At 45.0% G+C, this 250,481-nt stretch overlaps 1 protein-coding gene and 1 long non-coding RNA gene across 2 annotated transcripts; both read left to right on the top strand.

The window, feature by feature from the left end:
• The first annotated feature begins 56,821 nt into the window (after window positions 1-56,821).
• RRAS2 (RAS related 2) lies at window positions 56,822-173,331 on the top strand. The gene is made up of 6 exons (XM_074999036.1): window positions 56,822-57,177; window positions 143,481-143,568; window positions 144,396-144,498; window positions 146,368-146,476; window positions 167,453-167,571; window positions 172,818-173,331. Exons 1-6 carry the CDS (start codon window positions 57,073-57,075, stop codon window positions 172,903-172,905), a joined length of 612 nt encoding a protein of 203 aa, XP_074855137.1. The 5' UTR covers window positions 56,822-57,072; the 3' UTR covers window positions 172,906-173,331.
• Window positions 173,332-214,206: 40,875 nt separating this feature from the next.
• Window positions 214,207-217,843, top strand: LOC142014002 (uncharacterized). Its single transcript, XR_012645853.1, has 4 exons — window positions 214,207-214,398; window positions 215,446-215,542; window positions 217,456-217,509; window positions 217,711-217,843. It is a non-coding gene; the product is annotated as an uncharacterized LOC142014002 (long non-coding RNA).
• The last annotated feature ends 32,638 nt before the right edge of the window (window positions 217,844-250,481 follow it).

Genomic DNA, 250,481 nt, shown 5'->3' with positions numbered 1-250,481 from the left:
TATATATCCATTTTTCAATGGGGAGAAAGAGCAACTGTTAACTGTGCACAGCCTTGCAACTTCACAAGACAGTAAGGTGGAAAGGGACCTGCTCCTTCTTCCCCTGCACTGGTGTGCGATGTGGAAACCTACACTTAGATGGATTCTCAGATTGCCCCACATGAGTGAAAGTTATGTTCTGTAAAACTATTGAGACGTTAGAAGGAACCTTAAGGGGTGCATAGGCTTTGTGCTGGTCTGCTGCACCTGGTGAATTTTACTCTGTAGGGAATGGAGAACAGGGTCAGAGTTTGAGGACATCTGAAATGGAGGCATAATTAAATGTCGGGTTAAAATGAAGTGGGTCTGTCCCACAAAAGCTCATCACTGAATAAATCATTTTGTTAGTCTTTAAAGTGGTTGTGGCAGGGTGGGGCCAAGAGAGGAGAGGGAGGAGTGAAAACACAGCAGAGACGGAGCTGACAATCAAAGTGGGAGCCGCTGAGGAGTAGGCTGCCCTAAATCAATTAGGACCAGCTGATCCCACTCAGGGCTACCTTTATAAGCACTGCTCCATGCAAGGCAAGGGGGGGGGGAGGGTTAGGGGTTAAGGTTAAGGTTAAGGTTAAGGTTAAGGAGAGTTTGAAAGGTGAGTGAGGAGTTGAGACTCACCTCACCAGACTCAGGGGCTGGAATACCCCAGTCCAGGGGATCTGAAGCTTGCCCAGAGACTGTGGGAAACTGGTTAGCTGGTGGAGCCAACCAAAGGAGGGGACTTTTTGCCACAGCTACAACTAGCGGAAGGAAGTACTGGGGGAATCATCTGGTGAAGTGGCCTAGGGAGAGGAGCTGCAGGGGCAAGGGTGAAGGGAGTCACCACTCCCTGGTAGTGGCCATCCAGGGTCCCCAGCCTGAAATGAGTAGGTAGGGACTGGGTTTGCCCCAGACTGTCCCCTGCTCTAAGCAGGGGGGTGATGGGGTTCATGTAGTGGGGCTAGTGGACTGAACAGAGAACCTGAGGCCCAGGAATGAGACAGGCCCTGTCATAGTGCTACATTTCTACTGCTTTGTTTTTTAGAGTACAGACTAACATAGCTAGATCTCTGGGCTAAAATGACACATTGATTAGGGAATATTATTTCTGGTAGAGGTACAGGCTCACTATAGTCAAAGACCAGACCCTCCTTAAGGTGGCATTTATGTACCACAGGAAATCTTGCTTTGACATGGATAGTTTTGCTGAAATGTGGCTGTAGTTCCTATTGGACATTTCTGTGGCACACTTAGTGGGCATAGAGCTCTGGATAGAGTTCTCTTATTATGGCTTTCTTTCTCTTCCTGCAGCTCCCTTTATCTCTGCAACCATCAGGTTTCAGTAGGGCTATCCCTAGGCATATGTGAAATAGGTGGTTCTGTTGGACATCTGTGTGTACTTGTTTGCCTAAGGAGCCCTCTGTCACCTGGTTCCTTGCTGTGCTCTCTCTTGCTGGTGGTAGGGCTGCTGCTTCTCAGCTGCTAACTGGGGGCTCTCTCCTGCCAGACTGGGAGCAGATAGGTGCCTTCATCCTCTGTGGCTCCAGCCTGGTGCCAGGAGGGCTCCCAAGCCTGGTAGAAACTGTGATGGCGGGTGGGGTGAGAAGGGAAGCCCCCGAACCTTGGTAGACGCTGCACTGAGAGAGGAAGGGAAGCCCTCAGCCCCAGGCTTCCAGCAGAAGGTGCATGAGGGGAAAGGGCATGGCCTCACTTTCCTAGGGTCCTATAAATTGTAAGGCTGGCCCTGGGTTCCAGGCACCCCAAAGGAGAACTGGAGGCTTGAATGCTGAAACATAAGCAGGTGAATCAACTGACTGTATGCAGTGTACGCAATAAAATACATTGAGTATGGTGATTCGTAACAACTTCTGATTCTCTAAACGTAATCCTTATGAGGTTTGTACGGGCTGTGGTCATATGCACTTGTGTGCAGAGAGAACAGAGCTCATAAAACTAGGCTCCAGCTCACAGCAGGGCAGTGAACATCAGACTGGAAAGGACATCTTCCAAGCCGGGTGTGTACATGTAACTTCAATAGCAGCTCATTGTCCAACCAGGATATTAGAGTTAATAGGAAGATATTGAGACATGTGGGCCCTCCACTAAGAGGATGGTTTTCACACTCTGAATAAATGTGAGTGGGTTTGATCTGTGAGAACAGAAACAAAAAGGGGGCAAAACCATTAAAAGCAAACTTGTGTCTGAGGTTTTTCATCCAGAAACTGAGGGACAGATTGCAGCTAGGAAGCTGTGAAGTGCAAGATTCCTGACCTCCACCCCTTCGTAGTTACTGATAAAGGCACTACTAGGTAACATCTGAGAAAAGGGGGTTTAGCTCATATGGAAATACGAAGCCTGTGAAACTGTATGTTTGTTTACTGTGTCTGTGATGCCTCACTAGTGCTTTTCTTGACCTGGTTTTTCTATTAAACACTATTTATTTATCTATTTATTTTTCACCCCAAGTTGGTCTCTCTTGTGTGCACTACACAAACGTATGTGCCAAAGTAAGCTGAAGGGAGCGGTTTCATGCCTGTGGCGGCCATGAGGGGAAAGTCTGAGTGTCTGCTAGTTAAGAACTGGGGAAGGGGAGATTTGGGGAGCTGGGGTACTGGAATGCCCATTGATATCACCTGACCCAGCAAGGTGTAACTAGGCTGCTGGAAGCTTGGACAAGACCTTGTGCTTTGGGCTGTTCTGGCATCAGGCTCTGAGCTATCACAGCACAGTGTTAGGGAACCCTGAGGTTATGGGGCAGGTGGTGCTTAGCCCCCTTCCTGGTCTGGGTGATCCCCCAAAACTGCACAGCTACCTACCCTGGATTTTCCTTTTGCTTTCATGCTGCTGCCTATGTTCAGAGCAGCCCTTCATTACTATACCCTGAGCGACTTTCCTGGCCTTCAGCTCACTTCTGAATACTTCCCAGCAACAGCATTGTTATCCAGACACCATGCTTTTACCTGTTCTGTCTCTTTAAATTGTCAGCTGTTCTGGGCATGGAGCCTCATGAGTATGGGTGCTTGGAATGATAAGAGAAAGATATAGAGACATGTGGGCTGTACATTAAGAGGAGGGTTTCCACACTCTGAATAAACATGTAATGTTTTGACATGCTTTACCTGTTGCAAGCCTCTGCATAAATTCATAGTGTCATTTGTGTAAGTGTGTGTGATCATGTTTTCTGTTTTTTTTTTGTTTTTTTTGACTTATCTCTTATGGCTTAGAAAAGAGATCCCTGTCCATTAAACGAGGACATAATATTATTGTGAACTCAGATGGTTCTGAAGAAAATGACAGCTGTGGAGCTTCCTATGGAGATGAATCAAGCAGCTGGAAGATGCAATGAGACTTTGGATACCAGAAGTAGTTATTCACCAGAAGTGATTATATATTTAATCCTTAAAAGTAGCAGGGCTATTCAAGGCCGTGACTGTGATGACCTGAACAACAAAATGTTGATTCAGAGGTGCTAAATCCCCATCCTACCCAAGATGTAAGTGTTGCCAGGGTAAAAGGCAAGTGTGAACAGAGTTGTTTGGGGGCAGACCAGATGTGCTTTTCAGGTGACAATGCAAATGCTGCTTGTTGGGGGTGGAAGTATTTTCACTGCCGAAGAACCAACAAACAGCTACACTTTTAGTGGCCTGGCTGAGCCAACCCATGCCGTGTAGACAAGCCCTTGGTATAACAGAGTGGGCCTATATGGAGTATTATGTTCAGGGAGGAGTGTATTTTTCAGAAGGACTGAGGCCTGTTCTCTTGTCTTTATGTTCACCTTTTCACTCTTGCCAACTGAACTGGGGAGACTAATTTGGCTTCTCTGGGTGTGCAGTTCGGGCAGGCACAGATGCCACTACCCAGAAACGCTGACCCAACTCAACTAGTGCAAGCTGTATCTGCAAAGACAGGACCTGCCTCTTTCACAATGTGCGTGCCTCAGGCTTGACCAATATGTTAGCAGGAACAACTCTTCTCTGCAAGCTGCTTTGTTTTGAAGCTTGTTGATATCACAAGCTTTATGAAGACAGGGACTGAGTCATCCTACTTGTCCACAGCACAAAGTCTAGCATAATCAGGACCAAGTTATAACTGAGATGCCAATGATATAAGCATCAAATAGTGAGTTTGTTTTCCTTTCATGCAGGCTAATATTTATTCAAATCCCAAAGCTAAATCATAATTGCAGGGAAGCAATCCACTCATGGGTGGCCTGTGCTTTCCCAAGTATAATCAGTTGACAAAGGAAAATAATGGATGTGAAAGAAAAAGAGCCTAGATCAGTGAAAGAGAAAGCAGTTTTCTTATTTTAATCAGTAGGGTAGCTTGTTTAAAAATGCAATGGAAAAACAAAGGTAGGTCCTATAAAATTAGGGTTTTTAGCCGAAATGATTCATGTCTGAAAGCTAAAAACACTTATTCAAAGGGCACAAGTATTTAAATAAAAAAAGAAACTTGTCTAAAATTCTGCATAGGAGGAATTTGTAGACTTTCTAGAAGCTGATAGTGTGTGCAATGTAGTAGTTTATGATTCAGACCTTTATCAGAATAAAAACCCCTAGGTTCCTCCTGCCAGAAGCTTCTGGGCCTAAATCATATATGTGCTCATTAAGAGAACTCTAGCTTCCTCCCTTCCTACTAATCTTACTCCATAATGAATACTGGGGCTTCCTTTATTGTGTTTTCTTAATCCTGGATCATTATTGGATCACTAAATTTTAATTCCTTCGGGTTAGTATACAGTAGCTGTTCTCACTCATTTCAGAATATGGTAATTATGGAGGAACCAGAAGTAGCATATTGTTAAAACAGTTTAATTTGCGTTCATCTTTATTTATGGGGTGACCTATTTATGCACCTCGACTTCTGAGAGAAGGCAATATCTTCTACTGAACCAATTTCTGTGGGTGAGAGGGAATAGATTTTGAGCTGCAGAGCTCCTCTTCATGTCTGAAAAGGCATCTATGATATGCTGGTACACAGATTTGGGAAGTAGGGGTCTGGGGGTGCAGCAGCACTCCCCTGCTTTTGTACCCCTTCCCAGGATCCCAGCGCTTGCCTGGGGTTCCACTGCTAGCTGGGTCCTGGCTGCCAGGTCCAAACAGTCCTGGCTGCTTCTGGGAGTCCTGACCCTGGCATGGCAGGCTCTGCTATTAGCCAAGGTCCTGGCCACTGGGTGCTCAGCTGTAGTTCCCAGGACCCCAGCCATCAACCCCACACATGGCTCTGCAGCTACCTCTAGCTGTGGTCCCTGCCCTTGAGTCTATTTACTCCTGTAACCCTATTTGGATTTTCCCAATATCCTGCATGTGGCTGGGGCTAGTGCCATACATAGGTTAGGAGTGGCTTTTGGCAAAATAACTTGTATTCCTTTGTCAGTACTAGCTGCTGGCTGAAACCAGCAACTCAGTGTAGACAAGTAGATCTTTGAGAGATAACAGCTTCTTGGCTAATTGAGCCCCTGTGTAAGCTACAGCCTATGCAACACCAATTGCAGCCTTCAGAAGCCTGTCCTGGTTTTCTGTTTCAGACTTGCCAGCATTAGGGAGGACATATCTATCTATTTACACCTTCTCTCATGCGCCATTGCTGTGTAGATCTCTCATGCTGTTTATTTGCCTGGAAATATGCAGAGATCAGCAGCATGTCTGTACATAGATGCAATGTCTGTGGTGAAAATGCTGAAGTCCATGGTAACACTTCATACAGTGCCTGAATGGTATAACTTCCCAATGTTTGTCACCACATACAGTAATTTTATCAAGTGTCTGTCACACAAGATGGGGGTGTGGACACCTGAAAATATCCTTCTCCTGAAAGAGAGGGCTAATAGCTATGGTTAAAGCTGGGGTGCTGTGTGCTACTGAGAGAGAGGAGGAATAAAAATACACCATTCTAAGTGGTAGTGATCAGACCTGGACATGTCAAATGTGTGGCCTACTTTGGACAAACTAGATACAAGGCTCAGTACTGTACTTGATGGCCACTCCAGAGCTTTGCTAGAGAGCCAGGGCAAAGACTGAGCCTGGTTTTTCACACAGCACTACTCTTGCATTTCTACTATTCCTGCTCTATAGCACATCCATTTTTCAAGTCCTGAGCCTGAGTTCATTAGGGAACAATTACTCTGGAGCACTGCTGTGATGACAAATCCCATAAGTGGCTGAGTCATAAACCCACTTCATTCTGCCTATGTGTCAGATCTGAACTCACATCTCCTGTGAATTAATCTTCTGAACCTTCATGCTCTCACCCTTTGCCAACACACCAGTTTCAACAGTTTATGGATGAATATAGGAGGCCTTGAATTCAGGGCTTAGATTAATAAAGGTTGAGGCCAGAGAAAAGGACCATTGTGGTGATTTAGTCTGACCACCTATATAACACAGACCACGCAAATTCTTCCAAATAGTTCTAGAGTGTCTTTTAGGGAAAAACAGACAATCTTGATTTAAAGATCATCAGTAATGCAGAATCCATCACAACAATGGGGAAACTGTTCCAGTGGCTAATTTCTATGGCAGGCAATAATTTGTCTAGTTTCAACATCTAGCCCCTGAATTATGTTCTACCCTTCTCTGCTAGATGGATGAGCTCATGATTAAATATTTATTCACCATGTATACATGTACAGACTGTAATGAAGTGACCCATTTTTTTACCTCCTCTGGGTTAAGCAAAATAGACACAGGGTGCTCAACCAATAGCTCACAGGCAGGTTTTTCAATCATTTACTCATTCTCATGGCTCTTCTCTGAACCCTCTCCTATTTGTCAACCTCTTTCTTGAAATGTGGGCCCTAGAACTGACCACAGGTTCCATAACTGGAGATGGGCTACTAAGAATATAATTGTAACATTACCAGGGTCAAGGAAAAACCTGAGGGAAAAGTTCCAAAAAAAAAAAGAAAAAAGAACAAAGTGATTCAGTCATTTCCGAAATCTTCTATCTGCAGTCCTTTAATTTCTCCTTTCTAGAAAGAAGCCCTAAGAGAGAGTGGCCCAAGTTCAATTAAACTGGTGTAGCCTACTCATCCCTGTGCCTGCAAGGCCCTCTGCTCTGCAGGATGGACTCAACCCACAGGAGTGCATGTGTCTTTCACTGCTTCATTTCCCCAGAGACCTCACTCTGGGGTTCAGCTTTCATTCCCACAAGTGCCAGAATAGTCTCCCCGGCTGGATCTGCACTTGGAGGGTGCAACATGATCACGTTCCCTGGCTGTATTGCCCACACAGCTTTCACAAACCAGTGCTATCCACTTTCTCACACTGCACCAATTCCTTAACCTCCTGCCTTGTAAGGAAGAGGGCAACACTGCAAGTATTCTCTCTCTCACCCTCCTCAGCAGCTTTTTCCATTTCTGGGGCCCTCTCATGGCAGGAAGTGCCCTTTGCCCAGCTGCTGGAAAGGAAATGCCTCTTTTGCATTGGAGAAGCATGTTCTAGGGAGCTGAGCACAGGACTGAGTGACAGGCATTCCTGAGTTCTGTGCCCAGCTTGTCAGCTTCCTGGCAATCAATTTCCTCAAACCCTAAAATAAGGGAATTGCAACTTATTCATCCCCGGGTGGCTGTCATGGTCAGTTAAGTATTGGAGGGGTAGCCGTGTTAGTCTGGATCTGTAACAGCAATGAAGGGTCCTGTGGCACCTTATAGACTAACAGAAAAGTTTTGAGCATGAGCTTTCATGAGCACAGACTCCATCAGATGCTGGTCTTAGAAATCACAAGGTCAGTTAAGTAGCACTGTGTTTATATCTCCCATTATTCCAGGATATGACAGGTTGAGAAAAGAGTGGGGTGTTACTTGAGAAATCTTCTCCTAGGAGACCAATGAGAGGTTCCAAATGTGATGGTGGCATCTCGGCATGACACAGGCAGGGGAGAAGAGTCTCTTACACAAAGGAGAAATCTCCTGCTTTTCCCCTAAATGTGCCGCTTTATCTGCCAGGGCCATCCTGATGGTGGGGCAGGGCCTGGGGCACCCCCAAGTGCCCCAGGTGTGGGGTCCTGGTCAAACCCCCATGCTGCAAGCACCACCCCTTGCCCACTCTGCTTCCACCGTGATCCCCTCCCCTATTAGCCTGGATGGGGATGACCTTGACAGGGCAGTGGCCAGCAGCAGCAGCAGGGGGTCGCCTTTCCTCAGTTCCCACCCACACTCACCATAGGATATGAGCAGCAGCCTGCCCTGCCCTGCCGTGCCCTCCCAGTCCAAGCACAGCTTCTACGTGGGCAACTGGGAGCAGAGGCCATATCCTGCTGCCATGGAGAAGCAGGGCTCAGTGGGCCTGGAGGCTGTGGCAGCGTGGCGCAGGCTGCCACTGGCACTGCATGGTGAGTGTGGGTGGGAGGCAACTCCCTGCTGTTGCTGCTACTTGCCCCCACTGCCCGCTACCTGCCCCCACTGCCCATTCCCTGCCCAGATAATCTGATAGGATGGATGGCGTCCAAAAGCAAGGGCCTGGGAGAGCCACCCCATGTCAAGCGACAGGCTGGCTCTGATAATAGCAACAGTGGGGAAATGCAGCCAAATGTTTAATGGGGATTTAATAACCTCTTCCTTTACTCAAAGTTTGTTGCTTCATGGCTGTGTTTTCCGTTGTTTTAGGTTGTCACATATGGATCATTTGATTTACTGTCACTCTTGGCTTAGCTCAAAATTGCATGTCCTCATCAGTGACATTTGTCCTTCAGCACAATAGACTTCAAACCTATTTGTGAGTATTTCTAATTTCTTATCTTTCTTTCTTTTGAATTGATTATATGCATCTGAAGCTCTCATCCCAGAAAGGAGCAATGCTGCTTACAGGCTTTCCCTCTGCTTATCTACTTCTGTAGCCCTGAGGTAGAAGAGAACTCTCAGCTTCTGTTTTCTTTAATTTTCCATTAAATTTCCTTTGAAGGGTATCTTTTCTGAAGGGTTTCAATGATCCATTTTCATTTCTCCTCTTCTCCCCCTGACACCATGGCTACATCTACACTACAGCGGTACTTCAAAAGAAGTTCTTTCAGAAGATCTCTTCCAAAAAACACTTCTGTTGAAAGATTGTGACCACACATACCATGGCTGCTCTTCTGCAAGATCTGGCCAGGAAACACTGTGGATTGAAAAATCCGGTGCTCTGGAGGACTGCTCTTTTGGAATCAAGGGCCCCTAACGTGGCAACACATGGTTGTGTGTGTGTGTGGGGTTTTTTTTTTTCCCCTGAAAGAATCTTTTGGAAAAAGGTGCTCTTCCTCTTCCAGGAGTGGAAGAGGGCTGCTGGAAAAAGTGCTGAGTTCTTCCGATTTTAATATAAAAAGAACACATTTTGTGTGTAGATACTCCACGGGATTTTTTTAAAAGAGCTCCGGCTTTTGTGAAAGAATTTGCTAGTGTAAATGTAGCCCATGTGTTTGCATGAGGAGAAAGAAAGGAAAGAAGAGGGAAAACTAAATAATATTTCAGTAAATGTAGAAGCTCTTTGAGTAATGCTCTGTTCTTGGGTTTGTAATTACAAATACTGACTTCAACTGCAAATCTCCTCTGCTTTAAAGTGAGATTCTAATGTGAAATGTAGCCGTGTAAAAATAGCACCTTCTTCCATTGTTTTCAATGGGCTTTGGATCAGACCCTTAATCAGCAGATCTGCTGTCCATGTGTGTATTCCATCCTGCTCATTCAATATTAACTATCCTTATAGTTAGTCTTAACTAACATCTGACCTAAATTTTATTTGCTTCAGATTCAGCTGATCATTTTTTATCCTACCTTCAGTGAGCTTTGCCATTAATTAAAAATTTGCAGATTAAGTCTTTAATAAATTCCCGCACAGGGACAATGGGGTGGGAGGAGTGTAAGGGGCTGTGAGGTTTGAGCATTGGCTTGCTAAACCCAGGGTTGTGAGCTCAATCCCTTGAGGAGGTCATTTAGGGATCAGGGCAAGTAGATGTCACAGGTGGTGCTTGGTCTTATGAGATGTGTTATAAAAATGCTGTGGGCTTCATTTCCCTAGAGAACTAGCAGGAGGGCCCAGTGCTAGCAGCAGGGGTCAGGCTTCCCACACTCACCAACACCAGTGGGGGGAACCAGAGCAATATGGCCCTAGCTCATTCTGCTCCCCCAACTCCCAGCTGTCTCTCAAGGGAAGGGTGGGACTAGCTTCCCCCAACACTCACTGGAAGGAAGCAGAGCAATGGTATGGAAGAGGTGAGATGGGGAAGAGGTGCAGGGGTGTGGGGAGCTGGGTAGGGTGTGGGGTGGAGGGGGTGTTGTCCTCCCTTGGATGGGGTATCACAGGGAGGTGGTCACATGGGCAGTGTCCCTGATGTGTCCTTCCTCAACAGTCGTCCACTTGCACAGATCATAGAATCATAGAAGAGTAGGACTGGAAGGGACCTCGAGAGGCCATCGAGTCCAGCCCCCTGCCCTCATGGCAGGACCAAGAACTTTCTAGACCATCCCTGAAAGCCATCTATCTAACCTCTTCATAAATATCTCCAGCGATGGAGATTCTACCACCTCCCTTGGAGGTATTTGATTGAATTTAGCAATTTTGATTTTGTGGTTTAAAATTAGTTGTTGTTCACTTGCTAGTCTTGCTGAAACAGAATTGTACTCTTGCACATCAACTGACTTGTTGGCTTATTTAGTCAGTTTTAATGTTGTCAGCATCCTAGATTCTTAAAAATGGTCCAATAAAAAAAAGTAGAATGAATTATGCAGACCCTGATTCTTCACTGTGTCAGAGCTGCATTTGGATACAGTGGAGGGGGTGACTGTGGGCAGTTGGCTGCATCTCCTTGATTCAGTCCTTGCGCAAGTTAGAGCACAACTGTGTTGTGACCCTCTATACCTTGTGACAGTGCCTGTAACCCCCAAATTCTTCAATTGTATACAGCTGTGATATTGACATTAGCCAAATCATGTAAGAAGATATTCACAGAACTGGACTCAAGAGATCCCTGTGGGACCTCTCTTAATAGGCCCTTTCAACTTGGCTAGAGGCATAATTGACTTGTATTACTTTAATCTGCTCTAACCCTTGGGCTTTTATCCTTACCCAGAGACTTTCAAAAGGTCTGCCTCCTATTTCCATCACAACATCAATGTAAAAAGCAGTCAAGTAGCACTTTAAAGACTAGCAAAATAGTTTATTAGGTGAGCTTTCGTGGGACAGACCCACTTCTTCAGACCATAGCCAGACCAGAACAGACTCAATATTTAAGACAGAGAACCAAAAACAGTAAGCAAGGAGGACAAATCAGAAAAAGATAATCAAGGTGAGCAAATCAGAGAGTGGAGGGGTGGGGGGGAAGGTCAAGAATTAGACTGAGCCAAGTATGCAGTCGAGCCCCTATAGTGACTCAGAAAGTTCCCATCACGATTTAAACCATGTGTTAATGTGCCAAATTTGAATATAAAAGCCAGCTCGGCTGCTTCCCTTTCCAGAACGGTGCGATAATTCCTCTTCAGTAACACACATACCTTTAGGTCATTGACAGAATGCCCCATTCCATTAAAATGTTGACTAACTGGTTTGTGGATCTGGAGTGTTTTGATGTCTGTTTTGTGCCCATTGACCCTTTGTCTAAGGGAGTTAGAAGTCTGTCCAATATTAGTCAACATTTTAATGGAATGGGGCATTCTGTCAATGACCTAAAGGTATCTTTTTCTGATTTGTCCTCCTTGCTTACTGTTTTTCATTCTCTGTGCCTTAAATATTGAGTCTGTTCTGGTCTGGCTATGGTCTGAAGAAGTGGGTCTGTCCCACGAAAGCTCACCTAATAAACTATTTTGCTAGTCTTTAAAGTGCTACTTGACTGCTTTTTTTTTTTAAAGGTATGTGTGTTACTGAACAGGAATTATCGCACCGTTCTGGAAAGAGAAGCAGCTGAACTGGCTTTTATATTCAAATTCAGCACATTAACACATGGTTTTAATCGTGATGGGAACTTTCTGAGTCACTATAGGGGCTCGACTGCATACTTGGCTCAGTCTAATTCTTGACCTCCCCCCCACAACCCTCCACTCTCTGATTTGCTCACCTTGATTATCTTTTTCTGATTTGTCCTCCTTGCTTACTGTTTTTGGTTCTCTGTGTCTTAAATATTGAGTCTGTTCTGGTCTGGCTATGGTCTGAAGAAGTGGGTCTGTCCCACGAAAGCTAACCTAATAAACTATTTTGCTAGTCTTTAAAGTGCTACTTGACTGCTTTTTGTTTTGATGGTGTATAGACTAGCACGGCTTCCTCTCTGTTACTATTCAACATCAATGTAAGTGTATGCACAACCTTTCCTTCTTGCCTGTCCTTTCTCATCCAGATGTATGTTTCTATATCCATCTGCCAGTCTTGTGAATTATTCCACCAAGTCTATGTGACGCTAATTATGTTGTAATTATGTTTATTCACTAATTTCTAGGGCTTCCTTTTTATTCCCTATGTTACTTGCTTTAGAATGAAGACCTTTAGTAAGGCTATGGCTACAGCGGAGCAGCACGCAGGCTCTGACTAGGGCAGCCATTCTAAGGTGACAGAAGAGGGAGCTCCCATCAACTTAATCACCCCCAAAACTCAGCGGTAGCTGTATTAGAGTAAGAAGCTTCCCCACTTGCATAGTCTGTATCTTCAAAAACAACAGGAAGTCCTGTGGCACCTTATAAACTAACAGATATTTTAGAGCATAAGCAGGTCTTTTGATGAAGCTGGTCTTCGCCCATGAAAGCTTATGCTCCAAAATATCTGTTAGTCTATAAGGTGCCACAGGAATTCTTGTTGTACTTACATAGTGTTGCTCAAACCAGGACTGAAGTTGGTGTAACTTGTCACTTGGCTTGTGGAAAAAGTCACACCCCTGCACGATATAAGATGTTCATCAGATTTCCCCTTTCTGTGATAATGTCTCTGCTGTTGCTGCATATTTAGTCAGTGTTCTAATGGAGTATTTTGCATGTCAAAAGCTATTTGACTTGATACTTGTTTTACTAACAATCTGTGACAGTCAAACTGGACCATCTGGAAGGCAGATATCTTTCCAAGAATGGTAAAGACCCTTGTCCCCAAGAGTAGCAAAGATGTTGCCTCCAGATAACTAGGGACACAAGTCCTATTAAGGGCTTTAAAGGCTCCTTTTCTGGTGAGAGACAGAGAGAAGGTACAGCAAGGAGAACAGCTTCTCCTGGGTGGAAAGGTGCTCTTCTTGCTACAGGAGGAGCAGCCTGGTGACAGACTGTTTGGGGAAGGACTGGCATCCAGAGACCAGCATGACGCAGCACTTGAGAGAGGAGGCAGGGACAGAAGTATTTGTGTCCAATGTTAGGAGGCTTGGGACCTACCCCGACACCTCCTTTGCAAATACTGTGCATTAAAAACTAAAGCAAGGAACAAAAACTCTCCAGAATAAGATTGAGTTACTTCAGGCCCCTATTGCCAAAGGGAGAAACGCTGAACCTGGTGAGGCAAAAAGTGTTCCTTACCAGGAAGGTGATGACTATATTTTGCTTGCATCTTATTTTCTCCCTCTGGCATCCCAAGGATGGCAGAACTGGTTAAATGCAGGTATGTAGAAATGGGTATTTAACTGAGTAATGAGAAACAGTTATTAAAATGTTTTTTATCTGATGCCCCCAAATCAGTAAATTCTTATTCCTTAAACACATGCTTAAGACCCATTGAAATCAATCAGTGGGCACAGATCTAACTTAAGTCTATTACATTAGAAGACTTTGCATTGTGATTCTTTTGGCACCATGGCATCTTGGGAGGATGATACTAGAGAATAATGCAGGTGAAAGCATCAATACTATATCTAGTTCTAGCTGAGGGGAGAATTTAGAATGTATTCCTTCAAGCTGGAATTTGGCCAGGGTACCAAGAAATTCTCTTAATCTGAAAAGTGCTTTGGAATATTTAGTTAGTACAAATCACTGTGCCCTTTGGTTATTGTCTCATATAAAACATAGAAACTTCATCAAAGGGACCCTTTCCAAGCCTCATTCTTAAGTATTCTCTCAATCCTGACTCAGAGGTGAGAGTCATTGCCATCAGATGCATCATCAACACTACTGCTTACAGCATGTAAGTATTACTCGGTGTGGTCTTCACTTCCAAAGATTGACCCAGTGGAATCAAAAGAGATGTCAAAATTACTGCAAGCTGCTACAAATTATTGAAACCAAAACCCTCCCCCCACTTACCTGCAAACAGCGGAGTTTAGGGTTCTATTTCCACCTCAGCCCAACGGCTGATGCTGTGATTAATTATACCTTAAGGAGTATAACTCCTCTGACACGTGTCAGCTGTTGGAGAGAAACACCCAGATGGTGTTTATAGTTTGGATTCCCCTGGTTTGTGTTACCCTTCTTTCTAACACAATAGAAGAACTTGCATCATATAGATTTACCATATGGGGCAGGGCACACTAAAATTCCTAGACATCTGGAACAGAACCTTAATGTCTTAGCTAGTGAAGCTGCTGCTTGCTCAGCTCAGTGGGTGGAGGCCTGTGTTGAGTCACAAGCCATGAGTCTCTGGATGCACTGAATCAGACATTAAGGATGCAAAGGGTCTATTAAGTCATCTAGACCATCTCTTTGTTAACTGTTCTGGATGCATGTTTCAGTTTTTCTTGGCACCATAAAAAATTAAGATAAAGGGGAGTGGAGTCTCATTCTTTGCGTGAGCAGAACCATAGAGTTATGTAGCACACAAATTCACGTGGACTTTTTAACTTTCCTAGCCTCTATAGATCCATGTATACTCATCCCTCATTAAACAAATACTTCATCTGAGTGCTCATTTAAACAAGGGTCACATTTACCTACCCTAGTTCACTCTACGAATGAGCTTTCCCTGCTCATACGAGCCTTACCCCATTCCTGAGCCCCTCGTCAGCCCCACAGCCCCAAACTGCAGCAGCCTGACACCCCCCTGCAGCCCTAAACCGTGGCAGCCAGACCCCCTTACCTGCCCACAGCCAGCCAGCCCCACCCACCGCTTGACACACACAGCCCAACCCCCCGGTCTCAAACCGCAGCAGCCTGGACCCCCCGCCCAATCCACCACGAGCTTTTAACCCTCCTTCCCACTCACAGCCCCAAACTACCCCCAGCCTTTAACCCTCTGCAACCCAAGGTTCACTCACCTTTCAAAAGCAGCGCCACCTGCTGCCACTCCTTCCCTGAGTTGGGAGCCCTAGGAACTAATCAGACTTTTACACGTAATTTAATAGGAATTTAGTGTCCCTCTAAGAGTTTCTCCCCACGAGCAGGAAGCTGGGAACCAATTGTGCTCATAAAGCAAGGGAGGAGTGTATTTTCTTTTAGATGAGCATGTGTACTGAAAGTTCTAAGTCAAGATAAAGACATGACAGAAGATCAAAATGGAATCTTAAAATTGTGACTTTAAGATTTATTTGTCTTTTGCTCATCAGTACACTGGAACTTTCCCTTTTATTGTAGTTATCTTTCCATTTGTCCTACTTAAGCAAGTGCAGTTATTACTTGTATTACAGTAGCACTGGCACTGGGAATCCATCATTCTGGGCAGTATACATACACATGGAGAAACTATTCCCTTCCTGAAGAATGTTCAGCCTAAGTAAACAAGGGAAACGGAGGATAAACAGAAACACAGAACTGAAGCGACTTACATAAAGACAAAGTAAGCCAGTGGGAAATCCGGAACTAGAACCCACATCTTCTAAGTCCTATTCTGATACATTAGTCCCTGCACCCTAACATCTTCCCCATACCAGTCCCACAGATGCAAATCTAAAGTCTGTTGAGAGCAGGGGTTAGAGTGCCATTAGCTTCAATGGGGTTTGGAATAAGCCCACTAATGTAGGGACCTGTTTTAATTGCAGTGGAAGTTCATGCCCACTCTGTGGGGCTGTTGTCCACAACTCCCAAAGACCTATGTCCTGGAGTCAACTTCAGCTTTAAGCACTTTAAAATTGATGGGCTGAGTGCAAACCATATTACACTGAGGTCTTACAAGACAGAATGTAATGTATGTTGCTGCATCATCTCCATTTTCTCTTCATTCCTGCTTCCTGCCCCTGGAGTAACTGTTCTACAAAGGAAGCTCTGTATGACCCATCCAAGCTGTGGATGGGTTCCTCTTGGGACTTCAAGTCAACAGACTGACTGGTGCTGCTAATATCCCAGATATATGGACTTGGAAGTCTGTGAATGCTTTATCATTTAACAACTCTATTCTAGTTCTTTTTGCTTTCTAATAAACCTTTAGTTTTAAATGCTAAAGAATTGGCTGGCAGTGTGGTGTTTAGGGTAAGAGCCTAATCTGGCAATGTTAATGATTCTTTGGTGTTCAGAAGAACATTTGGTAAATGGGAGCAGGGGTTTTCAAATAGCTCTCCAACTTACTGTAATGAGGTGCTGATTGGGTACCAGAAAACTGGAACGCAACAAAGGGGCTGAGTGACTTAATCAGGAGTGCAGTTTGGGCATGTCTCCACTATAGAGGTATTCTGGAATAGCTTACTCCAGAGTTATTACAAGATAAACTATTCTAGAATAACACATCCACACTCCAGGGCATCCCCAGCATAAGCAAAATTTGTTCCAAAATAGCACATCCACACACATAGAGCCTATTTGGAATTAGAGCCCCCAGAAGCACTTTGGGGAGGGAACCAGTGTGGGTACTTCCTGTGGCTGCTTGGTTGGGGAAACTGCTCTAAACAGCCATCCCACAAGTCACTCCACCACTGACATAAAGGGGACCCACTGGACATGTGCAGCCTTGTGCCTGGGTTGGTTGCCCTTGTGGACTCTGCTGCACTCACAATATGGAGCTGGAGTGGGTGCAAACCACTGCCAGGCTCACGGGGTTTGTGCTGCATCTCCTGTCATGCTTCCTCCAAGCCACCCATGTGTTGCAACAGCAGGGTGACAACAGGGACCAGCTGGACCCCCTCTCCCAGCTCCTGGCACTCTTGCTGCTGCACAGCTCCTTCAATCCCCTGCACACCATGGAGTGCTGCTTCTGGTAATGCAACATCAGCTTTGACTGGTGGGCCTGCGCCATCCTGCAGGGATGAGATGATCAGCAGTGGCTACAGAACTTCCATATGATGATGGCCAACTTTCAGAAGCTCTGTGAGTGGCTCACCCCACCCCTCTGGTGAGAGGACACCCACCTCAGATCTGCCATCCCTATTCAGAGATGTGCGGCCATTGCACTTGTGGAAGCTCACCACACTGGACAGCTACCGCTCTGTTGGGAACCAGTGTGGCATGGGGAACTTCACCATCAGGGTCGTGCTCCTGCAGGTCATCCAAGCCATCAACCACACAGTCGGGACTCTGGGAAGTGTGGATGACATTGTGGGTGGCTTTACTGCCATGGGCTCCCCTAACTGTAGCGGGAAGGCCCCTCGACAGCATGTATATACCCATTCTGGTCTCGGCTAACTGGGCTGCAAACTATGTAAACCACAAGGCCACTTCTCTATGCAGCCTATGCTGTTGCTCCCCTGGGCACATGAAGCCCTACACAGGCAGCCTGGGTCTCTGCAAAGAGGACTTCAATGCCAGGCTGAGCAGGTGCTGCATGGTGGTGGAACATGCATGCAGTCATGTCAAGGGGAGGTTCCAGTATCTCCTTGTCCACCTGGACCTCAGTGAGCACAACAGTCCCTTTGTGGTGGTGGCCTTCTGGGGAGGCTTTCCTGCCATTGTGGGAGGCTGAGGCAGAATGCTGGCCAGGCTCTATGAACAGCTGAAAACTTGTATCATAAGCAGGGAGGACTTGAAAGACAATTTTCTGAAGGGCCACTTCTGAAACTGTCTCTTGTGCCTTTCCACAAGGGGCCTCTGCTTTCTTATTTGTACCTTTCATTCTCCACCCCTCCTGCCCCTGCCACCCTCCCAACTTCCCCAGGGAGGGGAAGGCAGTGGGGAGTGGGAACAGGGCTGGTGGCCCATTCTACACAAGACAACAAGCATTCCCTTGCTGTGGCCATGGTGTCCTGCTGGCAGATCAGGTATTCCAGGCAGCTCAGTGGTGCTCCTGCTCCACTCAGTGCTCCACTGTTCCTCCTCCAGGCCCTCCATGATGGTCCGCAGGCAGGCCAGCACCTCCTGCAGCAGGTCATCCCAGGAGTGCTTCCTCCGCTGGATCACATAGGCAGGTGAATGGTATGGAAGGTAGGGGATGTGCCATGCTTGCAGCTGGCTCAGCTGTGTAGAGAAGTTGTGAGATCTGTAACCATGGGAGACCCTCTGTATGATGCCGAGCCCCAATCCTGGAGCCGGCACAGAAGGTCTTGCTTCACATGCTGGTGATGTGCTTGAAGCACAGCCATATGTTGCTCAAACAGCAGGCCCTGTCTGGTGGGGCACACATATCTCTGGGCAGCATTGCAACACCCATGGCCCAGGGACAAGCAGGCATGGGAATGTGCTAGCTAGGCAATGGGTGGCTCACCTTCATCTCGAGTGCTGCACACCCCGGTTCCAATACTCATGGCGTCCCCTACCATGAGGACCCCATCTGTGCCCACTGGGGTGGGTTGGGGGGGTGAGTGGCACATGTTGCTTTCCAGGGAGAGGGTCACCGGGTTCCTCATCTCTGTCTCCCCCCAGAAGAGTCCCCTGCCCGACATCAGTCTCCCTCACAACATCGTGCTACAATGGGAGCAACTGTTGCCTGAGTGAGAGCCCAGCCCTGGACTATGAGTAGCACAGCTGTGCAGAGCATTGACCCCAGACACCTTACTGGTCACTTGTCACAGGAAGGTCTCCTGCCACAGAGGCCAGAATAAGGCAGGTCTCTGCAGGAACCTCATGAGAGTGGTCACTGGGTCCCCATGGGGGAGCATCCTGGAGCTGATTTCTCCAGACTGGTTGGTCAGGTGGTGGTTCAGTGACCCCCACTCCCCACCCCAGGCCGTGTGGGCTGTGAGAGGACCCCCTGCCACTAGCTGCACCATGCCCCCTAGGCAATAGGGAAAGGTTTCTAACTCACCTGAAGTGCCCTTGCTGAGATCCTGGGGGACATCCTACAGGTGGGGGAACTGGCTCTGGGGTCAGCAAGACTTCCTGACTGGCAGGCAGGGTGGAGTTGCTGGGCTCCTCCTGCTCCTCCTTTTCCCTGTCATCCTCTGGCACCTCAAGGGTGATGTTGGGTGTGTTCCAGCTGGACTTCATGACTGCAGAGGGGGCAGTGATGTGCCCCCCCAGATGGTGTCCAGCTGCTCATAATAGATTCATCTGTGGGGTGCCACCCCAGAACACGTGGACTCCTCTCAGGCTTGTGGTAGCCCTAGGCACAGCTCCTTAACTTTGAGCCGGCACTGCTCCAGGTCTGGCTATGCCCCTTCTCTGCCAGGCCAGCAGAGATTCGGCCATAGGCCTTGGCATTTTGCCACCTGGTATGGAGATCCTGGAGAGTGCTGTCCTCCCCACAGAGCCCTATGAGGTCCAGGACATCCACACTGGTCTAGTATGGTGCTCGCCTGTGTCCTGGGGCAATAGGTGCCATGGGAGCAGCTCCAGCCTGGCTCATTGCTTCTTCTGGCTACCCTGCATTGAAGCTCAGAGCTTTAGGGCAGGCCATGTGCAGGCAGGCCATCTGCTCTGCAGGCAGGGGAGGTAGGCGGGCAGTAGAGTTGGCTGCAGGTGTGCCTAGAGTGTCCAAGCCTGCAGCTGTGCCAGGCCCTTGGAGGCCAATTACTTCAGAATAACAGTTCCTGCCTGTGCACACTCGCATAATTTCCAAATAGGTTCTTGCTCCTCTCAAAATGTAGTCTCAGGACTACATTATTTTGAAATACTTCCCAGTTCTTTCAAAATAATTCCTCTAGTGTTGACTAGGGCTTGTAACTGGTTGAAGAGTTTAACTCTAGCGTTAATCATCAGCTGTGGGAGTGTCTGCTGTCCCTGCAGCCTGCCTTTCCTGTGAGGGCTGATCCAGGCACCCAGAGTCACCCAGAGTATAGAAGTCTCTTCGATATCTGAATGGCAGCTTAGTGCAGATAAACAGAATCATGACGGAGAATGCCTCCATGGAAACCACACCAAAGACACAAAACTAGTTTAGAGGCAGCTACTCAGGTGGTTCAGGTCAGAATTGCTCTCCTGCCAGGTAAGGGAGCCTCAGAGAAGGGCATCTTGAAGACTTCTGAAGTCTTGATGGTTGGTTATTCATCTCCCTCAAAAGTCGCTGTAAATACTCTCATTTAGGGTATCTGATCTTTCTGGTCTTGCTAGCTAGGGAGACGGTCCAGAGTGTCATTTGGTGCATGCCTCTCACTCCTGGCTGGGGATGGGAGGGTGCTGAAGGGTGATTCATGCAAACCATGTACTTTCCCCTCACTCCCTGAGAGATAGGGGCATGGGAAGAAGAGCAAGAGGTGGCCCAGAACGCACGGACGTTGCCCCCATCCTCCTGAAAAGGCACCTTGGAGATAGCACTTAGAGGGCAGCTACTTTATTCTTTGGTGCAGGGCCATCAATGTCACAGGTTTCCTCCTTGAAAATCCAAAAAAAGCATTTGGGGTAGCAAAGGTTAGAAGAGTGCGAGCAATGCCCCTGCCATGTGACTTCAGTTCTTTCAAAATTTGCAGGGTGTGGGAAAAGCAGCCCAATTCGGCCCCTTTGGGACCTATTCAGGTCTGATTTTTCAGCCACAAAGTTTAAAAAGCACCAGCATGTCCATTGATCCACAGGTGGCTGTGAAGGATGTGGCATCGTCTATATTGATTATATTAAGTATCTTTTGGTTTGGTGGTTATCGTGCAGACAAATGGATAGAAAAGGGTTAAATCTCAAGTCAGTAGCTGCAAACTGTTCCCATGGCAGTCACTCAGCAAATGGACCAATTATTCTTTTGAGATTTACCTTTTCTGAGGGGAAACTAGGGTCTGGGTGCTCCCGTAGGGCCCAGGGATGGGGGTGGTGAGTAGGAAAAAGAATCCCATCTTGAAACCCTGGTGCTTTGGGGTACAAACTGTCAGATTATGAAAAGACAGGAGAATTCTTCAGAGAAGCAGGCTGTCATTTGGCCCCAAGAGCATGGGGGGAAATGAAGGAAGGAAAAGCTTTCATGAGGAAAACGTTAAACTTAGGTGTGACAAGACGTATTTAGGCTTTGGTTACTTTAACCTTTTTTTCTCTGCTTATTTTCCTTATAGCTAGATAAATAAATAGTTAATGCTTTGTCCTAACCTGGCTGTTTGGTGGCATTGTGTTTATAAACTGAGGACAGTTCCCAGAAGAAAGCGTGTAACGGGGACCAAACCACGTTGGATCTGCTGACAAAACCACGGCTGGTAGATAGGGATTGCTGTTTTTGGGTGATCCTGTGTAACAGAGGGCTGGATCACTGGCCTGCCTCTTGTGGCGGGTGGCCACAGAGATGCTGAATAAGGGGTCAAAAGTACAGCTCACCTCAGAACTGTAGCAGGAACAGTCCTGAATCCCAGTGTTGCTGCAGCAGAATCCACAACTGAGATAGCCATGAGCTACACGGGCAGCTGTGCTGGTGGAGGAATGCAGAGTTCAGGAAGTCTCGAAACAAAGCCGTCTGGGAAGAAGTCGGTCTGGAGATGGGACCAGTGAGCCAGAGTCAATGGGTTTGGAAAACGTATGCTGTTTTCTCTGCGTAGAGCACCTGGCATTAAGATGTGTTTTTTTTTTTTCTATAATCATTGGCCACAAGACTGTGTGGCTGATAATAGAACCATGACTTTCTCTCCCAGTTTGTTCCTCAACTAACATCATATATGCCATCATGTGCCAACAATGCCCACGTATCATGTACATAGGACAGACTGTAAACACTCTTGAACAAAGAATGAATGGACCCAAAACAGACATAAAAAAACTCCTGACTCTCAAACCTGTCAGCCAGCACTTTAATAGAGTGGGTCAGTCTGTTAATAACCTGAAAGTCTGTGTTTTACTGAAAAGGAGCTTTAACGATCGTTTACAGAGAGAGTGCTCAGAACTCTCCTTTATATTCAAATTTGACACATTAACACATGGTTTGAATCCGGGCAGCAGTTACCTGGCCCATTATAAGGACTCTTTTACATACTTTTTTTTATCTAACTCTTGACTTCCCTACCCCATACCCCCCTCCTGCCGCCCCTCTGCTCTTCTGATTTGCCAACCTTGGTAACAATTTTTGGACCTCTGTGCTTTATATATTGAGTCTGTTCTGGTATGGCTATAATCTGAAGAAGTGGGTCTGCCCCACAAAAGCTCCTCACCTAATGATTTTGTTAGTCTTTAAAGTGCTACCTGACTGCTTTTTCGTTTTGGCAGAATACAGACTAACACGAGCTATAATTTAGTAGCTGATCTTTCAGTCACTTCTCCCAGTTTGGTTTGGGAGCTCCTGAATCTCACTCTACTCCTGTGAGTAGGTGGCATAGGGAGAATTGCGTTGTTGTTCGATTAACTAAATGGCATCGTTGAGCTTCTAGAAAGTGATGATTCACATGTGATTACTCAATGTAGCAAATTTGCTTCAATCATTCCAGTGATGTCTTAAGCTATGGGAATTACTGAAACTCATTTTAAATCCAAAGAGTTTTAGTATGAATAAATGGAACTTTAAAAATAAATGTCTTAGGAAGATTTGCTTCTGTTTTGAAAAAGACAAAACATTTTTTTTAGTTTTTAAACCCAGTGGTGTGTGCTGGCTCCAACACTGTTCGGCATCATCTTTGCAGTTTTGCTCAAATATGCCTTCGGAACTGCTAAAGAGGGCATCTCTCTCCACACGAGAACAGATGGCAACCTCTTCAAACTGTTGAGGCTTAGAGCAAAGACCAGGGTGCTTACGAAGCATCTAAGGGAGTTCCTTTTGGCTGACGATGCAGCTATTGCTGCTCACACTCAGCAGGAACTGCAGTCACTCAGAACTTACTTTGTGGATGCATGTATGGAATTTGGCCTCACAATCAACTTAAAGAAGACCCAGGTGATGGGCCAAAACCTGGGCAACGAGCCGTCTATCAACGTGCTAGACTACGAACTGGAAGTCGTCCATGAGTTCGTGTACCTAGGCTCGACAATCTTGGACAACTTGTCACTTGATAGCGAGATCAACAAGCTCATTGGAAAAGCTGCCACAACGTTCTCCAGGCTGACGAAGAGAGTATGGGCTAACAATAAGCTCACTGTACACACCAAGCTGCAGGTCTACACAGCCTGTGTTTTGAGCACACTGCTGTACGCCAGTGAAACATGGACTTTGTGCTCAAAACAAGAGCAGCAGCTTAACACATTCCACATACACTGCCTTAGGCGCATACTCGGTATCTCATGGCAGGACAAGGTCCCCAATAGCGCAGTGCTTGAGAGGGCAGGCACCGCCTCCATGTTCACCCTTCTCAAACAGAGGCATATGCGCTGTCTGGGCCATATCTCACGCATGATGGATGGCCGAATACCAAAGGACCTCCTCTTCGGCGAACTGGCGTCTGGAAAGAGGCCGAAAGGGCGACCTAAATTGCGCTACAAGGACACGTGCAAGCGTGACCTCAGCATTCTCTCTATCAGTGTGAACACGTGGCATTCGCTCACCTCAAACAGGCATGCCTGGAAACAGGGAGTGAAGGAAGCTCTTGTTATGTATGAAACTACCTTGGTGAAGGAAGCAGAAGACAGGAGAGCCCTCAGGAAAATACCAGAGCGACATCTGCCTACTGCTGCTCACAGTGCGGAAAGGACTGCCACTCCCGGATTGGATTGCACAGCCACAGAAGACACTGCTCGAATCAGTCCAACTGGGGCGCAAACCCATGATCCCTCAGGATCGAAGGATGCCTACTACTATAAACCGAAACCTTTTGTAGTGAGATGAGCTAATAACCACAGAATCTAATAGTCATCTGAAGCAGAGATGCCGTGTGTGGGAGCTTTCCACACCTGTCTCTGGTGATTATATATATTAATTGCAGCTGTTAAGTCTTTATCTTTTCTTTACTACTGTTAGCAAAGCTGTTCCACAAGGCCAGGAGATGTTCCTCAAACTCTCCTCAAGAAAATAATGGATTTGGCCAAGATGAGAATATCACCAAAGGAGCTGATCCTGCATTCACTACTCAGGCAAAGATCACATTGGTTTCAGTGGGAGCTGAGGGTTCCTCAGCAGTTCTGAAAAATCAGACCTGTGGTGACAATTGAGCTTATACGCATTAGCCTTTTTGTGAATTAATCACTGAAAGCAGGTCAGGTTGTTTAAAATAAAATGTTATAAACAGATGCAAGAAAACCAGAAAGAAAAACTGAATTAGTCAAAACAAAAAAGGCCGATTGATGTAGCTCAAGGACTGTACTGAGATTATGCTTGGTAAAAAAGAAAATGTTGGTCTGGAAATTAATGAGCCACAATTGCTAAGTTGGAAACTAGGTGTAGTTGTTGGAGAAAATAATGAGAAGATGGGTATTCTATCCACCACTCACTTTTTGGATTCTTAAAGAAGAAGACTTGGGTGTGGAGGGAAATAAGAACAGATGGAGGCTACTGAAGCAAGTGTCACCGTCATGGTTGCCACTCCTTCCTTCTCCCGGGACCTTGGGCTTGAGGAATGTCCTGGCCAGGCCAGGCCAAAGAGAGAGAGACCTAAATGACATGGGCACCTCCATCAGCTCCAGCTGAATCCCAAACACCACCTGGGATTAAATGGGATCAGACTTTAGCGATAACAACAACTACAGCTCCAGCCTGTCTCAGTTGATACTATTGAGGATGTGAGTGACGTAAGAATAAATTTGAATATTGATTAGGCTAAGTCAGTCACAGCAGAGCAATGGACTGGACTAAAACTAAGCCCTTACCAATGCTCCCAGGATTTTACCCCGCGACCCTGCTCGCCGTCTACGGTGGGTCTAATCACAACGGGGTTTCAGGGTGTGTGAACTGCGCTGCTGCGGTGTGTTTACCCAAGGAAGAAATACGGACAAGGTGTTAGGTTCAAACAGGGAGAAAGGGTTTATTTAACAAAGTAAAAGTGTGGATTATGGCAAACTAGGTGACACAAAATATATGGACCCTTGTTTTTCTGAAGTAAGCACAGGATTTGAATACTAATTGGCTTATAGCCTTAGACAATAGGTAACCGCTATAACAGCACTGCTATCTAACCCCTTAGCTACTTACTGCGCTTCCGGGACGGGCCGTGCAGCCTTCAATGCGTGCTGTAAAATGGAAAGGATAACTTCAGAGCTGAATATTGTATTTATTTATTCCTGGATCTTCCTGAGGTTCACCAGGTCGCTCGACCCTTGGCCGACTACCGCGGGGAGCAGATCTTACTTAGAATAAGAATTTGCCTGCGCTAAGCTAGGTCAATTCTCTAGTTAAGTGGGTTGCCCTGCTGGCCAAGCAGGGGAGAGCCCAGTATATGCGGGGTTTCCTTCTGAGAGGTTATCCCCTTAGTTAAATGGTGGGGTTTTCCTAGTTAAAGGTTATCCCCTCAAAAAGGTACTGCCTATTTCGACCACCTTGTTATGGTAGCCCTTTATTGCAGACCTTCATTACCCTTAAAGGGTTACTAAGAACACCAGGGTTCTCCCTTTATAGGGTTATCCCTGACCGCTCTACCCTCCTAAATGGGGGGAGCTTATAGCTCTGGATTATAATTACAAAGCAGTTTGCCTAACTGTTCTTCTGTGTGCATGTAATAGTTTTAGGCTAGACCAATAGCATTGGCCTCCTGTGCCTTTACAAAGAGACAAGGGATACAAAATTTAAGACGCAGATCATGGACTTGGGGAAGTCCCAATCCACTTTCTGTTACAAAACTATATAAAAACATTAACTGCTCACCTAATTACTTATATTAGCCTTAAACCCAGACCACAAATACCTCCTTATTCCTGCTCTGTAATCCAGGCGCTGGGCCTGTAGTTCTCTTCGAGCTAGGAAGTTATGACCCTCACGGCACGCTTGTACGGCAGCCGCGTCAGGTCAGATAGTAAAGGAGGAAGGAAGAAAAAGAGAGCCAGGAGGAAAAACCGGCTTGGTTAACAAAAACCTCCTGTGTTTTTTAGGAACGACCATGATATTTCAGACACCGGCCCGAGCTAAGGTCAGTGACTGGAAGGGCAGGGTCGCTGCTGCGGTTTCCCCGTGCAGGGCACTGTTGTTTAGGCGGTGCAGTCTGCCAGGCAAACCTTCTGGATAAAAGAACCGGAGCCTTACTAGTGATTTTTTGCTCTTTGTAGACTGGAGCTTTTCTGGTCTTCTGGCTGGAACTCTTCTGTTCTTCGTCGGCCCACGGCGGCTAGCGAGCGATGACTGACACGCAGGTCAGCTTCGGCTCTTCCGCCAGCAATGTTCGGCTACAGGCTCAGTCCAGCTCTTAGCTCAGTCGTTCTCTGTAGTCTTCTTTCTTCTTTGTCTGCTCTCCTCCAAGGTCTGGTCCGGAATGCCCCAAGCAGAGCTGCTCTCCTGAATATATGCTGCCTGGGTGGACCTGTTTGACAACTTCTGCCTGCTAGGTCCTCCTCAGTGCCACAATGTATCAAAGGGGCATTTGACTATTACATATGGATAAGGATTCTAAATTAACCAATCAGTTTGAAACCTTTCAAACCATAACTTCGTACATATTCATAGCCCGCTGAATATTAATTGCAACTGTCATTCTCTAACTGTCATTTTCCAGCGGCCATTTTGTGTATTTAAACACCATTTTAACAGTAAATATACTTTACAATTTATCTAATTTTGATGTGGTTTGTGAGGGAAATATGTCACCACTGCTGGTAAAGCAGATTATAAATTTTTAAATGCTTAGCTTAAGGGCTGTTTGGTCAGGATGCAGGGCAACCACACAGACACCACAGCTCATGGACAGGGACATATAAATCACCTCAGAAGAGGATTTTTCTACAGATACCTTCTCTTTTTCCCCAAAAGGACAGTTATTACTTCTCTGATACTGTAGTGAGGGGGCATGGGCTCTTCCTGAGACTGACAGGGAGGAACTAAATCACTCTCTCTGGTGGTGGCATTGCCAACTGACCAGCACCTGGAGGAGCTACTGGGACTATCCCTTGCCACATACCCCAAGGAGATACACTCAGAAGGGGTAGTAGGAAATAGCCCAGGGATATCAGGCATTAGTCAGGTTGTTTTGCTGGAGTCTGTGTCAGTGTGTTTCAGTGGGATCCCGCCACTTCCAGTGGTGGAATCTTCTGCTACTCTCAGGTTTCTAGCCTTGGAGCCAGTGGAGAAGGGTCAGATGGGTCTTCCAAATTTCTGCTAAAAGCTACAGCCCTGGCTGGCGTGGTAGCCTGCTCACCTTAAGCTGCATTGGTTGCATTTGCCAGCTAGCTACCCCAGCCAGAGAGCTGGACCATGGACTGCCAGAGATCTTAGACTGTCAATTCCTGTGTACAACATAGTGAAGGTGCATGGTGGACTCCTGCGGGGACTGACAGGGAAGGATGACAATAGCTTGCTGCTTTATGCAGCCTGCAAAGCAATTGGTCTTGATGGCTATGTCTACACAGCAGCGTTACTCCTGAATAAGCTGTTTCAGAAGAGAGATTTCAGAACAGCTTGTTCCAAAATGGCACAGCTACACACAAAATGCATTTTGAAATAGCACTCAGATGTTTCAAAATAGACACTCTACACACAATAGAGTCTATTTCAAAATAGAACCATTGGACACACTATGGCTTATTTTGAAATAGGCTCTATTCTCTGTCTACACAGCTTCTATTTCAAAGTACCTATTTTGAAATAGACGCCATTCCTCACTGAATGAGGTTTACCTATTTGAAATAAGGCTTATTTCGGTTTCTACACAGTTGCGTTGTCTAGACAGTCACATGGTTATTTTGAAATAGTGGCTGCTATTTCAGAACAACTTTTCTTTGTAGACATACTCCCTATGCAAAAACCAAAGAGATCAGTAGCTAGGAAAGAAGTAACTGCGGGGTGTGTGACATGGAATTGTTGTATCACCCTAAATCTAGGCTGCTTCCATCTGGGCATGTTGAGCTTGGGAAACGAGCTAGCTCAAGGCTAATACAGTAAATCTGAGTGACTATATGGAATCAAACTAAGTGTTTTTGGATCTCAGAGAACTGGATGCAATTTCCTCTCAGGCCTGGACAAGATGTTCTGGATAAGCAGCATGGAAAAGTTCTCAGAAGGAATCTCAACACCACTCTGCACTAAAATGCAGCGATCTTTGAAAGACAATGCTGCTACAGCCTTTACAACGGTGCTCAGCTACCCTAAACAACTATGAAATAGGAATATTGTATACATTCTGTGTTGCATGTGAGATTTCAGCCGGTAGTATGGAACTGCTTGAGTTGGAATTTATGGGGCCTTCTGGATTTGTGACCCTTTCTCTTACAACAATTGTCACAGATTCTTAAATGATCACCATATGCTTACATCTCATGCAAAAGGGCTATTTCTTCTGAATCTCTCAGCAATCCCATCTCTCACCTGACCATGACTCAGAGATCAGACTATAAAATGGAGGTTGCTTTATGAGATGAGCTTTTCACTATCAACTTTAATATTATTAGGTATTGACTTGACATTTATATAGATTCTGACTCATGGGGTAAGCTAACTGATTAAAAAAGATGACAATCAACCTGGTAGACACTGAGAAAAAATGATTGTGAAACAGTAATGACTGATACTAATAGAAGGGAGATTATGGATTCATAGGCAAATAAATTTGGTATCTCATAGGGCGATTTTGAAATACTTCCAAAAACCAGAACCTCTTACAATAGTAGCACTGAATACTGTGTTTTATGATGATTCACATATTAGTCTAGTTTATTACTAAAAAGTCAGATGCACTTTTAGCCAGATGTGTAAAATTAAGACTTTCTTCTTCTCTGCTCTCTCTCCAAACAAAGACAAGAGGGAAGGGTTCTCCAGTTCTCCAGGTTAGCTACAGATTTGCATGTATATTATAAATCATACAATCACAACATACTAGTACTGGAAGGGGCCACAAGAGATCATTGATCACTATCCCCTGCTCTCATGGCAGGACCAAATACCATCTAGATCATCCCTGACACATGTTTAATCGAACCTGCTCTTAAATATCTCCAATAATGGATGTTCCACAACCTCCCTAGGTAATTTATTCCAGTGCTTAACAACCCCGACAGGAAGTTTTCCCTAATGTCCAACCTAAACCTCCCTTGCTGCAATTTAAGCCTATCACTTTTTATCCTATCCTCAAAAGTTAATGAGAATATTTTTTTCTCCCTCTTTGTAAATGAGGTTCAGAAATCAGAAATCCTGTTTCACACTAAGTATCATTGACAAAATCTTGTTGCTGGATGGTTCCCTTTTGTGAGAGCAGACAATCATAACCAAAGTGTCCTGTTGCATATTGTATAACAGGGCCATTATCTTAGTCTGTCAGACCCCATGTTCAGAGCATTGCTTAGGCAAATGATGATAATTTCCTTGTAAATTCTGTTTATTTTCTCATTGCCTTGTCTTCTCTCTCCCATCCTCCCTGATTATCCTCGTTGTTTGTTTTGCCCTCCTGTTCCATCCTGCCCAACATCTAGACCGTGAGCTCTCTGGGGCAGGCAATGCCTTATTTTTTTGCATCTACAGCATCTATCTTGCCTTGATTAGGATTCCTAGGTACGGCTGTTGTTCACATAATAATAATAATAATAACAATAACAATAAGATGGAAATACATCAGCTGGTGAGAAATTCCAAGTGCATAACTGACACTCTTAGTTCTGGATGCTTGTATAGTGTGAATTTGCCACACACATTATTTTCAAGGGACTCTGTTGTTTTTAGTTTATTGTTATTGTTATCTGTAGCAATGTGTTTTTGCAGGCAGTGCCTTAGGTAAGGTTATTTGAACCCTTGTCTACTGTTACCTCTCAGGATGTAAACTGGTTATTCTTCCCTTTTTGCTCATTTGGAATTAGAACGTGTTTAAGTCCTGTGCCAGTGGGGAGGAGAAACAAGGATTCTATCCCTGCTGTGCAGTAGTGGAGCAGAATGAGTAGCCCTGTGCTCAGGGAACACATGCGACTCTGCTGGGCTAGTGCTGTTGTCATAACACTGGGAGAGGTGTGGGGAGGGGAGATGTCCCATCAGGGATAGTTACTATCCAATTACATCTTTACCACAGATAAGCCACAATATTTTCCCTCCCTTTGCTTCTCGTAAGGAAGTTGCTTGGGAATCTGTTACTGAAGTTTTATATACTTTTCACAAAGTGATCATTCTGTGTCTGACCTATTGAAGGAAACCTGCCCAACAATTTCAAAAGACAAGCCTGGGAGCTTAAGTTCATAACTCCGCTACACTTAAAAAAACAAGACACAGGATTTATGGCTTATTTCAACAACCTGAAACTCTGTCTTTTGGTCCTATGATTTCAGATGTGTTAATGAGCCACACTACCTTGAATGGTCCTTTAGAACATGTGCTCAGGCTTGCCAATTGGCGAAGGGGGACTTGGGACATCATCCTGTGTGATACCCCAAGATCTTAATCCTCCCTCAGGAAAGAGATTAGACACAAGAACTGTAATTTAGTAGCTGACCTTTCAGTCTAAGGCATGCATGTACACAGACCCTTCTTACGGCAGAGGATCAGATCAACTGCTTTTAAATGGTGATTTAGTCACAAAACAGCAAAGTAAATCATGGGTTGTATGCAGAGAAAACTATTTCCCTGGGATTCAGCTTAAAAGTTACAGGGGAAAAAAAATCTCAAGTCAAACAACACAAAAGAGAAAAATGGAGCAGACAGTCCAACCACTTCAAAATGACCATGACCTGATTGCATCTAACTATACATTTCCCTTGTACTTACATGTCGATGGCTGGTTTTGCGATGATCAGGTTATTTCTGATTTTCATTCCAGATTGCCTGGGAGATATCTTCTCTCCCCGCCACCCGGACTTTCTCTCTGCTGTTACACAAAAGCTGCAATTGTTCTCAGTTTAAACGGAGTTACTTCACTCTCATTGGCTCACCTGGACTCAACTTACATCAGGAGAAATTAATCCCTTCCCTGCACTTATTCAAGACACAGTGGGTGTAGCTACCTTTGCCAGACCTGAAGAAGAGCGGTGTGTTTCAAAATATTATCTCTTGTACCAGTAGAGGTTGGTCCAATAAGAGAGATTATCTTACCCACCTTTCTCTCTAATTGTCTAGAGACTGTTACAGTTCCTGTGCTCACTTTTAGTGCTATAATGGAGTCCCATTTATAGATGGAGGCCCAAGCTTGTCTTAAGAGCCAGTATTACATTTAATTTGCATTACTTCCTACTTTTGTATCTATTTTCTCTTATCATAGTTCCTTTTGCTACAAGTTGCTTTATGAAAAGAAAGGTCAAATCCGTCTGGCATTCTTTGAGGTCTACAGAGTGACTGCCAGTAAACTCAGATCTGAATTTGCCCCATACACTGCACCTTCCTTGTTACAGCTCTTTCTGTAAAAACTGTTTTAATGCTTTAATGAAAATGTTATATGACACTGGTTTCCGGTCCAGAGAAGCAATAGATATGTTGGTGAAAGAAGCTCTCCCGTGACACAGTGCAGGCTACATAAGGCAAGGGGTTAAGTCAATATAACTACGTCAATCAAGGTTGTGGATTTTTCTCACCAATGAGTGATCAGTATTGGTTGGTAGTGTAGATCAGATATATGAAGAACTGTGTCTGTAAAATAGAGCTGGAATTGCAATAGAAATTTGTAATGAAAAAACTTCCAATTTCATGAGAGAAGTTCAGGTTTTCTTTAACCCGCACCCAGAAAATTCTTTTTTAATTTTAAAAATTAATTGCTGCCTGGAGTTTTGAGTTTTGCTTTGTTTTGTTTTCTGGAAAAATGTAAAAACATCTTTAAAAAATAACTTTTGACAACAATAAAAACTTCTGATGGTTTCTTTTTAGAAAAATGAAATACATTTCCCAGACTGCTCTAGTGTAAATTGTTATTGTCTAGAGCTATATTTGACCTTTGGATATGGAGTTACAGGGGGCTATGCATGTCTGACGTCAGAATTGGGTCAAATATTTTCAAGTTTATGTTAATTGCTTATGTTGTTAATGGCTTTCTTCTCACATATCCATGTTTATCACTGAGTATTTTACTGTCAGAGAGAGAAACTCTATGAGTTTGTTGCAAACAACTTCAAAGGATGAATATCATTTCCAAAGAGTCACGCAGCTGCCATCAAGGTCAGCCAATATGGCTAAAGAAAGGCTTATGGAGAACTCTGAGTGGATTGGCTTGGTCTCAAGGGAGCCTCATTCTTTTGTGTGTGATGTGTCCCTATCAAAGCAAAATGGAAGGTTACCTTGACCTAAAGGGCAAATTGGAATTGCATTTATATGTGTTTTACCCATTATTAGACTGTTCCTAATGCTACATATAGTAAGTATATAGCCTCCTTCCACAGTGGCACTGGGATTTCAAAAGGGGAAAACACATCACATTTCTTCTTATCACCAGAATTATCTTCTTTAAAAGCTCCCCTGTTATGTCTAGTAATGGTTTCTTTTTATTTATGGCCTGCACCTGTTCCAATTGAACTGACCAGTTTTAACACACACACACACACACGTGTGCATGCCCCCATGGGAGTTCAATGAGTTGATTATACCCAAATGGATGCACAGCAGCACTTTGAGGATGATTTGTTGAGTACTTTTGTTTTCCCCTTCTCTCATTCTCTTCTCCCTTCATTACCATGCTCGCTGTTGATGCCCTGAGAGCATATTGCCTGGTAAAACAGTGATTGAGAATCAAATTCTAGTCACTTTGTCAGCAGAGCAGTCCACTGAATAGTATAAATAAATCTACCACTCGATGGGTTTGATATAATGCAACAGACAAGTAGGCTTTGGACCTTACTCTGATTTCTGTTTTCAGTATAGAGTGCCTTTCCATGTAGTCTGGTACATTGCAATTTAAATGAGAGAAAACTCACTGGATGGCTTTCTAGAAGTCACAAGCTAGAAAAATATGCCTGGTACTCATGCACAGGTATTCCTTCATGAGTAACTCAAGCTCAGATGTATTTTAAATATGTTTAAATGAGATACTTGTTAAATTATGAATTCATTTTCTTCATTGTTGCTCATACGAAAGCCAGACTGCGAAACATGAAAGCTTTTCTGCAGGGTGAATGCATTAAAATATAGGAACAGATTTTAGAAACATAGTTAAAGATTCATAGTTCTCCATTTTAGGGCAACTGCTAATTTTAGTTTGGCGGCATTAAAATGAGAAATATCCAGTGGCATGTCTGGAGAGAAGACAATGCTGCGTGCAAAGAGTAAATATGAGGAAATAAGACCGAGGATTCAGAGGTCAAACACAGAGCAAATTGTTTTATAAAAATGTTCACCTACAGGCGATAGGCAGTGTTGCCTGTAAGTGGAGCACTTGAGCGGCTGCCCAGGAGAGATTCAGGTGCCGCCTCCTGATTAGCAGAGACCCACAGCCTGCAGCATATGTTTCTCCTGGTATGGCACATCCGAACATGCCTTGGTGCACATAAAAAAATGTGTGCTGCCCCAAGATGGAAAAAATTACAGGGACACTTGTGATAGGGTTTTTCTGTCTTTTATTATTTTCCAATGTGAGCGTATTCAAGAGTGTAGTGATTTGCCTGGTTTCACTCACGTAGTTGTCATTGAGGACACTGGATGAGATACACCACATGTTGTGGTAGGTATGTCCAAAATACTGTTATGAGGATTGTTGGTCATCATAGCAGTGGAGTTAAGTCTGCAGATTTTGCATTTGTTGCTCTGGCAGAATCTGGGGCCACTTTGAGTTGGTGTGACCTGGTCTGTGGGGAGCTTGCATATAATGATGAGCTTGGAACAGTTGGAGTGAGAGTAGTCCAAAGGATAGAAATGGGGTTTGGGAAATATTTCTTTCAGGATGGGCATCCCCAGCAAGTCTGCATTTGATGCCCTGTGTGCATTCCATGTGGGGTGATAGGTGTCAACTAGAGGTGTGTGGTCAGAGTGGGTGTTTATTTCTGTGTTGAAGCAGGTTCTCTGGGGCATTTGGATGGTCCATTCCATGATGTGATCTACTTCTCTGGTGGAGTGTCTTTGCTTGGTGAAGATGGTTTTAAATGTGTTAAGATGAGAAGGCTGGACTGTCTCCTGGGAGCCTAGCTGATAGTTGCTGGGTAGATTGGTGCATCCATACAGCCCTGTTTGGTTTCAATATGGCCATGTACAGGTGCTGCAGTCTGCCTGGTCATTACCAACTGCAAGAGAAGAGACGTAGTTTTAATATTAAGAATATTACAAAGAATAATAAGGGGCTTCTTCACGTAACCATTCTGACTATTTACGCACTTCCTCCTCAACAGCTTGAGAAAAGAACAGCGTCCCGGGATGGCTGGCCCCTTCAGGGGAGGTAAACAGTGTTCCCTCTAACTTTTTGCATCCATGGATGGAATACATTTCATTATGTGCACCACCTATAGAAACACATGCTGTTGGCTGTGGGCACTCTGCTAATCAGCTGAGTGGCATCCGGATCTCTCCTGGGTGGGTGCCCAAGCGCTCATCTTACAGAGAACAGTGGATATAAGCCTTAATCCACCTGAAGGTCATGTAATTAATAAATCAGGTGACCTAATGAAGCTTCTTGTTAGGAAAAAGGACAAAACAGAGCAGAGAATAAAGGAAATGGAACCCTGCTGTGAGAAGGCGAGGCTAGGAACACCCTGCTTAAGCAGGAGGGCAGGAGTGAGTGAACTGGACTTGGATCTTGGAGGGCCAAACTCATGACTGGAGAATGAAAGATCAAACACTGATCCAGGTTCAGAAAGGAGGGCTGGAAAGAGGTACACTGAACTGGGGTGGAGGCCTGGAGGGCCAGTGAGTATAAGGGCTAAGCAAATTGGAGGGTTTTAATTACCTTTTGGATGGTGAGCTGGAGTTCTTGAGGATTCCCAAAAGAGAAACTGAGGCAGGGTGCTGTAGCATAATCTCTGGTCTTGAGGGAGCAGTAGGGTGGGGGTGTCTCTCAGCCAATGGGTTCTGTGATGTGCCTGGAAGATTAACAAATCCAGACTCTGACAAATCAATGGGTGGTCTGGGGTGTGGTGCAGTGTGTGGGAACATTTTAGCAGTAGGGGTGCTGACACTGCACCTTACCCCTGTCTTGCCCCTGCCCCTGCTGAAGCTGGGAGCAAAGCCCTGGCATGTAGGGCCAGCAGTTGTGACCCAGGGCTGGCAGCAGAGCCCCCCTCAGACAGCAGCAGGGACTCGAGACCCTGAGACAGCAGTAGCCAGGACCCAAAGTGCAGATCTGGCGGTAGGGGTCTGCTCCCACCCCCCGTACTCATGTCAAGTGCTGGATTCTGTGGGAGACCTGCCTCCTCCAGCGAAGATGTGGTAGCTTTAAGTGAGATCTCTTACAGTCTTGATGCAATTTAATTTTGCATTTAATATTGTGTCTGTTTGTTTTCTCTTCCACCACTTTACTGTTGTACCTCTGTTTTTTTTTATGGCAGGCTTTGTAGCTTTAGGCCTCCATCCTGAAAACATTTTTACATGTGCACAGAAGTAGGTCCACTGAAGGCAAGGGAGCTATGACCCTGGCCAGCGTTTGCAAGGTCTGGGCTTTATCGACCAGGGCACCAGTTCAGCGAGGTGTTTAGGCACAGGTACAATTTTAAGCACTTGGTCAGTTCTGCTGACGTCAATGAAATATCTCAGGTGCTACAAGCTGTGCAAGTGTTTGAGTACCGTGCTTACTCAGAGTTCAGTGTTACTTGCTGATGCACGGACTGTGCTTGTTCTACCTAACTAATATAAACAAGCATGGTTAATGGTAGGTTGTCTTATGGGTTTGATGCTTATGTGGCTGCTTATCAGGAGTCACAGAATTTGAGGCCAGAATGGAGCATCAGATCATCCAACCTGACCTCCCGTACCTCCACCACCTCTCAGCAGGTGCTCATTAAAATAGGCACTGACTCTATGGCATTCCAGGGCTGGAGCAGCTATGGAGGAAAGTTCCTCGCTGATTAGCCCCTGCCAGCAAACACCTTCCCCCAAGCACCTCCTATCCACTGGCAGACCCACTAATCAACTCCTCCCCCTCTTTCCAGTGGTGCCTGCCTACCAGGCTCAGCTGTTTTGTTGCATGAAGGAGGCTCTGGAAGGGAGGGGGATGAGTAGGGATGGGTTGTGCTCAGGGAAGGGGAGGAACTGTGGGGAAAGAGGCAGGATGGGGGTAGAGAAGGAGCAAGAAGAGGCAGGGTTGGGGCGGGGGTTTGAGAGAAGAGGTGAGGGAAGGACCTGGGGAAGAGTGGGGGGAGGGGCTTGAGGGAAGCACACAAGGACAGGGGCACAGTGGCAGTAGTGTGTGTGTGTGCGTGTGTGGGGGAGTTGTGCCTGTGTCATTAAACCCAATAACAAAAACCAGACCAAAGCATTACATCCCACAGGAGACTAAATCATTTTGTGCCACAGGTATCTCTGCTGGCCCCCAGCCATGCGGCTCTGCTTCCTGCCACCAGGGAGTGTGGGGATGGTTCCACCCCATCCCACAAGCCCCTTCCCCAGAGCAATGTGACTGGGAGCGAGGGTGAGGAACAGGCTGGGCATGGGTGCTGGAATGAGGGGCATGGGGGGGTGCTGCAGCACCCCTTGACTTGAAGTAGTTTCCATTATATACAGGGTTTACAGTTTGGTTCAGTGGCTCTCAGCACCCCCACTTTAAAAACTGTTCCAGCACCCCTCTGTCTGGGGCCAGGTTGGTCCACTTCTGGCCACCCGTGAGAGTAGGGTATGCCCAACCCCTAATGCAGGCACCAGGCTGTCCACTAGTTATCAGGGGCTGGCTGGCTGCCTCTCCCGACTCTGGCATTTGGGGGGTCATGTGACTCTTAGTGCCCCCTCCATGCATCACCCTTGTCAATATTGTCCTAATACATTCTAAGATGTCATTTGCCTTTTTTTGCAGCTGCATCTCATTGGTGACTCAGAGTCATCCTGGGATTGACTAACACATCCAGGTGAGCTCTAGTTTATATCAGAAATTCTTATTATTAGACACTGTGTGTGTGACTTTATACTTTGTTCTATTGAATGTCATGTCATTTCTGTGATTCCAGTTTTCAAGGACATCCAGGTCTTACTGTACAATATTCTGATGTCTCTATATTGAGCATGCTTCCCAATTGGTATCATCAGCAAATCTCATTAGTACCTTGCTAATTTTTGCATCAAGGTAACTAATAAAAAAAAATGAATAAGATTGGTTCCAAGATTGCTGCTTCAGGAACTCCGTAGGTAACACCCTTCCAGTATACTAGTTTATATTTCAGCAAAATGCTTTTTTCTCTTCCCTCTAGCTATCTCCATAACCACTTGATAATTATTGTACTAAATCCCTCTTCTCTATTTTAACTAATAATTTCCCATGTTCTACCATTTCAAGTGCTTTACTGAAATCCAAGTATATTAGATATACTGCATTTCCTTCATCTAAAAATTCAGGCATTTTCTCAAAGAAGGAAATCATTTTAAACCGGCACAATGTAATTCTGGAAACCCTTTGCTGTGTTAATCTCTTTTTCCATTAACCTCCATGAATTTAAATCACATTCCTTCACAACTTGTTCCAAAATCTTGCATGATACTGAGGTTAGACTAACAGGTCCGTAATTGCCCAGTCAGTTTTTGACTCTTTCTTAAATATAGGTATCATATTAGCTAATCTACAGTCATATGGAACTAACCCCAGATATATTGACTAAGATCTTTGCTACTGGACTAGCATTATCATTGCCAGTTCTTTCAGCATTCCATACTAAGTGATGGAAATATCTGATTCTTCCCTTCTGCCAATGTGAGCATATTAAATTCTTACATGTTTTTTCTTCCACCTCTGATGTGGTAATTTCCATTTCCTTGCAGTCATTTCCATCAGCTGTTCTGCCTTCATGTTATGTTCTCTATTAGCATCCTTATTGAAAACAAAGGCAATGTATTCATTTAATTTTGGGGCCATCCCTAGATTATATTTAATCTTCTCCCTGACCACACTACATAGTGACACAACCCCGTCCTTCCTTACTCTTTCTATTTCTGTATGTCTCTTTTTATTTTTGATAGATTGCTGTCCTTTTTCCTCCTACTCTTCCTACCTACAAATAAAGATACGAGACTGAGGCACAATTATCTTTTAAAATGCAAATTTGTACTTTTGCAAACTTTTTTAAATGGGAGACTACGTTGAAAACTACAGAAAATGTTATGTACATGTTTGTTCACTTTCTGTGTAGGATGTTACTTAACAAGTTTAACATTTATCTTACGCTGTACTCATCAGATAAGACATAATTAAAAAAAGTATGTTAAAAACAGTGTTGGATTACATGCAAGATGTTCTGCCAGATATTAAGAAGACATCACCAGAAGGTATTGCATTTAAAGTGGCAATGAGACGTCACAGAAAAATTAAAAAAGCATATTTTTTAAAGTATTATCTCTGGTAGTTTATTAGCACTTGCTACCAAAGTTATTTTTTCTGGTTTCCTCACTTTTCCGTCACGGGGTACAGGTTCACTCTTAAAAAAGAATCTTTGTTGGGGAAAGGACAAGGGCAATATGAGAATAATATTTTTGCCAGTTAATTACTACTACAATTATATTGATTCTGGTGGACTTAAACCAGGAATGACTTTGATTTCCTGTTTCAATGTAGATGTCCTTGCTTATTTAAAAAAAAAAGATCAAGGGAATCAAGCTTCTACTGTTGTCTCCATTGTGAAGTTGCACTGGAGATGAATTAAGGGTTTGATTGGAACAGTGTAAACAAGGCCATAAAAGGATATGGGAGAAGAAGGTTGATTTTTTTTTATTAGATCACTAGAGTGGGACTCAAGACTTAGGATATGTGTACTCTACCAGGAAGTCATAAACATCTTGGGTCTTATCCAATGTTTTGTTAGATTCAAAATGCAATATTTTCTTTTGATCCTGAGCATTTTTGAACATTTAATAGCTTAAAAAAATAAATTTCAAAACCAAAGTTTGTTTTGAATAAAAAAAATCAAAACTTTTCATTTTAAAATGACAAAACAAAACTTTTAGGCTATAGTTACACTGACTTGAACTGCCGTCAGCAGTATACAAATAGCTGCTTATTTGCATATTTGCTCACCGGCAGACACTGTGCTGGCACAAAAAAAGCTGTGTAAACATGGGTCTGCCAGCAAAACCCGCCGCTTTATCAGCAGCCTCTTATGCCTGGAAAACATCAGGCATAAGAGGCTGCTGACAAAGGTGTGTTTTGCTGGCAGACTCACGTTTCCATGGAGCCAGCAGGAAAATTGGGGGGTATATGCACCCTTGCACTGAAGGGTGTTAAGTTAAAGAGCTTGATTAAAGCAACTGGTGTCACCTGGAAGCTGAGTCAGGCCCAGCTGAAGATAAAGCCCTGCTGGAAAAATGGGTTGTTGGTGAGCATTAAAGGAGGAAGCTCAAATGAGAAAAAGGCTGTAGAAAGAGGTACTCTGCAGTGCCTCCCTGGTTTCTAGAGGGTGGAGGAAAGGCCTACAGAGAGTTGATAGATGCACAGCCTGGAAGGGGTTCTCAAAAAGGACCTGAATGGAAACCAAGTTTGAAAGAAGTCTGGGGAGGTAGTGAGCGTGAGGAGGTAGACCTTAGCTGGAAGGAGAAGGGTCTGGATTCCCCTTCCAGACTCTGGAAGAAGGTGGTGTGGAAACATCCTGCCATAAGGGAGAGAAGAATGATAGAATCTGGGCCTTCAGGTAAAAGTATTGGGAGGTGTTGCGCCACAGAAGAAGAGGACAAACCTTCAGCACCTAGGAGGGAGAGAAGAGTCTGTGGAGGATTTAGTCTGTGTAGAAATGCAATGCAATATTTGAGTTTGTTGTCTCCCCCTTACTTTATGAGGGGCAGGACTAAATGTGACCTGGCTGGATGACCATGCCATGAGATGAGGCAAGCCTCTGTGGGGACCAGAGTGATGATGGGGAGCAGAGACTAGATGAAGAGTGTCTGCTGTGCCCAGCTGTGAAGGGGTGGTGATGTTTTCTGCAGGGGAGATGGCTTGGAACACCCCTTCTCCCTTCCCTGCTGCATCACTTGCTGCTACTGCTCCACCTACCAACAGAAAACATTGGGAGACCCAGACACTCCTCAGACAGGCACTAATTTCTTTAGTTGCTCCCACTTCATATTCCCCTGTCTGATGAGTCACTGGGGAGCGGGTGGGGGCTCTAAAACTTCAATACATGAATAATAGTTAAGTGCACAGGAACAAACACAATCTGGAACAGAAGAATCCTTGTTAAAAGATGTCGATAGTCATTTGTTTGGGTCAAAATTATTCATATATTTTAGAGCTTGCATGTGATTTTTCATGGCATATTTGTGGATTTGTTTGTAGTACGCCCTATTTTAGCACTGAATCTTTTAACGGGCATGTTTCTAGATTATGTGAATTCTATTCTGAACCAGAGTTATGTTAATTTTTACTTCTTCAAATCTTCTCTGATTATTCCAGCCATTTTCTTGCAAGACCAAATTGCATTAGAGTATCAAGCCCAAATTCCTCCTAGGCCAGTCAAGAGTGACAGAACTATTGCTACCAGAAACCTATTTTAGAATATTCAGGCTGACATCCTGGGTGCATTGCAGTCATTTGGAATTTCAAAGTCAAATATTACAGCAAAGCATTCCTAGTGTGCTATGTTTCTTCAGTCGTTTGGTGTGTTCATGTTACCCAGCCTACTTTCTGTACACAGTCCCACATAGCACTTCTGCGTACTGTTTCTGTACCCGTGAAATGGTCAAATGGTACCAAGCACAGATCCTGGGAACAGTGTATAAACTGCCATATTTGGTATGTAATATTTGTATGTAATATGCCTAAATATTCAAAATGGTCTATGCATTTTGGATACTTGGGGGTTTTCAACTTGAAACACCTCTGGCCTGATTATCAGAAATATCCAGCATCCACAATTAAAGGCAAGGAGAGAGGGTCAGGTGAGTGGCATGTTTGGAAATTAGATTGTAGATGAGTGATGGCGGGCACCCAAAATTAGAGAAAACTTATCAAATAATTGGCCTTGAGTATGTGATATGTAGCATATTTTTGTCTACATGAATTATGTCTGTTGCATGCAACAATTACTTTCAGAAGCTATATTAAGATTGCAAATTTAAGAATACAAATCTTCACTCAGCTATGAACTTTCCAGTGGACAGTTAAGTCAAGATAGCAAAATTTCTATTTTAATAAATCACTGACTGTTTTATAAAGCCTTAGAAACAGATCACCTATTTGCTGCTGATTTTGTTTCAAAAATAGGTGAGTTGTGAAGGCCTCTAGCTTAATCAAGAATATATAAATACTAGAGGATTTATGTGGCAGGGTCTGAGGCTGGCCATGGTCAGGGGCTGGGACTGCTTCTTTGGGCTGGCTGAGGTGGCAGGGCCCTTGCTGCCTGGCTGCCAGCTCCCGGGAGCTGCCTGGGATGGTGGGGACTTCTTCCCTGGGCAAGTGGGGCCATGCTGCCCAGCCAGCAGCTGTACCTCAGTTCTCTGGGGATGTCAGGTTGATGTGTTTGCTGCCCCCTTGTGGTCATTCAGGAGTATAACTGTCCCCTGTGGTGCTGCTCCCTGACGGCATTCTGGAGTATAAGTAACACTGCTATCAGAGCCCTCACTTTCCCTTTGAAGAGAAACAAGTGCATTCCACACATACCCCATTGTCATGGCATATCTAAACCATTACCTTGTTCTAAGTTATGCCAGAGAATACTGACAAAAGAGGAAACTGCATTCCAAATTTGGTGGTCGTACCTCTTCCAGTTTAGGAGGAATTCTTGAATAAATGGACTTATGGAAGGACAGATGCACAAACTCTCTCAAATATATAGTAGACTGTACACATGAAAAGGTAAAGGCACATGAAGGCTGTAAAGTCAAACACTCATGAATTAGGAAATCCAAAATCAAGGTTGCCTGTCCAACCTTATTTTAGCCTTCCTGTATATATGTATTATGATAACGTTTTTAGTTACAGCCGTATACTATTTTGTTCTCCCACAAAGTTCCACCTCATCATATGCATGGAAAGGACTAGGGACATGTAATGAGCAGCTATTCAGTATTGCATTTAGTGTGGGGCCCTATGCCATATTTCCTGTATGGTATTCGACCCGTACTCTCACGACAGAATTATTTCCTCATGAGAGGGTGGATAGGGTAATATCTTTTATGGGATCAACTTCTGTTTCTGTGATGCTTTCATTATAAATGTTAATTAACTTATTTTCACAACACACTGTCAGATAAGAGGGTACTATCCTCATTTATCAGATGGGGAATGAATCACAGAGTATTTTGTGGGCCCAATCTGAGATGTCAAGCTCCTGATTTTTCAGAGTATGTAGCAATAGATTGTATTTTATATTTTCAAAGTATAGCTTCCAAGCTGGCAGAGGTTGCAGGTGTTGTAGAGGCTAGGATTAAAATTTGAAGTGATTTGGACAAACTGGAGAAATGATCTGAAATAAACAGGATGACATTCAATAAGAACAAATATAAAATAGTCCATTCCCTGCCCTGATTCATTGTTGCCAACTCTCTGGGACCAGATAGACAGGATGCCATTACACCAAGGAGCAATCAATTCCACATGTACACTGTAGGAAATGACTGTCGAAAAAGGAGTACCGCAGAAAGGGGTTTGAGGTTATAGTTGATCACAAGCTAAGGCTTGGTCTACGCTAGGCAGGTAAGTTGATTGCAGATATGCAATTCTAACTAGGGCAATTGTGTAGTTAGAATCGACTTATCTGCAATCTAGTTACCAGGCCACCTTCACAGAGAAAGGTTGATGGGAGAAACTCTCCCGTCAACATCCCTTAGTCCTCATGATATCGAGGAGTACAGAGGTCGACTGCCGACCCCAGATAGTCAGATTTGGCGTATCTCTACCAGGTGCACAATATTGAACTCTGGAAGATCAGCCCTGATTGGGTTGATCTGCCTAGTAGTCTAGATGTACCCTACATATAAATGAACTCTGTAACCCTGTTGAGGGTGAAAACAATATTAGAATGAGGGTCACATTAGCAGGAGTGTTGTAAGACGGACATGTGACTAATTTTTCTATTCTTCTGTGTGTTAAAGCGTCAGCTTGAGCATTGTCTCCAGTTCTGGGTGCCACATTTCAAGAAAGATGTGGAAAATTAGAGACAGACCAGAGAATACCAACAAAAATGTCTAGGAAAAAAGTCTAGAGAACATGATCTATGAGGAAGGATAGAAAAAATGTGTTTGCTTAGTCTAGAGAAGAGAAGTTTGAAGGGGGACATGATAGTTTTCAAGTACATAGAAAGTTGTTACAAGAAGGAGGGAGAAAAAAGCAATGGACTTAAATTGCCACAGGGAAGGTTTAGCTTGGACATTAGAGCCGTGTCTACACGTGCATGCTACTTCGAAGTAGTGGCACTAATTTCGAAATAGCGCCCATCACGGCTACACGCGTCGGGCGCTATTTCGAAGTTAACTTCAACGTTAGGCGGCGAGACGTCGAAGTCGCTAACCCCATGAGGGGATAGGAATAGCGCCCTACTTCGACGTTCAACGTCGAAGTAGGGACCGTGTAGTCGTTGCGCGTCCTGCAACGTCGAAATTGCGGGGTCCTCCATGGCGGCCGTCAGCTGAGGGGTTGAGAGATGCTCTCTCCAGCCCCTCAGCTCAATGGTGGCCGCATGGAGCGGCCCCTTAAAGGTCCCCTCCCCCTCCCTTCCTGTGCAGGAAGCTGAAGGAACGTGCAGGCGGCAGCCCAGACACGTGACCAGCCTGCACGTCCCTCAGCCATCCAAACCAGCCACCCCACCTGCGATGGCTGCCCGGCAGCCCCACCAGCGCCCCCAGGGGACCCCCCCACAAGGGGAGCCAGGGCAGCCAGCCCAGCCAGGCGGGCAGCCAGGCTGGCAAGCGGCAGCGGGGCCCCTCCTGGACGGAGGCCGAGCTGCGGGACCTGCTGGGGCTCTGGAGTGAGGAGGAGGTGCTCCAGGTAATGGGGAGCAAGAGGCGGAACACGGATGCGTTCGCTCGGCTGGCTGACGGCCTGGCTGCCCGGGGTCACCCTGCCCGCACTCCTGATCACGTCAGGAATAAGGTGAAGGAGCTGCGGCAGGGTTACTCCCGGGCCCGGGATGCGGCCAGCCGATCTGGGGCCAGCCCCGTCACTTGCCCCTTTTACAGGGAGCTCAGGGACATCCTGGGCCCCCGGCACACCTCCTCCCCTCTGGCCACCCTTGATACTTCGGCCAACGAGCCCCAGCAGACCCTGCAGCCGGAGTCCACCCCGGAGGTAAGCCCCGCACCCCGGGGGCCCCCCCCGGAGCCCACCCCCGGGACATCGCGGCAGGAGGAGGAGGAGGGGGGGGGGGGGCTCCTCCTCCGCAGAATCCGGGCTGCAGATCCTCCTCCTGCCATCCCGGAGCAGCAGCCGGGCCTCCGCCCCCTGGGGATCTCCAGACCGTGGGAGTGGACCGACAGGTATGTACCCCCCTCTGGTGTACACCCCTGGGCTTGAGGGGCGAGGGGTAATAGATATGTGTCCAGGGCCCCCCACATGCTCACATGGCCATGGCCCCAAGGACAGCAGGGCCATGGCCCTCACAGCACTGCATCAGCCCCTGCCCCCCCCACCCCGCACGACAGTGCCATGCCCCATCCCCGGGGCAGGGGGGAGCGGAACCTCGAGGGGCCCCCAGGAGGAGGGGGTGGGACACCCCGCAGCAGCAGCAGCAGCAGCAACAGCAGCAGCAGCAGCATGTGATGGAGTGGGGGGAGTGCAAAAGGGAGACTCAGGCTAGATATGAGCAACAAGAGCCGAATAGCTCCCAGGGGCAAAGGATGATCCTGGGGCTACAGCTGGCAGGTGACACCTGTGCCCTGAACAAAGAGGTGGGAGGAGCTGAGCTGGCTTGGAATTGCGGGGGGGAGGGCGGGGGCCACAGGTAGAGGCTAGGGGAAGGGAGAGCTGGAAGGCAGCCAGCCTGAGGAGGGGGAAGCTGCATCCCAGAGGGGCACCCCTTGGGGTCTTCTCCCCAGGATGGGCTGGAAGGACTGTCTCTTCCGACAGCTGGTGCTGTCACTCCTGGGAGAAATTGGGCATCTGTGGCCTAAGAAACCTCTCCTGTCAGACCCTGTGGAGTGAAGTGAGAGTCGCTCCCACCAGGGGACGGGGTGCAGTGCAGGGGGACCCCTGAACCCCATCCATCACAGCAGCATCTCCCGGGGACGGGGATGGGGAACCTGCAGCACAGGGCTGGGGGGACAAAGGCCATGGCTCGGGGCCCACACTAACGCCTGTCTCCATTCTTCTTCCCCCCCCACCTCTCCTGTGTCCCGCACCTGCACCATCAGAAGGACCGGAAAAGAGCGCCAGCGAGGCATCAGTGGTCCCAGAGAGCCCTCCGGGGCCATCGCTCCAGGCAAGCCCCTCGGCCGAGGACCGACCAGCCCCACGGCGGGCTAGACGGCGGACCCCGCGCCACCACCAGCTGACGGCGACAGACCCCCAGCTGCTGGCCATCCACCGTCGGCAGCTGGAGGTCGCGGAGCAGCACCTGCAGCTGCAGGAGCGGGCGCTGGCCTGGCGCCAAGAGGCATGGGGGGCCTACATGGAGACTTTCAACCGCCTGGTGGACTACCTGGCCCCCCATGCCGCGCTGGCCGCCGCAGCGCCCGACGTGCTTGCTCCACCCGCCTCACCACCAGCTGCTCCGCCCGTCGCCGTCCCGTCCGCCGTCGCCCCGCCACCCACCGCCGAGGGCTGGAGCACCGAGGGACCCCTGGAGCCAGCTGAGACTCGCCAGGCATATCTTCCGGTCCGCCCCGCCCCCAGCCAGCCCCGGACAGGGCTGCAGCCGCGGCGGGGCTCCCGGCTGCCCACGCCCAGTGCCGGACTTTAGGGTGAGGGGCCCGGGATGTGGCCCCCCCCTTGTATATAGTTGGAACTTATTATTTTGTGCCCCCCATTTGCCCCATCCCCCCCATGTAAATAGTTCTCCCCTTTACCCTCCCTGGTTTTCTTTTTATTACTGAGCACACTTTTTTCTTACTATTGTTTTATTTGTACATATTACTTTGGTTCCACACGTTGTATATAGTTTGTTCTTGTTTTATATATTTATAGTTAAAAAAAAAAGTTCTCAAAGAAAAAGCAGTTTAAGTTCAGCCACAAGTGCGTGCTGTCATTTGTCCAGGAAAAGTGGGAGGGGGGTGCGGTTGGGTGCTCCATGGTGTGGGCGTTGGGGCAGGAGTGTGGTGGAGGAATGGGCGGGCAGTGGAGGGCCTGGCAGAGTTCACCCCGCGGCCTCATCATCGAAGTGGGCCCGCAGGGCCTTCCGGACCCGGGTCCCTTCGGGGTCCACCTGCTGACTGGGGGCAGCGGGTGGCTGCACGTCGGCCCTGCCGGCCTCCACAGCCCAGCCCTGGAAAAAGGCCTCCCCCTTGCTCTCCACCAAATTGTGCAGGGCGCAGCAGGCACCCACAATCAGGGGGATGTTGCTGGGGCCCGCATCCAGGCGGGTCAGGAGACATCTCCAGCGTCCTTTCAGGCGGCCAAATGAGCGCTCCACCACCTGGCGCGCGTGGTTCAGGCACTGGTTGAAGCGCTCCTGGCTAGCGGAGAGATGGCCCGTGTACGGGTGCATGAGCCAGGGCCGGAGGGGGTATGCCGCATCTGCGATGACGCAGAGGGGCATGGTGGTGTCCCCCAGAGGGATCTCCCGTTGGGGGATGTAGGTCCCTGCCTCCAGCCGGCGGCACAGGCCCGAGTTCCGGAAAACCCGGGCGTCCTGGGTGCTGCCAGGCCAGCCCACATAAATGTCCTGGAAACATCCCCGGCTGTCCACCAAGGCCTGGAGGACCACAGAATGGTAGCCCTTGGGATTCATGTATCGTCCTCCACTGTGATGCGGGGCGCGGATGGGGATGTGAGTCCCATCCAGAGCCCCGAAGCAGTTGGGGAAGCCCAGGGTGGCAGAGGCTGCGATGGTGGCATCTGGGTCCCCCAGCCTCACGAGCCTGTGCAGGAGCATGGCGTTGATGGCACGCACAACCTGCAGGGGAAGCACATGGGACAGCACCAATGAGGGGTGAGCAGGGTGTGCGTGGCCCTGCCCTGCCCTGCCCTCCTCTGCCCTGCCCTGCCCTCCTCTGCCCGGGCCCCCCTCCCCTGCCCTGCCCTCCCCCCGTGGGTTCTCTTACCTCCATGAGGACAGCCCCGACGGTGGCCTTGCCGACACCAAACTGCTGTCCCACAGATCGGTAGCTGTCGGGAGTGGCCAGCTTCCAGACAGCGATGCCGACCCGTTTCTCCACTGTGAGGGCACACCGCATGGCCGTGTCCTGGTGCCTGAGTGCGGGGGTGAGCCACTGGCAGAGCTCCATAAATGTCTGCTGGCTCATCCTGAAGTTCCTGAGCCAGCAGTCGTCGTCCCACTCCCCAAGCACCAGCCGCTCCCATCAGTCGGTGCTGGTGGGGTAGCTCCACAGCCGCCGGTGTGTGAGGCGGGGATGGGGGCGGGGTGCTGCAGGGTTGGGGGTTGAGCCCTGCTGCCCTGGGGGCAGCTCCTCCTCCGGTGTAGCAAGGAGGTGCTCAGCTGCCTCCCGCATGGCATGGAGCAGGGCAAGCCCTGCTCCTGCCGGGAGGGCTGGGTGGACCTCTGGCTGCTGCTGCTGCTGCTGCTGCTGCTGCTGCTGCTGGGGGTCCACGACTGCGTCGCCCGGGGTCTGTGTGCCTATGGCTCCTCAGACCGCGTGCTGTGCAGGCTGAGTGTGTCTGGGAGGGGCCCTTTAAGGGAGCGGCTAGCTGTTGCCCCGGAAGCGCTAGTCCGCCCTGTGACCCTGTCTGCAGCTGTGCCTGGCATCCCTATTTCAATGTCTGCTACTTTGGCGTGTAGACCTTCCCTCGCTGCGCCTATTTCGATGCTGGGCTGCGCAACGTCGAAGTTGAACATCGACGTTGCCAGCCCTGGAGGACGTGTAGACGTTATTCATCGAAATAGCCTATTTCGATGTAGGCTTCACGTGTAGACGTAGCCTAGGAAAGCTTTCTGTCAGGGTGATTAAGCACTGGAAGAAATTGCTTGGGAACAGGGCGGTCCCTATCCATATGCGAAATATGTAGCTCCATGGAGCACCGTGAAATTAAATGTCATGGTGTCCTGTGCAGCTAGGTGCTCTGTATGGGTTCTATGGGCCCTAATCCCCAATGCCTCCCGCTGGAGAGAAGTGGCACTTGTCCCTTCAGAGTGCTGCTTCTCTCTAGCTGGCTATGCAGCTGCCACCTGCTCCTTCTGAGTCCTCTGGCTTGCATTCATGCTGCTCACTGCCACCCATACCTCCCATCTGCTCCTCTGAGGCTGCAGGTGAACTTCTCTCTCCCTGCCTTGCTTCATGGGCACCGACTCTCTTGTACTGGACAGATGGAATGCCATCTCTGCATAGCATCTGGTCTGGGAGAGTTAGCAACCCTAGCTTCTGTCTCTCCACCTCCTCAGTGGAGAGGCTGGTCCACAAGGGGAGGTGAGGTGCCAGTGCTGGGCTGCATAGGGCACCAGCATTGGTAGGGACTGCCCTGCTGAGGGTGGTTGTCCAATCTCCAGCATTAGTTTTTCAGAGCAGATTAGACAAACGCCTGTCAGGAATGGTAGGTTTACTTAGTCCTGCCCTGGGTCCAAGGGACTGGACTACATTGCATCTTGAGATCCCTTCCAGCCCTACACTTCTATGATGCTATTGATTTCAGCTGAAGATGTGAGTGCTCAGCACACCTGCATCTTATACCCCACAGTCTCCAGTCAGGCACCCAGATAATCAGAAATGCACGATTAGCTACCACAGCAAAAAGCTGCGTTCAAGTGACTTGACTAGCATTACTCAAGAAGTCTGTAAAAGAGTTTAGGGTAGATTTAGGGTTGCGTTCTACCACTGTCATCACAAGACAGTCCTGCAGCCCCCTGTCTCATTCATAACACACCTTCCAACTTTGCAACAAATAGAGCAGGGGCCAGACAGATAAATCTACTTCAGTACACAGAACACCTGATTAGCTCTGTCTAGGCAATGGAATGATCTGAGGTCCTTGCTGGCCTTTTGTTTAATTTAATGTGTGTTCTTGTTTGTTTGTTTTTTGTTTTTTTTAATATGGCCTTTTAGGACTCTGAGTGATCTGGAGATAAACATGGGCAAAATGGCATTGATCCTTTGGGTCTGCTTTCCCAACCCAACATGATCCTACCAATCTAGTCAGACCAAACCCAGGACTGCTTTCACTGACCCCAATGGAGCAGTGTTTTAACCTTAGAAATATTAAGAATTCAAGTGTGGCTTTGTTGCTGGAGGATTGCTTGGATGCCTTGGAGCACATGCAAGATTTCACAAATAAGTTGAATGGGTCAAATGCTGAATTCTGTACAAGGCTTTTCCTCCAAACTTTCATTACTTATTGATACTACATAGGTGTTAAAACAAAACAAAACAAAACAAAAACCCACAAAGAATTTAAAACAGTTTTGTCTAAAAACTCTTCTCTTGATTAATTGCTCGACTAAATGCTCATTCTTTTCTCTTGTGATATCTCACTGGTTCTCTAGTTTCCTTCGTATTCAGATATTTAAAACAAAACATAAATAGAACTTGCAGATTATATATTCTGAAGAAAGCAGAAAGTGGTACAAGCTCATATTTTCCCATGCATGCCCTCTTTATTTTTAAGCAAAAAGATGTATTTTATGTGATTTAGAGCAATATTCATTTTTTTCTAGTAAAATGTGTGTGAGTAGAATCATAGCATCATAGTATATATTATGGTCTACTTTACTTGAACAGGTAGACGGACACTTATTAGAGTTGTAGCAAATAATTCAGAGTTCTGATGCATAGCAGAGGCAACTGTCCATTTTATTTTGCTTTAGAATGTCCTTTCTGGTTTCTAAGGAAACTCAAATTCTTATAAAAATCTTTCTCTGTATTATACAACTTTTAAAGGGCTTATTTTATAGCTCTGACTTTAGCCTGACTGCATTTTGGCATTTTATGATCAGCAGCAGAATCCCAGATAGAAAACTCAACATTTAGAACTCTTTATATAGTCACAGCATTCACTTCTGGGGGCGTTCCATAAGGCCATGATTCATCAATATAAAGAAGCATGAGCTTATCCATGAGCATGTAAATAGTCAAAAGTCAGGGGGACATCTCACATACTCAATCCGTGATCTATGAAGGAACTTAAGTGATGACATGCTGAGCATCACTGCACCTAAATTTAGGTGCCTAGAAAATCACAGGAACAACATGGCAATCCAGAAATCTGGGGTTGGTGCCTAGGCTTCCCATACAATGCCTGGGGAGAGACAGGTGCCTAAGAATGTACTTAACAAAAGCCAGCATACTAGCAGGGAGCTGTCTGAGCTAGTTCATAGGATATGTTGATAACAGGGATATGTACTAAGCCAGAGGTGACTGATGTGGGGATTGCAGGTGAGGCACTGGCCACATGCCCTTGCCCCACCCCTTACCTGCCCAAGCCCCACCCCCTCCCATCCCTAGTCTGCCCATGTCCTGTCCTCCCTCACCCCTACTCCACCCCCACCTGCTGCTTCTGGTGCATGCAGGGCATTTCCTGCCCTGCTTCCCTGGAGCAACATGGTCTAGGAGTAGCTCGTGCTGCTCTGACACTGTGCTGCTCTGGGGAGGCCACCCACATGCATCAGCGGTGGAACAGTGCTGAAGGTAAGTGTGGGGGAGGGGGCCCCAATGCTGTGTGTGTGTGTGTGGCCCCCTGTGCACCAGCACACATTGCCAATGTGCTACGCCCTACCCCACTTTCAGAGACAGGCATCAAAGTCTGGGCTTCCAGGAAGTGCCTATCTCTGTTTAGTGCTCCATGAACCAGCACAACTTGCATGGAGTCAGGGGGCTTACGTGAGTGAAACCCTCTCTTTTTCATGCCTGCCTAACTGCGCAAAATGGCTGGAGGTGGGGGAACTCATCCTGTAACTTTTACCTGGTGTTTAGAGCACTTGCCTGGGTGTAGGAGACATAAGTTCAATTTTTCCCAGGGCACCCCACTCTTGGAGTGCTGTAACCCCCGAGCTTCAGGATATTCTGATGTGGGGCTCCCTCAGTCTCTCTTGTTTAGGCTGTTTCTCTGTGGATAAATGATGACTGACTCACTGGTGGAAGATGGCTACACTTGGGATCTCCCACCTTGACCAAGGGTGTCCTAGCCCTTGGTCTATAATGTTATCCTCTCTCATTTTCTCTAGTCAAATGATTGACCTACTGCTACAACTCCTCCTTCCCTTCTTGCCCTCACTTCCTTCTTCCAGTTCTCTTACTCTAAAAAATTCTGCTATTCCACCATCATTCTACCTGCCTCTTCCTGCAATGTAAAGAAAGAAGGCAATTAAATAATTAATTAACATAGCTTCCGGTCATCACCATGTGCATTTGCTTGCGTGTTTATATCCGTATCTTCAACTCTTCATCCATGTGCCTTGGGCACTGATCTTACAAACACTAATGCCTAAGAGCAATTTTATGCATGGGAGTAGTGTTGAGTTCATTCGGTTACTTCTGTGTGTAAAGTTAGTCCTGGTTGTGTTTGTAATGTCAGAATCTTAAACTGTAAACCGTCTGGCGCTTGTACAGCACAAGCACAACAGAACCCCATTTGTTACTTGGGAGGCCTTAATTTCTGATTGTAAAAATTATTTATAACAAACTATCTGTCATTTTCCATTGTTGTTGTTGTTATATTTGTCAGTACCTTGTGTTTGGCAAAATTCTGCTTTGTTTATGAAGTTTGGTAAGATTACCAGAACAGACTGCACCTAATTATTGCACTGTAAGTCTTTGCCCTAAGTGGTGGGTTTTTTTGTTTGTTGTTTTTTGTTTGGGTAATAGGGAATGCAGCTTACTTTAAATGTCATCACAGGCCTGTATGCATGAATTTCTTGGGGAATGGGGAGAGCTTTTTTTGTAAATGTGGACTGCAATATTTTTAAATATAAAGGAGCTCAAAATAGTCATGCAATGAGGTTAATGAAAAATTTGAGTGGAAACAGTGATTGGTAAAATGATTTTGTTATAACATACTAGAAATTTGTACAGTAATAAAGGTTTTATAGAAATCACCTTCTGGGATCTTGCTGTAATATCATAAGTGAAAAACAATATTCCCTGGTTCCACTTTCTTTCCTGTTGCTAGCAGCCAAGGGGATTCTGGTAAAAGTAATCCCTTCCCACCCCCAGGGCAGTTCTTTAGACAAGGAGCTGGTCAAGGAACTACAGCTCCCAGGATAACTTGTGTTCCCCCATTGTGGCCTGCAGGGTCCTTCCGTGCAGTGCAGCAGGGAGGAAGGGAAAGAAACTGGACATGGGTGTGTGCGTGTGTGTGTGCCTGTGTCTTTGCACCCTTCGCCCTCCTCCCCCGTGTGCAGCCTGCATCCTCTTTTAACCCTAAATACCGGTCTTGGAGTGCTACTGTTGGCATAGCTAATGTTATCCAGGCAAATGGGTTCCATGAGAAAAAATTTCTGTTGTTGTATGGTGTGCTTCCATGGGAAGGTTATATGGGGCATATGAGACTCACATAGGAGAATTTAATACTACTAACTTCCCCCAAGTCTGTAGTAAAACATGTTCAAGATTTTGTGTGCTGTCTTTTAAATAAACACTAGCTTTAATAGGACACATCCAGCCATTTCAACCTTCATTAACAATTATTTCAGATTAGATATGTTGGGTGAAATCCTGGCCCTACCAAGGTCAATGGTGAAACTTCCCTAACTTTGAGGAAACTAGGATTTCACCCATTTCCCATGATGAAAATAATTGTTTTATTATGATTATCACAGATCTCCTAAAGTTCCAACACAGTTTAAAAACCTCGGCATACCCAAATATTACTTCAGCTGAACAGGAATTTAGTCACTGCTATGTGTTCTCTTTTCAGTGATCCACGCTCCAGTTATTTGATATATATTGTTTCACTGTGTTCACCAGGGTCCTGGGACAATGGCTATAAGGACATATCATATATAACATTACTAGCAACCTTCCATCAGCTGGATAAAGGCACACGTAAATGTAGCACCCTGATCTCACTGTTTTCCCAGGAGTATCTTCCATATGGTAGACATATTCTGATTGGTCACAATACACAACTCTGCAAGTCTTAATGTTGGGATGTGTCTATATTTAAAAGTTCTTTATTGTGGGATTTATGCTTCTGGAGAATGGACTTATCTATGTAGTTCCATACATTTTAGCCAGTGCTTGGTCTGCCACTTGGTATAATGATATTTGAGTATGAAAAAGCAAATGTAAACAGTGTTTTCTTTTTTCAATTAAAAGGGCTCATACTAGTGTTCAAATGAAGTAATTTGAAAAAAAAAAATAAAAAGGATAATAGAGTCATTGTAGGGTGATCTAGTGAGCTCCTGCCCCATTGTAGAGAGAGCTAGTACAAACCCCTTTACATAGTGTTTCCATTGTAAGATCCTGGTTTCAGCAGCTGCTAACTTTGTCAAACTTGGATATTGTGGTGTTGGTGTTGTATCTTTGGCATTCCTTCAGTTTTAAGTATCTGAATAAACTCAGAATGCTGAAAATTATCTTTGTACTGAGTATGATCTCATGTAAAACTCCAGGGCCTAAACAGAACTTTTTCTGTAATTGCTTCTTCTAGCCTCCAAACAATCTGGTGCTGTACAGTGCTGGGTACAAATACTGAGAGCAGTGAAATTCTCTCCTGTGTTCCTACCGCTCCAACTACCCTGTTCTCAGAGAATGAGAAAGATAAATGACTGGAATGCAGAGGAGGGTTAGAAGTGGCCAGAGGCAAGCTGTGGTTGTAGGGAGAAGACAAGGTGCAGAGACAGGCAGTGGAGACATACAAAGGCAAAGGGAGTATAATCAGACTGGTGGGGTATGTGATTAGGGTGGTGGCAGAAGGGCCCATGCAAGGGGAGGGATAGCTCAGTGGTTTGTGCATTGGCCTTGTAAACCCAGGATTGTGAGCTCAGTCCTTGAGGAGGCCATTTAAGGGTCTGGAGTAAATAGCTTGAAAAAAAAAAAAAAAAAGTTGTCAGGGATAATATTTGGTCATGCTGTGAGGGCAGAGGACTGGATTTGATATCCTCTTGAGGTCCCTTCCAGCTCTATATGTATGCATATCTGACTTGATATAGTTATATTAATCACAAAAATAAATAAAAACTTAACCAGGTGTGTAAGCCAGCCATAAGGTTAAAGTTGTTAAAGAGGGATACAGTCATACCCCAAGACACACTCATTCAGGTTCCAAGAATTCAACTTTATAAGGAGTTTCATTTAATATCCCTACTTCGACTTATGAGGCATTTCTTTGCATTTATGAGGACTGATTTGGATTTCGTGCACCTCAACAGGACGCGGCCACCCTGCAGCAGGAGAAAGGCCATGGCTCCAGGCAACGGCTGCCTGCAGCTGCTGCCCGCCTGGTGCATCTCTCTGCAGCGCCCGGTGGCAGTTTCCCAGAGCCCCTGGCCGGCCACAGCGAGCGCCCACCTCCGGAGCCGGGAGAGGAGGGAACAGCACCCATCCACGGAGCTGCTGCCCTGGGCACCTCGGCCCACCTCCACCTTTACCTTGACACTGCTGTGGCTGATCTGGGTCTGCATCTCAGTGCTGCAGCAGCAGCGCACCCTGGCCCGGATGGTGGCCGTGGGCTCCCTGCGCTCCTGGTGGCACAGGCCAGGGCCAGGCAGAGGCTGGCGGCTCTGGTAGGTGAGCACTGAGGGGATGGAGTTGGCTGCATTGGTCTTGATGAAGAGGCTGTGTGGGGTGGGGGGTTGGCACGGTGCGGGGAGGTAGACTTGTCTGAGTCATGGCAGTAGATTACGCCGCTCTGCAAGATGTGGATGCTGGGTGCGCAGCCCATCCCAGTCTCGCCGCTGCTGCTTGCCCCCCCAGGCGGCTAGGGGGCCGCCGCCACCCCCCCGCACAGCTGCGCCTGGGTTGCTGCTCGCTGCCTGCAGCGTTCCATCCCGTTTAGTGCCTGGCTCACCTGCCGCTGCCATCTCTGCCGCTGCCGGCAGGGCCTCTCTGCCGCGGAGCCCCGTACGAGAGAGGCATCGCCCCTTGCCAGCTGGGGGTCCCCTGTGCCTGCCTACCTCCCCGTGTGACCAGCCCCCTGGCACTGCCCCTTCCCTGCTTAACCTAAGCTGCACTCAGGCCGGGCTGCCTTCCTGTGCCCTGCCCACCCACTTGCACCGGCCCCGCTTGTGCAGCCATGGGCAGCTACCCGGCTTTGCACCCCCACCCCCAGGCACTCTTCGATTTCCGTTCCCCTTGCAGCCCTGTCTCTGCACCTGGGACGGCCCCCTGAAAGCAGGTAAACAGCCATATAATAGAGTAATCAATGAAGGGAAAATGCCTTGTTATGTTGTGTTATAACTAATGTTAACTATTGAAGTAATTGTGTTCATTTTAATGGGATTTGGTGTTGCTTTAGCATAAATGGGTGTAAATTTTGGGGCTCAGGAACACACAAAATTTTTTCACGTTGAAATTAATGGTAATTATGTTTTCGACTTACGAGAATTTGCCGTAAGAGGGTTTTTTTCAGGAACAAATTACCCTTGTAAGGTGGGGGAAAACTAGTGAGAGAAGAGTCTGAAACTTACCAAATGCCAGAATAGAACCCAGGAATCCTGCCTCTACATTCCTCTCCTCACAAAGAGTGGGGAAATCCAGTAACAAAGTGTTTCTCTCTCCTGTGGCTAGATTGCCCAGTGGATAATAGACTGATACCGCTAGCAGTTTCTTCATTAGCCCCAGCGCTAGCCATTTGTGTTACTAATGATGTTATTAATAAACATTTTGAACATACAGTCTGGTAAAATGCTAAGCACTCTCGGAATTGAACTTTAGGTGCTTCAAATTGGATTCCTGAAATTAGTGGACTGCAAAATCCATAATTTTGGCTCTAATCTCGTCATTCCTCAAATCTCCATAAAGACACCTCACTGCACAAGAGGGTATTGGGAAGATAATTTCTTTCAAGTTGGCTCGTCCGTGATGGGAGCTATGGAAAAACCCAGGTGGGAATGAATTCTGAATTCCGCCCTTGCTAAAGGCCATGCAGTCAATCTGGCACTGGGGGCGATACTGTGAATCAGGTTTATAAAATTAAACACTAAACAGGCAGTGCGTGCCCACCTGCCTGGCGCGTGCAAGCTGGCAGGAGCGGTGGCTTCTGGAAGCAGGGGTGCTGCTACCCCCAGGCTGGAAGTGGCTTCAAGTACACAAGGTTCCATTGAGGGACTCTCAAATCACCGCTATAAAAATGGCTCCAAGAGCCTTGGCAGCCACCCCCCTCGCGGGGACAAGCCCATGGGATCGGGTGATTAACGACTGAGCCCCCAGGGGCAGGAGGAGGCCAGCCCCAGTCTGTGGCAGGGTAACTGTGGAGAGCCTGACGCCGGCCTGGAGTGCGGCTGGTGGGGAGTACCCGGGCGCCCGCAGCTCTATGGAGGCGGCTAGGCCTCTCGCTTCCCCGCAAGAGGGAGATGGCGGGGGAGGGGGAACTGCTGTGGCCTAGCAGCCTCCACCCCCGGGCGGATACAGCCTCCGGCTCCGCTTGTACCTGGAGCTGGCACGGCTGCCTGCCCAGCCCCAGCCCTAGCTCGCCGCTGTCCTGCTCCGCTCCGCCCGCCCGCCCCTCATGCATAATGAGGAGGACGGTCCCGCCCCCCGACGGCCATTTGTACGGCACGGGGGGCGCTGCTCTCACTTGGCCCGTAGGCGCCGCGGTGAGGAGCCGCCTGGGACCGGGCAGCCTGCGCGGTTCTGCACCTCCACCCTAAGGAGCTCCGGGCGAGCCGCAGCGGGAGCGGGCCCTGCGGCGCCTGGCCTAGCCCAGCCCAGCCCAGGCCAGAGGCGGCGGTGCAGGGAGGGACCCGGACCCAGACCCGGAGCCGGAGCTGCCGGCTGCGCTCGGCTCGGCTCCCCGATGGCCGCGGGCTGCAGGGACGGGCCGGGCCAGGAGAAGTACCGGCTGGTGGTGGTGGGCGGCGGCGGCGTGGGCAAGTCTGCGCTCACCATCCAGTTCATCCAGGTGAGGGCGCTGGACTGGGCAGCGCCCGGCCGGAGCCGGGCTGTGGGGAGGCCGCACTGCCTTGCCCGGGCCCCCGCCCCGGCGCCTGGGGCACCGTCCTGCCTGCAGGCCCCGGCCCGGCCCTGCCCTGCTGTAGACGGGGGGGCGGTCTTGCTCCCTGGGCGCTGGTGGGCCGTGCCTTTGCCCCGGCGGTACCAGGCCCTGCCCTGCTCCGCTCCCTGGGCGCCGGTGGGAGCTGGCTGGATTTGCCCTAGAGAGGCTCGATCCTGCTCTGCGGCTGCCGATGGGGGTGGCACGTTAATTGCGTGTGGGAGGCCTAGACTGGCTCGGCTCGGCTCAGCTCGGCGCCACAGGCTCTGGTGGGGGTGATGCCTTTTCCTGGACTTAGGGCAGTCCTGGTCCTTGGCCTAGTCCCTGGGCACTGGTGAGTGGTACTGGCTTTGCCCCAGGGGAGGGGAGCCAGCTACCCTAGTCTCTGAGCACTGGTGGGGGGGACGGGGTGTTTGCCCAGGAGCGAGGGGGTTGCCCTGTTCCCCAGGCGCTGGTGGAAAGTGTTGGCTTTTTCTGGGAGTCTGCCTGTTATATTCCCATGCTGGGAGAGGAGTGGGGCTGGGCACTGGCCTGTTAGCAGTGCTCGGATTGGGGATGTTGATGTGTAGAACCACCCGAGGAGGCTGGAGGTTATGCTTTGAAGTTGATGGTGACTGAAGAACCAGGTGTTAGACCAATGACTTTCAGCGTGACCTTTAGCAAGTACTTCAGCCTCTTGTTGCTTCAGTTGTCCTGTCTGTGGAAGAGTGTGAACGCTGCTTTTCCAAAGTGTTTTGTAGATGTATTGTCAAGTTTAGATGCAGAGGAGACACAAACACCGTGGAAACTTCTGGAGGGAGAGGGCTGCCCTATGTCACATACCCTAATTGATGTTTTCCTGGAGCAGCTCTGTTTGAAGATAGTTTCTTTTCCAAGCCCCCTGGTTGGACATGTGTAGTATTCTATTGTATCCAGTGTCCATATTCTTCAGCAGGGGTGAGCAAAGTGGGGGCGGGCCATCTTGGGCTGTGTGTGTGAAATTTCCTAAGGGGTGTGCACTGTGATTTGTTGCTGGGTCAGACTCATCCATCTCATTAAAAACGTTGAGCTATGTTACTCTTTTTATGTGTGCAAGAACTAGGAGTCACCAAATGAACTTAATAGGCAGCAGGCTTAAAACAAGCAATAGGAAGTATTTGTCCACACAACGCACAGTTAACCTGTGGAACTCCTTGCTGGAAGATGTAAAGGCTAAGACTATAGTAGAATTTAACATAGAAGTAGGTAAGCTCATGGAGGATAACTTCGTCAATGGCTATTAGCCAGGATGGGCATGGAGGATGTTCCTAGCCTCTGTTTGCCACAGGCTGGAAATGGGCGACAGGGAGTTGATCACTTGATGATTACCTGTTCTGTTCATTCCCTCTGGGTCACCTGGCATTGGCCACTGTCGGAAGACAGGATACTGGGCTTGATGGACCTAAGGACTCACCCAGTATGGCTATTCTTAGGTGTATTCACATTTATGTACCAATTAATAAAATTTTAATATACTACATATGTTAATACACATGCCAAAAAAGGTTTTTTTGCTTATGAACATAACTGAAATTTCTGTTAGTTTGGACTACATTATATTTGTATGTGTGTGGGGTGTATAGGTTGCTAATTGCAGGGAAGAAAAGTGAGGGCCAATGGGAAAAGTTTGCTTACCCCAGTTTTAGAGTGCAGAAGTGTTCCCATTCATGTTTGGGTAATATCTGAGAATACTCTTACCAATTGCAGTTCATTCTAATAGGACAGGATTGGCTAACATTTCTCTGGCCATCTAATGCAGAGGTGGGGAGACTTTTTTTGGGTGGGGGGTTATTAACTCTCACAAAGTTGAAGCAACCCCCCAAGAAGCAAAAAACCGTCACTGTTGTGGCACTCTAACTGAGACATCTCAATCCCCTCATGCTTTAGCCCCAAGATAGTGGGGGGATAAGAGGGAGGACTGAGGTTCAGCACTTTCCCCAGACCAGATGAACTCTTCTGGGGGCCTGGGGTAGTAGATTTTTGTGGGGGCCCAGGCTCTTGGGTGAGGCCAAAAATGAGGTGTTCAGTATTTGGGAGGAGGCTGTTGGGGAGCCAGATGGTACTGGAGCTGTGGATGGGTAGGCCTGGGGCAGGAGGGAGGTTGCAGAAGTGGGCTCTGAGGGAGAGGGTGCAGGAGCAGGCTGCAAGTTGGGAGGGGGGAAGGGCCCAGGTGGGTGGGAGGAAGCATGAGGGAGATGGGATGCTTACCTGTGCAGCCCCATGGGCATGTGGCTCTGCATCCCCTGATGGTCTCAGGCACTGAGCCTTTGCCACAGGTGGCTGTGGGTTGGGGTGTGGGGTAGAATATTAAAGTGTCGCTTGTACGTCAGAAGCTCCCATCTGCTGGGCTATAATCACTAAAGATAACTGGTTGTGGAAAATGAAGAGATCCATTAAAACTTACTGGCAACAAACGTATTCCTTTGAAATAAGCAACAATAAAATAAGATGTCTAGATTTATGAGGACACTGGAAGCTTAGAGATGGGGGGGGTGCGGGGCAAGGGAAGCATAGTTGGGGGTCATGCATAGCAAAGTGAAAGAGAATGCTGGTATTCCAGCCTCTGTCCAGATGGCTGTTTTTATTAAAGTAATGAGTGATTTAGCTAATGGTGTTGACGTGACAAATTAACAGCTCAGAGTTGTCACATTCAGAATCAGTGTGTTTTATACCCATCAGTTGCCGCTTCTGTCTCTAGATGTACGAAACGTAATGTCAGGATCAAATTTGGAAGGCTTCGTCATAGCCATATGGTTACAAGCTTTTTAAAAGAGGATTCTGTAAGAACTGACGAACTTCTAGAAGAGAGATACAGCTGTGTAGTAGTGTTCTGGGCCAAGTCAACACCAGTTGAGTTTTTGTCTTCAGTGGAAATGCTGCAGCCCATAGCCCTTTGCTGTAGACCATGGGTGTCCAACCTTCTGGCTTGCCTGGGCCGCATTGAGTGAAGAGGAATTGTCTTGGGCCGCATATAAAATATATAATATAGTTAATGTATATAAATCACATAATAATGTTAAAAGTTTACGATCTTGTGGGGCTGCATTACTAGCTGTCCAGGGCCGCATGCGGCCCACGGGTTGGACACGCCTGCTGTAGACTTTCAGTATGGTGATTGGCATCAGAGGGAGTTCTCCTGTGCCTAAAATGAATCCACCTCTCTGAGGCTATGTCTATAACACAAATAGAATCAACTGCTGATACTTTGATTTTAGCTACACAATCGACATAGCTAAAATTGCATATCTGCACTTTGCTAACTTGTGTCTTTATAGGGGAAGGTTGGTGGGGAAAATTTTTCCCTTTGACCTTCCTTACTTGTTACATCTCCTGAGGACTACAGGGGTTGACTGCAACCCCCGAGAGTTCGATTTCATGCACGCGGGAAACGAAATCCCGGAAGATTGAGCCTGAGCATGACAATCTTCCACGGTAGTATAGATAAGCCCTGAAAGGTGGTAACTAGATGGACAGAAAATAGCTCTAGTTAGCCCAGTGCTGTCTACAGCAGGACATACAGAGGTCACTCTTTTTCAAAAGCAGCTACCAGGGGGTTTCTCTGCTGCCACAGCATCTTCCTGGGCAGCTGTTAGCAGGTGGAACAGGTGGAAAGTATCGGCCCCTCTTCTTCTCTGTTGCTCCTGAGTGCACTGTCTCTGGAGACACAGGTGGAATACGCAATGCTGAAGCAGCCAGAGGAGGATCTGGTGGGGTGGCGGGAGTGAAGAGGCAAGTGGCAAGCCCACAGAAAAGTGAGAAGATGAGTGCAGAGGGGTTCTGGTTACAACAGGGGGAAAGAGGAGTGAGTGCGTGCGTGCGTGTGGAGGGGTTCTGGCTACAAGTGGGGGAGGGGGGGAGAGAGACTGTGTGCGCCTGAGTGTTGTCAGGGAAGTGAGGAGTTGAGTGGTGGGTTTGAGAAGAGGAGAGTGGTGATATGCAATTGAAGAGGGGGTAGGGCTAGCTCAGTGGTTTGAGTATTGGCCTGCTAAACCTAGGGTTGTGAGTTCAGCCCTTGAGGGGGCCATTTAGGGATCTAGGACCAATATATTTTTAAAAAAAAAAAAAAAAAGATGGTGGTTGGTCCTGGCAAGAGGGCAGGAGACTGGACTCAGTGTCATAATGAGATCCCTTCCAGTTTTATGTGTATCTCCATATTTTATTAGATGTGGCTGCAGCAAGGTGGATGTGAGTGACAAGCACCTAGGGGAATGGGTGAGTGGAAGCCCCCTTTTTGAGGAGGCTAGTCCCTGACTCCACTGTCTGTGCCCCTGGCAGCTGGAGCCCTGAGAACTCATCTGTAGAAACACCACATGCCCCACCCCCCTAAAATCAGTTGGCTGGAAGAGACATATTGGCGAGAATGTTGAAGTTGCCCCCCAATCCCATGCACCTCACTGGAGGAGCCTCTGGCTGGCTGAAGTCTGGAGTAACCTTCCCCGCTTCTCTCACAGCCACAGGAGCTCTGGGACCCAGCCCCCTCACCCATGTGCCCAGAGGAGCCCTGTGTTAGCTGCAGCTGTGCTTCCCTCTCTCTTCTTCTTTCCAGACCCAAGCCACCCCCCAGTGAAAAGCAACTCTTGGAGGATGCTTTTGCTGTGCCCTAGGTGGGTTCTGAGGCTGCTAAGAGGTGATATTTGCTACGCAGCTTCTTGAGCTCCTCTGTCTCTCAGGGGTCCAGTCAAAGACTTCTTCTTAAATTTACAGACAACTTTTTTTTAAATAAAAGGCCATCGCACTTCTATTCTGTTAGGTCCAGTAAAGAACAGAGATAATGGTGCATTACTTTTATTATTGTCTAAGGCCCCTCCACCCCACCCCAAGTTACATAATTATAATGATTTGGATGTATATATGGGCATATTACTTTAAAAAGGGTAAAATATTTTGTGAGAGAGTCAGTGTAATCACCCCAGTTTTTGCTGTGAGAATCCTTGAAATAGGTTGTCTTAACTACCGTGATCATGGGTGGGAATATTTTAGTGTAGACTTAGCCTGAAGCACATTTAAATTGTTTGGTTTTGCTTTGCTGTTGCAGGGTGCTTAAATGCCCGATCATTAAAGCTATTTTCTGTGCCTTTCTTGCTTCAGGAAAGGCAGCAGAACAGATGATAGGGTTATGTATCTCAGTCCTACTCAGAATGTTTCTTTTCTTATTTTGCCGTTTTTCTTCACCCATATCTCATTGAATTTTTCTCCCATTCCTCTTCTCTGTTTCGTGGCTTTTGGCGTTTGTAATACTGACTTGAAGGCATTTTTAAAAAACTCCTGAAGTTCATCTCATGCCTGGATCCTTTTAATTTTATTAATTGTACTAGTATGGTTGATAGTGGAGAAACGTGGGAGGGGAAGGAGTATGGGGTGGATTTTCAGTACTGGTTTCCTACTCTAAGTACAAGTCAGACAACAGAGTAGAAAGTGCTATCCTGGAATCCTAATGTGCATGCATATCACCTTTGCATGTGCTTATTTAGCCATATTAAATAATGTTCTGGTGGGGTAATAGAATCTGCAGTGCAGGCCAGTGGAGTTTTCTGTACAGCTGTTTTTCAAAGCTGGGAAGAGGTTTTTGGGCATGATTGCCTAGAAAAGACAGTCTTCTACAAGGCATTAAAATCAGTCTTTTAAAAGCTGCTTAGTCTTAATAACAATTGATATCTTTGTTGGACCGTTGAGTTGTGCTGTTTGGGCTATTTGGATGAGGAATTTTAAGCCAGGATGGAGAAAATGGGTAGGCAAAACTAAAAAGGAGTAATTAAATGAGCCATAAGCATCTGTTATATGATATATCTACTTTATTTTATGGGCATGTTGTTTTTTAGCTAGCTGCCAAATTTTTTTTTTTGGCTATTAATTTAGAATGCTGCAAAAACTTTTGTGCAAATATTGCAGGAGAACAAGCCTCTCAGAAGATACCAATAGTTGTAAACCTTTTGCTAAATTCTTCTTTGTCTGTAGATGCAGATAATTAACTTACCCTGGATGAGTGAAGATAAAATTTAGGATTACTGTTCAGATTGAAATTTGGTATGGTTGCCTTAGATTAGTGATTCCCAAACTTTTCAGCATCACGCCCCCTTTTTGATTTTTAAAAAGCCCTCATGCCCCCCACCTCTTTGTTACCATCTTCCAACCCGCCTTTTAACAAAAAAAAATCAGTTTGTAATTTAAAACGTATAAATTTTTAAAATTAAAAATAAACACAAATAGTTTTTCATGGCCCAAAAATTTAATAAAAATGTAATTTAAATCAGAAATAAAAGAAACAAAATTAAATTAATGTGAAGGATGATCCTGCATTTTCTTTGAGTTGAGAAGTCTGAGGTTTGAAAGATGAAAGTGCACAACGCAAATCATTTTCTACATCCAGTCGATTTCTTTTTTAATGCGCCTAAACTTGCAAAGTTTTTTTTCACAGAGGTATGATGACGAAAACCAAAGAATAATATGTAGTGCTTCTCCAACTTTCGAGTACATTAGGAAATATATTCTATCCAAAATTCCTCCAAGCTTCAGTTTTTGAAACTTTCTTTCACACTTCAATCATATTTTATTTCAAGTTCTTGTTAGACTTCTGGCAATGAATCAACATCAATGTTGAATGGACTGTGTACTAATTTATGAATGGGATTGCCAGAAAACTTGTCTGGGAAACAGCGGATGAATTCGTCAGCAAGGCAGTCCAGAGCAAACACAATTTTGTTCTTCACACCCTCTTCACAATGTCTTTGGAAGCCTTCATTTTCAGTAAGTGATGAAAATGTCAGAAAAAACAAAAAGTTAGGCATCTGAGCTTGTGTTTGATATTTCTAAAGCTGGATCTTTTTTGTAAATGCTTTGATGGCATTGTGGTGTGCTATAATATTTGCAGCATTGTTTCCTTGCAGCTTAAAACTGAGGTTGTTAAAAGATTCAAAAAAGTCCATGAGGTACTCCAATGAAAGCTGAAATGTTTGGTCCATAAATGCATGATAGAACTCTCCTTTCTTCTGTTGCCTGATGAAAATTTCTACCTTGTCTTTCAGTTCAAATAACCTCAAAAGCACTTTACCTTTGGAAAGCCATCGCTCCTCCATGTGAAACAAGAGTTTTATGACCCACTCCCAAATCTGTGCAAAGAGCAACAAAACCTTGTATTTAAAGTACTGTTCTTCACAAAATTGACAACTTTGATGGCCAAATTCAATGAGAGATGTAGGTCACCTGGAAGGGTTTTAGCAGCCAGCACTTGTCTATGTATGATTGTGAGTTGTGGTTATGTCTGGATTTTTTTCTTTCACCAGTGTCACAAATCCAGGGCGAGAGCCAAGCATCGCTGGAGCACCGTCTGTGCAAACGCCAACCAGTTGTCCCCATGGAAGTCTGTTTTCTCAAAAAAAGTCATAAATGGTTTTCATAACGTCAGAAGCCTTTGATGTTGTTGTCAATGCCTTCAAAAAAAAAAAGCAGTTCTTCTTTCACAGTTCCATTGTTAATGAATCAAACATAGACGGGCAACTGACAGCATTTTGCTACGTCAGTGATATGAAAAAAGGAGAAGCCAACACTACCTCTGCAACTTGAAGTTTTAAGATCTTTCACCAGGTCATCAATGCCATGTTTATGGAATCATCAGAAAGTGAAATTTCTGATATTTTTTTCTTGCTTTTGACACCAAGCACCATATCAGCTGCTTTCAACAAGCAAGATTTCACAAGAGTTTCTCTGTTGATGTGCTCTTTCTTGGCTTTAGCATTGAGCAGTGACAGTTCACAAGATGCTTCTACTGCTTTGACCAGTGCTTGACGAAAAGCTCCAGTAGTATCCAGATTCATGAGTTTCAAATTTTGAAGTTCAGTAGCAAAAAACACTTCTGGTTTGTCTGTCAAAACTCTGTGGTTCGTCTTCGTAAAGTGCTGCTCAAGATGACTAGGTCTCAGGGTGTCATTGCTGAGAATGGTGTGGCATAGTATGCATTGAAGATGATCGATCGATCCCTTTTTTTCCCCATGACAGTGAAGCCATACTTAATGTAGTCTTGATCGTACTTCCTTTTTTAAATGTCATAATATATTAATTAAAAAACTAAAAATAATTTTCCTGATTTGAATAAATTTAGTGGATGCAAGTTACTTTGATAAGTTATTGTGAATGTTTATTTACTACTACTATTTTGTATGGACATGTGCTGCCTTATACATATCCCCCCCACCAGTAACTGCGCAAGACCGGCTACCTCCTCCAATGATACGACAGTCCCAAACACTCCTGTGAGTGTGCTAGAAAGTTTGAAAAGTTTTATTGCCTTCTGTGTCATTCTTCAGCTTCCCCACTGACTGAACCAGTACCCCTACCTGTCAGAAGGGTTAAAAAAATATGCATTTTGTGGTATGAAATTTGAAAATTAAATTTTTTTTTACAGCAGTGGTCTTCAATCCTTTTACACCCAAGATCACTTTTTCAGTGTCAGGGCAAGCCCTCAGGCCCCACCCTCTTTGGTCCCCTCCTCTCCATCATTTGCTGTCCTCAGCCCTTACTCACTCTCATTGGGTTGAGACACGAGGTATGGGCTTTGAAGTGGGAATGAGGGATTTGGGTGTGGGAAGGGGTGAAAAGTGCAAGTTTTGGGATGGAATTTGGGTGCTGGGAGATGTGAAGGGGCTGCTGGCTCAGGGAGGGGGCTGGAGAGTTTCAGGGTGCTGAGCAAAGCACAGACTTGTGGATGTGAGGGTGTAGTAGTTCAGATTGGGGTGTATGAGTGGCTCAGGGTAGGGGGGTTGGGAGTATGATGGGTTCAGGACACAGATTTGCAGTGTGTGGATTGTGCAGTAGTGTTGTGGCAGAAGACTTGGAATGTGAGAGGTTCAGGACAGGGGATTCTGGCATATGATAGGCTCAGGATTGATGTGTGTGAGGATGTGGGGGTGTTACGTTGCTGTGGCCAGATGGGACTTGTTGCCCAGGCTTCATTTTTAATAAAATATGTCCAACACAAATGTTTCAGCATGGTCTTTATTTATGGCAGGGGTAGGGAACTTGTTTTGGGTCAGGGTTCACTGACCCTCAGAAAAATAAGTCAGGGACCACACGAGTCCCTGTAGCTGTAGATGGGATTCCTTCGAAAGGAAGCCCCACTTTCGAAAGCACCCTTCTTCCTAGAACCTAGGAAGAAGAGTTCTTTTGAAAATAGGGTTTATTTTCAAAAGAATCCCATCTACACACCTGTTTTTCTTTTGAAAAATTCTCTTCCAAAACCATGATTGCATGTGATATTATGCAACTGAAGCATGAGATTTGTAAATCAGCACTTCATTTGCATTTTTGATCTGACTCATTTGTATTCCCCTTTCAAAAGGGGAATACAATGTAGACATAGCTTCTGTGGGCATAAACTGCTGTAAAGAAGGGGGGCTTTATTTATTAGATACAAAATATTGGTTGCACTTTGTAGCATCAACAGAGCATTAGTGTTATCACTTAATTATACCATAGACAAAAGGTGAGCAAACTTTTTACACCAGGCCTGACTTTTTGTGTCTACAATTAGCAGTGTCCTCACCCCAACCCGTCTAATGTAATCCAAACTCACAGAAATTTCATTTATGTTCATGTGGCAGGGGTGGGGAAAAACCCTTATGGCTCATATAAGAAGATAAGTCTGAAGAACATAAAAGCTATATTAGTCGGTATATAAATGTGGATACACACATGGAAAAACCATAAGATATTTTTAATGAAATGGATGAGCCTGAGACATAGCAGCAACCTGTCCCCAACAGCATTTGGGGCTGCATTGTTCTAGTTACCACCACAGAACAAAGATTGTCCCTAGCAAAATACTGTATCTGCCCCCAGAGACCTTACAATCACATCTATAGGAAAGACAAATGACAGGCTGGGGTGGCCGTTTTTTTCATTGGGGGCCACATGGCAATTTTTCACATGTTCTGGGGGCCAAACGTAAAATAGCCTCAAACTGCCTCAATGCTTAATCCCTCGCAGCCCCAACTTGCCTCCAGGCTTAAACCTCTTGCAGCCCCAAACCCAGGATTAATTTACTGTACAAAGGAGCTCTATGTGCTGCTGTCCCCCCTACCTCCTCTCACCCCCGGCTCCTTTGTCAGGCTGCCATCTTCCCCTCACTGCAGCTGCGCAGCTCTCCCCAGCTCTCCTGCTCCCTGCCCTGCCATGCTGAAATAAGGAGACTCAGTTTAATTGGTTGAACAGCTGGCAGGGCGACAGGAGGAATCTGGCTATTAAACCAATTAAATTGAGTTCTCTTTCCACGTGGCAGGGCAGGGAGCCATAAACAGCGTCAGTGGCGGGAGTATGAATGGCTCCTTAAAGAGCCACATGCAGCTTGGAGCTGCCCAGACGGCTTTCAGAATGGCACTGCTGCCTGCTCTGTGGGCAGGATGAAAAGGGTTTGGGCCTGCAATTGTTTGGGCCCCAGTTATAGTTCAGAGGTATATTTGCCTTGTCTCCTGCCCTTCATCCTTGTTACCCTGTCTGAACCCTACACAGTGTTCCCTTTAAGCTGAGTGCTTGGGTGGCCACCCAGAAGAGATTCACATGCCTCTCAGCTGATTAGCAGAATGCCCACAGTGGGAAGCATGCATTTGTAATGGTGGTGCACATCTGCACATGCCTTGGTGCATATAACAAAATGTATTCTTCATGAGGTGAGCCATCCCATCCATAGGATGGATCAGGGCAGCTGCCCCAGGCCCTGTGCTTTTGGGGGCCCCAGGGAAGCTGCCCCAACCTACTCATGAATGGGAGGAACTTGGGGATTAAGGGGCCTGGCTTGGCAGCAGGGTTGTCCCCTCCTCCCCCTTCCATTCCCCTCACTAATCATGCAGATGGTGGTAGCTGTAGCAGCTGAGCAGCCTGCTCCGGTCCATCGTACCCACCTCTCAGCCCTATAGTGCCAGGCACCTCAGTTGTGGCAGGAAGCTGTTTAGACTGTTACAGGTCTAATTGGTCCTATGAGTGCTCACAAAATTCCTATGTACCCTCTCTAGAAATTCTTCAGGTGAAATCCTTGTTCCATGGAAGTCATTGGGAGCTTTGCTATTGATGCCATTGGGGCCAATATTTCATTTATTACTACTCTAGTGGGCTTTAGGAGTTCTAATCAATTTCATCCTGGAAGTAAAGGCACTTTGTCTATTTCTAGGATTCAGTATTTTTTAACATTATTCAGAAACACAAAAGTTTAGAGCAGGAAGTGAGGAAGAATAGTGTATACAAATGAAATTATAGAAGAATGTAGTCATGTTGGAATTTGTTTACAACATTAGATTTAATGCAGTCTGAAATATAGTAGTAAATGGTGTTTCATAATGAAATTGAAGAACTTAGTTTTTGTTGTTAGTAATTTACAGTTTACATTAAAACCCTTTTACCTCAATCTCAGACTTTTCGTAAAATTATACATTTCCTAAGTAAAATGACTCTACATCTTTTTTAATTCTCTAGGTCCACAGTTCTCAACCTTTTTCTTTGAGTTGATAAAATCTCTAAGCCAGTGGTGTGGAAGGGGGGGCAGTTGGGGCTGAGGATTTCAGCTGCCAGGTGGACTGAGGGTTCAGGGATATGAACCCTGTGTGTCATTGAGGCTTTGGATGGGTAGGGGCCCTTGAGCATAGGTGTAGTATACGACTTTGTTATGTAGATGAGGCAGGCCCTGGAAGGGCTCATACCAGCTTTGCACAGTGGGGCCGGGGCGGGAGCACCATCTGGACTCACTTCAGCAGCAGGTCACCCAGCCTGCCTGGATTTGGAAGGGGGGCTTGCAATCAAAAATTATAATTCCGGTTAGAAGAGGTCAGCTCAAAAAGTGTGAAAGCCCCTCAGTGTGTGGGCACAGGGTAGTGAGGGACTATATAGCGAGGGGTAGTTCAGGGTGCAGGTAAGAAGTTTCAGGAGACTCGGTAAGCAGGGATGTAGCTCAGGATCCAGGCAGAAGGGTAGCTAAGGTGCTTGGCAGGCCCTCTCAGAGAGGGTTCTGCTGGCCCAAGCCCCAGAGCTGGGTCCACTCACCCATACAACTCTTGCTGGCTGCATGAAGTAGTCCAGTGGGACAGGGAACTGAGGAGCAGCTGCAGACCTGAGCACCTTCACCACCAGCTGGAGGAGACAGGAGAGCGCTGTGGCTGTCCACTCCATAACACCATAATGGCCACCCCACACTGCCCAGCTCTGGCCGCCCGGCTCTTATCTGACCAGAAGGTGGAACCACAGTGCAGGAGAGGGAGAAGAGGAGGTGCAGAGGGTGTGGAGCTGTCCCAGGGACTGACCTGCTCCTTGTGTAAGGTATTGATTGCCCCACCCCAAAACTGCCATGTTCTCCTAGTTCCCTTCCTCCATTTCTGTTATGGGGCTTCAGGTTTCTGTTCTGGGGCTCGTGGAACCTCTAAAACGCAGGCCTTCAGGGGCCTGCAGACCCTGTCTGAGTACCATTATCCTGACTTTTAAGTAATGCTAGTGCACTGCAATGAAGTTGTGTGGTAATCCTAACTTTTTCTTCTCAGAAGTAAAGTAAATGGCAGATGACACTCGGATCCAAAATTCAGAAGGCAGTTTGTTTTAGAAAAAGAGAGCTGCTTAACAGATTGCAGTTTAGTGGACTAAAATAGTTGGAAATTAGTGACTTTATTTTGTGGGGGTAGGAGGTTCTGTGCAGCACACACAGCTGTTGCCACAATAGCTTTTCTCCAGCTGTCATGCAGTGGCCTGTCACAGAATACCCCACATTCCCTTCTTACTCAGCCTGTTTTCTTGCTCAAAGAAATGGATCCTAGTAGAAACCACTCTTTCTGTTTTTTTAAATTTTACAGTCTTGTACTTTTTAATGCCTAAACTGAGCAGTTTGTAGTCATTAATTATATACTGATGTTCTGTTGGTGCCACTAAAGCTTTACTTAAGAACACAGAAAGCTGCTCTACAAAACAGTGGAAGTATTTAGTCTGAAATATTGCAAGTTTAGACAGCACCTCTACAATATTAGCAATTGTAACAGAATCCATAAAGTTAGTCACACAATGATTTCTGTCACAAAAGGAACATAATCTGGCATATTGAGTATACTCTGGTGATTTATAAGAATTTATTCATTTGTAAATATCACTCGTAGCCAATTAATGCCATCTCTTATTTTAACTCATTACACAGATTAGTTGAATTTTTAGTTCAACACTGCTGAAATTTTAAAATTTGTTACTACACCAATGTGGTGAAGGACACTGAATGTGTAAGAATACTTCAATATAAATTTGATTTAATTTGGTAAAATTATGTGGAAAAGTGATTGCAAAAATGATTTTGGGTCCTACGTAATTTCCTTGTCTTCATCAGTGTCTCTCTGTTTACAGGTGGGATACTTCTAACCCCACAATAGCTAAAAATCAAACTGGTTTTGTATTTCTTCCATAATTGCCAGTAAGATTCTGAAATTGGAAATGAGTTGACCATTTTGTTGGTGCATTGTGTTAGTAGAATGAATTGGATGTAGTCATTCACAGCTTTATTGGCTCTGCAGGACTAAAAGTAGTCAAACATTTGTCATTGAAGTAGTAAAATGATTTGTGTACATGTTGTGAACAGGTCTTAAGATGTCAGTACTTATGCTTCCACTCTTCTGAGAATAACTGTACTTGAAGAATTTTTATTGATTTAAACTAAGTTTTTTATTAAAGTTAAGTTATCCAAGAGCTGATTAGATCTCAGAGATGACTGTTGAACACCGGCACAAATACAGAAGCTATAGTGAGGTACTATGTTGAAATTGAGAAGGGGGGGAGGCTGTTTATTTTTTCAATCTAAAAATCCAAGTTGACTAGAATACCTTACTAAATCTTTTGACAGTCCAGATGGCTAATGCTTTGTGCAACTTTAGCATGGTCTAATAAGTGGTATTATAGAGTCTTTCATGCAGTTTCTAACCTCTGAGTAAGTTTCACTAACCGCCAGGAACATGTCCTTCAAATAAGTCATCAAAATCCAGATGGATGAGATGCCATAGATTCTCAGGCTATGACTGTGTGTGCAGCATGTCAGTTCTGGCGTATTCCTTCCACTTTACTACACTGTACGTTTTTCTTCTGTATAATAGCATAGTCCAACTCAAGCAGCCAGAAATTACAACTGTTAAGGACCAGGCATTTTAAGCCTTTTTAATCACGTTGTGCCTTTATAACGAAGACCCCATAAAAGTCATTAATACTGTATGTTACTAGTGAACTCCAACTTTTGTATTGCCTTAAGGTATTTGGGGCACCGCCACCTGAAAGTAGTGATGCTTTGTTCAAACTAATGTAGGTCCAGAGCTTGTCTTACATGTGTTGGAGGCAGAAGCTCTTGATCATTTTTATATGCATGCAATTGAGGACGTAGTCCTTTCCCCTCCTGGAATCATAGGAGTATGTGCTTGGAGAAAAGATGTTGGGACTTCACAACAGGCATTAGCATCCAGGCTCACCTGCCCCCAACCATGCCTCTGCTCCTGCCAGAGTGTGGGGGCTTGTCCCTCTCCACTGGGTACTGTACTCTGTGCCTGGGAACACTTGGAGGGGTGTGTGTATGCAGAACAGAGTTAGTCCCATTGCTGGGAATGCTATGGGTGGGGTGGGGGAGAAGGGCAGGCAAGTTCCCTGTAAGTTGACTACTTGGGCAGCCACCCAAGAGAGATTCAGGTGTTGTCCAGCTGATAAGCAGATGGCCCACAGCTAATATTATGTTTCTACTGGTGGTGCACATCTGCACTTGCTTTGTGTGTAAACAAAATTTATTTTGCCCTGGATGTGGAAAAAAAATAGAGGGATCCCTACTGTTCCCCAACAGGAGTACCCAGCAGGTAGAGCAGGGCAAGCTCTGAGCACATGGTGTGGGGAGTGAAATGAGGGGGGCATGGACACATTTTTAAGGGGCTCCCATTTTTACAGAGGGCTCCTGGCCAGAGCAGCTATCCTTCACCATCTTCCAAGGCCGGCTGTGTGATGAGTGGGAAAGGCAGCACTGTTGTTGCCGTGCACCCAAAGTTTGGGCCCACCCACCTGTCCCATTCTGGCTATGCCACTCGTGTTCCAGTATGCTTGGTGTACAACAGTTAAAAGTATGCTGATAGCTGCCACGTATGCATTGTAGTGTACTGCAGAGAATGCACAGAAATATATAAGACAATGCCACAGAACAGCTTCAGGGACTTGGGCCTGGTACAATGGAATAGGTGCCACCGAGAAGGCATACAGATGTGGGGTATTCTGCTCTGTTCAGTTGTTACATTAGCCTGTGTAATTCAGGCTGATTAGTGCATGTGTGGATTTTATCAAATCACTTTAGAGATTGAACATCAGTTGTAGCAAACACATCTATATTAAGGAGCACGTATGGTGGGAATTGGGTAGCCCTTTACACAGGGCCACAAGCCTGTGCCTCAGCAAACCATAGCCTGAGAACTAATAAGCTAGCTGTGCTAGAGAGAGCTGTTCTGACAGTGTCCTTGAGTCTTCAGTTATAAACACATATCTTGAACTACATTGTTTAACTAACAGGAGCAGAGGCTACCTGGGTCCAGCCTGGCTTTTGTGTAGAAAGATGTGCATTGAAGGCAGTTCAAGTCTGAATGGCTCTAAGATCTCATTTTCCCCTGAGCTTTCTTAGTGATACTTGTTCAAAAAGACAATAACTTTATTTACTGATTCCCTTAAAGCTTGAATAAACACTAACTGTGTCATTAATTGAATGTTAATGGTGAAGCCTGTTTGTTAAGCAGCTTTGTATTCAGATGAGACAATTTTCCTCATTTGTGAACTAAGCTTGGTTGAAGTCAGATGGTAACACAAAGAGGGAGCATTCCTTTCTTTGCCAGTTTTATACTTACTAAAAATGATTTCTTAACAATTCAGCTTCATTTTCTCAACTAGAATAGCTATGCTGCCTGCTTTAAGAGAGCTTTATGTTCACGAGCAGTTTAGGTACAGAAGGGCAGCTTTTTGGCTGGGTTTGCACATTTTGTTTTGGCTAGCAGAGCAAGTAAAGTAAAAGTGACTTTACCTTTAAAGTTACATTCCAAAGTCTCCTGCATCCAGTATTGCTTAACTTGAGATAAAGTACCCCTGCCGCTTTACAGATGCAACAGTTTATGCCCCAAAGGGCTTTCACGTGGAACACAAGGTAAGACAAGTTTTGAAAAGGTTATGATACGTGAGGAGATGACAAAAATTATGCAGTAAGAACATGTGGTTGCTTTGTCTAGCTTGGAATGATTCCTAAAGGTTCTTATGTTTTTTTGTTTACAATACTGAAAGTAGTATATAGAGCTCCTTGTTATCTGTTTACAGGTGAGAAATCTGAGGATGTGAAACTGATGTTGAAAGCTGAAGTCCTACCTGTTCTGCTTATGGGCGACTTTTTTTTTCTGTTAAAATGTAGGGATGTGCTCTGGCATCCTTCAACAAAATCTCCTTGGCCCAGCCATTCTTTTGAACGCTCAGTAAGGTACCCCTATGCTTTCTGCCACCTCTGTCGTTGCAGTTTAGTGCTAGGGCAGGAATAGTTGTAAAATGGGAGGTGGCATAACTGTGAGAACATTTCTTTCCTTTTTGTATAATTTTAGAAATTCTTAGTAGAAAGCAAATACAGAGATATTTACTCAAGCTAGACTGGTTCTCTTGACTTTCTCTGTTCTCTGCACTTAAAGGATGCATCATGTTTGTGTATTTAGACTAGTCATGTAATCACATGCAGAAATAAAATGTCTCAACTTAAGTGCAAATATGGTTTCTACATTACTGTCTTTATATCTTACTGAAAGCTCCTTCTGAAAAAGTATACTGCTTTAGTGTTTCCTTTACTAGTTCACTTGTTAAGTGACTAATATAGTTCATGTTTATTGCTACAGGCTCCACAGACTCCCTGGAAAACTCTATTCAGACCAAACATGTTTAAACACTTCTAATGTAAATATTAGACATCTTCAGAGGAGGAGCCATATGGGTGATATACCAGCACCACATTGTACTATCCTACCTCTTCTGAAGTGTCTGTGATGAACGTTTTGTCTGTGGCATGCTCAGCCTGGGATCATATCCTTCTCTTGCGCCAGTGCAATAACCACAATGGAAGGGCCCTTGTACCTCTCTCAGGAAAGCTCGATGAGGTTTCCAAGGCTCAAATCCTGTGGGGGCAGGGTGGAAATGAGGAAGTAGATTTAACGCCCTTAGTTGTCCCTAATGTGCAAGGAGAGCAAGCTGTACACCTCAGCATTGATAGAAAGGAATAACATAGTCACAAGACATTGTATATGTATTATTACTTGTATTACTGTGGTGCCCAGGAATGCTAATTTCAGGCCTGGACCCCACTGTTTGTATTTGTACAGACAGAAATATGATCCTTCCTCCAAAGAGCTTACAATCTAAGTGTAAGATGAGACACAACAGTTTTGTGCAGACTGGAGTACAAGGAAACAATGAGACAAAGTTGGCTAGCATATGGCCACTAGTGTGCCAAGATGGTTGTATAACCATAGTTCTCAAGGTTTTTTTACAAGCTTCACAGCAGAGGAGAGTTACTTACGAAAGGTGTTAAAGAAGAATAATGATGTAGCTTTGCAGATGTTTCTAGAGTTCCTCAGGTATGAAGCGCACATGCTGGGAAAGCATGGGAGTGCTTGTTTGAGAATTTCACAGGTGATGAAGGCTAGTGTTATGGGCCAATCAGAGGCAAGAGTTGATATCACAGTACTGGATGGGAGATGATGGGTTTGGGTAGGGCATGAAAGGCCTTGAAAATGAAGACACATTGCTTGTTTCCTGTGATAGAGAAGGAGACAGCTGATGGTTGTAAAGAGCAGTGATGTAGTTAAAGCCATGGGCTGTCACAGCATTCTGAACAAAGATCCAAACACAATGTTACAGTAATCAAGACATGAGTCTGGACGAGAATTTCAGCTCTTTAGGTGGAAAAGAGAAGCTGTGCCTTAATATTGTTACTCTAGGAAGACTTTATGATCTCTTTCAATTCTCACTAATTGGGTAACAAGGAGTAAAGCTAATGGGATGTTAGAAGTAGACCAGTGGTCGCAATCTCTTTGGACATAGCAAATGGGAAGGATTCTACTATGAGCCGAATATATGAGCACTGTAGTTTTTGTGAAAAGACATACATGGGAGACAGCTGTGAGAGAGTTTCAATTGTTGATGATCAAAGCTAAGCTATTAATGACTGTAATTGTGCCATGAAGCTCTCTGGGGTTCACATTTGTTACTGAAAATGGTACAATCACAGCTGGTAAAAAGAGAGTTAATTCAGGGGCTTCCTTTAGATGTGTAAGGAAATCCTTTCATTATTGCATGGTTAAATGCAGAAAATGTCTGTTTTGTAATTGCAGATTCCCAAACTACTGAGATCTAGGGTTAAAGTCAGGTCTTTCTTATAAGCTTAACTTTCTCCGTGATATCAGCTGACCATTACGTGTTTTGTGAATAATCAAACATATTTACTATACTAAAAGCTGTAACACTGTTGTTAAACTTGGCTGCATATTTGCTCAATTTCCTATATCAAAATAGAAGGTTAAAAAGTTGACCAGTGATAATATATGAAATTCTACATATGCAGATTGAGGCAGTAATTGTAAATAAATATTTTCTGCTAAAATCATTATCTTCACAGTATAAGGAAATAAATAGATCCTGTTGCAATGTATTAAGCTTCATTCCTGTTATACTTTTGAGGAGACCCCCTTTACCTGTCTTTTGAACATGACATGCCTTTTATGGTAGACTTCTGTATGTGCTGCAGGTGATAGGACTAATCCTCACAAAGATTCTGTGTAGAAAAAGGCTTTCACTCAGTAGTTCACACTTGCAGCTATTTGCTTGTGTGCCATACAGAGATAGCAAGAGTTGAGCTATACTTTCATACATAAAGCCACATGATTTAGAGCGAACTAGTGCACGGAGAACGTACAGTACAGTCATTCACTAGAACATGGTAAATGGGATGTACGTTTTCTCTTAAACTCTTTTTAGTACAGAGACCTAGACTGGTTTTCAACCCGGGATCTGTGGGGGCTCAGCAACTTCCCTGCCCACAGGTGCAAAACTTGGGCTGAAAACTTAAGCCCATGGACAGAGATGAGTGGGGGAATGAGGGTATTTCCCTTCCAAACTGCAGTTAACTTACGCGGAGTCTAGATGGCAGCTCCATGCCCTACTTCTTCCTTTCTGCCAGCCCTCTGGTCAGGCCCTAAGTGGGGATGCAAGAGTCAGGCCGTACAGGGCAGCTGCTCCTCTAGTTGGTGCTGCTAGGGAGTGGACACTACCCAGGGCATTCTCCATCTGCTGTTGGTTTCTGTGTTTGCAGCTGCTCCTCAGCTGCCAGTTCCCTTTGACTGCTCATGCAGCTGGTCAGATCTGCAGTCCTGGCAGCTCTGGGGCTGGTAGACTCTGGGGGGGAGCAGCGACTGGCACACAGCTCCAGAAAGAGGGGTGGGCCTGCAGAGGTGACTTGGGTGTGGAGGTGGCACTCTCTCTGAGCCTTGCTGTACAGAACTGGCTTGAGCCTTGCCCCTACCGTCCCCAATAGAAGTCAAACTACACCTGTGTGCAAGAGGCCCACAAACCCCCTTCCCCTTGTCAGTCCTGGCCCTTATACATACACACACAGAGATACACATCTCAGAACTGGAAGGGATCACAGGAGGTCATCGAGTCCAGTCCCATGTCCTCTTGGCAGGACCAAACATCATCCCTGATAGATTTTTTTTTTTTTTTAAATCTATTTGTCCCAGACCCCTAAATGGCCTCCTCAAGGACTGAGCTCACAACCCTGGGTTTAGCAGGCCAATGCGCAAACCATCGAGCTCTCTCTCCACAAACGTCTTCTCATAGCATGTTGTGGGTGAGATTCAGAAAGGTGTTGGGGGCATGGTAAGGGGGTTGAGAAAACCCTGGTCTAGACTAGTGTCTTACATAAAGACAGGCTTTCTGAGTGGCAAAGTCTTCTCTTGGCTCCACCATCCATGGAATTCTACAGTGGTTTTTAATACTGTATTGATGATGCACATTCTAGGTAGTATTAGAAATTACAGATAGCGAACCTTATGTAGTATATGCCCCATTCAAATCACGCTGTTATAGGTCTGTTTAATAAATGGATTAATGCCAGGTGCTGTGTACCACGATGCAATCATCCTATGGAAACTAGGATGTAAATAGGATCCTTGAAAGGTCAATTTTGTGCCATGTGTCAGGGACACACAATGTCCAATCAATCAAGTGTTGAGTGATTTCAGTTTTGTTTCCTAAGACACTGACTACTGAGGCTTATGTTTGAGCAAAAGATCTATTCCGGTATTCGTTGCTGCCACACATTCCTAACTATTATTTAGTAGGATTATCACTTGAGAACAATGTTCAGCCTCATACAGTCATTTGTCAGTGATGATAGCAGCTGTCGATTAGTCTCAAAACATTAGGTTTTTGCAAAGTATGTATTACAGTTGTAGTTCATTGCATATTTTAATTTTTGTATTTATAGAATAGGGTTTTATACATCTGAAGAAGTAAACTAAAATACATAATACACAATTAAAAAACTAATTGTACATGATACCTTTTTGGCTTGTCCTGAAGGTTAGCTGTCTGAACTGTAGATTACTCAGCTTCACACGTAGAAAGCAGTATCTAGATTGTCCGGGTAGAAAACAAAAGCAGAGACTTGAACAATGAAATGAGATCCTCTTCTAGTCTTGGAATGCTGGGTTGTGTCAGTCAAGGCTATATAAAATGTGTGCGCACGTGCGCACGCACACACACGCGCACACGCACACACAGAGTCACCCCTTGTTTAACAAGTCCCTGACTTATGAGTACTTGTTAAAACAAGGGGGAGACATACCTACCAACACTCACTAGATGAGTGAGCGTCCCCCACTAATATGAGGCAGCTGCTGGCAGGGGCTGTGAGACCAGCAGCTCCTGGGCTGGCTCTGCTCCAGCTGCTGGGTCCTTATCGGCGGGGGTAGAGAGACTGGCAGCCCCATAGGGTCCCTGGCAGGGGGGTGGCGAGTCGGGCAGCCCTGCAGCTGGCTCCACTCCAGCCACGGGTCCCTGGCCAGGGTGCGGGAAGATCCGCAACCCCATGGCTGGAGTCGAGTTGGCTGTGGGGTCCCTGGCTGGGGCGCCCAGTACCAACATTCCCACAGTTCCCCATGTAGCCCCTCCAGCCTGCTCCCAACACCCACCTCATCCCATTCCAACCCTCCCACACCTCCCCTAGGTATCTCTGTTGCAGCCAGGAGGAATAAGCCTCTGCCACCTCCTCCACCTTAGCCGCCAACAGATATTAACCCTCCTTCTCGCTCATGGCTCCATACTGCCCCCAGCTTTTAATCCCTTCCCAACCCCAGGTTCACTTACCTTTCAAAAGCAGCACCACCTGCTGGTACTCTGAGCACTTGGAACCAATCACAGACTTTTACACACATTTTAATAGGAATTTAGTGTCCCTCTTACAAGTTTTTGCCTACGAGCAAGAAGTTAGGAACCAATTGTGCTCGTACAAGGAGGGGTGTGTGTGTTTATTTCCACGACAAACAAACCAAATTTGTTGGCTGGAGGCAAGGCAGTGAGAACAGAATCAAATGATTTCCTGATTTTTCCCTTCTCCTTTTGGGGTAGGACTCTTGCTCTGCTTGTATGTTGATTATTGAGAAGGTGGAACTTCATCACCCAGGAAGTGAGAATGAATATACAAGTTTAGATCTTCTGGCTTGCTTTTTCTTTTGCTGGATTAGTCTGAAGTTACCTGGGGCCAAGTAATAGTAATATTTAGTGTTTTTCTTGTTTTTTAAAAAAGAGGAGCCATTACTCAGCTGGCTCTCCTCTCCCTCCCCCTGTGGCTAGGGCTGCTGAGGTGCCAGTACTCAATACTGGCACAAAAAAAGCTCTGCTAATATTATATCCCACAGTGCCGGCGGTTCCCTTAAGGTTCTTTATGTTATCTATTTTCCCCCCATTCATCTTTTTAAAATCTCAAACTTATTATTGCACTGCCAGTACTTAGTACAGACTAACAGTGGCAAATACTTTAAGGTTTGTTTTCTTAGAGTTCTTACCTTTATATACCTCTGAACCATCCACATCATTATTTCAGGATGTCTGAGATGCACTATTAAAACTGCCAAAGACTTCTGTCATAGTGAAGTTAATAATGAGTCTGCCTGTGTCTGTATCAATGGTGATCTTTCAATAATGTGTTTCTGTGGTGCAGCCGACAATTGCATGCTTCCTTAAATCAAACATAACTGAAAAGGACTTCAGAATTTCACACAATGCTATGAAGTTTTGTCTTGATGTTTGATTTATTTCACAGTTGATCTTTCTGTATCATTGTTTCTTAAACTATGTTCACAGAACACTAGTGTTCCAGGAACAACTTGCGGGTGTGCCTCCAGCATTTGGAAAAATACACTGATAGTGTGTATTTTTTGTTATTAAACCAGCTATAATGTTACTACTTCATTGCTATAATACCTTATTAAATTATTTAATTTTGCTTCTGTTTTTTATGTTGCTGGGTTTTTTTGTTTTTTTGTTTTGGGGCGGGGGGTGGGGAAGAAAATTTTCGTTGGTGTTCCTCCTTAAAAATATTGTTTGGTGTTCTGTCATTTCAAAGTTTAAGAAACACTGCTCAAAATTGGTACAGTACCATTTCTCTTCCCAATATTGCATCTGATAAGGTGGGTCTTTGCCCATGAAAGTTTATGTTCTAAAATATCTGTTAATTTATAAGATGCCACAAGACTTCTCGTTTTTGCAGTTACAGACTAATGCAGCTATGCCTCCAATACATTACAATATTCTTGCTCAACCTTTAAACTATATTACATTTTAATATTACATATTACATTACAAATTTTCTGCAAGAGAGTAATGTGTGTGTGGTATGGCAGAAAATGACACAGTGGAGAGAGTTGTTTGGAAGCAGCCTCACCATTATCTGGATTCTTTAAGGCCCATGGAAGCCTTAGGACAACTGCTGCTAAGTTTCATAAACAATTGAGCTCTGATGCTCAGAGAATTACTGTTACAAAACACCCTTCAGTTCTCATTAGCATAAATGCTTGTTTTTCTGTTTGTTCATCTAGTTGCTGTCTTTGTTTCTGACAGGATAATCTAAGCCTTGCCTGTTAGGTATGAATAACAGGACAGTCTTAGACAGAACCTGTATGATCTTAATCAGGGTCTGTACAACTTCCTCAACGACTTCTAGCCTGTGGCCTAATCCTGGGAGTCATAGTACAAGACTTGTGCTGTCATGCCCAAAAGACTCCTTATAATTTTAAATAGATAAAACAGCTGTTATTTACTGTGTGTTCTAAATTGGCTGATACATTGTCCCGCCTCCCCGAACTCCCAAAATGTTCCTTACCATGTCTCTTGTTGTTGTTATATTCTGCTACTGGCTTTATTTTCTGCAGTTGATCACTTTTATGTCTTTTTTTTCCCACTGTTGCTGAGCTTCTTCCTTATACCTTTTTGTCTGTTTTTATCTCTCTTCTGCACACTCCTCTGAATTGTTTCAGGGGTAAGCGGTTGGCAACAGAGGGTTTTTTTTGCCGACAGAACCAGGTTTACACTGCTGTTTTTCTGCTGTGAATGTGCAAATAATCCATGTCAATATGCAAGTTAGCAGCCATTTGCAGTTTTGTGAGCCCTCATTTGCATCATGCTGCTAACAGCTGGGCTGAATTTAGACTCAGCCTGTGTGACAATAACAGGTCTTGAACATCGTCTGTGTCTACTGCATTGAATGCTGCTTGAGTTGCCAGTTATACAATAGAATTTGAATGTCTTTCACTTCACTCTCAAAACCATGGAACTCATGAACATATTTTGGCAATAATTTTTTCCAAACATCACACAGGAGACTTTGAGTAATTTTATTCCATGCAGCTGTGATATTGTCTACAGCCACCTTGATGTAATTCTTCCAAACCTTCTTAATTCTTGGCTTGTCTTCTCAGACTGATGCAGATACGAGATACTATCTGCAACGGGTGAGGAGGTAAGCTTGAAATGTAGCACTGAGTCATTGATCCATAGGCTGGAGGATGGAAGTGGTATCTGGGGGCAAAAAAACCACTCTGGTGTTACCGCCGAAGTCTTCAACATTGATAGGATGACTAGGAACATTATCAAGGATCAGCAGACATTTATCATCCAAATTATTTTTAGCACAATATTTAGAGATGAATGATGAAAGGTAGCTTTTTACATAATCAGCAAAAACCTGCTTTGTTGCCCATGCCTTTGATTAGAATGTCAGACCACAGGTAATGATGCCTTGTTTAAGCCTTTAAGTGCCCTTGGCTTTTTCAAATGGTAAACAAGGAGAGGCTTCAATTATATGTCTCCTTCCAAATTCCCACCCAGAAGTAATGTCAGTCAATCATTCGAGGCCTTGAAACCTGTTGCTTTTTATTTCAAGGGACAAAACAAGGCTTGAGAAGGCTTTCTTTTCCCGAAAAGCCCTGTTTTTGTCAACATTAAAGATTTCTTTTGGAGACTGTCCACCTTCATCAATTATTTACTGCAATGCATCTGGGAAAATGTTAGCTGCCTGAATATCAGCAGATGCTGCTTCACCTGTAACACACCGACTATGATAACGTGAATGCACTTTAACGCACTCAAACCAACTGTGGCTTGCTTTGAATGGTACTTCAGCAGCCCCAGCTTGCCTCTCTTACTCTGCTTTCTTCTTCAGGTCCTCAAACACAGATAGGGCTTTCTCTCTTATGAAGAGGAAGCTCAAAGGCATGTTGCATTTATTAAGGCTGTCGATCCAATGTGTTAAGTCTTTTTAAGTTTGCATCTCTGGCCTTTGTTATTTGATGAAACTTTTAGCTCCACTGACCTACGTTTCTGCCATTTCTTTTATCTTTCTGCACAAAGATCATTTGCAGTATCCATGCCACAAAGTTCACTGCCAAACATATGTCTTTCGATTGCTGTCGCTCTTCAGTTCTTTTACTAAGTTCAAGTTTTGTAGCCATGGATATTGCTTTCCTTTGTTTCTAGGCCTTAAGGACAACTCCTGAAGAAACTTTTTCACATCTAGGACGCATAATGACCACAAATAAAGAAATCTGAAGATTAATATCACTTGGTCAAGATGGCATGAGTACAACTAAGTGTGTGAATCAACTGGGAAGAGCTGGGTGGCTGAAGGAAGTGAATCAGCCTTGCGCTGCATACTGTTGTATTCCTCCCCATTCAGTATGTACAAAACTGACGTTTGGACAAAGTTTGGCTCTTCTTTGTAGCAAAAATATGTTCCTAAATTGAAAACTAGGTATAAATTTACATTGTTTGTTGTAGAGAAGATTCATAAATTGAAAGTTCGTAAATTGAGGGATAGGTGTTCAAGAAACAGTGTAAGGTAATAAAGCATCCTTCAAAAAGTGGAAGTTAAATCATAGGCAAATTGAAAGGGGCATCAGTTCTGGCAAATGAAGTGTAAAAAATACAGCTAGAAAGGCCAAAAAAGAATTTGGAAAACAGCTAGCGAAAGACTCAAAGTAATAGCAAAAAATTTACTACATCAGAAGCAGGAAGCCTGCTAAACAACCAGTAGGGCTAATAGACAACTGAAGGAGCACTCAAGGATGATAAAGCCATTGCAGAAGAATTAATTCTTTGTGTCCATCTAGATAACTGAGTATGTGAGGGAGACTCCAAACCTGAGCCCTCTTTTTCTTTTTTCTAGTGATGTGTGTGGAACTGTCCCAGATTGAGGTGTCATTAAAGAAGATTGTGGAGCAGACTAATAAATTAAACAGTAATAAGTCGCCAGCACCAGATGGTATTCATCCCAGATTTTTGAAAGAAATCAAATGTGAAACTGACTACTGTACAGACTAACTGTAGTCTGTAACTTACAGTTTAAATCTGCTTCTCTACCAGATGACTAGAAAATGACTCATGTGACTAATATATTTTAAAGGCTCCAGAGGTGATTTCAGCAATTACAGGTTGGTAAACCTGACTTTAGAGTCTGGCAAACTGGTTGAAGCTGTAGTAAAGAATACTATTGTTAGACATATAGAGAAACATCATTTCTTGGAAGAGTCATCCTGATTTTTGTAAAAAGAAATAATGCCTCCCCGATCTACTAAAATTCTTTGAAGGGGGTCAACAAGCATGTGGATTAAGGGGATCCAGTGGTACAGAGTACTTAAATTTTTTGAAAGCCTTTGACAAGATCGCTTACCAAAGGGTCTTAAGTAAAGTAAGCTGTCATGGGATAGGAGGGATGGTCCTCTCATGGTCTGGAAACTGGTTAAAAGGTAAGAGGGGAAAAAAGGGTAAGTAAAAATGACCCGTTTTCAGACTAGAGAAAGAGAAATAGTGGTGTTCCATGAAGCCTGTTTTGGGACCAGTCCTATTCAACGACCTGGGAAAAGGGATAAACAACAGTGTTCCCTTTTTTTCCCATTTCTGTGCAGAATAAATTTATGTGCACCGAGGCACGTGCAGATATGCAGCACTAATAGAAACGTGTAGGTAGCTGTGGGCACTCTACTAATTTGCTTGGCGGCATTTGAATGTCTCCTTGGTGGCTGCCTAAGAGCTCATCTTACAGGTAATTCTGTTAAACAGAGAGGTTGCAAAACCACTCAAGATATTTAAGTCCCAAGCAGACTGGGAAGAGCTCCTAAAGTCTCTCTCAGAACTGGGTACCTGGACAGAAAAATGGCAGATTGCATTTATCAACATTAAATTTCAAGCAATGCACATTGGAAAACATAGTTCCAACTCTCCCTATAAAATGATTGTGTCTAAATTAGCTGTTATCACTTGAGAGATTTTGGAGGCATGGCTAGTTCTCTGAAAACATAAACTCTTTGTGCAGTGGCAGTCAAAAAGTGAATAGAGTATTGGGGATGTTTAAGGACGAGACAGATAAGACAGAAAATAGCATATTGCCTGTATAGAAGTCCCCCACATCTTGAATACTTTACACAGGTGGTGTTGACTCATCACAAAAAAAGATAAATTAGAATTGGAAAACTTTCGGAACAGACCAATGCAAGTGAATCAGCATGGAGCATCTTCTGTAGGTGAAGAAATGAGTAAGGGCAGGCCTTTGGTATAGGAGTAGGTCAAATTAAGAGATGCGATTTCAGCTGATTACTAAAATGTGAATTTACAGTTCGGTACAGCATTTTACAACATCTAGCAGGGGTTACTGTATGGTTTTTGATAAATTTATTTTTATTAATTTAGGAAGCAGTACATAATCATTACCTGTGTCAAGTATTGGATGCAACATTATATGAGGAATGGTAAAAACTAAGCAACAAACAAGAAAAATAGCACTTACTTTCTTAAGTGTTACATAAATATTTCACACTTGAAATTGCCGCAGTCTCCTGACTGACAGCTGTCTTTACACTTTTTAACAACAACCAAAAAAAAAGCCCTCCCCTCATTTTATTGTAATTACAATACTAAGCATACGGGATCTTAAAACTTCTACAATTAACTATCAGCTTCTCCACTCCCACTGTGATTTTATTCATGTGATTTATTCAGAAACAGAAATGTGAGTGGTGTTCTTCGAGTGTCCCCGTGGGTGCTCCACAATAGGTGTCGGGCTCGCCCGGCGCCGCAGATCGGATCTTCCAAGCAGTTTCTGCCGGACCGCACATGCGCCGGCACGCGCTGCTCCCTTGCGCGCTCCTGGCCATGCGCGCGATCCGGTCCCCGCCTGTTCCTCTTAACCGCCGTCGGCTGCAGACGGAATCCGAACTAGGCTAAGGCCAAGTTAGCGTATTCAATGGTTTTAACTGTTTTTTCTTTAAAGTTTTCAAGTTCTTAGGCTACTGCAAGTTAGCTGGTTGTTATTTTTCAAAAAAAAAAAAAAAAACCAAACAGCAAGTGGGACGGTTTTCAGTCCAGTCCCAGTAACAAGCGCCAGAGGCCAGGAGCATAGGGCCATTAGCCCTCCTGCTGCGGCAGGCCATCAGAGAAGGGGAAAACAGCACAGAGAAGGTGCTAAGTACCCGTTAACAACTGAAAGACTCACCAACAATGTCCTCTTCAGGATTTAAGAAATGTGAGTCCTGCCGAGAGGCAATGCCAGCGTCGGATGGGCACAGTCTATGCACAAGGTGCCTTGGGGAGTCCCATGTTACACAGAAATGCTCCTTCTGTGCAAAACTAACAGCCAGAGCAAGGAGGGACAGGGAGATGCGGCTTAAAATGCTGCTCTTCGACAAGGCCCTCCAGCCAGACGTGCCGGAGTGGCCGCAGCAGGAGGGACCCTCCGGGGCCCATAAAAGGAAAGCTGCCTCCCTCACCCCATCAGCGCAAAAACGGAGGAAAGCCTCCCCAGCCCGATCCCTGCCGGCAGCAACAGCGAGCGGGACGGGAGGAGCGAGCAGCCCCCAGCCGCAGCAACAGCTGATCGGCGGCGGCACGGAGAGCCACGTGGAAGCGGCTCAGCCTCCGATAATCAAGCAGCCGCCCCGCACCGCAGGCAGGGCGGCGGCTAAACAAGCGCCGGTACCGGCGGCACCGCAAGCAGCGGCACTGACCCCCGGGGAACCGGTGGTGCAGAGCACGCAGGCACGCAGCCTGCAGGCACCGGAGGACACCGCACGTGCGGCACCGCCCTCAAGCGTGCCGAGCACGGCGCGGACGGGGCAGAGATCCCCTACACGCCCAGGGGCGGAGTTACCTTCTCAAGGGAGGGGGAAGGCTGCACACAAGACGAGGCATCGCAGCCCCTCTCCAGACAGGGCTGTGGAGTTGCTTTCTCACAGGCCTCCGCTTATGTTGCAGACTCCAACCAGAAGGCAGGGGTCCCCCCTAGCCTACCCGGAGCCCCCTTCTCCATTTTTGCAACCAGCCTCACCCTGGCTGGGACCACCTTCACCCTTCCTGGGGTTTGAACCGCTGGAATACTATTCAAAATCGCTCTCTCCAGTGTCCCAGATCTCTCGACGATCTTGCTCCCCCAGACGCAGAGGGTATGCACCAAGGGAGTGGTCTAGGTCACTTTCCCAAGAACAGTGCCTATACTGCCATGGTCGCCCCTATCACGCGGGGCATAGACACCATCGGCAATCTACTAGGGAAAGATCCCCACAGTCGATCTCGTATCCCCGAGGGCAATTGCGACCGGGGACAGAGACTCAAGCATCTCAGGGGGGACTGGTTATGGAACCCCGAGATTTTCCCTCGCAAACCTCTAGTGAGAGGGTGTACCATCACCAACAGGAACCGGAAGGGTCCAGAGAGGCGTACCCCAGCGGTTCCTCGCTCTCCTCCCCGGACGAGGCTACGGCCCCGGGGGACGTCCATCCCCCGGACGATCTCAAACAGTTTCAAGAGCTTTTTAAGAGGGTGGCCTTCACGCAAGGCATCCAGACAGCAGAGGTGCAAGAGAAACACCATAAGCTCCTCAAAAATCTGAGACCTCCGGCCTCCTCCAAAGTAGCAATACCGCTTGATGAAGCAATCTTGGAGTCCGCCACTATGATATGGCAGACCCCTGCGACTATTCCGCCTGTCCACAAGAGAGCGGATAAGAAATACTTCGTGCCGGTGAAGGGCATGGAGTTCCTGTTCAGCCACCCACAGCCAAATTCCTTGGTGGTGGAGTCGTCGCAACAAAGATCAAAGACATCTCAATTCAGGACAGGGGGAACAGACAAAGATGCCAAGAAGCTAGAGCTGTTCGGCAGAAAGGTCTACTCCTCCTCCACTCTAATGTTGCGAATGGCAAATTACGCAGCGCATTTAGCGAACCATAATTTCGACAACTATACTAGGTTAACCTCCCTCATGGACTCGCTTCCAGAGGACAAGAAGCCGGTGCTCAAGGCCATAGTGCAAGAAGGCTACGCGGCCTCGAGGACGGGAGTTCAGATCGCCCTGGACGTTGCGGACACAGCAGCACGTTCCACAGCTACGGCAGTGGTGATGCGAAGGGAGTCCTGGCTCCAGACTTGGGGTATACTGAGGGATCTGCAGGCAAAGATAGTTGACCTTCCCTTCGACTCGAGAAGCTGTTTGCTGAATCAGCTGACTCGGTCCTTCATTCCAGTAAAGATTCAAGAGCCACACTTAGGACCCTGGGGATTTACACCCCTCCATACAGAAAGAAAAAGTACTACCCTCAATAAAGACGGTACCAGTACCAGCAACAGCGTCCCCAGTACCACAGGGGTTACGAGCAAGGGCGACATCAACAGCACCAGCAGTACAGAACTCCCAGGCGACGTTCCCAACAGAGCCGTGCGTCCTCGGGGCAGGGCCAAAGGCCACAAGTTTGACATACAGATCCAGGACTGCGCCATCACTACCATCGCACAAGGTCATCCGAAGCGGCTGTTCCACCATCGCCTCCGACCATTCTACGACCAGTGGCAAAGGATCACCACAGACAAATGAGTGCTGGAGATCATAGCCACGGGGTACGCCATCCCCTTCCAGTCGCTCCCACCGCCACGACCTCCACCCAGACCCCACCTCCAGGAGGCCTCCCATGTAGCGAGGCTCAAGCAGGAGGTAGACCATCTCATGCTCATAGCGGCAGTGGAAAGAGTGCCGGAGCAACTGCAAGGAAAAGGGTTCTACTCGAGGTACTTCCTCACGGAGAAAAAGACAGGAGGCTGGAGGCCCATCTTAGATCTTCACGGCCTCAACCAGTACCTGCGCAAGCAACGCTTTCAGATGATCACAATCGCCTCCATCCTTACAGCACTGGACGATGGAGACTGGTTCGCAGCCCTCGATTTACAAGACGCGTACTTCCACATAACTATCCATCCGGCTCACCGGCGATTCCTCCGGTTCGTGGTAGGCAACGAACACTTCCAATACAAGGTCCTACCGTTTGGCCTCTCCTCGGCCCCCAGAGTCTTCACCAAGACCGTCGCAGTGGTGTCAGCCTACCTGCACAGACAGGGGGTATTTATATTCCCGTATCTGGACGACTGCCTGCTCAAAGGGGCTTCGAAGGGGGAGGTACTACGCATGATACGCGTCACAGTAAACACGTTCTCTTCACTCGGCCTGGTTATCAATCTGGCAAAATCAAAAATAGACCCCACACAGGACATAGAGTTCATAGGGGCTCGCATAAACTCGGTTACAGCGAGAGTATATCTACCAGAGGCTCGCTTTCGGGCCATCGGCTCCCTCGTGCAGGTCATCACCTTCAGCCCTACGGTGCCGGTCTTGATGTGCTTATAGCTGCTGGGCCACATGGCAGCGGCGACGTTCGTAGTACAGAACGCCAGGTTACACATGTGCAGCATGCAGCACTGGCTGGCGAGCGTATACAAACCGGCAGTACACACCGTTCACAGGGTGGTGTCGCCCACAGCGGAGGTGCGCAAATCCCTGCAATGGTGGGTAAACCCCAGGAACTTGCTAACAGGGGTACCCTTCCACCAACCACAAATATCGGTTTTTCTCACTACAGATGCCTCCCTCATAGGGTGGGGAGCGCACATGGGTGAAGAGGTGACTCAAGGACTGTGGTCATCCACGGAGCAGTCACTACACATAAATATACTGGAGCTCAGAGCAGTGTTCAACGCCTGCAGACACTTTCGAGACCATATACAAGGCAAAGTCGTCGGGATCAGTACAGACAATACCTCCACCATGTTTTATATAAACAGGCAAGGAGGAGCTCGATCCCGTGCCTTATGCGCGGAAGCAGTCCGATTATGGAACTGGTGCATCGCCAACAATATAATCTTGAAAGCCTCATACTTACCAGGCGCGCACAATGTGAAGGCAGACCAGCTGAGCAGGCGTTTTGCACTCACACACGAGTGGCAGATCCGTCCTGATCTGCTACGGCCAATTTTCCACGCATGGGGTTTTCCCCAGATAGACCTGTTTGCCACTCAGCACAACAAGAAGTGCCCACGATTCTGCTCCAGGGCAGGACTGGGATGGGGGTCCCTGGGGGACACGTTCGCGATCCCGTGGAGGGGCCCCCTGCTTTTTGGTTTTCCTCCCACAGTGCTGATCCACAAAGTCTTGCAGAAAGCCAGGAGGGAAGGGGCCCGGATGATCCTGATAGTCCCAACGTGGGATCGACAACAATGGTTCCCCCTACTCCTGCACATGTCGGACCGTCCACCGATGCCTCTTCCGGTGGCGCCGGATCTGCTCACGCAAGCCCAGGGGTCCATAGTGCACCTGCACCCCCAAAGCCTGCGACTGCAAGCGTGGTTAATCCATGGCTCAGCTCCCTAGAGAGCACATGCACAGAGGAAGTACAGCAAGTCCTAGAAAGTAGCAGGAGGACTTCCACCAGGAAGACCTACAAGCAGAAATGGACTCGCTTCACGGCTTGGTGTTCTACCAAACAGCTGGCCCCCCTTTCGGTGCCTATACCTACAATACTAGAGTATTTACTGGACCTCAAGAGAGGAGGACTCTCACTATCCTCGTTAAAGGTCCACCTTGCCGCCATTTCGGCGTTCAGACACGAGGAGGAAGGGCACACGGTGTTCGCCCATCCTATCGTTACCAGGTTCCTCAAAGGGTTGGTAAACCTATACCCCCCTCGGAAACCGATTCCATCTTCGTGGAACTTGGACCTGGTGCTTACCGTGCTACTGGGACCACCGTTCGAGCCCTTGGCCACGGTCCCACTCCACCTCCTTACAATAAAGACGACCTTTCTTCTTGCAATTACGTCAGTTCGCAGGGTGAGCGAGCTTGCGGCAGTCATGGCAACGCCACCCTGCACTGTTTTTTCCAAGGAGGCGGTAACTATACGGCTGCATCCAGCTTTTGTTCCCAAAGTTTCTTCTGAGTTTCACATTAACGAACCTATTGTTCTACCCTCGTTTTATCCAAAGCCTCATAACTCCAACGAAGAGGCGCGCCTACACCTTCTGGACGTGAGGAGGGCGCTAGCCTTCTACGTAGACAGGACCAAGTCCTTCTGGAAAACGGATAGACTCCTAGTCTCCCTCGCTCCCAAATCGAAAGGAGAAGGTCTCTCCTCGCAGAGAATCTCAAAGCACATCGTATCCTGCATAAAAATGTGCTACGAGCTCAAAAAGACTCCTTTATTGGCCACTCCCAGGGCTCATTCCACTAGGGCGGTGGCGGCATCAACAGCCTTTTTCAAGGGTATTGCGCTAAAAGACATTTGCAGAGTGGCGACCTGGTCATCCTATGACACCTTCGCCAAGCACTACGCCCTTCACAGGGTATTCCAAGAGGATACCCGTCTCTCGACAGCGGTCCTCTCGGGGACAAGCTGCACATAATCCGATTACCCATCTCCTATCTTGGGTTACTGCTGGGTAGTCACCTATTGTGGAGCACCCACGGGGACACTCGAAGAAGAAAGACAGGTTACTCACTGTAGTAACGGTGGTTCTTCGAGATGTGTCCCCGTGGGTGCTCCACTACCTGCCCATCCTCCCCGCTTCGGATCTCTGTTTAGTGTTTTGCAGGGGTATCCGAGGCGGTTGGTCAAGGAACTGGTGGGGACCGGATCGCGCACATGGCCAGGAGCGCACAAGGGAGCGGCGCGCGCCGGCGCATGCGCGGTCCGGCAGAAACTGCTTGGAAGATCTGATCTGCGGCGCCGGGCGAGCCCGACACCTATTGTGGAGCACCCACGGGGACACATCTCGAAGAACCACCGTTACTACGGTGAGTATCCTGTCTTTCCTGCTTTTTCAACTCCCAGTTGATTTTTCTTAGTTTTGACTGAATAATACTAAGCAGTAAAATTATTCTCCGTGCCTGCAGAGGATGCTACTGCTGTGTGAAGTTGGTTTAGCAACTAAAGGAGCTCTGTTTCAAGGTGCTAGGAAATGATTTTCACCAATTCAGGGAGTGACTTTGTTCAGATTGTCATCAGTAGGCATGTACTGATGAAATGGTTTTGCTCCAGCTCTGAAATTTATGTCAGGAGTAACTGAGGAATGATTCCGAGATGCTGATGTCATGGCAGCAGCAGCATCTTCAGAAGTTAGGCACCTATTTTTATATCTGGGGTTGAGAACGTTCATAAGAAAATGTGGTGGAGTTAGTGCTTGATTCGTGTGTTTCTTTATGGTCTGCAATTTAATTTTCTGGTGAGGTATTTCTTTCATCACTCTCTCTTGATGTGCTTTCCTAACTTACAGCACCAGGAGTACAGCAGCAGTTTCTCTGAAGTTTAAGGTGTGGATGTAGCTTTCAGTGTTTTATTGAGCATATCCTCCATATTCCTCTTTAATTCACTGTTAGATACTGTGGACAAAAGACTTCAATCTATTTTAATCACAAAATTTTATGAGAATGAGACAGTTCTTAAATTCTTCGGAACAATCAAGTGCAGAATTCCATCGAGCATCTTGAGGGAGAATTAGTTTAGATCCTCCTCCTCTCTTCATTGAAGTTGAAGCAAAATGTTTTTTACAGAAGTATTTTGTAACTTCAACTACATTTTCTTTTATTCCTAGCGAAGATGTACTTAAATCTTTGGCTAAAAGGTGCATTAAATGTTTACTGTAGCCATATGTAATTAAGGAGCATCCTTCCATTTCTTCTAAATAGTGTCTCATCTTTGCCATGTTTGAAGCATTGTCTGTGACAAAATTGCACAGGTGACAGTTAAATTTTTGCATCCACCCCACGCAGCCCGCACATCACCCCGAACACCTGCATGCCACCCCCCCAACAAGCACACCGCCTCCGGCTTCTTGGAAAATAAAACCTTTTTTTCCCTGAAACCTGATAACTTGTTTTGTTCACAACGGAAACTGCAACGAATATACAAAAAAGGGGACAACTATATACACGGGGGCCTGGCGGATGGCTAGGCCGTTGAATCATCAGTCCGGGGTGGGGGTAGAGGGGCCTGACCCCCGGTGGGTACGGGTTACAACCCTGTGTCCGTGGTCCGCAGTGTGGCCGGCTCGGTCCTGGGAGGTCTGGCAAGTATGGCCGGGATGCCTCCACTGGCTAGTCTTCACGCCGGTGGGCTCTGTGGAGCATGCAGGTGGCGAGGCGGGTGGGGTGGCAGGCGGGGCAGCAGGCGGTGAGGTGGGTGGGGCGGCAGGCAGTGTGGCGGGGTGGCTTTGGGTGGAGCAGCAGGGAGGGCGGCCCGGGAGGCAGCAGGGGGCGGGAGCTGGGCGACGGCCTCCCGGATCAACCCGGCTATGTCCCGAAAGACCCCCATAAAGTTCTCCCATGCCACTCACCGCCGGGTGGACACCTCCCGGTCAAAGCGAAGTCTCTCCTCCGCCACCTCCGTCTGCCGCTGGAGAGCTGCCAGGAACTGGGGGTCTACAGGGGCCATCACCAGAGTCCGGCAGTGGCAGGACCATCCCACTGCCCTTGGGGGTGTCTCCAGGCACTGGCAGTGGCTGACCTCTGGCGGGCTGTTTGGGACGACGGAGGGTGCCTGGCTGCCTGCGGCGTCGGATGCTGCAGCGGGAGAGAGGGAGGGGAAGGCTGTTAGTACAGTGCCCTGGCCCATGGCCCGTTCCCCCCCCCCCCCCCCCCCTTGGGTGCTGGGTGTCTGTCCCCATTGGTGGGTTTGATGTCTCTGTTGGCTGTTGCCATGGCATTGTCCCTCCGCCCTGGGGGTTAAGGCTGAGTGTTGTCCATGGGTGCAGGTGCTAACGGGTGCTGATGGCCATGCCGCTGTCCTGGGACCGTACTGTGGCTGGGCATTTGCGGGTTGGGGTCTGCTGGGGGTGTGTGAGGCTCCCGGTCGTGTCTGGTGCCCCCGCCCTGTGGCTCATGGGTGTGTGCTCTGTAGGGTACATACCTGACCGTCCATTGCCACGGTCGGGAGAAGCCCGGTGGGCGGATGCCTGGCTGGTGCTCTGGGAGGGGAGGTCGATGAGGAGCCCTCCCCTCCTCATTGCCGGACCCCTCCTCTGCTGTCCTGAGGGGGGGCTCCTCGGGTGGGCCCCGGGGTGCAGGGCTGGCCTCCAGGCCGGACTCTGGCTCTGAGGCCTGCTGGGGCTAGTAGGCCATGATGTCAAGGGTGGCTGTGGGGGAGGAGGTGTCCCGGGGGCCCAGGATGGCCCTGAGCTCCCTGTAATAGGGGCAAGCGGCGGGGGCAGCCCCAGACCGGCTGGCCGAGTCCTGGGCCCGGGCATACCCCTGCCGCAACTCCTGCACCTTACTCCGGACGTGATCTGTAGTGCAGGCAGGGTGACCCCGGGCGGCCAGGCCCTCGGTCAGTCAGGCGAACGCTTCTGTGTTCCGCCGCTTGCTCCCCATCACGTGGAGCACCTCCTTTTCATCCCAGAGCCCCAGCAGGTCTTGGAGCTCGGCCTCTGACCAGGAGGGGCCCCCCACTTGGCTGCTGGGGGTGCCTGGGTCCCCTCAGGAGGGGAGCCCTGGGGGCACTCGGGGGCTGGCTTGATGCCATGGCGCTGGGTTCTTGGCTTGGGTTCCATAGAGGGCGTGCAGGGCTAGCACGTGCGTGTGCTGCTGCCTCCACGCTCTCAGCTTTCTGCCACAGGAAATCCGGGTCCGTGGTGCTTTAAAGGCTGCTGCGCGCGGGGACCATAGAGCCCCACAGGGGCTGGACAGAGCATCTCAACCCCTCAGCTGATGGCCACCATGGAGGACCCAGCTATTTGAAGTAGCGGGATGCGGATCGTCTACACGAACCCTACTTCGACGTTCAACGTCGAAGTAGGGCATAGCAATTTCAGCGTTTCACTGCCTAACATCGATATCAATGTCGAAATAGCACACGGCTACTTCAAAGTAGCCGGCTAGTGTAGACGCACCCTTAATGCACTTAATTTTTGGAGGAAGCCTCGTGGAACTCACTGGCGCTTCTGTTTTTTGAGATGAGTGGTATAGGACAGGATTCCTTGAGTTAATTCTTGCCTCGCTAGGCCCGGTTGCACCTAAACACAGAAGAACAACAGTCTTGTCTGACCTGTGTCTGTGTTTGTGCTTTGTGCTTGTGACTAGTCTGTTGAGAAACAGAAACTGAAAGCTCAGAACTTTCAAGAAGCAAGAGCCGGTAGTTAGTCTCATAAAAATAAATGAATGGCTCTTGTCTGTCCATCCTAAGTGTAAGTTTAGTATGTTTGTGGTGAGATTTAATTGTAACTTAATTTTTTAAATGGGAGTGAAGTTTAGTATTGATTTTAAAATTAGCTTTTAAAACAAAAAAGCAAACAGAAGAACAATGATTTATATACCCTGTTGGTATATTAATGTACTTGACTGAGCTAGAATTTTTTGTGTTGAGTGAAACCTCCATTTTTATAAAAGGTGGAAAAAAAATCATACTTTTTCTCATAAATATTCAATGTTGAGACTGGATAAAAAGAAATTCTCATGGTCACTTCAGGTTTTCTGAGACTGTGGGGAGCTTTGATATCATTGTGACAGCTGATATAATACAGAATAGGAAATGTTCTGTCTTATCTGCCACCTTCCTAACAAGATGCATTCCATACATTTTCTAGCAGCTGCCCCTTCTGTGTTGCTTGACTTGTGTTGGGGGAGTGCTCAAAGACTGATAAGTGTGATAGCAAATGCGTGTTCATTTGTCTTTGTATGACTGTATAAAAACCCTTCTTCTGTACAAGTTACTGGGTGTAATTGAGGAGGTAAATATGATTGAAAGGTGAACTTGATGAGCAGTCTAAACCTGCAAAAGTAGGTCTAGCTCTTAGTCTAAGTTTGGTCTGGAAAGAAAATACCAACCAATGAATCTCAGTAGTATTTTCGGCCTTTTAAAAAAACATATTTTTATGGTTTAGCTCAAGGGCATTTGTATCTCAAGAACTAGTTTTGCAGTTACCCTCTCCAAGTTGAGAAAATGTTAAGGGTTAATATGGGGTCTGTCCATTTAAGTTGGAGCCCCTCTGTTGGATCCTAAGATGATAAGTGTTATGATGGATGGGGGGCGGGGGGTGTCTGACTCTCAACAGAATTGTTAAGCTTTCATTAAGATTTCTTCTTCCAGTAGACTAAAGATAGCTAAAATTTTATCCCACTCAATTCTAAATTTCTCTGCCACGTAGAATGTTGACATGGACAAGCCTCCTTTTTGTTCAGAAGAAACTATAGTCTCGTGCCAACAGAGATCTAAGTCCCCATACCTGCTGGGAGAGGTAAGGACTGCAGAAAAATAATCTAGTAATCTGCTACCTGTTCTCCTGTGCCATTTGGTGTTTGAGAATGGGCAGGAAGCAGCCCGTGAGCCTGTTTTCCTTCATAAAAGAGAATAGAAATGCAATGGCTTGCCTTCCCACACTTTTCTCCAGATTGACTGCCATCTGGATTTGTCTCCTTGTCTCCCCCTCCTCCTCGGAGGGGCTGTAGCTGCTCCAAGCACTGAATGGTGATGGTAGATGGAGTGAGCCTACTTTCTTGTTTCTATTATCTGTTCTGGTAGCGTTAGAAGCTGTCACACATGGCAGGAAGAGCGGTGGTTTCTAAAGCTAAGGAGAACAAATCTTGTTCTCTTCTCCCTATCCCCCATTGTTTGTGTCAGATATATAGAATGGTCCAGATCTCGGACTGGCACATAACAGAAAATCTAAGACTATCCCAAGTGAATGGGCCTGTTGCTCAGAGTGGTAGGACCATCTCATTAAGCCTGTGTTAGAAAATTGTGTTTCTGCAGTTTTGAAACTGAAGAGCTTCTGGAAAATGTATTTCATGTAATTGGTTACAGGCATTTTGTTTACATTCTTTGATGTGGCAGTCAAATAACAAATGGGGCTTGCCTTAATTGTAGGTATAGATGAATGTTAGCCTTCTTAGCAGTTGCTATACAGAAGTTATAAGTGGAAAGAAGGGAGGATATTGAAATTTTGAGGGTCACTCATCGCAGTCATTTATTTCCTGAAGCCAGAATAGCTGGAGAAACGGTAGTCCAATAAAAAATATCGTTGCAGGATGTACAAATAAGGTATAAAAGACTAACAAAAGAGTTTACGTTTATTGACTTGAGTGTGCTTTTCATGTGTGATCTTTTATCTCAAATACCTACCACCTGTTGCCAGCCTGTGTAATGAGTAGATTCAGCTGATGGAAGATACAAGTGTATTCCTTGTTCTCGTTGCAGTCGGGCTTGAGTCAGTGGAAGCACATGGTAAAGTACATCTGCTGCAAAGCTGAGAAAACAGAACTGTAGGAAAAATATCTTGTTGACATACCCATTATTTCTTTGTGATAAAATGCTACTATATGTTTACAGTAGCCTTAGTTGTTTTGCATTTACAATTGTCAATTCAATAAGTTATGACTACCTTGGGCATATGAATCCCTATTGGTAATTTATTATTAAATGCTTGTATTCTAATTTTAATTCCATTTTTTTCAATAATGCAATATTACTGTGTAGCATAGGTACAGTTTATACTTTTTAATAATTGCTGTGTTTACTAATATCAGAGAGGTAGCCGAGTTATTGTGTATCCTCAAGAACAACAAGAGTCCTTTGGCGCCTTATGAATGAACAGATATTTTGGAACATAAGCTTTCGTAGGCAAAGATCTGCTTTGTCAGATGCATGAGTGGAAGCTCCAGGGGAGGGTCTAAATTATAGGCTAATGAAAAGGGGGGAGTCCCAGTCAAGAGGAGGGCCAGAGTTGACAAGGTAAATTCAGTCACATGCCTATAAATTTAGACCGTTTTCTGGAACTCCCACTCATTCATCTGACGAAGCGGGTCTTTGCCCACAAAAGCTTATACTCCAAAATATCTGTTAGTCTATAAGTGCTACAGGGCTCTTGTTCTTGTGTTTACTAATAATTGTTCTCAGTTTGGATTTCTGAGGCAGTACGTACTGACAGCCTGAATACCTTGATGTCTAATAGACTAGCATGTTTAATATATAGAACAAGAGTGTTGTTCCAGAGAAGGAAATGTGGTGTCCATATAAAGCAGAAGCAGTATAATCCTTAGGAAATTGCCTATCATCTAGCAAGACTGTTAAAGCTTTTGTTTTACTTGAGTGATAAAGATAATGTTAATGGACTATTCTACTTGCTAGGTACATGCAACATCTAATTGCAAAGTTAAAAAACTTTACCTGATACTTAACTTTGTACTAGGATGAAGCCCACTGGTCAGGGTTAAAATAGCTCGGATGCAGTTTAAAGGAATAATGCCATGTAATTTTAAAAATATCTTTCTAATAAGACTGATCAAATAGCAAAAATAAATCTGTTGAACATAATTGTGTGATTGCACCAGCATTAAACTGCACAGACTTAGCTGAAATAGTATTTGACCAGTTAAATGGTTAGCTGAGCACCTCTTGCTTTCGTTATATATTTCCTTTCCTGTCTTTGCATTACTGTTTTTCTGCCTATAGTTAACCATGTGGTACATCCTTTTCAGCCATATATTACCTTTTGACATTTTACATTGTGTTCTCTATTTGTGTCCCTTAGCTTTTCACTCTTGAATTCTTTCTGCCACAAGTCTCTTCAGTTTATCCTGTCACTGAAGTCCAAACACCTCTGGGCAGGTGGACTAAGCCCTCTAACCCTGATGGGATAGCAGAGTTGGCAGGAGTGTGACACTGTAAAAAGAATGTCAGACTTCTCCCTAGCAGCTAGGTAAGGCATTGATTCTGAGATCGGTACCAAGGTATTGGCCCTCTGTCTTGTTTTCACATGTCTTCTGAGTCAGTCTCAAGCTAGTAAGCATTTGATTAAACCCCAGACAAAAATCTGAGTGGACTGATTCTTCTCACCATAGAAGATGTTGCACCCAAATGAAAGTCTCATGGTGGAAGTCTGTACAATGCAACCTCTCTCTCTCTCTCTCTCTCTCTCTCTCTCTGTTTTTTTTAAAGATTATAATTCCTATGTGTGTGTGTGCTTCTGCTCTTGTGTTTCTAAACAGCTCCAGAACAAAATTCCCCTCAATTTGTCAGTTTCACTGTTCCCCACAGAATATCAGTAGTGAAAATTGACCGGACCTGACTCAGTTTTTGTGCTGCTACAGTTTGACAAAGCTGTGAGCAAGATTAGGAGGTAGAGAAGGGGTGGTCAAAGTTTTTCACCTAAGGGCCACAGTTGGGGTCAGAAATTTATGGAGGGCTGGGCTTGCCACCTATCCAACTCTCCCTGGACTCCTGCCTCCTGAGTTTTTATTCTACCCACACACCCGGCCTTTTTTCCCTTGAGGAGCCTCCCTGCTCTGACTGTTCTGCCCCAAGGAAAAGCTCGTGGGATGGACAGAAGGGTTCTTTGGTCCAGAAGTGGCTTGTGGGCCATGGTTTGGGGTCCCCGGAGTTACAGGCACCTGTCTGAAAAGGTAGGAAATTACTACATACTTGCATTTTTGTAGGACATTTTATTCAACCCTCAGGGCTAGAAATTCATTTTTACATTCTGCAAAAGTTACCACTGAAGAATGTTACTTCTCTTAGAGAATCTTTTTTTCGAGCCCCATGCAGCTTCATTTAATGTGAAGAAATCCAGACTTTAAGAAGTGCTCAGCATGGTTTCTGCAGAGGGAAGTCGTGTCTAACTAATCTATTAGAATTCTTTGAAGGGGTTAATAAACATGCGGACAAGGGGCACCCAGTGGACATAGTATACCTAGATTTCCAGAAAGCCTTTGACACGGTCCCACACCAAAGGCTTTTATGTAAATTAGGTGGTCATGGGATAGGAGGAAAGATCCTTTCATGGATCGGGAATTGGTTAAAAGACAGAAAACAAAGAGTGGGAATAAATAGTAAATTTTCACAATGGAGGAGGGTAACTAGTGGTGTTCCCCAGGGGTCAGTCCTGGGACCGATCCTGTTCAACTTGTTCATCAATGATCTAGAAAATGAGGTAAGCAGTGAGGTGGCAAAGTTTGCAGATGACACCAAGTTGTTCAGGACGGTCAAAACCAAAAGGGATTGTGAAGAACTACAAAAAGATCTCGGCAAACTGAGTGATTGGGCAGCAAAATGGCAAATGAAATTTAATGTGGGTAAGTGTAAGGTAATGCATGTTGGAAAAAATAACCCAAATTACACGTACTACATGATGGGGTCAAATTTAGCTATGACAGATCAGGAAAGGGATCTTGGAGTTATAGTGGATAGTTCTCTGAAGACATCCACGCAGTGTGCAGCGGCAGTTAGTAGGGCAAATAGGATGTTAGGAATTATTAAAAAAGGGATCGATAATAAAACAAAAGATATCATAATTCCCCTCTATAAAACTGTGGTACGCCCACATCTTGAGTACTGCGTGCAGATGTGGTCTCCTCACCTCAAAAAAGATATATTGGCATTAGAAAAGGTTCAGAAAAGGGCGACTAAGATGATTAGGGGCTTGGAACGGGTCCCATATGGGGAGAGGCTAGAGAGACTGGGACTTTTCAGTTTGGAAAAGAGGCGATTGAGGGGCGATATGATAGAGGTATATAAAATCATGAATGGTGTGGAGAAAGTGAATATAGAAAAATTATTTACCTTTTCCCATAATACAAGAACTAGGGGACACCAAATGAAATTGATGGGTAGTAGGTTCAAAACTAATAAAAGGAAATTTTTCTTCACACAGCGCACAGTCAACCTGTGGAACTCCTTGCCCGAGGAGGCTGTGAAGGCCAGGACTCTATTAGGGTTTAAAAAAGAGCTTGATAAATTTTTGCAGGTTAGGTCCATAAATGGCTATTAGCCAGGGATAAAGTATGGTGCCCTAGCCTTCAGAACAAGGGCAGGAGATGGATGTCAGGAGATAAATCACTTGATCATTGTCTTCTGTTCTCCTTCTCTGGGGCACCTGGCATTGGCCACCGTCGGCAGATGGGATGCTGGGCTGGATGGACCTTTGGTCTGACCCAGTATGGCCGTTCTTATGTTCTTATCCCACAGCTCCTCTCTTTCAGTTACAACAAGACGTCTTGTGGCACCTTATAGACTAACAGGTCTATTTTGGACCAAGGAAAATAAGAGAACACCACTGACCACCACATGCAGTCCCCACCTAAGGTCTCTTGAGTGCATCATCAGTGATCTCCAACCCATCCTGAACAATGATCTTTCACTCTCATAGACCTTGGGTGGCAGGCCAGTCCTTGCCTATACACAGCCTGCCAACCTTGAACAAATCCTCACCAGCCACTACAAATCACAAACCATGACTCTAGACCTGGAACCAGCCCCTGCAACAGTCCTCGCTGCCAACCCTGCTCACATACCTACACCAGTGACATCACCACAGGACCTAACACCAACTATACCATCAGGGGCTCCTTAACCTGCATATCTGCTAATATAATATATGCCATCATGTGCCAGAAATGTCCCACTGCAATTTACATTGGCCAAACTGGACAGTCTCTCCGTAAAAGAATAAATGGACATAAATCAGACATCAGGAACGGTAATGTACAGAAGCTTGTGGGGGAACACTTCAATCTCCCTGGACACTCAGTGGCAGATTTAAGGGTGACAGTTCTGAAACAGAAACATTTCAGAAATCAAATGGAGAGAAAAATCTCTGAGCTGCAATTTATTTGCAAAATTGACTCCATTAACCATGGATTAAACAGAGACTGGGAGTGGCTCACAGCTCACGAAGGCAGTTTCTCTGCTCTGGGTGCTGATGTCTCTCCATTAGACTCTGACAAAGGCTCACACTCCCTTGTCTGATCTGACTTGTTTTTTCCTCTTTTGATAAGTATTGTTCATACTGGCTATTTCCACTTTGCTGAATAGACCTTTTCAGCTTTGATCCTCCCTCTTACTGGGACCCCACTCTTAAATACCTCTCTGAACTGCCTCCCCACTCATGCATCTGATGAAGTGGGTCTTTGCCCATGAAAGCTTATGCTCCAAAATATCTGTTGGTCTATAAGGTGCCACAAGACTCCTTATTCTCAAAGCTACAGACTAACACGGCTATCTCTCTGATATCTTTTTCAATTAGTTGCTTGGTACAATGCACTTTTGGGACTCTGCACATATAATTTCTGAACGAATAAACATTTTATTTGGAGTCCATGGAATAGTTTTCTTTTCCAAGTGCAAGTGGCACCTAAGACATTGCTATGTGAGTAAATTATCATACATAAATGAGCTTCTATCTGTAAAACTCATCTGAGTCATTAGTCACTTTTGGTTGTCTTTTTGGTTTGTCATTGTGCAAAATTTCTCAAAAACATTTCAAATAGTCTGTGGGGTAGCCTTATTAATCTGTAGCTTCACAAAAGAAGAATAAGCAGTCTTATAGAGTCTTACCCACAAAAGCTCATTACCTAATAGTCTTCAAGGTGCTAAAGGACTGCTCGTTTTGCAGAAACGTTGCAGGTCTGCAGTAGAAGCTATGAGAGGAAGGTTTACAGGGGTCAGACCTTATACCGCTTGGAGAATCACTCTGATAGTACTGGACCTGTGCTTGCTGCTAGTCAACGTAATACTGAATAGGCGATTATTCTAGGCATGAAGTAGCTGGAGAATTATTGCTAATGTCTAAAAATATAAATTTAACTTGTTCTGCTGTGGTTTTAAACACCTAAACCTGGTTACTCGTATATTCCACGCTCTGTCTTCTGTTCGCTGAACGCCTTCACCACAGATCACTACTTCACAGGCATATGTGAGCGGAAATAGCAAAAAGCAAAAAGCCCTCAAATGTATATTTACACAGCTCATTCTACAGAAGGTAAACAAACTGAAGAGAAGTTTCATACTTTGCACACTTCTAAATGTCACACATTTAGAAGGCTAGGTCATGTACTGAATGTTTGCTTTTTGATTATGCCTTCAAATAGAATGTGTATGAGTTTATCTTCTGGAGGAACAGATCAACTAGTACTCTGTTTAAAGAAAGTAGTGAACCTCTCTAGTCAGCCACTCTCTTGTCTAGCAACATCTGTAGTCCAGCATGATTTTTAGTTAGCCAGATGACCACTTCCAGTTGTGGACAAGTTTCCTGTGGTCCCCTCAAGTTGGTTTATAGTCACCAGTCCTGGCTCTCAGTTTTCTGTACTGTTGTTTATTTGTAATTTACCACTAAATGTCTAAGAGATGAGTGAGGAGTGGATGTATTGGTAATGCTGCTAGATTATATTGACCTCCCATGGTCTAGCAAATTCTCTCATTTGGCACCAGTCAGATCCCAAGAGTGATGGACTAGAGAGTCCAACATGTAGTTGTTTGTTGCTTACTGGGTTGGTTACACTTGTTGCGGGAGATGATGCATAATGTACTCTGATCAGAATTGTCCTGTCTTTTAGAAAGGGTGTTCAGGTAGCTCCTTTCTGTTATTAGTTTTGTTTACATTAATGAGAAAAAACTTGAGATGCAGTCTCTTTCCCTGTCCCCATTTAGTTCTTGCTTTCTATTTCACTTTATCCGTCCTTCTCCCATACCTTGTTTCTATGCGTCTCTTCTTTTCCCTTGTTTCTGCATTTCTCCATTCAGTCTTGAAGTATTTTCCTTTCCATGTATTTTTCCCTTAGTTTTCTCTTCAGTCCCTCCTTAATGATTTCACATTAATGGAAATCCATCCTTGGGATGTGCGGCACCCCATCCTGAACATTGGTGGTGATAAAGATAGCTGTATTATCAGTTCCTTCTCTTCCCTGGGGAGGTGGTGGCGGTAGGGGGACTGTGTACTTGATTGTTCTGTTCTCATTTTTTTGCCCAAGACTGATCACCCTATGAAATAGCATCTGGCCATGTTTATAATCTTCCCTGTGATTAATATGCAATGACACCATTAGTTGAGAGCACTACTTTCTAGACTTTTCCATTGTTCTGTCACTCTGCTTCAGTCTGGTAATGTTCTGGTGATAGTCCAGTAAACTTTCATATCCAGCATTCTCTCATCTGGAACTCTCAGATAACCAGTGTTTTCACCATAAGTAAATTTTAGTGAAAATGAGGTACAGGAGAAGCTTAGTGTACAATACTACTGGTGTTTGGTAGAGTACTCTCCGTACGTTTTGGTTTGTTGCTTAATATCAAATCTTGTTTCTCTTTAGTGTTATGCAGTGCTAGGTATATCTCTCTATTATGCAGAATATTTGAATATCTGGCAACCTCCTAGTCCCAGGGCTGCTGGATAGGAAAGAGTTTACTTGTATTCTAGGGTAAAAATAGGGCTTTTTATTTCAACATGGGATAGCAGCAGTCTTTTTGAATGTCAAAGACTTAACTGGGTATTTCACGTAGAAAGAAATCTCAGTGAACTACAGAAAGTTTGGTGCTATATATGGGACACATGCTAATATCCTTCTCCTTGTCCTGACTGTTATCTGGTTTGGGTTAGAAGAGACTAATCTGTACCAGATACAAGTAACTGATACATCTAGAAATATAACTTTTTCATTAATATCTTCTGAGCAAAAAAAAAAAACCTAAATTCCTCCACACAGAGTAGCTGTCCACTAAAATCCGCTTTTATAAATGAGAGTTCTAATTACTGGCTGGTTGACAAAGCTAATGTGAAGGTTCAGATAACTGAGGAAGTAGTCAATTATGCTGTCCTTGACCTGTGGCTGGCTCCTGATGGTTGTGTGGTGGTGTCTTAGCCATCTGACTAAAAAGCTTGTGAGTCCTACCCTTCCAGGGTGTTGGAGTCCAAAACAAAAAGAAATAGTGAACTAAAAATAAGGGTCATTTTGAGGATTTGTTGGCAGGACCCTATCTTTCTGTGTTTGTTTCCAGGGGTTAGGTCCTGTCATGTCTGTCTTTGTGGGCTTAGTTATCTCATCCATCAAATAGCAAGTTGCCTTAGGCTTGTGGCTGGAACCAGGCTGCTCTTGTTAAGGCAGTAGTTGTTTTGCTTTCTTTTTTGGATGGCATTCAGTTTGGGCTAGGTCTGCTCCATTGAACTCCCCTCTCTACACCTGCCATTGGCCACAGGTCCAGCAGAGCAAAGTCAGCAGTGTCCATAGGCTTTGTCCATGCTGACAATGTGACTAGGTTATTTGTCCCATCACAGCCTCAGTAGAAGACTTACAACTCCAGAGCTGATGGCTGCAAAGTTTTTTTGGTCATGTTAGCCATATGCTTTTCACTTTTTGAAAAAAAAAAAAAGAAAAAAAAAGACCCAAAGAATGCTGCATGTTTATTTGAATCAAAAACGTACTCTTGTTTATCCTTCACTTTATTGTGGATACATGGAACGCTTTTATGGGCACAGATAATTTGTATAGTGAGTATAGTTGTAAGTGGGTAGTTTAAGCAAGATTATGGTACTCTTGGCCCAGTCTTCTTCGCAAATATTTATGCTTTTCTTCAATTGTCTTTTTGCTGAAAGTAATTTTACATGAAGAGGTCATAATCATGTAGCCTTGAAAACACACGTTCAGTAAGAGTTCCTGTTGAAAACCAGTTCTATGCCGGCTGATCACTACTTGCAAGTTTAGAAAACAGGTTTATTTTAGAATTTACTCTATGTAAATCATGTTGAGAAATGAAAACAGATTAGGGACAGAAGTGAACAAGGGGGAAAACACCTTACTGGAAACCCCCTGCTTTAGTTGTCTGAAGATATTGATAGTACTGCTGTACTGATGATTATATTTAGAGATTTTAGACTGCAAAGTCTTTCAGCTCACTCATAGTGCGGGATGGGTTTTTGAACAAATAGTAGGAAGGAGAAGGAGCTGTTCATTGGATTTCTACTCTAGTAGTAGTTTCCTGGATTTTAATTGGTTGGTGTATTCTTTGTTTAACTTCTAGCTCTGTTTTTATCTTCAGGGTTTTGAATGTGCTTGGTTTGCCATGCGGACAATGCACACCTGGAATTTTTTTTTACTGAAGTGTGAGAATATTTTAACTGCAGTTAGTGCAGATAGCCTTATCTTCTATTTCTGGTGAAGTTGTTTGTGGTAAGCTTATCTTGAGGATCTGTCAGTGCCTCAAAGCACCAGGTCCAGAAACGAGTTGCTATACTGGGGTTAGACATGCCTCCAAAGTTCCTTTTGTTTTGCTAGTGTTTATCCCCATTGAAGATTGTAACCAATATATAAATCCTATGTCCACGTTCCTAAATTTGGGGTGAGAGGTTTGCTGAGAGCAGAAATACAGAGGGGTCTAGGAAGGTTAGTTGCTATGAACAGGACTTCAAATAATATTCAGCTGATTAGTGTGTCTTTGCTCAGAGGGTGGAGAGGGAGGAAGGGAGGGAGGGAAATTGTGAAAGCAAATCAAAAAGGGCAGGGTGGAGGAGAAGAGAAACGGGGAAAGCACTAAGAGTGAAAGATTGAGATTGTTCTGATATGTCTGTGCCATACCTTGAGGATTTAATTTCACTCGTAGGGAGAGGGAGGATCCCCAACTTAAAGGTGTCCAATTAGGGGGTTAGGTTAAGCAAGTGTAGCTGGGTATGAAGGAACAAAAGGGGAGAATAAATCTTGCTGATTTCTTAGAAAAAAAATTGCTGCCAAGATGTACTGGATGATAGAATATTCTTTAATGGAACTAGTGGGGACATCTTCACTGAGATTTAAATTTACACTGAATGAGCTCTAGAAACTACACTGAAGAGAATAATTTTCCATTGCCAGGGAGATGGGTCAGACAAAAACAAGCTTAAATGGAGAAACCTCTTTGAAATGGCTGCAAAGGTCCATGGTGTACACTGACAGCTGCCTAGGAATGCTTTATTAAAAGGCCCTTTATCAATAAAGTAGCAGTTTAAAAACAGTTCTCTTCAGGCTCATGTAATAAGTAGCATAGAATGGAAAAGTTAAGGCGAAAATTGTGTATGGTCTTACTTGTGCATCACAAAGAGCTGTTAACAGTGTATTCTATAGCACTGCAACAATGTAGGATGATTATTAATGGCAAAACCCGTCTCCTTAACATTTCCTTCATCTTTAATTAGAATGTGAGAATACTATTCTACTTGGGTGCTGTCATAGTTTTGAGGCTAGTTGGAGACTTTTTTTTTTGCTGAATTCCTTTGTGTCTCAGGTGATGTTTGGAGGAAGGGCATTGTTGCAGTGGAATCTGATTTATGATATTAGTTCTCACGTTTATCTTGTCTTGGGGCTGTATTGAAAGCCATTTAAGCTTAGTTGTTGAGACTGATTATGAGGAATGGTGAGAGGTGCATTTACAGTAATATACCAATTTACCTCACAATTACGTACTAAGTTGTACTATTGTGTCATTTTTGGGTGCACTTTGCAACTTCTGGAACTCAGCTCAAACCATGAATGAGAACATCCTGCATTAGCCAACTTTTCTTTATGTGTACAAAACCGATTTCACTTGAGCTTCTCATTTTTTAATTTAACAAAATATTAAATTGAGTATTTCACTCATTCTCAATTGAATATATAGCTTTTGAACAATACAATCCATAAAATATTTTATCTTATCTTTTAATCTTGCAGTAACTTGGGGATACAATAACTGATGCTTCCAGAAACTTATGTTTTGAAAACTGAATTTCACATATAAACATAGATAAGCTGTGAGAACATACACTTGATTCACTTCACATTCATGGAAAATCATGTAACTTTCACGATTGTGATGAAGTTGAGCTAGGTCTTAGAAAATGTTACAATTCTAGCTCAGAATGAGGGGAAAATAGCCCATGTGTGTGGTACTTCAATGCAAATTATTTGTGTTTTTCCAATTACTATTTGAAATTGGCTGGCTGTTTTTGGTTAGAAGAAATATTGTTCAAGCTAAGACTGCTGTAATCCTACTTCTGACATCTGTACTTCTACCATAAATGGCAATACTGTAAAAACACTGGTTAAGCGCCTCTGGTGTCACTATATAGAACCATAGCTGGATGTTTACTTGCAGTTTCTTCATGTGGTTCACTACAGATGTGGCTTTTTGTAGTAGAAAAGTGTGCATAAAGCAACAGTGTAAGTTTGGCATAATACAGTGGGAAGATGATAGTAAACACCAAGATTACAGATTGTTTCTAAGTCTGGGTGTGCCTGTGAAGGATTTGTGAATAAAATTCAAGGATAGGGTCTTTGATCGCTTATGGACTGTCACAAATTCATACCCTCCAGTTATTTTTGGTTTAGTTGTAGCAGCATCTGAATTTCAGGATAATTACAGGAAACTAATGCAGAAGATCAGAAGTAGGATTGTTGATTAGGTGAATGGAATTGAACAGCTGAAAGTGACAAGACAACATTGCTAGGTAACTACCTAGATCCACTAATTAGAGACAATTAGACTGGGGTGAGCAAACTTCTTATGTCAGGCCCCACTTTCTGTCTCTGGTAGGAAAACCCTCCCCCAGCTAATGTAATTCAAACTGACAGGAATTTTGGTTGTGTTCAGATCTCAGAGTGGGGAGAAACCCTTCTGGCATGTGTAAGAAAATAAGTATGTAGACTGTAAAAACTTGACTAATCTGTATATAAATAGTAACATTTTTAATGAGATGGATGAACCTGAGACCCAGCAGCTGATCATGCTGTGCACCCTTATGAAATTGGTCTGCTCCTCTGACTTTGTGCACCCCTGAACTAGACAACACTGATTTAAAGAGGCTGACTTTAGTTGAAACTGTTGATGCATTAGCTTACTTAATGGTGTTAATGTTGATACCGAAGGCACCCCCGCGATAATCACAGACAAAACCCCTCAAAACTATCTCAACCTTAGCTTTGATAACTAATCAGAAAACCATAGCTTTTTCTTTTGCTTCTCATACCCATGCATGTTCTGTGTTCCCTCTGGTCAGTCCGTCCTTGTAGTCTGAAGTGACAGTGACTAAGAACAGTACCAAGCTACCTGCAGGTGCAGAAGTGAAGGGGAAGAAGTCTTGTCAGTTGATTTAGTATAAACAAATGTTTTGTTGGTAACTTGTGGTGGGTGGGAGGGTGTTTAAGATGGAAAGTGGAGCTCATTTAAGTGTATAGATCAGTTGAAATCCAAGATGGGAGGGGAGGAGGGGGGAGGAATGGCACCAAAGAGAAAATGACTAAAAGTTTTCAGATTCATTGAACTGCACTCCTAAACAAAGTTTCTGTGGCTAATGGTTAGGGGTGGTAGTTGCAAGGGGGTTAAGAGGTAACAGTCGCCAGGCAAGGTAGCAATTTCTTTTTCCTTCCTGTTACTTGTAGAACAGTTTTTTGAGTTGCCTGAGCAGGGCCAAAGATTAAGCATGCTTCTCTGTGGGGAAATACTATTTGTACATTTGAGATTGGGATATGTCAACAGATTTAATCCCAGGTGAGTTTGAGTTGGGTTGCCAGATATCTGTCTTGTGACTGGAATGCCTGGTTGAAAAGGGACTCTGGTGGCTCTGCACTGTGCAGGGTTGGGTTGTTCAGACAGTGGGCCTAAAACAGGCACCCTGATGGTCATGGCTCCCAGAAGTGGCCAGCAACTGCCTGTGGCTCCTGCGGGGGGTAGGGGGGCAAATCAAGAAAGCTCTGTTCATTGCCCCACCCTCAGCACAGCCCCTGCAGCTTCCATTGGCCAGGAACCAGAGCATGGCAGCATGCACCACATAACTGCCTGGCTGCCTCTGCGCCTAGGGGTCAGACATGCTGACTGCTTCCAGGAACTGTGCAGAGCCAGGGCAGGCAAGGAGCCTGCGTTAGTTCCATTGAATCACTGACTGCAATGCACCTATGATAATCATCACCTACGTGGAGCCCAATTCCAAACTTCTGCTTTTTGGAGAACTTTTTCAACATAAAAAGCATCAAGTTTTATGCAATACTAGCTTATCCAGAATGTCTCAAAAATACAAAGTGGTTAAAATTCATTCCAAGCAGATGGTCCTACAGAAAACTTTGCTACTTAAACACTAGTTTATAAGTGTGGCATAAGAACTTGTACAGGCCGTGTTGTGTCGTTTTTTAAAAAAAAACTAGTGTTTTCCTAAAATCGACTACCAGCGTTGCCACTGATGGCAGTGTCTTCAGAGAGCCCTACTGCAAGATTGGTTGTGACTTTGATAGCTGGAGTTTCCAGTACTAGTGAAGGTCCCTCATCTTTGCAGTGTGTTCTTCTGATTGGCTGCCTGAGCTTAAGATGAGCAAGTGTTACAACAAAGTTCAAACTACAATTTGAATATCATATGTAATGGGATTTTTTTAAACATCTATATTGGCTTTTACAAATGTTTTTTGGTTATGTTTTACATGTCTGCCATGCTAGAGGGGCCAGCTGAGGGGTTTTAATCTTTTTTTAAATGTATCCTGAGATTGAGTTTCCATTGGTTCTTTTTGCCTCGCTTTCACTATAAAGTTATGGGTTACTTGCCTGACAGACTGCAAAGATATAAAAAGGATTCATTATTGTAATTAGTACCTTTCTGGTTTTTAGCAGAGAATCCTAGATTTCACAAGCGGGCTTAATTCATTCCCTAAACACACTGACTAGAGTATATCTTGTGTTGCATACTACAGTCGAAACCCAAATTAAAGGTCCAGAGGCATATACCTGTTGGGCAGAGGGGTGCTATCCCCCAAACCTCCGCGAACATCACTTGTACTTCACTGGAAACTGAAAGCTGCTTTTTAAACTAGAGGCATAATGAGAAATAGTAGGTTTAGTGAATGAGGTGGGGAGGGCAGAGAACTCCATTGCCTAATAACTGAATTACTGTGCATGTTAACACTTAGTGCTACTACACTGGATACTTTCTTACAGCTGGCTTGTAGGACTAGTAATTTTGCCTTTTCTTCAAAACAAGTGAAACCAAGTATTTGTCTGTGTTGTTCCACGTGAGATGTTACTGTTTAACAGGTGGGTTGGGCTTTTCCCTGGCTAGTACCAAAACCATGTATTTAACAATATTGCTCTTAAAAAAGAAAAAAATTGAGTGCTCAAGGAAGTAAGGACCATAATTTTATACCTCATACAAGGAAACTGACTTAAATTTGATAGTTGGCAGTGCTTCTCATAACTAATTTTTTCCAAGTTGGATGTTGTGTAATAGTCTTTTTTTAGAAAAATTTGAAAAGTGCTGAAGTCCCCATACTTTTCTCCAGAGCAGATAATTATATCTGCGTTTTGTCTTCCAAAGTGTCTGTCTACTTCTGCAACGTCTTTAGTAGTAAGTATTCCTTCAACCCCATGTATTCCTTGGCATCTCTGCCGAGGCAGCCAGTGAGTGGTGAATGAAGTGGTTTTATAAGTGGACGCTTGCACAGTAGGAACATCCATGCTACTTCTAGCTCAATGAATAGAGTTTGTCAGGCTCCCTGGACTCCACCTGGCAAGAGCTTACCTCCATGAGTCTTGTTTTCAGTAATCGGACCTCATTCAGAGTCTCCAAAGGTTTCCTACGACCACAGAAAGAAACTGCATGAGGCTCCTGGGGCACGTGGCAGCCTGTACATTTGTTGTACAGCTCTCTGGGTTTGTACTCTGTCCCCTTCAGACCTGGTTTGCCAAGGTGTACTGGTCCAACAGGCACCCAGTGGACAATGTGGTCACTCTCCCTACCTTGGTTCTGAGGCCATAAGAGATCTGTGCCTAAATATCCTTCACTAACCCCCAACACTCCCTATCTCTGTTCACAGTTGAATTGGGGTTGGGCTGGAAGCTCACCAAGGCAAGTTCAGCATTTGGGATTTATGGTTATCAGTCAGAACTCTCCCTGCACATCGATACTGGGAATCTCCAGGGGGTTTGCCTTGCCTTCTACATCTGCACCAGCTGCAGGGCCAGTGTACCGCAGTATAGTAGTCCCTCAAATTATGTGAGGATTGCGCTTAAATATTGAGCAAGTTGCGGGCGCTTGCGGGGAGGGTTGTTGGAAGCTGGGAGCCAGGCTGCTGTCTGGTTCCCATATCCTTGCCACTCTGGGAGCCAGGAGCAACTTCTCCCCAGCTTCTCCCAGACAGGGGAAGCCGGGGGAGAAGCTGTGCCACTGTGGCTGTCTGTCCCTGGCTTCCCTGAGCTGGGGGCCGGAGCGGGGAGCTGTGAGAACAGCTGCACTCCCCGGGCCTTCCGAATGCGACAATTTTGACTTGCGTTAATGCAAGTTAAGCACAAATTGAAATCATGCATATCAGGGGTTTACTGTACTGACAGACAACACAGCTATGAAGTGTTATATAAACAGTGTGGTGCTCACTTCCCTACCCTCTGTCTCAAAGCTCTCCACTTGTGGAATTTTTTCATTGAGCACCATATCCACCTCCAAAATTTCCACTTGCTGGGGTCCCAGAGCACTTTATTAACCAAGGAGTTTAAGGTGGTATAGTTACACTGCTGAAGTGGGAACCTTAACTCTTTTGCTTGTAACTTTTATTCAAGACATAGGTGCAACACAACTTGTCTTTTGTCTGTTTTTGTTTTTTCTTACTGTGTATTTCATAATTGCAATCAAAGTATACTGCTTGCCATGGACACTTTTACCATTACAAGGTGTGCAGTTGAGTCCATTGATGCTGCTGATAGAATCTAAGCTTCAGAGTTCCTTGAATTTGCTTTTGTCTTTGCCGTTACATATCTCTCTTCTGTATCTAACTGTATAAAATACACTTTTATAAGTGCTCTGATGTAATCAAGAATGCTGTTAGTTATCTCAGGTTTTTAGGGCAGCCTGCCCTTTTACTGATCTTTACTACTTCAGGTAACTAACAGTTACATTCTCCTCCCCTTCAAAACAAATAGGAAATGTCACATTACATTGAAGTAAAATCTCCTGAAATTACTGGGAAGGCTCGTTGGCAAAAATGTTGTTTAACTATTGTGTTGCCTTAGTTAGTTGCTGTACGTGAATGCTTCTGTCACAGAACTCCCAAAGTACTAGGGCAGTTTCCCAGGACCATGTACTTATATGCCCTCCAAGACCGCTTATCTCAGCTGCAAATTGACTCTCTTATGCATTGTTCAAATTCTCTTATTTTGGCCGTTTCTTTTAAAAACTAAGGTGTCAAGATAAATGTCTAGGTTATTTGTCAAGAAGTGGGCAAATTTACAGCCTCTTGAGTTCAGTTGTGATGCAGGAGCACAGAGGTGGCAGGTAGCTATGAACTCCCAATCCTACCTAGAGGGCACACCAGTCCTATGCATTGTGATCTGTTGCAGTAATATACAGTTGCTTCATTGCAACTTTCCAAGAACTTCTGTTCTTTGGAACAAACTATGATATCCATCAACGTGGAAGTTTTTGAGTTATTTAGCAGTTATATTGCTCAGGCACCTCTGCCTCTGACTTCAGACCTGAGAGCAGTTGGGCGGTATGTGGGGCAAGTATAATGCCTGAAACAAGCTGTTCATAATTTAGCATGCTCGTACACCATGTCTGCCAAATTTGAGAAGCGAGCCGAGACTGGCTTTTTTGACTTCTGGATCTCTCTGTGTTGAACTGTTAGACACAGAAGTGCCAGCACAGTCAATGTATAGCTGAGAACAACAAGAAGTCCTGTGGCACCTTGTAGACTAAGATATTTTGGAGCATGAGCTTTCCTGGGCAGAGACCCACTTCATCAGATGTATGTGTCAGATACAGACTAAGATGGTTACCTCTCTAACGTATAACTGAAGTTCAGTCCCCGCTGGCTGATGCTGATGTCTTGGCTGGGCACCCTCAATTCGGTAACCAAGAACCCAAGTCTTTCCAAGGTGACAGAATTTGGTATTATCCAAAGTACTAGAAGTTGGCCTCAGAGGTTTTAATACTGATGAGAGCATTTTGTGTCAGTCTAAGGGATTTTTGTCAAAGCTAGAGGTATTTTTACCAAATATTCAGAACCATAATTTGTCGGGCTGCATGGGTCCTGAGCCCACCCTCATACCTGCGAGCAACAATCCTCATTCATCTTGTAATACCATAGTTTTGGAGAGGGATGCTCCATGTGCCACTAGAATTATTTGAAGCAACTCTTAAACTCTTAGCCTGTTTTCTTTATGGAATCTCTGGAATTAATTATGATGTGAGCATTAAAGTGTTGATTGTATTAATATCTCTGTCTAGAGGTTATTTCACTGAGCTTTATTTCCTGGAGCTCTTGTCTGCTCATGGTTGTCATCTGTACCAGACACCCGAGAAGAGACATTTCTCATGACAATAGCTACAACCTGAGGAGTTACTGAGCTACAGATCAGATGTCTGGTCTTGTCTTAACTACTGTTCATATCGGAAATGTGATTGGGTCAGTCAGTTTCAATTCCTTTCAATTTCGAAGAGGTCTCTAATCTGCTGGTATTTTCCCTGTCTCTTGTACACCCTTAAGATTTGCGGATATTAATTCACCTGGGTATTGAAAAGAATTCAGCTAATTTGAGGTCAACCACTTATATGGATCACAAGGAAGCATTAAATTTTCTTTTCCATATTGAAATAATTCTTCTTCTTCGAGTGTCCCCGTGGGTGCTCCACGTTAGGTGTCGGGCTCGCCCCGGCGCCGCAGGTCGGATCTTTCAAGCAATTTCTGCCGGACCGCGCATGCGCCGGTGTGTGCCGCTCCCTTGCGCGCTCCTGGCCACGTGCGCGATCCGGTCCCTGCCAGTTCCTCTTTAACCACCATCAGCTGCAGACGGAATCCGCTCAGGCTATGGCCAGAGTTAGCTTATTTAACGTTTTTAATTGTTTTAAAGTTTCTTCAGTCTTAGATTAAGTTAGTCGGTTGTTGTTTTCAAAAAAAAAAAAACAAAGAAAGGGAAGGAATTCAAAGCTTCCAATCCTAGTAACAAGCGGAGCACCGGAGGCCAGGAGCCTAGGGCCATTAGCCCTCCTGCTGTGGCAGGCTTTATCCGAGAGGGGAACAAGCACAGAGAAGGTGCTAAGTACCCTATTAACAGCTCAAAGACTCACCACAATGTTCTCTTCAGGATTCAAGAAGTGTGAGTCGTGCCGCGAGGCAATGCCAGCGTCTGATGGGCACAGTCAGTGTATAAGGTGCTTGGGGGAATCCCATGTCACTCAGAAATGTTCCTTCTGCGCCAAGTTAACAGCCAGAGCAAGGAAGGACAGGGAAATGCGGCTGAAAATGCTGCTGTTCGACAAGGCCCTCCAGCCAGACATGCTGGAGCGGCCGCAGCAGGAGGGACCCTCTGGGGCCCATAAAAGGAAAGCCGCGTCCCTAACCCCATCAGTGCAAAAACGGAGGAAAATCTCCCCAACCCGATCCCTGCCGGCAGCAACAGCGAGCGGGACGGGTGGAGCACACAGCCCCCAGCCGCAGCTACAGCTGATCGGCGGAGGCGCGGAGACGCACGTGGCGGAGGTTCAGCCTCCGATGATCAAACAGCCGCCCCGCACCGAGGGCAGGGCGGCGGCCAAGCAAGCGCCGGAACCGGCGGGTCCGCAAACAGCGGCACCGACCCCTGGGGAACCGGCGGCGCAGAGCGCACAGGCACGCAGCCTGCAGGCACCAGGGAAGACCGCCCACGCGGCACCGCTGAGGAGCGTGCCGAGCACGGTGCAGACTACGGGGCCGAGATCCCCGACGCGTCAGGGGGCGGAGCCACCCCCACAGGGGAGGGGAAAGGCAGCACAGAAAACACGGCATCGCAGTCCCTCTCCAGAAAGGGCTGCAGAGCTGCTTTCTCTGAGCCCTCCGCTCGTGCTGTGGACTCCAACGAGAAGGCAGGGGTCACCCCTACCCTATCCGGAGCCCCCATCTCCATTTCTACAGCCAGCCTCCCCATGGCTTGGACACCTTCGCCCTTCTTGGGCTTCGAGCCACTTGAGTACTATCACAAATCGGTCTCTCCAGCGTCCCATGTCTCCAGAAGATCTCGCTCCCCTAGACGTAGGGGGTATGCACCAAGGGAGTGGTCCAGGTCACCATCCCAGGAGCAGTGCCCCTGTTGCCATGGTTGCCCCTATCATGCGGGGCATAGACACCATAGGCATACTACCAGGGACAGATCCCCACAGACGGTTCCGTATCCCTGAGGGCAATCGTGAATGGGGACAGAGACTCAGATATCTCAGGGGGAGTTGGTTCTGGAACCCTGGGATTTTCCCTCGCAAGCTTCTAGCGAGCGGATGTACCACCGTCAACAGGACCCAGAGGGGTCCAGAGAGGCGTACCCTAGCGGTTCCTCACTGTCCTCCCCGGATGAGGCTACGGCCCCGGGGGACGTCCATCCTCTGGACGATCTCAAACAGTTCCAAGAGCTGTTTAAAAGGGTGGCCTTCATGCAAGGCATCCAGACAGCAGAGGTGCAAGAGAAGCACCATAAGCTCCTTAAAAATCTGAGACCTCCGGCCTCCTCTAAAATAGCCATACCACTTGACGAAGCAATCTTGGAGTCTGCCACCACGATATGGCAGACCCCTGCGACTATTCTGCCTGTCCACAAGAGAGCGGACAAGAAATACTTCGTGCCGGCGAATGGCATGGAGTTCCTATTTAGCCACCTGCAACCAAATTCTCTGGTGGTAGAATCGTCTCAACAGAGATCAAAAACGTCTCAGTTCAAAACACGGGGAACGGACAAAAATGCCAAGAAACTAGAGCTGTTCGGCAGAAAGGTCTACTCCTCCTCCACCCTACTGTTGAGAATGGCGAATTACGCAGCGCATCTAGCGAACCACAGTTTCGACAACTACTCTAGGTTAACCTCCCTCATGGGCTCGCTTCCAGAGGACAAGAAGCCGGTGCTCAAGGCTATCGTGCAAGAAGGCTACGCGGCCTCGAGGACGGGAGTTCAGATCGCCCTGGATCTTGCGGACACAGCAGCACGCTCAACAGCTACGGCAGTGGTAATGCGAAGGGAGTCCTGGCTCCAAACATCGGGTATCCCGAGAGATCTGCAGGCAAAGATCGTCGATCTCCCCTTCAACACGCAGAAGCTGTTTGCCGAATCAACTGACTCGGTCCTTCATTCCAGTAAAAACTCAAGAGCCACTCTTAGGACCTTAGGGATGTACACCCCTCCATACAGAAAGAAAAAGTACTAACCTCAGCAAAGACGGTACCAGTATCAGCCACAGCGTCCCCAGTACCAAAGGGGTTACGAGCAAGGGTGACATCAACAGCATCAACAATATAGAACTCCCAGGCGACGTTCCCAACAGAGCCGTGCGTCCTCGGGGCAGGGCCAAAGGCCACAAGCTTGACACACAGATCCAGGGCTCCGCCATCACTACCATCGCACAATGTCCTCCGAAGCTGCTGTTCCACCATCGCCTCCGACCATTCTACGACTAGTGGCAAAGGATCACCACAGACAAATGGGTGCTGGAGATCATAGCCATGGGGTACGCGATCCCCTTCCAGTTGCTCCCACCGCCACGACCTCCACCCGGGCCCCACCTGCATGATGCCTCCCACGAAGCGAGACTCAAGCAGGAGGTAGACCATCTTATGCTCATAGGGGCAGTGGAAAGAGTGCCGGAGCGACTGCAAGGGAAAGGGTTCTATTCAAGATACTTCCTCACAGAGAAAAAGACAGGAGGCTGGAGGCCCATCTTAGATCTTTGAGGCCTCAACCGGTACCTGCGCAAGCAACGCTTTCGGATGACCACAATCGCCTCCCTCCTTACGGCACTGGACGATGGAGATTGGTTTGCAGCCCTCGACTTACAAGACGCGTATTTTCACATAACTATCCATCTGGCTCACTGACGATTCCTCCGGTTCATGGTAGGCAAAGAACATTTTCAATACAAGGTCCTACCGTTCGGCCTCTCCTTGGCCCCCAGAGTCTTCACCAAGACCTTGGCAGTGGTGTCAGCCTACCTGCACAGACAGGGGGTATTTATATTCCCGTATCTGGATGACTGCCTACTCAAAGGGGCCTCGAAGGAGGAGGTACGACGCATGATACGCGTCACAGCAGGCACGTTCTCTTCGCTCGGCCTGGTTATCAATCTGGCAAAATCAAAGATAGAGTTCATAGGGGCACGCATAAATTCTATTACAGCGAGAGTGTATCTACCAGAGACACGCTTTCGGGCCATTGGCTCCCTTGTGCAAGTCATCACCTTCAGCCCTACAGTGCCGGTTCTGACGTGCTTACAGCTGCTGGGCCACATGGCAGCAGTGACGTTCGTAGTACAGAACGCCAGGTTACACATGCGCAGCATGCAGCACTGGCTGTCGAGCGTATACAAACCGGCAGCACACACCGTTCACAGGGTGGTGTCGCCCACTACAGAGGTGCGCAAATCCCTGCAATGGGGGGTAAACCCCAAGAACATGCTAACAGGGGTACCCTTCCACCAACCACAAGTATCGGTTTATCTTACTACAGATGCCTCCCACATAGGGTGGGGAGCACACATGGGCGAAGAGGTGACGCAAGGACTGTGGTCCTCCACGGAACAGTCACTGCACATAAATATACTGGAGCTCAGAGCAGTGTTCAACGCCTGCAGACACTTTCGAGTCCATATACAAGGCAAAGTAGTCGGGATCAGTACAGACAATACACCCACCACGTTTTATATAAATCGGCAAGGAGGAGCTCGGTCCCGTGCCTTATGTGGGGAAGCAGTCCGATTGTGGAACTGGTGCATCGCCAACAATATAACCTTGAAAGCCTCGTACTTACCAGGCGCTCACAATGTGATGGCAGACCAGCTGAGCAGGCGTTTCGCATTCACGCACGAGTGGCATATCCGTCCCGATCTGCTACGACCGATTTTTCACGCATGGGGATTTCCCCAGATAGACCTGTTTGCCACTCAACACAACAAGAAGTGCCCACGATACTGCTCCAGGGCAGGACTGGGATGGGGGTCCCTGGGGGACGCATTCGCGATCTCCTGGAGGGGCCCCCTGCTTTACGCTTTTCCTCCCACAGTGCTGATCCACAAAGTCTTGCAGAAGGCCAGGAGAGAAGGAGCCCGAATGATCCTGATAGTCCCAACATGGGATCGACAGCAATGGTTCCCCCTACTCCTGCGCATGTCAGACCGTCCACCGATGCCCCTCCCGGTGGCGCCGGATCTGCTCACGCAAGCCCAGGGGTCCATAGTGCATCCGCACCCCCAAAGCCTGCGACTACAAGTGTGGTTAATCCATGGCTCAGCTCCCTAGAGAGCACATGTACAGAGGAAGTGCAACAAGTCCTAGAAAGTAGCAGGAGGGCTTCCGCCAGGAAGACCTACAAGCAGAAGTGGACTCGCTTCACGGCATGGTGTTCTACCAAACAGTTAGCCCCCCTTTTGGTGCCTATACCTGTAATATTAGAGTATTTACTGGACCTCGAGAGGAGCACTCTCACTATCCTCGTTAAAGGTCCACCTTGCCGCCATTTCGGCGTTCAGACACGAAGAGGAAGGGCACACGGTGTTCGCCCATCCCATGGTTACCAGGTTCCTCAAAGGGTTGGTAAACCTATACCCCCCTCAGAAACCGCTTCCACCTTCGTGGAACTTGGACCTGGTGCTTAGTGTGCTAACGGGACCACCGTTCGAGCCTTTAGCCACGGTTTCCCTCCGCCTCCTTACGATAAAGACGACCTTCCTTCTAGCAATCACATCAGCTCGCAGGGTGAGCGAGCTTGCGGCAGTTATGGCAACGCCACCCTGCACACTATTTTCCAAGGAGGCGGTAACCATACGACTGCATCCAGCCTTTGTTCCTAAAGTTTCTTCTGAGTTTCATATTAACGAACCTATTGTTTTACCGTCGTTTTATCCAAAGCCTCATAACTCTAACGAAGAGGCGCGCCTACACCTCCTGGATGTGAGGAGGGCGCTAGCCTTCTATATAGACAGGACCAAGTCCTTCCGGAAAACGGATAGTCTCCTAGTCTCTCTCACTCCCAAATTGAAAGGAGAAGGTCTCTCTTCGCAGAGAATCTCAAAGCACATTGTATCCTGCATAAAAATGTGCTACGAACTCAAAAAGACTCCTTTACTGGCCACGCGCAGGGCTCACTCCACTAGGGCGGTGGCGGCATCAACAGCCTTTTTCAAGGGTATTGCGCTAAAAGACATTTGCGGAGTGGCGACCTGGTCATCCTATGACACCTTCGCCAAGCACTACGCCCTTCACAGGGTATTCCAAGAGGATACCCAGCTCTCGACAGCGATCCTCTCGGGGACAAGCTGCACATGATCAGATTACCCACCTCCTACTTTGGGTTACTGCTGGGTAGTCACCTAACGTGGAGCACCCACGGGGACACTTGAAGAGGAAAGAGAAGTTACTCACCGTAGTTACGGTGGTTCTTCGAGATGGGTCCCCGTGGGTGCTCCACCACCCGCCCATCCTCCCTGCTTCGGATTTCTGTTTACTGTTGATGAGAAGGATGTACCTTAGGCATCTTCTATGAATGTCTGTAGCTTGTAATATGTAGACTTTTTGGTACACCGGGTCTTGCATCAATACAAGAGCACACTATTCACATTTGTGTTGAAGAGCCAGAGTTTCATCTTCACAGATATTATTTGTGGACTCCATATGGGATGAAGAGTCTTGAATGCCACTATTGTGTTCCCTATCCTGGCACTGATATGCTTGTGTGTGCATCCATCTCTGCCCATAATATTCCAAGTAGACAAACTGCTCCACATCTTCCAGGTCATCCCCTCTCAGTGTGATGATGGTGGTGTTGGACTGGTTGATCCTCATTGTCTTGGTCTTTCCGTTGTTAATGCTCAGTCCAGTCCTTGTGGCAGTTTTGTATAGCATTGCAACCTTTTCTTGCAGGTTTTTGTGTCAGTGTGAAAGGAGAGCGACACTGTAAGCAAAATCAATGTTCTTCTTTGAGTGTTCCCCGTGGGTGCTTCACAATAGGTGTCGGGCTCACCCGGCGCCGCAGATTGGAAATCTTCCAGTAGTTTCTCCTGGATCGCGCATGCGCCGGTGCGCGCTGCCCCCCTGCGCGCCCCCGGCCTTGTGCGCGATCCAGTCCCCGCCAGTTCCTTCTCAACCGCCACCGGCTGCAGACGGAATCCACTCAGGCTAAGGCCAGAGTCAGATTACTTAGTGGTTTTTTTCCACGTGTAATTTGTTGTTTCGGTTATTAAACAAAAAAAAAAAAAAAAAAAGAAAATAAAGACAAGGAATATCAAAAAGAAAAAAGAGAGGAGCGGAGAAGAGAAGAGCGGGCGTGAAGGCCATTTAGGCCGCCCACTGTCCCGCAGGCCGGTGATCACTATTTGGGGTGGAAAGGCACAAGTTAAGTGCTAAGTACCCTATTAACAATAAAGGACTCACCGCAATGGCCTCTTCAGGTTTTAAAAAGCAGGAGTCATGCCCTGAAGCTATGCCGGCCTCCATGGGGCATAGCGAAGGCATCCAACAACTGGGGTAGTTACAGCTTACCCAGACGCGTTCTCACTGTGCTAAGCTCACAGCCAGGGCCAGAAGGGACAGAGCGATGAGGCGTAAAATGCTCTTGTTGATAAGGCTCTCCAGCCGCACTTGCTGGAGAAGCCTCACCCAGAAGGGCCCTCTGGGTTGCATAAGAGGAGGGCGTCTTTTCTCTCTCACCCCCTCAGCGCAGAAACAAAGGAAACTCTCCCTGGCTTGATCCTTGCCATGCGTTTGCAGCAAGCAGGACGAGCGGAGCACACAGCCACCAGCCGCATACTCAGGCAAGCGGCAGTGCACGTGGCAGAGGCTGAGCCTCCGATTATTCAACAGCCGGCACGTGTGGCGCCTAGAGCATGAGCCAGGCAAGCGCCGGAATCGGCGACACCACCACAGGCGGCACAGACCCCTGCGGCACCAGTGGTGCAGGGCTGCCAGGCACGGAGCCTGCAGGCACTGGAGGGGGATACCCATGCGGCACCGCAGCTGACGGTGCCAAGCGCGGCGCTGAGATCCCCGGCACGGAAGGGGGCGGTGCCAGCCCCGCAGCGGAGGGCAAGGCAACATCAAAAACCCAGCACCGCAGTCCATCTCTGGACAGGGCTGCGCTGCTGTTAGCACCAAGCCCTCCCCCTGTGATACACACACTGCACCGAAGGCCTGTGTCTCCACCGGCCCACCCGGAATCTGCTGCTGAGACTTGAAATAGTGTTTCCACAAAAAGCAATTTGTTCTTACTTCTAGATTTGTCTGGTCTCGCAATTATTTTAAAAAGCCTTTCTCCTCAACCCAGCCTGCTTATCGTGTAGTTTGTTGGCTTGGAGCATGTTCATTTTAAATACATCACTGTGACTTATATATAAAATTATGAAAGAGATGGGAGGTTGAAATGAAAGGGACCCTTAAACAGAGTGTAAACTTGAGGAATAAGTAAAAGGAATGGATTGGTTTAGTGACTTCTTTTTTTAATTTGAAAATCTCTTTAAGCTACTTTTTCTTGGTGGAGGTTTATAACCTGTCTACGTTCATTTCCCTAGTGCCTTGTACAATTTATGCACAAAAGAAAACTTGAGGCACCAAACAAGAAAATCTTTTGTTCCTGTTGAACAGCCACTGTTCTGTGCTCCAAGAGATAGTTTAACACTGAGAACCTAACAAAGATTTAGTGGTGGTTTTTGCAGTGAAGACAAAGAAGATGTAAAGGCACATCTACAATATATGACAGAGAGATAGCTGTGTTTGTCTGTATTCTACCAAAACAAAAAAGCAGTTGTGTAGCACTTTAAAGTCTAACAAAATAATTTACTAGGTGATGAGCTTTCATGGGATAGACCCACTTCAGATCATAGCCTTATCAGAACAGACGCAATATATAAAGCACAGAGGTCCAAAAATTATCAAGGTTGACAAATTAAAAGTGGGGGGTGTGATGCAGAAAAGTTTGGGAACCACCGAGGGAGCTGATACAAATTTCAGATGTAGACAAGGCCTGAGACTTTCACCTCTTCCAGATACAGTTCTGAGTAGGAAATTTCTTCCTCCGGGTCCACACAGCCATCCTTCAAAACATTCAGCAAATTTGATGCTGAAAATTTTTTTTCCCTTCACCTTCAAAATACTTTCCTTATTCTGAAGCTCAGTGATGTGGATTTGTTTAAGCTTTCCTTACAAGAGATGAGTGAGGAGAACTTGCTTTCCGGATTTATGTGGCTCCTAAAATGGATCTGCTTTCATATAAATTCCTTAGTTACTGCTCTAACATTAGTGTCTTATGTTCTCTGCTTTAAAGATTTTGCTGCCTTGTACTTTTGTATGCTTTAGTATTTCTGTTTTAATGATGGATCACTTTTTTTTTTTATTTACTATAAATGTCAATCTTAATATCACACTATGCTTTAAATTCCTACAAAAATTCTATAAGCTTAAATGTGATAAGATAGAGACTTTGGTTACGTAACCAAAATCTGAGGCAATCCATTTTGCCCAAACATCTATGCTGTTTGCTTTCAGATTTCCAAAATAATTTAGTTCAGAAACTTGTGTACCAGGCTTGATGAATGCTGACAGTGCTGTGATTTATTTATTTATCTCTCCTCCACCCCTCCCCCAAATAAGCAGTTCCTATTTTAAATTTCACAGCTGAAAAGAGTGTCCCTTAAGAGGAAGTAAGGACTTGCCAAGATTAGAGAAATGTATACTAGTATACAACTATATTGTTACAGTTATGCAGGTGGGAAGTTCCATAATCTACACGAGACATATTTTGGAGACATCCTAGGTTATGGGTAAGATAACCTAGTTATTGTATGTGCTCTGTTTTACTACTTTGAGCTCAGTACTGAATTATATGGTATTTAAGATGCTGACTTGAATTGCAGACTCAGCTTTCACTCGTGGGTTAGCCTCTTGTTTCAGGACTTGACAGGCACCGAAGGGGGTAAAGTTAATTCTTCTTCGAGTGGTCCCCGTGGGTTCTCCACAATAGGTGTCGGGCTTGCCTGGCACCACAGATCGGAATTCTTCTAGCAGTTTCTATTGGATCGCGCATGTGCCGACGTGCGCCGCTCCCTTGTGCGCCCCCGGCCACGTGCGCGATCCGGTCCCCGCCAGTTCCTTCTCAACTGCCATCGGCTGCAGACGGAATCCGCGCCGGCTAAAGCCAGAGACAGATAAGATAGTTGTTTTTACGTGTAGTTTGTTTGTCTTTGTCACTATCAAAAAAAAAAAGAAAAAAAAAAAAAAAAGAAAAAAAGAGAAGATTAGACAGCAGAAAGAAGAGGAACGAAGGAGAGAGGGGCGGACAAGAAGGCTAGTTAAGCCGTCTGCTGCCCTTTAGGCCGGTGAATGTTATTTTGGGTTAGAAAGCAGTGATTAGTGGCCAAGTACCCTATTAACAGTAAAGACTCACCGCGATGGCCTCCTCGGGGTTTAAGAAGTGTGAGTCATGCCACGAGGCTATGTTGGCCTCCGATGGGCATAGTGAATGCATTCGCTGCCTGGGAGAGTCACACGTTACCCAGAAGTGTTCCCACTGCGCTAAGCTTACAGCCAGGGCCAGGAAAGACAGAGAGATGAGGCTCAAAATGATCTTGTTTGATAAGGCTCTCCAGCCGGAACCGCCGGAGAAGCCTCACGCAGAAGGGCCCTCTGGGTTGCATAAAAGGAAGGCAGCCTCTTTGACCCCCTCTGTGCAGAAGAGGAGGAAACTCTCCCCGGCTCTATCCTAGCCAGCGGGCCCAGCGGGCAGGATGAGCGGAACGCAAAGACCCCAGCCGCGAGCTCATGAAAGCGGCAGCGCAGCAGCACATGTGGCAGAGGCTGAGCCTCTGATTACACAACAGGCAGCACGGAAGACGCCGCGAGCGCCAGCAAGGCAAGCGCCGGAATTGGCGGTGCAGATGCATGCGGCACCGGCCCCCACGGCGCTGACGGCGCAGGGGCACCCGGCACAGAGACTATCAGCGCCGGAGGAAGCTACCCACGCAGCGCCGACAACGAGGCTGAGATCCCCGGCACGGGAAGGGGCGGTGCCCACCCCGCAGGGGAGGGGCAAGGCAAAAACAAAAACTCGGCACTGCAGCCCATCTCCAGGCAGGGCCGCGCTGCCCTTATCTCTTAGCGCCGCCGCCCCCCCCCCCCCCCCCCCCCCCCCGCGATACACACGCTGCACCGAAGGGCTGTAACTCCGCTGGCTTATTTAGGGTCTCCCTCTCCGTTCCTCCAACCAATTTTGCCGTGGCTTGGGCCACCTTCACCATTTTTGGGCATGGCTCCCCTTGAGTGCTATCACAAACCAGCTTCACCACTATCTATATCGTCGTGGAGGTCCCGCTCTCCCAGACATCATGGGTACGCTCCCCGATCGTGGTCCAGGTCTCCATCACTGGGCCCTTGCCCACGCTGCTATGGTTGTCCTCATCATGCTGAACACAGACACCGCAGGTCTAGATCCAAGGGCAGGTCCTCCCCTGCTACTAGTCAATACTCCCGTGTACACTCTCGCTCTGGGACGGGAACACAGTTATCTCAGGGGGAATTAGGTCCAGAATCCCGAGACTTCCCTTCACAGTCCTCCAGGGAGTAAGTATATCGCCGAACTCGGGAGCCAGAGGATTTGAGGGAGGTGTACCCTAGTGGTTCCTCCTCATCCTCCCCAGATGAGGCCATGGCCCCCGGGGATGTTTCCCCCCCAGATGACCTTAAACGATTCCAGGAGCTGTTCAAAAGAGTAGCATTCACGCAGGATATTCAAATAGCAGAGGTGCAGGAGAAGCACCATAAACTCCTGAAAAATTTGAGACTCCCGGCTTCATCTAAAATTGCTATCCCGCTGGACGAAGCCATTATGGAGTCGGCCACTAACATATGGCAGACTCCGGCCTCTATTCCGCCTACAAACAAGAGAGCAGGTAAGAAGTACTTCGTCCTAGCCAAGGGCATGGAATTCCTCTTTAGTCACCCACAACCCAATTCTTTGGTGGTCAAATCGTCCCAGCAGAGGTCGAAGACATCCCAGTACAAATCAGGGGGGTCGGATAAAGATGCTAAGAAATTAGAGCTGTTGGGCAGGAAGGTCTACTCCTCCTCTACCCTATTTTTGAGAATGGCAAATTACACGGCACATCTATCAAACCACAACACAGTAGCACGTTCAACAGCTGCAGCAGTGGTAATGCGTAGGGAATCCTGGGTCCAGACGTCTGGTATCCCCAGGGACCTGCAGGCGAAGATCGTGGCTCTTCCCTTTGATAAGCAAAAGCTGTTTGAGGACTCAACCGACTCAGTCCTCCACTCCAGCAAAGACTCGAGTGCCACACTTAGGACCTTGGGTATTTATACTCCCCCATACAAGAAGAAGAAATTTTATCCTCAGCAAAGACGCTACGCTTACCAACCACAGCGTGCTCAATATCAGCGAGGCTACGACCAAGGGCTCCATCAACAGCAGCAGCAATACAGGACTCCCAGGCGACGTTCTCAACAAAGCCGTACACCCTCGGGGCAGGCCCAGAGACAGCAAGTTTGACAGGTATGTCGGGGGCTGCACTATCAACACCGTCGCTCAATGCCACTCTCATCTCATGTTCCATCGTTGCCTCAAACCGTTCCACTCCCAATGGCAAAAGATCACGACAGACAAATGGGTGCTAGAAATTATAGCCATGGGTTACACGATCCCTTTCCAGTCACTTCCATTGACGAAGCCTCCTGCCAGGCCTCATCTCAGGGACGCCGCCCACAAGGCGAGGCTGAAGCAGGAGGTAGATCACCTCATGTTCATAGGGGCGGCGGAAAGAGTGCCGGAACAATTCCAAGGGAAAGGTTTTTATTCACGCTACTTCCTAACAGAGAAGAAAACAGGGGGCTGGAGGCCGGTCTTGGATCTACGGGGCCTCAACTGTTACTTGCGTAAGCAGCGCTTCTGGATGATCACAGTTGCCTCCATACTTACAGCACTGGACGATCGAGACTGGTTTGCAGCCCTCGACTTACAAGACGCTTACTTTCATATAACAATCCGCCTGGCACACAGACGCTTCCTCCGCTTCACGGTCGGCAGGGAACATTTCCAGTACAGGGTTCTTCTGTTCGGCCTATTCTCAGCACCCAGAGTCTTTACCAAAACCCTGGCAGTGGTATCAGCCTACCTGCACAGACAGGGGGTGTATATTTTCCCATATCTGGATGACTGCCTATTGAAAGGGGCCTCAAAGGCAGAGGTCTTACGCATGATACGCGTCACCGCGAACACGTTTACTTCGCTAGGCCTAGTTATCAACCTCGCAAAGTCAAAGACCAAACCCACGCAAGTTATAGAGTTCATAGGGGCACGCATAAACTCTATCTCAGCAAGAGTATACCTGCCCGACTGTGATGGGGTTTTGGGGTCCCCCAAGCTCTGCACCCTGTTTGCAGGCAGGAGAGTTTCTCACTCAGCAGGAAAACAGCAGGTTTATTAGCCGACAGGACACAGCATTGTACAGAGGAGTCAGTACAGCAGGCAGAGACAACCAGTCCCATCCATGTTGGGGAGAGGAGGCCCCGAGGGGCCCCCAGAGCTGGGGCCTTGCCCCCTCCTTTGTCTCTCTCTCCCAGCCCAGACTAACTGCTTTCAACTCCCAGTTCCAATTCAAACCCCTCAGGCTCCACCTCCTCCTTTGTCTGCAGTACAAAGGTGTTACCTGGTCGTCAAGGTTACCCTCAGCAGGAGCCCCACACCCTCTGTGAGCCACACACACACACACAGGTATCCCCCACTCCATTACATCTCTCCCCCCTTCCAGACCGAACTGAGCGGGGTCACTTAACTGGTGACCTGGGGAAGTTTGGGGCTCTCCCCTTGTGACAGGGCATTGGCTGTACCCTCTGTTCTTCCCTTGATGTGCACCACCTCCACATTATAGTCCTGCTGGGGGAGGCTCCAAGTCAGGAGCTTGGTCTTGGCCCTTTTCATGTGATGCAGCCGGGCAAGTTCCTTTAGTTTCCTTGGGTTGGTTGGTCTTGCTGCAGCACCAACAGATTAAACAGGTTTTTTGTAGTCTGGGTCCTGCCCCATCTGACCACCAGTCCATACAGCTGCTCCAGCCAATGTTTGGATTTTAGTTACAGTCCAGTAACGGAAGGTACAAATGCTTCCATCCTTGGCATTTAGCCAGACCACCACAATGGTTGTGTGCCTTAGTTTCCCCTTCCATGCCACACAATAGGTTTGGAATGTTCCTTCTCATGTCAGAGGTTGCAAGACTAGTTACAGGGAACAATGGTGACATTTCAGAGTTACAGACTCCTTTAGCATACAATTTATGCTTCTACATCAATGTTATTATGTCACATGGCTCTTTTTAAACATTTAGTGCATGGTACAATTCTACAGCTTTTGGTAGCAGCACCCCTTGGTTACAGCAGTTAGCGTGAGTAACAGAACAAACCCATTGCAACTGTACATTTACGTTGCTCTTTGGTAGACCACAACTTTTGTGTAACCTCCTTGAGAATCTGGTATTTTGGGGATAAATGGCTGAGGCCTTTTTTAGCACCATCAAGTTCTAATCTTCTCTCTTGCCCCCTGGGGTGGAAATTTGATCTCTCTGGCTGTGCCCTCCCTTCTAACAAGAGGTGGGCCATTGATGATTTCAAGGAGACGGCCCCCTTCCAGCCAGTCTGGAAATTTGCAAACCAAACTGCTTTTTGAGAGTTGTTTTGTGAGTCCCAGACGCAGAATCCACATAAAGGAATCCCTGTTTATCCCTTACTGGCCCACCAGGCCCACAGCTTCTTTGTCCTTTTACCTCCAACTTTTGCCTCCCCGTGGAATTAGAATTGGAGTCCAGTGTGAGAATATAAGTGTTTTCACCATCTGGAGATGGGGAATTGCTGAACCTCTCCTGCATCCTACAGAGACTGATTGTGCAGCTGTTTTATTTGGTTCTCACAGGGCTGCTCACATTCCCTGATAGTTTTCACTTTACTTGCACCAACTTCCAATTCCTGAGAAACTTTTACACTGCCTGCTTTGGACCCTTCCAGAGCACAGCCAGTGGTTTCACACTCAGGCAGGTCCTGGCCATCAGGAGCTGAAACAAACTTCTCCCCAGGCAAAGGGCTGCTCTGGTGCTTACAGACAAGCACCTCTCCTGTTCACTCTCCTCCACCTCACTCCCATTTTCTGCAGTCCCCACAGACGGGTCAGGAAAAGTTTCAGGGAAATTTTCTTCCTCAAGAGCTCCCCCAAACAACAGCTCACCCCTGTCTGCCTCCACAGGGGCACTGCTCCCTTGAGCCACAACCAGCTCCTGTGTTTCACCTACACCCCGGATCACTTCTGGCCCATCAGGCAGATTCCCACGTAATCCCCCTCCAGGCAGACAGCCAGTACCACCAGACAGAAGGTCAGGGTCCCTTTCCTCCCTTCTGCTACCAGCTTTTTTATTTTCATCAGTTAGCACAACTCCATTGCCAGTTTGTTCTTGTGTCCTGGCGAGAGGATGACTCTGGTAGGACAGAGTCCTCTCACCCCCTCCCAGTAACACCTCAGCATCAGGCAAAGAACAAGTACCAGAATCGTTTGGTCTGTGGGATTCCCTGATGATCCTAACTGGATTAGACCAAGTTAAAGCATCATCCCCCCTGAGAGACACAGAGGTAGGCCCACTTCCCATCTGGGCTTCAGCTGCCCTCAGATCCAGCTCTGGGATCTTGGCTCCATCTTGAGCCCCCACAGGCTCAGGCAAAGGATTCACTTCCCCAGAAGCAGAAGCACTTTTCTTGCACCAAGGACCAGTGTCCTTATCAGGGACACCACTGCCCATCCCAGAGCCATTCCCTCTGCTCCAGCCCCCATGGCTGGATTCAGAGACACACCTGGAATGCTCTTTTCTGGTGGTTCCTTCTCCAGCCACCCCAGGCTGGGGAATCTTCCTCAGACAATGGGCTAGTTTTCTCATTGGCATCTTTTCCAAACGCAGGCTCTGCTCTCTGCCCAGGCTGCTGCTGCTGTTCAACACAGACAGACAATGGGAGACACTCTCTCCTTTGTCCCAGCCCCCCGGCTGGTCTCCACACACACACAGAAGGTGAAGCAGCTTCTCTTACAGACAACTTGCCATTTCCTCTGGATCAGCTGCTTTTCTGCACAGACACACAGGCACCTTCCTCGGCCCAGGCCTGGAAAACTCTTCGCAGGTCTGTCTTGGCCACTAGTAGATGATGGGTTGGAATCGCTCCTTCCCTCCTTGAGCTGTGGCAGGCCACTCGGTTCAGAGCTCCAGGCAGTCCAGGGTTCCCTGCCCCAATCCGGGCTCACCTCTGCAGGATTCTTCCCAGCCCTCAGCTCCGCCACTGCACATCCACGCTGCCTTGTCCAGCTTCTTTAATCTCGATTCGGTTTCCAGGTGCTGCCACTTCACAGCGGAGTTGCTCAGCGTGGTTGCAGGCTCTCAGGCTGATGCCCTCTGCACCCCACGATTCCTGGAAGAATCCCTTCAGTGTGCCAGGCTCCTTGCGGGTCACAAGCTGCCCAGGGTTAGGCCGTAGGCCCCTCCGCCCTCTGGGACCGACTCCAACAGACTCCCAGCGGAACCCCTTCTTCAGTGCGACACCCGCTGTCAGGGACCATGAGCACACTGTCTTGGGAAGAACTCATTCAGCGTCAGCCTCCTCAGGGGTCACTTGTTCCTGGGGGTTGGGCTCTCGGCCCCTCCACCTTCTGGGACCGACTCCAACAGATTCCCAGGAGTAACCCCTCCTCGGGTGTGACACCCCCTCTCGAGGACCACGACCGCAGTTGCTTGGGTTCGGCCGCAGGCCCCTCCGCCTTGGGGAACTGCACCTCACTGCCCTTCAGCACACCTGGGTCTCGCAGGCCCCACTTCTTCCGGGGCCCCAGTCACTTACTGCTGGATGATCCATCCTCGGGGTGCAGAACATCCCACTCCTGACACCAGTGTGATGGGGTTTTGGGGTCCCCCAAGCTCTGCACCCTGTTTGCAGGCAGGAGAGTCTCTCACTCAGCAGGAAAACAGCAGGTTTATTAGCCGACAGGACACAGCATTGTACAGAGGAGTCAGTACAGCAGGCAGAGACAACCAGTCCCATCCATGTTGGGGAGAGGAGGCCCCGAGGGGCCCCCAGAGCTGGGGCCTTGCCCCCTCCTTTGTCTCTCTCTCCCAGCCCAGACTAACTGCTTTCAACTCCCAGTTCCAATTCAAACCCCTCAGGCTCCACCTCCTCCTTTGTCTGCAGTACAAAGGTGTTACCTGGTCGTCAAGGTTACCCTCAGCAGGAGCCGCACACCCTCTGTGAGCCACACACACACACACACACACACACAGGTATCCCCCACTCCATTACACCGACGCCCGCTTCTACACCATCAACTCCCTGGTGCACGTCATGACGTACAGCCCCACGGTGCTGGTCCTAAGGTGCCTGCAGCTGTTGGGGCACATGGCGGCAGCGACATTTGTGGTACAGAATGCCAGGTTACACATGCGAAGCCTGCAGCATTGGCTGGCGAGTGTTTACAAACCGGCATCCCACACTGTCCACAGAGTAGTGTCGCCCACGACGGAGGTGCGCAGATCAGTAGCGTGGTGGGAAAATCTGAAGAACCTGCTAGTGAGGGTGCCTTTCCACCAACCACAAATTTCTAATTTTCTTACAACCGACGCCTCCCACATAGGATGGGGAGCTCACGTTGGCAGCAAGGTGACGCAAGGGCTATGGTCCCCTGCGGAACAGACACTGCACATAAACATACTGGAGCTCAGAGCAGTGTTCAACGCGTGCAGACATTTTCGAGATTACTTTCATGGCAAAGTAGTCGGGATCAATACTGACAATACCTCCACTGTTCTACATCAGTTGACAAGGAGGGGCACGATCCTGTGCATTACGTGCGGAAGCAGTCCGATTGTGGAACTGGTGCATTGCCAACAACATAACGTTGAAAGCCTCGTACATGCCGGGCGCTCACAACGTGAAGGCAGATCAGCCGAGCAGGCGCTTCGCACTCACGCACGAATGGCAGATCCGCTCCAACCTGCTACGGTGCGTATTTCGTGCCTGGGGGTTTCCCCAAGTCGATTTGTTTGCCACCCAGTACAACAAGAAGTGTCCCCAGTACTGCTCCAAGCAGGAATAGGGCGGGGGTCCCTGGGGGACGCATTCATGATTTCATGGAAGGGCCCTCTACGCGTTTCCCCCCCCAACGCTTATCCACAAGGTTCTGCAGAAAGCCAGAAGGGAGAGAGCTCACATGATACTCATAGTCCCAACTTGGGACTGGCAACAATGGTTTCCCTTGCTTCTGCGCATGTCGGATTGTCCACGACTTCCTCTACCGGTGGGGCCGGACTTACTCACGCAGGCTCAGAGGTCCACAGTGCACCCGCACCCTCAGGATCTGTGCCTACAAGGTGGTTAATCCATGGCTCAGCGCCTTAGAGAGCACGTGTACGGAGGGAGTACAACAAGTCTTGGAGTGTAGCCGAAGGACCTCCACCAGGAGGACTTATGAACAAAAATGGACTCAATTTACAGCCTGGTGTTCCACCAAGCAGTTAGCTCCCCTTGACGTTCTTATAACTGTAATACTAGAATACCTATTGGACCTCAAACGAGACAGACTTTCCCTATCCTCGCTAAAGGTCAACCTCGCTGCTATATCAGCTTTTTGGCATACAGAGGAAGGGCCCACTGTATTTGCCCACCCTATCGTCACAAGGTTCTTGAAGGGGCTGGTAAATCTGTACCCCCCTCGAAAACCGCTTCCGCCATCATGGAATTTGGACTTGGTGCTCAGAACGCTATCGGGACCACCCTTCGAACCATTAGCCATGGTACCTCTCCGACTCCTTACGATGAAAACAACCTTCCTCCTTGTGATTACGTCAGCCCGCAGGGTGAGCGGGCTCGCAGCAGTGATGGCAACGCTGCCCTGCACAGTATTCTCAAAGGAGGCGGTGACCTTATGGTTACACCCAGCCTTCATTCCAAAAGTTTCCTCAGAGTTCCATCTTAACGAACCAATAGTTTTACCCGAAGCCTCACAGCTCCAGCAAGGAGGCACGCCTACATCTCCTAGACATGAGAAGGGCGTTGGCATTTTACATAGACAGAACTAAGTCCTTCTGGAAAACGGACAGGCTCCTAGTGTGTCTCGCTCCCAGGTCAAAGGGGGAAGGCCTCTCTTCACAGAGGATTTCAAAGCACATTGTGTCCTGTATAAAAATGTGCTACGAGCTTTGAAAGACCCCTTTGCTGTCCCCGCCTAGGGCTCACTCCACCCGGACGGTGGCGGCGTCAACAGCCTTCTTCAAGGGTATCGCGTTAAAAGACATCTGTAGAGCGGCGACCTGGTCATCCTACGAGACCTTCGCCAAGCATTATGCCCTACATTGGGTATTTGAGGAGGATACCCGTCTGTCGACAGCAGTCCTCTCGGGGGCAAGCTGCACATGAATCGATTACCCACCTCCTTACTTGGGTTACTGCTGGGTAGTCACCTATTGTGGAGCACCCATGGGGACCACTCGAAGAAGAAAGAGAAGTTACTCACCTGTAGTAACGATGGTTCTTCGAGATGTGTCCCCGTGAGTGCTCCACCACCCACCCATCCTCCCCACTTCGGATCTCTGTCTGGTGTTTTTCAGGAGCATCTGAGGCGGTTGGTCAAGGAACTGACGGGGACCGGCTCACGCACATGGCCGGGGGAGCGCAAGGGAGCGGCGTGCATCGGCGCATTCGTGATGCAGTAGAAACTGCTAGAAGAATTCCGATCTGCGGCGCCGGGTGAGCCCGACACCTATTGTGGAGCACCCATGGGGACACATCTTGAAGAACCATTTTTAGTACAGGTGAGTAACTTTTCTCTTTATGAGTACTGATCTTTTTTCAGCTGTGCGTGGGACAGGGAAGGCTCTCATCCCCTGAAACAGGGAAGAAAATGCTTTGTAATGTCAAATATTCTAAGTATTAATATTTTCTGTCTTTAGAAACACGTGAAAGCTCTCTTCAGACTTGACTCTTATGAGTTAAACGGGAAAAGAAAAATCATATTTCTTTTGCCCTGTTTTATGGATATAAATTGCAATAACTGCTTTAAATTATGCTATATGTTGGAAGTGTCTATTTTTACATTTTCATATTTGACTAAATGTCAACCTTGGTAATTTATTCACACAAGGAAGTTGCACCTGAGAAAGTGTGTTTAAAATAATCTTCCCCCTCTTTCCTCTTAGAGCTTACTTCCCAGAATGTAGTACAGCCAGGCCTTTCTTGTTGTCATAGTTCTAAAATTGCATATCAGCTTCTTAAAACTTCTCTGGGTTTTGCAAAGTACAAGGTTGAGACAGTTTTAGTTTCTTATTTTTGTAGGCTTGCATAAATTTGTGGCATGGAAACTATAGATGTGGCAGACTTGATTATATAGGTGATGTTTCTGCAGAATGCTCTAAATAATCTTGATATACGTGACTGTGCTGAAAACTAGTAACATTTGATGTGTGCAGTGTAAAACTACTGAATACTTCTCTTCTTGCAGACTTTTTATGAAATTATTTTGTGACTTTGTTGTGAAAATACCCAGAAACCTGTTACTTTGAAATGTGTTTTGTTATATCTTGGCAGCACAAATTAACATGCTTTTTGCTTAATTTGACAAAATGCTTAAACTTGAGAGATTCCATGGCTCTTTTGCTAGAGCTCTTAATTTATTAATTAGTATTATAATAATGGCAAACTAATATTCAGGACTTTACGTGCAGAATGTGTTTAGCTGCATACTGATTTCAGTTTCAAAGTAACTCAGAAGGCATATAATTAGTTACGTGGCAGATAACGCTACAGGAGGGGCTTGATATGAGGACAGTCAAACCTCTAAAAATATTGCACAAGATGCTTTTTGACAGACTGATGGTTTCTGAGGAAGCTAGTACTTAAATATTCAGATATGGTCTATCTATGTTAACTGAGTCAATTGAGTTTTGGGGGTAGAAGTAACTCCAGGTATACAAAAGATTGTACAGTAAACTCCCAATATGCGTGATTTTGACTTGCATTAATATGAATTAATTGCACATCAAAATCCTGGGGTTCCCAAGGGCTGGGGGCTGGTGGGAGTGCAGCTCCTCAGCCAGCTCCCTGCTCCAGTCCCTGACTCCAACTGCAGGGAGGCCAGGGAGAAGATGCTCTGCTGTGGCTGTCTGTCTGCCCAGCTCTCCCAGCTGGGAGAAGCCGTGCGGTTGTGGCTGTCTGCCAGCCTGGCTTCTCCCAGCTGGGGGAAGCTTGGGGGAAGCTGCACCAGAGTGTGTAAAATTTGAGTTATGTTAGGGTGTGCAGGAAATGTGCACCCCTCGCATAACTTGGGGGGTCTACTGTGTCAAGGTGAATGCAGTTGGTGATGTGCCATAGCAAAATAACACTAGGTGGAGATGAAGGCAGTATCTGTAGTTAAGGTTGTCTAATGGCATTGTTACAAAACCCAGTTTTTATTTGTCTTATTGTAATACCAAATTTTAACATTATGGCTGAAATTTTCCATGCTGGGTGTCTCCTGAGATTGTGACTTATTTTAAAATTTTGGATGAAACTAATGTTAGAGGAAAATCAATATCAGTTTGCCTGTTTTAAAAGTTCTTACCACCACTTTATTTCCAAACTCGAGCAAATCCAGGTTTCTGGCAGGGACTCAAAATTTGCCAAGTGGACTTCATTTATTAGGTTGCCTTTTGCTGTCTCCTTTAAAGTCCACCAACATTTTTCAGTTATGACTCTGAAAATTTGTTGACATGCTCACAGCATGTCAAAGTTTATAACCTGTAAAAATGACCCTCTGAACTGAAGAAGTTTGGGCAACCACGACTGCAAGTGGAACACACATAGGAATGTTTATATGTACTTCTGTGAGGTACTGTGCTATGAAACTAATGGGTTAGAGATAACTTGTTAGTAACTGTCCCGTTTATGGATATATATAAATCTTGCATAGATCACTCATTGTTTCTCCTTAGCTAAGTCCGCAATGGACATAACACAGCTTGATATAGTTGCAACTTTTGAGGGACATTACCAAGTACAGTGCAACAATCTGTTCTCCAGTGTTCTGGCAGATCCACAAGGAAACTAACACAGTAAACTCTTCATGCATATTGAATCTGGAAGTCTGTTTCTGCATGTGCGTGTGCACATGCCCCTCTTGGTGAACTTCCTTAAATGAATACCCTATTTTCACACTATCCATGACTAATTGTGTAAGATCCTTAAATATTTGGATATGCCAGTCTACTTTTTTGTGTATGCTGATCAGGCACTGGTAGTGAGGTGGCTTGATGCTTTGCCCACAGGGGAATGAGGAAAAGATTGCTAACATCGAGTATTGTGAGATGAGAGCAGGTGGACTAGATGTTTGAGAGTGGTTGGGGGAAATGTGTGTGATGGGTTTGGTCACAGAGATCCCCTTGAGACTATCACCTGATGGCCTGATCATATCACTGACTCTGCCTACCTGCTTTCTGGGACATCCCAAACTCTGGCCTGCTGAGCCAGAACCTCTGGTCTCTGCCAGCAAAAGTCCAGTAGACCAACAGACACACTGAGAATACTGAGCCTTCCCACAGCTCAGCTCTGAGAAGGCTCTGTCACGGGGACTTGACACAGCACCAATATGCACATTGTCAGTGGGGCCAGAATCCCAGATAAATCAGTCTTACTTTGCATAAAAAGTTTTATATAGCACAAAAATCATAAGTTTGCTCCCTTGATCAGTGAAAGAGAAATGCACAGCTGTCTCTCTGCCTGCCCCCGCCATAACAATTGTGTACTCTAGGCTTAATAATTTATTTTGTTGAGAATAAAAAGTAGCGTTTAATGATTGATTGCAAGTGATAACACAGATCAAAGTAAGTTACTAAGCTGAATAAAACAGAACATGCCAGCTAAGCTTAATACTCCTAAGAAACTGGTTACATGCAATTTCTTATCCTATCAGTAGCTTTAAATATATTTTCTCATAAGCTAGGCAGCCTCCTAGCTTGGGCTTGATCCTTTCTCCTGCTTAGATGTTACCATGATCATCTCAGTGGTAAGTAGGAGGTGCCTTGGTGCCTAGCCACTGCCTGCTCCCCAATTGTTTTGTTTCCTATCTGTTGCCCATGATGGGATTACTTTGTATTCAGCTTCAACCCTTTCACACCTATGGAAAAGTACCACATCCAAAATCGATTCCAGCATCAGGTGACCTGGCCACATGACTATGGTCATTTCTGCCAAGACCAGATTGTTGTCTTGAGTACCAGGCCATTAAGTTCCTTGAACACTGATAATGGCCTTCACGAGCACATCTAGGCCGTGTCTACACTAGCCCCAAACTTTCAAATGGCCACGCAAATGGCCATTTTGAAGTTTACTAATGAAGCACTGAAATGCATATTCAGTGCTTCATTAGCATGCGGGCGGCCGCGGCACTTCGAAATTGACGCGCCTCGCCGCCACACGGCTCTTCCCGATGGGGCTCCTTTTCGAAAGGACCCCGCCTATTTCGAAGTCCCTTTATTCCCGTGAGCTGATGGGAATAAGGGGACTTCAAAGTAGGCGGGGTCCTTTTGAAAAGGAGCCCCATTGAAATGAGCCGTGCGGCGGTGAGGCGTGTCAATTTCGAAGTGCTGCGGCCACCCGCATGCTAATGAAGCGCTGAATATGCATTTCAGCGCTTCATTAGTAAACTTCAAAATGGCCATTTCGAAGTTTGGGGCTAGTGTAGACGTAGCCCATGATATATAAAGAAAGGTATATACTTCATATTTCTAACTTCAAATACAGGGAATTATACATGGACACACATAAAACACATTCGGGGGGATTACAGGCTCTCCAATGATAAATTACGTGTCACGTTTTGCTTAAAGCATAGTCAAGGTAGACATTAGTCATATTCAAAGTGTTTCCTTAAACATAAAGGGGTGCAGTGTCACAATGTGTATTGTCACGTTTTGGAAGATTACATACATCACTCAACAGATCCCTTAAAAATAATTGGTGATTCCAAGTTTAGTAAGCTATGTTCCCTGCCCTGAGCAAAAGATTGCATTGCTCAGTAGTTCCAGAAGGAAAGCATGATGAGATTTGGTGGAGGAGAAGGAATGGAGGGAGGATTTATAGCTAGGTGAAGACACCAAGTGCCTTAAGCTCCGTAGACTTTTTTTCAATAGACTTGGTCTCATAAGTGATGTAGGTACTTTTGAATATTTTTCCCTATGAAGAAGTGAAAAAAGTGCTTAGTGGAGGTGGCTTGAATTATGTAGTGTAGCATGACGGAAAGAACAAAGTGAAAAGTGGGAGAGAAATTAAAGTAGTAATGTGAAAGGACTGGGAAGAAATGAGAAGAACGTGGTGAGGTAAAATTATGTAGAACCTTAAAAGTAGAGCAGAATTTGATATTTCCCTTAAATTTAGGGGATTAAAAGTGGTAGGTGGAAGTGTATGGGATTTCAGTATTCCTATCATACTCATCAGGAGGCAGTTTCACTTGGAATTACTCCAGTTCAGAATGTTGAGGGCATAGAACTGAGATGGATAAGTTTCAATAGATAGTTGATATCTACAGTGAAAAGTGATTAAATTACAATACATGCACACTTCTCTAGGCAGTTAAAACCATTTTCTTGTATATTTCTGATTTTCTTTACTCTTACATAAAGTAACAGGCAATTGTAGCCATAATTGCAAATTAAATATATCTGACTTTCTCTAGGGACAGTGATAACATTGCTTTTATATATTACAGCAGTGGGAAGTACTGTAAACTGAGTAAGTGGCAGTGATTGCATAGCAACACTGGCTGCCTTGAATTTAGCATGTCAGAAGAAGTGAAAGAATATTTTTACTGTAACTGCTGCAAAGGAAAATTCTATTCCTTGAGGGTTTTTTGTGAATGTGGGATGATAATTGGACTAGGGTATATAATGCTCAAAAGTGAAACTCTGGTTTCTAAAGGCAGTTTAAATATTATTGGTTGGGAAGATGCCAAGTCAAAATAATTGTGATGGGTTTCTTACAATAGATGTCTTAATCCTCTTTGTTTTTGCAGATTCTGTGATCTTTGTTACCTACTATTACTTGTAATTCTAATGCTTAGGATGTCCTTTTTTTATTATTTGCATATTGTTTTGTTTCTTTTGTTTTGCTTTTTTGACCCTCCCACTTTTCAAACTTGCTAGCTAATAAGTCTCCTGGGAAAAATGATATTTTATGTTGAATATCACTTTTTGCAGCAGCATACTTGCCAGCTAGCTGAGAGGCAATGAGAAGTGATAATAACAAACATACAAATATTACTTTTCGTAGTGGATTTAGGGTATGCCTATGTTATGAAGCTTTTAACATGGCCATGTTGACGCAGTCAAGACACTAAAAGTCAAACAGTAGAAATACTATACGGCAGTAGTTCCCAACCTTTTCGAGACAGTGACCCATTTTGACAACTCAGTACAACTTTGTGGCCTGAGGCTATTCAAAACCAGGCCCGGGGGGTGGGGGGGGATTCTCCCCTGGGGAAAAAATTATAAGTCTTGATGCGCTCCCTATCCCCAAGCTTAAGCCCCTTGCAGCCCCAAACCACCCCCCCCGCAACTACCTCACACGAGCACCACTGTTGCCCCATAGTGCTCCTTCGCTGATCTGCAGCCACCTCTGCGTGGCTCCCCCCAGCCCTCCTACTCCCTTCCTCCACCTGCAGCATGGGCAGTTCCCTGCTCTGCTGGCTGAAATGGGACTCAATTTAATTTGTTTAACAGATTGGTCCCTCCTGCCAGCCGTTAAACCAATGATATTGAGTTCCATTTTAGTGCGGCAGGGCAAGGACTGGGAACTGGGGGATTGAGCAGTGGCAGGAGGTGCAAATGGTTCCTTAAAGAGCCACGTGCGGCTTGGAGCTGCTCAGCCAGCAACCCTTAAAAAATCCAGTGGTGATCTGTGTTTAGATCCCGACCCATAGGTTGGGAATCCCTGCTGTAGGTGCTTTTACTGACAAACTTCTTACCCCATGAGTGGTGGTCACACTGGTTACCCTTGTACTTGCTGGGGCAAAGCTTTGGTTGGGATGGGGATGGGGGGCGGAGGTGATTGTATTTAAGTACCTGTGAATAACCAAGGCTTTGTCATTCAGTTCCCAGTGTGGGCAAAGCCTTATTCAGGCTTTGTCTGCACTGCTTTTTTTATGGGAGTGGGGGAAGACCCTTTTCTGGGGGGAGGCAAAGTATTTGTACCATCAAGAATCACTCCAACTATGGGAATGACTCCTGCTAATGCCCCCGTTTTGAGGTAAAAAATGACTGAATGAAGCACGTGTATTGCAGACTTTATTGGCCTCCAGGGAGGCTTCCCTTCATGCCATACAGGGCCATAACAAGGGTGAGATGAGTGAGGTGCTCACCTTGGGCACAGGGCTAAGGGGGTGGAGGAGAGTGCCTCACCCTTGTTAAGGCCCTAAGCCCCATTCATGGGGCCACACAGCAGGTCCTGGCAGGGAATGGGCATCAGGGCCAGACTGGGGGCAGGCAGGGGATGTGATGCAGCCCTAGCGTGTGCCAGGCAGGCATGTGCTGCCCAGCTGTGCATCCACCCTCCCCTCAAGCGCACAGCACTGGAAGAGCCACACGTGTGTTGTGCCCCTTCACCACTCCATGCGCATATCTCACCACATGGCAGAGCAAGCACATGTGGTGGCAGCAGAAGAGATGGCCCCTGAGGCCCGATGCTGCCTGTACCTGGGCAGGTGCGGCCCAGCATAGTGCTCCATAGGGGGGCAGCAGTAGTGCTGGCAGCTCTGGTGAGTCTCTGGAAAATGCATTTGGAGTGGGCAGCGAGTGACTGGCTCTGGAGGAGTGAGGGGGCTGGGGATAGATGGGGAGGGCTGGATGTGCCTGGCTCTCGGGGAGCAGGAGGGCATTGTCAGAATGCTTGTGAGGGACAATCTGGCAACCTTAGAGTGTCCTGGCCTCCCACATGGCTGCTGGCGATCCCCGAAGGGTGAAGCACTGCCCAGAGCCACCCCGCACAGCCACAGCTGGGAGCCTCTGTGTGCCCACCTTGTTTAAGTGACTGCTCCCCTCAGGTGGTGCGGGGTGGGCAGTAAATGCACGCAGTCTAGCTGCCAGCAGACCAGGAGCCCTGCAGGTCTGCTCCCTTGCATCCTGCTCTAACCCCATCTACCTCCTCCAGTGCCTAGCACCCCTGGCCCCTGCTCTAACCCAAGCCAGTGTAAGGAGTGTGGTGGTGGTGATGTTATTTGTGTTTTCCCTTTTTCTGCAAAATAACTACTATGAATATATGAGGGGGTGCAGGTTTATATTCTTGCCTCAAGCACAAAATTAGTTAGTTACGGCACTGATGCCATGGTAGGTGGTCAGTGCTGTGAGCTTGACCGCTTTGTTGCTGGGTGACCCAAAGATGCCCACCCGCCTGCAAGCTCTGGGCATTTGAAAAAGTGTATCCCCAGGTAGTCAGCGCTCTGAATTCTGCTACTGTTTTCCACAGGTCAGTGTCGAAATAAGTAACATTTAATAAAACCTGCAGTGCAGCCATTGCCCCAGCCCTGAGAAGCTAGGGGACAGCATAAGCCCTGGATAAAGAGGACAGAAGAGATGGCATGTGGGCCAGAGGTGACATGAGTTGCTGAGTCTGGGCCAGGAGCCTGAAGCCATGTGGCTGAGCTTCTTCACCTGACTGCAGGGCTAGAGCCTGCCACCTGCTACCCCAGCTTTTTTAAAAAAATAGACCTATAAAATCCCATAAGGAAACGTGTGTTAGATTTTTGGTATGAGTGTGTGTTACAGATTGTGATGTTATGGAGAAAGTTAGTGGATTGTTTCAAAATGTGGCTTCCTAGGCTTTTAGATGGTTCACATTTTAACTAGAATATTATGAGTTTGAAACAAAAAGCAGTCAAGTAGCACTTTAAAGACTAGCAAAATAGTTTATTAGGTGAGCTTTCGTGGGACAGACCCACTTCTTCAGACCATATCCAGAGCAGAACAGACTCTATGGTCTGAAGAAGTGGGTCTGTCCCACGAAAGCTCACCTAATAAACTATTTCGCTAGTCTTTAAAGTGCTACTTGACTGCTTTTTGTTTTGATAGTGTATAGACTAGCACGGCTTACTCTCTGTTATTATGAGTTTGGTGTATATTATTTGTAGTTTTCAGGCTGACATAGCTGTGGTTGGAGGGTTGATTCTTCTAATATAACTTTTTAGGTTTGGTTTTGTTTGAATTGTGGACTTTAAAAGAAAAAGATGCAATCTGTGATGGCTGTGAATCCAGAAGTAAACAAGGCGCTATTCACCGCTTTTATTCCAAATGACTAATTTGAGTGATATGCAGGTTTACTCAGCTTCTAGGCAGCAAGATGTTTTTAATTAAGTAAAAGCTAACCTGTGGGTTTTGAAATGCTTAACAAATTTACTTTTCTCTTAAGCAGTAGAATTAATTTGCATACTCAGGTGCTTGACCATTGGTGCTTCTTTGTTTTGAACCCTGGTGCAGGCTACACTGCACTGGGGTTCAACATAAGAGGTTGTTTCAAGCTTCCCAGTAGCCCTGTTATTTCAAGCATGGTATTTGGCCATGTGGTTTCTATTTTGGGATACATTTGTATCCAAAAATATAAACCGTGTGTGGTCTTAGCCTTTCTGCATTAAACAGTGGATATGTCTACATTACAAGATAATATTGATTTTAAGTCATTTTGTCCAATTTTTCTAAGTGCCTGTCTTCACTGTGAATTCTATTAGCACAATTTTTAAGGAGGAGTAAGTAGTAGTAGTAGTAGTAGGTATCCTTCAGTGTGCATAGACTACGGATCACGCCCTTTATCGTTTCAATTGAGGACTTCATTTACATTTAAGGAGGACTAAAATCAACATAATATCGATATCATAATATCGTAGTAACCTGATGGGGGTGGCATGCAGTTCAAATTTAAAATTCTGAATGCAGGGTAGTGAGGAAGCGACATGTCTTTAAATTGAATTCATTAGCATCCAGACATGTTCCCTATGTGCTCCACAGTTGTCTGCTCTGGCCTCTTCCATCTCCACCGCTCTCAGGTGTGGAGGAATTAGGCAGCCGGAAGACCGTTTCAGTTCAGCACCTGGACACCTGTGGCAGTAGAGTCATGAGAGGCTGACAAATCTTTTCTTTTTCTTTGCTAGAAGCATGGCTGTGAGGTGTGTGGCTCTGTGTATACTCCTGCTAGCTGCCTTTGTTTTCGGCGCTGCCTAGGGCCAGCTGCTGCTCCCTGCCCCCACCGCCCCTCCGCACCATGTGGCAGTGAGGGTGTGGGTGGGGGGGTTGTGCTAGGGTGAGAAACTTCTTATCAGCTGCTTAAATTTTTGTCCTCATTCCCAGATCCCCTCCTTTCCCTCCCCTTGGAGGCATCACACGATCTGGAGCTTTCCTGCACCCAGCCGCATCACGTGGCTTGTCCCTGAACCAATAAAAGAACATGCTACGCAAGGTGCCAGGCAGCCTACGTGTGGTGAGGGTCGTGTAGCTGGCTAGGGGAAGTCTCCCTGGGCAGTCACGATTTTTGGTCAACAGAAGAAAACACTTTGTCACTAGCAGGGCTGTCGTCTGTGGAAACTTTTGGATGGGCTTTTTCCAAAGGACAGGGGGTCTTTTTGCTACCCAGGGAAAGTCTCTTTCGGTGGTCGTGATTTTCGTGTGCTGGCTGTAGCTGAAGTCATTTAGCCCCCCGAGCTGTAACTGTTTCAGTGAATGAGATAGCTGTACAATTACCACAGTTCTCAAAGTAAGGCTTGCAGCAAGATTCTTATTCTGAGAGTCTTTTTTGGCAGGTCAAAACCTGGCTGTTGTCTGGGGTCGTTTAGCCACCTGGGGAAAGTCTCTCTTGGCAGACATGATTTTTGGGGTTGGCTATAGTCTGGGGTCTTTTTTAGCTGCCCTGAGCCATAAATGTTTTGATGATTCATTGGAGTTTCAGTGTAGCACCCCTGTCTACTTAAACAAATTCTTGTTCTGAGAATCCTGAGTTCTGTTCTAAATCCAAAGCCAAGCCTGCAATGATCCAGTGCTTTTGCATCCCATTTTCAAAAACCTATTGGTTGGAAAACTCAAACTCTTTTTTTTTAACTTCTCCTAAGCGCTTTACTACCCCTCCCCTCAATTATAAAAAGCTCATCTCTTATAAAGGCAAGCCAGACCCTGTCTGGAAAAAGGGACTTTTAACATGACAGGGGAAAGAGGGGATTGAAGTGTGGGAAGGTGTTGTCAGATACCCCCACTTACTTGCGGGGCATTTTTGTCCCATGCTACACCAGTGAAAATAGCCAGAATGCTACGGGGCTCAGGGAACTGTGGGATAGGTTCCCACAAAACACTGCTGCAGCACTCAATTTAAGCTACTTGTGTGTGTGGCAGCAGTTAGTTGATTTTGTGAGGAGCAATTGGGAATGTGAGGGTGCTCAAAATCGAATTGATAAAACCCAGCATTAATAAATTGATTTTAACTTGTAGCGTAGAGCCAGCCAGCGTGTTGTATTGTGCACTCACGTGCATTCTGTTTTTCTGTAGTCCTACTTTGTCACGGATTATGATCCAACAATTGAAGACTCCTATACCAAACAGTGTGTAATAGATGAGAGAGCAGCCCGGTTGGACAGTAAGTGTTTTTTAAAAAGCATAATTAAATATTGATATTTAAACAGTCTGTAACTTGAATTTTAGGAGGAAAGTACTATCTCAAATTGTATTATGCTAATTATTTTGATTCATAATGCTTTAGTGACTATCTGATTAAAATTTTGTACTTGGGTCTTAATTGCATATTCATTGGCTATCAAAGAGCTAATGAAATTTAAAACTATTTTTAGTTGGCACTAAACCTACGTGATTGACAAAAATAACAAGTTTGCAACTAATTAAAGCATTTTTGATGTTTTTAGAGATTCCAAAATAGGAGCCCTATTCTTTGGCCTTAATTTCTTGATACAAGATTAGCAGAATTTACTCGGGTCTCGACCCTTATGAGCTCTTGACCCTTACAACCCTGGTATAACATACTGTCATATTCGTCACACATGCAGAATACAAATGCTGCTGTTGTATATTCCAATGAGATCCCCCTTGTTAACAGTCTGTTTAACACACCTGCCCAGGTATGCTTAACAACTATTTCAGTCTAGCATGAAATGGTCAGAGGGAGAGGAATGTTTTTACAAATCTGGCTCATGCAAACTTAATGCTTATGACTGGGCCACTGTCAAGAAGAATTTAAAAATAACCCAACAACCTTGAGTTAAGTCTTTATCTTCATTGGAGGGAAAACTACAAATAAGTCCTTTTACATATGCTGGAGAAGATGGAGGGTTTTTTTAAAGGGGACGTTATTTTTATAAAGAAGCTGTCATGTTCCAACTGTTTCGGGAGGAATAATTGCACAAACTGGGAGCATAAAGTGTAGTAATTAGTCTTCATGCTTCTGTTCAGTTCTAGATACTGCAGGACAAGAAGAATTTGGAGCTATGCGAGAACAGTACATGAGGACTGGGGAAGGCTTTCTCCTTGTCTTCTCAGTCACTGATAGAGGAAGGTAAGCCTGAAAGCAGCTATGGTCGTCTGTGCCAGTGCTCCATCTGATAACTGTTCTGCCAGTCCACATATAGTCTTGTTGCAGAATCAAACCGATGCCATTGCTTTCTGTTTTTAAGTGACTGCTATTCTTTCAGATTGTGGTAACAAAGGAGTTGGGGTAATACAGCTAGACAAACTTAAACTGTTTTAAATGGTTCTCAGCCTTTCCAGACTACTGTATTGTTTTTCAGGAGCATGATTTTTTTTGCATACCTCACGGGTCACCTCATTTAAGCTACTTTCTTGAAAAACCCGACATGGAAAAAATAAAAATGGCACAGCTCACAGTAACTGACAAATGGCTCACTTTCTCAGTTTAACTGTATAATTATAGAATAAATCATGACACCCAGATTGAGAAACATTAATATACAGCAGTATAAACAAGTCATTGTGCAACATTTTTAATTTGTACTGACTTCTCTAGTGCTTTTCGTGTAGCTTCTTCTAAAACTAAGCAAATGTGTAGATGAGTTGATGTACACATACCCGTGTTTAGGAAGCACCCTGATTTGCATTTTATTTTAGCTTCATCAAAGCACCTGCCTGCTGTTCTAAGTGACTGAGGAATACAAATAGAAAACAAATGGGGGAAAGGGATAAAAAAAAAAATGTATCAAGACCAAAATTCCTCTCCCAAATATTAACTAAACTCAGAAGTTGGCTTAGTATGTCATGTTAGGCTTCTTGAACAATTTTTAATAAGGGCATGTGCCGTCTAAGCATGATGTCCTTCATTGACTGCTGATGGGTTTGTATGAGCAAGCCTTCAGTGGTAGCTCAGTTTTGATGCTTTGGTCAGCCCTTTCTCTTTCCCATGTCTCTAAGGCAGCTACGTTTTATTAGCTTTACGCCTCAGCCCCTATGGGCACCCTTCATTTAGCCAACTCAGTGGTGCTATACCTGGTGTTCTTATGTTTGCTGCTGTCTTTTTTAGCTAGCAGAAAACCAAACATTTCATTTACAGGGAAAGCTGTGCTGTTTGGCACTGTACCAGACTTTCTTCATGGAAAGTCTGGTTTGGAGTCTGATTGGCAAAGGGCTGGCAAGCTCCAAGTATGGTTCCCTGGAAATTTTGACACATCCCAGATGTTCCTAGACATAGGAGTAACAACGAGGGGTTCATAATGTGGGAGTGGGTGTGGGCTGGGAGTCAGGCCACAGATTAGTGTGGGGTGCCAGATCGAGTGGGCACTCAGTTCGTTCTGCTTCCCTGCAAATGGCAGGTCACCTGTCTCTGCTACACCTGGCAGTGCGTGGCTAGGCAGCTCTGTATTCTGCCCCTAGACTTCATATTTGAAGAAAAAATTGTCCTTTGTGCTTGGAGCATAAGAATAAAACTGGATCCTTCATAAGTATATATGTAAACTAGTAAAAGGCTCTTAACTGCCAAACACAACCTTCTGTTGCCTTATGTGGGAGTACATTTTCCATCTTATACCTGTAAGCGTAGCTGATACTAATATTGACCTGCATTCAAGGAAGAAATAGACATCCTATAAAGTTGCTTCAACCCTACTGTTGGGTTAATTAGGGCAGGTCCCCACTGCACCTCAGTAACAAATCAGAATAAGTCCTATAAGTTTCTCAGTACTTTTCTTGTGCTAAGATTCATTTTAATTGGATGAACTAGCTCAGTGGTTCCCTAATTATCCTACACTATGATCCATGGTGACAGTGTTTGATTTCATGACACTTACAACCTCATCTCTTTATCTAGCCAGAAACATGTAAGATGGGTATAATCCTCCTCCCAAATGTTCGTGATCCTATAGGTCAAGAAACCATGAACTAGCACGTACAAATCTCCCTCACCTTTTTTTTTCAGTTTTGAAGAAATATACAAGTTTCAAAGGCAGATACTTCGAGTGAAAGACCGTGATGAGTTTCCTATGATTCTAGTTGGCAACAAAGCAGATCTGGATCATCAAAGACAGGTAACAATCTTGGCATTATGTTGAGAATCCAAATTCTTTGCACGTGGTTTTTGTAGCCATTGTCAAGAAGATTGACTTCAAATTTTGAAACTTGTAGTTGGAACAAATGACTTTTCGTGAATTATTTTTAATTAGTCACAATGGAAGAGAAATACTGGAAATTTAAAACCGCCATTCAAGCTCTCTAACATGTAAGGAGAACTCAAAATGATTAAATTCTTGATATAGCCACTTCTGTTACAGATTCCTGAAAGTCAGGCTCAGGCTCAGTCTAAAGTTATTCATATATTTGGATTGAGAGATTTCAGGCATGAGCATGTCTAATACTCTTATTTTCCATAAAACATATAAACCATCAGGTTGACTCATGCCAAGTAGAAGACAATCATTTACAGGTGTGATGGTTATGACGAAAATTTTAGTTGTAGTTCATTTCTTATAGTAAAAGCAACAGTCATTTTTTGTATAAATGAGTTATACACATACAAAGCAGATTATGCAACCAATTATGTTCTTCAAAGCCTGGAGGTAGGCAGCAGAATTAGTTTTTCAATTTGTTTAATATGGGCTACATTGTCTGATAAATTGTGAAAAAGGTAATTGTAAATGACAGCTGTAATCCAGTGTTTTTAAGTGGGGTCAGGGAGGTATCTGTTGTTGGCCCAGTGTTGTTCAGCTTTTTGCTATAGGCATGGGGAGAGAAAAATAAAATCATATCTGGTAATGAGGACTTCAAAAATTAAGGGAGGGGTCAATAACAGGGACAGATTAAGTATATACAATAAAATTTCTTTAATCCAGCATGTCTGGGACCGGACAGGTGCCAGATTACCAAATTTTCTGGACTATTAAATGTCACCACCACCATGCTCCTGTAGCTCACCACCCTCACATGTACCCAGCTTCTTCACCACTCCTGCGCTCTTCCTGTTCCATGGTGTGACCAACCATCCCATATTGAGCAGGACAGTCCTGTATTTTTTAAAAAAGGGATTAATTGTCCTGTATTTAGGCACTCGGGGGTCAGCAAGGTGGGGCTGGGAGCAACCGCGGCTGTTGCTTCCCCGGGACCCCGCTGTAGCCCTAACCTGCCCCAACCCACCACTCAAGTCCCTGACTTAACGCAAATTTCCAGGCACGCATATCTCAGGGGACTTTTGTATGCCAAACTATCAAATGTTGCTGGACTTTCTCCCTAAATGGGATATTTTTGCAAGATGCTGGACCATCAGGATTTCCAGACCATCAGAGGCTGTATTAAAGGAATTTTACAGTACATGCCAAACTGTATCACTTTGTAAGAGGTTTATTAGGTGTGTGTTTAATACAGGTTGCATATCCAAAAACTGGTACCTCTGGTCTGGCAGCCTTTATCATCCAGCATTACCATTGATGCTCCTGGACCAGAGTTCCCAGGAGTCAAAGAGTAGGATGCTGACGGCAACAAGGTGGGCAGCCCAGCTGGGAATGCCACAGTGAACAGAGCCAGAGCCACTTGGGGGTTCCAAGGCAGCTTATATATGCTTAATTAGATGCATGGTCCTCTTGCCATTATTTTTAGGCATTTGGATTTAAGAGGATGGTGTTCATAATGTAGGCTGCGAAACAGGTCCTCGGACTGCTAGTACAGCCAGTCCCAGCTGGGTTAAAAGGACCTCCAGTTTGGCACAGAAGACATGATGAACACTGTATCCTCAATTGCTGCTTTCTTACAAATGTACGTGGTATAGTAATTCTCATAAAGTACTGTTTTAATATTGCTTTAATAACATTGATTCCCTTTCAAAAGGAGATTTGAACAAGGCACTTCAAGTTTCAGTGGCTTTTTCTGGTAACATGATAGGGCCATCCTTATCAGCTAGTCACAAACTAGATGGGGTCAGGCCTTCATGAGCTTCTGGATGGAAGGCTTTCAAGGAAAATGTAAGGTGTAGTGGGGAAGTGGTTTGTGGTTTAGGAGGGTGATAGTTTTCATCTGAGTCAGTACTTGAGCAATGCATTAGCCCAGCACTGTGCTGCTGGAGGTGTAGTTTTTGGGTGAGACTTAAAACCGTATTTGTGGTGCAGCTCAGGTAGCAGAATTCTGCCTGCTTAAATTCCCTCTCTAGTTTAACTTTGCTGGTCACTTTGTTGAAACTTTTATGTATTAGTGTGTCAAACAGCTGCCACGTTCCACCAAAGAAGGTGGCTGTACTTTATTAGGGGGCAAGGTGATTACAGTTTACACCTGTGGCAGCTTTGACTTCTGTGGATTAATTAGGGAATCCAGAATAGCTTGGCAATGCAGTTCATGTAGATTTTATTTCTTTCAGTTGATTTAGAAATATGGACTCCACACAATAGCAGAACTCCATTCATACCTATTTTAAGAAACCTTACCTAGCATTGGAGATATTGGGAGATCTATACGGGATCTAGTCCCGATACACTAGACCCCCGACTTATGCGAGGGTTGCTCTTCTGTGTACCCTCGCGTAAGTGAAATTTTGCATAAGTCAGGGAGGATGATGTCTGTCTGTCCACCCAGCTTCCCTCAGCTGGGAGAGCCGGGAGCTGGGGAGGGGATTTCAACTTCCACTTAATTCACATTAACACAAATAAAGTGGAAGTCAAAATTGTGCATATTGGGGGTTTACTGTACTGTCTTCTAAAGAAAAGTATCCCTAGATTGGGTGGAGCAGGGGTGTTAGATGAAGAAACTCAAACCAGTGTTTCATTCACTGTGTGTTCTTCAGCAAGTCATGTAAGACAAAAATTTGCATGCTGTGGCATCCTGAGAAGCAGATACTCTAATGAGGACATACTGTAGTGTTTGAATATTTTAGGACCAAACCTGGGTTCAATTGCTTGTCTCACTGCAGCATACCAAGTGTTTTGTCTCATCTTCTGTGTGGATATGAAACTCAGAGAACACATACACAAGACACAATTCATTAATAATAAATTATTGTAGGAAAAATCCTTTCCTATAGTTGGCTAATCCAGAGCTAATGGCACACACAAAGTCCCCTGGGATCAGAACATGAAAGATTGGCTAAAGCTCCAGGGCAAGGTCTGCAGAGGAAAGCTGTGCTCCTCTGACATGGTGTCACTGCCCACAAGAAGGGTAAAATTATTTTCCACAGGAAATTGAGTTTCTTCTTGTTACATTTGAATGAATTTCCACAGGAATTTGTTCGCCTCAAACCTAATTTCTTGCTGCTCCAAATAAAATGTACTCCTCTGGCCTTGCTTTTGCTAAGAAATATACTTAATACAGTACATGGAGAACTTGCTAAGCTATTTGAAAAAAGCACCTTGCACAGCTTACTATGGGGATGGGAAGAGAAAAAGACCTACCAATGACAGATGATTTCAGGGCTAGATCTGGCCCTGCAAACACCCAGCTGTGGCTTGCAATGGTACTCTGGGGCGCCAACGTCCTGCAGCCCAGCAGGATCCTCAGGCAGGCTCCACGGCTGTTAAAGCCCCACAGTGATGAACCTCTTGGAGAAGATCTCTGCATGCTGCTGCCACCCCCAGTGCAATCCTTATAGCTCCTGTGGGCTAGGAATGCCAAGGGGTGTGCCATATAGAGATACATACTGGCCCCAGAAGTTGGCCACTTTGAGCCGTGTGTATGGTAGTGGCAGCCAGGGAGCCTGACAGAAGGTTCCTCTGGGCTGCCAGCTGGGAGCTGCCTTCAGTGAGCATCTGCTGGGCAAAGTCTTGACCTGGTTCCCCAACTCCCTGCTGCAGATCACAACTGAAATTCTCTGCATCCCCTTCTCCATGTCAGAATTTTCTCCTCCATCCAACCCCCTCTTCCAGACCCTACATCTCTTCCTGCACCCTGATCCCCTCTCACAGGTCACAATTCCCTCCTTCACCTAAACTCCCTCATAGACCCCCCATACCCTCAGTTCCATACTCGGAGCTTCCTCCTGTACCAAACTTCCATCTCAGGCTACAGCTACATCTACACTATGAGATACATTTGGTTTTTAATAAATTCTGTTTTTTTTAACCTCATTCTTATGATTTCAAATTAGTGTCCTCAAGCCTTCTGGATATTCACCCCACTGTTTTTTCTGTGTTAAGTTACCATGTCCCCATTGCCTTATCCAAGTTCAGCTGTGTGAGCAACTCATTGTGGATACCTATCCTACTGTGCTTTAGCTCAATTGCTTTCTGAGGGTTTTATACCAATGAGTTTGTGGTTGCTGGGGCTGGGGTTGCGGGGGGCGGGGGGGAATGGCTGTGGTTGCTTGTGGGTGTTTGATGTCATTATCCCAGAATGCAAAGGGCTGTCCCAGAATTCAGAGCACCCGCTAGCAGCTTGAAAGTGAACAGGAGATCATGCCATTTTCTCTGGCACAGGACTAGTGTAAGTACGGATCCTTGAATGCTTCAAGTCATTGCACATACCAATACAGCAACTTCCTGGACTGTCATGCAGTCTTCCTTTCGACAACAAAGGGAGATAATGGAAGGGGATGATGAAGATTTTGAAGAGGAAATCGCTCAGCTGCAGTCCAAGAACTCTCAAATGCTGGCTGCCCTGCGTGCACTGCTGACAGTGGAGTGGTGGTTTTGGACTCGTGAGACCAGCACACAATGGTGGGACCACATCATTGTGGAGTCCTGGAATGACCAGCAGTGGGTGCAGAACTTCTGCATACATAAGTCTACTTTTATGGAACCTTGTGATTTGCTGGACCCCACCCTGAAGCATAGTAACCCAGAATGAGGCCAGCTTTAACCGTTCAGAAGCACGTGGCAATCCCTCTGTGGAAGTTTGCAATGCTTGACAGTTACCAATCAGTAGCAGATCAGTTCAGGGTAGGCAGATCTATGGAGGGGGAGCTGTGGTGGTGCAGGTAGCCAGGGCACTCTCGTATTTCCTGAGGAATGCCATGATCTTGGGAGATGTACAGGCCATAGTAGATGGCTTTGCTGCATTGGGGTTTCCTAACTGTGGTAGGGCAATAGATGGCATGCACATCCCCCCCTCGCCTCTGAGTATACAAATGGAAAGGTGTACTTCTTCTTCGAGTGGTCCCCGTGGGTGCTCCACGGTAGGTGTCGGGCTCGCCCGGCGCCGCAGATCGGAATTCTTCTAGCAGTTTCCATTGGATTGTGCATGCGCCGATGCGCTCTGCTCCCCTGCGTGCCCTCGGTCATGTGCGTGATCCGATCCCCGCCAGTTCCTTTTCAACCACCAACGGCTGCAGACAGAATCCACTCGGGCTAAAGCCTGAGACAGATAAGATAGTTGTTTTATTTGTTAGTTCGTTGTTTGTCACTATTATACAAAAAAAAAAGAAAAAAACATAGTAGCGAGAAGAGGAACGGAGGAGAGAGGTGTGGACAAAGAAGGCTGTTTAAGCCTTCCGCTGCCCTGAAGGCCGTGAATGTTATTTTGGGTTGTAGAACGCACTGATTAGCGGCTAAGTACCCTGTTAACAGTAAAGACTCACCGTGATGGCTTCCTCAGGGTTCAGGAAGTGTGAGTCATGCCACGAAGCTATGCTGGCCTCCGATGGGCATAGTGAATGCATTCGTTGCCTGGGGGAGTCTCATGTTACCCAGAAGTGTTCGCACTGCGCTAAGCTTACAGCCAGGGCCAAGAAGGACAGAGAAATGAGGCTCAAAATGATCTTGTTTGATAAGGCCCTCCAGCCTGAGCCGCCGGAGAAGCCTCACACAGAAGGGCCCGCTCTGTCGCATAAAAGGAAGGCAGCCTCTTTGACCCCCTCTGTGCAGAAGAGGAGGAAACTCTCCCCGGCTCGATCCTTGCCGGCAGTCCCAGCGAGCAGGATGAGCGGAACGCAGAGCCCCCAGCTGCGAGCTGATGAAAGCAGTAGCGCATGTGGCCGAGGCCGAGCCTCCGACTATACAGCAGGCGGCATGGAAGGCGCCGCGAGCGCCAGCGCGGCAAGCGCTGGAATCAGCAGTGCCACGGCACAGGGGCACCCAGCACAGGGCTGACTGGTGCCGGAGGAAGCTACCCGCGTGGCACCGACAACGGGGCTGAGATCCCTGGCACAGGAGGGGGCGGTGCCCACCCTGCAGGGGAGGGGGAAGGCTAGAGCTAAAACCCGGCACCTCAGTCCATCTCCAGGCAGGGCTGCGATGCCCTTATCACCCAGCCCCCCTCCCGAGATACACAAGCAGCACTGCCGGGCGGCAACTCCACCGGCTTATTTCGGGCCTCCCTCTCCGTTCCTCCAACCACTTTCGCCGTGGCTCAGGCCACCTTCACCATTTTTGAGCATGGAGCCCCTTGAGTACTCTCGCAAACCAGCTTCACCACTCTCAATGTCATCACGGAGATCCCGCTCTCCCAGACATCATGGGTACACTCCCCGATCGTGGTCCAGGTCTCAATCACCGGGCCCTTGCCCATGTTGCTATGGCCATCCTCATCACGCTGAACACAGACACCGCAGGTCGAGATCCAGGGGCAGGTCTTCTCCCACTACTCGTCAATACTCTCGTGTACACTCTCGCTCTGGGACAGGAACGCAGTTGTCCCAGGGGGAATTAGGTCCACAGTCCCGAGACTTCCCTTCACAGCTCACCAGGGAGCAAGTATACCAGCGAACTCGGGAGCCAGAGGACTTGGGGGAGGCTTACCCCAGCGGTTCCTCCTCATTTTCCCCAGATGAGGCCTTTGCCCCTGGGGATGTCTCCCCTCCGGATGACCTTAAACAATTCCAGGAGCTGTTCAAAAGAGTATCAGCATTCACGCAGGACATTCAAATAGCAGAGGTGCAGGAGAAGTACCATAAACTCCTGAAAAATTTGAGACCCCCGGCTTCATCTAAAATCGCTGTCCTGCTGGACGAAGCCATTATGGAGTCAGCCACTAACATATGGCAGACTCCGGCCTCTATTCCGCCTACGAACAAGAGAGCAGATAAGAAGGACTTTGTCCCAGCCAAAGGCATGGAGTTCCTCTTTAGTCACCCACAATAGTGGTCGAATCGTCCCAGCAGAGGTTGAAGACGTCCCAGTACAAATCAGGGGGTCGGATAAAGATGCTAAGAAATTAGAGCTGTTCGGCAGGAAGGTCTACTCCTCCTCTACCCTATTATTGAGAGTGGCAAACTACGTGGCACATCTATCAAACCATAACTTTGACAATTACTCCAGACTCGCCCCTCTCATGGATTCACTTCCGGAGGACAAGAAGCCAGTGTTAAAGGCGATTGTCCAAGAGGGCTACGCGGCATCGCGAATGGGAGTTCAGATTGCCCTGGACGTGGCGGACACAGCAGCTCGTTCAACAGCCGCAGCAGTGGTAATGCGTAGGGAATCCTGGCTCCAGACGTCTGGTATCCCCAGAGATCTACAGGCGAAGATCGTGGATCTTCCTTTTGACAAGCAAAAGCTGTTTGCCGACTCAACTGACTCGGTCCTCCACTCCAGTAAAGACTCGAGGGCCACTCTTGAGACCTTGGATATCTATACTCCCCCATACAAGAAAAAGAAATTCTATCCTCAGCAAAGACGCTACGCTTACCAACCACAGCGCGCACAATATCAGCGAAGCTATGACCAAGGGCGCCATCAACAGCAGCAGCAGTACAGGGCCCCCAGGCGACGTTCTCAACAAAGCCATACACCCTTGGGGCAAGCCCAGAGGCAGCAAGTTTGATGGGTATGTCGAGGACTGCACTATCAACACCATCGCTCAATGTCACTCTCATCTCGTGTTCCATCGTTGCCTCAAACCGTTCCACTCCCAGTGGCGAAAGATCACGACAGACAAATGGGTGCTAGAAATTATAGCCAAGGGTTACATGATCCCCTTCCAGTCACTTCCACCAACAAAACCTCCCACCCGGCCTCCCCTCAGGGATGCTGCCCACGAGGTGAGGCTGAAGCAGGAGGTAGATCACCTCATGTTCATAGGGGCAGTGGAAAGAGTGCCGGAACAATTCCAAGGGAAAGGTTTTTACTCACGCTACTTCCTAACAAAGAAGAAAACAGGAGGCTGGAGGCCGATCTTGGATCTACGGGGCCTCAACCGTTACTTGCGCAAGCAGCGCTTCCGGATGATTAGTTGCCTCCATACTTACGGCACTGGACGACGGAGACTGGTTTGCAGCCCTCGACTTACAAGACGCTTACTTTCATATAACAATCCACCTGGCACACAGACGTTTCCTCCGCTTCACGGTCGGCGGGGAACATTTCCAATACAGGGTCCTTCCGTTCGGCCTATCCTCGGCACCCAGAGTCTTTACCAAAACCCTGGCAGTGGTATCAGCCTACCTGCACAGACAGGGGGTGTTTATTTTTCCATATCTGGACAACTGCCTATTGAAAGGGGCCTCAAAGGCAGAGGTCCTATGCATGATACACGTCACCGCGAACACGTTTACTTCGCTGGGCCTAGTTATCGCCCTCGCAAAGTCCAAAGACCGAACCCACGCAAGATATAGAGTTCATAGGGGCACGCGTAAACTCTATCACATCAAGAGTATACCTGCCCGACGCCCGCTTCTGCGCCATCAACTCCCTGGTGCAAGTCATGACTTACAGCCCCACGGTGCTGGTCCTAAGGTGCCTGCAACTGTTGGGGCACATGGTGGCAGCGACCTTTGTGGTACAGGATGCCAGGTTACACATGCGAAGCCTGCAGCATTGGCTGGCGAGTGTTTACAAACCGGCATCTCACACTGTCCACAGAGTAGTGTCGCCCACGACGGAGGTGCGCAGATCAGTAGCGTGGTGGGAAAATCTGAAGAACCTGCTAGTGAGGGTGCCTTTCCACCAACCACAAATTTCTAATTTTCTTACAACCGACGCCTCCCACATAGGATGGGGAGCTCACGTTGGCAGCAAGGTGACGCAAGGGCTATGGTCCCCTGCGGAACAGACACTGCACATAAACATACTGGAGCTCAGAGCAGTGTTCAACGCGTGCAGACATTTTCGAGATTACTTTCATGGCAAAGTAGTCGGGATCAATACTGACAATACCTCCACTATGTTTTACATCAATCGACAAGGAGGGGCACGATCCCGTACGTTATGTGCGGAAGCAGTCCTATTGTGGAATTGGTGCATTGCCAACAACATAACGTTGAAAGCCTCGTACATGCCGGGCGTTCTCAACGTGAAGGCAGATCAACTGAGCAGGCGCTTCGCACTCACACACGAATGGCAGATCCGCTCCGACCTGCTACGGCGCATATTTCGTGTCTGGGGGTTTTCCCAAGTCGATTTGTTTGCCACCCAGTACAAGAAGTGTCCCCAGTACTGCTCCAGAGCAGAAATAGGGCGGGGGTCCCTGGGGGACGCATTCATGGTCTCATGGAAGGGCCCTCTACTCTCTGTGTTTCCCGCCCCCCCAACGCTTATCCACAAGGTTCTGCAGAAAGCCAGAAGGGAGAAAGCTCGCATGATACTCATAGTTCCAACTTGAGACCGGCAACAATGGTTTCCCTTGCTTCTGTGCATGTCGGATTGTCCACCACTCCCCCTACCGGTGGGGCCAGACTTACTCACGCAGGCTCAGGGGTCCATAGTGCACCCGCACCCTGAGGGACTACACCTACAAGCATGGTTAATCCATGGCTCAGCGCCTTAGAGAACACATGTACGGAGGGAGTACGACAAGTCTTAGAGTGTAGCCGAAGGACCTCCACCCGGAGGACTTAACGAACAGAAATGGGCACGCTTTACAGCCTGGTGCTCTGCCAAACAGTTAGCTCCCCTTGACGTTCCTATAACTGTAATACTAGAATACCTATTGGACATCAAACAAGACGGGCTTTCTCTATCCTCGCTAAAGGTCCACCTCGCCGCTATATCAGCTTTTCGGCACAAAGAGGAAGGGCCCAATGTATTTGCCCACCCTATCGTCACAAGTTTCTTGAAGGGGCTGGTAAATCTGTACCCCCCTTGAAAACCACTACTGCCGTTGTGGAGTTTGGACTTGGCGCTCAGCGCGCTATCGGGACCACCCTTCTAACCATTAGCCACGGTACCCCTCTGACTCTTTACCATGAAAACAACCTTCATCCTTGCGATTACGTCAGCCCGCAGGGTGAGCAAGCTCGCACCAGTGATGGCAACGCCGCCCTGCACAGTATTCTCAAAGGAGGCGGTAATCTTACGGTTACACACAGCCTTCGTTCCAAAAGTTTCCTCAGAGTTCCATCTTAACGAACCAATAGTCTTATCCTCGTTTTACCCGAAGCCTCACAGCTCGAGCAAGGAGGCACGCCTGCATCTCCTAGATGTGAGAAGGGCATTGGCCTTGTACATAGACAGAACTAAGTCCTTCTGGAAAACGGACAGGCTTCTGGTGTCTCTCGCTCCCAGGTCAAAAGGGGAAGGCCTCTCTTCCCAGAGAATTCCAAAGCACATTGTGTTCTGTAGAAAACTGTGCTACGAGCTTCGAAAGACCCCTTTGCTGGCCCTGCCTAGGGCTCACTCTACCAGAGCGGTGGCGGCATCAACAGCCTTCTTCAAGGGAATCGCGTTAAAAGACATCTGTACAACGGCGACCTGGCCATCCTACGACACCTTCGCCAAGCATTACGCCCTGCATCAGGTGTTCGATGAGGATACCCGTCTGTTGACAGCAGTCCTCTCGGGGGCAAGCTGCACATGAATCGATTACCCACCTCCTTACTTGGGTTACTGCTGGGTAGTCACCTATTGTAGAGCACCCATGGGGACCACTCGAAGAAGAAAGAGAAGTTACTCACCTGTAGTAACGATGGTTCTTCGAGATGTGTCCCCGTGAGTGCTCCACCACCCGCCCATCCTCCCCGCTTCGGATCTGTGTCCAGTGTTTTTCAGGAGCATCCGAGGCGGTTGGTCAAGGAACTGGCGGGGATCGGATCGCGCACATTACTGAGGGCGCGCAGGGGAGCGGCGCGCATCGGCGAATGCACGATCCAATGCAAACTGCTAGAAGAATTCCGATCTGTGGCACTGGGCGAGCCCGATACCTACTGTGGAGCACCCACGGGGACACATCTCAAAGAACCATCGTTAGTACAGGTGAGTAACTTCTCTTTCTCAATGGTGTTGCAGGCATTGGTAGATCACAAAGGTAGTTTCACTGACCTAAATGGGAGAAGGTTCACAATATGCGCATCTTCAGAAAGTCTGGGCTGTACAGAAAGCTCATAGGTGGGACCCCCCCCGTACCAGAAAATCCATATTAGTGACATGGAAATGCCTATTGTAATATTGGGTGACCCTGCTCCTTTGCCTCATGAACCCTACACAGGAGTCCTGGACCACAGCCAGGTCAACTTCAGTGTCAGACTCAGCAAATGCAGAATGGTGGTGGAATGCATCTTTGTCCATTTAAAAGCGAGGTTCAGATGCCTATTGACCCATTTGGACCTTTCAGAAAATAGTGGCCCCACCATGATTACAGCATGCTGTGTTTTTGCACAACATTTGTGAATCCAGGAGGGAGACTTTTATGAATGCCTGGAATTCTGAGGCTGAGGCCATGAGTAGGGCTTATTTGCAGACACCTACTAGGCCCTTTTCCAGTAAGCATGCTGCGACAGCAGCAGTCAGGGAGGCTATGAAAGATAGCTTCATGAATGATCTTCCAGACACATGATATCGCTGCAGTTCTCTGTTGTAATATCAGCCCCTACTCTCCAAAATGATTTGTGCTCCCCAGTAAATGTGAAACAATAAATCCGACTGTGGCTTTCACAGAAAGAATGCTTTTACTGGGTGGGAGGGGGTTAAGTTGAAGGAAGAAGAATGGATGTAAAGGGAGGGTTCTCTCTCTCTCTCTCTCTCTCTCTCTCTCTCTTTTTTTTTGTTTTTTTTTTTTGTTTTAAAGATGGGCAGCTTTGCTATCGGCCCTCCTGCCCTGAGTCCTCTGTGGACTTTGGTGCAGCGGCAGGCAGCTGTGCTGTCGGCCCTCACCACCATGGTGGTGGTGGAATAGTCTTTTGCAGTGGCTCTTGGGGCAGATCAGCAGGCTATCCTTGACCTCCGTCCCTGTCTGTGGGGACCATGAGGATGGGGGAGGGGCGACCTGTATTCAGGGAACTCTGGGCAGCAGTGAGTGGAGCCCACAGTGCTGCTTTGGGAGTCCCTCTGCAGCTCCATCATGGAGAGCACGATGCGGGTTTGGTTGCTCACTACCATCATGAGCTTTGCCACATCCTCCCTCAGGCGCTCCAGTTGCTCTCTCTGGAATTCAGGCATAGTCTGCTGCTGCTGCTGTAGTCTGCCACCACTGTGCTGTGTCCCTTTTTGCTGTCAGTGGTTTCTGTTTGAGCCTGTTCTATGTGCTGCAGGATAAGATCCTGTTTGGATCTGATGTGCTTCCTGGCCCTGTGTCTCATGCAGGGGCTGCCTGCTGGAAAGTGAAGGTCAAAATTTAGATACAATTCACACAAAACGCTCACACATGGAATGAATGGATCTCTGTACTATCAGTGAAACTTCTTTTTCCAAGGCCACTTAAGGCTTCTTAAGGATGGGATTCAAACCATGCAATGCACAAGCTATTTATTCAGACCACTTCGTTGTGGACATGGTAAGCTATTGTCTGCTTTACAGAGGCAGAGGGCAGAGGGCTGGGAGGGGTTGCAACTACCTTGGAGGATAGGGTCATAATTCAGAATGATCTAGATAAATTAGAGAAATGGTCTGAAGTAAACAGGATGAAGTTTAAAAAATAAATGTAAGGTGCTGCACTTAGGAAGGAATAATCTGTTTCACACATACAGAATGGGAAAAGACTGTCTAGGAAGGAGTACAGCAAAAAGGGACCTAGGGGTTCTAGTAGATCACAAGTTAAATATGAGTCAACAGTGTGATGCTGTTGCAAAAAAAGCAAACATGATTCTGGGATGCATTAGCAGGTGTGTTGTGAACAAGACACGAGAAATCATTCTACCGCTCTACTCTGCGCTGGTTAGACCTCAGCTGGAATATTGTGTCCAGTTCTGGGCACCCCAATTCAAGAAAGATGTGGAGAAATTAGAGAAGGTCCAGAGAAGAGCAACTAGAATGATAAAAGGTCTGGAGAACATGACTTATGAAGAAAGGCTGAAAGAATTGGGCTTGTTTAGCTTGGAAAAAAGAAGATTGAGGGGGGGCATGATAACGGTTTTCAGATATCTTAAAGGGTGTCATAAGGAGGAGGGAGAAAACTTGTTCTTCTTGGCCTCTGAGGAGAGAACAAGAGGCAATGGACTTACACTGCAGCAAGGGAAGTTTAGGTTGGACATTAGGAAAAAGTTCCTAACTGTCGGGGTGGTGAAGTACTGGAATAAGTTGCCAAGGGAGGTTGTGGAATCTCCCTCGCTGGAGATATTTAAGAACAGATTAGATAGATGTCTATCAGGGATGGTGTAGATAGTGGTCGGTCCTGCTGTCGGGGCAGGGGACTGGACTCGATGGCCTCTCAAGGCCCCTTCCGGTCCTAGTGTTCTATGATTCTAAAGTAGGGGAAGCAGGCCAGTGCCCTGGTGCAGGGGAAGAAGTTTTTCTGGCCATTTCTGGACCAATTCTCTGCAAGGAGTAGGGACCACAGAGCCTGGCAGCTGCATGGCGAAGTGAAAGGGTTGGGGAAGTGTTCAGTTTCAGCCACAGGGATGGCTGGGTGGGGAAGGATCCCAGTAAAGTGAAAAGAAACGTGGTGGTCTGGGGAGGTTTTCCAGCAATGTGCTGGGCTTGGGGAAAAATGTTTCTCGGAGCAGTCCTCATAAGGGAAAGAAAGGTCACATAAAGGAGGGTAAACCCACCTGTAATGGACATGCCAGTTTGTGGTAGCAGGGCCACAGAGCCTAGCTGCTGCATAGTGAGGGGAAGGGTGGAGATGGGTTCAGTTCTAGCTGAAGGAATGTCTGGGTGGGGAGGAATCCCTGTGAAGTGAAAGGAAATGAGGGGTGAAGGGGAAATGGGAAGGGAGAAGGCCTGGAGAGCCTGGCAGCCATGCGGGGGTGGGGAGATGGAGTGGCCGCCAACCAAGTGGTGGAACAATACACTCCAGGGAAATGTAAGAGGGAACAGGAGCATTGCAAAGAAGTCCAATCCAAATTCCCGTGCTTCTTTAGGTTGCCGGAAGAAGAGATCACCCTCCTAAAAACAACAGGTAGTGAAAAAGAAGATGTCTGTGAACACCACCCTGGAAAATTTGCGAAAATGCTGTGTGCTGCTATGATACCAGACGGCTATCTGGTTGTCTGGTATGGCAAGGTGTGTTACCGTGGAAGCTGCAATAAGTCAGGCCTGCCCAAAAACCTTGTGGAAAAAAATAAGAGTGCCTGGCTAAGGCCTTTGAGGAGATCTCCAAAAAAGGATAAGTGCTCCATTCCCAGAAATATTAACATGTTGTTCTGAGGGGCAAAGATCCATAGAAAACATACTCACACCTATGCCTCTACCCAGCTGCAGCCTGCTTGTAGCATTCAGGAAAAAATGTTCACCAGGACTGCTAGGGACCAGTTCCAGGTCTATGGTTAAGAGCTCTAGGCTTTCAGAAGTAGCTTCCTCAGCCCCCTGCTGGCTGCCCCCCTCCCCCGTCCTCCTCTCCGTTGGCTTCTTCCTCCTGGCCAGCCAGCTCATCTTAGACTTCAGACCAGGGCCTCCAAAAGTGTCGAAAGGAAGAGTGGAGAGTGGGCAATGTGGACATTCTCTCCCTGAACTCCCTCCGCCCCAGCAAGAAGCATGTGCAGTTGTTCATAATAGTGGCAGGTCTTTGGAGATGACCTAGACTGCTGGTTGGCTTCCTGGACTTTGTGATACCCCTGCCGGAGTTCTTTGACCTTGACCTGGCATCACATAGAGTCCCAGGAGTAACTTGGCAATCGCCCTGTGTGACATCTATCTTATAGGCGCACATTTCTCTTGGACAGCTAAAGTCTGTTTGCCACAGAGTCCCCTCTCCAAACTGCAAGAAAATCCAGAATCTCTTAATGGCTGTATGCTGAAGCTCTCTTGTGACCCTGAGAATGACTAGGCAAATCACTACCCTAAGTGCTCATGATTGCAAGAGATGGCTACCAATGTAGTGTGCTGTGATGTATAAAAGAAATTGTAGCTTTTTGGCACACCTTATATTTCCAGGGGTTGCTGGTGATGAATTCAAATTCATGGTCTTCCTGTGACCTACTTCCTACACTCCTGGAGAGTAACAGGGATGGAAGCGGCCATATATGGCGGGTAGCTGCGTAGCTTTGTGGGATATGTGCAGGACACTTCTGGAGGCTAATAAAGTCAGTTTTACAACATGGTGCTTCCACACTGGCTTTATTCAAACTTCTAAATTCACACTTGTTGCTACACCCAGCCGCTTTCAACAATGCTTTGTTACCAATTTCATGCTCCCAAAAATCAAGTTAATGGTATTTATTATACTGCAACAATCACTTGGTACAATTGAGCTAAGTGCCTTAAATTCAAATTCATCTCCTAGCGTAGATTTACCCTCAGACCCTGCACCTCAATATCATGAAGTGAGGCCCTTAACCACTTTCCAAATTCTTGGAGTTCCCTCTCCCCCTACTCAAATTATTGCCTATCCCTGGATTAGATAATTACAATGGCCTCTTCTGCACCTATGAAATTACTGGCACTTCATGCACTACCTGAAGATGATCGAAGATTGCAGTGGTGGTAGAGTATGTTATAAGGAACTTGAATACAAGGAGAAGACTGTATGTTCAGAATAAGCAACCACCCAGGCTTGTGAAATGTATATGTTGAGGTGGCTAAGATTATCACTCTTCTTTCACACTTGGGTAAAAATGGTGTCTGCATGCAAATAATAGTAGCTCACACCAGTTCGGGCAGTGACAGTTAAACAGATTTTATTTCCATTCTTCTCACCATGTTGTGATCTTTTTCCTTCCCATTAGTATTTTTCTTTCTGGAGGTTATATTGGATTTTAAGGGAGTTAATTTCTAGATGACTGAGAAATATGTAAAAATGATATCTAATGCCAAACAAGGAATTTCTTGGCAATCAAGAAAACAGGGTCCGAGATGCTGTTCATTTTTGTGCACTCTAAACAGATTTCTCATCCTTCTCCTTGCCCTCTTCTGTATATAGGTTCCGTTTCTGTTAGAAATCTTAACACTAGTTGTTTACTTCTGGCAAACTTGTTAGTGTTACAGGGTTGTGGCTGAGAGTAGCTTTTCCAGTAAATAGTGGTCTAAAATTAACCCATAGTCACTGAAATATGTGTTTGAAAAAAAACAGCTTGCCCACATTGCAAGTAAAATTATAATATTAATTAAAAAGCCTCTAATTTTTCTTTTACTACTGATATCCTGCTGTTGGCGTGCTTCTTGCATTTTACTTATTTTGGGAGAGAGAAAAATATATTGGTTAGCTTTGTTTTCTGGTGGTCCTACCTCAGCACACTTGCAGCATTTATAAACTCAGTAGGGTAAGGTGTAAATCCAAACATGTTTTTACATTATTTCCTAAATAGAGAGTTTTTTAATATTAAGCCACCTGAGAGTGCTCTTCTAAAATTAGTCTTGAAGCAAAGCATAAGAAGGATTGTTTGGGTATTAAGCAATTGCTGTGCATTTATCTGCTGCTGCAAAACATATTTCATGTACAAGAAATACTATAGTATTGTTATCAGGCTTAACTGTTCAATTTTAGAGATTTAAAAAGTAAAAGCAGGTTATCTGTATTAGCATAACTTCAGATCTGTGCTTTTTATTGTGATGCATTAGTTCACAATATTCATTTTGTCTCATATCCTTGTGCAGTCTTACTGAGGGAAAAGGTGTTTGTGTTTTGTGCAAATATTATACTTTTTAACTAAATTTAACACAATGCGCAATCCCTTTTGGTTAATTTATCAACTTTGTATTTTTTTCCTTTCAACTTGTGTCTAATTTTTTTTCTGTCTCGTCTGTCATAATTATTTCAGGTACTTTCACTCATCAGGTCACTCATTTTAAATTTTCAGTTAAAAAAAAGTACTAACATCTTACTTCCCAGGATTGTCAGGAATTTGAATCATGATGGAGGAAAATAGAAAATTGAAGGTAAAGTTGCAAAAAAATCAGGATAAGAGCCTCACCCTGTTTAATCACCTTCATACCTAGGAAAGGGTTGAAGATGGTTTATAAAAAGATATTGAAAAGCCCAGTTTTCAGCTATGGGAGGGATTCCTCTGGTAAAAGCATTATAGAAGATGTCATAAAGCTGCCTCCCAAAGATCCATTCACAAGTCCTAGGATGGGGGCGTGCTGGCTGGGGCTACATGAACGCTACAGTGGGGCTGCAGAATGCATTCAGTGCTGTGAAAGTTATGGTCAGTGCTGAAACCCATAGGCTAAAAAGCAAACTGACAAATTCCTGAGAGCCTGCCCTGCCTCAGTTTTGTAAATTATATTAGGACACTGGAGCTGTGGAAGATCTGCACAATGCTCAGATGGCTTAAAGCTACATTAGCTCCTTCTCTGCTGAGAGTTCTGTGCTCTGCCTTTTCGAGTCACAGCACAGAGTCTTATCCAAAATGTTTAAACCATTTAGGTCTGTTTATGTTTAAAGCACCTCTGTATGGTAACGAAGCATTATCCCTTTAACTTGTTACATCTGCCATCCATATTCCGGTCACAAGGATGGAAATTCCCCAGATCACAATGGACATCTTCATAACAGTCTCTTAGGTGAAAATCTGAATAATTAGCTAAGCCTTGTATTGTGCCGTGAAGGTTGTTGAGAAGGTCCGTGTGCAACAGACTAACAATATCCCATAGTAGCCTGAACAGTCTTTATGGAAGGAAGATACTTTCTTGAATTGAGGGAAGCCTTATTGATTTGGGCGTAATATCTTTGAGGTCCATTGCATTAAAAATACAATTGTATTTGTGGTGTGGCACTGCATTAGCATCCCTCTTCTTGGGAGGATACAGAAACTTCCTCTTTTTATCTGCCTTTGCAGCCAGCCTTCTGTGCAGATATACATATGCTAGTTCTAAACTGGATTCTCAAGGGGCCAACTATAATACTTAGGCTTTGTCTATATTGCATTGTTAAATATTTTGTCATTTAAGGGGGTGAGAAAAATACACCCTAACCCACAAAAGTTTTAATAACAAAAAGTCAGTGTGGACAGTGCTTGGATGAGAGCCATTCTGCCATTGACAAAGCTACTGGCCCGTGCTGGGAGATGGTTTCGTTTTGTTGCTGGAAGAGCTTTCTCCCAGCAACAAAGCCTATACCACTTACCTTGTAAAGGTGCTGCTGCAGCAGCATGGTGTGCAGAGTAGACATAGCTTCAGTAAAAAGCCTTGTTTTAAACTCACTTGGGACTTCTTCCTGATTGTGCAAACGGCCAAAACCCTGGTCCATGGAGGCTCCCAATCTTTATAAAAGTATTCGAAGGACTAAACCTACTGAGGTCTCATATGCCTGTATGCTTGTCCTGAACTGAAGCTTTACTCTTGTAACTGTGCCAAAAACCACCTTTTTAAGCTAGGGTGATGTATAGCAGGCTTATTAGCATGCATGTGAGGTTTTTATTTTTAATGCCTTCTCTGTAATGTGTTTTACCAAGAAGAAAGTGGGTATACTTAGACCTGTGTCATTAATTGCAAGGTTAATAGAGGGGTGACCGTGCTAGTCTCAAGCTGCAAAAATAACAAGCAGTCCTGTAGCACCTTACACACGAACAGATTTATGTATTAGGTAATGAGCTTTTGTGGGTAAGACCCATTTCCTTCCATTTTGGAGCAGATGATTTGAATCCTGGGTGTGTATAGCAGAGAGATGGAGTGGAGGAGAGAGAGGGGACAGGAAAAAGGAGGGATTACCTATCATTAGTAGGACTGGTAGAAGAAGCAAATTAAGTAGGAAGTGTGCCATTCCTGGGAATATCAAAGGTGAGGAAATGGCCCTTGTAATTCATAAGATAATTGATATCACTGTTAAGGTCTAATTTAAGAGTGACATTTGAAATGACTTCCAATTCAGATGTGTCTCTGTAATCATGTGGTAAAATCCCTTTGTAGAAGAATGGCTACTTTTAAATCCATTGACTGTCCAGGGAGGTTACAGTGTTCCCACATAGATTTATGTGTATTCCAGTTCCTGATGTCAGATTTATGTCCATTCATCCTTTGACACAGAGACTGTTTAGTTTGTCCAGGTATGTGGCGGAGGGGCATTGCTGCCACGTGATGTGGTTAGATCCAGTGATGAGGTCACTAGTATCGATATGTGGCCAGAGCTGGCAATGGGGTTTGTTGCAGGAATAGATCCCTGGGTTAGTGTTTCTTTGGAAGTGGCATGGCTACCAGTTAGCATTTTTCTTTACACATTAAAAATAAAATAAATGCCTCCTCACATACATGCTAATGAGCCTGCTACACATCAACTTAACCTAACAAGGTGTTGGGTACTACAAGATAGCTAGTTGTTTGTGTGATAACTTATGTCTGCAGCAATCTCAGTTATCAACCTCTGAAAAGAAATCAAGTAGATCCACTTCGTGTGGCAGACACTTTGCTGAAAAATATACAGTGAAGGCAGGGAACTGTGCAGCCTGGGGTTTTTGCTGTTGAATGTATTTAACAAACCACTGGCAGAAAGTATGAAGTCACTGCTGATTTAAAGAGAAAAATGTGAAGAGGACCTGAAGTGGTAAAAATTGGTCAGTTGTACATGGAGGTACAGAGTGCTGGGTAAACTGTTTTTATGTCAACATTTTTTTAAAGAAAATGAATTTGGCTGTGTTAATATTTAGTAAGAGTATGTAGGCCCATTTATAGCATATGTGGGGGAGGGACTGTTTCCTGGAAACCAGTGACTCTGGAAAGGACTTGGAGGTCATGGTGAATAGCTCCCTAAACATGAGCTCCCACTGTGGTGATGTGACAAGGAGAGCTAACATGAGCCTTGGCTGTATGCATGGGCCTATTGAGTGGAAATGGGGAGTTTGTACTGTGTACAGAGGGAATAGCAAGACTTGCTGAGACAGTGTTCAGTCATGTTGTTGGTACTTCAGGAAAAAAAAAAGGGGGAGGAGAAACTGGAAATGAGCTATAGGGATACTTGATGATCCAGAAAAAACATGCCTCACAGAGAGAGACTTGAGAATCACCATCTATTTCACATATTAAAGGAAGGGTAAAGGTGAACTCGATTGTCTGTAAATGCCTATGTAGGGAAAAGTGTCTATTAAGGACGTGTTTTTACTTTAGCAAACAAAGGCATAACAAGATCTATAGCGTCAGCTTCCAGCCATCATTCATACTAGAAATAAGGCACACATTTTTAACTGATGGTAATTAACCTGAGAAAGTGGTAGATTCTCTATCACTTGAAAGCTATACATCAAGATTAGGCCTCTAAAAGATGCTTTGTAGCTCAGTCAGCATTTAGTTCCTGTCTAACAGCAGGTATTTGACTTGGTTCATAGCAAATGTCATTATTTTTCTTTTACTGCAGTACATTATTTTATTCTTTATTACCGCAATACCTAAGCTATGCTATGTGCAGATTTGGTTGGGCTGGGGAAAGAATAGGTGTTGGCACAATTGACAGCATGGTAGATATTACTAGGGTTATCCAGAGGATTGTAGTGAATAATCTGTTTGAGCTGGGATCATTGTACTGTTTAAGGAAGAAAACCTGGGCATGTGAGCTGTTGCACAGAATTTGAAAAGTATTTAATAAAATGGAAAGTGTTGAAATGATTTAAAGAATGTATAGACACAGAGCATTGGCTCTTGTGCTCTTAACTTCTTTTAGTGTTAACGTCTATTTTAAGTTCAGTTTTGGTGGGTATTTTTTTTAATAGCATATTTGAGAGGTTATACTCAGCACCTGTTAGTTTAATTTTTTTATCTCTGTGGGAGGCTTGAATATTATGTAGCAATTCATTCATATGCAATATTTAGGGAAACTGGTACTTTTTTTTATATGAAACAGTGTTCACTGTACCGTGTGTACACAAATCAGGATGTGTCAGTGGAATGCTTGAGTTTATTGTTGATAACTGCTTTTGGTTTCAGGTAACACAAGAGGAAGGCCAGCAATTAGCACGACAGCTTAAAGTAACATATATGGAAGCCTCAGCAAAAATGCGATTGAATGTAGACCAAGCCTTTCACGAACTTGTCAGAGTTATAAGGTATGTCAGCAGAGTTCTGTGAAAATCTAAAGAACTTGAGAGCTTCAATAGATAACAAATTGCTGTCCTGAGAGTGCAAATGTAACGAGGAATAATCACAGCACATTCTGTTTGCACATCTGCTCCTCAAATGTTGATTGATTCTCTGATCATGTAGTGAATCTGTGTGTTAGGGAAGTGTATCTTTGTATGGGTGTCAGCCCTGTGGATTTGAGAGAACTTCGCCTTAATCTTTCAAGATTTCAGGACCTAGGCACTGAACATACAATCAATAAAATCCACTGAATCTTTACTGTATATAGCCAGCATTCAGCATTTGAATGCTGGCTTTGTGTAAAAGGGAACATGCTTCTTTTGTTAATCATCCCTTTGATAAGGGACCCTAAAGGGTTATGGATCGAAAGAGCAGGCCTAGAGCCTTGTTACTTAGCTCTCAGCCTAGGCTAGGAGGCTGCTTGTTTTAAGTGCTGTGCACTGAACCAGACCGTAGTTTAAAAAATTAGCTTTTCAATCAAGCAGACAGCAAGCAAGCACACAACAGAGCAGACAAAAAATCATGTAGTTGCTCCTCCCTCACCTACAGAATCGCACTGTAAAACTCAATTTGTTGCTCCTGTCTGGCAGGTGTATCCCACAATGTTAATCCCTTTTTAATATAACAAGAAGACCAGAAAGACACTTCCCAGAAATGTGGTGTGCTTTAATTCAACAAGTTCTGAACAAACAAACAATAAACACCTTAATGGCAAAACTAAAGATCTCTTGGAAGTAACTGCACTTCCTTGGCAAAATTTTTTCCTTTTTCTCCCACTCAGAAGGCTGAGTGGATAGTTGAAGTACATAATCCTTGAACAGAGCCTGCTTATAACAATGTGAGGTGCTATTTGGAGCACGCTTTCTCTTTTGCCTTGTAGATTTTTCAGATCTAGAGTCTGTTAGCAAATGGGCCTTATCTGACTTCTGTTAGTGTCACCAGGGGGCAGGAGAGGCAGAAAGGAACTGAACATACCAGGAGGTAAAAATTACTGTATACAGAAAATAAATGCAAATTTGGAAAGAGGTAGGGTAGCTTTCAAAGGCTGGCCTAAGCTAACCTCTGTGTCTCAGAGCATGTATGCACATTCTCTTCATAAATGTTTCTTCATTACCCCACATGTGCAGTTCCCTGTTGTCCATCACATGTGAGCTTGTGCTTCCTACCTTTCCTTCTGGTCTCACCAGGCTTTGCCACTCTCCTGACATCCCCTTTCATGTTACCTCCTTTAGCTTTTAACTTTTAATTCCAGCTGATTTCCACTGCCCTTCAGCAGAGCAGTGAAGAATATGTTGCAGGGCAGGAAGAAGCAAAATTGCTGACTATAATACCCTAAGACAGGTAGGGAATACCTGGCTGTGGTCCAGATCTGGCCTGCTTGCCTGGATCTGGACCCTGAGGCTTGGGGCTCCCCTCCCCAGCATCTGGCCTGCGGCGGGCTGTGGGGTATGGAGCCCTAATCCTCATGGGCCAAATCAGGCAAGCTGGGGCCAGATCCAGCCCACAGGCTGTGCTGGAGGAGCAGGGGAATGGGTAGGAAGTGGCTTGGCATAACACCGCTGCCACTTGCTGCTCTTCCCTCGCTTGGAAAGGGAGCGATGTGGCCCTAGCTACCCTGCTTAGAGGTTTCATCATGCTGCTCTGATTGGAATTCCAGCCAATCAGAGCAACAGAAGGTGGTGCCTGGGAATGGGGCTGGGGGCGCAGAGCCATGTGCATCCAGGAGTGCTGTCTAGGTAAGCTGTAACCCCGTCACCTGTGCCCCTTGAGTGCTCCTGTGCCCCATCCTACCCAAACCCTCCCATTCCAACTCCCCACCCACTTCCTTCCAGACCTACAACCCAAACCCTCCTGCACCTTCCTTCCCACTTAGAACCCACATCCCCAGCCCCCCCGTACCCTCCCTCCTACTCAGATGTGTCTCATCCCCCAGTCTGTTCTTGCCGCTTACCCTACACCCCAAGCCCATTTCCTGGCAGCCCCCTCCCACATTGAGCCCCTCATACATCAGATCCAGAGCTTAGAGGAGGCCCACAAAATGTACAAGCCCTGGTCCCCCTAGGCTCTAGGGCTGGTGTGTGAGGAGAATGAGGGGACGGTGCCGGGGCGAGCCCGACACCTACTGTGGAGCACCCACAGGGACCACTCGAAGAAGAATGTTTCCTTTTTTGTTTTTCAGTCCCCACCTCTGCCCTAGGAGCTGGTTAACACCAGCAGGATAAAACTGCAGATGGTTGGACTTAGAGAGCATTGAGGAATGAGTAGCTGCAGGGTGTCGTGTTTTAGGGAGGAAAGCCCGTGCATTTTTATCTCAATTGGGACAGGCAAAGCTGTGTGTGTGGTAGGATGGGAAGAGAGCATTTTTCTTCCTTGTGGTTGTGCCTATGGGTTTGAATAAAGAACAGTGCCTTGAATAACAACCAGAAATGAATAGGAAGGCAGTGAAACCTTGGAGCACAGGTGCCCATGTTTCTTATAGCTGAAGCTGCTAAGAAAGCAAAAAGTCACCACCTCAGTGTTCTGGAACTTTGACATATCAATGAAAGCCCCACGTATAGTGAAATATGCAGTGATCCTGACAGGATGTTATAAAAGCATGGGTAACTTTGATAAGAGTGTTAACTCAGTGTCCTTCTATAAGTGCATAGAGAAAGGTGGCTCAGGTTCCTAGGTTCCAGCAATGAGAGAAGTTCTGAAAAAAGATTTAAGTCTCATTTGAAGGACATAGTTTCCTTTGAGGCATGCTGTTTTCCAGCATCTGTCAGTAAGTGACCCAATTCCTTCCTAGTAGATTTTAGCAGCTGTTAAGGACCTTGGTCTCAACTGCAAATTGAAGCTCCCCTCACACATACTTTTTCAGTTTCACCCAGAGATTGTGTAAGAGTCATGTTCATAGAAGTTCTCCTCTGGTACTTCGAGGAGTGAATTCTTCTGCTTAAAATCCCATAGCCTTAGTCAAAGGGTGCTGCCTTCTTTTCCTGCAGACATACTCTTCTTGGCTCATTAGTCATGAGGGTGGCATGTTCTCATTATCCAGGAAGCATAAACACAGATTTTAATCTGTTTAGGGTGATTATATTTCCCTATGATGAATAGGGAACACCTGGTAAAAATTATTGTATTCAGGCGAGCTCAACAACAGTCAGAACTATGCAGTGCAAATGGTCAATTTAACATCAAGTTGACTGAGACCCCATTATAGAGAAACATCATGCAGTTGATTAATTTACCTTCTTACCTTAAGGCTTTCGCATGCACACAGAGAGGGGTGACAAACATACCCCTAGCCTCCTTTTGCACACTCACGGGGAGAAGCAACACACACACACATTCCTATACACTTCTCTCAGAACAGTCCAGGCAGTGAGAGTTGTTTATCTTCCATGTCTGGCCCAGCCTCTGGGATGGGCCCACTTCTCTGGTTACCTGGTGCCGTGTCTTCTTGAGGCAGCATGTGGGTGGAGGACACACAAGGTCACATTTCCTCCCCTCCAAGGTTTCTGCCTGAGTTCACACCAGAATGTGGCTGGCAGAAGCCTTTTGGCACTGTGCAGGATGTTAGGGGTGGGAGCTGCTTCCAGCCATGAAGATGGGGTGGGGGAAGGATGACCTGGCCCATGTCTTTGCAGAGCTCAACTATTCTTCATCTCCCCCTCTCTTCCCCGTGACTGGAAGCAGCTTGTCTCTTCCTTCCCACATAAGACTTGAAAGGCAACTAACAGCCCCAGGCTGCTGCTACCATTCAGCATAACCCAGCTTCCTCCTGTCCTGTGCCTCTCCCACTACAGCGCAGGCTGGAAGGGGTTAATCCCTAAGTATGCAGGAGAACCTGGGGAGCCTGACTACAAGACTCTACAAACTTGGCCAGACAAGTGGCTCATCAGGGACCTACCTCTACTTATGGGCAGATGAGGGAATGAGGAAGACCGAAGTACAGGATAACTTGCATGTTTTTAAAGAAAAAGTTAGGACACCTGCTGAAAGGCTTAATATGGGGCTGTCCCTTTAGAAATGGAATGTGTGGTCACCCTAAATACGCCAAACACTTTCCAGATCTCTCAGATCATCCTGTCCTTTTTGGATACAGGCAGAGAAGGATAAAATGAAGAACTTTTATTCACCCTCTATCCCCTGGATTTGCCTGTTTTATTAGTAAAATTATAATTCATATTTGACTTTCAGTTTAAATAATCAAGAAGTCCTGTGGCACCGTATAGACTAACAGATATTTTGGCACATAAGCTTTCATGGGCAAAGACCACGAAAGTTTAAGCTCCAAAATATCAGTCTATATGGTGCCACAGGACTTCTTGTTAGTCTGTACCTGCAGAAACAACATGGCTACCCCTCTGATACTTTTCAGTTTAAATGGTACTCAAAAACAAACCTGCCTATTTCACTTCTCCAGAGAAGATGAGTTATGTTGTCAGTTATATGATGAATAATGTCAGAATAGTACCTCGGAACTCAGTTTGTTGGCGGTATCAATCAAGCTGACTTCCAATCCATTTTGAACCATTTAAATTGCTTCAGAATAACTTACTGTTCCATGGAATTAACCTGGGCTTTCCTTTAACCAAAAGGTAATTAGAAATATTGTAAGAAGAGCTAAGATGTTTGCTTCTAATACTTGTTGTAGCTTCTAGAATCAAGCGTGAGTTATGGCTGTTAATTAGCCATTATTAATATTATTGCTTATGACCCCTGGAAAGAACAATATTTAGGGGAATTTCTGTAACCTATGCTTTGCAAAGAGACATCTTAGAGATTTATTCACAAAAAGTGGTTTATGGTTATTTAAGTTATTAACACTGAAGTACAGATACAGGCCAGTTATCTAGTGTTTGGTTACAGGCACAACACTCCCTTTTTACCTCTGAGCATGCTCAGAAAGGTAGCAATCTAATCTCAGTTGAAAATCTTGGTGGACGTGACATGAACTGGTATAGTAAGTATGCCTGATAGTATTCACCAGCAGTATTTTTAGTCTCTGTACTGGGACTCTTATGTTTTGTACAGTGCCTAGTACATAGTCTCTAGGTGCTGCTGCAATAGAAATTAAATCTTAAAATCCTGGAATATGTCTAGTTGGTGCTGGTAATGGTGGTTGAGGCTAATTTTGCCAGAGCAAGAGTATCCTAAATAAACCTGCTAACATAATATAGAGGATTTGAGTTAGACTAATATATGAACTGAACTTTCATTCTTCCAGAAAATTTCAAGAACAAGAGTGCCCTCCTTCGCCAGAACCAACACGGAAAGAAAAAGACAAGAAAGGCTGTCATTGTGTCATTTTCTAAGAATCCCATGAATCAAGCTATCAACTGCCAGATTAATTTTTCTTTCCACCATTTTGCATCACTTTGGGTATGTCTAGCCTTTTGTGCCATGTCCTGTAAATGGTCACCAAAATAGCCTTAGTCCAAGAAGCTGGCTGAATACAGTCCTAGAAGATGACTCAGTCATCTTAGGGCAGACTTCAAAGCAAAACACTAAGGCTGCTTCTTTAAAATCACAATTCCTATTTTTTTCCCTTTAAGAGCTTGCACCTTGTGGGATTGTATTCATAAAGGAGATGAAACAAAACCTTAGCAGACAAGTGTTCAAGTGAAGCATAAAGTTGTCTTACATTAATTTATTTTCACTTCTGACATTTCATTAGCTATTAGTAAGAAGAAGACCTCTAATCAAAGTGTAAAGTGTATTTAATAAAAAAAACAAGTATATCGGGTTTTTTGCCCTCCACCTAAATTAGATTTCAGAGTTCAGCTAGCCTTAATAAACCAACACTGAATTTCCTTGTCAGCAAAAATGTTTCACCTCTTGTTTATGCTGCAGCTTTTTTTTCCAATGGCCAAAAGTCTACTTACTGTATTTATTTTATGGATCCGGAAGAGCTACAGGATTATTACTATTATGTGGCCAAATACCTGGGCTTATTCTGGACTAGCCATTTCAGTTTATTTGAAAATTTCACATCATTGTTAGGGGGGAAAAAATTCCTGTGTCTTCCTTTAATGTATTTCTGGATAAGGAATTCAAAAAAACTAAAATTGTAGCTGTTCTTGTTTCATGTAATATAAAAATGGATTTGATCTTTCCAGTGTCAGAGATGATTAAATGTTTTTGCTATATACTTTTATACATTATTTTCTTATCAAACTAGTTAACAAGTATTTTTATATGTTTGTAAGCAAATATGCTTTCACGGCATAACTTGTGTATATGTAAAGATGAATATTTAATTCTCACGGTTCACAATTAACTGACAAGATAATGCAGGATATGCTGAACAGTAGTAGAACTTCTTGCTGTTCCGACCATATGCAGCAATGGCCAATCATGTGCCTGCTCAACTTACCTATAAAAAGTAAAGTTTGGCATGCTTTCAAGTAATGTTCAATGTCCCTTATGAAAGACTGACCATTATGTGAACTATATTAAACTGTAAGTCTTTTAAATTACTGTTAGTTTAAATGTGGATGGTTTTTGAATTCTGAGTTCTGTGGATTGTGTTTAAGCAATTCAAGAGTATGTTCCCTAATTCTGAAATGCTGAGTGGTTATTGCACAATTGTCACCTTAATTGAATGTGTCCAACAGTTCTATGAAGTTTGGTTATTAAGCATACCTTTGTATAACTTGAGGTGCTAGAATTAAAAGATGATCTACCCATTCTCAAGAGGTGAGCACATTGCACCTTTGTTTGTCTTTCAATGACTGAAGCCCTCTTTGGGAGGAAGGGTTAAACGATAGCTGGAAGGAGAGAGAGGACAATGCAGGCAAGCTTTTACATACATACTTTCACCCTGACAGGAGCTTGAAATTTGGTCTACAGGGATACAATGTGAATTGACCTAAAAGCATCTAAATAGAAATGGCTTCTTGATTCAACTTATGCTGTGACAAGTGGCTGACATAAGAGGAATGTGGAATGAGAGTTAACAAAATAAACCATTCAGAATAAATGTCTTGTACTTGGCTATGTTTTAGCATATGCTAATTGTTGATCTGCAAATAAAAAATCTATAGTGTTTTTGAAGACAACTAGATTTTTTGTAGCAAGCCAGGTCACTGGTAGGAGTGATGCCAGGAGATGTTCATAGTAGAAGAAATTAAGTTGCAATGGGAAGCTTAAGTTAGCTCATTCACAATGCCTATGTACCAGGGTTATTTTTCTGGCAAATGACTTCATGTTTTTTTAGACATGTGAACTATGTTATCAGTGGGCAATGAGTGGTTGTTTGAATAACATTTCAAAAATTTGAAATAAAGGTCCTGTGGAATGTTGGGTAGATGTTATATTCTCCAGTTCCAAGGCGTTTAGCAAAGAAGGTGGGGTTCTATTTCTCAAACGTATAAAGTACTTTAGGATTATGGGAGGGCATTAAACATGTTATTGCATTATGTTAATATGGCTCAAATTAAGTCCTCTGGGGAATTTGACTTTGTGAGGAAGTAGCCAGATGAATACACAATTTTAAGGAAGTTAACGCTGCAGGATTCATTTTTTTTTGAAATCGCTTTTTCAGATGGCTGGTCTTTGCTGTTTGATAAATTCTAAAATAAAGAGAAGATGCTCTTTCAGATCAGGCTGTTTTCAGCACCCCGTCAGAGATTAAGGACTTTATAACTTCCCTTTCACACGTAGAGCTCTCTTTTGCCATAGCTCAATGGATCTTGTTTCATCCGTTACACCGCATTGGTAAATTACCTTTCAACTAAGCTGTAATAAGTTGAATAATGTTGGGATTGCTGGGATCTGCTGTAGAAGCACGCTGTGTGCCATGGTAGCTAGCCAAACATTCAAGCTTCAGAATTTAAGCCATCCCTAATTACGGGGAGGAGGATGGGGAAGTAAAATCTTCCTATATGCATGTTCCTGGATAATTTATTAGTGTTGAGGAATAGTCACGTGCCACTGAAGGAGATGGGATCTAGGACATCTGTACTTCAACGAAAAGCTGAGTCCGTAATGGCAGTTTGTCCTACTTGCAAGTACAATGCCCACCTGTGTTCCCTGTAAGCTGAATGCTTGTGGGATCACTCAGGAGAGATTCTGGTGCCGCCCAGTTGGTTAGCAGAGTGCCCACGTGTTTGTGCATATTCACAAATGCCTTTGTGCACATAATATTTATCCTGCCCATTGACTGGGAAAAAAGAATAGAGGGAAGACTGCCCACCAAACCTTTCTGTTCATACAAGTAGTGTGGTATCTGGGAAACAGAGCAAGCTGGTTACCTGGAGCAGGTTGGTGTGGACTCTGCTCATGAATACACCAGTGACTGGTTCATCATCTTGTACTACACATTTAAAATCATTCCCAATGTGATACGTAGAGATTTGAAATGTAAATGGCAAATTCCAAATAAAAGTAGTAATTTTCGAAAGGGCTGTATAAAGCATATCAAAGTCCAACACACCCTCCTTGTTAAGTGACCACCACCACCAGGACTTCTCTGAAGAATTCCATATAGTTGAAAATGGAATTATGCTACATGTCCCAATCTTAGGCAATGGTAGGCTCAAGAAAAGGCTTTCTAAAACAGCTTGAATTCTTCTTTGGGCTTTACTTCAAGAATTCACATCAATAATATACAGATATACGAAACTGTCTATTACAACTGATAGCCATTATTACCTACTTATTCTAGCATTTGGATTAGATCATCACATCCAATAGTTAGAGCTGAAATTAAACTCCAGCAGGACAGATGTTAACAGAGGGAAACACCTGAAAAAGTTTGCTTTTTCTAATTTGATCTCTTCTGCTCCAGGAGATACATTCGTCAATCCATGATGTGGGAGTTTTGCTGGGCATCTCAGTAATTTCTTGGTCTTTATTCACACTCCATCCTGGTTAAACTCAGTCTGGTTCCTTATTCTCAAAGCAGTGAATACCCTATCCTTATGGTACTGCCTCTCCTATTGGGAGCTTCAACCACTGTGAAGCCATTACTTTTCTAGAAGAGTGGAATGCTGGAGCAAGGGGAAGCATTGACAAATTTACAATAGCAGTGCTTGTCTGCACAGGGAGTGGTACTTTTTCTGTGGCGTGCCTGAAACTGTGGAACATTGGTCTCACACAGGAGCTTATACAAACCGTAAATCTCAACATATTGTGATCCAAATGTGAAATTCCCTTTATTACCATGCCTTCAGGACCCATTCAGATTCCCCAGACAAGTGACAGTGAGGCCAAGTCAGGTGGGAAAAATGGAGGAGGAAGCAGCTGTTTTTAGATGGAGAATGGGAGAAATTCAACTAAAACTGAACAGGCAGACATGGACTAGGAGTGGTGGAGTAACAGAAGGCAAAAGAAAGAACATAAAGTTCTGGATTAACAGTAAGCACAACATTTGTTATATAGAAAATCTGGTGCCAGAATGTTACAGTTAAAATGCTGTAGTGTTTGATTCAGATTTCCTGGATGCAGTTGTTTGGGAACAGCTGGCTGTGGATTCGGAATGAATGCAGCAGTCTAGAGGTTTGGTATATAGAGGAGAGAACGCCACTGTTCCTGACCCAGTTCAAGAGTTCAGTACAGAACTAATTGGATCTCTCCCTTTGCGAGGGGAAGAGAGCTGGTGGGGCTGATTTCAAGCCTGGAATCCTGATCTTCTGAAGGATGGGTATCTAGTAATTTCATAAACATTGGTAATTTGTGCTCAGTGTTTTCCCTCAAAGCATTTCACAAGCTACCTAATTCTCAGAATGATTCCTGAATAGATATTACACTTGCCTTATAGATGAAGTTTAAAGCAGAGCTTGATTTACCTACCATTTCAAAGTGAGTCAATGGCAGGGCCAAGATAGAACAGGAGTTTTATCTTCTTTTGCACAGCTCTCTAGGGGTATTAGAGAGGAAACTTTTGTCTTGCTAAAATTCAGGGCATGTTTTCACTACAGGCTGGATTGCTGGGGCAGCAAACAATCAAATAGTGGTACTAGACACGATAAATCAACTGTTGATCACTCTCCTGTTGAATCCAGTACTCCTCCTCAATAAGAAGCACTAGGGGAGTATTCCAGGAGAGTGTCTCACTTTGACACACCATGGTAAGTAGATGCAAGTATGTCAACCATAGCTATGTTGTTTATGTACCTGAAGCTGAGTAACTTAGATCAACTTCCTGCAATCATGTAGACGAGCCACAGTTACAATTTATAAATAGGAAAATGATCTGGTACAAAATTACTGACTTCAAATATGTGTAGTACACTAATGTGTTCAAACAGATTGACACTCTTCAATGGGAGGTTATGTTTTCTTGTAATACTTTTAGTAGGACTATTCCTTTATCAGACTAGCTTATTCTTGTGATTTTCATTTAGATGATGCATGAGAACTGATTTTAGTTCACTTCATATATAAAGTAGGTATTATAATGAACTATCTGGAAATTCTGTACAGTAGATGCCTGTGACTATTATGTTGGTAACCACTGGATGTCACTGTTGCTAACTGCTGGATGTCATTATTGCTAGGCATACAAAGATGTTTAAAGGGTCTCTGAAGTTATTTTGTTTTTACTTTTGAGACCCTTTTACAAAATTGAACATTTTCCTTTGCCAGCTTTCCCCTGTTGAGACAAAGATACAAAATTCACGAGGCAATCTAGCTCCCAATTATAGTTCTTGTCAAAAGGCACCTGTTGTCGATAGCATTCTTTACCATCTTGGGCTGTAATCCTGTCACATTTCATAAACTGGTTTAAAACTTATTTTGTGTGAGTGTGTGCACACATGCACAGTTAAACTACTACGGCAGTTCTATGTCACAGGCGTGTAAAGTGATTTTTGTCTGTAGGGTCTGATTGAATGGCCTTTTGTCAATGAGTAATCCTGTGGAAGTCTGTGGGACTATTTATTAGTTCAGGTTCACATTTGGACACACAAGCCACATTCCCACAAACCCTTAGATACAGGCATAACTTCAGCCACTTAATTTGTCCCATTTGACTTAAACAGAACTGCTCAAACGCATGAAGTCATATACCCATGTAGTAGGAACAGTGCTTGAGACGTAAAATCCTTTTATAAGGCAGGGTCTGCTCACAAAATCTGGCAAGAGCGAGGCTGGTATGACAAGATTACACATTCTGAAGACGTGCTTGTCACAGAGGACTCATGCAAATGTATTCTATTGTCAAGTGGTACCAGAATATCCCAATATCAAGGATGGTGCAAAAAGAGTCCCCAGGGATAACAGGAATACAGTGGTCCCTTCTAAAAGATATGGTCAGAATGGCAATGCATAATAATAGAGAGGTTTTGACTGAACCAACACGTACAAGGTAATGTGAGGTGGCAGTAACTAACTTGTATAAAGATGTACGCCAGAGGGAATATCTTTGCCCAGCTAATGGGTGGAAAGGAAAGTTTCACTATTCACTGTGCTGCATATGCCTTACTATTCTCCGAGAGTCTGCCAGGTGCTATTACTGTGCTTTAAAAATGAACCTGGCCTCGTGTCTTCAACCCTTAACAAAGGCATGCACGCAGCCAATATCAACATCTCACCACAACCTGCTTTAACGTTTTCAAGATCGGAGTCGCCATTTGTAACACTTCGTAAGTAATTTTTTTTGACCTTTCTGCATGAAAGGTGCTAGAAAAAAGTAAGTTTAATGACCTATGTAAGAACAGCTGATAATAGTATTAAACAAATTGCTACAGAAGCAGAACAATCATTTGTATAAGCAAGAACAGTTGCATGAGAACTGGAAGGTACTGAATATTGGCTACCAAAAGCAAAAAGGAGTAACACAGGGCTTAAAAATGTTTTGCCTTAAACTAGTAGGTCATGAAGAGAGAACAAGGGAACTCTCACGTAGACTATTTCTGAATACAGATGTGATCTTGATAAGTAAAATTATAATTCCTAGTAGCACCTTTATGGAGATAAGATGTTCAAAATAAGTGCATTGGGAAAGACACTCCCTGGTTTTGCTAGTGAATGAGCTATCCATGTTGATGAACACTAAGTCCAAGTATACACTAGCCCTTAAAACTGATTGTAAATAAGTGGATTCTAGCTATACCATTGCATAGGTAGAATCTATAATCTACTTACCTGGTCGTCCTCACAGAGGGAGGTCAACAGGAGAAACTCTCCCATCGACTTCTTGTGATACTGAGGATTGCTGGGTTCAGTTGCCAACCCTAGATAGTTTCACATACTAGGCATGTGAAATCCAACTGGGAAGATTGACCCTGAGTGGGTCAATTTCTGTGTAGTAAAGACATACCCTAACTTTGAGTGATTAGTAAGGCAAGTAGGCTATGTCTACCCTAGCCAAAAACTTCGAAATGGCCATGCAAATGGCCATTTCGAAGTTTACTAATGAAGTGCTGAAATACATATTCAGTGCCTCATTAGCATGCGGGCGGCCACGGCACTTCGAAATTGACGTGGCTCACCGCCCCACAGCTCATTCAGGTGGGGCTCCTTTTCGAAAGGACCCCGGCTACTTCAAAGTCCCCTTATTCCCATCTGCTCATAGGAATAAGGGGACTTCAAAGTAGCCGGGGTCCTTTCGAAAAGGAGCCGCACCAATTTCAAAGTGCCACGGCCACCCGCATGCTAATGAGGCGCTGAATATGTATTTCAGCGCTTCATTAGTAAACTTCAAAATGGCCATTTGCATGGCAATTTGGAAGTTTTTGGCTAGTGTAGACACAGCTGTAGTGATAGTATGATATCAAGAAATCAAGGCACATCAACCAAACCTTTCAAAGGTTGCTGGTGATAGAGGTCTCAACTTATGGATGCTGAGCTTGATGCTCCAAGGACTTCATTTGAAGAGGTATTTGTGTAATTCCACTTAATCTTGGGAACAGTGGGTGTTTAGCTCTTACAAAAATCAGCATTTTGATGTTTCAAGTTGGGCAAAAAATAAGGCATCCAGTAGACAACAGTTTTTGAAGTCATCAAATGTGTTTCATCAAGGGTTGTCACAAATATGTCTCGTTATTTCAATGCAAATATAAACCAGACATTGACACAGTTAATTTAGGTTTCTGTTAAATAATGTTTTTAAAAGCTTTGATAGCTCTTCCTTGAACAGCTAGGGGCTGATCAATAGATGCTGTAATTTTCAGATTACCCAACAAATTCAGATTTTATGCATTTGCATTATTGGAAAAATCATTGAGATGCCATCATGATGTCCTTTGTTCTCACAGGGTTCCATTTTTCCTGAAAGAATATAGCATCTAACAAAATGATTTCTGTCAAATGACTGACAGATTAATAAGCATTTAAAATAATCATCTGAACAGCTATAATCTGTGCACCCCAGGAGGCTAGATGGAATCTTACGCTCAAATTGCAAATTCAGATAAGTTCTAAAAAGGTACGTGCTTTTTTTTTTTTTTAAATGAAGGTCTAATGCTTTTTCAGTTTCTTTTTAGGTTGCTAGATGTTTTGGAGGTTCCTCTGAAGTTTGCCAGTAAATTTGTGACATCCAAAGTGAAATTACTTTTCATGGTAAAACAAACCAGCAGTCATGTAGCACTTTAAAGACTATAAAATAATTTTAGGAGAGAGGATTTTGTGGGGCAGACTCACTTCGTATCTGGAGATATAGTAATTCCAATACAGACAGACAGTTATATAATACAGAGGACCAAAACAAACTGAAATAAAAACTGACAAATTAGGTACATAGAACTGAAGAGGGGCAATGAGGGGTATGAGATGCTAAATGTCCTGCCTGCCATCTTGTACCTCTCATCCTCCCCTTCAGTTCTATGTATCTGATTTGTCAGTTTTTATTTTATTTTTATTTCAATTTTTTTGGACTTCGGTGTTATATAAACTCTAAAGACAACAGTGTTTATCCAGATGAATGTATAAATTAACTCAGGTACATAGAAATGCCAACACATTACATACACATGCAAATACTCATTGGTAGATTAAGTGTTTTATAGAGAGGATTTGCATTCTTTTCATGTGAGGTCATGACATTTTGCATAGGTACTGGTTTTCAGGATCACAGATAATCTTTTGATGGGGAGGGTAGAATCTCTGTGAGGTGAAAGGATCTTACTTATTTTGAACAGGGTATAAAAATTTAGTTCTACCCAAGTTTCTTAGGCTTTCTTCTTAATGTAGGTATTTCCTGAAACAGTACTTAGCTGCTACATTTAAAACCAAAATGAAAGTATTTGTCAAGAGATTTTTAAAATTTAACAAGTCAGTCATGGGAAAGAATTCATATGTTGTATCCTACGTGTTTTCCTTCTTTCCTATCTGCTCGTTCTGTCATAACTATACTATTCCCTTTATCTTGAGGTTCATTTTTGCTACTTTTATTTAGAAAATTTTCAATATATCTTGAACTTGATTCTCATCCCTACTGCAAGAGAGTTACCTACCAGTGGGAAATAACAGTAAAAAAAAAAAAACCTCTCCACCTGTCAATCTACTCATCCCCAAATCCAAGGCTGGGGGAACCATGGAAGGTAAATGAGTTTTGCAGTACAGAATCTGAGGGACCAAGTCCAGGTGAATGACTTCTAGAGCTGGGGACACCATGAGAAGGCAGCTTCAATCGTTTTCTTGACTTTTAAATGAAGGACAGGTCCAGTGGCAGCACCTTTGATGAAATCATCTGCTTAGTGTTGCCTAGGGATAAAGTAGGTCACCTCAAGTAATGCATTTCAAACCATTTAGAGCTTCATGGGTTAAAATGAGTACCTTGAGTTCTGCATTGTGTGGTTGCCACTGTGAATCCCCGAGGGCTGGTTTAATGTGGTCCTGGTATGAAACCGCTTTATAGATGAGCATCTGTATGCTGCCTTGAGTTTCTAATTGATTTTAGTGAGTGTATCCCCATGTTAGGTGCTTTCCTGTACTGTAATGTCTAGGTGATGAGGTGGGCAGGATAATTGTGATGGCTACAGCTACATTAAGAGATAAATTTGAATGTATTAAAATGATTTTGTTATGTTGGGTTTTCTGAATTTGAATTTAGTATCTTCACCTCCCCACAAATTCGACTCAAAGTCGACATTGTTGCCATGCTCAATCTCCAAACATCGACTGTTGCAGCAGTGCATTTTTTCAACTCTGAAGACAACATTGTTTATCCCAATGAATGTATAAATTAACTCAGGTACAGAGAAATGCCAACACATTAGATATCCATGCAAATAATCTTTGGTAGTTTAAGTAAGCGTTTTGTAGAGAGGATTTGCATTCTTTTCATGTGAGGTCATGACATTTGCATAGGTACTGGTTTTCAGGATCACAGATGATAATCTTTTGGTGGGGAGGGTGGAACTTCTGTTAGGTGAACAGTCACTACAAGTTAACTTCTGTCTCATTCCCTATTTAAAAGGCAGGGGTTGATGCTTATTTGCCCACTGCTCACAAAGTTCGGTGAGATCTGTGATTGAGAGGCATCCTGTCACTACTTAGCTAAGGGGTGGTGGGCTGAGCAACTTTTTCTATAGCTACAGACAACAAAATAGCTGCCAATTACCTCCTGACTAAGTGACAATAGGACGGCTCATTCTAGAGCATGCGTGTCCAACCTCTTGGCTTGCCTGGGCTGCATTGAGTGAAGAGGAATTGTCTTGGGCCACATATAAAATATATAATATAGTTAATGTATATAAATCACATAATAATGTTAAAAGTTTACAATCTTGTGGGGTCGCATTACTAGCTGTCCAGGGCCGCATGCGGCCCGCGGGTTGGACACGCCTGTTCTAGAGGCTACCAAAGTCAACTACCTCGGTCATAAACTCCTTGTGACTCCTGTGGGTGGTTCTTATATGAAATTCAAGGAGAACTGGAAAAATCTGATAAAGTATCTTAACAATGCAATGAAGGCATTTGTGTCTGAGGTGAGTGACATTTGCTTTATCTATTGGAAAAAATTTGTTTCAAGGCTATGTATATTAGGTGGATTGGAATGACCATAAAATCTTGGTCAAATTCTAACCTTTCAAAACAGCTTCAGCTGGCCTCCGACCCTATGCACAGGTTCACATGATCTGCTGTTTCATTTGTTGTAGTGGTGAAACACTTAATCAACTGGAAAAATAACTGCATTTTTTCCTTTCTTTAACTCAATCTTGTAAGTTCAACTCTGCCATGCCTATTCCCTCTGAGATTCATCTGAAGGGTCAGCTAACACAATGCACTTTGGGGTTTTGTTGCCTTATAGCTGCTATCTGAAAAGGGCAATATATCTGCAGGAAATGTTGGGAGAGCCAGGAGAAAATGCTGCCTTTCGTCAGCTTTGTGCATGGCCTCAGTTCAGCAATGCAGTTAAGCATATATTTAAGTGCTTTGCTGAACTGAGATCCCTATCAGTCCACAGCACTTTTATTCTAATACTGTTCTTCTGCTAGGTCACTAGTCCAAATCCAGCAGAGATTGGAATAAAAAAAGTAGCTATTGTCTGAGTTATTTAACTGTGGTCTGTGCAAGTGGCATTGTTTTGAGGTGTGTCATGGCTTCATTCCAGTTTCTATTGGAGAAGTGCTGCGCGTACAAACCAGCTTTTTAACTGGAATCCACGTTAACAGTCTTCCCAGAAAAAGCAAATGCTGAATGGCAGTGAAGCAAAATTAACCATTCATCCTTAACAGGTTGGGGTTGAGGCAGGCACTGTGGGATGATTTCACAGCTAACCTGAGTGAATTAATAGAGTATTTCAGTCTTTAGTGCTGTCAGTCCACTGTGATTCATGAATGGGAAATGAGCACAGAATATTTAAAGGATAAGTTGGTGCCAGACAAGTGTTTCCTTCTGATAGCTTATTTAATCAGGCTGAGTTTTGATTTTGAGGGATCATCAGGCCAATTCTTAGTGACAATTTAGTCGTCTGAGAAGAAGCTCTGCCCTCTTGGGCTCCTTTGAACAGGTGAAGGACAAAGTTAAAAGGATGGATGGGGACTTTCAAAATCCTACAGAGCAATAAGTGCCCCAGAGTGCAGCTGAGGCGACAACACATCCTCCTGTGTTATACCTAGACAAAATATGAGACTTGGTGAAAATGACATGTGAATTGATCAGTTTTTCTGTTATTAGGGTTTTGTCAGCTCACATGACCTCCTTAGCGCAGCAGTTGTGTGGTACCTCTCAAGCCATGTTTTACTTTCACATAACATCTTTGTGTTGACAGATGACATTCACACTTTCTCCAGCAGAGGGAGCCTTCTAAAACCACTGCAGGCAGGATGAAACATTTTCACTTGATTCAGCAGTTCAGAAAAAGCTGTGTGTGCCTTGTTTTGGCAGACACAGTGTCGTAATGCGTCTTCCTGCCTCCAAATATTGCTGCTGGAGACCGCAGAGGTGGGATGAGAGAGAGAGAGTTGTCCAGGAAATGTTTGTACCTTTCTAAAATTTCACTCCACTTGAGTCAATGAAGATAGCCCAGTCAGCTTCACTGGAAATCCTAGTAAGTCATTAGCTCCTATACTAATGGAAAAGCTGTTTGTGTTTTAGGTTTATACACTGCGTGTTCTTTTTAAATCTAAAGGCACAGCCCTTCCCCCTGTCCCCAACACACACCAGCTTTCCCTGTGATTAAAATGAGCATTTTGTTTATATGTATTTCAGCACCTCATTAATATTCTTCAATTTCGCCATTAGCATGGCCATTTCAAAATTTTTTGTAAGTGTAGACACAGCCTTGTTGTTTTTATGTGTCTCAGATATCATACCTGAAACTGCACCATGGGTCAACCCACCTTCAGTGGGGTTTGCTGTAGCTTGATGCTGGGCCACAGCATGGCCACCAGTCTGTTTCCTAGTATTCTATATAGGTGGCTGCCAACTTCCTTTAAATATCAAGTTTGGCACATTAAGTTTTTGACTCCACTTTGCATTAATCTGTCTTCTACCCTCATACGCTCATCTGAAATGAAAGTGAAGTTTTAGAAATGCAGAAATGTTTGCCATTAGGCAGCACCTTTCCAGGCTCTTTACAAACATAAGCTAAGTAGTATGATACTTTGTAGATGGGGAAACTGAGGCGCACAGCTCAAGTGACTGTTCAGAGTCTCAAAGTAAGCCAGTGGCAGAACTGGGTATTTGACTAAACAGTCCCAGTCTTCCACTCCAATCACTTTTGTACATTCCTGCTATGTGCCTGTATAAAGTTATTCAGCAACAATTCAGTGTAAAATGAAAAAAATCCTATTTAGAGATCAACCTACTGCTAAGTTTCCTTCATTAATGCTTTCTTAACATTTATAGAAGTTTGGCATATCACTCTTACATTAAACCAAGGTGTTTTGGCCATAGGTCATTAGGATGATGATCCTTTGATCTGTTTAATTTGATGCAGTTTTTAGAAGTTCAACCATCTAATTATGCTTTAGATAAAAAACATCTAGCAGTATGCAGCTACGCCTTGCTGTCAGCAATCTCAATTTGCTAGAGCCCATCTGATTTTGAGCCACAATACTGCAGCATTATAAATGTTCTAGGAATTAATTTTACATCCCTAATATAAACATAGGCAGAACCACAACATATGTGATGTTAGTCATTAATAGCTTTTGACTGCAGGGGATAAAAGTCAGTGGTTTGATGCAGGCATGCCATTAGTGAGGGTACAGTGGCTTCTAGGACTTGCGGAGGGAAAGGAAAAGATTGATTTTGTTTCTGAGAAGCATGAAAGTGAAAGTAATAAAGGTACATGTCAGCACACTGAAAGCATGTGGACATCTTGCTAAAACTAAGAAATTAACAAATGGAGGGTCTCACTTTCTTGACATTTGTGTGTAACAATTAGGGTGCCAGTTGACTGAGTGTAATATGACAATCAGCCAGCAGATGGACTCTGGTAATAAACTTAAGACACCAGGAACTTTGCCCGTGAAAGCTTATGCTTCAAAATACCTGTTAGTACAAGGTGCCACAGGATTTCTTGTTGTTTTTGAAGATACAGACCAAACTTGCCTACCCTTCTCATAATTGAGACACCACGGCAGTTGTATAAGGACCATCTAACTGAAATACTCTTGTTGCTTTGCTTCCTTGCTCAAACAGGCAGCAGTTGTTTTGGCCGAGTGGCTTTTAAGTACTTTGGTTCCTGCCTCAGTGGTATATGACTCTTTACACTATTGTATTTCTGGCTGCTATAAGTACTTATATTTTCCTGCTTCCCAATTCTCCTTTTTAAGTGTGTTCTAAAAAACCAAAATATAAAAGTCATTCTTGTATTTACCCTGAGCAAACAAGATGAGAGCTCTCATGTGCCCTGGGATTGTAACGTTCTTTGCTGGCAGTCTCAAGGCATGGAGAGGCTGATTTTTGTCTACCAGTCCTTGCTCTAATTTTTTTCCCCCATCCATGGGCAGAATAAATGTGGTCATTTGCCCTGCATCATATGCTGATGTGCACCACCAGCAGAAACACATACTGCCACTATAGGTATCTTTGGGCTGTCTGCTAATCGGCGGTGGCATCTGAATCTGCCCTTAGTGGCTGCACAAGCACTTAGCTTACAGGGAACTGCAGACATGAGCATGTGCGCAAGAGACACACACCTCTGAGTTGATGGTAACAGAGAGTAAGCTGTTGATGGAAATGCTCCCTGGCAAGTTTAATTAAATAGGATAAGGGCCAGACTCCTCCATCGTCAGGGAACCACCTCCCTGGCCATACACAATTCAAACACCAAGACTGGGGAGAAACAGATGCTATTACACTGATGCCATCCTAGCAGGGGTTGCATTTTCAGGGCACTGAGGGAATTATTTTGCTAGCTGGGAAGAGGGGCTGTTGATGGGGTGTCATTGTTTGTATAGGCTTTGTGCTCCAACAAAGACACAAGAGAACAGCTGTTTCAGGCAACCAGAACTGGTGCTAGCATGTAACATGCTAGTCCAGCACATCAGCTTTTGCAGCTCCTCTAAGCTGTGATCTGTACAAGTCCCTGGCCTGTGATGGTATGGGAAAAGTATATTTGGGAATAGTTGGCAATTGCTTAAAAACATTTTACTAGATGCCTAAAAATCATAATCCAGGAAGAAGGCTATATTGGCTTAACAAAGTAACCTGGGCTGCTTTAGGGGGAGTGTGAATGCAGTTATAATATACAAAACACATGGAAGAAAGGGAAATCCAGACAATAATAATTATAAATCAGAAGCAAGGAAGTGTAGAAAATTAATAAGAAAAACAAAGGGACTCATGGAGAAATCTATGGCCAGCAGAATTGAGGATAACAAGGAATTTTTAAAGTGTATTCGGTACCAAAAAGTATCTTAGCAATAGTGTGTTCCACTACTGTATGGAATTGGTAGAATGATCAATAATAAAGCAGAAAAGACAGAAGTGGTCAGTAAATATTTTGTGTTTGTGGAAAAAGATATATTCATATCCTGTGACTAAATACTTTCTACTCTAGCAGTAACTAAAGATCATGTTAAACAGCAGCTACTAAAGCTAGACATTTATAAATTGGCATGTTCAGATGACCTGCGCTTAAGAGTTTTAAAAGAGCTGGTCAAGAGCCATTCTGGACCATTAATATTAATTTTCTGTAAGTCCTGGAAAGTTGTGTAAGTTCCAGAAGACTGGAAGAAAGCTAACATACGAATGTTTAGAAAGGGCAAATGGGATTATCTGGGCTCTCAGTCTGACGCTGATCCTAGGAAAAATAATGATGTGGCTGATATGTGACTGAATAGTTAAGAGTTAAAGGAAGGTAACATCATAAACACCAATTAACAGAAGTTCATGGAAAATAGACCCTGACAAACTATTTTTATATTGACGGTTTAGTTGCTATGTAATGATATTGCTGTGATCTACTTAGTATTGCACAACATTTTGATTTTTTTTAAAATTAGAACTATGTAAAACTAACATGACACACTATGGTTATGTCTACACTTGCCCCCTTATTATAAATTTTGAGGAGTAAAGGCACTTTGAAATAGTGCAGGCACTTTGAAGTGCCCACAGCTACCCGGCATTCTGGCACTTCAAAGTTTGACACTTCAAAGTTTGTTGTGGGGGAGAATTAGCTTTGAGAAGTGCTTCATATTCATTGCAGCACTTCATTAGTAATTTCCCATCACCCTGATTACCACGCCCCCTTTGAAGAAAGGGGCAAGTGTAGACGTAGCCTATATGTATTAAAGCCTAGCTAACTGATAGGCCTCCAGTACATTGTAAGTGAGGAATCATGATCAGGTAGTTTTCTAGTGGTGTGCTACAGGGATCAGCTTATGGCCCTGAACTATTTAACATTTTTTATCAGTAACTTGAAAGAAAACATAAAATCATTACTGATTAGTTGTGGTGGATTGTCCAGCAGTATCAATTTTTAAACAAAGGTGGGACGTATTTCTAAAAAAATGCCTTAAGAATGATTTGGGGGAAGTTCTGTGGCCTGTGCTGTATAGGAGCTCAAACTACGTCATCACAATGGTCCCTTTTTGGCCTTAGATTCTATCAGTCTTTTAAAAAATGGCCCTGCCTTCCATGCAGAAAAGGTCTCTGTCCAATCCCAAGTATAATTGTCTTCAGAAAAATAAATCAAATTGTGATTTTTTTTTTTTTTTTTTTTTTTGCTGCTTCTAACAAATCACCTCTTTGTGCAGATCATGTAATGGGGCCATTAACAGAGTATGGTATTTGAGGTACTAGATTTCCTGCAAACATAGGAAACTTCGTGATCAATACTGAAATGAAGTATAGTTTGCGCTCTCAGTAGCTGATTGACGACTTCCAATGTAATAAGAAGGGTGTTACATATGGGGAAAAACGTTGTTTCTTTCTGGAATGCACGCTCTGGTAAATGCATAGTTTGATGGAAAACATATCAGATTAACACCTATGCTGCTCTGAATTGTCTCAGTGGATTTGGTAATTGTAGTAGCTTCTGCCCATTCTTAAAAATAACCTGTGAATGCTGAGCCAGTCAGATTGCGTAGCAATAATGCTTCCATTAGCAGATCCTGATTGTATAGTTGCTAAGCAATGGTTAAATTCATTTGTGGGGAGGATACCCTGGAAGCTAGCAAATAAAAATCACCCCCCGCCACCACCCACCCAGTAGTTTGCCAGCTCCTGGAAATCTGGATACAGTCTCTGGGGTATCCTATTCTGTGGACTGCAATAATCAGTCGCTAGAGTCCTCCCAAACCATTTTCAGGGGGTGGAGGACAAAAGGAACTAGAAACTTCCACAGAGGCAAAAGGTTCAGGGACAAACAGTTTGCTGGGAGGGAACAGCCTGACTCTGAAACTAGTTTTTAGTTTCAGTTGCAGTCTGAGCGAAGAGGCAGAGCATCTCACAGAGTTGCCAACCCTGCAGGAGTCTTGTGGACTCTCCATAACTTAGTCTTCGATAAAAGATAATTTATGTTATCTGTTATAACTAGGTTATGAGCCCTCTGGGAATTAACCCAACCAAAGTTGATAACACTGTCTCTGAGTGCCTTTGTGGGGAGTATGAGTTAATCTTGGAATAGATATGGGATGTAATGTATAAATCAGGCAGTTCCAGCTCTGCAGTGATGGAGGTTCAGAATGGCAGAGACGTGACCCAATGCTAGTTCCTTGATGGCCTGTCGTACCTCCATGGTACTTCAGCCAGGGAAGCCAGGAAGGGACTAGTGTTCCCTCTAATTTTTTCCATCCGGGGCAGAAGAAATTTTGTAATGTGCACTGGAGCATGTGAACATGTGCACCACCATAAAAGCACATTTTTATTTAAAAAAAAAAGTGTGGTAAATTCTTCAGTTCCATAAGTTTGCCACTACCCCTAGTGTGAGCCCAAGGAGGTGGTTGCTGCAGAAATGGGCCATGCCTGTTAGATCTTTGGGCTAGTTTTACAAACAAAATCAGGTTTGAATCAGCATACTCAACACAGACACCCTGCAGTTAATGATGAACAGAGAAAGGAAGGTCAGAGGGTTAGGGTAGGGAGCAAAGATCCAAGCAGGACTCATATTTGGACAAATCAGAAAATTGATTGTCTTATTCAGTTAGAAGTTACTTTCGGTCCTGGATAGTCCTCTCTGACTAACAGAAGTAGCCACGCAACCTCACTTCTTGGATCTGTCGTATCTTGGTAGATACTGTAAAATCTTGGCTGGTGGGGAGAAAATGAATAAGTGCTGTGGAATTTTTTGCCAGGAATTCTGTTTGTTCTGAAGCACCTGGAATTGCCACTGCTCAAAAACAGGATAGTGGGGTAAAATGAACTATTGGTCTGACCTAATATGGCCATTCTTACATAAAAATTCATTATAATAAAAATTTAGTACAGAAAGTGATTTGTAACCCAATACGAGCCAGAACTGATCACTTGAGTGGCACAGCTCTGTCTGCTGGGTGTGTAGGTAGAGTAGGAATGTTCATGTAAATTAAATACCACCTAGTCCTGCAACCTTTCCACCCACCACCAACTCGTCTCTCGCTGTCAGGAGAGACCTTGTTCACACTCTCTGCTCACAAATCAGGGTGAAATTATTTGGCCAATATAGTTAAAACAATTGGACCGACATTGCCAGAAATAACAGCTGTATAAGAAAGCTAGTGTTGTATATACTTTTCAAACCCACTATGCTTTCTCAGGTACAAGCATTTTCTCATATGCTGTATCTACCTGTAATGTGTGTATTAATGTTTCAATTTTAATTCAAATTTTGAACCAATGAGTAAATTGGCAAGACTGCATATATATTGTGCGTACGTGTTGTGGGGGAGTGTGGGGGCTGGGGAAATTGAGGAGGGTCTGTGCTGTCTTTGAGGGCAGGGCTAGGGAAATCTTTCACCTTGGGAGGCCCCAAGCACCACCAAAAAAAGAACCTAGAGCACAACTTAGGTGAGGAGATGGGAGAAACCACTCCAAGCAACAAGTACCAGGGAAGAGGGTTGGGCCTCATCTTGTGGTTTGGGCTACACAAGGGCTTGTGATGCTCACCAGTGTGCTGCCAGGGTATGGGAACAGCTCCTAGGGTTGTGTTATAAATAAACTTTCATCTCTAGCGCACAGACTTAAAGCTGGCCACAGGGAGTAGTGAGTAATCTGATACTATTTCTAGCCTGCGTGAAAAGAGTAGATTTCACGCCCCCTCTCAATGGACTTGTGTCTGTATCACATTTAGTGTGAGGTAGTTAACCTTCTTCCTCGAGTGTGCCCGTGGGTGCTCCACAATAGGTGTCGGGCTCGCCCCGGTGCCGCAGGTTGGATCTTTTCAGCAGTTTCTGCCGGACCGCGCATGTGCCGGTGTGCGCCGCTCCCTTGCACGCTCCCGGCCGCGTGTGCGATCCGGTCCCCGCCAGTTCCCCTTTAACCGCCATCGGCTGCAGACGGAATCCGCTCAGGCTATGGCCAGAGTTAGCGTATTTAATGTTTTTAAAGTGTTTAGAGCTTCTTTTTCAGTCTTTAGCTTAACTTAGCTTGTTATTGTTTTCAAAAAAAAAAAAGAGAGTAAAAAGTAAAGTTTTACAGCCTTAGTAGAGAGCGGAGCAGCGGAGGCCCGGGGACGTAAGGCCATTAGGCCTCCTGCCGCAGCAGGCTGAGTCTGAGAGGGGAACAGGCACAGAGAAGGTGCTAAGTACCCTATTAACAACTCAAAGACTCACCACAATGTCCTCTTCAGGATTCAAAGTGAGAGTCATGCTGCAAAGCGATGCTGGCCTCCGATGGGCACAGAAATGCTCCTTCTGCGCAAAGCTCACAGCCAGAGCAAGGAAGGACAGAGAGATGCGGCTGAAAATGCTGCTCTTTGACAAGGCCCTCCAGCCAGACGCGCCGGAGCGGCCTCAGCAGGAGGGACCCACAGGGGCCTATAAAAGGAAAGCTGCTTCCCTAACCCCATCAGCGCAAAAATAGAGGAAGCTTTCACCAACCCGATCCCTGCCGACAGCCACAGTGAGCGGGATGGGTGGAGCTCATAGCCCCCAGCCGCAGTCACAGCTGAGCGGCGGCAGCGCGGAGACGCACGTGGCAAAGGCTGAGCCTCCGATAATCAAACAGCCGCCCCGCACCGTGGGCAGGGCGGTGGCCAGGCAAGCGCCGGAACCAGCGGCACCGACCCCCGGGGACCCGGCGGTGCAGAGCTCGCAGGCATGCGGCCTGCAGGCACTGGGGGAGACCACCCACGCGGCACCGCAGCAGAGCGTGCCGAGCGCGGCGCAGACAGCGGGGCCGAGATCCCCGACGTGGAAAGGGGCGGAGCCAGCCCCACAGGGGAGGGGAAAGGCAGCACAGAAAACCCGGCACCGCAGCCATTCTCCAGACAGGGCTGCAGGGCTACTCGCTCTAAGCCCTCCACTTATGCTGCAGACTCCAACGAGGCAGCAGGGGTCACCTCCAGTATACCCTGAGCCCCCATCCCCGTTCCTACAGCCAGCATCACCATGGTTCAGACCACCATCGCCCTTCCTGGGCTTTGAACACATGGAGTACTGCCACAAATCAGTCTCTCCATTATCTCAATCACCCAGACGATCTCGCTCCCCCAGACACAGGGGGTATGCGGCTCCAGAGTGGCCCAGGTCTCCATCTCCGGAACAGTGCCGGTGTTGCCATGGTCACCCCTATCACGCGGGGCATAGACACCATAGGCATACTCCCAGGGACAGATCCCCCCAGATGGTTCAATATCCCCGAGGGCAATCACAGACGGGGACAGAAATGCAGATATCTCAGGGGGAGTTGATTCTGGAACCCCGAGATTTTCCCTCGCAAGTATCTAGCGAGAGGATGTATCACCATCAACAGGACCCAGAGGGGTCCAGAGAGGCTTACCCTAGCGGTTCCTCGCTATCTTCCCCTGACGAGGCCACGGCCCCAGGGGACGTCCATCCTCCGGACGATCTCAAACAGTTCCAAGAGCTGTTTAAAAGGGTGGCCTTCACGCAAGGCATCCAAACAGCAAAGGTGCAGGAGAAACACCATAAGCTCCTTAAAAACCTGAGACCTCCGGCCTCTTCCAAAATAGCTATTCCGCTGATGAAGCAATCATGGAGTCCACCACCACAATATGGCAGACCCCTGCATCCACTCTGCCTATAAACAAGAGAGTGGATAAGAAGTACTTCATCCCGACGAAGGGCATGGAGTTCCTGTTCAGCCACCTGCAATCAAATTCTCTGGTGGTGGAATTGTCTCAACAGAGGTCGAAAACTTCTCAGTACAAGACGGGGAATGGACAAGATGCCAAGAAACTAGAGTTGTTCGGCAGAAAGGTCTACTCCTCCTCTATCCTACTGTTGAGAATGGCGGATTACGCAGCGCATCTAGCGAACCGTAATTTTGACAACTACTCCAGGCTGACTTCCCTCATGGACTCGCTTCCAGAGGACAAGAAGCCGGTGCTCAAGGCCATTGTGCAGGAAGGCTACTCAGCCTCGAGGACAGGAGTTCAGATTGCCCTAGTCGTAGCGGATATGGCAGCACGCTCAACAGCTACGGCAGTGGTCATGAGCAGGGAGTCCTGGCTCCAGACATCGGGTATCCCAAGGGATCTGCAGGTGAAGATCGTTGATCTCCCCTTTGACACGCAGAAGCTGTTTGCAGTATCAACCACAGCGTCCCCAGTACCACAGGGGCTACAAGCAAGGGCGACATCAACAGCACCAACAGTACAGAACTCCCAGGCGACGTTCCCAACAGAGCCGTGCGTCCTCAGGGCAGGGCCAAAGGCCACAAGTTTGACACACAGATCAAGGGCTGCACTATCACGACCATCGCGCAATGTCATCCAAAGCTACTGTTCCACCATCGCCTCCGACCATTCTACAACCAGTGGCAAAAGATCACCACAGACAAATGGGTACTGGAGATCGTAGCCACAGGTTACGCGATTCCCTTCCAGTCGCTCCCACTGCCACGACCTCCACCCAGACCCCACCTAAAGGACGTCTCCCACGAAGCGAGACTCAAGCAGGAGGTAGGCCACCTTATGCTGATAGGGGCAGTGGAAAGAGTGCCGGAGCAACTCTGAGGGAAGGGGTTCTATTCAAGATACTTCCTCACAGAGAAAAAGACAGGAGGCTGGAGGCCCAGCCTAGATCTTCGAGGCCTCAACCGGTACTTGCGCAAGCAACGCTTTCGGATGATCACAGTCGCCTCTATACTTACAGCACTGGACGATGGAGATTGGTTCGCAGCCCTCGACTTACAAGACGTGTATTCCCACATGACTATTCACCCGGCTCACAGGCGTTTTCTCCGGGTTATGGTAGGCAAAGAACATTTTCAGTACAAGGTTCTGCCGTTCGGCCTCTCCTCGGCCCCCAGTCTTCACCAAGACCTTGGCAGTGGTGTCAGCCTACCTGCACAGACAGGGGGTGTTTTATATTCCCATATCTGAGAAAGAAAAAAAAAAAAGACTGCTTACTGAAAGGGGCCTCGAAGGAGGAGGTACTTCGCATGATACGCGTCACAGCAGAAACGTTCTCTTCACTGGGCCTGGTCATCAATTTGGCAAAATCAAAGATAGACCCCGCACAGGACATAGAGTTCATAGGGGCATGTATAAATTCCATCACAGCAAGGGTTTATCTATCAGATGCCCGCTTTCGTGCTATTGGTTCCCTTGTGCAAGTCATCACCTTCAGCCCTACGGTGCCAGTTCTGACGTGCTTACAGCTGCTGGGCCACATGGCAGCAGCAACGTTTGTGGTACAGAATGCCCGATTGCATAGGCGCAGCATGCAGCACTGGCTGGCGAGCGTCTACAAACCGGCAGCACACACTGTCCACAGGGTGGTGTCGCCCACGACAGAGGTGCGCAGATCCCTGCAATGGTGGGTGAACCCCAAGAACATGCTAACAGGGGTGCCCTTTCACCAACCACAAATATCTGTTTTTCTCACTACCGACGCCTCCCACATAGGGTGGGGAGCACACATGGGCGAAAAGGTGACGCAAAGACTGTGGTCCTCCAAGGAACAGTCACTGCACATAAATATACTGGAGCTCAGAGCAGTGTTCAACGCCTGCAAACACTTTCGAGACCATATACAAGGCAAGTAGTCGGGATCAGTACAGACAATACCTCCACCATGTTTTATATAAATCGGCAAGAGGGAGCTCGGTCCCGTGCCTTATGTGCGGAAGCAGTCCGATTGTGGAACTGGTGCATCGCCAACAATATAACCTTGAAAGCCTCGTATTTACCAGGCGCTCACAATGTGAAGGCAGACCAGCTGAGCAGGCGCTTCGCACTCACACATGAGTGGCAGATCCGTTCCGATCTGCTACGACCGATTTTTCACGCATGGGGATTTCCCCAGGTAGACCTGTTTGCCACTCAACACAACAAGAAGTGCCCACAATACTGCTCCAGGGCAGGACTGGGACGGGGGTCCCTGGGGGACGCATTCGCGATCTCGTGGAGAGGCCTCCTGCTCTACGCCTTTACTCCCACAGTGCTTATCCACAAAGTCTTGCAGAAAGTCAGGAGAGAGAGAGCCTGAATGATCCTAGTAGTCCCAACGTGGGATCGACAGCAATGGTTCCCCTTACTCCTGCGCATGTCGGACCGTCCACCGATGCCCCTCCCGGTGGCGCCGGATCTGCTCACGCAAGCCCAGGGGTCCATAGTGCCTCCACACCCCCGAGGCCTGCGACTGCAAGCATGGTTAATCCATGGCTCAGCTCCCTAGAGAGCACGTGTACGGAGGGAGTGCAACAGGTCCTAGAAAGTAGCAGGAGGACTTCCACCAGGAAGCCCTATGAGCAAAAATGGACTCGATTCACTGCATGGCATTCTACCAAGCAATTAGCCCCCCTTGCTGCGCCTATACCTGTAATACTAGAGTATTTACTGGACCTCAAGAGAGGCGGACTCTCCCTATCCTCGTTGAAGGTCCACCTTGCCGCTATATCAGCTTTCAGACATGAAGAGGAAGGGCACACGGTGTTTGCCCATCCCATGGTTACCAGGTTCCTCAAAGGGCTGGTAAACCTATACCCCCCTCGGAAACCGCTTCCACCTTCATGGAGCTTGGACCTGGTGCTTAATGCGCTAACGGGACCACCGTTTGAACGCTTAACCATGGTTTCCCTCCGTCTCCTTATGATAAAGACGACCTTCCTTCTTGCAATCACGTCAGCTCGCAGGGTGAGCGAGCTTGCGGCAGTTATGGCAACGCCACCCTGCACAGTAGTTTCCAAGGAGGCGGTAACCTTACGGCTGCATCCAGCCTTTGTTCCCAAAGTTTCTTCAGAGTTTCATATTAACGAACCTATAGTTTTACCCTCATTTATCCAAAGCCTCATAATGCCAACAAAGAGGCACGCCTACACCTCCTGGACGTGAGGAGGGCGCTGGCTTTCTATATAGACAGGACTAAGTCCTTCCGGAAAACGGATGGACTCCTAGTCTCTCTCGCTCCCAAATCAAAAGGAGAAGGTCTCTCTTCACAGAGAATCTCGAAGCACATCGTATCCTGCATAAAAATGTGCTACGAACTCAAAAAAGACTCCTTTACTGGCCACGCGCAGGGCTCACTCCACTAGGGCGATGGCGGCATCAACAGCCTTTTTCAAGGGCATTGCGCTAAAAGACATTTGCAGAGTGGCGACCTGGTCATCCTATGACACCTTCGCCAAGCACTACGCCCTTCACAGGGTATTCCAAGAGGATACCCATCTCTCGACAGTGGTCCTCTCGGGGACAAGCTGCACATAAACCGATTACCCACCTCCTATCTTGGGTTACTGCTGGGTAGTCACCTATCGTGGAGCACCCACGGGGACACTCGAGGAAGAAAGAGAAGTTACTCACCGTAGTAACGATGGTTCTTCGAGATGTGTCCCCGTGGGTTCTCCACTACCCGCCCATCCTCCCGCTTCGGATCTCTGTTTAGTATTTTTCAGGAGCATCCGAGGCGGTTGGTCAAGGAACTGGCGGGGACCGGATCGTGCACGTGGCTGGGAGCGTGCAAGGGAGCGGCGCGCGCTGGCGCATGCGCGGTCCAGCAGAAACTGCTGAAAAAATCCAACCTGCGGCGCCAGGGCGAGCCCGACACCTATCTTGGAGGACCCACGGGGACACATCTCGAAGAACCATCGTTACTACAGTGAGTAACTTCTCTTTTTTGGTCGTCTTACCTGAGGTCAAGGACTAAACAGTCATTGAGACTATGACCTCTTGCCAACTGAGAAAAGGTTCCTTTGTAAATGTTGGGAACTTTGCACTCATGCTGCCATATGCCTGATCTGTGGCTATGCAGAGAATTTTGATCTGCACAACATCCAGTTGGGAATCTCTTCTGAGCACCAGGAAAATCAGAAAACAAATATAACATTTTCTAGTGCACAGTATCAAACGAACCCCTCAAGTATATCCTGCATTTTATTTGTGGCTAACTCACCTATTCTGTATTCTCAGAATGTACTTCTGCAGGATAATAGCACCCAACGATATGTATTCCTGTCACTGCATGTAATGTCTGTATGATTTAAGTACCTATCACTGTAACAACTAAAGTAAGTGCTTTGGCATTAACATGCAATGTGATTTACTGGATACAAATCATTATATGACTAAATAATACTTTAATAAACGCCTTACCTGAGTGCCTGTCTGTCTGGCTCAGCCATCCTCATATGCAAAGTTCAGTTCAAATCTAGGACACAGATTAAAAACGAAACGTGTTGGCTCTACCATGAAGTTTTGGTAGGAGATCTGAATTGTTCACAAAGATTAATTGAGCCTATATTGCAAAGGTGCTTGGGCCTTGTAAGTACTATGTCTCATGTATTGTAATGGAACCTGTCCCTCTAGCCCAACACACAAACAAGTGCATGCCTTTCCTCTTTCCCAACCCTACAACTAGGATGGGGTTCAAAGGAGCGTTGGTTGTACCACCTGCAGCTCAGAGGCAACATTCTTTGTATGTGTCGACAAAGGCCCAGGAGCACTGTCTCCTGTTGGTAACTACTGAGGTCCTTTTAGGCTAAAAGAAGGCAGTCTGTCTTAGTGCAGAGAGCATTGGATTAGGACTCAAAAGACCAAGGGTCAGTCCCAGCTCTGTCCCTGCTCTATTGGATGACCTTGAGCCATGTGGTTTTCTTCCCTTTGCCTGCCTTTCTTATGTCTTATAAAGTAGACAATGATGCTGGTCACTTTTATGGAATGACTATTTATAACTGTGGATGACATATATTAATGATTTTGTAAAAGCAATTTAGAAAATTGTAATGGATCTCACTTGCAGGAACTTTGTAGGCTCCAGCACCTTTTGGAATGATTAAAACACAGATGAGTTGTCTGCAGCCACTAAAATACATAAAGTGCAAAGCTGTATGCACGACACAAATTTCATTTTTCCACAATTATGTATAATGTTTTCATGGTGCTTAGTTTTTAGGAGATGCTTTCTTCCCTTTTCCCCATCATATTACAATTTATTTTTAAAGAATTTAAGAGGCTTGCTCTGTGGATAGCTGGAATTGATCCCAAGGGGCATGGAATTTGTCTTTGTTATCTAATTTTTATGCTATGTGAGTTTGCATTTAATTATGGCTATACACTCTTCAGCAGTTGTGTGCTACCCACTTTTAGCTGGATGGGTTTGAGAACACTGTGCCCTGCAGCTTGTCTGTCTGTCTGATGCTTTGCTCTTAGTGAGATTAAATGTGCTTAGTGTTGTTTGTCTTCCTCAGATGCCTCAATATATAAAAAGCAGCCTTTGGGAGCAGGCAGTTCGTTATCTTAAAAAAAAATTACAAGTAACATGTGTCACATCATGGTGTAATCAAGTGATTGCAATGCTGCAGGAACAGTACATTATGTCTAGAAGAAATTACTTGTACCTGTAGTCCAGGCAGAGTTTGCAACTCACGAGCATGCTGGAGTCTAATTTAGAGTAATGGCAAAAGATACTAGTAAGTTGGGGACATCACTGATTTTTCATTATGCCCCTCTCCTCCTCCCCCCTCCCCAATTCAGCAAGATGCTTAAATGCCTGCCTACCTTGAAGCATGTGAGTATGCTCAGTGAGTCAAAGGGACTACTCCTGCTTAAAGTTATGGTCATATTTAAGTACTTTACTGAATCTCAGCCTAGAATCCTGAGCTTGCCACTGGAAACGTGCTAGTGTATTTGCCAGGGTGACATAAGGCTGGTAGTGAGGAAAAGTGCAGCTAAGGGAAATTTTGATTTGGCTTGTTCAGACTATTAAGCAATATATCAAAAGGCGGTGCCTGTACAAGTTTTGGTGTCATTCTATTATTGTGAATAAGGCTCTAGAACAAGAATGATTATTTCTCTGACACAGGAACAGAGAATTACTTTCCCTAGGGTTACCACTTCAGTGGAGTGCTTTTTATACAATAACCTCATGTCATTTTAAGATTTATTTTGTGATATTATCTCAGACGATCTTGGAGTGAGGCAGTGTGGTAAGTCAAAATGTATCATTGTGACACATCCATTCAGGGGGATGGACCGACTTGCTGGGCCCCTTGGCAACAGGATGGGGGACGGACAGCTCTACACTCACAGCCAGAATGGGGCTAGGGCAGCCAGCCCTCAGATTCACAGGCCTACATCCATTCCATACGGTGATGCTCAGCAGACTGACAATACTTGATCATGCATGTTCCTTTAAAGGTGCTTTTTTATTATTTTCCTTTTTTTTTGTCCTCGGCATGCTATTCTCAACTTTGCTTACAGAATGTTATTCCTATTTCATGGAACATCTGTAATTTTTCCCTTTGGACCTGTTCTTTGAAACACAAACAATGTCCCGATGAATAAGGAATTGTCTGCATGTTCTGTTGGTGCACAACAAACCTGGAATATAACTCCACAGCCCTCTACCCTGTTGCACACTCACTGGCCATGAGGACCTGCTACTGCATACTACACGTTCTGGAGTGTGCTTTGACGGAGGAGCCACATGATGAGTTAGTGGATGACCAGCTACAGTGCAGTAGGTTAACAGCCTGGCTAGTTGCATACAAACAAACTGTGCAGATGTGCTTGAATCCAAACTAGCCTGCTGATAATATTGTATACTTGTGTTTATAGAAACTCCCATGAAGCACTCAGAACCCTCCACTTGCCATCCACATCAGGGAGAGCTGAGAGTGTTCAGTGCATGCCAGGACTATGCCCAAAGTATTTCATGTCTAGGCTAAACTTACTCATTCCCTTCTCATTGGCCTCCCTTCTAGAAGGTAAGTCACCCCCACCACCATTTAGAGGTTTGACTTTCTCCCCTGCTTTCTCACTTCCCTGCTGCTTGCCTGTAATTGATTACAATTAGGTGGTGGATCAAATAATGAAGGAGCTGTCAGTTTGAAAGACTTGTCCTACTCCTTTCACTTTCTGCTGCTAATAGCCCTGCTTATATATTCATTGGCAGCAGCTACATTAGTTTGCATGATAGCCACTCCATCTAATTGAAATGCATAATTGGTGAATCCAGTGTTAGTAAGAGCCCAATATTTCACTGTCTTGTACAGCTTTCATTTTCAGTGAATACTCATATATGTTCCATGACAGGCCACAGGAGCACAAGCAAAATGGAGTGAGTTCTTGCCTTCCTAAGAACTTGTGTGGACATACTGCTGGAATTAGGCTTTTAAAGTAGAACAAAATGCATGTATTGAATGTATGAGAAAAAATAGCTTTTAGTAGGAGTTCTGAAGGCAACAGTGGGTTATTGTTGGGCTTTTCTGCAGTGTCTCATTTCTGTCCCACCTCCCTTTACCTTTTCATTCCCTGCAAACGTCACTATGTTGATCTGCCATGCCCGAGGTTTTCTGACCTTGTTTTCTTTCTTTCTTTAGCTTGCTTTGTTGATTATCAGAGAATTCATGAGCACTAATGAGCTTGAGCAGAGTAACTGTGATGTGAGAAAATTCATAGCCTGACAAAACAAAAAAGCAGTTCCATAGCACTTTAAACACTAACAGAATAATTTATGGCTATGATCTGAAGAAGTGGGTCTGTCCCACGAAAGCTCACTAGCAGAATAATTTATGGCTATGATCTGAAGAAGTGGGTCTGTCCCACGAAAGCTCACTAGCAGAATAATTTATGGCTATGATCTGAAGAAGTGGGTCTGTCCCACGAAAGCTCATCACCTAATAAATTATTCTGTTAGTCTTTAAAATGCTGCTGGATTGCTTTTTGGTTTTGATAGTATATAGACTAGCACGGCTTTCTCTCTGTTACCATGTAGCCTGACAATGTGTGTATCCATTTAACACCTTGACTCAGGCTCTACTACTGCATCTGATAAGCCCTTACTCTGTCTTCAGAGGCCATTTTTAAAAAGTTCTAACTGAAAAAGTGCTAACTGTGGTGACAGTGTTGGGGAGAGTCATACTTAAATGGGTGGGAGGCTGTGCATATCAAAACTCCAGCCTACCCATAAAGTGAGCCTGGTCTGCTTTTCAGGCACTTTGTAAATGGGGGATCAGAACTCTAGCTGCCAGGGACACAGGGTTCTGTGTCAGCTACTACATTATACACCCTTATCATGTACTTATGGAACAGTTCTTTTCTAGGAGATTTAACATAAGGATAGTAACTGGTACCTTGACAGTTAAAGCTATTAAACTGGAAATGCCAGGGGATAACGTTGACCACTTTGAATATAATCAAGGCTGTATTAGCTGATGAAATACAGGAAATAAGAGGATCATGTTCCTTTATTAGCTGTTTTTTGTTCTCCATAGGGAGATGGTTGGGTTTTTTATGTTTAGAAATATCAGAAATGCTTTTTGGTAGAGCTACGGAATGTAAATGCAACTGAGCAGTATAAATGCTTTGTTTGAAGAAGTGGAGATGTTTCTTCTCAGTATTGTCACAGCGTTTGAGTTAAATGGTTTTAACAATGAAACAAATGTTTTTAAAAAGTCTAAATAAATTGACTCCCTCCTTGCATTTGTTCAGGTTTCACTTGCACGGTCTCTGTGGTTACCCTATCTGCTCTTAAGTAATTGTAGTCTTCTCAGGGAAACATGGTAGGCAAAGCTGCCATTTCAAGCATAAATAAAGGAGCTTGGAGTAATCCCTTGCCCTTTCTCCCCAGTTTCCATGCTGTTTGTTTTATATGGAGAGCACAACTTCCTTGAATCTTGTCAATTTTAACACATTGTATCACAGTGCCTGTTCCTGTGGTCCATTGTGTGTGTCTGTAAGTTCTTAAACAAATGGGAGGAAAGGAATGCGGGCCACCTCCGTTCCTGACTTTCCTACTCCTAAATTGAGGGGTGAAGTGGCAGCACTGCAGTAATGTTATCTGAAGAACTATGTGAATGATGATCAGGTGAGTAGTAGCTGTAATGTATTCTTGTGGCAGAGGTGAGAGAAGAGGGGTTCTAGTGAATAAAGGGAGCTTCTGCAGGGTGCAGAACCCACACATGTTTCTAGCTTGTGGACTGACAAATCTATGTCACACTATGTTACTTAAAATACTGGCCTGGGTTGAGCGCTCAAAATATGGATTGTTTTTCCATCCTACAGTAACAACTGCGTAACTGCAAATATGCTGGCATGTAGTCTGAGCAGGGCATTGTGGGACATGGAAAAGTAGAAAAAGTTGGGAGGGGTTGCAAGTGCTTTGGAGGATAGGGTCAGAATTCCAAATGATCTGGACAAACTGGAGAAATGGTCTGAGGCAAATTGGATGAAGTTCAATAAGGACAAATTCAAAGTATTGCACTTGTGGAGGCACAATCCGTTTTACACAAACAAAATGAAAAGCGACTCCCTAGGGAGGACTACTGCAGAAAGGGATCTAGGGGCTATAGTGGACCACAAGCTCTGACAAGTGTGGGCCATAGTGGACCCCAAGTGTGACACTGTTGCAAAAAAAGCAGACATGATTCTGACATGTTTGAATGTTGTGAGGAAGACATGAGAAGTAATTCTGCCTCTCCGCTCTGCACTGTTTAGGCTTCAGATGGAGTACTGGGCTCAGTTCTGGGCCCTACATTTTAGGAAAGATGTGGAAAAATTGGAGAGGGTCCAGAGAAGAGTGACTAAAATGATTAAAGGTCTAGAAAATATGACCTATGAGAGGAGATTAAAAGAATTGGGCTTGTTTACTTTGGAAAAGAGAAGGCTGAGAGGGGACATGATAGCAGCTTTCAAGTACCTAAAAGGGTGTTACAAGGAGGAGGGAGAAAAAATATTCTCCTTAGCCTCTGAAAATAGGATAAGAAGCAAAGGGCTTAAATTGCAGCAAGGAAGGTTTAGATTGGACATTAGGAAACACTTTGTCAGGGTGTTTACTGGAATTTATTCCGCTTGGTTGGTTATAGAATCTCCATCACTGGAGAGATTTAAAATCAGATTAGATAAATATTTAACAGAGGATCTAGATGGTGCTTGGCCCTGCCATGAGGGTAGGGAACTGGACTTGATGACCTCTTGAGGTCCCTTCCAGTTCTAATAGTCTATGATTCTATAAAAATATCCAAGGGATCTTGAGGAGGGGCTGGATTTCTTGATAAGTAGGCATCCACATAAAAATATAGCAAGCACCATAATAAACTCTCATTGGCACTTAAGTCCAATATGGATAAGGACATGCTATTCTTTCTCTGGTTTGTCCACCAGTTCAGGACTGAGCTACGTTGCTGGGCAACAGGGTTATGTTGCTGCTGACTGATAAGCTCCTTGTCTGCATGTAAGTAGAAGATTTCATTCTGCAAGGCTGGCATTCCATTCATCTGAAAAAATATAGTGGGTGTGTGAGTGAGAGAGATTTGAACTTCAAGGCACTGCATGAATACATACAACCCAAGAACTGATTTCTTTCCCCTTCCCTTCCTGCCTGCTATCAAGCACTGAACAGATGGTTCACATGCATTATCGACACTCCACTGACTCTGAATCATTTGTGTGTGTGTGTGTGTGTTCAGTGCAGTATATGCTGGTGTGGAAATGCAGAGAAATGGTCCACAGCTTCATTTTTGTCTGCCACTTTAATTATCTACAGTACTTAGAGGAGGCCAGCTAATTTTCCAGGCAAGACAATGTATACTCAGGGAAGTAAGAGACTCAATTTCAAAACAGTGGGCAAGTCTGACCTGTTTCATTGTTCAGCACAGTGTTTGCCCCACAGCAGAGGAAGATGACTGGTGTAGGACATGGTACAAACTGTATAATGTAGAAAGGAAGTCGGGGCTTTCCTGCTGAAGTGCAACAGGCCTTTTGACCATAAAATTCAAACCACCTCTGCCTCAGCATATGTTGATCTAGGCATTTGGGGATCTCTTTGAGGCAGGGAATATCCCTATGTTTATACAATAAGCAAGTAGAAGCCCATTCTCTTAACCATGGAATTATAAATCAGTCCAAAGCAGCAGTTGTCCCTAATAAAGTGCAACACTGTCTAGAGAGCTGCCCTAGGAAAATCTGGCTGCGGTAATCTAAAATGTTTGCTGCTCCTGCTCTTTGGCTCAGCCTAAACTAAGAGCCTGGTTCTGAACAACAAAAAGTCAAAAGCTGTAGAGATGGAGTGTGATGTGAGTGAGCTGAGCGTAGTGTGGCCCAAAATGCATTTTAGAAAAGTCTTTGCTCATGCTAAGTTGTGTTGAACATTTCCAATCAGTAGTGGTTTTCATTGTTCACAATGAAACAAGAGAAATGTTTTGAGCTTTTCTGTACCCAAAGTGGGATTCCCAGTGTATTTTCCCTCAATGTGTGTTGTTACACAACTGAGATGAGACGTGTTATCAGTTTACTAAATGGATGGTATTTAAGGCAACTTTGGGCTGTAAGAAAAAGCCATGTGAAGAAGAGGAAAATATTTTGATCTTCTTGTATTCCTTGTAAACAGGTGCTGCCCTGCTTCCCCTGCAGGCTCTAAAAATTCAGTTAATTCATAATGGAAACTCAAAAACTCCAGACTTTCCTCCCATTTGACTTAATTAACATATTAAGTTAACATTCTTGTTTACCTTGAGACTGACAGTTGGGAAAGAGTTAACATTGTTTAATGCAAACCTTCTCCCCAAGGTTGGCTGCTGCTACAGTTATCTATCTCAGGACCCTCTGCTCCCTATTCCTTAGTGGGTCTTTACCGCTGCCCTTAATACCGAATGAGTCATAAGAACATATTTAATTCTTGTCCAGCAGCGTCAACATCTGCTAACAGTAAAATTACAGGCAAATGATGCTAGCCTGATACAATCCCTTGCTGGATCTTCACCATTTTGTGCTGTCATCTGTTCAGATTTTAAGAGAACTCATCATGTTTGGTTTCTATGTAGAAATCTTGAATATGGATTGGAATTATTAACCCTTAATGTCTTTAGCCCAGATCTGCAATGGGACATAGGTCTTGTGATGCTCAGTGTCTTAACATGCAACTTTTAAGCACCTAGAATACCATGGTACCATCATTGCAATCCACAAAGGCTATGTTAAGCACGTACATTCCCTGTACAATGTATGTGTAGAGATAGACATCATACAGCATGCTCCACAAAAGCCAGGATATCTGGCTGCTTCTAGTGCAAATTAGCTGGTGAGAAATATGGACAAGAGGTGGTTGTGCTAAGTACTTACTTCTGCTAGGGACTCACAAATGGGAACCCTCCACCAGGAATCAGGCACTTAAGGCATTTCTTCTTGTGCTCCACACAAAACAGCTGTAAGAGAAGGTGGTGCTGGTGTCTGCAGCCTTCACTGAACTTTACCCCAGGAGTTACAGCATACACATGGGCTGTGGGAGTCCCAGGTTCAATTTGCGCACCCCCCAACTGAGGAGAAGAGAGGATTTAAACAGTATTCTACCACTGGGATGTTTTGTGTGGTTCTCCTGTTTGAGCTGGTCCACCCCACATAAATATTTAATTAACCATTGGGTAAAAACAGTAGGAGAGAGACTCTGTAGTCTGGGAGCTAGAGCACCCATTTGTCAGGCCCAGGATTTAGCTACCCTTTTTCAATCACACTTCATTATTTATCACCAGGGGAACTGCTTCAACAGGAGAAGCTGAGGGAGCCCTGCATCAGAATCTCTCATAGCTCCAGTGTGAGCACACTCCTCTGAGAGGTTTGAGATCACCATTCAAATCCTTTTCTGCCCTCTGACAAAAAGAGGAAATGGCGCAAGGGTGTCCCACTATGCAAGCTGGTATAACCACCAGGCTAAGAGTTGTAAGGCAGGCAGTGGAATTTCCAAAACCCAGCCAGATTTTGCATGGAACTCTATTGGTAGGTCTGCTCAAAAACTACCTACCATACTGAGTCCCACTTGTGATTAAAGCAGCTGAATGCCTATCTTCCTTTGACTTGGCTAGAGTTATGGATGATGATGGAGCCAAAACTGGAATTTAGATGCCTAAAGCCAAGATTGAGATGCCTAAAATGTGGGGTTTAGGCACCTATGTACATTTGTAGCTTGGAGCCCTGCCTAATTCTATACCTTAATTTCCAGTACAGCTTGTGGAAGCTCTTTCTCTTAACCATGGGATTTGTACTGTTATCTAACAGAGGCAGTCTTTGTAATCATCTTGGGAATGTTCTGAATGCTCTGTTTCTTCCCGAGTATAATATGACATCAGTTCAGTGAGGGGGGACAACATATCTGACAGACTTACTAAAGGTTTATTTTAATCTGTGGTTTATCTAATTTGTAACTTACTTTAACAATTTTTTTTAAAAAGGAACTTTTATAAAACTTATAGTGCCACACTTTGTGACTTTCTCTGTTAAATCTGGAATGCTTCCAGATTACAGTGAAAATAGCATGTGAAGAAACATGATAGTGGCAACAGAAATAATTTGAGTGATCAAAATGAATTTCAAATTGATGGAGTTCACTTCTGCATCTGTTCAAGTACTCAGTCAGGAAGCAAATAAAAAAAAAGTAAGCAGTGCAATTTACATAACAAACCAGCATGAACTGCAAATATTTGCAAAGTATTTGCCATGATTATTCATGTAAAAACATTCAGGCATTTATTTTGAATAACTAATACATGACACAGTTTTACAATTTATCAGGGTCAATTTTCAAACTGAAACATGTAGAAATTATTTGTTGCAAATAATTGTCTGTTGTGGCTACACTGTAATGCAGTCATCACAAGATATAATTGTCCCTGCTGGTTCAGTTGATTTTAGATATTTAATAAAATGAAGTATTTTTTTATAAAACAAGAAGAATTAACTAAAGATTAGGGCTCTTTCCAGTGGCATGTTACAAGTAATGAGTTTGCTTCTTACAAATAAATGAACTTCATAGAATGCATGAACATTGATTTGGCAAAGGGATTCTTAATCGAGGGATTATGACTTTATTATGTCCTGGGATCTTCCTGACCACCTTACCTCTTCTCCCCATTAGTAAATGGGAGGGGGTCCCAAGTACCATGAGTGTAAGTTACATTTGACTTCCACCATGGAAACACTGCCCCACAGAGTGACAGGAAAGAAAAATCAAGTCTGCAGCAAAGGAAAATAAATTCACAGTTCTCTTTCCTCTGATTTTTCTTTCCAAATCAAGTAACTGGTTCAATGGCTCATGAGCAGATGTGATGTGGGCAGTGTCAGTGCATGCTTCTGTGGCAGACTACCCTGCCAATGTACCTCATCCTTGCTTTAGAAGGAACATGAGGGGAGTTGGAATCTTTAGGGTCTGAGAGTGAATCTACGCTAGGGAATAACGTTGAATTTAATAAAGTGAGCTTTTTAACACTAGATTTTAAAAAGTTGAATTTGAGTGCCCTAAACTGCTCACAAAGATGATTTAGTGCGTCCACAAGTTTGCGTAAGTCTGACTGTGGAACTAGTGCATTGTGAGCCCTTCTCCCACAGTTCCTGCAGATCCACTGCATTTTGGGATTTTGTGCCGATGTCTTGTAGGGGAGTTACTGCTGAGTATCCCTGGTGTACCCTTTCTGAATCATGCCATGTGATATCATCACATAAAAAACATTAGCATTTCTTTTGCTGGCTTTGAGCTGAAGGAAGACGGTTTCTTCCTCCCACACTGTGATGAGGTCCAACATCTCTTGTTGGCTTCATTCTGGGGCTTGTCCGTGATCCTGAGAACTCATAGCAAAAAGGTGTGCTACGTGTGCTGCAGAGTTGTGATCCGCACCTCTGCTCGACACACTGGCCAGAGAGGAAGGGAAATCTAATCAAAATTCCTGGGCTGGTAACCACTGCTTCCTGTCACCTACTTCCAGATCACCTGGAGAATACTGGAGGTGGAGTGGTGACCAGAAAGGATATATTGAAGGGCATTGTGGGACAGTTTCAGAGGCTAATAAAATCCATTTTAATAATGCTGCCATCTGCACTTGTAGAGGTCAACATTGGAGACTTTTAGGAATTACTCCTGGGGAATGCAGCATTACTGAAATCCACCTTAGAGCCCCTTAAAATCAACCTATTGAGAGCTGGAGTGTAGGCTGATGCTTTTTAAAACCGACTCTTAAATTCGACTTAATCTCCCTGTGTAGACCAGGCCTGAGAGGTCAGTTCAGTCTTTGACTGCTGATTTTTTTCTTTAGACTGCTAATAAGGGTATTCGTTAATGCCATCTTCAGAACTAATGGGATTATCTCTGTTAGAGGAATTGGAGTATGAGTCCCAAACTTATGTACACAGGTCATCAAATAGCCATTTTGTGATGATATTCATTTTCTATGAATGTTCATTCACTCATCGGCCATTATCACCCCACAATATATTCTGACCAGTGAACTAAGTGTGGAAGATTTCATACTCCATTAATAATACCATGAGACAAAGCCTGTTGATTAACTATAATATCAACTATTTCTGTCTTAGGAAGCCTGCATATGGCTGAGTTAGACACAACATTTCTGAAGAATGAGGGCAGGGGGAACCCAACCCATTACTTTACTCATGCACCATATCCAGGATGGGTAGTAGAAGAGGTAATGGCATAAGATGATAGTGGAATTAAATATCACCACTGAAACTCATTTTCAAGGAATTTACATTTTTAACTATGCAATTTCTAATACTTTAAAATGTGTGAATTTTTAATAGCTGGTTGAAGAATGTTAGTTTTAAAACTAGTGTAGCTTGATTTGTGAGCTTTCCATTAAAGCAGAAGTCACGCTGCATTTTGAAGTGCCAGAAAAAAATCCTTACCTGATCAAGCACAATCCTTTATGGTCCTAAGCATATCAAACATATTATGGGGAATTGGATTAGCTGATCTAACAGATCATTCCCTCTGATTTCTATACTACTACATATCCATCTTTGCTAAACAGCTTTAAGCTTTAAAATAGTAACAGTCAGAAATGAGGAAATTGCAATGATTCTTTGTTATAGAAAAAAATGTGTGGCTAAATATATATCTAATTTTGAACTGTGAGATGTAAAGGTTTAATACATGTTTAATGTTGTGTTTTTATTTAATTGCACAGTTAATAATTTGTTGGTTCAGGAATCATTAGTTGTTTTCTGTGGATCCTTCATTGTTTTCTGTGGATCCAATATAGAGTCTGTGAATGCTGAGCTTTGGACTCTATTTTGCCATCCTGGCGCTAAAGAAAATGAGGGCAGTGCATCCACACTAGTCCTTGCTGGATGGGGCTGGTTTTTCCTGCTAGAGCTAGCAGCCAACATTCTATCACCTCAGGATTTTCCCACCAAAAGGGCCATAAGGTATCTGCACCTATATGGGGTTGTCCATCTGAGAGACCATGACTGCAGTATGGGTCTATGAGCGGTTCAGACAGAGCCTTGAAGGATACCAGCATTCCTGAGATGAGACTGAGGAAAGAAGAAGCCTGCCTGGAATGTCAGTAACATCATGCTATATGGCATCCAACCTACCTGAGTGAATTTTGCAATCAGGTGATCATCTTCCTCAAGGGCTTCTCTGCTGGTGAAGTTGAACATTGTTTGCTGGACTCCCCAGAATTTCCTCCTCAAAGACTTTAAATTAGCTGGAGAGTTGTAGGTCCTGGGCCTTTTTGCCACATTCCTGTCAGCCCCTGAAGTTTCTATTTCTATTCTATTTGGGAAAAGAGAGGTAGCCAAAATAAAGCAAAACTCAGTTATTCAAAAAGTCTTTAATTTACAGTCAGAAGAAGCAATCAGTTCCATGCATCTATAATCTGTAGATTCAGGGAGTACACTAGCATTATAACAGGCAAAGCCACCCTTCCCCTGCCGCCAAATAAAATGCCACATTTTTTTTTTGCCTCTCCATTCCCCGATGGTTACTTCTCCCCACTCCCATTAGTTTATGATCTGTTTTTCTGCCTTAACTCTGAATTTGAGAAGGGAATGGTAGGAACAGGAAAACTGGGTGTGTTTCATGGTAGTCCCTTTCAGGATCTCTTCCCTATATAACTGGACCTGGACTTATCTCACTGGAGCTAGCTGAGAATTGTCTAGCTGAATTATTTTGTGAGAGAACAGGCAGTTTATGCAAATTGAAATTTCCAAAACTTTTCACATTTGATTTTTGGGTAATGTCAACAAAGTGAAGTACAATATTTTGAAAAAAAATGATCAAGGTGAGAAAATCAGAGAGTGGAGGGGTGGAGTCACTATAGGGGCTTGTCTGCATACTTGGCTTAATCTAATTCTTGACCTTCCCCCCGCACCCCTCCACTCTCTGATTTTCTCACCTTGATCATTTTTTTCTGATTTGTCCTCCTTGATTACTGTTTTTGGTTCTCTGTGCCTTAAATATTGAGTCTGTTCTGGTCTGGCTATGGTCTGAAGAAGTGGGTCTGTCCCATGAAAGCTCACCTAATAAATTATTTTGCTAGTCTTTAAAGTGCTACTTGACTGCTTTTTGTTTCAATAGTGTGGTGGAACTAGTACAAGGTATAGCAATGCTCTGACCTAAAGTAGATGAGACTATTACAATTTTCTATCTAGAGGAGTTCTTGGTCACCCTTCTTGTCCTCTGTGTGTGTTATCCTCTACTGAATGCCACCAGTTGCTGTTTCATTATCTTTTTACTTCATGTCTGAAAATTCCTTGTTTAGTTTAGCGTAAATAATTTTTGAAGGCCATCATGGTCCCATCACCACAAGCTTGAGGATCAGTGATTCAGTGGCTTATTCTATGGCTATCCCAGCACCAGGGACACTGACAGGATTGCTTGGGTTTCTGGGTCAGGAGTGGGAGGTGGGCTCTGTGCTGCACAGAAAGGGAGGGGCCTTAGGCTGAAGAGGTGGGACTAGGTAAGCCAGTCCTCCATGCTGCCCAGAGCGCGCTGCATCAACCAGTTAGCTATGGTGGCAATTTAAAGGGCCCAGGGCATCAGCTGCTGCACCTGGGGTCCTGTGGAACTGAAATCTGGGACATTTTTGACTGACAGAGGAGATGCACAGACCACCAAAGAGTGTTCAAGATGTGCACCAAGGATTTACTGTATGGTTGGCCAACAGCCCTGGGTATGACCTAGGGAGAGCTTAGCTTTAAAACTCTCCAATCAAATGTGACGTACAAATTCTGTTGTCCTTTTTCCTGAAGGAAACAAATGTCAGGAGCAAATCTGCAATTGCCAAGGTTTCGTTTTGTGATGAGGTCAAAACTGTTTCAGGCTGCATTTACTTTTTCTTTCTCTCCACTCAAAATAATCAGTGTTGTTCTCTCTGGTTCATAATGAGGACAATACTGTAAAATTGTATTACAAAGAATAAATATTTTTAACTCCTTTCACTCCTATTAGTGCAGTAGAGGTTCTGTACTGGCTTGGGGATCAGTGAGAGAAAAACTATTCCCTAAGACAAGTTCCAGTGACAGACAATGAACATGTGACTGAGAAGAGCATTTGGCTTGAAGAATCTTTATTACTGGTGGTAATAGGATGGGCCAGGAAGGACCTAGTTTGACTTTCAGATTCTAAAATCATCTTCAAGGCTGGCATGCAGTTGTACTTGTAAACTGAACAGATTGGCATGGAAGCAATTGACAAACACTAAGCAGAGGCGCCTCATGATGCCATTTTTAGTCAATTTTCAAAGTAAATCTGTGAGGCACTCTCTTTTGCTCATTCCTCTAAAACTGCATATTCCTGTTTACTCTAATGAAACCACTGTGCATAGCATTGGCCACAGAATTCTGGCAGAAATTAGTCAGGTGATACTTTGGGTACTAACAAAAGTGGGAGCAAGGGTATGAAGAAATCTTCAAGTCCTAGCCACCCTATGGCAGCAGAAGCTATCCACAGTTGTTTGTGCTGAGATCCATATATATTTGCCAATATACTCTTTTGGGCCAGGATCAACTGTCGTAACAATCAGGATCTGGGAACTGTTAGGTATCCAGCCACTGGGCACATTTGAATGCATTCTGATGAAAAATATTGTAAAGCTGTAGCTGCTTATATGCATGAGCCATTTTTGTGGCCTGAAGATGGATGCGCATCCGAATTTTATATGTAGAGCTACTCAAATCTGCGGATATCCACTTTGTATCTGTGGACCATTTTTGTGGATCATGGATTGGATCCAGATATACCTGTGCAGGGCACTACATAGACCCTAATATCCTAATTTTATAGACTGGGGGCAGGTAAAGGGAGAAAGGCTGGGTGTAGTGACCAGGCCTTGGGAACTGATCAGTGTGAACTGGCAGGGGATACACCATGCTGGCTGTGTCTATGCTACAAAAGTAACTTCGAAGTTGCTTACTTCGAAGTGCAATTTTGAAGTAAGCAACTTTGAAGTTGAGCATCTATGCACACCTTACGTTGAAGTTAAACTTCGAAGCAGGGCACTACTCCATTCCCAGGAATGGAGTAAGGACTTTGAAGTTGGGAAAATGTGTGTAGGCTCTCTGCTGGCTACTTCTATATAGTGCCTAACTTCCAAGTTAACTTCGAAGTTAGTTCCTAATGTAAACGCACCCACTATGTGTCGGACTTGATGTGAGTTACTTCTTACCCTAACATATTGTTGCATGATATTCATTTACAAGGTGTCCTGTGATATATCCTTTAAAAACTGCAAACATTCTGGCCATTAATAGCACTGTGAATCACATGTGACAACAGTATATGTGAAATTGTGGATACTTGCTGATGTTATGTTTTGTAGCCTGTGAACAAACAGAAAACAACCAGGCTTTTCACTATAAGAATGGCTGTCCTGGGTCAGACTGAATGTCCATGTAGCCCAGTATCTTGTCTTCCGACAGTGGTCAGTATCAGTGTTTCTGAGAAAATGAGCAGAGAAGATAATCAAGTCACAGTGAGTCAGTCCCCTGCACTAATGGCATGACCAAGCACCATGTAGAATAGATCATCCCTGACAGATAGTCGTCTAACCTGCTCTTAAAAATCTCAGTGATGGAGATTTCAAAGCCTACTTTGGCAATTTATTCTGGTGTATAACCTTCTGGACACTGTCCTATCTAAACCTCCCTTACTACAATTTAAGCCAGCTGCTCCTTCTCTTACCTTCAGAAGCTGAGAATAATTTTTCCTCCGTCCTCCTTGTAACACCCTTTAGGTACTTAAAAACTGTTATGTTCTTGCTGTCATCTCTTTTCCCCAACTAAACAAAATACAATTCTTTCAATTATCCCTTATGGGTCATGTTTTCTAGCCCTTTAATCATTTTGTTGTTTGGACCTTCTCTAGCTGTGCGCAGTACCAGACACAATACTCTCAGTTGAGGCTTATTTGGTGCAGAGTAAAACAGAATTACTTCTCTTGTCTTGCTTATGACACTATAGGTTTAACCTCTCTTATTCAGCACGCTTGGGACCTGACCAGGGCCATATGCAAGAATTTGCCAGACCACAGGAGGACAATATTACCCTGCAGCATTACCAACACTTCCTCTGCTTACGTGGCTCTTAGAAGACTTTGGCTGTGTCTACACTACCTCTCTACTTCGAAGGCAGGATGGTAAGTAGGGTGTTGGGAGTTTATTAATGAAGTGCCGCGGTGCATATGCAGCACTTCATTAAGCAAATTCCACCCCCACCCTCACCACCGCGGCAACTCTGAAGTGTTAAACTTTGAAGTGCCAGCTTGCATGTAGCAGCAGCTAACCTGATGGTACTTCAAAGTGCCTGGGGAACTTCGAAGTCCCTTTACTCCTCAAAATTTTGCGGAGTAAAGGGACTTCGAAGTACCCCAGACACTTTGGAGTACCGGCAGGTGAGCCGCGGCTGCAGGTGAGCCGCGGCTACATGCAAGCGGGCACTTCAAAGTTAAACACTTTGGAGTTGCCATGGGGGCGCAGAATTTGCTTCATGAAGTGCTGCATTAGCCTAGGGAACTATGTTACTCTAATTATGGTGTTTGCCGAACGAGAGAGTTCCAGATTAGAGAAGTTGAACCTGTACTGTGATGCATCCTTTGTTGCCCATTTCCATTTGTATCTGTATTTACTTGTCTGACCACTTTGAGAGCAGAGGACAATGAAAAATAATTTTACATATAAAGTAAACAAAGCCCTCAAGCTAGCAATGCAGGAGTGGGGGCATGAAGGGAGAATGATATGCTGATATGAATATTCAGCGTCTCATTTGTATAATGACTTTAAACTCATGATGTGGGGAGTATAGTCTGCATACCCGGGAAGCCCTCTGGCTTTCAAAACAGATTATGAATGTTGGTATAATATGGCAGAGGGTGGGGACAAAGAGACATTCATGCTCCTCTCCATCTCCTAAGATGGAACAAAGAAACCAGCACTTGGATTCTGTGAGGGCTGGATCCTGTCTGCAATGATCTGTCATGCTGGAGATTGCTACCAATTTGATGAGCATAAGAGGCTGTGTTAGGCAAAATGTATATTTTGTTCAAATTCAATTTTAGACACGAAAAGCATATTGTGTTCTGCCTGTTACCCTTCCATGTCTCTTTCACTCAAAAGCACTTAAATCTTTGTTTTGTTAATAAATGTGTTCTTAATAATAATTAAGAATAATCTTTGTTTTACTACAGAGCTCCACAGTGCTGTGTATTAAGGTGGAGAATCCCGGCTGAGTGAACAAGTCATGTGTACTGGCTCTTTGAAGACAGCAAATGTGGTGCTACCTCTGTGAGTACCCAGTAAGAGTGACTGAACACGGAAAGGGAGACCATTTTGAGGAGACTTGGGAGCAAAAGAACTGTTGCAGTTACCCTGCCGGGAAGAAGTGGGCTGATGAAAAATAGGTGAGGCCATTTGTGTTGGGAGCAGGCTGGTGGTGTCAGGGCGCTGAGCCTAAGCTGCACAGCACAGTGGCAGCCAGTGTGACAGGGAAGTGACAAGATGACAGCCAGTGACACAACCCCTTACTGGTCTGGGTGATTCCCCCCAGGTGTGCCAGCCCCAGAGAGGAAATCAGAACTGAAAGTGGAATGCAAGAAGTTTTTCTTTTAGCTCCAGGCTTAGTCCACTAAACAAAGTTGGCCTCTCACAAGCCATGTTAACTCACTGAATATCCCATGATCTTGAGAAAAAGTCATGCACACTTTCCTAGCAATAAGTCTATGTCCAAGGCTATTTCAGAGGAAATGACGAGAGACCATCTTCTGTTGGTATGGAAGCTGGGAACATCCCAGACATTTTCACACCTTAATCTTATAGGCTACATCTATGCTGCCTCTCCCTTTCGAAAGTGGCATGTAAATGCAGCAGATCAAAAATGCTAATGAGGTGCTGATATGAATAATCAGTGCCTCATTTGTATAATGGTGACCAGTTGCTGCATTAGAAGTGCTGCTTTTGAGATGCAAAATAGCTGTGTAGGCGGGGTTCCTTCAACAGGCAGCTCTGCTTTCAAAAGCACTCTTCTTCCTAATTTTTTTTTTCAGGAAAAAGGGTGCTTTCAAAACCAGGGCTTTCTTTTGAAGGAACCCCATCTACACAGGTATTTTGCATTTTGAGAACAGAACTTTCGATGTGGCAAATGGCCGCCATTATGCAAATAAGGCATTGAATCTTCATATCAGCACCTCATTAGCATTTTTGAACCACTGCTTTTACATTCCCCTTCTGAAAGGGAGGAGCAGTGTAGACGTGGCCATAGCATTTTAACAGGAATTTCAAGAGAACATAGTCTTAGATGGTTTCCTTTGTCGCAGTGAGCTTGATATAATTAATGTTTAGTGCTTAGAGTCATTTATACAATTCACTGCCACAGAATTGAAAACTGAGAAGTCTGTGTTGAAATTGATTAGTGTTTTATTCAATATGTGTGCTAAAACCCAAGGAGCAGAAAAAGCTTATTTTGTAGACTTTGTGGGCCTCAAAGGCAGGCTGCTTTTACTCAGAGCTGAACGGCATTTTAAGATGCTCTTTACAAATTCATTTTAGTTATTGAAATCCAGCTTTCTGCATAGCATCATTAACATTGGCACTAGAAACTGTAATGAAGGTGTGGCGAGGGGGAGGAAATGCCATTTGTGCTCATGGTAAATGGTTATTCCTGATGAGCGATGCGTGAGATCCACTGGCCTGATCTCACTCCTTGCAATGACTTAGTGTTAATCAGCAAGCCCAGCGAGGAGCAAGACACTGCTGATTTACAGGGCTCACTTTCAGAAGCAAATGTTCAGAAATTACCAGTTTCTGCAAATGGAGATGTTCACGTTGTAGTAAATATTACACATTTGCAAAGCTGAATCTCGTGGTAGAATGGAATCTTCTTCCATCCTGAGGCAGACACCGCAGACTACTACAAATGGGCTGACTCTGTACTGGAGGAAACATGGGAAGGTCTGCCTCTTGCATACCATGCTTACACGGTATGAAACAAGTGACGGAAATGTAACGTGTCACACATTTAAAGAATTTCCACAGTTATCCCAGAAGGGTGAGAGCTGATGTATGGTGAGTGAGGGCCTAATGCTCCTCTGACCTCAGTGGACTTTGAATCAGGACCCTATAAACTGGCTCTTTTCCTCTGAAATGGATCACACTGTCACTCTTTAGATACATTTAACTGACTGGGCTCTTTCTGCCAGCAGGGTTGGTGATCTTTGCAAAGCTGACACACTGAATGCTGACAGTGAGGCTGAGAGGTCTGTACTTCTCTACGCAGAGGATTTGATTATTGTTTGTCTGAAGGATAATGTTTGAAAGACTCAGGGATTAGACTATTGGGCAGAAGGAGGGTGATGTCAGAAAGATGGAGCTGTATCTGTGGAAACAAGAATAAATAAAAAAGATATTGTGCTGTAGCAGGAGGTATGTGAACCACTTCTCCTCATCCTCATTTACAGAATATCTTTAAAGCCAAAAAGCATCATTACACTAATGTCACCTGAGCACAGCGGTGCCTGACAACCTGCTGAAAGCATCCTCCTGTTGTTTGCTCAGAACATAAACTACAGCTTGAGAGCAGTCCTCACCTCCTGAAAAGACAGTGGTATGTTCCTTAGATTGTGTGCCCCAACTGAATCAGTGGCTGTGCATTTAATTCTGGTCCCACCTTGCACGGCTGTAGGTCTCATTCAGCATCCTTGCAGTCGCTTGGTTTTCAAAGACTGGTGCCTTTTTTGTAAAACAGCCTTTTTGTCTGTCCTGCTCATTAATTCTTATAGACAATCAGTGGCTGTGTGATAAGAAGCAAGTGATAATAGAAGCGCCGTAGCTAACACCTAGAGAATGGATGGTGCTGGCAGCAACAGGACAATGTCGTACAGTCGGTGGAGTTATGACAGGTATTCTAAGTCTTAATTATTTTACTTTATGTCTTTTTGGTATGATAAACAAAGCAAAGCAATTAGAAACTGATTTGGAGATCACCTATTGCCCTTAAAATTTGAATGATACTTCAGGAATATAGGTCTTTTAAAGATATAACCAGGGCTCTTAGACTAGATGCTTGTTGAAAATTAGAATGTTTCCCTCAGAAAGTGGGTTTATTTTAGCAGGGTAGCACAAGATAATTATTTAATTATTTGATATGAGGAGAATTGTTAGCTAGTTCCATACAGATATTTCCTGTATTTGTTCAGAAAACACTTTGTTTAGTTTTAAATACCGTGACAAGTGAGACAATTGTTCATACAGACCTATGAAAAAAAGCATTTGCTTGTAGGTTTCCATTCAGAGTTGGTACCTGGAAATGAAATAAGTAAAAATTATAGTGCCTAAGATGTGCAGATTGTCAGGATTTCTGGTGTCTAGGCTGTGGTGGAACAGTAATGCTTTCAGACAAGAAATCTGAAAAATTCTGTGTAACAAATGTGCAACATAGAGCTGTAAAACATCATGTATTATGGGCCCCACTGAGGCAGTTAGAAATGTTCAGACTGTGTTTTGTGTTCAGATGCAGCTATCTACATTTTTGTCTTCCTCAACCACCGAATGGATAATGGTAATATTTTGTCCCATGAATTTGCTTTCTATGTGTGTACAAGGTAATTTGCACAAAGAGAACTGAGCACAATTCATGACTGTGACTTGCTAGTCTTTTTAGGCTTAGCTTGAAATAAAAAATAAATAAATAAATAAAAATAACCCCATGCGTATAAAACCAATGTTAAAGCTGTACATTGTATACTTTGGACTGGATGTATATGCTTATAGAACTGTTACTCCAGTGCTTTAGTGTGAGAGAAACAATCATAAGAGATAATCCTTGAAAGGTTTGTGAACTGAAAAACCAATGCATTGAATGCCACCCACATTGACTTATGTATATAAAGTTAAATGATTTATACCTATTTATGGAGTATGTACCTCTTTAACTTCATAATGGACATTTCTATATACATGACTAGATAAAGTATGAGTGTTATTTTGTAGATATATCACAATGTATTCCAGACTTTGTGGGGGTGAGGGGAATGCATGTATATGGGTATATTTATGCAAACACATATTCAAAAGGATGGGTTATACAACATGTTGTGTTTATATGCATGTAATCAAGAGCTCCCTCACCCCCAATAGAAATCAGACACTTGCTCGTCTCTTATGCCATGTCCTAAGTAACAGCATCACAGCACTGTGATATACTTGATTCTCTTGCGTCTGCCAAGTTTTGCAGCTGTTGTCATACCTTAATCTTATAGTGTATTAACAGGAATTTCAAGAGACATAGTCTTAGATATGTTTCCTTTGTGGCAGTGAGCTTGATTTAATCATGTTTAGTGCTTTAGAGCCATTTATACAATTCACTGTCACAGAAATGAAAACTGAAAAGTCTCTGTTGAAATTGATTAGTGTTACATTCTGTATGCGTGCTGTACGCTTCTGTCTGGCTTCTTTCCTTTCTGTATTATATTTTGGGAAGAAATTTAGTATTTCCAAGTCTCACTTGCCTTTAGTTGTACAGCTTCTAGATTGTTATGAAAAATTTCAGAAACACAAGGTATATGAGCCAATGCCTGTAGCCTTTATTCTCTCCCAGTTGCTAATGTTAGAAAGCTGAGGAATGAGTTGCTGTTTTTTCAACCGTATCTCCCTGCTGAAAAATGGTGCAGTTGTGTTTGTGTGTTGAAATTGTCTTCTTACATTCATCTTATGCCCAGTACAATTACAGCAAAGATTGTTCCTCTCTAGTATTAGAAACCTCATTGTGCTGTTGGCTGTATTTGAGGCACAGTGTATGATTCATTTTTGTTGATCTCATTGAATGAGGAAAAAAAAGCTCTCAGGAGATTATTTATTTCTGTCAGCATAAAAACACCTCATGGAATAAGCAGGCTCTGTTCATGCTAACATAGAATCATTTGGTCCTGTGGCTACTTTCATTTGCCTGTTTGTTACATTTATACAAGTGACCAACCAGGCTGGAAGCTGAGGAATTGCTCCATATAGGTTTGTGCCGTTTCCTTCTTACAAGCAAGAAACACGCAAAATGTAAGTATACCCTGTGTTCCTAATGTACTTTCCCTGTAGACTCATCCAGCATCTCCCCCCTCATTTCTACATGCATCTGATGTTTTCCTTCAGTTGCACATACTGGAATTACTACCCCAAGCATTCAAAGATCACAAAAGGCAAGAGACTGTCTTAAAGATCATTACATGCATTAAAAACCACTTGTGGGTACCTTTGAATTTGCATTTTGAACACGTTGGATGCTCTCCAGTAATATTGTGTTTTAAAAGGCTGAAAAAGAAAAAAATATTCTCCTTAACCTCTGGTGATAATACAAGAAGCAATGGGCTTAAATTGCAGCCAGGGATGTTAAAGTTGAACGTTAGCAAAAACTTCTTAACTGTCAGGGTTGTTAAACGCTGGAATAAATTGCCTGAGGGTGGAGGAGGGGGGTTATGGAGTCTCCATCACTGCACATTTTTAAGAGCAGGCTAGACAAACACCTGTCAGGGATGGTTAGATGGTGCTTGGTCCTGCCATGAGTGCAGCAGTGGCATAGGCACACTGGGACACTTGGGTGGGCAGGCCATGACAGGAGGGCAGGGGCACCTCCCCCCAATCACCCAGGAGTGAGGGGAGATAGAGGCTCTGGCCAGGGACCCTGAAAAAACAGGAAGGGGTTTGAAGAAAAACGCACCCACCTGCACTGCTGTCCCCTACTTCATCTGGCAGTCCAGCCTGGGAGTGGGATTGCCCAGCTCCAGCAGTGTGGAGAGGAATGTAGGAGAGAGGGAGGCTAACCACCTCTCTGCACCAGCCCCCCAGGTAATCTCATGGGCTCCCTTGGGACCCGTCTGTGTGGCACTTGAGGTGGTCATTGTGAAGCCCTCCAAAGTACCTGGCCTGGGGCAGCTGCCCAGAACCATCCTTTGGATAGGGCAGCTCTGCTCAGGGGCTTGCAAATTCTTGTGCCCCAGTCCCTATCCGTGGCAAAAGCACTGAATGAGCAGAGAAGAGCAAGCCCACAGCCCAGCACAATGGCTGGAGCTCTGCGACAGGGAGAGCATAGCAAGCCCTGTACCCTGACCTTGGCAGTAGTGCAGGGCAGGTGGAGCAGGGCAAGCCCACGTGGCCTGAACTTCCCTCCCATCCTTCACTGGAGCGGTGGAGCTGGTCAAGCCTCTGTGCCTTGACTGTGCTCCACAGCAACAGCACTGGCTGAGCAGAGCTGGGTGGGAAATGCAGGGTAAGTGTTAGGGCAGGTGCAGAGCTGCGATGGGAGTTGACTTGGATGATAAGTGTGTGAGCCATAGGCCATTCAGGCCCACCCTTGGCTATGCTACTGGACTGCAGGGGACTGACTTGATGGAGGTTCCCTCCAGTTCTGATTCTATGATTGTCAAGCTTTTCTCTGTAAGCAAGAGGGAGAGAATTTTTTTTTAGGTTCTTTTCCAATCACTTGCCTACAGGACCTGGATCTTTAAGAAACAAACTAAATATGTTAGACTCCTGATGAAAACATGAGAGTTGGACACACTGGTGTAGGGGGAATTTACATTTCTTCTAGTTCTGGTAACTAAGGTACAATTTATTTCTACTCTGGGGAGGCAGTGTGACCTTGAGCAAGTCATTTCACTGCTCTGCCTCAGTTTTCCTGTCTGTAAAATGGAGATCCTGGTCTCATTTGTACAGCACTTTGAGAGCTATTGATGAATAGCATTGTACAGCCACTAGGTGATATTATTGTTTCTTCCAGTAATATCAAAAGGTAAAATAACCCCCACAATATTTTTAGAGCGAAAAGGGGTCTGCTGCTCAACTACTACCAACAATCAGGAAGAATTATGACTGACTGTCATGGCAGCTTCTTGCTCCAAAGATAAGTGGACAACAGAACCTCAAAATTATAAAGGCATTTTTATAGTGCAGCAAATCTGAAGTGATTGGCTCTAGGTCTTCACTGTTGCATAAAGCTTAAGGTAAATAACGCACATGGAGAGTCACAGTCTAATGGGCTTATCTGAATCAAGCCATGAACTCCTGAGTGTTAATCTGAGCTTGGACATTGTCTCCTGTGACTTTTGTGATCCTGGGTCATACCATGTGGACATACCTGAGCTAGTTTTAATTTAGGTAGCTTGGGTATTGAAGCAGTGAAACCATAATTACCAAGGCAGAACTGTACAGCCCATATGAAAACCTGAGCTACTGAAGCTTTGCTGTTCCAGTTCCAAAGCGAGATAGAGTACGGTGAGCTTAGGTGTCTACATGAACTGTCAGCACACACTGACTTCAGTGTCAACATTCTCTGTTTCTCCATCTGTAAAATGGGTTAACAACAGTATTTGCCTCCCCCCTAAGGTCAGGGTACTGTGACATTGTGGGAAGTGTGGAGCTCTATAGGTAACAGTTATTGTGACATTTCTCATACTTTTTATGTGGTTTCTCTGTGCTCTTATATTTTATTTTCAGTTAGCAAGCTTCAAGAACTAATTCAGAGGGAGAACAGAAATCTTCAGAGGCAGTGCTAGAGTAATTAACCTTAATAAGTTTCCTTCCCATGACTACTTCATTCCAGGGCTTTTTCCTGTTGTGTATGGAACCTGAATTTTGATTAGGCCCCCTATCATGTACAATAGCCCTGCAGACAGGGGATTCCTTTTGAAGTTAGCAGTGTGATATGATTTCAGAGAGTTTTTAGAAGGTATTAACAGAAGGGGAGAAAAGATATGGGCTTCAAATATGAAAACAAAAAAGCAGTCCAGTAGCACTTTAAAGACTAACAAAATAGTTTATTAGGTGATGAGCTTTTATGGAACAGACACACTTCTTCAGATCATAGCCATACCAGAACAGACTCAATATTCAAAGAACCAAAAATAGTAATCAAGGTTGACAAATCAGAAAAATTATTATCAAGGTGAGCAAATCAGAAAGCAGAGGGGCAGAAGGAAGGAGGGGAAGTCAAGAATTAGATAAAGGGAAGTATGTAAAAGAGCCCCTATAATGAGCTAGAAAATTGTCGTCGCAGTTCAAACCATGTGTTAATGTGTCGAATTTGAATATAAAAGAGAGGTCAGCAGCCTCTTTCCAAACAGCTGGGAAAATTCCTTTTCAGTAAAACACAGACTTTCAGGTCATTAACAGAATGGCCCACTCCGAGATTGCCTGCAGCAGTAGGGTTGGCAGCAGTATGGCCGGGGTGGATATACTGGTCTTCTCAAAATGATATGGTTTGGTATTAGAATGCAAAACCCCCACTCTGCCATTGACTCACTGAGTGATCTCTCACAAGCCACTTCTCCTATGTGCTTTTGTTTCCCTCTATGCAAAAGCAAGGGTTGTAACACTCTACTCCAGAGGGGTGTTGGGATGTGCTCATGTCTGCACTGTATTTTGAACAATCAGTGCTGAATTAAATGCTGAGTATTGCTATTACTACATTTAAATATCACCATTTGTTTTCTTTTGGGGATAAACACAGCATTTTATCTGTAGTGAAAAAGCAGCAACAAGAGGGAATAGGTGGCAGCTCCCATAAATACTTGACTATTTATTTATTTATGTTAATAGTGTGATGGAACACTGGTCGATTTTCAACATGTTACCTGACAATCAACAGGTACTGAGCAAATACTTTGACTTGCATCTGCACTGCCCTGAGTGGGCTACCATGTTCCTTCCCATCTTATGCTTTGTCTTATGTGTGTACTCCCACGTATTTTAATGAGGAGTCATTCATTTATATTTAGCATTTTATGGGTGTTTTGAAAGTCAGGATTGAGACCAATGACCAGAATTCAGACTCATCGTAAGTTTATTTTAAAACCTGAAAGTTGCCAAATTTCAGGATTTTCTCTTGCAATTCAGGTAAAGCAACAGATGATTTATCTCAAATGTTATTACATCATCTTCATATCATACTACTTTGGCCTAGCTGTTTTTTATTTTATTACACTTAAATCTGGGTTATTTTTGAAAGCCTCTGCAAACAGCTTCTTTACCAGAATGACCAGAGGAGGCGATACCTTAATATATATCCCTAAAAAGGGGGAATCTTTCTGATAACTTCCCTATAACTCTTTTATTGCAGCATTCAGATTTGAGTATAAAACAAATTTTGAAAACTGACAGTTGACTCCATCAGAAATCTTTTTAGCCTCTAAAAATAGAAGTAGATTCATGAGGTTGATGAAATTAGTTGAATAATCTAAAAAATAATTAGACCCAGCACTCTGGATGTTGTTGGCTAACTGCCTGTTAATCACAAAACCAATTTTATCTTTGGAAATATATCTGACCAGTATCTTTCAGTCTATTTGCTAATACCAAAGCATACTGCTTAATGTGTTGATTTAACAAAGAGGTGGGTTTATATCATAACAGATGCATCTCTTCCAAGTTTAATATTGCTACAATTTGGGCTTCTCTCCAGCTATTGAGGATTTAGTACTCTTTGCACTTCTTATTAAAATCCTCTGCCAATTGTGCTCTGACTTCTGGGGGAAACTCATCCAGGCTTGTGGATTTACTGAGCTAAGTGATTTAATGATCTCTGTAACTTCATAAGGCGTAAATGCTTCCACTCTACCTAATCTATTTTAGGGAGCTTTTCATTACTTCTGTAATCTTTTATTTGTTTGGGATATGCTGCCATAAAGCCTTCTGTAGGAATTTGTAAATGTCTTATGTATATCCATTGGACATCCAAATGATGATGATTAATTATTTGATTTCTTTCAAGCTAGAGAGCTGGTTTTACTATTGTGCGTGCGTGCGTGTGTGTATTTAAGTCTGTTAGCAAGAAACCTATCCCTTTTGTTGCCCTTTTCATAATACTATTGTTGTTTTGCAAATCTGATTGCCTTTTCAGCCTTCTTTGTTTACATTAGGTTGAATTTACCTCTAGCTTCAATTAATCTCTTGTGTATGCTCTGGGACTGATTTGTCTGATGTGGCTTTAAGTCTTTCTAATTCTCTCAAGAGGTTCTGGTGTCTCTGCATTTTTAACTTTGATAACTTGGGATTTATTCCGTAATAAGCTATTCATTAGCTCCACAGAGTGCTCTTTTTTAACTTGGGCCATGTTACTTTTTCTGAAATACAATTTCTTCTCCAATGTTATGACGTGTCTCCTGATCACATACAAGGTACGTTTGGAGGCATGCCTTCTGTTTCTACTGAGAAGCCAATCGAAGTATGATCAAACAAACCCGCAGATTCAACCTTGTTGAGCCCTGATAATGTGGTTAAATAATGCTTTTGAAAAATTAATCATGTATCAAGTCATATTTGTATTTGTTGTGGGGTTGAATAAAAGGAATAGTCTTTCATTTGCACTTGGGCATCTTCAGGAGTCGCATAAATCATGTGTAACTACTAGTAGTTTTAGCTTCTTGCCTGGCTGTTTCTTTCACTGTTTTGGTGTCTTGTTCTGTCTATCTTTAGGCTTATGGCACAGCTATGACTCCACCTACTGTCACAATATCCCCTTCTACAAGTCCTTCAAGGAGTTGGGAGACTTTTTTTTTTTTTTTTTTTTTTAAAAAGAGCAATTGACATTTGCTGCATGGGATGGATGTTTCCTAAAGTTAGTATTTTACTGCCAGTTACACCTTTCATAAACAAACATTTACCATCTTGGCCTATGATGATGTTGATTATGAACAGTGTTTACTACTGTTGTGGTGCCTGTGAGCCAACAAAGAATAGGTCTCCACTCCGCTAAGTGCTGCACAAACATAGACTTGAACTACTTAAGACTTAAAAGTGAGGTCACCATAGCTATGATGGTCAGTGTGTTTGTGGCAGGTGGGGAGAATCCAATCTCACGTATGAATGCCACCTCCTGAGATCAAGTTTGCTACATCAGCCCACAACTGTCTTTCTTCGACACAGCCTCATCTACTTTGGAGGTTATATGGGCATAGATATGTTGGTCTGAAGTGGTTTTATTTTGCTTTTCAAAATCCCTGGCCAACATAGCTGTTTCAAAATAAACCCTAGAGCAGATGCAGCTATGTTGACAGAAGAGATGGCTTCAGATGTAGCTACCTTCATTTGAGGAGGTGGTTTTCCTACACCAATGGACAAGCCCCTCTTGTCAGTGTAGATTGCACCTGCACTATGGGATTATGCTGGCATAGCTATATGAACATCACTATGCTAGTATAATCTCCACAGTGTGGTTTTAGCAACACAGAAATTGACAGTCCCTGTCCTAAGGAATTTACAATCTATATAGACATGATAGTCACAAGGTGGGGGAGGCATATAACATGCAGGCCCTATGAATGGTGTGGTGGCAGGAAACTTGTTCTATGATTATTGCAGGGGTGGGTTTACTTGAGAGGATCAGCTAAATGGGGGAGCGGAGAAGGAGAGATTCAGGGGGCTGGCGGGAGAAGGGAAAATATAGAGAAAAATCGAGGTAACAAGACTGTCAGAAAGCAGGAGGAGGGTTGGAGCAACTGTCAAAACTATGGGAAATGCTCTGAACGTTGAAAGGTCCCTGCATTGGTGCCTCTCACCTTTGTCAGGTGGAGTCTCTGGTTAACACCCTTCTGCAGTTTTTCTCCAAGACCACATAGCAGTGTGTAGGGAGGAGCCACAACTTGGACAGTCTTGCCAACTTTCATAGTTTTGTTAGGAGTCTCATGGTGATTATTTCTCCTAAAGACCCATCTTTACCCATGGAGTCACATTTCATCTACTGTGATTTTGGCCTTCATCCACAAAGAAAAAAGTAAGCTTTTAGCTCTTCTGGCTGTGTCAGAAGTTTCAAAATAGGACACCAGTGCACCCTAACATTAAAAAAGAAAAAAAAACCCCAAAAAAAGACAAAAAGAACAGCAAATCTATTTTACCTAATCTGATGATTTTAGCACTAATCTCATGACTTTTGGTGAGCCTGACTCATGGTTTTTGAACATTTGGATTAGGCAGTACTGGTACTAGTACTCTGACTGTGAGATGTCTCTGCATGTGTGCCCAGTTCTTGGTCTGGCAGGAGTGATGTATAGATCTTTTAATTGGAATGGTACATGCTTGGAGACTTTTGCTACTCCTTTGTTCATTTGAAGGCCCAGAAGAGATGTGAAGCGTAGAACCAATTTTCCTTAATGTATTTGCTATACTTGTTTCATCTCGAGGTGAGTTTACTGTTGAAACAGGCATTTAGAGCCTCAGCTATAATCAGTGGGACTGACAGCCATTGCGGGCCTTGGGCAAGATGGAAAGGCCCTTAGCAGTGCTTGGACCATGCTATGGTCCCCCACCAGAATTGCGTGGAGCATGGTGCAACAACATTTCAAAGGGGCCCACAACTCCAGCCACTGCTGCTGCCAAAGTAGCACTGGCAGTGGCCAGAGCGTCAGGCCCCTTTGAAACACTAAGTCCTGGGGCAACTGCCCCCTTTGCCTCCAGGTAGGCAGGCCTGGCTATAATGGTTTTGAAGGACTTTACTTTTCACATTGCTGCTCAGTCCTTTCACATTTGTTGCTGTCCAAGAATGTGAAGGCCTTATGCTCATCTCAGTGGGATACATGTTGACTGCCTGGCTTTACTTTCACCGTTTTGGTGTCTGCTCTGTAAATTACAGAGAATGTTCTGGGTGTCAATGACCAGAACTCTTTATTTTTGAGGAAAATCAGAAAACCAAAAAGGGGGGTTGATGTGGGACACATGGAGCCTCTGCAATCTAATTAGTATAGCTATAATTTCTATTTTCTGCAGCTGTCTAAAGAGGAAACAACAGGTTAATGGCAACCATGAGTACCTTTCAGAATAACAATACTCCATCTCTCATCCGCCCATCGTTCCAACATAATTCAACATGTTGACACTCCTGAATTAGTTCTCTCTCAGACCAATACTAATGGAGAGTGTGATTTTTGCATCCCTATATTCTTTATGAAAATATGCTTTTGAACATGAATATACCTAACTCAAATATGCTTCATGCAAAATATTGCAAGTAATGTAAAATTCATAACCTGCTGAATGCATATATTCTATGTGGCCATTTCTACACATGCCACTTTGTTTGAAAGCAGCATGCTAATAAATGGCCCAAAATATGCTAATGAGGTGCAGATGCAAATTCCCTGCACCTCATTAGCATAAGGTCACGTGATTTGGAGTCCAGAAGACGTTCTTCCAGACTCCAAAATGCCGTTTAGAAGCGCGGACCCTGGGGGGGTCTTCTGGAAGGAAGTCCTTCCAGAGGCCCCTTCTTCCCAAAAATTTTCAGGAAGAAGGGGCCTCCAGAAGAAGGACTTCCTTCTGGAAGACCTCCTGGGGGCTGCACTTCTAAACGGCGTTTTGGAGTCCAGAAGAACATCTTCCAGACTCCAAATCATGTGACCTTATGCTAATGAGGCACGGGGAATTTGCATCCATGTCTTATTAGCATATTTTGGGCCATTTATTAGCATGCTACTTTTGAAGAAAGTGGCATGTGTAGAAACGGTCTTTGTATGGATTTATTATTCCTGTATTAGAAATTAGAATTACGAAGCATCAATCTATTCACTGATCCAGACATAGTAAGTGAGTACCGTGAGTGGCACTCATGGCCCAGGATTTTTGGACAATGATCTGTAAATGATCTGTGAGCGTGGACTGTGGTTAGCCTACAAAGACGTGTGACCAGGTCATCTGATGCTGGAAGCCATTTTGAATTCTGTACCTTTCTACTCAAGGTAAGAATAGTTTGAACTGAGAACAAAGGATTCCTGCCTTGGGCAAAATGTACATAGTGGCATGAAACCACACACTAATGGCTGCCGTCAGACAACAAGAGATCCTTGGTTTCCACTTAAGATGACAGATGGAAATATGTCAGTCTGAACAGGGGAAGAATCAAATCAAGCTGGGTGACTGACTGCCTAGCTTGTGTGAAAAAGTGCTTAGAACGAATGTAAATGTGAGAATTGCATGTAACAAGGTTCTTAGTGTATTAAACTTAGCTCATGCTTTTTTGTTTTGCTTAGTAACTTATTTGACATGTTATCACTTGCAACCATTTAAATCTGGTTTTTTATACTTCAGAAAATCACTTTTTCGTTTATTAATAAACCCAGTGTAATTAATTGTTACTTAGGGGAGACAACAGCTGTGCATATCTCTCTTTTACTGATAAAGGGAATGAATACCTTATCAGTTCATTGTATATAAACTTTGTGCATAATGAGAAATTGATATGGGGTGTTGGTCCTACTGGAGCTATGCACCTGGTGGTTATCTCAAGTCCCTGTGCCTGAGCCTTCCCAGACCTGAGTGGGTCTCAGTGTCTGTGTCACTCTGCTGTGGGGGGTGATCCCAACTCTGTACCATCACCTGGAGAAGTCAGAAATTTGAGCTCAGCAGGACAGGGTGAGGGGGTGCCCCAAAAGATAGGTAAGTAGGTTTAATAGTATGATAAGCACATCAGATGAGAGTCCCAAGAAGATCTCTGTGGCTGAACATGTCACAGTGAGGAGGGGAAGGCTTGGGTGCACAGAGCCCCTGGGCATATGGTGAGATATTGAGGGATATTGGTATGTGAGAGCAGAAAATATGGGGGCACATAGAGCCACTGGCAGTGGGAAGAGTGGAAGAAGTTGTAGGGAGTCAATGGCACAAAAGGCAGCTTGTGAGGTGAATGAAGGAAATCCTGGTATATGTAGGCCAAGTATATTGCACAACTCACAAAGTGTGTGACTACCTAGTATGGGTTTAATTGTATTAAGCACTGTACACACACATAATGGACATTTCCAACTGTCAGGTGACTTTCTGTGTACCAGTCATTATGTGTCAAAGGTAGAGTGACAATGCGTCCAATATTGGGTGGGACAGTCCCATATTTGGGATGCCAAAAAAGGCGTCCTGACTTATTTTGTCCCATATTTGGGCTGCCCCGCCCCCTCCTTCACTTCCCTGAGCCTTTTGGGAAGCAGGGGGAGCATGAGCAGCTGCTGCTTCCCTGGGGTTCCCAGGGAGTGCTGGCAGCTTTTGCCTCCTTCCTGTCTCCCCAAGGCTTGAAGTAGCAGCTCTTCCCCCACATATGTCCCTGTCCTGTATTTGGGACAGGGAGATATGGTCGCCCTAGTCAAAGGTAGTTTTGGTTCTAGTATCTTCAATATTTACCTGTATTTGCTGAACATTAGATTAGTTCCACATTACAGGATTGTGCCTGTAGGAGAACCTTATACTTTTTTACAACATACACATCACTGGACTTTTATGCACCATTTAGATTCCCTAAGATGGCTAATATTTAGCTCATCTTTTAAGAAAATTGACTCCCCTCCCTGATGCTTCTGCGACATTACTTTTGTTTCTCCTGTTTCCTTGCAACATAATTATTAAAAATAATAGAAGAAAGAATACAGTGTTTTGAGGCTTTTTGTTTTTTTCCCCCTCCCACATCCCCAGACTATTTATAATTATATAAAATTCCCTCTGCCCCCCCACCTTTCCCTACAATGTGGAGATTCCCTATAGCCTTAGGTACAGCCAGATGATTAGCCCATTCTGCTGGTGTGGTGAACTCCCTCTGGGGACAGGGGCTGGTGTGTGTGTGAGTGGGGAAGGAGGGGAATCATGACTCTCCTGCTTGGGTGGAGCTGATGCACAATTTTCATGAGAGAGCAAATGTCTGGGATCTATTGTCCAGAGTCGTATTTCAGACCTCTTGGTCCTGTTTGTACCATGGTGGATATCATGTCTATGATACCATCCTGTCTTCACCCTCTTTGATTGTTATCATTCAGGAGACATTCTTTCTTCCCCTTCTTCCTGATGTATCCATAATAGCCATTCCATGTGTTTCTTGTGTCTTTTAAAGTTAAAAAAAAGTCAGACTAAACTCACTAAAAATTAAATTATCGACACCATTTCCTCATGACAGTTACTGTCTGCTCTTGAACTGCATTTGGAAGTTTTGCATAGTTAGTAGAGTTGGCTGAAAAAAGGCTTTGCTCTTTTACTCCTTCAGATTTATCTTGCACTTGTATACTTGGCTTTTCAGTTCCTGTCTTATCTGTCTCTTTCTCCTGTCATTAGCAATTTGCCTCTCTGTATTTTGGGTCATGGTCTCAGTCTGAATCCTCCTAGGTTACAGAGCTTACCTTCCTTTGGATTTAGTTTTGTGAGAGCTTTAACCCCTTGGCTTTTCTCCCACATGATAATATGATGGAATCCTTGAGGTGTTCCCTTTTAAGGGGAACAGCACCTGTGTTCCCCTCTGTAATGGGGTGGTCATCCTGCTCCAAGAGCACAAAGGAGCCGGCTCTGGGCAAGGGCAGAGACTGTGGAGCCAGTAGCTGAGGCAATTAGCTGCCAATTAGGGACTAGCTGGGGCTATATAAAGAGGGGCTTCTGGAGCAGAGGAGAGAAGTTTCTTGCCCCAACTAGGGAGCAAGAGGGACTTGGCTGCCAAGGAAGCTACAGAGGCTTTCTGACAGAGTAGTTCTGGGGAAAGGCAGGTAGACCTGAGGTGCTCTGGCCTGATCTCACTTCCAGGCTGCTCCCCCATGTTGTCCATTCCAGGAGTGCCCAATCAGGTGTCCGCACTCCATCCATCGCCTGTCTCTGGGCAGGACCTGTATTCCTCTCCAATCCAACAATGGGGTTTAAGGCAGTACAGTTTTCTTTTTTTTACATGGTGATCGGCATGCTGACTTGCAGTGGATAATGGTCAGCACATTTTACTTTCTTTTCAAGGGCCATAAATTGTGTATTGCCAGCTGGTGCAAGTTCTTTTAAGATCTTTTAAGTAAACGTGTTTTATTCTAAAGGTAAAAGCATTACAGAGAAAACATGTTAGAAAACCATAAAAATGTTTTTCCAGATGTCACCCATCAGTCTTAGGGCACCTAGTAGGGCACAGTCTTTCCAATCCTTCTGAAAGGGTTGAAGATCCCTGTTGGACAGCAAGGTTTGTCTGTTTGTTGAGTCACTTTGAACCCATCCATTTTACTTCTTTATCAGTTGGTTTCTGGAAAACCCATTTGGAGCCAGTATACGTGAGCAACGGCAAGTTTGCAACCTAAATGACTCACCTTATTAATTTCCCCTTTTTTCCCCATTTTCTGGAGGAACTGTTTTTCCCCTTCCACAGTGATACATATACCATTCCCAGCTTCCCTGTGCCCAGCTCCTGCTCGCTGTCCAGATGGTTCAGATGTTGTTTGGCTCCCAGAGGCTCCAACCTCTGCACTCCACTGGCTGGTCCTGACAGCTGAAGTCCCCAGCTCCATCTGTGCTGACCTGCTGCCAAGCACTTTCCTCCTGGGCCCAGCACTAGCACCTGCCATCTTAGGGGACGCTTTGCAGCCAGGGAGGGAAAGGAGCTGCTTGACCTGGGACTGTCAGGAGTACCACAGACATTAAAAATATGTCTTTGGTAGGGCAGATGTCTGCAGCAAATTGCAGCCTATCCACTGAATTGTTATGATGCTGCTGAGAACAAGCCTGTGTTCCAGCTCATTCCCTTTGACAGCTGGTGTAGTGCTCATTTGAAATTACACTGCTATTGAACAAGTGTAGGGGGGCTTCATTTGAAGGTTTATGTCTGGACTGGGGCTAAGAGATGGAAGGTATGCCAGGATAGTATGACTGATACCTATATAGCAAGAATATTACGCTGTGTGTGGTATTTTGCATCAAGTCCTGGGGAGTCATGTTGACTTGGTTTAAAATGTTACTGAATGATTAAGACTATAAGTAAGTGTCTTTTATCTGTAAAGAATCGTTAAACAACCAACACGTACTCTGTGGTTTTTACAGCATGCTTGAAAAGGCTCATGATTATCTTATTCAATAAAGAGGATTATTGCTGCTAGTAAGAGTAGCTTCCATAATAGAGAATATATTACAGATTGAAAAGACATATTAGAAAACAAGTGAAAGCTGGTTATTTTTTTTCTGAAACAAAATCACAACAAGGGTGTTAGTAAATTATCTGGATTATATTTACTTTCTGCTCCATAAATATCACTTTAATACCCTGTTTCTGAGCACCAGTCCCCACAGTTTTAACTATTAATAATAACTCTATTTTTATCAGTCCCATTGGCATATAAAACAGATAAGTGTGATCTGCTTTTATGGCTGATATATAATACAGGGTTAAAGCTTAATTTGTGTCATTTAATCCTGAATTGACAATTATTTTTCTTGGGCTGAATATGATTCAGCATCTCAGTAAGATCAAGTGATTTCAGCCTTCACATATTTGGCCACTACAGGTTGAGCCTCTCTTGTCTGGCACCCCTGGGATCTGACCAGTGCCAGATGAGAGTATTTTCCGGTCCATGGGAGGTCAATATTGTGTAGCACATTACCAACACATCCATTGCTTCCTGGGGTCTCAGAAGACATTTAGGAGTAAACTACAGCTAAATAACAACACAGAACACTGAAAGCAAGGACTGATGGCTGTGAACAACCTTTATGGGACCACAGGAACTTGGTTGCACCCATGGTAAATGGTTGTCTGGCTAACTGAAATTAAGCTGGATTTCGGAGTTTGCCACACAAGAGAGTTCTGGATTAGAGAGGTTCAACCTGTATTACATTTCCATGCATTCAAGGGCTTCTCTGTTTATGCCCACCCCAATACTGACAAATTGCTCAAGGGTTTAAACAGTGGGTTTTACATTGTACAGTCCTCATTTTACTTCAGTGCCCTGTGAGCCCTTAATATACAACGTATAGTTTTATCAAACTTTAAGAAGCCATCTCTCCCATAAGATAAAAGTAGGGATTGACAGAAAAGTCTTTTTTAGACAACCATTGTCATGCAGCATGCTTTTTAGGTGATTGGCTTTGTTAAAGCGTGCTTCTGTGTTGACAGCTCTAGTAGCACAGACGAAATAAATGGTACATTGTGTCTCAAGACCTTAGTTAACTCACTTCACTAGTTACATCCGTTGACAATATTTCAATCATTGACATTTTTCTTCATTATTGTTGATTGTATCTGAACCAAATCCTAACCCATAATGACTAGATCCCTACACATCCACAAATGTCTGCTTCATATTCGCGGATAGTAGGATGGATATCCATGCAGGGCTCTCCCCTCCCCTATCCACTCGTCCACCTGTCCACCAGGCAGAGGGTAGAGGCAGTAAGTTAGGCCCCTGCATTACTGGCAAGGAAAAGACACAAGAAGCTCCATCCTAATTTTTCCTGCAAGAGAGGACAAATGCTGACACTGTCCTCACCTCCCCCACCAGCTGCTGGCCCACCACTCCTCTGGCCCTCCCCACAAGCCCCATGAGCACGAACCTGCAGGCCCTGGGTCCCTGCAGCTCCTTATTTCAAGTTTCTGCTGTCATGCTGTCTCTCTGTTCACTGCATAATCCTGCCCACTCCTGCTCATTTGTGCTCCCTTCCCCATAGCTGATTTATTGTGCAGATGCAAGTAAAATCCAGACTGCAGATTGGATGAGGAGTTGAGCCTGGTGGATGCAGATTTGCACTTTTGTGTCTGTGCAGAGCTCTATTAATGATGTAAGAACTGCTCCTTCTGTGTCACCTTACTAAGGAGTGCTGTTGTCACAATTACAATGATTCATAACTATGCTCAGGGAAGCAGCTTTCCCCTGAGCTTTCCAGTGAGCTCTTGAATAGACTGGTGCGTAAATGACCCCCTTTTATTATCTCAGCTCTTATCAGGAATAAGAGGAGACTTTATCCAACACGAGTGCATAGCATGTTACCACAGTTAACGCTATTGACATACAAAACCATATCTCAACATAAATGGAAGGTAATAATGAGTTTATTGCCTGGGAGAGCAATTAGATATGAACGATTCACTCACAGATGATCAGCACTCTTGTACCTAAGATTATTACAACCCCAAAACAATCAGCTAATAGTGACACAATCTCTTGCTACTGCACAAGTAACTAGAAAGATATGCTACAGTAACACATGGTGGAAAACCACCACTCATAGGTAGAGTGCATTGAGTCATATGCAGACACCTAGCGCAGCACAGGAAGATGTATTTCCCCAGAGAGGCTCTGAAAGTGCACTGAAGAGTGAATAAATGTAACAGAAACTTGTTAGGATGAAAGTAGAATCCAGGGTAAACAATAAATAGATTAAGTGTTTACCACTTAGCTGCTCCTTGGTGTTGTGATATGTGATAGGGAGGAAATGCCGAACAGTCCACACAACATAATTGTAGGGAATAAAAATGTCTAAAGGATGAGCAAGAAAGTTACACAGTAATGACAGTTTTAACCACTTGAAAGTGAGAAGATAGGACAGACTGTTTCATCTGGATTTCCATCCTCTCTCAGAGAACATCTTGAAATATAAATCTATTAAGTCAGATTAGGTCCCCTCTTCTGCTTCTTTCAGAGAAAAGAAAAAGTTGGATATCAGTGTAATTCACTCTGCAGACTGTAGAAGTGGCGTTTTTCATCAGAAATTGAAAGATAGAAAACTCAAAAGAATGTGAGGCTTACAGTGAATGGCACTGCTTAGTAATGTATATTAGTTCCAAAAACTGGTTAAATTTTTACCCTCCTCCAGACTACCTTTTTTTGGGGGGGGGAGGGGTGCGGAGTTGGGGTAGGAGGAGAAAATAATTTGTGGTTTCAGTTACTCTTTCTGTGCATGAATTCCCCTTCTTACGCTATCTGTGTATTCTGTAACCTGAAGCTTTTAAGAGGCCAGAAGACTCTTGATGTAGTCCTTCCATCCTGTTGGTTTCACTGGAGGGCTTTAGGGCAGTATGTAGATCCTCTTAAACTAGCAGACATTTTTAGGTGTGTGTGGGAGAGTGTACAGGTGTATGTGGAAGGTATCATAAAAGAACATGGTATAACTGCTAAGTTAGTTTTTATTAGCATCATGGTTCAAGCTTCCACAGAACTGAGGTAAGAGAGAAACACTGAGGCTACGTCTACACTAGAACACTACATCGAAGTAGCCTATTTCAAAGTAAGGACATTGAAATAGGCTACTTCAAGGTGTATCATCTACATGTCCTCCAGAGCTGGTGCCGTTGACGTTCCATGTCGAAGTAGCAACAGGGAACATCGAAAGGAGCAGCCCCAGAAGGAAATGTGGAGCGTCCACACACGCAAGCGCTCCCCGTCGAAATAAGGGGCCAGCAAAGCCCCCAAGCCACTCCCTTAAAGGGCCCCTCCCAGACACACTTGCCCTGCACAGCACTAGATCCACAGAGCCAACAACCAGTTACAGACCCTGTGCACGCAGCATGGACCCCCAGCTGCAGCAGCAGCAGCCAGAAGCCCTGGGCTAAGGGCTGCTGCAAGTGGTGACCATAGAGCCCCACAGGGGCTGGACAGAGTGTCTCTCAACCCCTCAGCTGATGGCCGCCATGGAAGACCCCGCTATTTCGAAGTAGCAGGACGCAGATTGTCTACACACGCACTACCTCGACCTTGAACATCGAAGGAGTGCGCTATTCCCATCTTCGGATGGGAATAGCAATTTTGACGTCTCACCGCCTAACGTCGATTTCAACGTTGAAATAGCACACGGCGCATGTAGACATGACGCGTGCTATTTTGACGTTGTGCTGGCTACTTCGAAGTAGCTGGCTAGTGTAGATGCACTCTGAGACAGCAAGTTTATGTGGTTGGGAATTTACTGTTGTCATCTTTATAGTTTTAGTTCTCTTGTTTTCAGCTCTGAACTTCATGTGTTTAGGTTCCAGGCACCTCTTATCTTTCGTGCTCTTCCCTTCTGATCAATGGCAATTTTCTCTCTGCAACAGACTGGCTGCAGGTGTTGCATCAATAATAATTTGACGGCATCTTCAGCAGTGGAAGGGTCAAGGACATCCAATGGTGGTGATCACAAAACAGTTCTTTTTATTCAGATGTACCCAGATCTCAGGTTAGTTGTCAGGTAGAGAGTTGAATTATCCTGTAAATAAAACTGGTGCCATTCACCCAGCATATTATCTGGCAATTGGCCAAAGTAACATAAACTTTAGAGGTTAATCATCTTTGAAACAATGTTACTTTGTGGCAATGTACTGATGTTGTCATCTGCAAGTTTTGTGATGACCAATATGACAGTGTTCAGCTATTGGTGACTAATGTATATTTATCCTTGAAAGACTGAAAATATCAAACAAGATTTTCCCAATATTATTTAAATATTGTGTTTTAATAACTATACATTTTTCTACTGGAAAATATCAAGCAGTGAAATACTGTAACATAAGACTGCCCAGCTTCTTTTTGTGTCTTAATAAAAGACAACCAATGCATGAAAATGACCTTTTCTGCTTGCTGTTTATCAATTGTTTGGTCAAAAAGCAAAGGGTACAGTGATTGTGTTAATATGGTGCTGCTAAATTATGAGGGGCAGCAAACATTTTATAAGCTTATGAACAGCACAATTAATTCTCAAAGATAAGTCAGGCAATACAAACAGAGATGTCCATTTAGCTTGTAAACAGAATTTATAGTAGTAGGGAGACGATCAAGCATCAACGCAGTATAAGTATTTGATATTGCCACTTTAATTTTTCAAGCTGGAGATAAATCATTGTCATCTAATTGACAAGATTCAAAATCCTTAATGTCATATGTCGAACCTAACAAAGGCCCTATTCATAGGAATACCAGTCAGCAAATAGAGATGTATTCAGTTAGGTTATAAACTTAGCCCACCTTCCTGTAAAGCTAAGTAAAGAATCCACTTGAACTTTTAGAACTGAATCTTAATTTCCCCGATTCACTAAGGGTTTTATCCTGACAGGTGCTGAATTTTTCCATCCATGGGTGGAATAAATATGTGCACCAAAGCATGTGCAGATTTGCACCACCAGTAAAAACAGCTGATGCCCACTATGGGTGGCTGTGGGCACTCTGCTAATCAGTTGAGTGGCATCAGAATCTCTTGTGGGCAGCCGCCCAAGCACTCCATTTACAGGGAACATTGGTGTCACCATTGCACCTGCAATGGGAGTCAACTTTCGAATTAAGAGATGTTGGGGGTGGGGAAAATATAATGGTCCAAACAAAAATTGTATTACTAGCACTAGATTGGGTGTGACTGGGGGCAGATTATGAGGCATACTGCAGGCACATTGGCTCACAAGTAGAGCTGGCTGAATAACTTCAGTTTTCTGGCAATTCTGAAAAGTAATATTAAAGTTTGGTTTAACCCAACCTGAAAATTTTCAGCGTTTTTTGGTAAATTGGAAAAAGCTGACAAATTTAATTTCAGGTAGAATGAAATGCTTAGTTTCTAGGGGCTTTTAAAAATCTCTTAAAGATAAAGGACAAGTTGCACAGAGGAGGAGTTTACCCAATAGGTCAGTATTGGGGTATTCACCTGGGATGTGGGAGACCCATGTTCAAGATCCCTTCCTAGAGCAGCAACTTCAGACCAGGTCACTCATCTCCTGGGTGAGTGCCCCTAACTACCAAACTGCTGGGTACTCAGAGGTGCATTGCAATCTCTCCTGTCAAAGCTGTTCCACTTGGATTACTTTCTTATACCTTGGCACAGGGACTTCAACTTGAGTCTCATCCACTACAGGCGAGTTCCCTAATGTCTGTGCTATGGACTCTCATTCTCTCCCCTTTTAAATATGTTCCATAAGACAAATGAGAAACTCCCCTCAGAAGAACAGATGGCCTGCCATCAGGGGTGTGGGGCAACGGGGACTGTTGTCCCAGGGTCAGCCTTACCATAGAGCAAGCCATGTAACTAAAGGAATTGCATCTGCATTGACCAGGATAAAACTGCAAGGGAGGGAATTCCTCATACTGTAGTGCACTCCAGGTTCAGTTGCAATTCAGAAAAGCCTTTGAGCATCTTGCCTATAGGGCTGCAGGAAGCAGCTCCGACTGCTGTAAACAGTATATCCCATAAGAGGGATAATTGAGCTCTTGTTGCATATGTGACGATGTCCCAGCTGAGCTGTAAAAACAAGAAAAACAACTTGAGCTACAGTGTACTGCCTCTTGAGCTCAAGACATGCCATGGAGAGAAAGACAGGACATTTGGTGGTCATGTTTCTTGCTCTGTTATCTAATACAGTAAACCCCCAATGTACGCGGCTTCAAGTTGCATGTAACTTGTTTTAATGCAAGTTAAGTACAACTTGATGCTGTTCTGCAGCCCCTTCTCCCTGCCTTCTCTCAGCTGCACAGCTGTCAGGTTGACAGCTGCATGGCTGGGAGAAGGCAGAGAGTAGGGGCTTTTAGCTCACCTAGTTACCTGCAGCTGCAAGCAGCTAAGCAAGCTAAAAGCCTTCCCCCCGCCTTCCCCCAAGCAACCTCGCTGTCAGGCTGACAGTCACACCACTAGGGGAAGGCAGAGAGAGACAGCCAGGAAACTGACCAGTCCTGGTGGGCTGGTCAGTTTCCCAGGTCCACAAGTAGAGGGGAGCTGGGAACCAAGTGGCAGTCTGATTCCCATCTCCCCTGCAACTTGCGTGAAAATTTGAGTTACACGGGGTAGCGGGAACACAAGAGAATTTTCCAGTTAATGGGAGATCAATATTGTGTAGCACTTTATTAACACGTCTACTGCTTACTGGGCTCTTAGAAGACATTTAGGGGTAAATTGCAGCTAAATAACAGCACAGACACTGATAGCCAGGACTGGTGTCTGTAAACAAATTTTATGGGACCAAGGAAACTTAGCCACATCCAAAATAATGACATCTGACTAACCAAAATCATGCTTGACCACAGATGTTGCCGCACTGGGGATGTTCAACCTGTAATGCCGTGCTGTCTTCTGAGTGTCTTATCCTTGGAAGTTCTCCTTTTTCCACCTGCCCATTTAGTATGGCTAAGGCTCACTGAGGTTTCTATTTCAGGATATAGTTGTATGCTGAAATAGACACCCCATGCCAAACACTGCATTTGAAATAGCAGGGCTATTTGAGCATGGTATTTTATTCCTGCTACCCCTCATTGTGAAAGGGATAGCGGGAAGTTCGAAATAGGCACTTATTTCAAACTTTGGTGACACATAGCCAGCACCGGGTTCTAAATAAGTTACCTCAAAATAACTTACATAATTCATGTTGCACAAATTGTGTAAATAATTCTGAGACAGGGCTAAACTATAGCCCTAGGCTAAGGGAAGTTAATATTTTTGAACAATTTGAATCAAGGAAGTGTGGAGAACTGGGAGTGAGTCTTCAACCTCATCCTCTGACTGGTGTCATTGGCTGTAGGGTGTATTTTAGACATCAGTTGTGGTGATGAAGAATTGGCTGGTACTTGTAGTGCTAGAAACGTTTATGGTATGTTAAGTCTCACTGTTGGATGGAAGCTTGACCTTTTGTACTTGTTTTGAACAATCATGGCAGATGGTTTATCTGCTTAAAACACAAAACTGGTTGATGAATCCTACTGTAACTTTACAAAAATGACACAATACAAAAAATGCCATAGAATCAGCTGAAAGAAGAACTTTTCTAGGGTTTAGGGATCATTGAATTTAAGTAGAAGTATGCAAATTTCACTCAGTTTCAGCTAAAGTTAAGATCCCACTGAGCTCTCCTTTTCAATCGAACAAAATAGAAGCCCCCAACTTGAAAACTCTTATGCATGTGTGTAATTTTGCATAGCATGAGTGTCCTACTATAGCTGATGGGGCAGCTTGCAATATGTAGAGTATGTGAATAAGTCTCTTTTCAGGACTGTTGCCTCAGGGTGTATCCCATGAGAGGGGAGAGTCCCAGAAACTAGCCCAAGGCTGGATGTCTACCCTGCAATTTTATAGCCCTGCAGCCCAAACCTGTGAGCTTAAATCGGTTGACAGGGGCCAGCTGTAGGCTTTTTATTGCACTGTAGCCATACTGCTCATATAGATCTTTATACCTTTACTGAGTCCCACTGAAGTCAGTGGGATGTGCAGGCCCCTGTCTAAAACTGGGCATAATCCTCTCTCATTAAACCTGGTAGGACATGAATCTTTTCATGGTAGTCACGAGACTTTGGAGACATCGCACACAGCAATTGGGCCATGAATGTAGTATGCTTATGATTACATGTCAAAGGCCTATAGGGTACTGATGGGGTAATACAGCCCCCAATGTTGCTTATGCAATACAGAATTAGTTGAAAATGGAATGCAAAATGCTGCTCTCCCAGGACAGACTACCTGTTTCCACAGGAGTTTGAAGGGTAGCTGGAATTCCACCACCAACTGCTTCATGGCACATCGCCACCATGTTTGTCATTGCTTGGGAGGCAACCTGCATGATTTTAATTATTTTTTTTCATACAAAACTGAGGGAAAAATCTAAATTTATGCAGACTGTTTGGGGTTTTTTGTACATAGTCTTGTGAGTGTACTTTAAAAAGCAGTTGCCATTCGATCAGATGTTTCACTCAAATGTTTTTTCTCTCACTCTGGATACAGTCAGCTGCAACGTTTGCAGAAGATTAATTTGATTTCTTTACTGTTCCATTTGAATTAAGGACAAGATCAGATAAAATGGCTCATATGTGAGAACTAGTAATATGTTTTAATGTCAGTAATGATAAATCTCTCCAGGATATGAAGTTGTAGCAGATAGAACAATTTTAGTTTCACCCACATGTTATATTGCTTTTATATGCAGTGTGATTTCTTTTGAATACACTGTTTTGCTATGTTCTATTTGATTAGGGGTTCTTATATAATGAGTGGTTTGTGTGTGTGTGTGTGTGTGTGTGTGTGTATGTATATATATGGATTATGGACCAGATCCTCAGCTGGTGTAATCTAACATAGCGCCAGTGAAGTCAATGGTACTTTGCTTATTTACATCAAAGAAGGACTAGTTCTTATTTTTTTTTTACTTAATTGTGAAATCAAAGAGCCTTTTAATGGCTTATTTTTAGGTGGACAGAGTCAATGGCTATGCCTATGAAATACAGCAGGTTGGTGTATTTGTCTGTTTATGAGAGTCACCAATTGGAACTGGAAGTCAGGAGTCCTGGGCTCCATACATTGGTCCACCTTGATTAGATATGTATCAAAGTTGCTTGACTTTTCTAACTTATTTTTATTGTCTGCATAATATACCTTGTGTTAGCTCCAGTGGAGTTGCAAGGCATAATTAATTTAGTCTCATGCATTGTTCTGTGACCAGTGCCAACAAACTAGATATAAGACAGTATTATCCAGTTGTATCAGTGCTTAAATGCCTTTAATGTTGTTTCCACCTGATAATAATTCACTTTGTGACTTAGACTTCATTGTACATAGCAAAAAATTTGGTCCAAGTGAGAACATTTCAGTTTCATCAGTAGTCCCAGTAAATTCAGACATGAAGAAGAGGGGTAACCAACATTCTGCAGTACACATCACAAATCAGCCACAGTCCTTCAGACCACCTTACGTGCCTTTGCTGAAGCATACAAGAATCTCAGCCTCGCACTGAACATCAAAAAGACCAAGGTACTGCACCAACCTTGAGCAGTTGGTGCTTGTAATTATCTCAGGCGGGACACTTAACATCCCCCATCCCTCTGCCACCTACTTCAATCCTATGTACTTGATCTGTCAATTTTTATTGCAATTTTTTTTGGTCCTCTTTATTTATAAACGTCAGTCTGTACTGGAAGTGAGATTGATCTGACGAAGTGGGTCTCTCCCACGAAAGCTCATCATTTTGTTAGTCTCTAAAGTGCTACATTTCTCTGTGTTATTTTGTTGGAGTACAGACAGACACTACCCCTCTGTTACTATTCAACCTCGGGCTCAGTTATTGAACTCTTCAACTAATGATTTAAAGATTTCAAGTAACAGAAAATCCATAATTTACATTAGTCTAAACTTGCAAGTGTCCCAGGCCCCATGCTGCAAAGGAAGGTGAAAACTTCTCAGGGGCTCTGCCATTTGTCTCTGGGGGAAGTTCCTTCCTGAACCCAAATACAGTCATCAGTTAGGCCTTGAGTATGTGGGCAAGACCCACCAGCCAGACACTTGGGAAAAAATTCTCCATAACAACTCAAACCCCTCCCCACCTAGAGTCCCATCACCAGCCATTGGAGATATCAGACTTTCTTCAGAAGCCCCCTAAAATAAAAGGATTTTTGTCCAAATATTTGTCATAGATTTGCAGTAAAGTTGGGGTATTCGGTTGAACTTTGTCACAAAGTACTTTTACTAAACTAATTATTTCTGTACTGAGAACAGGGTACTTGCAATAATCAGCAGTGCAACAGACTTTCCCTCCCCTGAGGGCAGAGCTTTCAGAAGGAAGAAGCAGAAGGCTAGTATCCTTGGAATTGAAAGGTTTGGTATTTCCATGTTGTTTGTCAGATATAGAAACCCACTCATTTATTTTAATTTTTTTCCTCACAAATATTCCCTTAAGTTAGGGGTGGGGAACCTGTGGCCCAATGGGGCTGGACATAGCTTGGCATCTAATGGCTTGCTTATCTGACCATCTACAGGCATGGCTGAGCGCAACTCCCAGTGACTGCAGTTCGCCATTCCTGGTTAACGGGAGCTATGGGAAGTGGCACAAGCTCATTGGACTGGAAATGTGAACCATGGCCACTGGGAGCTGCCAGCAGCTATGCCTGTGCATGCTGAGGTAAACAAACTGTCTGGTGGCCCACCAGTTGGAAACCCTGATAAGCTGCATCTAGCCCACAGGCCAGAGATTCCCCACCCCTACCCTAAATTATGCTGTTCTTTATATTTCTGTGGTTATTACTACCATTGGCATTCTAGGGTATCCCAGAAGGCTTGGCAATCTTTCATTAATTCTGACTAGTCTCACTCAAATAATGGCAGCACAATCTGTGCTGACCCTGTGTCAGGGTACATCCAGTGCTGATTTATTTTAAGCACCATTTCTTTGCATGAAAAGAGCATGAATTATTTGTTTGCATTATAATTACAGTAGGACTTAGAACTCCCACCATGAGCAGGACCTCATCTTGTTAGGCACTGTACAAACACAGTGGCTGCCTTCAGGTTTACAATATACTCAGATACGATATGCAAAGGACAGAGCAGGGTATCAAGGAAGAGATGAAGTGATTTTTTTTCTTTTGCCAAGACTATACAAGAGATTTGCGATGGACCTAGAAAATGAATCCAGATCTCTCGGGCTTTAGTCCAGTGAGTTACCTATAAGACCATACTCCACTCCCATTCCCCCTTAAACCTCCAACCCAAGAGAAAATAAAAAAAAAATTGAGGCTCAAATGACTCATTCCATCTGGGTTCAATTTTTATCTTGATCTTGTTAACCTGGTGCGCTGTTTTATATTAAAAGCAGTGATACTACAATTGGTGGATATTGCATCATCATATGATATACTAGTAGTAAGAGGAAGTAGTTCTTAAAACAACACTTTCATGCATACAACAGTTCGTAATGTTGACTTGGACTGGGGAGCTGGGGGCTGTTCCTAAACACGTCAGTTGGCCAAGTTAATTAAATAAGGTTTGAGTTATCCATCCTCCCTCCTGGCAGAATTCAAGTACAAGTATAGTAAGTGCAGGGAAGTACAAGGGAATAGGGCAGATAAATAGGCAAATGAATAATTCTGAGTTGGCTTGGTAGAGCTCCGGTAATCACATCCTACAGTGATTTTTATGGCAGGCTTGCCTCATAATTCCCCAGGGTGCAATTATTACAAAGCTTGTCAGATGTACAGTGCATTAAGTTTTCAAAGAACTGAGCAGCAGTAGTAAATGCTCTGTGGTTTCATGATATCTTACAAAGGTTGGGCAATAAGTTAAATATATATTTTTTTTTCTCAGAAAACATCTTGTGTAACAAAAATCTGAAGATAAGCACTAGGGACCTGGCATGAAGTATATAGAACAAAAACTGATTTGCAACTTTTCTACATAAGAATTCAGAAACACCTATAAATATGTGTTTTCAGTGTCCTCCCTCTTATCTAGCTACAATTGCTCCCTATTAGTAACCTGCCATTTTTTTATAAACACACATTCCCAAAGGTTTGCCTAATTTGTTTAAAATTTAGTTTGCTCTTTAAAGAATGAGAAACTAGCCTGGTTGCTTGAATGTCACTGACAAACTAAATTATAGGTTCAACCTCGTAAATCCAGTATTCTCTCATCCTGCAACATCTGTGGCCCAGCATGACCATGGTCACTGCAGCACCAGAGAGTCCTGGGGCTGGACCTACATCGGGGGCAGAGGCTGGGGTCAGATCAGTGGCCAGCAACCAGGCCTGGGCCAGAGTTGGAGCCCCTGCTGCAGAGCAGAGCGCACCCCCCATCCCCACCAGAGAGGGGGCTGGGGCCATGGCAAGAAGGCTCCTGGACACCCTTGCAGCCCCACAGGAGGAGGAAGAAGGAATCTGGGAGCCAGAAGCCAGAAGGCTCCAGTGACTCCCTGGTGGCTGGGGAGTCATCTGGAAAGCTGCAGGGCTGGGGAGTGGCAGAGCTGGGAAGCCAGACAGGGAAGTGCTGGGCTGGGAAGCTGCAGGGCCCGGGAGCTGATGGGAAGCTGGTTTGGGTCAGCTGACCAGGTAACTGGGGCTAGGGAGCCAGGCAGGAAGACGGCTGGGGAGCAGTGAGGCCACGATTGCCAGGATGAGGAAATTGCAGCTGGGGCTGGGAGGCTGGCAGCTGGGGCTGGCCCAGGACCTAAAGGCCAGAGTCCCAGACTGGGGAGCTGCAGGTGGTGTTGAGGAAGTGAATGGGGATCTCCAAGGGCATTGACCTGCTCAGGTCCCAAGGGTGCCAGACCAGGGAGGTGCAACCTGCACTTCACTTGGGAAACCTGTTTGCACTTCCCAACCTGAGCCTTTCTCATGGGCTGGATTTAGACTCCAGGGGACTTGGTGTTTTTTTTCTGTAGCACAGACGAGACAAATGAAACTGTAATTATAGACCCATCTATGGAACCTAACCTAATCCCTGCAGCTGATTCAGTAACTGAACTGCAGTTACATACTGAATATCTGTCTGGTAAACAAGCCTTTGGAAGCTCCCCAAATGCTAGCATCCAGCTAGTGACTGTAGGCTCTTTGCAGAGACACCCTTAAAAATAGGCAGACATAACATTCCAAGCACTTACTTAGTATTTTGGATACATATGGAAATAAAGCCTTCATGGGGTTTAAACACCTGATTTCCTTGGACATTGGAGCTATTTCTACTGCAAGGTGTGTCCCCCTGGGAGCTCCGCCTAGGTATTATGGTGTTGTTGCGCCCATAGTCTGAGAATTAAGGTGGCAGTTCCTGCAGTGGGCTGCACATGCAAAGCAGCCAGCACACACTCATTGTGATGGCTCTACACATGCACAGCCCACTAACCCCTCAATTCCTTCTCTGTCCCGTTGGCTCCAGTCCGAACCTGCAGTTACCCTCCAAAAACTTACTTTTTCCTCATAGTTTAGATAGTTAGTTGTTCATAGTTTTAAAAGTAGTAAATAGTGTTAATGTAGCTCAGTGTTAGTGTTAATTTTTGTTCTTCATTCCAAAATTGTTAGACCTGCCTGGCTCCCCAGGTTTTGAAAGATACCTGATTTGCAGAATGTCCATGCCTATTTCGGATGGACTTTCTCAATGTATATGCTGCCTGGGTGAAGGACACTGCACAAGAAAGTGTCCTCACTGTGAAAAGCACACTGCCAGGACCACAAAGGTGAGAGAGCTCCATGAGACCTATCTCGGATCCAAATCACTCATTGCCACCTCTTCCCATGGCACGAGCAGGAGCAAAGTAAATGGATCATTGGACAGAATCCCTTATTCCCAGTTGACCCTGCTGATTGGAACAGCCTTTGGGAGCTGTGGAAGCTGGCATATGGCTGGGGACAGGCTGGGGACCTGTGATTTGTGGGACAGAAAAGAAACTTACTGTTATTCTTGCACACCCCTTCCCAAATTGCATTAAGAGCTCCATGGCAATAGGCTAGGATATGGGCCATTATATACCATTAAGCAACATTATCTATGCTTTGAATGTTCAAAGATAGTTAATGGCAAGGAGTTTTTAAAGTAAGTATGAATTCTCCAGTAGATAATTACATAATTGTCCACTATTCTCAAAGCACTTCACAAACATTAAAGAATTAAAGTACACAACATGGGGAAGCAGCAACGAAGGGTCCTGTGGCACCTTATAGAGTAACAGAAAAGTTTAGAGCATGAGCTTTCGTGAGTTAACTTACTTCTTCAGATGCTGACCAGCATCTGAAGAGGTGAGTTAACTCACGAAAGCTCATGCTCTAAACTTTTCTGTTAGTCTATAAGGTGCCACAGGACCCTTTGTTGCTTCTACAGATCCAGACTAACACGGCTACCCCTCTGATACTTGACAACATGGGGAAGAAATATCCATAAGGTTCTCTTCACAGAGGAACTCCTAAATTATTCCAGCAAATGCTTGGGGTGTGACACCATGTGGAAGAGCCATGGGGCTCATTCACAAACCTCGTAACTCAGCAGAGGGCCTGAGCAATCTGTGAGGAGGTCCTGTGTGTACATGCTACATCTGTATCCCCAGTTCCTTGCCCACACACATACACACACACACACACACACACACACACACCAGTATTTGGTGTTTTCTATATATACGTGTTTATTAAATTAATTTCTAAGCCATTTACATGATAGTGTATAAGAATAAATTGTATAGAACAAATATAGATCTATACAGTTCACTATTAGCAAAGCCATGATGATTTCTTCTCGGGGTCTGGGGTTATTAGATTTTGTGGAATGCCTCCCCCTGCATGCTCTGGGGTGGGACACAAAACAAGGGGTTCTACGTGTGGGAGGGAACTGTGAATTGAACCAGGAGGATAGGTGCATGAGGAGGAGAGGTCTCCGAGTGAGAGTGCAGGCATGGGGCTGGGGATGAGGCGTTTAGACTGCAGGAGGAAACTGCAGAATGAGTCCAAGGGGTTTGGTGTGCAGGAGGTGGCTTAGAGCAGGAGGTTGGGGTGTAGGTGCAGGGTTTGTGCAGAAGTTAGGATGCTGGAGTGGGCACAGAGCTGGGGCTCAGAGTTCAGGGCCTAAGGGAGAGTTAGGCTATAGGAGGGGACTCAGGGCTGGGTTAGGGAAAACATGGGGTGCAGGGCACTTACCTGGGATTCTTTCTACTTGGTGAGGGTGGGGAATAAGTGGTGCACAGGCCACTATTTCCACCCCCCCCCGCCCCCCATAGGCTATAGGAGGGGACTCAGGGCTGGGTTAGGGAAAACATGGGGTGCAGGGCACTTACCTGGGATTCTTTCTACTTGGTGAGGGTGGGGAATAAGTGGTGCACAGGCCACTATTTCCCCGCCCCCCATAGCTCCTATCAGCCTCAATTCCTAGCCAATGAGCCATGGGTGTGGAGCTTCCAGGTGAGGACAGAGCTTTCTGTCACTCATGGTGATACAACTCCAGTGCAGGAGGTAGAATGGCAGTGCATGGAGACACTCCTCCTCCCCATGCTGGGCCGGGATACTTTCTACTTTCTCAAACCACACGGGTTGTCCTGAAATAAGGTTGATAAAACCTTTATTTCATATATGTCATGCATTTTGCATAAGCCAGGTACTTTGCAGAACCACTGAGACTCCTACAGCCTCAGCTGATGGTCATCACTGACCTGATTGTTGTGTGTGTTATCTAGGGCACGTCTACACTTACAAAAAACTTTGAAATGTCCATGCTAATGGCCAAATCGATGAATACTAATAAGGCACTGAAATGAATATTCAGTGCCTCATTAGCATACCACCAGCCATGGCACTTTGAGAGTGCTGCGGTTTGCTCGCCCGCAGCTCGTCCACACGGGAGTCCTTTTCAAAAGGACCCTGCCAGGATCAGCTGATAGGAATAAGGGGATTTCGATGTTGGCAGGGTCCTTTTGAAAAGGACCCCCCATGTAGATAAGCTGCGGGTGAGCGAACTGCGGCACTTTCGAAGTGCTGCGGCCAGCGGCATGCTAATGAGGCACTGAATATTCATTTCAATGCCTCATTTTTTTTCGATTTGGCCATTAGCATGGCCATTTTGAAGTTCGTTGTAAGTGTAGACACGGCCTAGCTGAGCGCATCTGAGTGGGAGAGGGCCTCCTCAGCTCCTTTTGTTAGTGTGAAGTATCAACCTAGAAGTCACGTCTGCCGACCACATTTTGGATACGCATTGAAAAAGCCTAATAATGCAGATACTTTTTGTCATGTTTAATCACAGCTCTGTTACTCCACTTCTTTTCTTCCACTTACAAAGTTGCTGTGGTGATCATTTTCCTGGCTTGTTTCTTTAGCCACATGACCATTGTCTTTAGCATTTTCCACTGGCCTCTCCACTTCCCCTCTTTCCTGCCTAAACTGCCTGTCTTCTTTCATGGCCCTTCATTAAATTATTATTAATTATTGTATACATGTTTCACTTCTGCTTTCTCAATTAGGTCATTCTTGATTGCCCATTTTTCAGATTTTCCAACAAAACCTGTTTGCATCTCCTTCCGTGCGGGAGAACAGCTTCCAATAAGAATCCACAAAGCCACCACATTGTCTTCCTTCAGCTCCCTCCTTGAAACTCTCATCTTACCATGGTGCCTCGGGAAAACCCTTCACTATAGTTAGGCAGTATGCTGTAACCACTACTTATCAAGCTCTTCATAATTAGTTCATCATTGCCTTATGCTCCTAACATTTGTTTGTTGTATTGGCTTGTTTTTTGTTTTACCCAAGGATTGCTAGCTCTCTAAGGCAGGGACACGTTTTTGTTATGTTTATGCAATCCCTAACATGATAGTGACCTGCCTTACGGGCCCCATCACTACTGCAATCCAAGTAATTAAATAATAGAAATAACTGCTGTACTGATTGGACAGCTTGAAATCTCTTCTTTACAACAGTTTTTAGAACTATAAATATGATATGGGACCATAAATCTGTCATTGGTCAAGGGCTCAATCAATCTGTTTCAAACCAATGTCATTTTGGAGAATCCAGTCTGTATTTTGCAGAAAAGGAGGCCTTCTAGGTGGTAACTATTTTTTAAAAAACCAGCTCTTTGAAAATGCTGAGAGAGAAGGGATGTTGGAGTCCCCATGGTGCAGAGTGCAGGTGTGGAAGGCAAAGGTGCCTATAAAAGCAATTTCAGAGCCATGTCATAGTAATCCATTTATGTGATGTGATTTTTGTGTGTGAATAAGAAAGTTAATTGATAAAATTACTGACTAATCTATTCAATAGCTTGTAACATTTTCAATATGTTGGGGGAATAAACCAGTTATTGGCACAGCTTCTAGCACTGGTTGAATAATTTA

This window comes from Carettochelys insculpta, chromosome 6 (genome assembly GCF_033958435.1).
Source record: "Carettochelys insculpta isolate YL-2023 chromosome 6, ASM3395843v1, whole genome shotgun sequence".
In the NCBI taxonomy this organism is placed as follows: domain Eukaryota; kingdom Metazoa; phylum Chordata; order Testudines; family Carettochelyidae; genus Carettochelys; species Carettochelys insculpta.
This window is presented reverse-complemented; position numbering and strand designations above follow the sequence as displayed.

Excerpts from the sequence above, each read along its gene's own strand:
- RRAS2 (XM_074999036.1), top strand. The coding sequence starts at position 57,073 with ATGGCCGCGGGCTGCAGGGACGGGCCGGGCCAGGAGAAGTACCGGCTG. Across the intron at positions 57,178-143,480 it reads TCACCATCCAGTTCATCCAG|TCCTACTTTGTCACGGATTA; the intron begins GTGAGGGCGCTG and ends GTTTTTCTGTAG. Across the intron at positions 146,477-167,452 it reads ATCTGGATCATCAAAGACAG|GTAACACAAGAGGAAGGCCA; the intron begins GTAACAATCTTG and ends TTTTGGTTTCAG.